Genomic DNA, 217174 nt, shown 5'->3' on the forward strand with positions numbered 1-217174 from the left:
GAATCATCGGGTGGAAGATCTTCCTCTCTGTTTCTCCTCCTCTCTGTATATCTGACTTTCCAATAAAAAACAAAATAAATTTAAAAAAAAAACACACAACAAAATCATAAAACAAAAAAACCAGACCTGCAACTTCGAAGAGGCAAAGGAAGTAGCGAACGTGGAGGTTTGCTGTGGTAGACACTGAATGCAAGGGCAGAAAAGTGGCTCCAGCCATGTGCTGGGAAGGAGCAGCTGGCGGGGGCACCAGGGGAGCAGGTCCTTCCAGCTTGCAGGGACCGACACACATTTAAAGCTTTCCAGATGGTGGGAAACCACTAAGTAGCTCAAGCCAAGGAATTCAGGTGAACAGATCTGTATTTTACTTTATTTTGAAAAGATTTGTTTGTTTTTATTGGATAGGTGGATCAAATTTACAGAGAGGAGAGACAGAAATATCTTCCATTGACTGATTCACTCCCCAAGTGGCTGCAACAGCAGGAGCTGTGCCTGTCCGAAGCCAGGAGCCAGGAACTTCTTCTGGGTCTTCCATGCAGATACAGTCTCAACTGTTTTTCTAGGCCACAAGTAGGGTGCTGGATGAAGCAGGGCCACTGGGATTAGAACCAGAACCCATATGGGATCCCAGGCATTCAAGGACTTGAGCCACTAGGCTCCTGCACCAGATCCAGGATCTGTATTTTTTTTTAAAGATTTATTTTTATTTTTTTTTTATTGGAAAGGCAGATATACAGAGAGGAGAGACAGAGAGGAAGATCTTCCGTCCGATGATTCACTCCCCAAGTGAGCGCAACAGCCAATGCTATGCCAATCCGAAGCCAGGAGCCAGGAACTTCTTCCAGGTCTCCCACGTGGGTGCAGGATCCCAAAGCTTTTGGCTGTCCTCGACTGCTTTCCCGGGCCACAGGCAGGGAGCTGGAAGGGAAGCGGGGCTGCCGGGATTAGAACCGGCGCCCATATGGGATCCCGGTGTGTGCAAGGTGAGGACCTTAACCACTTGTGCCACCGCGCTGGGCCCCAGGATCTGTATTTAAAGAAGTACTCTAACTGAGCTCTAGGGTGGTAAGTTTTAAGCACAAACCAACACAATGGCTCTGCTGGAAGCTTGTGGAAATATGTATTAGGAAAAAAGTGTGTGTTGGTTGCAAATTAATTGATACCAAAATAAACTTAGCTTTGACTTTCATTTTTCCAAGAACTTTAAAATAATTATTCAGTTGTTTTGATTTTATTTGAAAGGAAGAGGGCCACATAAGAGCAAACTTCTTCCATCCTCTGATTCAACCCCAAATGCCTGCAACTGCTCAGGGGTTGGATCCTGTTGAATCCAAGAGCAAGGAACTCCATCCAGGTCTCCCATGTGGGTGGTGGGGACCCAAGTGCCCCAGCCATCACCTGCTGAGGCAACACAATAGGGTCCACAATGGCGGGAACCGGGATTGAAAGTGGAGGAGCCAGGACCCAACCCAGGTACCCTGATATGGGAAGTAGGAGTCCCAAGCACTGGTTTAACTGTTACACGAACTGTTAACCTGCTCCCATAAACTGTTTAAAGTGCTCTTATATAGTCATTGTATTGTTACAGAAGGACAGCAGACCATCTAAGGGCTGAGGCAAGACAACATTTGGTGTGCCACAGCATGCCATCTCACCGTGGGCACACCACAGCAGAGGCGCCACAGGGGGCTGTGGTGCAGAGTGAGGCACTGCTCCTGTTAATTTCAGTCCAGGTCAGGCATCCAGAGGATCAGAGGGGAGCAAAGCTGAAAAAAGTCACCTTAAACACAATTTACAGGTTGAGTGAAAAGGACTTGACTTTGGTTGGATGGGATGGGAGTGGAGAGAGAGGAAGACTACACATTAGGTCACTCAGTTTTTGGTTGAGTAACTCCCATTATGAGAATGTCAATTTATTTTTCTAACGCAATTGATTGGGGGCCAGCGCTATTGTGTAGCAAGTTAATCCACTGCTTGCAATGCTGGTGTCCTGTATGAGCATCAGTTTAAGTCCTGACTCCTCCGCTTCCGGTGCAACTAGGAAAGCAGGAGATGGCGCTGCTACCTGCCTGGGAGTCCTGAATGAAGTTCCGAGCTCCTGGCTTAGGACTGGTCCATCTCTGGCCATTATGGCCATTTAAAGAGTGAACCAATGGATTGAAGATTTCTTTGTCTCTCTAACTCTGATTTTCAAACAAATTTTTTAATGAAAGTTTTTAGACATATTATATTATTTTTATTGGAAAGGCAGGTATACAGAGAGGAGGAGAGACAGAGAGGAAGATCTTCCATCTGGTGGTTCACTCCCAAGGCTTTGGGCCGTCCTCAACTGCATTCCCAGGCCACAAGAATGAAGCTGAATGGGAAATGGAGCAGCTGGAACATGAACCAGTGCCCGTATGGGATTCTGGCAGTCACAAGGCAAGGATTTGGCACTAAGCTATCGTACTGGTTCCCATGCATCTTTCTTTTTTTTTTTTTTAAAGATTTATTTTTTATTATTTTTTCATTGGAAAGGCAGATATACAGAGAGGAGAGACAGAGAGGAAGATCTTCCGTCCGATGATTCACTCCCCAAGTGAGCGCAACGGGCCGATACTATGCCAATCCGAAGCCAGGAGCCTCTTCCGGGTCTCCCACGCAGGTGCAGGTTCCCAAAGCTTTTTGGGCCATCCTCGACTGCCTTCCCAGGCCACAGGCAGAGAGCTGGAAGGGAAGCAGGGCTGCCGGGATTAGAACCGGCGCCCATATGGGATCCCAGGCGTGCAAGGCAAGGACCTTTAACCACTTGCGCCACCGCGCCGGGCCCCCCATGCATCTTTCTTGAGAGAAAACTGGGGATACTTTGAGTAAGTGAGCCCTTCCTTTAGCTCTGATTCTTAATGCTGTTATGCAAAACCTTAAAAAAAAAATCACTGAAGAGTGATGATGCGGATCCAAAGTGACAATGGCTAGGAAGCATTCTGAGAGCTATAGCAGCTGTACATCCTGATATGAAGTGCTCCTGCCTGGCAGGTTAAGAATTGAAAAAAAACTAAAAATGAAAAGTAAAAATGAAAAATGAAAAGGCTGTCCTAGTCGTAATCCAGTGCCACCACTGCAAGTCTGCCCAAATGACTTTGTGTTTGGAATGACATGGGCTGTGTACGCAACTGTTCTGCTAGGCCTATGGCAAGTACGGGTTTGTTTTTTGTTTTTTGTTTCTTGTGGGTTTTTTTTCCTATACTGTGTTAGATATTAGTAACTATGTTAGCTTCACATTCTTGGTTAGAAAAAAATAGTCACTCCTTGCTCCTCCCTCCCCGTATTTAGGACCGGCTGGTGCTTCTTAAAGTGTAGGAGGCATTCTGTGTTTAAACTTTGAAATGCCTTGCTGATTTCCTCTCTATAACTCTGAGAACTTTTTAGACAAATGTAGCTCGGTCACACATGCAAGCTTGTATAGAGTCGATGCTGCCTTTGGAGAGGGAGGGATTTTCTTTAGAAATGATGTATAAAAATCATTTCTGTAAATAGTGTGTGCATTCAGGAACTGCTGCTGCTGAAAATGTGACGTGAAGTGACAGTCGGGGTCCTGTGTGTCTTTTTCAGATGTGGCCTGTGCTGGCAGTTGCTGTGGCAGCCCTGGAAAGCGGAGATCCTGCCTTCGGTTTGTCAACAGCCTGAGCTCTAGAGAAGGCAGCAGGTTCCCGATTAGAGGTGAACTGTTGGTGGCAAGGCAGCAACAGTGTGATTAGAATTTAACAGTGTGATTAGAATTTCTCAGCAAGAAACATGAAAGACAGATTTGCAGAAATTTCTTTCTAAAGTGCTTTTAGAAATTTCTGTGGTCAGGGACTGAGAGAAAACAACAGGGATTAGGGAACTTGGAGTGAAAAGGGACGCCGCCATGTTTAGCTGTCGTGCTAAGGAACAGGTCAGGCCCCCAAGAGTTGGCCGTGAGGTGCTGGGAGGCGTGTGGATGGGCAAGGCTTCCCACGGCCTTGACGTCATTCTGCAGCAGCCCAGAGCTGCTGGGGGAGAGTGGGTATCTGTACAAGATGACCCTTGTGAACAGATAGCCAGACACCTTCATTCTTGGGGGAGGTGAGCCCCCAGAAAAGACTGAAGGTTCCTATTCCCATTCTGCAAGATGGGAGCTGAAAATGGAAAGTCCATAGAGAAATTTTCTTGTGAAAATGAATTGAAAAGGCAGAGAGACAGAGAGCGCTCCCATTTGTTGGTTCAGTGTGCCTGCATCGGCCAGGACGGGCCTTGCTGGAAGCTGAGAGCCAGCACCTGCATGGGGTCTCCCAGATGAGTGGCAGGAGCCCAAATGCTCAGGCCACCGTGCCACCACTGTAAAGTGAGAAAGAAGCGGAAAGGATCTGTGGTGTCACATCAGTTGATGGAACTGAGCCAGGTGGACAAGGGCCTTCAGGGTTTGACAGGGCTCTTGGCAGGCCCCGAGCAGATGTCTGGGCTTTTGGGGGCAGCTTGCCCAGTCAAAGTCCATTTTCTTTCTCTTCCTCCAAGACCTCACTGAGTGAAGGACAGGGTCCTACCTGTCTTCCCGAGGAGCAGAAAAGGGTGAAGCTCATCCTGGGAGGCCCTCTTTGACAAGCAGAGAATGCCAGAGGGCCAGGAAGCCAAGGACTCCCTCACCCAGGCTGCCCTGGGGAGGCGAGGCAGCCAGGAAGGCCAGCGAGCAGCAGGGAGAGCTGGCAGTAGGGTTTGCTGTAACGACTGCCTGCCGACACAGCAGAACTGGAGAGGTGAAGACAGAGTGTCACAGTGCCAGGAGATAGATGGAGGCAAGTCCAGGACAGGTGGCTGGGGGAGAAATGAAAGAGGCATGAGGGGACTGCCTGGTGGTGTGGCAGATGAAGCTGCCACTTGCCATGCTGGTGTTCCACAAGCGTGCTTGTTCGAGTCCTGGCTGCTCCACCTCCCAGCAACGTCCCTGCTAACGCCTCTGGGAAGAGCAGCAGAAGGCGACATGTGTGTTTGTGCCACTGCTCCCACTGGGATACCCATATGGAGCTACAGGCTCCTGGCTTCAGTCTGGCCCAGCCTTGGCTGCTGGCCAGTGAGTGGAAGATTTCTTGACGTCTGTCTCTGTGTGTGTCTCTCTCTCACTTTCTTTCTGTAACTCTATAAATAACTAAATCTTTTTAAAGAAGACGGGGTATGGCAGGGAAGGAAGAGGAAAACACATCTCCACCGCGTGGGGATTTCTGGTGACAGGGGAAGTGAAAGTCTCAGAAAGAGAAAGAGGAACTTGGGGACCTCAAGGTTTTATTCCCCAGGGTGCTCCCCAACTTCCCCTAAAAGGAAGCACCTTATTTGGGGAAAGGTAAAAAGGAAATGCCCTACTTACACTTTGGACCCTAATTTTGCAGATGAGTCCAATGCCATGGTCTTTAATAGGGTCTTCCCAGGCTGGAGAGATCTGAGGGGTGTTCCCGCAGTGTGGCCCAGGTGCATTCAGAAGAGCCAGCTTTGATGCTCATTCTTGAGAAATATTGAAAAAGTTGTACAAAGTATCACTTTGCAGGTGGGGTTTGTGAGGGGGAAGAAAGCAGGAAGAGAGTAACATTACTATCAAGAAGTTATTTTATCAAGCATTTACGTTCAAGGCTGATCATAAAAATAAGTCATGCCTCTCTACCTGGGGCAGCCAGCTTTGTTGCAAATGTGATTCCAGAAACTCACCATCAACTTCTCGGTTGTTTCAGAAGAGCTGGACTGTTGTTATGATGTAGTGGGAAAGCCACCAGCTTCCCAAATGGGTGCAGGTTCATGTTCTGGCTGCTCCACTTCCAATCTAGCTCCCTGCTGATGGCCTGGGAAAACAGAAGATGGCCCAAGTGATTGGGCCCCTGGTACCCACGTGGGAGACGCAGAGGAAGTTGCTTGCCCCTGACTTCCCCCATGGCAACCCCAACTGTTGCAGCCATGTAGGGAAGGAAGCAGCAGATGGAAGGTGAGTCTCTCTTTCCTTCTTTCTGTAATTTTCAAATAAATAAATAAACCAATTCAGCCAGATGTCTAGTTCTGCATTCCAGTTGAAGAAGCAGACATCGATTCCCATCACATTGAAGTGTCTAGAAATGAGCCAGCGAAGGAACTGTCACCAGGTGGAGTCTAACACTGTTTTCACAAAATGTGTTAAGCACTAGCATTGTGGCACAGCAGGTGAAGCCAGCACTTGGCAATACCAGCTTCAAAGTCCCAGCTGCTCCCCGTTCCAGTCCAGCTCCCCGCTAATGTTCCTGGGAAAGCAGTGGAACATAGCCCAGGTGCTTGGGCTCCTGCTGCCTGCGTGGGAGACCCAAATACAGTTCCTGGCTCCTGGCTTCAACCTGGCTTGGCTCCAGTCTCTGTAGCCATTTGGAGAATGAACCTGCAGATGGAAGATCTTTCTTTGTCTCTTTCTGTGTCTGTTCCCCTCTCTATGCCTTCTGAAATTAAAAAAAAATCTTTTAAAACTTTAAAAAATAAAGATGTATTTATTCATTTGAAAATTGAACTGGTTCTTGTCTTTATGTAAAGAAAAACGAATTACAAACATTTTTTACCTCTCAACTGTATCCTGACTTTGAAAAATCTGTGCAGGCTACTCTAGTGGTGTCCTTGGGCCTTACGTCTCCCACAAGCTAAAAGTCTTTTTCCTTTGCTTTGCTACTTGGCATCTGCTGCTGTGGCAGATGGGAAGGTATGGTCATTATCATCTTGCATGTGGCATGAACAGCTTACCCTGATAACAGTCTGTCAGACTCATGAAGCCTTAGAAATTTCTGTTGTTAGACACAGAATGCGGGTGGTACCAGTACGTCTCCACAATTCTTTGCCCAATTAGCCATGCCCAGAGCAGGAGTTTAAAAGTATATGAGCTTTAGCTCAGCCACGATGATGCGGCTTACGACGCCTACACCTCACCTCAGAGTGCCGGGGTTTGTGCCCCAGCTCCTCATCTCCGCTTCCTGCAAAGGCTCCTTTCTTGGAGGCAGCAGGTGACGGCTCGAGAGTTAGGATCCTGCCACACACGTGGGAGACACAAGTCTGGAGCCCTGGCTCTTGGTGGGCATCTGGGAACTGAACCAATTGATGGGAGTTCTGTCTGTCTCTGTCCTTCGCTCTCTCCCCACCTCTCCCTCTCCTTTTCAAGGACAGCATGACAGTCAGTGTTTCTCCTAGTTGAGCACTGATCGCCCGATATGTGAAACTGGGAGACACAGGTGTGAGTAGAGGCAAGACGAGTCAAGAGGAAAACCATGAAGTGGGGATGTTCTGGGGACTCCACTGTGTGAGCACAGTTCTTGTGAACATATGGGCCTGATGTCAAAACATTGTTCTGTCTGACCAACCTCTCTGGGGTGCTGCTCCTCCACCCTAGACATAATCAGGGAGACCAGGCATCCATCCTGCACCCCATGTGCCTGACCCTACTCTGCGGTGCTGGGTCCTGGGTGCCTGCTCCCACGCTGGAGTGCCTGGGTTTCAGTCTGTGCACCACTTCTAATTCCGGCACTCTAGGAGGTGGCAGATGACGGTCCAGGAACTTGCCCTCCATGTTTGATCGAGGGCTCCCAGCCTTGACCTGTACTCACCCATCCTTGGCAGGAATTTAGAGTGAGCTAGCAGAGGAATGAGCTCTCTGCCTTTCAAAAAAATTTAACTGGAGGTCTTTTCTCTAATGATTTCCATTTCTCTCTTTTTTGAAGATTTATGTATTGATATTGGAAAGGCAGATATACAGAGAAAAGGAGAAATACAGAGAAAAATCTTCTGCCAGCTGGTTGAACCACTCTCCAAGTGTCCGCAATGGCTGGAGCTAAGCTGATCCGATCCAAAGCCAGGAGCCAGGAGCTTTTTCCAGGGTCTCCCACACAGGTGCAGAGTCCCAAGGCTTTAGGCTGTCCTCAACTGCTTTCCCAGGGCATGAGCCAGGAGCTGGATGGAAAGCAAAGCCACTGGGATTAGAACTGGTGCCTATATGGGATCCCGGCAAGTTCAAGGAGAGGACTTTAGCTGTTAGGGTATTGCACTGGGCCCGAGAGCCCTTTTCTTTTGCAAGAAAAGTAAGGGTATTGCTGCAGTCTTGGGAAAACAGGTAAGCTAGTATGTTTTGAATGCTGAAAAAACACAAACATGCCTCGAAGTAACATTATTTAGCAACTGGAAATGTGCTCAGTGTAGTTTTTTTTTTCTTTTCCTTATTAAAGATTTATTTATTTTTGTTTGAAAGTCAGAGTTACAATGAGAGAAGGAGAGAGAGAACTTCCATTCTTTAGTTCTTTCGCCAAATGGTTAAAACAGCCAGAGCTGAGCCAATCTATAGCCAGGAGCCAGGATACACTTCTGGTCTCTCAAGTGGGTGTAAGTTTCCAAGGCCTTGGACCATCTTCTGCTGCTCTCCCAGACCACGAAGAGGGAGTTGGATGGGAAGCGGGGCTGCCAGAATTAGAACCAGTGTGCATAAAGAATCCTGGCACGTGAAAGATGAGGACTTCAACCACTAGGCTACCACACTGGGCCCATCTTTTATAGGTTTTTAAAAATGTATTAAAATATATTGTAAAATGTACCATTCTGACCATAATAGGTATACAGCTGGAGTGGCAACCAGTACATTTTGTGGGTATTCTGTGTTTGGAGGTCCCTTCATAACTTTCAGATAACCGTTTCCAACCATAAACATTTAGGGACTGTTCATTTGTCAACTTTGCTTGAACAAAAGTATGAGTCATTCTATCATCCATCACACACAGTGGACCAAGGACCATGTCTCCCCCTTGCCGATTCTCCGTTCTTCTGTGACCTTTTCTCCACTAGAGACTGCTGTGCTATTGACCTCACACTTTCTCTTCCTCAAGCTACATGGGTTCAATTTCATTGTCTGTTAATAGCTGCTGTCTCCCAGGCTTTGGTCACGGTGATTGTCAAAGGGATGCATCTTCCCTGAATCCTACCCAAGGTTACTTCTGTCACTTGAGTCTTGAAATCTAGCAGTCTTGCCTGTAACTCTCCTGCAAATAAAATGAAACTCCCCCCCAACCCCGTCTGGGTGTGAATCACCGCTGTGGGCAGGACTTGTGTTATAGCGGGCTGCCCAGAGGCACCTGTCGCTTCCCTGTAATACCCTCGCCCTCAGCTGCCCCGCTGCGCCTCTGCCGCTGTGTGTGTGTGAGCTGACCTGCAAACAGCAATGCAGGTGAAGGGCAGCACTTGTGTCCATGGTTCCAGGCATAGGGGTACTCTGGGGCTCGGGTATGTGGCAGTAGGTGAAACCACCGCTTGAGATGTCTGGGATTTCACAATGGAGTGTGTGTTCCAGTCCCAGCTGCTCCAGTTCCTATCCAGCTTCTTGCTAACACTCCTGGGAAAGCAGCGGAACATGGCCCCCCGTCTCCCACATGGGAGACCCAGATGGGCTCTTTGCTCACCCCAGGAACTACAGGAACCTCTGTAAAATCTAGCCACCTCCCTGCCCCCAGGTATTTATCCAGTCTACTCAGCAAGAACCCATGTTGGGGCAAGCATTTCACCTGAAGTCTAGATGCCTCCTGGGACACACATGCTGTGTCAGCTCATGTCAGAGGGCCTGAAGCCAGGTCTGGCTCTGCTCCGGATCCCAGCTTCCTGCTTCTGGGCACCCTGGCAGGCAACAGTGATGGCTCCAGTAACAGGGTCCCTGTCACCCCTGTGGGAGAGTCATACTGAGGATCCTGGGTTTGGCTTGGACAGCCTTGGGTGTTATATCCGGGGATAAACTAATACATGGAAGATGTCTTTCTGTCTCTTGCCTTTTTTTTTTTTTTTTGCCTTTCAAATAAAGTGAAAACAAATGTATATCTTCATAAAAGGATCCCTTATTCTTTAGAATGCTTGGGTTCCTTTCTCTGAATTGTCTTCATTCATAATTCTGTCAACACTTATTGAATAAAGGAGTAAACCAGCTGCCTGACACAGGGTATTACCATGGCTCAGGATATTTGAAATAAGGTCTGCTTTGGAAAAGGGGGTTTATAGCAGTCCTCTTTGAAAAGTTTTATTCATTTATTTATAAGGCAGGATAACAGAAAGTAAGAGAGAGAGAAAACAAAAATCTTGTACTTGCTAGTTTATTCCCCAAATGGCCATAACAGCCAAGCCAAAGCCGGGAGTCATTCAACAGTGACCTAATGAATGGTATCATTTGATTACAATAAATTGTTATGGAGGCTGGAGTTGTGGCATAGCAGATAAACCTGTTCCCTGAGATGCCAGCATCCCATGTGAGATATTCCCTGTCCTGTCTGCCTCACTTCCAGTGCAGCTCCCTCTTTATGCCTGGGAAAACAGCTTAGGATGGGTCCAAGTAGTTAGGCCCCTGCACCCATGTGGGAGATCTGGAAAAAGATCCTGGTCCCTGGCTTTGGCTTGGCCAGCCCTGGAATTTTGTTCATCTGGGGAATGAACCAGCTATTGGAAGATCCCTCTTTCTTTTTCTCTGTAGCTCTGACTTCCAAATAAATAAATAAATCTTTCTTAAATAAATGGATGGCACATTAAAGACAATAGTGTGTTTTATTGGAGATATGGTCAGGGAATGCTAGGGTGTGGAACTTGAACTAGCCCTTTAGTTATAAGCTGAACTAAAGAAGTGAGATGAGTAGGTTTTACAAGCAGGCAGAGCGTGTGAACACAAAAGAACAAGTTTGTCTATGGCACTTGATGATTGGGACATTTTAGTACAATGATTGGTTTTTCTTCTAAGATTTTTTTTTTTAAATTGGAAAGTCAGATATACAGAGAGAAGGAGAGACAGAGGAAGATCTTCCATCCGGTGGTTCACTCCCCAAGCGGCCACAATGGCTGGAGCTGAGTCAATCCAAATCCAGAATCCAGGAGCCTCTTCTGGATCTCCCTCACCAGTGCAGGGTCCCAAGGCTTTGGGTTGTCCTCAACTGATTTCCCAGGCCACAAGCAGGGAGCTGGGTGGGAAGCAGGGTTGATGGGATTAGAACCAGTGCCCATATGGGATCCTGGGGCGTGCAAGGCAAGAATTTTAGCCGCTAGGCTACTGGACCGAGCCCACATTGATTGTTTTTTAAAACATGGGAAAACACAGCTCTGTGCATGAGTTGCATGTCTCATTTGATTAGGATCTCAGCTGATGTTACTCCACTCTTCCGGTGTCCCACACCCAAAACTGTGGCATCATTCTTGGCTCATTTTTCTCCCTTGTCACATCCCACATCCAATCTGTTGACTGCTTGTAGAATTCATCTCTCTCCTTTCCCTCCACCCTAATGCCTGATCCAAGTCACAGTGACCTGCAGCCTGGATCACCGTGTGAGCCTCCCACCTATCCCCCGGCTTCCCGCTTGCCTTCGTTCATCTACTCTCTATGCAGGAGCCGAAGGGATTACAGTGAGGTGCATGTCAGACCGTGTCTCAGAGGCGCTGGTATCCATCCCAGCCACGCTCTGATCCCATGCCCCATCCTCTGCCTCTCATCCTGCTCCAGCCACCGGGGCCTTCCTGCACGCACAGTTCCACCACAGAACCTGGCTGGAAGGCTCATCTCCAAACACCACTGCAAGGCTAACTCTGGCTTCCATGGGCAACTTTTTTAACAAGGTCAACCTATTTACAATTGTGTCTGTCCCTGTCTGCCACTTACAATACTTCCAGACATCACCTCCTCAAAATTTTACAGGAGGAAAAGCATATTTTAAATTATTTTATTTTTATTAGAAAGGCAGATTAACAAAAAGAAGGAGATGCAGAAGGGAAAAGATCTTTCATCTGCTAGTTCACTCTGCACATGGCCACAAAGCCTGGAACTGAGCCACTCTGAAGCCAGGCACTGCCTCCAGGTCTCCTACACGGCTGCAGGGTCCCAAGGACTTGGGCCATCCTCTGCTGCTTTCCCAGTCCTTAACAGGGTGCTGGATCAAGCTGGGGCAGCCGTCACACAAGTCAGTGCCCAGATGGGATGCTGGCACTTGCATGTGCAGAACTAGCTTGTTGAGTCATTGCACAGGCCTCATAGGAGGAAATCTCTCCAGCCCTTTTGCAAAGGGTCCCTTAGATGCTGTCATTTCACAACCAGCCTCAGAGGGCTTTAGTCCTTCCAGAGACTTTCAGTGTTCTGTCTGGGTGAGATGCACTGGTGTGGGCATGACTTTTGTGCCAGTGGGTAGCTCAGAACCACCTGTGGCTTCAATGTAATGCCCTCACCCTCAGCTGCCCCACAGTGCCTCTGCTCATAACTGCTTACCATCAGGGAGATAGGTCATTTTTTTTTTTAGATTTGTTTCATTTTTATTGGAAAGGCAAAATTACAGAGAGATGGAGAGAAAGAAAAAGAGGGTCATCCAACCACTACCTGTTCACACTCCAAAGGCCACAACCTGAGCTTATCTATGACCAGGAGCTTCCTTCGAGTCTTCCATGTGGTACAATAACCCAAGCACTTGGGCCTGGCGTGGTGGCCTAGAGGCTAAAGTCCTCGCCTTGCACGCACCAGGATCCCATATGGGTGCTGGTTCTAATCCTGGCAGCTCCACTTCCCATCCAGCTTCCTGCTTGTGGCCTGGGAAAGCAGTCAAGATCAACACAAAGTCTTGGGACCCTGCACCCGTGTGGGATACCCGGAAGAAGTTCCTGGCTCCTGGCTTCGGATTGGCATAGCATCGGCCGTTGTGATCACTTGGGGAGTGAATCATCGGATGGAAGATTTTCCTCTCTGTCTCTCCTCTCTGTATATCTGACTTTCCAATAAATAAATAAATCTTGTAAAAAAAAAAAAAAAAAAAACCAAACACTTGAGCCTTCCTCCACTGCTTTCCCAGGCCATAAGCAGGGAGCTGGATTGGAAGTGGAGTAGCTGGGATTTGAACCATCAACCATAAGAGATGCCAGCATCACAAGTGGAAGCTTAGCCACAACACTGGCCCCTTGTTCATGGTGTTGACAGCAAAACACTGACCACACACACTCTTGTGACAGAATACGTTGGAAGATGCACAGTATATATGTACATGTGTCTTGATAGTGTTACACAAGTGAAGCCCAGCTTGCTAACCATTGTTCATACTTTGACTTCCCAGGCAATTATAACTTTCTTATTCTTAAGCAAAGTTGGGTTGTTCTTTCCTTATGTATTATCTCCTCCGATTAGACATAATTACTTCTTTTAAAAATCATATAAGGTTAGAGTTTCTTTGTTCAATAATATGCATTCCTCTTTCAAGTACTGTTACCTCTCCCTGAAGGTTTTAAATTTGCAAGATCGGAGTAATCAACCCAGAACTGTGCGTTTAAGCATCTTTTCAACTTTCCGTTTTGCTGTTAAGGAGCTAGAAACCTGGAGAACTTCGGTTCCTTGGCTCACAAGGCTCAGCTGTCAACCAGGAGCTGATCCTGCCAGCCAGGTCCCCTGGAGATAAGTGGAGGCACGGCTGCATCAAATCCAGAGGCCCCTCAACCAAGTTGCGGGTAATTATACGGTCAGCCAGAGCACATTTGTTCATTAGCTGGCGCTAGCTAATAAATTTGGGAAAACAAGCCCACGTTGCCATTGCACTAGTGCTCTTAACGTCTGCAGCATAATTTAATTGAAATATGCAGAACCCTTTCCTATAAAATTGGAGTAATTGGTCTGAAAATTCACCCTGTGGCCTGAACTGCTGTACTATGAAGTATTAACTACCCCCTTGTTCCTGTGTGTGACTAGCTGGCTGATTTTTTTAGCATCTAATGAGGAAGTATTGCATAAACATGCATGGACCCCTTATTACTTTTCTTATACATATAAATATTTATTTATTTATTATTTGGAAGACAGAGTTACTGAGAGAAAGAGAGACAGAGAGAGATCATCTGCTGGTTCATACCTCAAATTACTACAATGGCTGGAGCTGAGTCAATCCAAAGCCAGGAGTCAGGAGCTTCTTTCAGGTCTCCCATGTGGGAGCAGTGGCCCAAGGACTTGAGTCATCGTCCACTGCTTTCCTGAACCACAGCAGGGAGCTAGGTGGCAATTCTCAGAAACAGACACCCAAATGGGATGCTGACACTGCAAGGGAAGGATTAGCCAACTGAGCCATTGTGCTGGGCCTACAGTACTCTTGGAAGTGGCTGAAAGTAGAATTTCGGCATTCTCACCACAAAATGTGAGTTAGTACATATGTTAATTAGTGCAGTTTAGCTCTGCCACATGATATATGAACTGAAAATATCATGAGGCCCATGATAAACATAAATAACTTTTGCCAATTAAAGTATATATATATATGTTTTATTGGCGGGGCAGGGGGTGTGCCTGGCTCAGTGGTGGTCTAGAGGCTAAAGTCCTCGCCTTGAAGCACCCGTGATCCCATATGGGTGCTTGTTCTAACCTCAGCAGCCCAACTTCCCATCCAGCTCCCTGCTTGTGGCCTGGGAAAGCAGTCGAGGATGGCCCAAAGCCTTGGGACCCTGCACCCGTGTGGGATACCTGGAAGAAGTTCCTGGCTCCTGGTTTTGGATCAGCACAGCACCGGCCGTTGCACTCACTTGGGGAGTGAATCATCGAGCAGAGATCTTCCTCTCTGTCTCTTCTCCTTTCTGTATATCTGACTTTGCAATAAAAATAAATCTTTTATATATTTTTTATCATATGTATATATATATATATATATTTTTAAGGAGTGTAGCAAATATTAGCCATGTAAAGAAAAGGTGGAGCTCATGTGATATGAAATGACTTGTTCTTTCTCTCCCCTTTTCTGTGTCTAGTCATCCAGCAGGGAGGCAAGCTATAGCCAGGTTTGTTTACAAATGCAAATTGTAAACAAAGACTAATGCAACAGCAACCTCAGCAAGGCAAAGTGTGATCACCTAAAAGGCAAAGTGTCTTATCTGTCATCTCCACAAGCAGTTCCTTCCTAGAGGGCTTGCTATGATTTTGCAACTGTTTATCCAGCATTTGCCATCCTAGAGTTTCACTCCCCTGAGACAATCCTAGTCAGACTGTTTATGTCTCATCAATGACTACGAGTCACTTTATCATTTTAAGTGCCAGCGCTCCCCCTCTGTTTTGCCCGGACTTTCTGATAAGCTGAGTTCACTGAGGTTGAACGAGACTGGACCTATTGAGGGCAGCTGACAGGACTCTCCAGGGCTTATAGAAGGTTTACTAAGGGACTTGCTCGGTGGCCCTGCATGTGCTGGAAAAAACCTGGTCTCAGAATCCAAATTTTGCAAACCTACTCATGGCAGAAAAAAAAGCAGAGCGACGCGGTAGATTCCTGTTTCACAATTCACTGTCCCAGAGCCTAGGATGTTTGGAATGCAGGCCAGGCCCCGTTGGCGGGGCTTAGGATCAATTTACAGCGTGCGATATGATAACACATGCTCTGCATCAGTGGCCGGGAGTGCTTGGAGCTGTAATTCTGTCTGTCTCTCCCATTAGCAGGAAGCCTTGCTAAACTCCCAGCTGGAGAAGAGCCAGAAAAAGAACTAGCTCTGTGTGTGTGTGGGGAGGAGGGGGGGCCCAACCCAGCCCTAGGTAGAAATGTTAATTTAAGGGCTCCTTACAATGAAAGGACACTTTTTATCACCTGGTTAGGCTGGTATCTTTCTGAGATCACACAGCTTTTCTCAGCTGCAAGTGTTGCTAGATACCGAGTTTAATGTTACTGCTGATGTTTCACAGCGATAGGGAAAGCAAACAATCCCAGCTCGGTGGCAGCAAGAAGAAAATCAAATGGAAAGTGTTGGCTGTAATAAGGCCCGAAGGGTGTATCCAGAACTGAGAGTGGGAGTTGAAACCTGATCTCCTTCAGGCAGGAGGGAGAAGCTGATCTGGGCTCTAGGGAGCCCAGCATCCAGGAAACATGTAAGTGCCTGTGAGTGCAAGCAGGAGGCTGGCAGAGAAGTCAGTTGCTAACCTTGGGCAGAGGGATCAAATGTTGTCCTTTGCAAAGATGAGAGTTATTTGCACGTTGAGATTCAAGGAAGGAATAATTTGTAGAATGCTGTCCTACTGTTTTATTTCTCTTTTCTCAAAGGCTGCATAGTGTTTTGTGCCTTCCCCCGCGGTTTGCCACATTCACAGTCCTTCCCAGGTGTTGATCTTGATGGAAGAAATGAATGGATGAATGGATGGATGTGTATTTGAGTAGTTTACAGGATTTTGACTGTAAGCATCATTGAACCACTTATGGTTGATTCCATATTTTAAGATTATTCCACCAATTTGCATGGGTTGTAAACTTCAGATAGGAAAAGAGATTATTTTGCCACATCATGTGTTTATGTGTAGAACTATACCAATCTATAAATTATTGATAATCATTTTTAAGGATCTATCTATTTTTATTGAAAGTCAAATTTACACAGAGAAGGCGGGACAGAGTCCTAACTTTGCATGCCCCAGGATCCCATATGGACGCCGGTTCTAATCCTGGCAGCCCCACTTTCCAGTCAGCTCCCTGCTTGTGGCCTGGGAAAGCAGTTGGGGGTGGTCCAAGGCCTTGGGACCCTGTACTCGCGTGGTAGATCCAGAAGAAGTTCCTGGTTCCTGGCTTTGGATAGGCTCAGCTCCAACCATTGTGGCCAACCATTGTGGGGAGTGAATCAGGAGATGGAAGATCTTTCTGTCCCTCCTTCTCTCTGTAAGTCTGCCTTTCCAGTTAAAAAAGAAAGAAAAAAAGTACCCAAGAGCCTGGTGACAATGGCCTTTGTCTAAGTGAACACACCTCATCCATATTCATTGTGGAAGTGGATCTGCTTCTGGCCAGCTGCAAAGGCCAGCTGCTTCTGGCCTTCCTGAATTGCGTGTTTGGGCGCTTTCCCCAACCCTTTCCCAATGTGACTAACTAGAATTTGCTTCTGCTCCAACCTTATGTGCGTCTGTATCATTTTCTTTGACTTTCTTCTTTCTATTTTTAAAAGCTTTTAAATGTGTCCCTGCATGGAGTCGTTTTGCACTGAAGTTGTCAGAATATTCTCATCCTTCTCTATGTTAGTGGAATTTACTTAGAGCAATTGCAAATAACCTTGCCATACGTGTCTTGTAAAATATCTTCTGTTTAATTTTTGTTTTCCTCAAAATAAATTTCCAAGAATGTCACTGCATCAAAGACTTTAGTCATTTTCGTGGCCCTTGCTTCAAGGAAAGTTCAACTCACCCTGGGAAAGTGGGTTTCTGTGAATTCTTCCCAAAACTGGGCTTTGTAATCATTCATTTTCATATTGTTAATTTGTGTAAAATGAACTACAGCCATCTTGCTTTGCACTTCTCTGTGACACTGATCTATTAATATAAAATTTCAGAACTGAGATCATCTTTTCTACAATGAATTTTAAAATTTATTTTCTTTGGCAGAGAGATAGGGAGATGGACAAGGAGAAAAAAAAAATCTTCCATGTGCTGGCTTACTCCCCGAATGTTTGCAGCAGTCGGTACTGGGCCAAGCCAAAGCAGGAGCCAGGAACTTCATTCAGATAGCCCATGTGGGTGACAGAGTCTCAAGTTCTCCAGCCACCCTCACCTGCTGCCCTCCCAGGGCGTGTGAGAACAAAGAAGCCAGAGCCAGGGCCAGGACTCTCAAAGCCAGGCACTCCCAGGGGAGATGTGAGCATCCCAAAGAGACATCTTAACCGCTAAACCACATGCCTGCTCTCTGAGATCATCTGTAACAAATGGCAGAGAGATCATTTCCAAAGGGCCTTTGTGGCTCCTAACGTCAGATCAAGTGGGCAGACAGAAGAACTGACACAGGGGCTAAGGATGCCACCTGGTCATTATTTAGTGATATAGCTGCCCACTCTCTAGTGTCCATATTTATTTATGTATACCAAGATGATTGCCCAAGTCTCTTGACCAATTTACCGTGTTCCAATTTTAACTCTCTAAATGAGCTCAGGGGAGACAGGGCTCCTGGGAGGGGAACAAGGGCACGTGGCCAGCTGGCTCTGGGCTCTGAGTCCCAGCCCAGCATTCTTTCTCCAACTTGAAGATCTCAGAGGGACTGCTGGGTGAAGCTTGGAATCTTCCCTTTGAGCCCTGCTACCACAGTAGCTCACTGCACCCCTGCTGTTTGTAATTTTGCCTCTGTGCTTCATGTTGGTATCCTTCTTCCAGTTTGGGACACCACCTGCTGTGCCCTCCCAGCTGTCCCTAGCAGTTGACTTGCCCCAGGTTGTGCTCTGCATGCCCTGGCAGCCTTTGCCTGTTTTTCTCTCCCTGTAACCAAGAGGCCCTGCTCCCTGGGCACCTGCTGTGGTCAGCTTGTGGGACTGAAAGCTGCAGGGAACTGATATTGCCTGCTGGGGGTGGGGAGGCCCTTGCTGATCCTCCCCTGCAGCTGCTTTCCCAGGGAAGGCATCCAGGGATCTCAGTGTTGAAAATAGAGACATGCACACACACACACACACACACACACACACACACACACACACACACATATACACATGCACACCCTCACCACCCCTCAGCCTGAATGCGGACGTTTGCAGCCCAGCATAGTGGTCCCATGCACATAAGCCCAAGTAAACTCACAAGAGTAAGGATCCCCTGGGTTTGAGGCCTTATCCCAGCACTTACAGCTCTGTGATCTCAGAAAGTTACTTGGCCTCTTGCAGTCTAAGGACCTGCTCCTCTAACCATTAGTCCTTGGCAAGGAATAGCATGTGTGAGAGACAGAGCACACCTTCCCCAAGCTTCTCCCTGTTCAGCTGGTGCTCCAGTGCCTTTTCCAGCTGGGCGGGGGTGGGGGGAAGGTGAGGAAACCCCATGTTGGCTTGGGAGCCTGTGATATGGTTCATGTGTGTATGGGAAAGGGCTGGGACAGGGACAGTTTTTACAACCCAAGGGCCCCTGTTACACATCTGACTGGCACGGGCTTTCCCTTGGACTCTTCTGCAGGCTTTTGGGGTGCCTTCCTCAAAGTCTCCCTTTGCTTTTTTTAGTATAGGAGATAACAAACAATGAGATAGCCCTTTTTTGCGCTTGCTATGTTAGAGTACTCCCCTGCAGGCCTGCAAAGATGAATTTGTTTCTCCTGCCTGGATCTGTGGGGCAGACTGTTCTTCCTGTTTCACAGGTGAGAGACTAAAGTTGAGTCATTTGTCCCACAAGTGGGACACTAGAGTCAGCGGACTGTGACCTTGGCCCAGTAGCCCTCTGCTGGCAGTCAGGTGCACACCTATGGGATGAACAGATCCCCTGTATCACAGCTTCATGGGCCCTGGCTCCCTGCAGCTGACTTGGCAGCTTTCTGTTTGGATTGTACGTGCCAAACGTAACATGACTGTAACTTGAAAGCACACAGTTCCAGGAAGCTGTGAAGTTGCTTTAGTCGTGGATGTTCAAGCGGTGAGAAATGATGGATGAAAAGTTCAGGTTTCCTTCTTTCCAGCCACCTGGTCGGAACAGAACAATTTCCATGCTACATATAGCAAAGGCCTTGGGGATCTCATAGCTTTATTCGATTAAGCAACAAGAAAGGACTGTGGAAGTGCCTTATTCAAGGTCATGGAAGACATTTTCCAAATTGTAATTAGAGAGCTTAGATGGATCAATCCAATAAACAATGATGAAATACTTCCATGGATCAGCCTGAGAAGTGGGATGGCTACTAAGAGACTAACGAGCAAGTAGCATATACAGCATGGACATGCTAGACAATGAGATGATTCATGTCCTGGGTGAGAGTGGGATGGTGCTAATTTTATGACACACACAAACTAGTGAATTCTTTCTGAAATTTCCTGTTCAGTACACAGCTGAGCATGATAACCGAAACTTGTGAAAATGAAACCTTGAGAAAGGGGTGCTACCACAGATGGTGATATTGTTGGCTTGAAGTTAGGAAGCCTGGGGACTTTGGGACGTATTAAATTTGAAATGCTTGGGGCCCGGCGCGGTGGCGCAAGTGGTTAAAGGTCCTCGCCTTGCAAGCCCGGGATCCCATATGGGCGCCGGTTCTAATCCCGGCAGCCCTGCTTCCCTTCCAGCTCCCTGCCTGTGGCCTGGGAAGGCAGTCGAGGACGGCCCAAAGCCTTGGGAACCTGCACCCGCGTGGGAGACCCGGAAGAGGCTCCTGGCTTCGGATCGGCATAGTATTTCAGACACAGGATGGGCTGAGCTTGATGGGGCAGAGTGGTGAGGACCAAGCCTTGTGTTGGGCACAGGAGGAAGAGGTTTCATTGCAGACTAAGCAATGTCCTAGTCCATTGCTGCTGCTGGAACAGAGTAGCAGGGCTTGGAGAATTCTCAAACCACATGGGTTTATTTCTTAAGGTCCTGGTGACTGAGAAGTCCAAGGATGCCGGTGCCTGTTCTGCTGCATCCTGACTTGATTGAGGGCACCACATGGTGAGGGGGTAGGCTGATGCACAAGCTCAGGTCTCCTTGTCCAGCCACCAATCCTATCGTAGGTGCGCATGCTCATGGCCTCATCTCACCCTAATGATCTTGCCACGCGCCCCACCCCCCCTTCAGGTACCATTGCCTAGGACTTCAGGGAGCAACACGCAAGCTTTGGCAGGACACAGCCAAACCTCGGCAGGCAGGAGGGCAGTTATTCTAGATGGGTCCCAGAGTCATCGTGGCACACGACAGCACTACTTAGATTGGCTTAAAGTGGTGCTCCACTAACAGCAGACCTTCTCAGATGTGGGGTCAGTATTTACCATTGTTAATCTCAGCTTATTTTTGTCAATGTGGTATAAAGTAATGCTTTGTATTTGTAGAGTTAAGTATTAGCCTGCTATTTGCTCTTATATATCTCATCCTTTGACACTGGCATTGTGTACTTTTCTTGTTTTGGTTTACCTTTTTTCCTCTCTCATTTGGGATTATTTAGGTTGCAAGCAACAGAAAGTGTAACTCATATAAGAAGGGGTTAGTGGGCCCGGCGCGGTGGCGCAAGTGGTTAAGGTCCTCACCTTGCACGCCCGGGATCCCTTATGGGCGCCGGTTCTATCCCGGCAGCCCTGTTTCCCTTCCAGCTCCCTGCCTATGGCCCGGGAAAGCAGTCGAGGATGGCCCAAAGCTTTGGGACCCTGCACCTGCATGGGAGACCCAGAAGAGGCTCCTGGCTTTGGATTGGCATAGCATCGGCCGTTGCGCTCACTTGGGGAGTGAATCATCGGATGGGAGATCTTCCTCTCTGTCTCTCCTCTCTGTATATCCGCCTTTCCAATAAAAAAATAATAAAAATAAATCTTTTAAAAAATTTATAAAAAAAAAAGAAGGGGTTAGTTTTGCATATAGAACAGGCCATGTATAAGTAGAAATATCCAATTTCTTAACCTCTCCGTGGGTCCAGACGTTTTCTGTCTTCCCGGTTCAGTCCTTCTCAGCAGGTAGATTTCTTCCTGCCAGATCCTGGCCTCACATCTATGATGCAGCAGGAAGGACCCTGCGTGGAAGATCTTGCTGGCTCAGTCCATGACATTGCATTAGAAGAACACTAGCTTTCCTTGAAGCCGATCTAGCAGGTCTTGTATCCCATGGACCTGAACTACAGTCAGCTAGAGTCGTGCCAAGGTGCCAGGGAAGCTGGACTGGTGATTATTTTGTTTTCCCTTCACATAGCATTCACTTAATCATCCTAAGACATTTAGTAGGACCACACCCAAGGCATTCTCTTTTTTAATTATATAATTTTAATTTTTGATACTTTTTACATATTAGATTCTTCCTGTATCTGGGGGGATGGGAGAGATAAGGGGAGAAGCCACACCCAACCTCCCAACCATTCTCAGGGTTCCTGATGTGGGGCATGCTCCAAGGGCTCTGCCCAAGTGGTTTTGATAGCTCAACAGTTCTGTATTGCTGCCGATCTTAACACTCCAATCATAATGAAATCTCTCCAGACTCCACTGGCTGACGTAGTCCACCTTAGCATCTCCCTTTGCGCAGGTATTCACTGCCAACACTTGGCTGGGGTAGTTGATCGATTTGTTCTGTCCTCTGTCGTGGTACCAGGTGTTCTCTGCAGGCTCCAGTGTACTGTCATATCCTCCATGTGCATCTAGATATGCTGTCCACTGTTCTGTTGAAGCCACTGAGGAGGCCCCAGCTCTGACACGTGCATTCCACTGACAGACCATGGAACCTACAATTTTTCCATGGTGGAGTTCTGAGTCCAATGATTCAATTGGGAGATTCCCAAAGAAGCTTCATCTGAGGTGATCCCAGATCTGATCCTTGTGTGTGCATGCCAATACAAGATCCGGCCCATTCCGTCGCCCAAATCCGCCTTAGTGCACACTGTTAGTTGCAGTTTTGGGGTCACTTATCTCCAGCCCTGTCTTTTATGCAAACTAATGGGTGTTGGAGCACAGCCAGATTCTGCCCACCACACACTAGACCCCCATGCAAACCAGTGGGAGTTGTAGCCTAGGCAGAGCAACCCGCAATAATCCCCACCAGGCCAACCCCCTGCCCTGATTCCTGTTCTTACCAGTATGTACAGCAGACTGCTCCAGTCTGTCCCACATGCCATTCAGCTCTTATGTATGTCAATGGGCATTGAAGCCTGTTTCAATCCAACCAGCCCCACTATCCAACCTGTACATGCTGGCAGGTGCCACTCTGTCTAGCCATGCCTGTCCCAGCCCTGGTTCTCATTTTCGCCTGTTGGAGTGGCAACCCAAAAGGGAGGTGCCCACTCTTTCCCTACTGGGCCCACTCTCACATCTTGTACTCTCCAGGTAGTACTGCAGTTTAGCTCAACAGAGTTTTCCCCCTGTGCCAGTATCTGCTAGCTGATGCTGTGGCAAAGCCCAACCAACCCTCACCCCCTCTGGCTTATGCATATGCCAATAGGTACAGTCCACCTGGCCTGGCTTGTCCCCGATCCAGCTTACATGTAGGCCCACAGGTGTTGTAGCCTTGCCCAACATGGTCTGTCCCCAGTCCCAGTTCTCAAGCTCTCCAGTGTGAAAAGTGGCCCAGCAGGGGAGCTCCCTGTAGCCCCCCTAACGGGTTTGCCCACTCTCCTCTGGGGCTCGCATGTGCTGGTTGCGTGCTCTAGCCCAGTCTGGTAAGGCCCATTGCATTTTGGCATTTGCCAGTGGGTGCTGTAGCTTGGTTCTACCCAGCCTGCCCCCAGTTCCAGCTCATGCTGGGGTGGGGTCTGCAGCCTATCCAGCTCAGGCAGCCCCCAGTTCCAGCCCTGATGTGAACTGGCTGGTTTTGTGGCCCCACCTGGCATGACCCGCACCTCATTCTGGCTCTTGAATTTGCCAGTGGGTGCTGTAGCTTGGTTCTACCCAGCCTGCCCCCAGTTCCAGCTCATGCTGGGGTGGGGTCTGCAGCCTATCCAGCTCAGGCAGCCCCCAGTTCCAGCCCTGATGTGAACTGGCTGGTTTTGCGGCCCAACCTGGCTTGCCCCAGACCTGAGCCAAAGGTAAGCTCATGGGTCAGGTCTGGGCTGCTCCCTTTCTTGGTTCTTGTGCTCATCTGTAGGGACTGTGTCCTGACAGAGGAGTTGCCAAGCTCCTCCATCAGAACCTCTCCCAATACCAGATCTCGTGGATCTACGGGCCAGCCCTACTTAGTCCACCTCCTGTCCTAGCAGGAATAGTGGCCTTTCCTGTCTGGCCTTCACCCATTCCTGTTTTTACTGTTGGGTATTACAGCCCAGCCAAGCCTAGTCCATACCCAGACACAGCTCGCCATGGTTCAGCAGGAACAGAGACTTAGCCTATCCCATCCTATACCCATCCTGGTTCTCATGAGCTCCAATGGGTGTTGGAGTCTAGCCCAGTCTTGCATGCTTCAAACCCAGTCCATACTGGTACCAAGGGAGAGTGCATAAATGTCCAGATCAGACCACAGCCCCCACTCTGGTCCCCACACTCACAAGTGGGAACTATAACCCAGCCAGTGTGTCCTCGTACCTCCCCGACCAGGCATGATCCCAGCCACAGATCTCGTGAGTGCCAGTAGTTGTTCTGACCCAGCTTAACATAACTCCTTCCCTGTCTTCGCCTTTGCCTTTAGATGCTGCAGCCTGGCCTAGCCCAGCCAGGCCCCAGTCCCAACTCTCACAAGTGAGTGCTGCAAATTGGCCCTGCTCAGTCTTGTTCTCATCTCTGGCTAATGCAATACAGTAAGTGTGGCAGCCTAACCCGGCGTGACCAGCACTCCATCCTAGTTTCTGCACTTGCCAGTAGGCTATGGTTTGCTTGGCCTTGCCCAGTCTGCTCCCATCCAAAACCAACTCATACACTTGCTGACAGATGGAGCTACTCTGCCCAGCCTACCCAACACCCAGGCTTGGACCATCATTAGGGGAGCTATGACCCACTAGGGGAGTTTCCCAGTTTCCCCCATTTGAGCCACCCCCAGTCCCAGATCTCACACATGCCAGTGGGTGCTAGGCCCTTACCTGGCATAGCCTGCTCCATCTGTCCCAGCCTTTTATGAGCTGGTGCAGACCGGCCCACCCCACACACTGTTTTAGGCTGCTTATGTGGGTGCTGCAGCCTGGAGCTGCCCTGCTTGTTTCCATTCCCAGTACCAGTGAGCATTGGTGAGTTCCATGATCATTCCTAGCTCAGCCCATCACCATCCTAACTCTCAAGCTATCCAGTGGGATTTGTAGTTCTATAGGATTGGGTTCACACATCCCCCACAGAATCCAACCCTGGACCTGGTTTTCTTGCATGCTGGTTGGTGTCATATCCTAGTCTAATGTGACCCATCCCCTGATCTGACACTCGCTGTCAGGCACTGGGATTTAGCCCTGACAGATAGGCCCCAGCCATAGCTTGCATGTGCACTGGCGTGTGGTGGTCAGCCATGTTCCATGCTAACAAGCCCAACCCAAGACTCCCATGTGGGCTGATGTATCAGTCTGACCCATAAAGATCTTCAGGTCTCTCCCCTCCACCACCAGGTCTCAGTCCCCTCACTGACCTGCAAGTACAGTGGCCCTGTCATTGGGTGTCCCTAAGGATTATTTCCTCACCTACACGTGCAGTGGCCTTATCCATGGATGTCCCTAGGCAGTAATTCCATACTCCCAAGATCCCTGCCAGGTAGCCAGTGGGCAGAACCTGGTACCAGATGGTGCTCTGGCCGCTAACAAACCCAGGACCCTCCCCCTGCTAGCAGTGGTGGATGGGGAGCAAGGATCCCCAATGGGAAGCCTGGGCCAGCAGGAGCACCCCCAGCCACAGCCATGAGGCTGGGGGATCCAGACACCTGTGCTGTTGCTCAGACTTACCTGAACTCTGCCCACCAGCATGCCAAGGCATTTGTTATAAAGCCACATTCTAGACTCTTTATTTTTTAATTTTTAAAAAAGATTTATTTATTTATTGGAAAGTCAGATATACAGAGAGGAGAGACAGAGAGGAAGATCTTCCATCCGATGATTCACTCCCCAAGTGAGCGCAACGGCCGATGCTATGCCAATCCGAAGCCAGGATCCAGGAACTTCTTCCAGGTCTCCCATGCAGGTGCAGGGTCCCAAAGCTTTAGGCCATCCTCGACTGCTTTCCCAGGCCACAAGCAGGGAGCTGGAAGGGAAATTGAGCTGCCAGGATTAGAATTGGTGCCTATATGGGATCCCCGGGGTGTGTTCAAGGAGAGGACTTTAACCTCTAGGCCACACCACTGCAGGGCCCTCTAGCCTCTTTAAAAAAATGTTCTGGGGGTGAGTGTTAGGGTGCATTGAGTTAAGCTGCTGCTTGGAACAGCTGCATCTCACATCAAGAGTATCCAGGTTCAAGTCCTGGTACCTCTGCTTCTTCTCCAGCTTCCTGTTAATGTGTGCTCTGGGAGGATCAGAAGGTGATTCATTATATGTTCCCCCTGCCACTCACACATGAGACCCAGCTGGCATTCCAAGCTCCCAGTTTTTGCTTGGCTTTGCCATAGTTGGTGCAGACATTTGGGGGATGAATCAGTGCATAGAAGATCTTATCTCTTAGTCTCTGTCACTTAGCTTTTCAAAAAACTAAGAATAAATAAATGTTTAACTGTGTTGTCATTAATTTTTTTAAAGATTTATTTTTATTATTTTTTTATTGGAAAGGCGGATATACAGAGAGGAGAGACAGAGAGGAAGATCTCCCGTCCGATGACTCACTCCCCAAGTGAGCACAACGGCCAACGCTATGCCAATCCGAAGCCAGGAGCCTCTTCCGGGTCTCCCACGCGGGTGCAGGGTCCCAAAGCTTTGGGCCATCCTCAACTGCTTTCCCGGGCCACAGGCAGGGAGCTGGAAGGGAAGCAGGGCTGCCGGGATAGAACCGGCATTCATAAGGGATCCCGGGCGTGCAAGGTGAGGACCTTAACCACTTGCGCCACCACGCCAGGGCCCGTCATTACTTTTTAAAAGTGACTTTAGTTAAACATTTTTTAAGATTTATTTATTGGAAAGGCAGATATACACAGAGAGGAGGAGAGACAGAGAGGAATATCCTCAGTTCAATCCTTCACTCCCCAAGAAGCCGCAATGGCAAGAGCTGGGCCATTCCGAAGACAGGAGCCAGGAGCTTCCTCCAGATCTCCTACACGGACGCAGGGTTACAAAGCGATGGGCCATCCTGGACTGCCCTCCCAGGCCAGAGGCAGGGAGCTGGATGGGAAGCAGGGCCACTAGTATTAGATCCAGCACCCATATGAGACCCTGGTGTGTTCAAGGTGAGGGCTCTAGACACTGCACTGTTGCGCTGCGCCCTAGTTAAACATTTTGACTTTTAATTTACACTTGGTAAAATTCATTTCAGAGTAGGTTAAGAAGGGAGAGAATGCCTAGCTCAATGTCCTCATCGAGGTTTCATGAGGTGAGATGGAATAACGCACAGTGAGGGAGGTTCTTGTGGTCAAGCATGCTTGGCCACAGGTACCAGGTGCTAGCCCTAAGAACTGCCCCTCCTAGAATGTGGCTGGCATCCCAGCAGGGACCATGGTGGCTTTCTTGTCTCCATTGAGGTGGCTCCTAAATGCACGGCTGGGCCAGCCAAGACTGTGGTGTCTGCATGTTCATTCATCACTCCTAACTCAGTAAGTCTGAGTAGTAGACAATATGAGGCCCATGACCATGAGCAAGGAAGTGCTAAACTTACCATATAGGGGCCAGTGCTGTGAGGTAGTGGGCACAAGCCGCTGCCTGTGGTGCTGGCATCCCCTGTGAGTGCCAGTTCAAGCCTGGCTGCTCTGCTTCCCATCCACTGTGCTAATGCACCTGGGAAAGCAGCGGAGTTTGGCTGAAGTCCTTGGCCCCTTGCATCCATGTGGGTCACCTGGAAGAAGGTCCTGGCTTTGGACTGGTGTGGATTTAGCTGCTGGGAATATCTGGGAGTGAACCAGTGACGGAAGTTCTCCCTCTGGTTCCATAACTCTGCCTGTTAAATAAGTAAAGCTTTAAAAATCATCATAATACTGAGAGGTTTGGTGAGCACTTGTAATGTGCATAAGTGATACATTTTCTAGCATTTATTGAACATCTGGCAGATGTTTAACATACATTCTATCATTTATTCTTCCTAATCACCTTGTGTCTGGGTCAGAAACAAGCAAATGAGGTCTGATACCTCACTGTCAGTGTTATGCGGGGTGTCCAGGGTTGTAATTCACACTCTGTAACTGTTAAAAGCTAAAACATAAAAGCAAGAAAGAAGCCTGGTCAATATCCCACATACTGTTTTTGAAGATTTATTTGAAACAGAGAATTAGTGCCCATCTAATGTGGCTCACCCCCCCATGATCTCAACAGGAAGCCAGGTGTGGCCAGGACAAATCCAGGAACAAGGAGCTCCATCCTGGTCTCCCATATGGGTAGCAGGGCTCTCCAAGTCCTGGGATCATCTTCTGCTGTCTTCCCAGATCCATTATTAGCAGGGAGCTGGATGGGAAGTGGAGCAGGTGGGACTGGGACCAGCACTTTGATATGGGAAGTCTGTTGCAGGCTGTGGCTTAACCTGTTGTACCACCACAGCAGCCCCAATGTCTTGCATGTTTGAAACTGGGCTCTGTCATTTATAGGCAGGATTTAAAAAAAGTACTTTTTTTGATCTTACATGGCTTTAATATCGGTAGCCTGTTGAGATAATCACCCTGTGTCTTTCCCGTGCCTTGGCCCGTGTTGTGTAGCTTTTATATCAGTTCATGTTTATATGAGGCTTTTTTTACATTATATTAAATACAGTTTTTCCTAACTTTGCTACTAAAAGGCACTCTAGGTCCTGGCTAGTTTTCATTCGTTTTGTGTTTGACTTTCTCTGGTAAAATAAGGCAACTGGGACTAGTAAATGATTTCTAAGTTTTCCAGCTCTAAAATTCTGTGAGAATATCTGCTATCCATGAAGGGAAGAAAAGGAAATACAGTACAAGTTCACAGGCGTGTTCTTGGGAGGACAAGTTTACTCCAAGACCTGGATGCTGCTTAATGGGCCATAACTTTCCTGCTGTTCATGAGTCAGCATGAAAAATACCTCCAGCAAGGGCTAAGTAGGTCAGATTTATCTAAGAAGACAGCTGTGTAATCCTGGATCCTTCGGCAAGCCCATGGTAGTGCCGATACACACTGCCGGCTTTTCCAACGACAGTCAAGCAGCATTACCCACTGGGTGAAGCCCATAGGTCCGCAAGTCGAAAACACAGGCTGCCTTCACTCAGAGCTGGTCAACGACATGTTATTCTCCACTTCCTTAGACACTGTGGTAATGGCTAGAGTGGGAGAGGTTAAAGCCAAGACGTAAGATGATTTTAACGGTAGTAAGAAAGTTTAGCATCATGTCTTTTTATGAAGCCTGTCAATGGCTGCTTTTTATTCTTAGTGAGTCCTAAGCAGATGTGTAGGCTCAGCAGATTTTTCTTTAGAAACCAAGTTTGCAGGTGCAATGACTGCCAATGAGTGTGCCCAATACTCCTATCATTAGCAGCCCCCTTAAACACAGGGGGAACCTGCCAGGCCAAGGGGTGTGCAAACCAAAGCCCTGAGCAACGAAGAAGGGGGAAAACAAAACAAAACAAAACCAGCCCAGCAGCCCAGCAGAAATATTGAATAGCGCCAAGTGTTTTTTTGTTTTTCCATGTCAACAACTTGCATGTGTGCACATCCACTTAAGAGAGGTTAAGCAAATTAGACTATGCCATCGGGGTTAGCGTCCTATCTGGACACAGTGTGAAATTGGGTTCAGAGAACCTTATTCTGTGCTTACATCTGGCGTCTGTCTTGCTATGCGACCCCCGCTTTGCTCTTGTCTAGACTGCAAGGCACCAGGAGCAATTAAATAAAGGATCGATGTAAGCAGACAGGTGTGTCCTCTCGCTTCCCCTCTTCACATGCACACTCTGAATAGCATTCACGCCAGGCAGGGAGCAGCGGAGTCACTGAAAAAAAGCCCTAAGACCTTAACACACTGCCAGAGTCTTTGTGACTTGACCAAGACCTAGGAGAGATCTCAGGTCTTAGCCATGTTGGCGAAAGGCGATAAAAACTGGGGCAAAACCAACACAAAACAAAAAACACCGGGGCTAGAAAAATACTACAGTATTCATGTGAGTAACGCCTCCACTCCAGTGCTGTTTCAGAGAGGCTGCTGAGTTCTGCAATTTGACTCCGAAAGGGAAGTGTTTATTTGCAGGGTCTTGGAAGCCATCAATCTCCACACTAGAGGCTTCCCCACCTGTCATGGCCTGGACCGTATCCACGCAGGGCGCCGGGCGCACCACCGCCACGCGGCGCTGAGGTCAGCCTCTCGAGTTTTGGGCGAGCTCTTTTTATTCTAAATTACAGACTCTGCAGCCAGCGGATATCCTCGCTGCACAAGTAGCAGCAGCCATGTGGCTGCACTCGCGTTTCCTGACAACCACTGCATTATTTCCACTAATATCCTGTCTGAGGACTCCCGCGCTGCGACTCCTCCTTGCCGCCGTCGCCTCCCCAACCGCGGGGCGGCCGGGGCGCCCAAAACAAAGCGGCTGCCAGCCGAGCACTTGGGAAGAGTGCTCGCAATCGCAGCGGCTGGGCCACAGTGGGCTAAACTTCTTCTCCCTACCACCCCCCGAGGTCTCTCGGAGACCCTACCCCAGCTGCAAGACAACGCGCCCGGATACCGCACAGCAAACCGGCCGGCGGCCACGTGCTGCGCGCCGGGGAGGGGCGCCCGCCGCTCGTGGGGTGCGCGTCCCCCCGCGGCTCCTCGCGCGGCCCCCGGCCCCGCGGCCATCCCGGCCCACCCTATCTGCGGCGCACACGCGCTCCGGGCGGGCGGCGCGCCCCAGGCGCGAGCGGCGGCGGTGGCTGCGCCGGGGGCGGGGGCGGCGCGGCGCGGGGCGGGGCGGCGCGGGGGCGGGCCCGGGGCGAGGCGGCCGGGACGCCAGCGAGCCAGCGAGCGAGCGAGCGGCGAGCACCCCGAGAGGAGCGCGAGCACCAGCATGGCGGGGCTCCGACGCCCGCAGCCCGGCTGCTACTGTCGCACGGCCGCGGCCGTGAACCTCCTGCTGGGCGTCTTCCAGGTCCTGCTGCCCTGCTGTCGCCCGGGAGGAGCTCAGGGACAAGGTCAGCCTCGCGTCGCTGGGCTTGCTTTCCCTCTCCACCCCGCCCCCTCCCGCCTCTTTCTTTTAGGGAACTGCTGAAATCTAGTAGGGAGAGGGCGAGCAGGGAGCAGGCGAGGAAGCAAAGCTGTTTGCAGCTCGCGGCTGATAAGGCTTTCCGCCCCGCGGCGCCCCCTCCGCGCCGCCCTCCTTCCCCCACCCCACCCCCCCAGTGCAGCGGCGGAGGTGTTGGGGGGGAAGTCGCGGGGTTCGGGGACCGCTAGCCACGCGCGGGTGCGCGCGCGCCCCAGAGCCTTTGTGCGCGGGCCCCTGCGCCCCGGGCGCAGCTCCCCGCTTTGTGTGCCCCGCCGCGGCCCGGCTTCCTGCAGCTTTGTTTCCCACCCCCTGTAGCTCCCACCCACCCCTCAACCGGGCCGCCCAGCCAGATGCTCGGGCCACGGAACCCAGGGAGCCCCGTGGCGTGGCCGCAGTCCCTTGGCCAGCATCCCTCCCTCCTGACCCCATCCCCCGGCACGGCGCTCCGAACCCGCACGCTGGCCGCCTTTGCGTTCGCAGGGCGGCCAGCGCGCACCCCAGTCCATTGTGCATGTGTGTGCGTGTCCCCGGCTCGGCACTCGGGTGGCCTCAGGAGGGAGAGGAGGCTTGTTTGGGGGAGGCGGGTGGGTGTCGGCGTGGGGAACAGGAAGCGGTTCTTCGCCGTGCATTCACACCGCGGTGTGCTTTTTTTTTGTTTTTCTGCTTTTGTTTTTGGTGTCGGTGCAGCGATTGAGCCCTTGCCCAACGTGGTGGAGCTGTGGCAGGCCGAAGAAGGGGAACTTCTGCTGCCCACTCAGGTGAGGCCGTCGCGCCAGGTGACAGGGCCGGAGAGGGAGAACAGGCCGCCGCCCCCTTCTCCTACCTCCCCTCTCCCCACCCCCCAGCAGCCCAGGCGCTCGGGCCACTTTGCAAGGCAAATAAACCGTGCGGCCAGGCCTGAACACCTGGCGGTGGTGGCCTTCTCCGCCTCCTCGCGAGCCATGTGACTGAGCGTGAGTCACAGCCGGCCCCGAGTGCAGAAGGTGGGAACCCCGGACCCGTCTCGGCGGGACTGTGGCCCACGGCTTGCCCTGCGGGTGTCTGCGGGTGTCGGGGGAGGGACCTGGTGGGGGGAACCGGTTCTGTGTCACGGTGTCGGCGCGGTGTGTTGGATCGCCGGCGGCAGATCAGGCGGTGGTTGAGAAGGAGAGCAGGGAGTGCTGATAGCAGTAACGAGGGGCCTGGAGCGGTTTGGGGAAGATGAGCCTTTTAAAGTCGATGGAAATCTTGGATTTTCTCCAAGTGCCTTTAATTCATGGAAGAGTACACCCACTTAAGAACTTGAATTTCAGGTTTTTGGTGTCCCCAGGATGGTGGTACAAGGAGTGCAAGTGAAGAAAAGAAAGACTTAGGTTCTGTTGAGAAGCTGCGGCTTTCTGGAGAGGGTTTGGGGCCCCAGCAGATCAGAGCTGGAGCGCTGGTGTGTTCTTTTGCAGCCTTCACTGGGACAGGTTTCTCCAGGAATGCACACTGGCACACTGCAGGTCTCCTGCGTGGTTTTAAGGAGGACAGCATCTCCATGCTAGCAGACCTGCTGGGTCCCTGTTCCCGTGAGGCAGGTGGAGTCTGAGCTGGACAGTGAGACTGCAGCTCGCTGCTGAATGCCTGCTGAGGCAGTAAGGCTGGAGGAAGCCCTGTGGGGGGGAAGTGAGGACAGACCCCGGGGCTCCCAGTGGGTGACAAAACCTCACTGCCTGATCCATGTCTCCCACTGCCTGTGCTAACAGGAAGCTGGAGTCAGGGAGGCAGAGGCAGGGCTGGAAATGGGACATTTAGATTGTAGGTGTCTTTATTATTATTATTATTTTTACTAAAGATTTGTTTGTTTATTATTGGAAAGGTTTTACAGGGAGAAGGAGAGAGGGAAGTGCTCCATCTGTCACAGAGGGCTTAAGCTGAGCTGATCAGGAGCTGCTTCCGTGTCTCCCACACGGGCGCAGGGTCCCAAGCACTTGAACTGTCTGCTGCTGTTTGCACAGGCCATAGGCAGGTAGCTGGATGGCGAGTGGAGCAGCTGGGACACGGACCGGCGCCCATATGGGTTGCTGGCACCTGGGGTGGAAGATTAGCTTGCACATGCCACTGTGTTGGCCCCTGGCTGCAGGTGTCTTAATATCCAGGCTAACTACCTGGGTTTATATCTTTAAACGTACATAGGTATGGGGCCCGCGTGATAGCTCAACTGGCTAATCCTCCACCTTGCAACACTAGTATCCCATACGAGTACAGTTTGTGTCCCAGCTGCATCCATTTCCCTGTTTGTGGCCTGGGAAAGCAGTAGAGGGTGGCTTCCATACCCATGTGGGAGACCCAAAAGAAACTCATGACTCCTGGCTTTGGATCAGCTTAGCTCTGGCTGTTGTGATTAGTGGGGAGCAAACCAGCACCTGGAAGATGTCTCTCTGTTTAAATCTGCCTTTCCAATAAAAATTAAACAAACAAACAAACGAAAAAACCAACGTGTGTAAATGGGATAGTGTTGATAGATGCGGTTTGCGGGGTTGGGGACTGAGGGGCGGGGCTTCAGTTCTCAGGGAGTGTTCAGCTTGTGTGTGGTCAGATGCTCCTGACTTACCACCCGGTGAGAAGTGGCGGCAGCACTGGTTTTGTGTTGTCTCTCGGGTGGCTGGGCAGTTGTGCAGTTTGACATCCTCTCCCTGTGCTGGGTGAAACATCTAGCAGGCTGGTTCCGAGATCCTGGGAGTATGCCTCTTGACAAGGCCTCAGGAGCAGCAGCTTCAAGGCAGAGGTGATGCTGGTGGAAGCTTTGCTCCTGTGGGCCGAGGGAGAGGAGGCCTCCGCAGGAGCGGGGGACACATTCTGGAGGCTTATCCACCAAAGGACTTGTACCTGATGCCAGGCAGTGCCTGTGTGTTGTCCAAGGTGTGGAAGACACAGAACAAGAGACAGATGACTCAGTGACTGGCAGTCCTGCTGCGGGGAGCATGCTTCACCTTTGGGGCCAGGTACCGAGGATAACAGTAACTTTTGGGGCTGTGGAGCGCCTGTGGCCTGCTGGGCCGGAAAGTGGCCTGTGTGGCTGTGGAGCAGGTAGTGGCCCCTGCCTCTGCCCAGTGGAAAGTGGTGGCATTTCTTGCTGCCCTGCTCAATGCTGTCACTCTGAGCACCCACACTGCCTGCAGACAGCCAGCTGTCTGTGAGCTGCCTGGGTGAGGCAGCCCCAATGTGAGTCTGTTTCCCTCCCTACCCCTTGTATTTTTTCTGCCTCTGGCTTATTCATGCTGGGAGACAAGTGGGAGTGAGAGGGAAGCAGGTCATAGCTCCTGGTTGGTTCCAGACTTGGCTGGAGAGAGCAGTCCCCTGTGCTCAGGAGGTGCAAATGTCAAGGACTAGGATGCGATGTCTTATTCACAGGATCAAAGTTATTCTTCACTTCTGGTTTTGTTTGTGGATAATAGTTTGGTTAGCAACCAGAAAAAGTTAGAATTGAGCTATCTTTCTGGAATACCTCACTGTCAGAGTCATTTAGAGCTAAGGTGTCTTAGAGTTATAATGAAAGTGAAACTGATATTCAAAATAATTTTCTAAATACGTTCACCGTATGTGAAAATATGTTGGAAGACTCTCTTAGCATATACCTGGGCAGCAGTGAGAGCTGCCAGTAGCTGCGTGAGTACTCTTGTGAGCTTCAGAGTTCTGAAGAAAGTTATTTTTAAGTTCTTGGGAGATGGGATCGAAGTAGAATTAAAAGATGAATTTGTAAAATGGAGTCTCTAAAAAAGATAAGCTTGTTTTGGTGTAAAAAACAAAAGTTCCCTTTTGTGTGTTATTCAACATTTTATTTTTATACACTTGTTTTAATTTATTTTGAGAGATTTTTGCATACACGGTTTTCTTAGTGTCTGTAACAGGCTGGGCTGGGCTGAGCTGGGCGGGGCTGGGCTGGGCTGGGCTGGAGCCAGGAGCCAGGAGCCAATAGCCAGGAGCTCCCTCTGGGTCTCCCGCATGGGTGGAAGAAACAATGTCCTTGAGCTGTCATGTGCTGCCTCCAGGGATGTGTGCTATTGGGAAAGTGGATCAAAAGTGGATTGGAGACAAACCCAGGCACTGCACTGTGGGATGCTGGTGTCATATCAGCTGAACCCAATGCCTGCTCCATCACTAAGTATATAGTTATTGTTGACTTTGGGAATGTTTCCTATTAATTGGGTTTTTTCCCTCGCCTCCCTCTTCCCTGCCAAATAGTCATTAAGTGATTAAGTTCTTCGGTAACACATCTATAGTAGAACCAGAAGACACAGCAACTGAATAGTCATGTACTACCATATGACTGGAGCTCCAAGTTTTGAATCCCATCTCTCTCTGTTTTTTTTTTTTTTTAGCTGTTATTTATTTATTTATTTAGAAAGATTTGCAGGGAAAAGGAGAGACAGACAGATCTTACATCCGCTGGTTCATTCTCTAGGTGGCCGCAGTGGTCGGAGCTGAGCCAGTTTGAAGCCAGGAGCTTCTTCCTGGTCTCTGAGATGGGGGTGCAGGGTCCCAAGGCCTTGGACCATTCTCTGCTGCTTTCCCAGGCGACAAGCAGAGAACTGAATGGGAAGTGGAGGGGCCAGGATAAGAACTAGTGCCCATATGGGATCCTGGCTCTTACAAGGTGAGGCTTTAGCCACTGAGTCATTGCGTTGGGCCCCCTTTTTTAAGCCTGTAAGTGAGGGGAATTATGGCATTAATTTCAGAAGATTGCATGGAGTATGGAGTATCTTCCACTTTAGCACCCCAGGCAGGTTACTTGATTTTACTGGAGCAGCTGTCCTGCCTGGGGGGTGGGACCTTGCTGTCCTGCCTGGGGGGTGGGGCCTTGCTGTCCTGCCTGGGGGGTGGGACCTTGCTGTAAGCAGTACCCACAGGTGCTCCGGGATGAAGTGTTGAGTTACACGCATCATCTCCTCTGGTGCTTTGGTTTCTTATGTTGTAAAACTGTCCAGTCTGGGAAACTGAACACTGCTTACAGGTCCTTTGGAGAAGTTGGTGGGAAATAAAGTTAAAAGATAAGTTTCTTTTGGTGCAAAAAAAAAAAAAAAAAAAAAAAAAGAGTCATTTATATGTGGAGTCTTCACAGAGTTCCTGGAGTATGTGTATTGTGAAAAGAAGCCTTGCGTGGGTTTTACCTTCTTCATGTTTCTTTTTCGTTTGCTGGTAATCCCCCAGATGCCATCTATGGACACGTGGGAGCCAGGCCAGAACCAGGAGCTGGACCCTCAGTGTGGCCTCCCATGTGGACAGCACTTTTTGAGACCTCACCGTGCCTCCCTGGGCACTGGCAGGAGGTTGGACTGGAAGCCAAGATAGGGTTCCACCCCAGGCACTCTGATGTGGGCTGTGGGTGTCCCAACCACCAGACCAGAGATTCACCCCAGAATTTCCTTTTCTTTCGCACCAAGATAAAATTGACTCCTGTCACTTAATTCCACTTTGCTCTAGTGATTATTGGAGAAATAAAGCACCACGGGGTTGTTTCCTTAGTGCTCCCACAGTACTGACACACTGACGCTGAAGTGTTGATGGCACAGATACCTGACACAGGTTTTCCTTTCTCTTGCCAAGAACGATGGTGCGTGTGCAAGGTGCAACTGTTCACACTTTTTCCTTTTCTTTCTTGTGAAACTGTCTGTGGTCCCCTGTGATCCACATGCCAAGTGACCTTGGTTGGCCTGGAGGGCCTCTGGCCACTTGACCTTGTCTTCTGCTCTGGTCAGTGCTGTGGGACTGTCCTGCTGGCCTGACCCTTGGCCAAGAGGGCCCAGCGTGTCTGCTGCCCGCAGGGGACTGTGCCATTGGTCCAGGGCCAGTCACTCCTGACCTCTGTGTTTGAGGTGGCTCATGTCTTCATTTCTGCTTTCTTGAGAATTTGGGTTTTGTTGTCTTTTTTAATGTTAAGGTTTATTTTGTTTTCGATTGAAAGATTTCACAGAGAGGAGAGACAAAGATCCTCCATCTGCTGGTTCACTCCCCAAATGGCCACAGTGGTTGGAGTTGAGCCCATGTGAAACCAGGAGCCAGGAGCCTCTTCTGGATTTCCCATATGGGTGCAGGGTCCCAAGGACTTGGGTCATCTTTGACTTATTTCCCAGGCCACAAGCAGGGAGCTGGATGGGAAGTGGCGAAGCCGGGATACACACTGGTTGCCCATATGGGATGCCGGCACTTGTACGCGGAGGATTAACTTGTTGAGCCACCATGCTGCATGGGTTTTGTTTTGTCTTGCTTGTGCCTTGTTCCCCTGAGTTTGCACCAGGGAAGACTCAGCATTGTGTATCCAGTAGGCTCTCAGTAGCTAGCCTGAGACCTTTCTAGTCTAGAGGGGAGGGGTTGTCAGTCTCTGTTTTAGCTCCCCTATTTCTAAGGTTGGCCTGGTGCAGCAGGTGGTGGGCAAACATGCCTCAAGTGCCCATTTCCAATTCTTGTTTGGTGAGCCACAGGTTTGTTATCAGTTCTTGCAGCAAAGTCTAGAATCTCTTCTTTCAGTGTTTTCAGAGCTGGCAGAGAAGACTTGAATCCTGATGCCTTCTGGTTGGCTGATGTAGGAACTGGGATTGGGTGCTGCTTGGTTGGGCTGTGGTCTGGGCCGAGAAAGTGCAGGGCCTCACTGTGCTGCTTTGTCCTTTAGCAGACAGCAGCTGTGGGCCTGCTACAGTTAGAACCCGGGGGTACACAGATGAATCAAGTCTCTGCCGTTAAAAGCATCATGTCCCAGGATGGGCATTTCACATCATCATTTAGACCCCATTTGGCAAGCCTACATTCCACATCTGAGTGCCCAGGTTCGAGTCCTGGCTCCTCTTCCTACTGATGCACACCCCGGGAGGCAGCAGATGTTGCCTACGTGGGAAACCCGGATTAAAATCCCTGCCCCTGGCTGGAGCCTCACGCCCCAGTCCCAGCTCTGCAGACACATGGAGAAGTGAACCAGTGGATCAAAGGCTTCTGTCTGCCTCTGGTTCTCTGCCTATCAATGAAAATTTTCAGAAAATAATCTTGTTTTGTCTGTTTTGCCCCGAGTCTGGTGTGGACAGCGGATATTGGTAGAAAGTGAAATGGGAAGTGGAGTAGGGAGCCTCTGAGTTCTTTTCTCTTGTCACAGGTGTATAGCATTGAATAACAGCAGGCCACCCGGTCAGCGAATCATTCACCAGTATTTGGAAGCCTTTTTGTCACAGAGACTTACTTATGGCCTAATCTCCTTTCACCATCAACACTGGAAAAAAGTGTGACTTGGGTGCCAGCAGCATCATGTCAGCTCTGGGCTGTGCGTTAAGTCTCCGTGGCATGCCAGCAGTTGGGGAAGTAGGATCTGGTTGTTCAGGTGTGGAAAACCCAGAGGTTAAGTCACACCCATCCAGGGTCACCAGGAAGTTTGGCAGTGGTGAGATTTGAACCCAGGAAGTGTTGGATACCCCCAGCCTGCCACCCTCCTCCCGGCTGTTAGATATAGTTTTGTCATACATGTCAGTGCAGTTGGAGCAGAGCAAGTGGTTTTGTGATCAAGTGACTCTGTGGGATGTCCTGTGCTGATTTAGAACACAGACGGGGTGTCATACGGTTTTCAGAAGTAGTCACGTCCACTCCTCGAAGCCACAGCTGGGCTGGACTCAGCTCTGTGGACACCTGCTGAGCATGTCCTGTCGGCCTAGCCCTGTTTTTGGTCGGAGGAAGGTAGGGTAAGGCAATAAGGAACTCAGCTGCCCGTGTGCAGCCTGCATGGAGGCAGCGGGAACATAAAGCAGGCCTGGAGTAAGTTGTGAGGTATCACATGGGTCTCAAGGTGTTGATGTTACCCAGCAGGTGGGCTGTGGAAGCTGCAGTTTAAGTTACGGAGGTGAAAGTCAGTATACTGCTTTGATAAGGCAGTGTGTTTCAGGGCCCCCTGCCAGGAATGTGCGATTTGCTCTCTTGGATGACCTAAGACTGGGAATACCCTGAGATAACATTCAAGTGCTGAAATGCTGGACCTGAGCACGCTGCATGAAGGCTTACAGGACAAAGGAAGCTGGTGGCCAGTGTGTGACTGGGGGTTAGCCGGCAGCCTCCCTGCGCCCACATTGGGCTGCTGAGTCACAGAGCGTGGTGAGTGTGGCTGTGCAGGAGGGGGACTGGTCAGCCCTGCATGGCCTTGCAGGTGTGTACAGCACAGGTTGCAGGCTGCAGAGTCTTCCAGCAGAGTTAGAACTCCTACCTGTTGTCATTGAGCCCTGGGGTCCCTAGGCTGGGGGCCTGCTGAGCTTGTCTGCGGGGTGGGGAAGACATGCCTGGACTGTGTCCCCTCTGCCTGTGTGGGACTGAGTGTTAGAGAAGAGGAGGGGACACTTAGATTGTCTGTGACAAAGAGGGGTCGGGTTAAACAGAAGCCTGGGCTCTAGGGGACTTGAGTGTTGCTTGTAACTGCTGCTGGGGAACTAGGTGTGACACCGTCAGTATCTCCTGGCAGCAACTGGAGGTGGGACTGGAGCTGTAAGTTTTGGTGCATCCTACAAGGGTTGTGGGGCACCTGCCAGGTGCAGGCTACTGGGCCCAGAGCCGTGCTGATCGCAGACGCACGTGCCTTCACCGTGGAGATCGTGTAGGCCTTCATCTGGCACCCCCAGGGCCACAGAGAAGGGACTTGGCCCTTGTTGATGGAGGTGTGGCTGGCATTCTGAGGGAGGCAGTGCAGAGGTAATGCAGAGGCAGCTTGCCCAGGTTGGGCAGTGAGGCAGGGCTGGATCGAGAACCTGGGGCTGGAGCAAAGCTGCGAGGACAGAGCCTGGACCCCTGAAGGCAGCAGCAGTGAGCTGGGGGAAGGCATGATGGGCTAAGAGCCTGCACGTGTGTGGGGCCCAGCGCAGCGTGTTGCAGTGGGACATTGGTCATGGCCGTCTGTGTGTGTCCCAGTGCCTTTTCTTTTTGCCCTCTGTCAGTCACGTGCTGTTGGGCTTCCACCTGCTGAGCCTGGCAGGTGATTGGGCAGCAGCTGCCCAGGGTGCTACTCATGTTGTTTAGGAAATTATCAACTTCCTCCTGCTTCTGTTGAAATATATCAGGCATTTATTAAAGGGATTCTAAGTTAAGCAGTGCATTTTCTGTGTTTTGGGGGTTGAATCAGTGTTAGACTCTATCTTGTGATTAAACATTGAAAACAGCTCTTGGAGCTCTCTGTATGCAGCTCACTTTGGGGTTATGTGTAAGCTGTGGTTCTACTTTCTTTCAAGTTAGAGGGTTATACATTGACTTAATTAGTTAATTTCTTTGAAAAAATTGTTTATTTCAAAGACAGACATTAGAGACAGAGAGATATGTGGTTCACTTTTCAATTGGCTGCAACAACCAGGGCTGGGCCAGGTCTAATCTAAGATCCTGGAACTCCTTTCAGATCGCCTATGTGGGTGGCGGGATCCAAATATGTGGGTCAGTTTCTGCTTTTTCAGATGTAGCAGGGGGCTGGATTAGAAGTAAAGCAGCTGGGACTTGAGCTGATCCTCCTGTATGAGATGCAAGCAGTAGGTTAACTTGCTCTACAATAATGCTGTCCCCTGTTATTTTATTTGAAAGACAGTTGAGGTGGAGCCAGCGTTGTGGCATCGCGAATAAAGTTGCAGCCTGTAGCACCAGCATTCCATACGGGTTCAGTTCCTGGCTGCTCCCCTTCCAGTCCAGTTCCCCATCAGTGCTCCTGGGAAAGCAGTGCAAGATGGCCCATGTGCTTGGGACCCTACACCCACAGCAGAAACCTAGATGAAGCTCCTGGCAAAGCTTTGACCTCGCCCAGACCTGGCTGCTGCTGCATTTGGGGAATGAACCCACTGATGGAGGATCTCTGTCCCTCCACCTCTCTCTGCAACTCTGCCCTTCAAGTAAATAGGTAAATCTTAGAACAAAGAGAAAGAAAACAAAGAGCTGGAGAGAGGGGAGAGAGAGAGGTGTGCTCCTTAATGCCCTTTGTAGCCAAGGCTGGGCCAGGTCAGAGCCAGGAGCCCAGAACTTGATCGGGTTTTTCAAGTGGGTGTCAGCGACCCTTACCTACTGCCTCCTGGGGTGCATATTAGCAGGAAGCTGAATCAGAAGTGGAGCAAGCAGGACTCCACCCCGGCACTCTCGTATGGGGTGTGGGCAGCTCCTAGCAATGGCTGGCTCTGCCGCAATGCCCACCCCGAGGCTGTGGTTTGAAGCAGGTAGATATTTACTGTGCAGATCACAAGGGAGCACTTGTAATTTTTTTTTTATGGCTTTTAACTTGTGTCATTACCAGCACCATTCTTTCCATCAGTAAATCCTGTTGAGTATTTGTGCCAGTCATAATTTTAGACGTTTGTTGTTAATTAAATGGGGGGGGGGTCGGATGGTGGAGGCAGGTAGGGAGAGAGAGAGATTGCACACGGTAGCTAGCTCCTATTTTACGGTTCACTCCCTAGATAACTGCCGCAGCCGGACTTGGGAACCCAGTTCCCAGCTCAGGTGTCCCATGTGGGCAGCAGGGACTGAGTTCCTGGAGCTGTCACCCTGGGCCTGCATCCCCAGAAAGCTGGAGTCGGGGTCAGAGTTGGGTGGGGAGGCCAGGTCCACAGGTGAAGTGCCCGTGCCTGTTTACTCAGACAGGCAGCACAAGTTCATCCACCTGTGAGATGTGCAGAATCTTGTTTCACTCATTTTCAGTGCCTTTGAAACACTTGCTAAAGTGTGTTCCTTTTTACTAGGGGGATTCTGAAGAGGATCTGGAGGAGCCTTCTCAAGAACAGAGGTAAGCAGGGAAATGGAAGCCAGTCCCCGTGAGCGTGTCGTGTGTGCCTGTCGTCTGCGTGTAGCCTTCTCCCTGGCACATGTGTGTTTATGCTGATGATTGAAGTCACTGGGTTGCAGTAAGATGGCACAGGGAGCTGTTCTCGCGCCTTGTCCTGCGTCCTGCTTACACCTGAGCGTGAGGCACCGTTTCGGGTTCTGAGCATCATGATGGTCCTGAACAAAGCTTATACCGGAGGAGGGTCCCGGAAACTGAGTAGTTATGATTTTGCTGAGAACTAGTGAGAATGCTATCCCGTGGTGGTGGACACTGTGAAAGACAGGGTGGCCTGGGAGCTGCCTCCAGGAGGTGGCATCTGGCTCAAATGTGGAAGCCGCAGGAGCCTCCCCGCACGCCTCGCGGAGGGAGTGGCAGGTGCCAAGGCTTTGTGCCCAGAATCCTGAGCCCGACGCTGGCCTCAGCCCAGGTGGTCTGCGGAAAGGCACTGTGGTTCGGAGAGTACTGAGATGGGATCTTAGATGACACAGTAAGGTTTGGTGTGTACTTTTTATTTGTTGGCTTTTAAAATTTATCTTCATTTCATTTGAGAGAGAGATTGTTTTCCCACCTGCAGGTTCATTCTCTGGGTACCTGCTGTAACCATGGCTGGGCCAGGCTGAACCCAGGAACTTGGAAGTCAGTCCAGGTCTCCCACACGGGTAACAGGGACCTCAGACATCACCCACTGTTTCCTGGGGTGCACCTTGGCCAGGCAACTGGGATCTGGAGTGGAACTGGCAGTCTAAGACAGGCATTGTTCTGCCCCAAGTGGCATCTTACACGCTCTGCTCGATGCCGTCCCAAGGTCTCTTCTGGGTGTGCCATGAGTTGTGAAGACATTCTAGGCCAAGGACCATGCAGTGTGCGCTGCATTTTTGCAAGGATGTCTGAGCCGGGGCAGTCCTGGCCAGGGGGAGGGTTGTCTGTTCCTGTGGAGGAGCGTGTGGTCTCCATGGGCCTGTCGCCTAAGATAGCCCTGCTGGCGGCTGCCAGTTTTTTTCAGTTCCTCTGACAGTCTCCCTCTCCAGTTGGCAGCAGGAAGGCGTCTCCCTCCGCTGGCCCAGGCCCCAGTGCTTCATCCGGGCACCCTGAGGAGGGTTTGCGAGATTGGAGTTGGTAGGGAACAGTGATGAACTCTGGTTCAGTGATGGCTTCTTGGGTTACTGTGGTGATTTTCAGATGTTGGCTTTGAACAGAATTGAAAAGATGATATTAATGCTAGGTGGTTGTGTGATTTGGGATAAAACCCTGAAGATGGGACTGTAGGGAGAATGCTGTCTGCAAGCACTTTGTGGTCACATCGGTTTATGAAAACAGGATTTTCTGGAGCTTGTATTAAAAGGGGGGGGGATGGACAGGAGAAATAGGATTGAGTTGATGCTAATTATGTGTTAGTCCAATGCTAAAAACTGTTCACATGGACCACTTAGAGACAAAGACATATTTATTCATCTCTTTAAAGGGTGTATTTTAAATAAGATTGACTTGTCAAAATGTTGGCCTTATCAGGTGTATACTAGTAGTCATTGATAATTCAAAAGGAAAAAAAGTAAATTTCCTTTAGAACCTGAATTTATAGATCTGTTCTAGTAAAAATAAAATAATAATAAAAAAAGAAATAGGTCTGAATCAAACCTGGCGGAAGTCAGGTTATGTTTAAGAGTAAATAAATGGGACCCGGTGTGGTAGCCTAGCTGCTAGAGTCCTTGCCTTGCATGTGCTAGGATCCCATATGGGCACCGGTTCTAATCTTGGCAGCCCTGCTTCCCGTACAGCTCCCTGCTTGTGGCCTAGGAAAGCAGTCAAGGACGGCCCAAAGCCATGGGATCCTGCACCCATGTGGGAGACCCGGAAGAGGCTCCCAGCTCCTGGCTTTAGATTGGCGCAGCTCTGGCCATTGTGGCCACTTGGGGAGTGAATCAATGGATAGAAGATCATCCTCTCTGTCTCTCCTCTTCTCTGTAAATCTGACTTTTCAGGGCCCGGCATGGTGGCCTAGTGACTAAAGTCCTCGCCCTGAATGCTCCAGGATCCCTTATGGGTGCCGGTTCTAATACCAGCAGCTCCACTTCCATCCAGCTCCCTGCTTGCGGCCTGGAAAAGCAGATGAGGACAACCCAAAGCCTTGGGACCCTGTACCCATGTGGGAGACCTGGAGGAAGCTCCTGGTTCCCTGCTTCAGATCGATGCAGCACCTGCCGTTGTGGTCCCTTGGGGGGGGTGAATCATTGGACGGAAGATCTTCCTCTCTGTCTCTCCTCCTCTCTGTATATCTGACTTTGTAATAAAAATAAATAAATCTTAAAAAAATCTGACTTTCCAATACAAATAAAATAAATCTTTAAAAAAGAGTAAATAAATGAAGGAAGGAAGAAGAGTGATGATTTTGATCATAAATATTAAGTTGACAATGTTTGGAGGACACAGAGTCGGCTAGATGGTAGAGGAAGAGAAGCAGTGTAGGAGCCTGCTTGTGTGATTCAAGGAGTGGACAGTGGTGCCTGTCACTGCCGTGGTGATTCGTTCAATCGAACATAGTTTAAAAAGGGAGTGTGTGTGCTATTGAAAAACGTCAGCGTTTGCCAGATGGCCGAGATGACATCTTGTGCGGCTGGCACAGACCTGGCTACCTGCCTCCTTACGAGGTGTGTGTGGGCAGGAGGCAGAGCTGAGACAGCAACTCCGTTTCCTGACACGCGATGTGCGTACCCCGTATTGTAGCTGCCTGCCCACCTGCTTCACGTTCCTGTGATGCAGCGTCAGACACTCAGAATGCAGGCTGTGTGGCGTGTGGGAGTGATGTAGGCTAGTGCTTCCAAGCGTTTTGTAAGGACGCAGGATAAGAAATGAACTATCTTTTACAGCTGCACACTTTCACTCCTAGGCATATATAGGGGTGTGTGACTATTTATTATATATGTCTATAATCTGCAGTGTGCTTTTTTTTTTTAAGATTTATTTATTTATTGGAAAGTCAGATATACAGAGAGGAGGAGAGACAGAGAGGAAGATCTTCCGTCCAATGATTCACTCCCCAAGTGAGTGCAACAGCTGATGCTATGCCAATCCAAAGCCAGGATCCAGGAGCTTCCTCCAGGTCTCCCACGCGGGTGCAGGTTCCCAAAGCTTTGAGCCATCCTCGACTGCTTTCCCAGTCCACAAGCAGGGAGCTGGATGGGAAGTGGAGCTGCCGGGATTAGAACCGGCACTCATATGGGATCCCAGGCGTGTTCAAGGCGAGGACTTCAGCCACTAGGCCACGCCACTGGGCCCATGCAGTTTACTTTTTAAAGCCTTCTTTCTTACTTGCATCGTATTTGGAAGGTGGAGAGACATGAAAAGCATCTTACATGCCCTGGTTTCCTCCTGAGACACTCACCTGGGCCAGGCTGCAGCCAGGGACCTGAACTTTTGCTGGCTGTCCTGTGTAGGTGGCAGTGACTCAACTCCTTGATCCACCACTTGCTGCCTGCTAGAATATGCATTAGACAAAGCAGAGGAGCCAGACTCAAACCAGGCCCCTGGCTGTGGGATGTGGGCATCCCACCTGATGACGCATCTCCTGGGCCCAGCCCTTGCCCTTGTGTACGCTGACCTGTTACGCTTTGTTACTGTAAAAAATGGTGGTTGCCACTTGCCAAATTGGTTTAGTTAGTTGCTAACAGTTTTATTGAAATGCTGTTCATACATCCCACCATCTGACCACCTAAATTTTTTTTTAACATTTATTTATTTTTATTGGAAAGACGGATATACAGAGAGGAAGAGAGACAGAAGATCTTCCCTCCACCAATTCACTCCCCAAGTAACCACAATGGCCAGAGTTGAGCTGATCTGCAGCCAGGGGCCAGGAGCTTCTTCTGTGTCTCCTATGTGGGTGCAGGATCCCAAGGCTTTGGGCCGTCCTTGACTGCTTTCCTAGGCTACAGGCAGGGAGCAGGATGGGAAGCAGGACTGTTGGAATTAGAACCAGTGCCCATATGTGATCCTGGCATGTGTAAGGCAAGGAGTTTAGCCACTAGGCTATCATGCTGGGTTCCATATTTATTTCTTGATTATTTGTTTGTTTGAAAGACAGAATTACAGCAAGAGAAAGAGAGAGGTCTTCCATTCTCAGGTTCACTCCCCAGTTGGCTGCAAAGGCCAGGGCTGGACCAGGGCTGGACCAGGCTGGAGCCAGGAGCTTCGTTTGGACCTCCCTCCTGGGTGCAGCATCCCAAGCACTTGAGCCATCTTCTTCTGCTTTTCCAAGTGCATTAGCAGGGAGCAAGATTGGAAGTGGAGCAGCTGGGAGTTGGAACTGGCGCCCACATGAAATGCTGGTGTTGGGGGAAGCAGCTTGACCACAGTTGCACCACCGGTTGCATTGGGAAGGTGAATGAATCGACACTGTCGTCGAAGAATTGTTCAAGGCAAAAATTGAGTGACTTAGCATTCACCGGATTAATGTGCTCAGCTGGTGTTTCGTCAGTGGCAGCACTCTGCAACCTCATTCCCGGGTGTTTTGGATCATTGTTGCCCCCACCAGCCTTGAGCCATCGTCCACCAGTCTGTCATCCCTGTCCACACTGAATGAGAGGGTCATCTGAGGGTTCGGTTTGGTCAGCCCGAGGGGACGTGCCTTAGCTCCCTGGTTTCAGGTTTCACAGTTTATGGCTGCTAATTGATCTCTATGTACTTTGATTTCAACTGGACTTCCAGCCTCCCTGTCTCTTTGCAGGTTTTTGGCCTGACCCAGTGCTGGCCATTGCAGCCACCTGGGAAGTGATTCAGCAGGTGGAAAATGTCTGTCTTTCCCTCTTTCTCTAACTCGGCTTTTCAAAATAAATACATTTTGAAGAAGAAAAAAGACAGGAAGCAGCAGGCCGCTGACACCTGCCCTTAAGAGTGTAACATGAAGGTGTGTGTGTGCGCGTGCCCAGTGTGTAGCCAAGGCTGCCGGAGTCCTTGCCCTGGCACCTCAGACGCAGTTGGGGAAACTTTGAGGGTAATTGCCCTCGCTGAGGATTCTGTTAATGGTGTCTTGACCTCATCTCCTGTGGCTGTGGTGTAATTGCATTTGGTGGAAAGCCAGAAAAGCAGTATTTGAAAAACGGTCTCCGCTCTTCCCTCTTGTGGGCCTGGATGCCTCCTGGGTGCTCTCTGGTGTCAGCCATGGTTGGTTCGGTGGGGCTGGGTCTCTCCTTCTTTTTGTATATCTGACTTTTCAATAAAAGTAAATATTTTTTTTTAAAGCTGGTGCCTGATGTGTTTAAAGGTGAAGTTGATTTTTGTGGCACTGCTCTCCCAAAGTGATGCCCATGCTTAAGGAGGGGTCCTCAAAAAGTTCGTGGAAAATGCATAGGACAAAGAAAGACTGGGTTGAAAAAACTGGGTTAAAGTCACAAATGTTTGTGACTTTAAGGATCATTAGTTGATTTCAGGCGGAGAGGCACGGAGAATGATCCTGTGTGCTTGTCTCCTCCTCAGACACCTGTGCTAATAAGAACTTAACTCTAGGATCGCAGTGAGTGACAGCAACTCGGCTGCTCGAGCTGTCTTGGTACGAAGCTGGAATCGGGACCCCAGCCTGGTATGGAACTGGAAGTGGGTGTCTTCACCACTACGCCCCACTTACAGATGGCCACCCCCCACTTACATTTGAATTCATGTACTATTTCAGCTTTATTGGATAGAAGTCATACATACTGGAGCTGGTACCATGGCATAGCCAGGGAAGCTGCCACTTGGAATGCCCACATCCTGGAAGGGTATTTGGTCCATGTCGCAGCTGCTCCACTTCAATCTAGCTCCCTTCTGGTGAGCCTGGGAAGGCAGCGGAGGATGGCATGAGTCCTTCGGTGCCTGTACGCATGAGGGAGACGAAAATCTCTTTGACTTTGGGACTGACCCACTTCTGCCCATTGCAGCCATTTAGACAGTGAACCAGTAAGTGACAGATTCTCTCTCTGTGTCCAATTCTCTCTGTAAATTCTGGCTTTCAAATAAATAAACAAATCTTAAAAATAAAACTCATACTATTCTGACCAGCTAGGTCTGGTATTTATGGAAAGCTTTTTTTTTTTAAGATTTATTTTTTATTATTTTTTTTTATTGGAAAGGTGGATATACAGAGAGGAGAGACAGAGAGGAAGATCTTCCACCCGATGATTCACTCCCCAAGTGAGCGCAACGGGCCGATACTATGCCAATCCGAAGCCAGGAGCCTCTTCTGGGTCTCCCACACGGGTGCAGGGTCCCAAAGCTTTGGGCCGTCCTCGACTGCTTTCCCAGGCCACAGGCAGGGAGCTGGAAGGGAAGCGGGGCTGCCGGGATTAGAACCAGCGCCCATAAGGGATCCCAGGCGTGCAAGGCGAGGACCTTAACCACTTGCGCCACCGTGCCGGGCCCTATGGAAAGCTTTTGCCATCTGTTTTCCAAGGATCCCTTTATCTGGTAGGGAGTGACAGGGATGTGTTCTCTTGAAGGACTCAGCATTAGCTGCAGGCAGAGGAGCTGTGGGCCCTGTGTCACGGCGGGAGTGCAGTCCCAGGCCAGGCCTCGCTGCAGACCACCCAGAGAAGTCTGCTTTGGGCAGGGAAGACTTTGGGATCCGGAGTGGCAAAGGAACTCCTGTTTACTCTCTGTTCTGTTCCAGACATGCGGGGTCTGTCCCAGTTGTCAGGGCCCTACACTTATTGATTTTGTAAATCAGTGTTCCAGACAGAAGGAGAGACGGAAAAGAGGGCTTTTCATCTGCTTGTTCATTCCTCAGATGGCCACAGAAATCAGGGCTGGGCCAGGCTGAAGCCAGCAGCCTGGAGCTTCATCTGGGTGTCCCACATGGCTGGCAGGGGCACCAACACTCAGGCTGTCCTCCACTGCTTTCTTGGACTGTTAGCAGGGAGCTGGATCAGAAGTGGAGCAGCTGGGACCTGCATCTGTGTGGGATATTGGCATCGCAAGTTGTGCCTGCATGTGCTGTGCCACAGAGTCAGCTCCAGCATCCTAATGTTTTGTTAAAAACATGTGCAGAAGTTATTCTGCACATCTGCGCGGGGGTCTGTAGTAGGCTCTCTTGGATTGTGATAGGAGTAGAAGGTGGTACCCTCTGCTTGGCCCTCTCTCCCAGTCACTGCCGACAGAATTCCTGCCTTAGCATGCCCTGAGCTGAGCTCAGGGTCCTGCCCTGGCCCTTGCCACCTGTCACTCCTCCACTGGCATCACCCCTCTTGGTGAACCTTGGTCTTGGCCCCGGGGCTGTTCTCAGTTCCCAGTAGGGTTGACGTTTTTGTAGGAAACTCCCTCTGTCTTGTAGCTGCCCAGGGCTGTCTGGCACATTCCTATCCAAGTTGTTTTTTTTAAGTGGGGCATCCCATGGGAGCGTCTCTCTTTGACAGCTGTGTCCCATGCCCTGTAATGTCAGAGTCCTTTCTGTGGGTGAGGGTCTGGGGCTAATACACTCTTCCCAGCCTAGCGCACCCCACCCTTCGCATTGCAGGCACCCCGGAAGTTGGGCCCAGGCAGGCAGTTGGTCTTCTGTTTGAAAATTGCCTTCTTTGGGGTGCATGTGTTTTGAACTTCATCCAGCTGATTGTCCAGCCCCTGACCCAGCTCTTAACAGCCAGGGAAGGAACGTCTTGAAATGATGGCCTGCAAGCCTGTGCTTTTGAGTTGACGATGGCTCAGTGGAGCTCCCATGTTCTTCATTACAAGTCAGCTGACACCATGGTGCAAGGGTTGAGTTGCTGCAGTTGCTTGCCTTCAGTCCCTGTGCTCCTGAGGGAAGTAGCCAGGACAGCCACCAGCCCAGGCAGCCTTAGGAGATGAGCACAGGGATGTGCATGGATCATTAGCAGGTCATTTCAGGCAGGGATGCAGGGGATTTACTGAGGTGTTTTGTCATTGGGAACCCCACTCTTTTCAGAACAACGCTGGTGGATAGGGAAGATCGCTGGCGGATAGGGAAGAGCTGATGTGTTTGTCATTTGGGGCTGTTTTTTTTTTTTTAACCACACACGTTGTACTGTAGGCTGCTGTCGGATCATCCTATCACAGTGTGTGCATGAGAAGTGAAGGTCCTTTGAAAGAGAAGTGAGGAGTTAGAGAGGTGGGGAGACAGATCTCTCATTCGTTGACTCTCTACATGGCCACAACAGCCAGGGCTGAAGTCAGGAGTTTCTTCCAGGTCTCCTGTGTGGATGGAGGGGTTCAAGTACTTGGGCCAACCTCCGCTGCTTTCCCAAACAACAATAACATGGAGCTGCATTGGAAGCGGGCAGCTGGGACTGGCCATAGTGTCCGTGTGCAAAGCCTGCATAAGCCACAGAGCTGGCCCCTGATGAAGACACTTTCAGATAGGCATTGGCAGTGCTGGTTCCCCTTTGCAGAGGTCCCTGGGTTTGTATTACTGAAGGGAGGAGAAGAGCTTGGGATTTCAAGGCTCCAAGGAGAAATATGATTTCCCAAGGCAGTATTGTCTGTCTAGGAACATTGCTATTAAGATAATGGGGTCTCCCAGGAGCTCCTTCCTTATTTTTAATGAATTGTCATGAAATGATGAGTTGTTGTTCATCGTGCGTGGGAACTGTCTCCGGAGAACTAAGTAATGCTATCTTTTTACGAGTAATGACTTTGGGTGTCTGGACCACGTCTGGCAGGTGATGCTCTAGGCTTAGCATTGCCACTTGTAAATGCAGATACGAAAGATGAATTTACAATAAGCCTCCTCAGTGTCTCCCCTTGATCAGAAAGCCCTGATTACCTGTTTGAAAGTCTGCTATAAAGGTAGATTTTTTAAAGTATTTGAAACAGTTGACAGCCAGGGATTTTTGATTTGCTGCTTTATTCCTCCAGATGTCTGTAACAGCCCATGGTGGTGGGGAACCCGGAACTCCATCTGGGTCTCCCATGTGGGTTGCAGCGGGACTCAGGTGCTTGAGCCACCCACTGCTGCTCTGCATGCACATTGCTAGGGAGCTGGATCGCTGTGGGGGTAGCCCAGCCCCTGCAGCAGGTGTATGCGCTGTGCCACAGTGCTGACTCCCTGGGGACACGGAGATGCTTGCAATTCAAGAAACACTATTCAGAGCTAACTGATAATTTTTAATCATTTAAAAATGACTCACTGACCCATTCTGTTACTTTCTTCCTGAATGCTTTTACTATGTAGGTCCCAGGGATTTGGTCATTTTTATCTGAAGGCTTTGCCCTCCCTCATACATGAGCCTGTCCCCTAGTGTGAGAGACAGCCCTGCTCTTGCCACCCTCCGTTTGTGTTCTTGGGGCTGTCTGATTTGGCTTCTGTCTGTCCGAGTGATTGACACGTGCCTGCTGGGCTGAAACTCATTTCCTGGTAGGCACCCCCCCTGTGCATGTCCACACCTGCTCAGGGCTGGAAAGAGCATGTGTCGCTCCCCCCTGGACCGGCGAGAACCGTCCACGGGGAGTCATTCCTAGTGCTCTCGGCTTCCATGTGCTGCCTTGTGGGTGTCACTGCCTTTAGTGACATCATCCTGGTATTACTTCACAGCGGCTGACACTTGGCATTGCGATCTGGACGGCCTTTCAGGTGATGGATATAGCAGGTGCACGTGGCATGAAGTGTTGGCGCCCTCCTTCTTCTGGGGTCATGATTAGTGATTTTCTTGTCACCTCGGGCCATGTTAAATCCAGTTAATCCAGTGAAAACTGGATCTCAGCGATTGCCCTGCCTTGTGGCTTACTGAGGGCTTTCACAAACTTCATCCTTAAATACGCAGGTGGGTGATGTGGTTTGATTCGCATTTCCTGGATGAAGAATCAAGTTCATGGAGGGGAGTGATTTCTGGAAGGTGGCAGAGAGCTCAGAACCAACATGGGGTCCTAGCTGTCCAGTCTTGCTTTGGGCTTGTCTGTCTTGGTGTTTGTGTCTGCAGTGAAATAGGTGGGGAGACCATTTGTGTAGCTAGATCATCTAAGTCTGTTGCCTGTAACAAGATACATAAATCTTAGATTAATGTTTCAGAATGGTTACATTCTCTTAAAAATTTATATTGCATTGTGTGTGATTGAAGTTTATTTTTTTTTGTGTGAGAGGCAAAAATCAGAGAGCAAGAAAGGGATAGAGCTAGCTTCCATTCCTCAAATACCCGCAGTGGCTGGGCTGCCAGGACCAAGCTACAGCAAGGAGCTAGGGGCCCAGCCAGGTCTTCCACATGGGTACCAGGGAACCATGCAGCTGAGCCATTCCCTGCTGCCTCGGACACATTAGTGGTTATCTGGGTCAGAAGTGGGGACTGGACTTGAACCCAGGCCCTCTAATACAGGATGTGGATGCATACTTGTCCAGAATCCAGTCTTAACCTTCTGGGCCAGCAGTTGGGATCCCTCATGAGGCTCTAGCATTACTATGTGGTTCCTTGGCAGGCAGGTGGCCAGGGGTAGGGGGTGGGAGATGGGAGAAGGGAGGGACCACAGCCACAACCTCGTATGGCTCTTATAGGGCATTCCTGGACATCTGCCTTTAGATACTTTTCTTCTTCCATTGTTGCTGTATGCTGTTATAAGCGCTTGTCAGACATTGATTTCCATAGCTTCTGAAGCCCGCATCATAGCAGAACTCTGGAACCCATGCTGTGCTGTTACTGCGTGTGGGTGTTGCTTGTAGTTCTTGGGTGAGCTGTTTGGGTAGCTCACTTGGTTGCCTTGTACTTGCTTCTCTGCAGCCTGGAACAGAAAACCCTGACTCAGGCAGTGCAAACAATCAGGAATGCATTTTGTCACCTCCTGGGAGCCTGGAGGCAGGGCGGTCCTTACCAGTGCAGGTTTGCTCAGCGAGTTTCGTCAGCAGGCGACCTAGCAGTCAGCTGCTGACTGCCTGGCAGTCTGGCTCTGTTTACTTGTCCTTTCTGCAGCATTGGCGGGGCAGCCCAGCTCAGCCGTGCGAGAGGGCTGCAGGTTGCAGGCTGCTGTAACACCTCCCCAGCACACGTCCTCCTGGGTCAGCAGGTCTGGATTCGCCTTGAACCCTTGCTGGCCCAGGGACACTGTGTTTAGCTCTGCCCAGCAGGGCTGAGTCACACGGAAGTCATGGTCACTGACCATAACCAGGGCTTTTTTGGCCCAGGCAGCGGTTGGGGCTGGCTGGGCAACAGGCTGACCGCAGCTTGAATAGCCACAGGAGCCATCAGGGAGTTGTGGACTCAGTGTCACTTGGCAGCCTGCCATGACTCCACCCTCTGATCCCCTACCCCTGGCCTCCTGAATCAAGAGCTGTTCCCACCTCTGGCCACTGAGATGGGGGAACCCACTGGGTCAGGGTGAGGGCTCACCATCCACTGTACATTTTAAGATTGATTTATTTTGCTTGCAGCCAATTGTGCCACTCCCTCCAGCAAGTTCCAGGTCTGGGTTCTTATGTTAGATTTCCACCATGGTCTCCATAGCCCCAACTCCTGCTGTGCTATCGTGCTGAGGTTGCACTGTTGTCTGTACAACCTTTCTCCCACTTCCGGTTGGAGCAGGTCCCAAGATTAGGGAGACACCAGGTGTCCTATACAGCTAGGCTATTGGTGGTGCTGATCTTGCCAGAACCTGTTGGACGTTAGGTCTGGGTGCCACACGGACTTATTTTGACCCATATGAAGCCACAGTTGGTGTTATTTTCCTCTGGGACCAGTGTAATCCACGGAACTTGGCGAGTTCTCGCAAGCTCAGCACATGCACAGTTCACTGTTATCCCCTGCAGTCTTAAACTTTTGCCATAGTGTACAAAATGGCACCTGACGTACCACTACTAGAGTTCTTGATCTGCTGGCCGTCAGATCTGAGGGCTACCCAGACTTGTCTTGGGTGGAACCTGTAGAATGCCATGTTGTTGCAGTTCACTGAGTCAAAAATGTGTTCATTCCCAGCTCAGCATATGTTCAGTCCTTTCCCTTGCCTTTGCCTCTTTAGGCAAAATGGCGCCCAATTCAGCTCTAGGGGGCTGACTGGGCTGTGAAATCCACCCTGTTCTTGCACTACCCATCTGGGATCTGCCACTCAGTCTCTGCTCCTGGTCAAATCAAATGGACCAGCAGGATGGACAGCTCTTTGTCTGGGGTCACCTCCCAAGCTCCCAGTGAAAGTCCCTTCCCACCTTGTTGCTGGTGGAGTTCTGGCTGTTGATGGAGTTCAGATTGCCGTTAGCTGAATGCCACTGGAGTATCAGTCACTGCAACACCACACCATTGTTTTCACTGCTTTCCTGTGTCTGTCAGTCTCCAGGTACCCCTCTGCTGTTGTACTATCCTCTCCTATTTCCTGGAATGTGTCCTCTCTGCTTCATCCTGATTAAATGTTTCTCCATCCCTTTAAACATGTCCTTATCCTGTTCTGCCATCTTGATTCCTCTGTTGTTTTCCCAGGCCACAAGCAGGGAGCTGGATGGGAAAGTGGAGCAGCTGGGACACAAACTGGCAGCCGTATGGGATCCCAGCACTTGCAACGGGAAGATTTAGCCACTGAGCAGTCATGCCGGGCCCTCACAGTGTACATTTTGATGAAGATGAAACCTGGTGTGGAGACAGGACATGGGGCACAGAGCAGCTTTTCTGATCTTGCTCCCTGTTGCCAGCTAGCCCAGGGTGTGTGTGTTTGTGTATTTAACATATATAATAAATTTATTTTATTTTTGATGATGTTTGCATAGTTGAGAAGGACGGATGTTCATGTGGACCATTGAATTAGGGTGGGAAGAACGGAAGAATGGGGGAAAGTGGATGTGACAATTGTTTCCAATTTTTTTTTTCCTCCGGTTTCTTGGGAAGTGGGGGGAGAAGAGGATAGGCCTGCTCCCAGCAGCTTAACTGCCTCAGTACCCGAGGAAGTGGGACGGCCACTCAGTGTCATCCTAGGGTTCCTAATGTGGAGCATCCTGTGAGGGTACTGCTCAAGTGGTTTTAATAGTTCTGCAATGCTGTTGATTTTGTTGCTCCAAGGTTGAAGAAACCCTTCCAAGGCCCCTTGGCTGACATAGTCCACTTCAGAGTCTCCCCTCGTCCAGATACTCCCTGTCAAAGCTTGGCTGGGAGAGCTGTCCAGTTTGTTCTGCCCTCCGTGATTAGCCCGGGGTTTCAGCAGCTTGAATCACGCGTGTGTTCTCAGCATGAGGGGTCAGGTTGCCGCTGGCCGTGCTGGCTCTGCCCAAGCAGCTCCAGTGTTGTAATGGGGAAGGGACTGGGCTGAGGTGGCAGCCTGAGCTGCCCCATCTGCCCTTTGGGGTTCAGCTTGGCCTACCATGTGCGCTGCACGAGAGCGTGGGCTTATGGAGAGCAGCTTCCAGGTCTGGGCTCAACTCTGGTAAGGGGAGTGTGACTGCAGAAAACCCTGGCCCAGTGCTGGGCCTTGCACTGGAGCCTGCTGGTGTGTGTACTCAGTGCTGAGCCCTACACCCCCCCCCCAGTGTGTGTGTCTGTGTGTGTGTGTGTGTGTGTGTGTGTGTGTACTAGCACTGGGCCCTGGCTGAGCCCTGTGTGTGTGTGTGAAGTGTGTGTACTCAGCCCTGGGCCCTGGCCTTCGCCTTGTGTGTGTGTACTAGGCACTGGGCCCTGGCTGTCGCGCTGTGTGTGTGTGTGTGTGTGTGTGTGTGTGTAGGGAGGGGCCTGTGGGGGCCTGAGGAGGCAGCTGTGAGAACTGAAAGAAGGGTAAAAGTTCTGTGGGAACTGGGGTGGGCGGAAGCCGTGCAGGAACCACCCACGTGGAAGGGGACTTCCACCCCTCACCCCATCCTGGCAGAAGGAGGGTGAGTGAGGGAGGGCTCTGGGTGGTACCGGGGCCAGGGTAAGGTTCTGAGGAGGTGGCCTGGGAGCTGGAGAGGAGCAGGAGCAGGACTGGGGTAAGGCCCAGGTGAACTGAGCTATGAAGGGGCCTCCCCAGCCCAACCACAAACTGGGGATTCCCTGGGCCTCTTCTGTGGGGACTTTGGCCAGCTGCGGGGGCTGGAGGGAGTGGGGCAAGGAGAAGAAACCCAAGTTCAAGTGCAGTGCATTCATTTTCTTAGGGCTGATGCAATTGAGTACTACAAGCTCCGGAACTTGTTCCTTTACTGTCAGGAAGCTGGAGAGCAGTAGGGCCCCAGCTCTTGCCTGTACCTTGCAAGGGACCCCTCCTGGCTTTGGGGTTTCTGGGCTGGCAGCTTGTCTTCTGGTCTTGGTCACCTAGAAGCTACAGGAGAAGGGGCTCACCCTGCTCCTGTTGGCTTTCCTCTGTACTGACCCTGTTTGCAAATGAGGCCACGCCTGGCACAATATAACTCAAAACTTGGGGTGGCCAGGGAGATTCAAATGATTCCCCAGACCCCTCCACTTTTCCCGAGCACCTGTGCTTTCTGTAGAGGGTGAGCTGGCACTGTGTTCCATGCCAGGTAGGGAAGCTGGCGTTTTCACACCAGCCTCAGCAACAAATTCACGTATTTTCCTACAAACTTCTGGCCTCTTGGTCAAACGGCTGTTATTTCTAAATGATGCCTTTGCGTGTATGTGTAGGAGCACATGCAGGGGAAAATGCCTTTTAAAGAACTGATTTATGGGGTCCCAGCAGCCCAGGTGGCAGTAGGAACGGCAGCAGCCAGGCCAGCTCAGCTTCGTGAAGGCTCTCGGTGTGCCACGGCCCGCTGGCTCTCCGCCACGTGTGCTTCCTACCACGAAGATACCCAAGAGGCAGAGGTTGGCTCTGCCGAAGGGGTGGTGAAGGAAGAGAGATCGTCCAGGGTGTCGGTAAACTGGCTCCTGCAAAAGAGGATGCGAAGCCTGCGAAGGGAGCCTGCAAGGAGAAGTCAGACAAGAAGGTCCAAGCCAGGGGGCAGAGAGGAGGAAAGGGCAAACAGGCTGAGGTGGCCAACTGGGAAACTGAAGAAGACGTCTTGCCCGGGGAAAACGGAGACACTGAGAACAGGAGAGTCCTGCCTCTGATGGAGTCAAAGAGAAGGGAGCCAAGTCTGATGAATACCGTACACCGTGTCTAATCAGTGCTCCCTGTCCCCTGCGGGTACAAGCCAGAGGAGTATTTTTGTCAACCATTTTGTAAACGCAAGTATTTTGGTAGCTTTAGAAACAGTTTAAGAGGGACAGAAGCCCACCTCATCCCATTTCTTAAGTGTGATTTTTTTTTCTAAAGCGGTGAAATCATTTGCTGGTTGTTTATTTTTTGGTTAGTGGGATATTGGATGGGGGGAGGCTCTGCCTGTCTGGGTGTCAGCTTCACAGTCCACAGGTGGTTGGTTTTATCTCCTATAACACACTGCACACCAAGTGGCAATTCGGAATCACAATTGTGCATTTCATCTGTCTTGGAAATTTTCAGTTGCTTCTCCCGTGTTAGTAGAGCTGTTTTCCTACAGCAAATCACTCCTTGTCTTTCTGTCAGGACTTTTTGCACTCTGTAACACCTTTGGCTGTGGGAGGCCAGGGTTCCTAATAGTTTTGTTGTTGTGCTGTGAAAGATGGAAGACTTGTGTATGTGATAGGCAAAGTGAGTTGGTGGGATTCATGTGACAGCAGCACTGGTACTAGGTAGCCTCTGCAGGAAGGGCTGCCTGCAGATCTGAACCTGGAGAGTCACCGGAATAACTTCAAAAATGACAATTCATGGCTTGTTAGACCTTCAGTATGCATGTTAAAGTGTTGTATACAAATTGAAATGGCTGTGTACTGATTCTCAACACCAATAAAGATCTCAATTGTGGGGCCCAGCGCGGTGGCGCAAGTGGTTAAGGTCCTCGCCTTGCACGCCTGGGATCCCATATGGGCGCTGGTTCTATCCCGGCAGCCCCGCTTCCCTTCCAGCTCCCTGCCTGTGGCCCGGGAAAGCAGTCGAGGACGGCCCAAAGCTTTGGGACCCTGCACCCCCGTGGGAGACCTGGAAGAGGCTCCTGGCTTCGGATGGCATAGCATCGGCCGTTGCGCTCACTTGGGGAGTGAATCATCGGACGGAAGATCTTCCTTTCTGTCTCTCCTCTCTGTATATCTGCCTTTCCAATAAAACAAGTAATAAAAATAAATCTTAAAAAAAAAAAAAGATCTCAATTGTGGGGAGAAAAACTGGATTTATGGGCCCAGCATGACTAAATCCTCACTTTGCACGCTGGGGATCCCATATAGGCACCAGTTTGTGTCCCAGCTGCTCCACTTCCCATCCAGCTCCCTGCTTGTGGCCTGGGAAAGCAATAGAGGACGGCCCTGGACCCACGTGGGAGACCCAGAGGAGGCTCCTGGCCTCAGATTGGCTCAGCTCGGCCTGTTGCAGCCACTTGGGGAGTGACCCAGAGGAAGGAAGATCTTCTCTGTCTTTTCTTCTCTCTGTAAATAAATGTAAATAAATCTTTTTTTTTAAAAAAGCATTAACAAAAACCCTGATTTATTTATTTCTAAAAAATTATCTAGCTTGAGGGAGAGATCTTTGTTTACCTATTTATTCCCCCGAGCTGACTGCAGTGGCTAGGGCTGGACAAGGCCAGAGCAGCATCCTGACACTACCTGGATCCCCCACATCTGCAGGGGCAGATGTGTGGGCTGTCTTCTGCTTTCCCAGGCACATTAGCAGGGCGCTCGATTGGAAGTGGAGCAGCTGGGCCTTGAGCTGGCGTCCACGTTGAGTTGATGACATCCCAGCCTGGGGCCTAACATGCAGTGCCACAACACTGGGCCTGGGAAAACTTTGGGTTTTAGGGAGCTTTTTTGTTCCTGCTGCCCATGGTATTTTTTTCTCGCTTGAAGCGGGAAGTTTGCATTGTAGAAAGCATGCTGAGAGGCCGACTTGTTGGATTTGGCTCAGAGCAAAGCAGCTGCTGCCACTGCCGTTGGGCTATGTGTGCTGTGGGCGTCTCTGTGAGAACCTGGAGCTGGGTTCATTACCATTGGCCCGAGCCAGCCAGCGCTCGTGTGGGTCGCTGTACAGGCTGGAGCAGATCCCCGTGGAGCCTGCTGGGTTTGGCAGGAGAAGTGCCTTGTTATTTCCTGGAAATGCTTAAGTCCAGAAGAGTCTCTCTCTGCGTATCTTCCCAGGGCCTTAGCTACAATGATCGCAGTGTGTCTTCCCTGCCGTCCCTAAGGAACAGGTCCTATTGTGTATTTAAATACTCCTCCTGGAAGTCGGCTTTGGGCTGGATGAATGTCAGGTCCAAATTGCCTGTTGGTTTGCCTTTCATGTAACTTAATTAGCAGATTCGTGTTGGGGGGAAAATCTGAGGTGTAGATCCCGACATGGGTTACCGTTGGTGTAATCTGTGAGTAATTAAGTGCCTTCGTAGTGACTTGGCCCCTCATTAGAGGGCCCTGGGTAATTTGAGGTTGAAAGGGGGAAGAACGAGGTGGAGAAAGCCCTGGCTGTCTGCTTCTTAATCTTTTAATCCTTTTAACCTGGGTTGTAAATTCAGGGTTCCCTTTCATTTGAAAGTGTGTGTAGGTAAATGGGGCAGGGAGAGGGGCGGCTTTGGAGCCAGCACACTGAGGCCACAGTTGGCCCTGTCCATCCATCCCTTGAGGGAGGGTTACCCCGGGTGCCTTCAGCCACCAGTAAGGATACAGTGCTCCTTGTTGGAAGCGTTGAATTCTGGGTCTGGGTTTAGCACGTGAGCATACAATCCACACAGAAGCGGGGCAAGAGCAAAACAGGGCTCGGAGCTGTGTCCTGAGCGTGTCCCTGCTGAGGTTGTGGAGGTGCCTGGGCCTGGGGACTTGGGACACTCAGGAAGCCCAGTCTCTTGCAGAGTTGAAGGCCCGTCTTAAAGTCACAGTGTGTACTTTTGCTTTTGATTGCCACTTTGGAATTGGAAAGGGAGTGACGTGGGTAGCTGCAGTCATACTCAAAGGAGGGGAGGTCCTGTGGGCTAGGAAGCACCACCTCTGGAGGTGGGAGGGGCTTTGTGGTGGTTCAATTACCCCTCTGGGACTGTGGACAAGTGGATGGTGATGCAGGTGTGAAGTCTGCTGAAGAAATACCAGGCTTTGCGAATTTGTTATCTCAGTAATTTATGTTGGGTTTTTGATCCTCTTAGGAATAATAAAAATGTTTTATCCGTGTAAGCTCTTCAGTTGTCATTTGGTCATTTTGCTCATTTTTATCGGTTTTGTGCTTATTTTTTTTAGATTTAAAAAAAAGATTTATTTTTATTGGAAAGTCAGATATACAGAGAGGAGAAGAGACAGAGAGGAAGATCTTCCTTTAATTCACTTCCCAAGTGGCTTCAATGGCCAGGGCTGTGCTGATGCAAAGCCAGGAGTCAGGAGCCTCTTCCAGGTCTCCCATGTGGCAGGCAGGGTCCCAAGGCTTTGGGTTGTCTTCAACTGCTTTCCCAGTTAGCAAGCATGGAGCTAGATCAGAAGCGGGGCTGCTGGGTAAGAACCAGCACTTAATGGGATCCCGGCGCATGCAAGGTGAGGACTTTAGCTGTTAGGTTACTGCTCCAGGCTCTTTTAAAAAGATTTTATTTTTCTTGGAAAGGCAGATCAGATTTACAGAGAGAAGGAAAGACTTAGAGAATGATCTTTCATCCACTGGTTCATTTCCCAAATGGCCAGAGCTGGAGCAGATCTGAAACTGGGAACTTCTTCCAGGTCTCCCACGTGGGTGCAGGATCCTAAGGTTTTGGGCCATCCTCTGCTGCTTTCCCAGGCCACAAGCAAGGAACTGGATGGGAAGTGGAGCAACCAGGACATGAACTGGTGCCCACATGGGATCTTTGCATTTGGAAGGTGAGGATTTAGCCATTGAGCTGTCTCCTGTGTGTGTATGTGTGTGTTGAGTGAGAGGAGGTGGGCATGCACATTTAACGTGATCTCTGGATTTTTGTTTTGTTTTGTTTTTTCTCCTTAATATTTGTTTGAGAGACCAAGATTTGGGGGAGCAAGAGTTCTGCCATCTGTTTGTTTACTCTCTAGGATGCCTGCCAACAGCCGGGATGGGCCAAAGCCATGGGGCAGTTGGATGACCGGGGCCAGCTGTCGTCAGCTGCTGCCTCCCAGGGCATGCTGTAGCAGGCAGCTGGAGTTGGAAGTGGAGCTGGGACAGAGACCCAGGCACTCAGGTGTATGATGTGGACGTCAGGGTGGTGTCTTAGCTGCTGCATCCACTGCCCACCCCAGGGGTGAGATTTTATTGTTGCTTTTTAATATTTTCTTTGGGTTCCCAGAAGAAGATTTTGAGAACCCCAAATTTACTGAGGCTGTAATACTGTGTTAGTTTCTAACCTTGCAAGTCTTGACCAGGTTTACCTTTTTTTACCCTTCTAACATAAACATTTGCACTGAGCAAACACTTAACGTGTTTCAGAGCCTTGGTAGGATGCTTTGCATACAGAGTGTAGGGGCTATTGGTTTGACCATATTCCCTACTTATCGTTTCTAGTGTAAATAGAAGCCTGATTGGGAGCCTGGTGTGCTTCTTCTTGGTGGGTGTGCTGCTCATGCCTGTTTGGAGGAGGAGCGGCTGGGCCTGTTGGCCCACAGGAACTGGGGTGAGGATCAGTGTTCCTGTTGCACATTATGTCCCTGGATGCATGCTTGGTCTGTGTTCTCATCGGATCCCTGTAACCTCTTCAGATGGATCTGGTCTGTAAAAAGCAGGATCTGGAACCAGGATTTGGGTGCAGGGGACTAATGTATACTGAACCCTTAATGAATGCCGAGAGCCTCCCCCAAAAGAAAGCTCGTTTCCCACTGGAGGCTTAGGTGTGGGCCATTGCCGTGGGCTCGTGGTGTCCGGGCACAGTCCCTGAGCTGAGAGCAGAGCCCAGCTGTTGGCCACCAGGCCTTGAGTTTCTCACATTCGCAGGCATTGATGTCAATCCAGATGCCTAGAATTTTGTCACATGCTTTCATTACCTTCTTTAGTCTGCCTACCCTGTCTTAAGAGCAAGAAAAGCAAGACCAGGCAGTATCATTTATTTACATGTATCAAAATGTGGCTGGTTATGTAAACTTGGCAAAATGTAATATTGAGCTAGGAGACTTTGACTTAAAATTATTTACAAGAAAAAAAAACCATTTTAGGTGACTGATTAAAATGTCCAAATGACTTGTGTAGCATTGGTTTGGCTATGCACAGTGTGCAGTAATTATATTAAATGCTTTTTCTCCCCTGGTTAATCATCACTTAAAAACAGTTTATTAAGTGTCTGCTCCATTTCCAACCCAGCTCCCTGCCAGTGCACCTGGGAAAGCAGCAGAAGATGGCCCACGTGCTTGGGTCCTGGCACCCACATAGGAGAGACTGGCTTCTGCCTGGCACAGTGCTGGCTGGTGGGGGCGTCTAGGTAGTAAACAAATGGACTAGAGATCTCTCTCTCTTTCAAATAGAAAAACTTCCTTTTTTTAAATGAATATATCTTGAATCCTTGTGAAAGTAACCAATGTGCATGGAACTTTGTTTAACCACAGTTTGAGACTCAAGGTTGGGCTCAAAATGCTTTAGGTCTCCCAGAAGGGACAGAGAGAGAGAGAGTGGATATCCTCATGTTCTCAATGGTTAGAAAATCATGACTCAGTGTGAGAAGCTGTGACTGCAGTTCACTGGAAAGCTTCGAGCCTGTCACTTAGGCTAGTGGTTTATAAGCAATCTCCTCTCTCAAGAGACGTAGATGGTGTTGGGAGAAAAGTAAGCTGTGTTTGTGAGCTGAGATTATGCCTGGTTCTTACTTAAGTCTTCTCTGGCTTTGTGTCACTGGGCTCACGAGCTGGGGCAGGGTGCCAAGAATAGAGTGAAATGTGGAAACCACGTTGGATGGGTCAGAGCCGTAGGGGCAGTGCCCGAGCAGGAGGAAGTTAAGAAGAGCCAGGAGGCCAGGTCAGGGTTGGGCAGGACTGCGAAGTCATAAGACCCGCCGGCACCGGAGGCAGGATGGTGTGATTGAGCCCTGCAGGGTTACAGTAGCTCAGCAGCTAGGAGATGCTCTTGGCGCCAGAACACCTGAGTTGGAGTCTGATGTCAAAATTACTAGCTGCCGACTTGACAGCTTGGCACAGCCCTCCGTGCCTTCGCTTCCCCTTTAAAGCGTGATGTCACTAACAGTGTCCGCTTCCTTTCCTAAGCAGTGCCTGTCTCAGCGTTTGCTTTGCGTATTCAGAACCTGGAGACTGTGTAGAAGAGTTCATTGCACGCGTGCTCTTGGCAGGGAAGGGAGATCCTTCAGCCACTCGTTCATCCTAAATGCTTTGTGGCTGGGCCAAACCCAAACCAGGGGCCCCGAACTCAGCTCAGGTGTCTCCTGTGGTGTCAGGGTTCTTGAGCCATCACCTGCTGTCCCCCAGGGTGAACATTAGGAAGAAGCTGGAACCTGAAGAGGAGCCAGGACTTGAACCCCAGGCATTTGATAATGGGGTGTGGGTACCTCAAGGAACGTCTTATTAACCTTCACACCAAACATTCGTTGTGGTGTTTGAGAAGTGAGAGCTGGTATAATGAGCTCTGGATTTGAATCCTGTCTGTGGCTTACTCTGTGGTCTTGGGCCTCAGTTTTCTCATCTGTGACATCAGAATAATTGTACCTACTGTTCACAACTGTTAAGTAAGTATGAAAGGGTTCTGTGCGTTGAATGTGGTTTGTTCCCATCAAAATGCATGTGAAGGCTTGATCCCCAATGTGGCAGTGTTGTTAGGTGGCTAGGTGGGGGGAGTCAGGGTCATGGGGGTGGAGTGCTTCACTCCCCAGCTGAGCCTGGGCCAGAAAGCCAGGGGCTTCACCCAGCTCTCCCACTTGGATGGCAGGCCTCCACTTTCCAGGTGTTAGCAGGGAGCCAGATTAGAAATGGAGCTGCTAGGATTTGAACCAGCATCTGTATGGGATACCGGTGTCACAGGCTTAACCTGCTATATCCCACAGCATTGGTCCCAGAAACTTTTTTCTTACAAATTTCATGAAGAAATCAGATGAATTGACAAAGCTAAAATTATGATGATTTTCATCCATTCCTGGTGGCAACAGATTTTGAACAGATAGAATATCTAAATAGTACTGTAACAAAATATTTCATAGGCAAAGATGTTCATAATATTGAGTGTTTAAAAAATTATTTATTTTTATTGGAAATGTAGATTTGCAGAGAAAAGAGGAGATGGAGAGAAAGATCTTTCATTCGCTGCAATGGCCGGAGCTGAGCTGAGCTGAAGCCAGGAGCCAGGAGCTTCTCCTGGGTCTCCCACGCAGGTGCAGGGTCCCAAGGCTTTGGGCCGTCTTCTACTGCTTTCCCAGGTCACAAGCAGGGAGCTGGATGGGAAATGGAGCTGCCGGTATACGACCTGGCGCCCATATGGGATCCCAGCTCATGCAAGACGAGGACTTTAGCCACTAGTGTACTATTCTGGGCCCAGTATTGAGTTTTTTACAGGAGAAAAAAAAAACTACCTGGAAGATTATGTTATACATGTTCAGTTATCCTTTTGTAATGGGATAGTTTAATGATGTCCTAAGGTACATTTAAAAAGATGTTTTCTTTAAAGGATTTACTTAGTTTTTATTTGAAAAGATAGAGTTGGCAGAGAGAGGTGAGACAGTTCTTCTGTCTACTGGTTCACTCCCCAAATGGCCACAGTTGCCAGTATGGCCAGAACTGGGCTGATCTAAAGTCTTGAGCCAGGAGTTTCCCCTGGGTTTCCCACATGGGAGGAGGGACTCAAGGACTTGGGCCGCTCTCCACTGCCTTTCCCGGTCACCAGCAGGGAGCAGATTTGAAGCGGAGCAGCTGTGGTTAGAACCGGTGCCTCTTTGGGATGTCAGTGCTGCAGGCAGAGGCTTAGCCAGCTAAACCAATGTGCCACAGACACCACAGACATTTTGATCTGGGAAAACTGATGGGAGGGCAGGGGACAAGGGTGGTGGTTTTGGTGGTGGTCATGGACATTTAGAGGTCACTGCTGTGTGGTGAATGTGCCTTCTGCCTGGAGCTTTGGAGTCCAGCTGCAGACCTTGCCGGCAGAGTGGGAGGCTGACCTCTTGCCAGTGGGGAATGCGTGTGAGGCTGTGCACAGATGAGGCGTTAGTTAGCAGGGGCTCTGGGCTGCTGACCCGGAGCTGACCAGTAGGAGTGCTGACCCCAGCAGCCTGATTAGGGGAGAGAGTAAACATTGGCTGGAGCAGTGGGCAGCCCTGCTGTGCCAGCTGTTTACCTTGCAGGGGCCCAGCCCTGGGGAAGTGTCAGAAGGCTGGCAGGGAGGCAGCTGGCAAACAAGCAGGCCTGTGTTTTCCAGCTGGTCCCAGGCTTGTGGCTATGCTGGTGCTGGTCCTGGTTGTAAGCATGGTCTGAAGATGAATTCTTAGAGTGCCAGTGAGGCCTGGGGATGCCAAGGCAACTCTGGTCCAGGGTGATATAGGCAGAAGTCAGAAGGCCTTGGAGTCAGTGGGCTAGCATCCCTTTGAAAAGGTGTGTGACCTGCCTTGCCAGGCATACACCAAAGGTTTGCCCTGTGCTCATTTTGAAAAACGAAATCAAAGCTCTCCAAGTCCACCAAGCACCTTATTTAAAGTTTCCTGTCGAAGTTTTGCTATAGGAAAGATAAAGTCCAGGGCTGCCCTGTGGCAATGGGGAAGCAACAGGAATTGAAGCACCTCCCATCCCACCCTCTACAACCTCCACACCCTCCCTACCTCCAACCCTCTGCACCTAGATTTAAAAGAAAGAATGGGGCCTGGTGGCGTGGCCTAGCGGCTAAAGTCCTTGCCTTGAACGCCCCGGGATCCCATATGGGCGCTGGTTCTAACCCCGGCAGCTCCATTTCCCATCCAGCTCTCTGCTTGTGGCCTGGGAAAGCAGTCGAGGACAGCCCAAAGCTTTGGGACCCTGCACCTGTGTGGGAGACCCGGGAGAAGTTCCTGGCTCCTGGCTTCGGATCGGCATAGCATCGGCCATTGCACTCACTTGGGGAGTGTATCATTGGACAGAAGATCTTCCTCTCTGTCTCTCCTCATCTCTGTATATCTGACTTTCAAATAAATAAATTTAAAAAAGAAAGAAAGAATGGAGAAGGCTCCCTGCCTGCCGGTTCACCACCCAATGCCTGCAGTGTTGGGAAAGCAGTGGAGGTCTCCCGTGGGTGGCAGATCTCCCTCCCCCCCCCCTCGTGAGCCATTGAGCCATCACCTGCTCTCTCCCAGGCTGTGCGTGAGCAGGCAGCCGACAAATCAATACTGAGACACAGGCGTTCTGATAGAATGCGGCAGCATCTTTGCTGTTGTCTTATTCCTTGGGCTAAACCTCCAGTGTCTCAAATCTTGATGTTCTGCTGGTGTCTTCCCCAGATGCCTACGGCAGCTGGGACTGGGTTCGCTTCAGGGCAGGAGCCTGAAATTCTAGCCAGGGCTCCCACCTGGGCGGCAGGGACCCTGCTACCTCAGGCTGGTGCCTCCCAGGTGTGCATTCACAGGACTCAAACCCTGGCACTAGGTGGTGGGATGGGGGTGGCCTAACTCAGGGTCTTTTTATGCATGTGTGTATGTATCTGGTTATTTACTTACTTATTTTTATTGAAAGATTTACAGAGAGAAAGGTCTTCCCATTTACTGGTTCACTCCCCAGATGACCAGAAGAGCCACATGGGTGTAGGGTCTCAGGGCTTTGGGCCTTCTCCTCCTGCTTTCCCAGCTGTAAGCAGGGAGCTGGATGGGAAGTGAAGCCACCGGGACACAAACCGGTGCTCATATGGGATGCCGATGCTTTTAGAAGGAGGGTTAGCCAAATGCCCCAGTCCCCCAAATACACGTTTTATAACTCCCTCTCTCCATGAAGTGTTTGAAATGCCCTGGTATGTACCCTGCTCTGAGTTAGGCCTTCTGGAATTCCTAGGCAAGCTGTTGCCCTGCATTTTGCACATACCCACCCTAGGCCCTGAGACAGAGTTCTCAGAAGCCAGGGGGTAGCGTGGGGTGGGGTGTGTGTGTGTGTTTGTGTGTAGTGTTTATGTTCCACACTTCTTCCGGGGTGCCTTCTTGGTCTTTGCCTGAAGAGCCTTCTCCACGTGTGAATTGGAGGCCTGTGGGGCGGCTTGTGCCCCTCTGGAGAAGAAAGAAATTCGATTGTACAGGTTGCTGCCTGGCTTTTTGTATCCTAGACTCTGCTCTTTGTCTTAAAAGGCATCAGGTTGTCCTTAAACAGTCTCTTCCTTTTTGTTATGAAGCATTCCAGCAAACTGAAGTGGAAAGTAGAGTGGACCCCCAGGTGGATCCCTTCTCCTGGGTTCAGCCCCGTGCCAGTCTTCGTGGCTTTGGCTGGCAGAGACCTGAGAGCCAGAAGTTGACACGTGTGGCTAGTTTTTGGCCAAATCCTTTGTTCCTTTTGAAGGCTCAGCTGCTTGCCAGCCCACCTGCTGTCCTCTCAGCTGGTCTCAGTTGGGAAGCAGCCAGAGGAGGGTGGAGAGAGCAGCTTGCTTCTTGCACACACGTTGCTCCGTGGGCCTTGGGCGAGCTGGGCTGGGTTCGGAGGTGTCATGTGCCAATGCCTTGCTGTCCTCTGTGGCTGGAGTGGCTGTACAGGCCAGGGACTCCTGAGGACTTGTCCTGCCAGCTGGCTGGGACTGTGAGCCTGGAGCCGGCCTTCCCTGCTCTCCCGTTCATTTTAGGTTCCCTGCTTCATTGGCAGCCCTGAAACATGTGTTTTATTGAGTTGGTTATCTTTTGCAGGATTCTGGAACAGTACACATGATTGATGGCAACGTGTGTGTGTGCTTATGTGCACTTGTGTAGATGTGTGTGTGCATTAGTATGTTTGAGGGTATGTGTGAACATGTGTGTGTATCGTGTGAGTGTTAAGGACCTGTGTATGTGTGTGCGTGTGAGCCTGTGTGTGAGCACAAGCGTGTGCCTGCCTGGGCATGTTTGTCAGTGTGTGTGTGTGTGTGTGGTCCTACATGGAGAACTTGTAGCCCCTCTGTATCCCAAACCTGTGCCTGGCTTGTGCTAGGCACAGCTGTCTTCTTTGAGCTCTAGTGTGGGTAGGCCCAGTGTGAACTTTTTCAGGTTCTCGTCTCTCTTCTTGTCACACTGCCCCTAGGCGTGGCCTCCCCGATGGGCAGGCTTCTGTGGCTCCTGGTGTCGTGGTAGGCTTGTCCACGCCCCTCCCATTGAAGGAGCCTTGCTCTTAGGATTCTTTATTTGGCTTCTGCTTGGACGCTCCTGCCCTGTGCAAGATCAGACCAGATCATAGACAGTTATGCAGTCTTAACACTAGGTTGATTTTATCCTAATTTTGAAACGTTTTGAATATAAAGTCCTCATGTTCCAGTCCTAATGCTTTTTTTTTTTTAAAGATTTATTTTTATTATTTTTTTCATTGGAAAGGCGGATATACAGAGAGGAGAGACAGAGAGGAAGATCTTCCGTCCGATGATTCACTCCCCAAGTGAGCACAACGGCCGATACTATGCCGATCCGAAGCCAGGAGCCTCTTCCGGGTCTCCCACGCGGGTGCAGGTTCCCAAAGCTTTGGGCCGTCCTCGACTGCTTTCCCAGGCCACAGGCAGGGAGCTGGAAGGGAAGCGGGGCTGCCGGGATTAGAACTGGCGCCCATATGGGATCCCGGGCGTGCAAGGCGAGGACCTTTAACCACTTGCGCCACCGCGCCGGGCCCCAGTCCTAATGCTTTTCAAAAAATATTTTGAAAAGTTTATCTGAAACAGTTACATGAGAGAGGAAGAGATAGAGATCTTTCATCTGCTGGTTCACTCCCCAAATGGTTGCAGTGGCTGGGGTTGCACCTGGCTGGGCTGGGAGCTTCTTCAGGTCTTCCAGCTGAGTGGCAGGGGCCCAAGGACGAGGGCCAACATCTGCAGCTTCCGTAGGCCCTAAGCAGGGAGCTGGACAGGAGCCAGAGCAGCTGGGACTCCAACCAGCGCCCAAATGGGAAGCTCATGTTGGTAGCAGCTTAACCCGCTAGGGCACAATGCCAGCTCCTAGTCTGCATGTGAATTCAGTCAGAACTCGGGTTAAGTTCAAATTTGGCTCCCTGCTTTTGGCCTAGGGAAGCAGTTTAGGATGGCCCAAAGCCTTGTGTGGGAGACCTGGAAGAGCCCCTGGCTCTGGATCTGCTCAGCACCAGCCGCTGAGGTCACTTGGGGAGTGAATAATCACACAAGATGTTTCTTTGTTTCTCTTCCCTCTCTATATATCTAACTTTGCAATAAAAATAAATAAATCTTTAAAAAGAGAGAGAGAGAGATTTTTTTTCCTCTGGTTTCATTCTCCAAACACCTGCAATAGCCAGTACTGAGCCAGGCCAAAGCCCCAGACCTGGGACTGTGCAGGGGAGTCTCTCATTAGTGACAGACCTAGGGGCCTGCATCATCATCTGCCTCCTCTTAGCGTGTGTGTGAATAGGCAGCTGGAGCCGGAAGTGGAGCACTGGTTCCTGAGCCGTGTCTTGGCCTTGCACAGTGATACCCACACCCCGCTGCGTCTCCTCGGTGGTGGGAGCTGCTGAGTCCTCTTTCTGAACAGTAGACAGAGACAGTTGATGGTCTTTTTAAAAACTTACCTGTTTACATTTGGTCTGAGTAATGGCTCATCTTGCTAGGTTGGAGTTATTTTAGCCTGTTGTGACAAAATGAAAGCATATATATGTACACACACATACATATGTATATGTATATTTTTCCCCTACGTGTACAATCTAACTTAGTTGATCACATAACTGTTGTAAGGTTTCACCTGATGACATGACATTGAACAGGTTAAGAAGAAAGGCCCATAATGGAGAAGTGTGTGGGAGAAGAGTTATTATATGGTAAGAGATTTTAGGAAAATTCTGGAAGATTGAGATGGAGGCAATGGCAACCGCTGAAGGGGTCGTGGGTTTAAGTTGGCCCCAGTCCTGCTTCCTCTTCCTGCTAGTGCACCCTGAGAGTCCGCTGCTCAGCTATGTATAGGAGACACTCGGGCTCACTCCTGGGCTCCTGGCATTGGCCGTGACCACTTCAAGCTGTTAAGCGGTTGAGGAGTGAGTTGCAGACACAAGTTCTGTTTCTGCCTTTCTGCCTCTCGAATGAACACGAATTTTTTTTTGTCATCGAAATAAGTCAGAAATTATAATTTAATTCCACATTTTCTTTTCTTTTTTTTGAAGGTTGATTTTTATAGGAGAGGTAGATTTACAGAGAGATGGAAGAAATAGTAAGATCCTCCATCTGCTGGCTTACTTCTCAAATGCCATAACTGCCAAAGCTGGGCAAATCAGAAGCCAGGAGCCAGGAACTTCTCCAGGTCTCCCACACTGGTGCAGGGTCCCAAGGCTTTGGGCCGTCCTCTGCTGCTGTCCCAGGCCACAAGCAGGGAGCTGGATGGGAAGTGGAGCAGCTGGGACACAAACCAGCACTCATTTGGGATCCTGGTGCATGTGAGGTGAGGACTTTAGCCACTAGGCTACCATGCTGCGTCCAAGTCCACTGCCTGCTGAAGTATGTTAGCAAGCAGCTGGACGAGAAGTGGAACAGCCAGGGCTCAGGTTGGTGACTCTGGCTGGTGTCTCGGGCTTAGAAGAAAGGCCCATCGTGTGCCGCAGCACCAGTCCCTCCACTGGGCTTTTCAAGTTTTTTCACATAGTGAAGAGCTCGCAGGTTCCTGCAGGTATTGAAGTCAGTTGTGTGAGGGCTGCAGCGTGCTTTCTGGCCCGTGGCAGGGATCCTCGGGGTGTGTGCAGGTGATATCTGTTTTGACCATCACTGCTGCTGCTGCTGTGGGGGTGCATCCGATTTGGACGGGCTTCAGCAGAAAGGAAACGCAGCAGCATGGCTGAGATAGCCATGTGCCTCCAGACTGCTTATCTGTGAGAGCAGCAGGCTGGCGGGGCTGCTCTGTGATAGCTCTGGGAGCATCGAGAAGACTGCCCAGCCTGCAGGCACCTCTTCCTTTCCCCATGGGAAGGAAGAAGCGGCTGGAGGAGAGGGGCAGCACTGCTGTGCCTAAGAAGGAGCCCTCCTGCTTCTCTGTCCGTGGCGTCTCCAGAGCTCAGCCCTCTGGCTGTATCTCAGTGGCCAAGTAGGCTGGGAGAGCAGTGTGTGTTCTGCAGCCACGTGTCCGGTTTTGTGTTTGTTTATTTTTTTTAAGATTTATTTTTATTATTTTTTTATTGGAAAGGCAGATATACAGAGAGGAGAGACAGAGAGGAAGATCTTCCGTCCGATGATTCACTCCCCAAGTGAGCGCAACGGCTGGTGCTATGCCGATCCGAAACCAGGAGCCTCTTCCGGGTCTCCCACGCAGGTGAAGGGTCCCAAAGCTTTGAGCCATCCTCGACTGCTTTCCCGGGCCATAGGCAGGGAGCTGGAAGGGAAGCGGGGCCGCCGGGATAGAACCGGCGCCCATAAGGGATCCGGGGCGTGCCAGGCGAGGACCTTAACCACTTGTGCCACCGTGCCGGGCCCTGTTTATTTTTTAAAATATTAGTTTTGGGGCCTGGCGCAGCAGTGCAGTGGTTAAGTCCTCGCCTGGCATGCCTGGGATCCCATGTGGGCGCCGGTTCTAATCCTGGCAACCCTGCTTCCCATCCAGCTCCCTGCCTGTGGCCTGGGAAAGCAGTCGAGGATGGCTCAAAGCTTTGGGACCCTGCACCCCCGTGGGAGACCTGGAAGAGGCTCCTGGCTTCGGATCGACATAGCATTGGTCGTTGCGCTCACTTGGGGAGTGAATCATCGGACGGAAGATCTTCCTCTCTGTCTCTCCTTTCTGTATATCCGCATTTCAATAAAAATAAATCTTTAAAAAAAATTAGTTTATATTGGAAAGGCAGATTTACACAGAGTAGGAAAGAGGGAAAAAATTGTCCGACTGGTGGTTTGCTCCCCAAGTGGTTGCAAAGGCTGGAGCTGAGCTGATCCAAAGCCAGGAGCCAGGAGCTTCTTTCAGGTCTCCCATGTGGGTGTAGGGTTCCGAGGCTTTGGGCTGTCCTTAATTGCTTTCCCAGGCCCCAAGCAGGGGGCTGGATGGAAAGTGGAGCAGTGCTCATGTAAGATTCCTGGTGTGTGCAAGGTGAGAGTTTAGCCACTGAGCCATTGTGCCAGGGCCAAGCTTTTATTTTAAAGGAAGGGGAACAATGATGGGGCTTGTTGTGTAGCACTCCCCTTGTCACAGTAAGCCTTTCTCTACCGATGTTCTTGCTCCTAAGCTGGTAGAGCGCAAAATCCATGTGTCTCATTGGGAGTTCACACCAAGGACGATGGGCATATTATTGTCCTACACTTTGGCTGACGAGTGAATGGGCATATTAATGTGTAGGTAGTAGACCACAGCAGCTTTGGATATGGGTAACTGGGCTTTGAAAGGGTCCTGTTAAAAGCATTCTGCTTCATACGACTCACAAAGCTGTGCAGAAAAGAGGAGAGGCAAAAGTATCCGAGACTGACCTGAGGCTGGACCCAGTCCTGCACGTTGATGGCTGTGGGGACATTCTCCCTGGATGGCTGTGACCGTGCCAGGCTGCTTTCCTGCTGTTTGATCTGGGCCCTGAAAGTCCTCCAGCTCTTGGTTGTCACCGCAGGAGATCCACATCTCAAGGTGTTCATGTTAGACTCCCGCTGGCCAGAGGACGAAGTAGAGCCCGGGACCTGTTCCTCGATGCAACGCTGCTAGACAGGCTGTTTCTGCAAGTCTCATTTTGTTAAAGCGTAATTTTTCTTTCTTTCTTTTTTTTTCCCCTACACTTCCTGGCCGTGTTTATTCTGTTGACCCAAATACTTGAGATGTATTTTCAGTGGCAGGAACTCACAGATTCCTAAAGTTGAAGCTTAAAAATCTGTGAACTGTGTGTTAGTGCAAACAGAGTCATCATGACGGTGTCACACTGAAGGGTGGGGTGTTTTCCTGCTTAGGAAAACTGTCAGGCGCCTTGACACTTGGCACACACACATGGGGGTTCTCTTCTATTGCTAGAACTTTGTTGTGTAAGTCCGTTTGTCTCTTACTCTTTTTTAGAATATAAGAGGGATTTTCACTGTTTGGAGATTTAGTTATTTCTTCTTGTTCTTGGAGCATGGTTGCATGGCTTTTAAGACTGTCTGTAAATCCGGGGTAGGAGTAAGCATCTCAGAGGGGATCAAATAGAGTAGGATAAAGTAGCAGGAAATGCATGGCCAGATGCGTGGATTTTATATGAGTTACCATCCCTTTAAAAATCTAGTCCATATACTAAATTGTGTATTTTAAAAATACGTAAGTGTCGCTCTCATCCACTGATTGACTCCCCCCAGATGCCCAGCAGTCAGGGTGAAGTCGGGCTGGCACTGGGTCCAGCTCTCCCGTGAGGGCACCAGGCACCCAGTGATTCAAGCCATCACCTGTTGCCTCTGAGGATGTGTGTTAGCTGGGGGCTGGAATCGGTAGCCAGAGCTAGCCTTCCTGTGCTGGGACATGGCAGGTTTTACCTGCTGCGCTCAGTGCCTGCTGCTGAGTGTTAGAAAACTGCTGGCTTTACCAGTGTTTGGGAGTAGAGGCCTGGGGCCAGGAAGGCAGGGGGCTGGGGGCTGCAGCTGCCTGAGTGAGATTGGAGGCAAGTCATTTTGTTCAGTGTGGGATTGTGAGCTAATAATGCCTTTTCCACCAGCATTCTTGCAAGAATGTACTAGTACTGATGATAATAACAATAATAAAAACTGGCTAGGAAAGTGGATACAAGCTTATAAAAATGTAAGGTTTTGTTAAGTAGAAGTCACACCTGAGGTTAGAAGGGTGTCCTGAAATGAACAGAACAATTAGAACATCTCCCTACGTTCCCTCAGCATATATAGAGTTCTTTGCTTTTGAATGTATGGTGAATGCAAAATGCATTTGTTTTTTGTTTCAAGTAAGAGATTGACTAATTGGAATGATTATGATAAAAAGAATCATTGTTTTGCTGAGCAAGTAGTTTAGTTGTAGTATATATTTTTTTTAATGAATAATTTTTTTTCCTGTTTACCTATACAACTAGCAGAATGCTCGGTTTCTGTGCAGGCTGTGAGATCTGCACTCACCAGATTTGGGTGTCAGAGGAGGTGAGATGTTTGCTGTCTGGTCTCTTGCACAGGTAACATGTCATTGTTAAGAGTGCATGGTTCTCATCTGACTCTGCAGGGGCGCCTCCAGGAAGGCGTGTGGGCGGCAGGAGAGGGCTGGCCAGATGTTAACCGCGGGATGTGGAGCTGGTGTTAGGGCACACGGTGGGGGCACACAGGCCGCCTATGCGCATCTTGTGTGTCGTGCAACGTGGAATGAACTCCTAATTCATGCTTTAATTTCAGTGTGAGGGTCCATCTGTTTATGTGTCCTGTGTGCCACGGCCAAGGAGCACACATGTGTGACTTAAGTAACAGAACGAGATTGTCATCTGGCTCACTCCAGCGGCTGGCAGCTCGAGGTCACAATGTTGGCTGGATGGGTTTTTCCTGTCTTCATCTGGTCTCCCCTGCATGGTGTGTGTCCAGGCTTTCTCCTCTTCGAAGAACTCATGACATACCGAGTTAGGGCCTACCCCGATGGCCTGGCTTTTAACTTCATTGCATTTTCTGAGATTCTGTTTCCAAATCTAGTCTCGTTCTGACGCTTTTGAGGGATGAGGGGTTAGAAATTGATCTGTAGATTCTGGAGGTATGTGGATCAGGTTTGTGCTGGAGGAGGGGAGAAGAAAAAAAATTTGTTTTAAAGATTTATTTGTTTTTATTACAAAGTCAGATATACAGAGAGGAGGAGAGATAGAGGGGAAGATCTTCCGTCCTATGATTCACTCCCCAAGTGGGCGCAACGGCTGGTTCTGTGCTGATCAGGAGCCAGGGACCTCCTCCAGGTCTCCCACATGGGTGCAGGGTCCCAAAGCTTTGGACTGTCCTCGACTGCTTTCCCAGGCCACGAGCAGGGAGCTGGATGGGAAGTGGAGCTGCTGGCATAAGAACCGGCGCCCATATGGGATCCCGGCGCATTCAAGGTGAGGACTTTAGCTGCTAGGCCACGCCGCTGGGCCCAGAAAATTGTTAAGTTGTGGCTGTCAGGATTCAGGTTCCCATTCTGTTTAGAGATGAGTTAGTAAGCCTGTGATGATGTGGGTTAATGCTGTGACTACATTTCTCTGCTAAAGGGAGTTGAGTGGTAAAGGGAGGAAAAGGGAGGTGGCCAGGTGGTGAGAAGGCGTTAGAGGCATAAGACCGGAAGTGGAATGGCCCCATGGCCTGCCTTGCCACAGTGCCTGCCCTAAAGGGACTTGCAAAAAGTTAAAGTAATTTATAAGGACAAAAGACTGACTACCTATGAGATCTTTCAGAGTGGTGTAGAAAGTACACTGGAATAGGATTTTAGAAAGATCTTGAAGATCGTAGCTTCTCTGTTCAGCTAAGCTGTCCTTTGGACATCAAGTTTGAAAAACAGGGCCCTAGATGGTAGCCTAGTGGCTGAAGTCCTCACCTCATATGTACTGGGATCCTGAATGGGCACTGGTTCATATCCTGGCTGCTCTACTTCGCATCCAGCTCCCTGCTTGTTGCCTTGAAAAGCAATAAAGGATGGGCCAAAGCCTTGGCTCCCTGAACCCGTGTGGGAGACCCAGAAGAAGCTCCTGATTCCTGGCTTGAGATAAATTCAATTCCTGCAATGGTAGCCACTTGGGGAGTATACCAGTGAATGAAAGATCTTTCTGTCTCCCCTCCTCTTTGTAAATTTGACTTTCCATTAAAAAAATAAATCTTAAAAAAAGATTAGAAAACAGTTTACAGACATAGCCTTGGAGCCTCCATTTCTTTGAGCCTTGGTTGAGGAATCTGCTCAGAGATGAGCTTCATCCCATCAGGAAAGGGACAGAATGACTGACAGAATGGCTAAAGCAGTAATTGAGGAAGATTATCATTGCTGTAGATTCTGTTACTTTGTGGCTTGCAAGAGACTTTTGAACATCATACTTATAGTTGATTTTTTAAAAGATTTATTTATTTTTATTGCAAAGTTAGATATATATAGAGAGAGAGGGAGAGAGGAGGAGAGACAGAGAGGAAGATCTTCCGTCCGATGATTCACTCCCCAAGTAACTGCAGTGGCTGGCGCTGCACCAATCTGAAGCCAGGAGCCAGGAGCCAGGAGCTTCTTCTGGGTCTTCCACACGGGTGCAGGGTCCAAAGCCTTGGGCCGTTCTCGACTGCTTTCCTAGGGCACAAGCAGGGAGCTGGATGGGAAATGGGGCTGCTGGTTTTAGAACTGGCGCCCATATGGGATCCCGGCACTTTCAAGGTGAGAACTTTAGCCACTAGGCCACCGAGCTGGGCCCTATAGTTGGATTTTTAAATTTTTTGGGAAGAACTATTTTTTTTTTTTAAGAGTAAGAGAGATCCTGCACCTCCATGGGAGACTCAGAAGAGACTCTTTGCCCTGGCTCCAGATCTGAACTCTGGCTCTTGTGGCTACTTGGGGAGTGAGTCAGTGGATGGAAAATCTTCCTCTCTGTCTCTCCTCCTCTCGTATAACTGAGTTTCCAATAAAAATAAAATAAATCTTTAAAAAAGAAAGAAATACAGAGTGAGAGAGACAAAAGATTTTCCAACTGTTGGTTCACTCCCTGCAAATGGCTGCAATAACTGGAGCTGAGGCAGGCCGAAGCCAGGAGTTTTTCCCACATGAGTGCAGGGGCCCAGCACTTGGGTTGTCTTACACTTTCTGCGTCAGAAGTGGAGCAGCTGCACAGGTGGCAGCTTAATCCAGCCCCTGGGTTGTTAGTGACGTTGTGTTGTTTCAGAGAGTAGTGACATTGTTCCAGAAGAACCAGTGTGACTGTGACAGCCAGAGCTCATTCTCAGGATGCATACGGCAATTCTCCAGTTTGCATGGAGCCTGCAGCAAGAATTGGGTGTGGCTGGGTGTGAAGTGTGAAGAACAAGGCAAGGCGTGTGAAGTGGTGTGGCTGATTTCAGAGCCAGCTTGCGGACCTTGGAACTGCTGAGCTCACTCCGGGGATGGTGACCACGGAGCCGCTCCCTTCCCAGGCCGGTTCTGCAGCGTGGCTCAGCCCTGGCAACGGCTGGCCTGGCCCAGTGCTGTTGTGCTGAGTGTGCGCTCCGCTGTTGTGAATGCTTTAGGACAGGGAGGATGGTCCCCTGCTTGGTACCTGAGGCAGGACGGGTTCCCCTGCGTGGCACTGGAGGATCCTGCGCAGGGAGGGTGGTCCCCTGCTTGGCACCTGAGGCAGGAGGGGTTCCCCTGTGTGGCACTGGAGGATCCTGCGCAGGGAGGGTGGTCCCCTGCTTGGCACCTGAGGATCCAGCCGGGTTGTGAGAACCTCCCTTGAGGCAAGGGAGATGAAGTAGCAGGTTGCGGCCTGAGCCTAGACAGACTTCAAGAAACGAGAATGAATCTGTGGAGCACACCGAGGAAGACATGAGTCACATGGGAGGAGGGTCAGGAGAAGGAAGATAGAGTTACTTAGGCTTGCTGACCTCTGGGCATGGGCTTTGAGTGGAACCTAGGAATGGCACTGGAGGTTTGCGTGTGTTTGGATAAAAGACAGTGTTGTTTCAGTTTCTGTCCTATCTTATTTGTGTTTGTTACAGGCTGATGGTATTGCCATGATGTTGAAACAGATAACTACGGTTTGAGCCGGTGGGACCAGGATAATTGTCATGTCCAGAGATTTAAAGCTTCAGTGTCTAATATGTCTCTGAAATTTTGGATTTTTCTTTTTCTCTTCTTCTCTGAGAAGTCACAGGAAGTGAAATGAATGATCTAGTGCAGACTAGATCTGTAAATGAATCCTGAATCCAGAACAGTTCAGCCAGGGTTCCTGCCCCGTGCCAGGCTGTGTGCTGGGCTCCGTGTCTGTACTGAGTGGTGGTTTGTTCTCACATTTCAGCCAGTGTTCCTGCCCTGTGCCAGGCTGTGTGCTGGGCTCCGTGCTTTGTTCTCACGTCTGTGTGCTAGGTAATATGGGTGATGAGGTCTGCCACTGGAGTCCTCAGACTGATGGATTTGCCATGTGTCTCTTCAGAGTCCTTCCACTGGAGGATACAATTTAGTACTTTGCTTTAAATTGTTTCTTCAAATAAGAGTGTGTTTTTGTTCATATGTATGTGTAGAACTTTAACATGGAAAAAATTTAAAAGAAAAAAAAGGCCTAATTCCTTTGAGAGGGAGACAGAGAGAGAGAGAGAAATCCCACATACCACTTCAGTTCCCAGTGGCCCACACCTGCTGGAGTTGTGCGAGGCCAAACCCAGGAACTTATTTAATCCTGATCATCCTCATGGGTGTGGCCAAAAGCCAACTCTTTGCTGGAGTCAGGTGCCAGAGCTGGGGAAGCCAAACCTTTGACATTGTCATAACACAGCTTAGAAATGAAAAATAGATGAAACTTGGGCCAGTGTATGCAGCAGGTGCACATCACCACCCCCCCCCCCCCCATAGTTTAAAGCTGATTTTGATACTTGGGCTATTCATGAATTCAGTGGTTGTCAACCCTGGCCCACACTTGAGGATCTCCGAGGAACTTGCTTTAAAAACTACTGATGCCTCCGGCCCTACCCTGGAGTTTTTAGCAGCCATAGCTGAGAACCGCTGCGTCCGGGGGCGCAGTTCCTGCATCGTGCCCTTGTTTTGATCTTGCTCACCAGAATCTGATCAGTTGGCAGAGACCCCCGTTTGCAAGGTTTGTTCCTGTTGTAGCAGGCTGGATTTTCACTGCAAGTTGAACATACAGCGATGGAGTGAAAGGGTGTGGGGACACTTGTCTCTGTATACCTGCATACCTGTGCTCATACATGAAGTGGTCCCTAGTTAGCACCAGGCTGTGGGCCATCTTTGCTGGCCTCTCAGTCAGCTCCGGTTGCCTTTGAACTTGAACTGAACTTGAAGCCACTCGGAGGACAGGGCTGTGGCCTTCACTTGGAAGGGTGCACACCTGGTGGCACCCGAGGACTCCCTAGCAGGGGGAGTCAGTTGCTCGTTCCCAGAAGAGGCCTTGCTGAGGAAGGGGGTGCCTGTGGCCTAGGTGGGCTGCAGGTTCACCTTCCACCTGTCCTCTCATTGGTCAGCATGGTTCTTTGAAGAGAGAACACACCCCTATCACCTGTGCAGTTTCCTGACTGCTGAGAAATTGTTTAACAGACTGTAAAGAACCGTTTGCAATCTTTGCCTCCAGTACAGTAGAAAGATAACTTGAGTGGCCCATTCCTATTGTAGTAAACACCCATGGGTGCGCAGTGCTCCTTGCAGGGAGAATGTTCTGTTTCGTTTCCATTTACGCTGCGTCTGTGAAAGCTAATCACCGGAGTAGATTTCAGGCCGAGTGCTGTCATAGTCCTCACGACAGGGCATCTGAGTGGAGGGGACAATCCCGCCTGTCTCACTAAGCAGGCTTTCCCAAAACTGTTTCACTTACGTTGAATGACTGATAGTTTCCCTTGGCCAACTTGTCCTTAAGATAATAGTTGTGCTTAACACAATTCAGAAAACATTTGTTTAATGCTTGGAAGTCTTTATAATTGAATATTCATTTCTTTTATTTGTAGATTTTTGTTGTGGAGAAGTGGGATGGACCTTTTAACGTTTAGCCTTACGATGGGATTTTGTGGGGGAAATGAAACGGAAAGCGGAGATTTCAGGGATGGAAAGTGGTGTTCACTTTCCAGCTTACAGTTGGCCCACATTTAAAAAAAATTGAATATTAGGTGCAGGAAATGGTTTTGGTATTAGTATCAGAATGGAATCCCTTAGGAGATGCAATGCTTTTTTCTGTATCTCCCTAATTATAATATGCCCAAACTGATATTTTGTTTTGAAAAAAAGATAATTAATTTGAAAGGTAAAGAGAGACAGATCTTTTCAATCTGTTGGGTCACTTCGCAGATGCCCGTGACAACTGGGGCCTTGGAGGAAGGCCTTGGAGCCCTGGGTCAGGACTGGGCTAGCAGTGGGAGGTCTGCGATCCAAGCTGGCGCTCCTACTGCAGTACTGGTGGAGGTGACAGTCACCTGGCCAGCTCTCCTGTTCCCCTGAGGAGCGCATAGTATAGGGTTGGTGTCTGCCACATTTAGGGCTTCTCCCTGAGCTGGTTGGTACCTCCTGCTCAGCCCTCTTCACCCTTGAACTGTCCTGCCTCTGGCTTCAACCCACCACAGGCCAAAAACATTTAGGGCAAAAGTTGCACTAGGGGCCCAGAATGGTAGCCTAGTGGCTAAAGTCCTTTTCTTCCACTCGCCGGGATCCCATATGGGTGCTAGTTTGTGTCCCAGCTATTCCACTTTCCATCCAGCTCGCTGCTTGTGGGGGAAGACAGCAGAGGACAACCCAAAGCCTTGGGACCCTGCACCCATGTGGGATTCCTGGAGGAGGCTCCTGGTTCCTGGCTTTGGATTGTCCCAACTCTGGCTACTGTGGCCATTTAAGGAGAGAACCTGTAGGTGGAAGATTTTCTCTGTGTAAAAATCTGCCTTTTTAAATAAACATGAATAAATTTAAAAAGCATAAAGGAGTAAGCTGAGGAGCAAACTAGAAGCAGTTTGGTTTGTTTTTGGCATTTCCTGAGCAGCTTGGGTACGGGAGCAGCGATGTAGGTATGCTCGCTTCTGTACTGCGTTCAGTTTTGAGGTTTCTTAGGGATACAGAGGCTGTCATAACGTGAAAACATTTCAAAATAACGTAGGTGTGGTGAAGTTGGCTTCCATTGAGGCATATCTTCCTGCTTACTGCCAGCTTCTGTTCCTCCCTGTGGCTCTCTGGCCTGTGGCTGGGGTCTTGGTGTTGGTGGAGGGAAAGGATGAAGTGAGCAGGCTATGTTCTGTGGCTCGGAGCCATGTCCAGACGCCAAGGGGGTCCTGCTGATAGCGAGTAGGGCTCATGCTCCGTGTTTATGCTGCAAGAACCTCTACCAGACCCTCAGCTTCGTGTCAGGCTGGCTTACACTTGGGCAAGACTGGCCCTGGCGCAGGTGTTGGGAGCAGCGGGTAAACTGCAGGCTGGGGTGTCGGTGTCCCACATTGGAATGTGTAAGTTCATGCAGATGTTGGGGCGGTGGCAGTGATTGAAGTAGTGGGGTTCCTGCCATCACATGGGAGACCTGATTTGAATTCGGGGTTCCTGGCTTGGACTCCCAAGCCACTGGGGCACTGGGGAGGGAACGAGTGGGTGAGGGGCGCACACTCTCCTTTCCTGCCCCTGCCTCTCCTTCCTCAAAGAAGTAAATACAGTTCTTATCACAAAATATAGTGTGTATGAAATACTGGTTTTTCACAACTTTTTTAAAAAGTCAGATAATTCCTTCCTCACCTGTTGTGAATTTTAAGCAGAGTTTTTTCTAAAAAAAAAGTAATATTTTATTTTTGTTGGCAAGTCAGATATACAGAGAGGAGGAGAGACAAAGAGGAAGATTTCCCATTGAGTCACTCCGCAAGCAGCTGCTACGGCTGGAGCTACACCGATCTGAAGCCAGGAGCCAGGAACCTCTTTTGAATCTCCCATGTGGGCTGCGGGGTCCCAAGGCTTTGGGCTGTCCTCTGCTGCTTTCCCAAGCCACAGGCAGTGAGCTGGATGGGAAGTGACACCGCTGGGATTAGAACTGGCGCCCATATGGGAGCCTGGCACATGCAAGGTGAAGACTTTAACCACTATGCTACCTTGTTGGGCCCAGACCCTTTTTTTTAAAATGATTTCTTTGTTTTTATTGGAAAGGCAGATATACAGAGAGAAGACATGTAGAGAGAAAGATCTTTTGTCAGCAGGTTTACTTCTTGAGTGGCCACAATGGCCGGTGCTAAGCTGATCCAAAGCCAGGAGCCAGAAGCTTCTTCCAGGTTTCCCACATGGGCCAGGATTCCAAGACTTTGGATCTTCCTCTACTGCCTTCCCAGGCCACAAGCAGGGGGCTGGATGGGAAGTGGAGCAGCCAGGATATGAGCTGCAGCCACATGGGATTCCCCAGTGCATACAATGCAAGGATTTACCCACTAGGCTATCGCGCTGGGTCCAAAGCAAGTCTCTTTTAAACAGCCACTTCATTTGAGTGGCTTGTTGCTGAGATGCCAGTTTTCCCTGGTTACTGCCCAGAAGGGTCATCGACCTTGATTTGGAACGTGGCTCAGTCTCTTCCCTGGGTGACCCCAGTCTCAGGGGTCTACAAGCTTTGATTTCCATGTTTGTGGAAAGAGAGTCTGTGGGTACCTTCCCTCTTAGAAGTTGTTGGATAGGTGTGACAGAAGGGGGAGTGCCCAGTGTGGGCTCTGCCCTTCATGAGTGACTGGCTCTGCTACTTCTGAATCTCGGGTTACTTTTGCCTGGCTGTTTGTCTCAGCTGAGAAGAAACCAAGAAAAGAATTACTTTTTAAATGATGAGAAATGACTCAAGAATGTGTGGTGATGTAAGTAGGAAGGCATGGGTGGGTTTTAAAAATAGAAATGGCTTTTTATTTTTCAGTATGAAGGTTATTGTCACAATAGTTAATTGTTGCTGGCTCACTTTCTCCTACAACCTTTTAAAGTCCTCTGCAAGTGGTGCCTCATTTCTCCGTGCCAGTCACGCTGTGAGTCAGGTACCATTAAGATGAGTGCCTTTGCTCTCCTTAGCTTAGAACAGGAAACTCAAGTTAGCAGTCCATCCCCCTGCTCTCCCGTTGGTGGTAGGTCTGTTGCTAGAAAATGTTTATCCAGGGTCGGGGCGTGGGGGAGCATTTGTCACAGCAGTTAAGACGCTGGTCAGGACGTCCAGTTCCCTTTCCTGAGTAGCTGGATTCAAGCCCTGCAGTTTGTATTTCCACTTGTGGTCATGTGTGCCCTGAAAGGCAGCAGGTAATAATGACTGAGGTGCTTGGATCCTGCCACCTGCATGGGAGACCTGGTTGAACACGGTTTGCCTGGCTTTGGCTTGGCCTGGTCCAGCCCAACCCCAGCCCCCAGCCCGGTCTAGCCCCAAACCCCAGCCCCAGCCTAGCCCCAGTCCCAGCCCCCGCCCCAGCCCCAGCCCAGCCCTAGTCCCAGCCCCCAGCCCAGCCTAGCCCCAGTCCCAGCCCCAGCCCCAGCCCCCAGCCCCCAGCCCAGCCTAGCCCCAGTCCCAGCCCCAGCCCCCAGCCCCCAGCCCAGCCTAGCCCCAGTCCCAGCCCCAGCCCAGCCCAGCCCCAGCTCAGCCCAGTCTCAGCTCAGCTGTTTGCAGGCTTTGGCAGAGTGAACCTGCAAATGGAAAACCTACCTCCCTCTGGCTTTCCAGTGAATCAAATACTAATAAAAAAATCTCAGGGAATGCATCAAGAAGAAAATCGCGCTATAGAACTATAGATAGTATTACTCTTACTGAGATGGAATTTACAGCTTGTACAGCCCCACGTTTGTGTTTATATTTTTACAGCATTGACAGCTGTTGAACTTGAGAGCACTTTCATTGTCTTGTAAAGGTAGCTCCCACTCATTAGTAGTCACTTTCATCCGTCTCCTCCATTCTCTGGCAGCCACTGTCTGTTTCTGTGGACACACCTTTTCTGTTTCCTGTCAGTGGAGTCCGATAGCATGTGACCTCTCTTGACCTGCTTTCACTTAGCTTAACGTTTTCAGTGTGTATCTGTGTTTTGATATGTAGCCATGCTTTGGTCCTTTCTATTACCATACACAGTAGTCCTGCCTTATCTGCGGTTGTGCTTTCCACACTTTTGGCTGCCCTTGGTTAACTGCGGTTTGAAAATTGTACATAGAAAAATTGTGGAAAGAAGCAATTCCTAGGTTTTAAATTGCCTGCTGGTCTGAGGAGCATAATGAAGTCTTCTGCCATCAGACTCCACCTAGCTGTGATCCACTCAGGGTGTGAGTCATTCCTTTGTCCACTGTGCCCACCCAGTATATGTTCCCTGCTCATGAATCCTCCAGATTGGATGTCAGTGCATCACAGTGCCTGCGTCTCCTGGTAGCCCTGTATCATTGGAACGCCTGTGTTGCTCACCTTAGTTCATCTTTTCATGAAGGTGTTCTATCATCTCACATCATCACTAGGAAGGTGACTGTGACATAATGTGCTGTGATAGAGAAAGAGACTGCATTAGTACAACTTTTATTACAGAATATTGTGACTAATTAATTTTGATTTAAGCTTGTCACAGTTTTGGATGTCCGGGAAGAAGCGTAGTATGATAGAGTTGGGTAGTACCCAAGGTTTTAGGTCTTCCCTAGAGGTCTTGGATAAGAACGATTACCATAGTCCTATGGCTGTAGAGCATTTTACTCATCCATTGATCAATTCGTGCACATTTAGTTTGTTTCTGATTTTTGGCTATTAAGAATCATGTTGCCGTGAGCGTTTGTAAGTTTTTGTGTGGACATAGGTTCTCGTTGTTTAATTATGTGTAGAGTGACATGTAGAGATCTCTATACTTGTTCACTCCCCAGATGCCTACAACACCTGGAGCTGGGCCACGCCAAAGCCAGGAGCCAGGAGCCGGGAGCCAGGAGCCAGGAACCCCATCCAGGTCTCCTAGTTGGCTTTTAGGGACCCAGATACCTGGCCCATCACTTGCTGAATTACAGGGTGCACATTAGCAGGAAGTTGGAATCGGAAGTGGAGTTGGGGCTCAAACCCAGATTCCCGTATGGAATGTGGTCATCTCAGCTGCTGTGCTAAATGTCCAGCCCCCCCCCCCAACGTATTCTCATAGTTCTGAAGATTGGAGACACCCAGTGGTCAGGATACAAGCTCGGGTGAGGGCCTCCAAGGCACATGGGGAAGCACCAGGAGAGTGGTCACAGGGTTGGCCCAGTTGTAACGGCAAAGCCCTCATGTTGTAGACACCTCCCCTAGGGCCCCATCTCCCCCTGCTCTTCCATCAGAGATGAGGCACTTGGGTCCCTGCCACCCATCTAGTCATGTATGGCTGCCTGCTGGGATTGGAAGATGAGACAGGACTGGATCGCAGGTGCTGTGTCATGAGATGCGGGCATCCCAAGTGATGGTGTAACCCTCTCTGCCACCACACCTGTCCTCTAACTTCCTTTAGTTTGCATCTTTTGGTTATGGAGTTGGCAGAAGTCTTTGTTTTCTGTATGTGGTGATTACTTCCTGTGACTCGTCTAGGTCTGTGTCCAGGAAGCTTCTGGGACTTGCTAGGATGTGGCATGTGGCTCCTCAACTTGGGTATGTAGTGATCCCAAGTCGTGAACTGATGGTGCCAAGAGGGTCCAGGCTTGATGCACTTAATGACGTCTAGGAGGTGGGAATGGAAGATTGGTCTGCATCGGCCCAGCTTCGTCGACTCCTCTTCCTGGGGCTTCACTGTTGCCACACTTTGGCCTCAGCAGATGGCCCAGTGCTCATCTGATTTCAAACCATAAGCTCCAAACCTGTGAGCCAAGAAAGCCCCGCTTCCTTAGCTGGCTGCTATAGAAGCTTTCCACTGCTGTGGGGTCGAACAAAGTCTCACATACCCAGCCAGAGTAAGCCAGAGGTTTCCCATGCAAGAACTTTATGGGGTCCTTTTCAATCTGTACTAAACCACACTCAGAAAGTCTGGGAAATACAGGAATCTGAGGCACAGACCACCTTGAAGGGCCGCCACTCAACACTGGGTGATGTCTCCACCTGTAAAGTGTGGGGTCCGGAACGCTGTTACCCTGGGCAGGCTGCGAGTGGGAGCTCGCCCTGGTGAATCTCCACGGGGTTACTAGAAAATCAGAAAGGGGCTAGAAGAGATACTCAGCTTCTGGTGAATACGACCTGGCAACATCTGAGGTCATCAAGGAAGAAACACAGACACACACAACATCTGAGGTCATCAACACTACACACACACACACACACACACACACACACACACACACAGAGTCTCTCTTTCTCTCTCTCTCTGTCTCATGATGAATTGCTGCCATGAAAAACCAGTTTCCTTTGCCGCTGCTATCCTTTTTGTGAGCCAGCAGGCCGACCTCAGCCGCATGAAAGTTTGGTGACCTTGACGCAAACACTGAATGCTGAGTTGTTCAGCAACTCATTGAATACTTGTAGGCTTTGTGGACTCAAAACTTACTGGGTGGAATATTAGTGGTGGGAGAGTTGAAGAAAACTTTGGGTTGGAAAAGCTTGAAAATGCAGTGAATGACTTAGCAGCAAATAGCCCCGGACCAGAAGATGTACAGACATGTTCCAGAACTTCAGGGACAGGCGGGTGTTATGGCATGGCGAGCTAAGCTGCTGACTGTGAGGCCCACATCGCACATTAGAGTTCTGGTTGCTGACGCAGCCATCCTGCTGATGCAGCCTGTGAGGCAGCAGGGGTGGCTTGAGGGCTTGGACCCCTGCCACCCACATGGACGGCACAGGTGAGGTTCCTGGGACTGCTGTCTTTAGCCTGGCCTGGTCTTGGCTATGGCTGGCATTTGGGGAGTGAACCAGAAATAGAAGATCAAATATGCACTCTCGCGCTCTTATTCTGCCTTTCTGTTAGATGAAAATAAATGGGGGGGGGGGAGGGCAGACATTGAAACAGTTTGTAGGGAGTTGGGGACAGAGGACATTTGGTACAATGGTTAAGATGCTGTGTGGGGTGTTGCATCCCATGTTGAAGCGCCTGGGTTCAGACTCTGACTCTGCTTCCCGTTCTGGCTCCCTTCCAGGGCACAGGCGTGGCAGGTAAGCCAAGGGGCTGGCTCAGCACAGCACATGTGGGAGACTCAGATGGAGCTCCTGGCTCCTGGTTTCAAGCTAGCCCAGCCTCAGCTGGAAGATGTGTCTGTCTGTGCCGTCTCAGATAAAGCGAAGAAGACACATCTGTTTTGGTTCAAATATTTGAAATCCATGTTTGTTTTGCAGTATACATTTCCCATGAACCTTTTTTTGTTTTTTTAAAGCTTGGACTGCTGCTGGAGTCTCAGACTAAAGGCAGCCTTTCTTTTTCCTTTTTTTTTTTTTAATTGGAAAGTCAGATAAACAGAGAGGAAGATCTTCCATCTGCTGATTTACTCCCTAAGTGGCCGCAACGACCAGAGCTGAGCCAAGCTGAAACCACGATCCAGGAGCTTCTTTCAGGTCTCCCACATGGGTGCAGGGTCCCAAGGCTTTGGGCCGTCCTCAGCTGCTTTCCCAGACCACAGCAGAGAGCTGGATGCGAAGTGGGGCTGCTGGGATTAGAATCAGTGCCCAAATGGGGTTCTGGCGCATGCCAGGTGAGGACTTCAGCTGCTAGGCTACCGTTCCAGGCTCCTCCCGTGAAGTTTTTAAAGACTCACATGCATGGATTTCATATTTCTTTTTTTGCCTCAAAATAAAAATCTTTTTAAAGATATGATTTTTCATCTTATTCAAAAGACATGGCAAGACATTTTTTGAATGTCTTTTCCTACCACCTTTAAAGATTTATTTAACTTTATTTGAAAGACAGATTTTACGGAGAGGTGGAGGCAGAGAGAAGGTCCCATATCCACTGCTTCACTTCCCAAATGGCTCTTGTGGCAGGAGCTGAGCTGAGCCAAAGCCGGGAGCCAGAAACCTCCTTTCAGTTTTCTACATGGGAGCAGGGACCCAAGGACTTAGGCCATTGTCAGCTACTTTCCCAGGCCATAAGCCAGGAGCTGGATGGGAAGTGGATCAGCCAGGACACAAACTAGCACCCATATGGGGGGAGGGGAGATGCCGGCACCACAGGCCGAAGCTTTGGCTGCTTGCTATACCACAGCGTCAGCCCCCAAAACTTACCTTTTAATATTACTTCCTGGAACCTTTATGAAATGCCTTCATCCATAACATCTGGAATGTGTGTGATATTGTAGCTTAGTGGGGTAGAATAGTGAGAAAGAAAACATTGGGTTGGCTATTGAGAAATTTCCTTTTGATGAAATCATGTGTCGAGTTCTTGTGTGTGTTCACTGCACAAAGCAGTCAGCCTGATTGGGTGCTCTGGCTTTGTTATCAGTATGCTAGGCTCTAACCACACCAAGTTCCAGCTTTCCTTGTGGACTGTGTGGCTCAGGGGACAGATATGCCGACTCCCTAGTTCCACTCTAGCGTTGGCACCTGCTCCTTTTCCTATTTGGTCCAGGTCTGTGCAGGATGGGATGGGTGTCGTAATCCGGTGGTGCTTAGCCGTGGCTGTGGCCCTGGCCCTTGGCCTTCTTCTGTACTGTGCCTTAACCACTTTGAACTTGGTTCCTATACTTCTCCTGCCAGCCTGCCTGAAGTGTGGAGCATCCTCCCTGGGGGAAATTCCACTGGTAAAGGCCTTGTGAAAGCTGAAAGTGGTGATGGGGGCGGGGAGGCAGAGCCTTAGGAGAGGGAGAAGCCCTGGGAGCCCGAGAAAAGCCTGCGCAGGGGAAGCCTTTGGGATTCCCCTAGCTGTGGCTCTGGGTCCTGGGTGAGGTGGGCTCTCCGTGGCACCTGGGTGGGGCTAGGCTTGCAGCCATTGTGGGTGGCTGTTAGCACACTGAGTTTTTTTTTTTTTTTAAAGATTTATTTTTATTATTTTTTCATTGGAAAGGCGGATATACAGAGAGGAGAGACAGAGGAAGATCTTCCATCCGATGATTCACTCCCCAAGTGAGCACAACGGGCCGATACTATGCCGATCCGAAGCCAGGAGCCTCTTCCGGGTCTCCCACGCAGGTGCAGGTTCCCAAAGCATTGGGCCATCCTTGACTGCTTTCCCAGGCCACAGGCAGGGAGCTGGAAGGGAAGCGGGGCTGCTGGGATTAGAACCGGCGCCCATATGGGATCCCGGGCGTGCGAGGCGAGGACCTTAACCACTTGCGCCACCGCGCCGGGCCCCACACTGAGTTTTGAAGCCGAAGATTAGATACCCAGATCCAAAAGGGGGAGACCTCTCTCACTTGGCTACCCCAGATCTTGTGACTTTTCACTGAAACTTTATTTTTTTAAAGATTTATTTTTATTATTTTTTTATTGGAAAGGCGGATATACAGAGAGGAGAGACAGAGAGGAAGATCTTCCATCCGATGATTCACTCCCCAAATGAGCGCAACGGCCGATGCTATGCCAATCCGAAGCCAGGAGCCTCTTCCGGGGCTCCCACGTGGGTGCAGGGTCCCAAAGCTTTGGGCCGTCCTCTGCTGCTTTCCCAGGCCACAGGCAGGGAGCTGGAAGGGAAGCGGGGCTGCCTGGATAGAACCGGCGCCCATATGGGATCCCAGGCGTACAAGGTGAGGACCTTAACCACTTGCGCCACTGCGCCGGGCCCTTCACTGAAACTTTAAGTGACAATGATGGCACTGAAGGGGAAAGCATGGGACAGAAGGAAGGAGACACATGGAATTGCCATGGAAGGGGTTGGTACCATCTGACAGCCAGCCAGTGTGTTTAAAGAATGTTATTTATTTTTATTATAGGAAAGCCAGAATTACAGAGAGGAGGAGAGACTGGCTCACTCTCGTATGGCCTCCTGAAGGAGCCAGAAGCTTCTTATAGGTCTCCTACATGGGTGCAAGTGCCTGAGGACTTGGGCCTACCTCTTCTGCTTTCCCAAGCCTTGAGCAGGAACTCAGTCTGAAGTGAGGAAGCTCAGATTCCGACTAGCACCTATGTGGGAAGCTGGTGCTGCAGGCAGAGTCAGTCCGCAAGCTGCCCCCCTTGGAGATGTTAACATTTGAAGGCCTGTGTTTGTATGGCAGGGAAATAGCAAGTGAGTGCAACATTATTTATTTGTTTTTAAGGTCTGTGTTGTTTGTTTGAAAAGGAAAGTTACATAGTGAGTGTCCCGGAGACCTTTCATTTACTGGTTCACCCCCCAAGTGGTCACAAAGACCAGGACTGGACCAGGTTGAAACTAGGATCATGAAATTCTGTACTGGTGTCCCATTGTGGGTGACAGGGCCCTTAGCACTTGGGTTGTCATCTGCTTTCCCAGCTGCATTAGCAGGGAACAGAATTGGAAGTGGATCAGCTAGCACATTGAGGAATGGGGTGTGGCAAGTGGTAACTGTAATTTTAAAGCAAATGCATAGTTAGTGCCTGGGATTTAGCACAAGGATGAAGGCATCCCCTCAGGAATGAGGGCCTTGTCAAGTTTTGGGACTGGGGTCCAAAATGCACTGCTCCCCTGCCTCCCAAGGCTCCCCTGCCTTGCCCAGGGTATGTTGTGTGCGAGCTACAGGACGAGCGTGGAAGAACAGGGAGTTTGCCGATCCTTGCCCACAGGGAGTTTCCACACTTATGCATGTAAAAGCCCAACTGCCGGGTAAAGCCCAGAGCTGAGTGAATGCCAAGTTCAGCAGTCAGTTCCTCTAGTGAATGGCCTGCCAGGAGCTCGCTGGGGACCTGCACAGAACCGAGGCATGCTGCCATGGGGATCGCCTCCCTCAGCTGACACACTGCAGGGCTTGGGGAGCATCTGAAGATGCTGAACAAACATGGCCTACCTGCCCGTGCCAGCGATCCTTGCAACTGGGGAGGTAGACCTGCTGGTCTCCTCCTGATATTGGTATTAGCAGGTACTCTGCAGTGTCCCAGGAGCTGCTGGACTGGTCGCTTCCTGATCACTTCTCTGCCAGGCTAAATGCCCATCCCGAGGAAGGCTTTTATGTTCAGACAGACTTAGCAGTTGGAGTGTCCAACTCACAGCATCTTACAAGAGAGGCCCGGCCTTTACATAGCTTTCCCCTATAGGCAGCAAACTGGCACGGTCCTGGTGCAGTGCTTTGGTGAAGAGGAGGAGGGACCAGCTCTGCATTCTGCAGTTGCGTCCTCTCTCCTTGGTGGCTGCATGGGTTCATTGAGGACTGCCTGCCAGGCATGTCTGTGTATGCCAGGCATCTGACCTTTGAAAGGTGATAGACAATTCAGCGTGAAGAATGGGAGCACTCCTTAGAGCCCTTGTTGGTTAGAACTCATGAGTGAATAGCAGGGCCGTGGGGATGGTTGACCTTCTCTTTGGAGATCCAGGAGCTGACCCAGAGCAGGTGTTCAGCATGTCTGTGTGGAGGGGATGAGTGGGTGAAGTTGCCTGCAGTGTACCCTAAGAAGCCAGTGGAGTGTGACATTTGAGGGGTGGCTGGTGGGGGTTCCTGTTGGGGAGCAGCAGGATCCACAGGCATGCACTGCACAGTCTTGCCCCCCTTCTAGCTAGCTCTGTCGTTTTAGGCCTTGCTTCCTCATGTGGAGAAAGGCGTAGGTGGTACCTGCTTTTCTACACGCGTTGGAATTGTGATGTAGCAGTTGCATGTGTTAAGGTTTCAGCTGCTGCTGGCGTGGCCTGGTGGTGTCTGTCTTGGGAGGAACAGGGCTCACCACAGTAGGAAGGAGGAATGGCTCTTTGTCCAGGGAGCTCGGTGGGCCCTGGCTTTTTTTTTATTTTCAAAGATTTATTTTTATTATTTTACTTATTGGAAAGGCGGATATACAGAGAAGAGAGACAGAGAGGAATATCTTCCGTCCGATGATTCACTCCCCAAGTGAGCGCAACGGCCGATGCTATGCCATCCGAAGCCAGGAGCCTCTTCCAGGTCTCCCACGCGGATGCAGGGTCCCAAAGCTTTGGGCTGTCCTCGACTGCTTTCCCGGGCCACAGGCAGGGAGCTGGAAGGGAAGCAGGGCTGCTGGGATAGAACTGGCGCCCATATGGGATCATGGGCATGCAAGGCGAGGACCTTAACCACTTGCGCCACCACGCCGGGCCCCGGGCCCTGGCTTTAAAGCTAGGACTTTCTTGATAGGCCCATCCTGCATTGATGTTCTGATAGGTCACTCACCATATTCCAACAGCAGCCCCAGGCTGGTGATCAGAGCTGAGCTCAGGAACTCAATGCTTGCCACCCAAGGGAGAGCCAGAGGGCACCAGAGGGTATGCTGGGAGGGAGGGGGCAATGAAGCCTGGGCTGGTCCCAGGCTGGGTCCAGCGAGCTGGGAGAGCTGCCAAGTGGAACCCTCAGCCGCCCTCGCCTTGAAAGCTTGAACCCGTGGGTTTTGTTTCTGCCCGTATTCTTTACATTTCAGCTTTCTAAGCCTCCACTGTCTGCTTTTCTCTCTTCTCCAGTTTACCTGTCTGCCTCCCGCCACCCCCTCCACAGGATGGAGTTCTTTGATAGCAAGGCCCTTGTGTCCTCTGACCCCCGCTGGGTGCTCGCCCCCAGGTGCTCCCCCCCAGGTGCTCCCTAGTAAGTGTGGCTGTTCCCAGGGTCATGTCCCAGCCATCTGCTTTCTCACCTCCCCAGCCACACCTGCTGGGGGGCCCTCCCCCGCCTTCCGCATGGGCTTTGCTAGGCCTGGGGCTAGGCAGAGAAATCCCCCGGGTCCTGTGCCAGGTCCCAAAGGCACTCTTGGTATTTTCTAACCCGATGCCTGGTGGTTAAGCTTCTGCAAAGAGTCACGGATTGAGAAAGTTTTTTTGGCTTTAGTTCATTCGAGTAAGCATCATGCAGTAATTCCTGTGCCACTGTTCGTCTCAGTTCTGAATAAATAAAGGTCATAGAGGTACCTAGAACTTTAATTTTTGTGCCCTTAACATTTTAGTTCAAAATAAAAGATCTGAGATACAGTTTCTTGTGAGTAGAGTTTGTACATGTTATGCCAGGTGTTGGCCAACTGTATTAGTTAAAATTGCCTGAATTATGCTACCTTTTAGTTGGATATGGATGCAAAATTGATAAATTGTCTGATGCTTGTCTACTGCCGCCATTGGATGAAGTTCCTTTTATAAGACATGAGGTTGATTCTCAGCCTGACAAAGCTGGGGGAAGGGAGCTGGTTGTCTGGGGCATGACTTGAGGGCAGGCAGGGGCATGGTTGGCACATAAATTTTCAAGGGAAATGGCTCAGCCTGTATAGATGGGAACTAAATCTGTGATACATGTCTGAAAATCAGACTTGGGATACGAGGAAGGGGAAGTTTGGGAGGAAGAGGGATGGAGGTTTTAGCAGGTTTGAGGATTGAGGTTAACGTTCGCTGAAGTGATTCAAGGGGTGTGCCCATGGGTCGTGCTTTTCTCTGGCCTTAATTTGTTTTATTTATGATTTATTTACTTTTATTGGAAAGGCAGAATACTCAGAGAGGAGGAGAGACAGGGAGGAAGATCTTCCCTTCACTGATTCACTCCTCAAGTGTCCACAACTGCTGGAGCTCAGCAGATCTGAAGCCAGGAGCCAGGAGCCAGGAGCCTCTTCCAGCTCTCCCATGTGGATGCAGGATCCCAAGGCTTTGGGCCATCCTCAACTGCCTTCCCAGGCCACAAGCAGGGAGCTGGATGGGAAGTGGAGCCTCTGGAATTAGAATAGGCACCCATATGGGATCCCAGCATGTGCAAGGTGAGAACTTTAGCCACTAAGCTACCACTCTGGGCCCAAAAGAACACTTTTATTTAGAGGCAGAGCAATAGATTTAGGAAAGCTTCTTTTGGCTCACTTCCCAGATGCCTGGCTGAAGCTGGACACCTGGAGCTCCATTCAGATCTTGCACGTGGGAGGAGGGGCTAAGTGCAGGGGCCGTCACTGCAGACTACTAGGCTGTGTATTAGCAGGAAGCTGGAACCCAGAGCAGATATGTGGCTTGGGCACCAGTGTCCCAACCAGCGTGTAGGCTGGCTGAGCCAAACACTGACCCGGACCTTAAGTTTTATCGTTAGAGTCGCTTGGGATGATTTAATTATCATATCATTATTGATAGCATTGTGTGGGAAAACGTGGAGTTGGCCAGGGTAAGGAAATCTCCCATTCCCTTCAGTGGGCCTCATAGATAACTGTATCCTAGGCTTGGGGTGAGAACCATGATGCCAGCCAATCAGAGGTGCCCTGAAATACTTGAGGAGGAAAGCTGGTGCTGGGTGACTGGCAGCCTCACCCTGACTTCATGACATAGTTTTCGCGTTACAGAACTCAAGTGTTTTTGCAGGGAGAGTAGGTAATTCAACAAAGAAGGCAGAGAATGAGCGGCCTCCCTGCCCCACGCTCCTTGCTGGGGACTGATGGTCTGGCATACTGTGAGTCTGTGAGGCTTTCTGTCCCATCTGTTTTTCTTTTTTAAAGAGGTATGTACATATGTATGTATGTATCTAAGAAACAGGTGCTGGGGGTGGGGAGAGGAGTATAAGACAGTTGGAAGGAGGACAGTGGACAAGTGTGTCTTCCATCTGCGGGTTCTTTCTTCGGGTGGTTGCAATGGCTCGGGATGAACCAACCCCAAATCATGACCTTGGGAGCTCTGTCATGGTCTGCCACCTGGGTAGCAGGGACATAGGTGCTTGTGCCATCTCCTGCTGCTCTCCTGGGTGCATTTGTAGGAATCGTATTGGAAGGGGAGCAGTTGAAGCACAAACTGGCCTGCGTTCTGATAGAGGATGTTACCGACTCCACAAGGTTGGGCTTAGCCTGCTTTACCACCGGACCAGCCCTCTGTGTCTCCCTTTGCTTTGAGCTTTTCTATCTCTGTGCAGAAAGTGTAATGGGGAATTTGGAACTGGCCTCTGCTAATTGTCAATCTGAGCCTTGTTGTCTCGAGGATTCGCTGCAGTGCACTTGGCCCTGGAAGGGCCCTGCCCTGCCTTGGACCACATGCTGGTTCCTGGTCTCTGTGCTAAGAGAGGTAGGCTGAGTTTCTCATCACACTGGATGCCACGTGTGGGGTAGGGCCAGAAAGCAGGACTATTCTGGGTTGTCAACAGCTGTTCTCCCATGTTACACTGTACTTTTTTAAAAGGTTGGGCCCAGTGCTGTGGTGGTGCTGTTTAAGCCCCTGCCTCTAAGGCTGGCATCCGATATGGGCACCTGTTCAAATCCTGACTACTCCAGTCCAGCCCCCACTAATGCACCTGGACAGACAGTGGGAAGTGTCCCAGTTATTGGAACCCTGCCCTACGTGGGAGACATGAAGCAGGTCTGGGCTCCTGGCTGTCACCTGGCCCAGTCGCTGCCGATTTGGCCTTGGAGAGTGAATCAGCGGATGGAAGATTCTCTCCCCCTCCTTCTGTACTGTACCCTGCAAATAAATAAATACATTGAAACAAAAATCTAAAAGGCCAAAAAGAAAAGTGGTGGCTAGTAACACATACTTGGATGTGTGTTTGTTGCTTGATGTGATATGTGGGTAAAACGTGTTATGGGAGAGTTCTGTTTTATTGGTATGCCTCAAGAAGATGGGCTAACTGCTGTGTTGGTGTGAAGCGGGCTGTGATGGAAGCAGGTGTCTGGCTGGGGCCAGGGAGGAAGCTGCCACGGCGGGTTTTGCGGCGTGCTGGTTCTGTTGACTCTGGTTCAGGGCGCCATCCCTGTATCCCCTCTGAGGCAGGACCTGCGATATGGCTGTGCTCACCATGTGCTAGCTGCCCGAGGTGGCTAGCCCTCGCCGGAAGCTTGGGTTCAGGTTATGGTCTTTCTCTGTTGCACTTCAACCATCAAGTTCACATGTAGCTCAGAGCCACAGATTTTTAAAAAAAGTATTTCAGGTTATGCCAGGCAGGTAGTTGAGTCTAGCAGTTGTAAATAAATCTTACCAGGGAGTCAAAGGAATTTTTGCTTTAATTATTTGGTGACTTATTTCTAAAGTCTCAGGGTCTTTTGGCTCCAACAGGCTAATAATCCTCCTCCTTGTGGTGCCAGTAAGCCATATGGCGCTAGTTCGTGTCCTGGCTGCTCTACTTCTGCACCAGCTCCCTGCTTACAACCAGACAAAGCAGTGGAGGACAGCTCAAGTCCTTGGGATCTGCACCCGTGTGGGAGACCCTGAGGAGGCTGTGGCTCCCAGCTATAGATCACCTCAGCTCTGACTGTTGCGGCCATTTAGGGAGTGAACCAGTGGATGGAACACCTTCTCTGTCTCTCCTCTCTGTGGGATCTGCCTTTTAAATATAAACAAACAAGTTTTTTAAAAGGATTGATTTATTGGAAAGGCAGAGTTTTGTCTGGAGAGAGGCAGGATCTTCCATCTGTTTGCACTCTGAATAACTGCAGTGATCTGATCCCCATAGCGCCTTGGAAGCCAGGAGCCAGGAACTCCATCTTAGTTGTTAATGCCCCATGGACCACCTTGTGTTGGTGGGTCCGTGTTGGTCGTGTTGGTTGATTCGCCTTTCTGGCACTGTGTTTCTGCAGTGCCAAGGCTCTGCTTTGGGGTTGACTCCTTGAGGGAGTCGGAGCCCTGTACTCTCTCCAGGGGGCGCTCTCCCGTGGTCTGACAGTCACCCATCCTGAGATGCCTGTTGAGTTCTCTGACATCAAGCAGGTTACAGCTCACCTGTGCCAGCGGGTGGTTGGTTGTCAGAATGGAGACACCCTGGTAGGGACACATCCAGTTGGTGGGGTTGGATGGGAGAAAATGTGTGTGATATTGGCTGGCGTTGGTTGATGTGTGTGGGTGGGATCTGATGTACCCTTTTCTAGTGCCTGGAGAAAATGGGTGGTGTGTTTTAAAACATTGAAAAACGAGTCCTGGCTTTAAAAAATGTATTGTACTTGCGGTAGTAGAAACCGTCCATTTGTGAAAATTCAGAGGTGTTAAGAGCAGCTGGACAGTTAACAGGAAGGTGAGAGGAGCTGTGAGTTTAGGAGCAGCTGAAGGAGGAAAGAGTTTGCTTTTGAAGCTCAGAGGAAATGACTCTCTCACTTCCATTTTCCGTTCCTCCTCCTTTCTTTGAAATAACGGTTTTGTCTTGCAGGTTCTCTTCCCAGGGCCTCCCTCTCAGCATGCGTCTCGTATTGCAGTTTCTGCTTGCAGCACCGTGAGAGTTTCCGAGGCGGTAGAAACCTTTGGTTAAGGAGCGTGGTTTCCGTCTGTGGGGTGTGCAGCGGGTCTCCGCGAGCTGTGAACACGGGCGTCCTTCTGGTGGGGGAGCAGATTGCACATGGAGGTACCTCACAGACCAGGAGGAAGCTTCCATTGCTGTTCCCCCCGAGTGTCCAGGGAGGCTCCAGAGAGCGCCCGTAAGGTTCCTGTGCTGTGACCAGCGTTGATTGCTGGGATAGTTTGTGGTTGATTTTTTGTGTGTGTGTGTGTCAGGGCTTGCACCCTAACCGGAAGAGACATATACAGTGTCTGTTTTTCCGCTAACTGAAAAAGAGAGAGACTTAAGTGAGGAAGGCTGGTGACTCCTAATTTAGAAACAGATACTGCTGCTCTCGACGGGAGTGGGTTCAGAGAGGTGAAAAGGCCACCGGAGACAGAAACTCGGATTCTCACGGGATAGGGTGAGGGGAGAGATCTGAATACAAGTGCAGATACAATACCACAGGTAGCCTGGTAGGGACGGGGAGCTTCTGCGGAGGATAGCGCGGGGATGAAGGTGGGGCACATGCAGCATGCACGTCTTGTATTCTGCTGTTAGGTGCTCCCGGCCTCAGTCCCTCCTGTTAGGAGTGGTCTCATGTCCTGGAAAGGCCTACTTCTCCAGGTAGCCTGGGAGATTTCCCGTAACGTCACACCGTGTGTTAGGTTAGGTAAGATCTGATTGCAAAAATGGCCTCCGTGGGCTGTTCCTTCCCTTGGCAGGCCTCACAGGTGCCTCAGGAGTCGAGCGCATCGCCGGGGCCCACACACTGGGCCTATCCGAGTGGTGGCCATGCTCTGTTTACAGCCTCTCAAATTCTCATTCTTGCCTTCTCCTTTGTGTTAGGCCTCTGCTGCTCCCCTGGGAATGCAAACTGCTGTGGCCAAGGGCTAAAGGGGGTCCTTGCACCTGGTACTGTGCTGGACCTAGGTTCTAGAAGAGACTGTGTAAAAAAATGCTAGAGGAATTTTGTCAGATGTTGATAATTATTTTGCTAGTAGAGATGTATCTGTCTAATTAGTCTCTTGAGTTTAGCTTGAGGTTCAGTAATTTGAAAGATTGAAGGAATGGATTGGTGTTGGTAGAGCCAGTTTATTGAGTGGCAAGTCAAGACCCACACAGGTACGTGGTGAGCAGAATCCAAGAAGAAATGCTTAAAAAAAAAGTTTGTTAGATCAGTACTCAGTCTGAATGAGTGGTTTCGCCATAGGAAGGAAGGGGAAGTAGAAGGCAGCTGAGGAAGTCATGTAGGTGAGGGAGTCTTGGGGTGATGGTGTGTTAGAGGTGAGGGGGGGCTAGGTTCCAGTGGGCAAGCGTGCTGGCCTCAGTTCTGGAGACTTCCGGAAGGATGGTGGATGGGCGGTGTCCTGTCAGCAGCATATTTGGCTCATCCAAGTTCAACCTCTGCGTGAAGAAGCAAACAGAAAAAGCAGAGCAAGGAGGGAGTGATACTCCCCAGGGCACGGCTGTGGCTAACCCTGCAATTCCAGGGCTGTTCCCCGATGTGCCCCTTGCTTCCCCATGGGGCACTCAGCACCAGCCCGCCTCAGGGGCCAGTTCACTAAGGTTCTAACCTTATTCCCTGCAAGCCCAGGCTGGAGGTCCATTGAACTCAGCAGCAACTTTGCAAATGCTTGCTTCCCAGCGTTAAATCCCTTTCTGCCTGAAGTGATGATCCCTTCCCACAACCCGGTGCTCCTGGACACTGAGGGCTTTGATCCTGTCTTGGAAATGCCAGCTCCACTGGAAGTGGCCCAGAGTGAGCTGGAAGCTCACCAGAGGGGTGGAAGGAAGGGTGTGCCAGCAGTTCTTCCCACATGCTGGAACTTTGAGTAGTGCTCTCCCAGCAGATGCATGCACAGTGAGTTTGCTTGGAAGTATTCCCTGGAAGCCAGGTCTGTGGTAAAACTGGTGAAGATGCTAGTGTCCCGTATGTGTATCCCAGCTGCCTCATTTAGATTCAGCTCCCTGCAACTCCTGTGGGAGACCCAGGGGACGTGCCTGGCCTCAGTCTGGCCCAGCTGGTTGTGTATGTTTGGGGAGTGAGCCAGTGCATGCAGGATCTTTCTCTGTCTCTCCTTTTCTCTGTAAGTCCTCTTTCCCAATAAAATAAATCTTTAAAAATTTATTATTATTATTTATTATTGGAAAATCAGATATACAGACAGGAGAAATAGGGAGGGAGATCTTTCATCCGATGATTTACTCCCAAGTGGCCGCAATGGCCAGAGCTGAGCCCATCCGAACCCAGGAGCCAGGAGCCTCCTCTGAGTCTCCCTCATGGGTGCAGGGTCCCAAGGCTTTGGGCCGTCCTCGACTGCTTTCCCAGACCACAAGCAGGGAGCTGGATGGGAAGTGGAGCTGCTGGGATTAGAACCGGCGTCCATATGGAATCCTGGCACATTCGAAGTGAGGACTTTAGGTGCTAGGTCACCACGCCATGCCCAAATGAATAATAATTTCATAGTACATGTTTCCTCCCATGGTTTTCTTCCCAAATGTCCCCAAGTGGCTGGACCTGGGCCAGGCTGAAGCGTGAAGCTGTCGCTCATGGGGTTGGCAGAGACCCTGTTACTGGAGCCGGAATCCCTGCCCGCCAGGATCAGACCGTGGCAGTCTCCTGGGTGAGGCCCTGGAGTCTTGGTTTGTAAAGCTCCCCCTGATTTTGTTGGACTCGTCGGACTGTGTTACCAGTTGTGTCTGTGTGCAGCTAAGGCAGGATTCTCTTAAGAAAAGAGGAGGTGGTATTGAGCATCCCCTGCAGGGGAATTCCGCGGCATGGGTTCTCCTCTTCTGGAGTTTAAAGGGATTTCATCTGTATCAGGTACCAGAATGTGGCAGGGCTTCCTGTGTGGGTTGTACAGAGTTTCTTCTTTCTGTTATTAAAGGATTCAAGGTGTTCCTGAAAACAGAATACAGATTGAGTTGTGTGTATTCAGAGCTGGACATTTAACATTTAACTAGGGCCTTTATTTATTTATTTATTTATTTATTTATTTTTATTGTAAAGTCAGGTATATAGAGAAGAGGAGAGACAGAGAGGAAGATCTTCTATCCATTGATTCACTCCCCAAGTGAGCGCAACAGCTGGAGCTGAGCCGTTCCGAACCCAGGTGCCAGGAGCTTCTGCCCGGTCTTGCGCGTGAGTGCAGGGTCCCAAGGCTTTGGGCCGTTCTTGACTGCTTTCCCAGGCAAGGAGCAAGTAGCTGGATGGGCCGCAGGGCCACTGGGATTAGAACCAGTGCCCGTATGGGATCCTGGGACGTTCAAGGCAAGGACTTTAGCTGCTAGGCTACCATGCTGGGCCATCAGGGACTTCATTTTTATACAGCAGTTTTTATTGTGTAAATATGGTGTTTATAGGAGATAATACAGGATTTCATTGTATAAAGTACTGTTAGTATAGTTTCACATCTCTGTTTATTGTTAAAGGAAGAGCACAGTGGAAGTTATTGACAAAAGGAAACCGTTTTTAAGGAGACAAGTCAAGAGATTATTCAGTGGCTTTGGGACTGTTTGAGCTCCAAGGCCAATTGGCTTCAGGGTCCCTCACTGTCTTGGTCGACACACTTGCCCTGTCCCTGCTTGGCTTGGTCACTTCCCTCCGCCTCAGTTGTAATCACGGCCCTTCCTTCTCTTCTTGTTCTCACGCTGGCTTTTCCAAGTAAGCTGCCAGCAGATGAAGCAGGCAGGCCCTGTTGTTCTCATCTTTTAGGAAGTATGTGCTTGATAGAAACGGATGCCTCCAGATGCTTGTGCTGCTTGGGGCAACGGGTTGTGTGTCAGACAAGGGCAAGGCTGTTCTCTGCAGCTGCCAGGCTGCCTGAAATTGGGCAGAATGATTTTGCACTTGGATAATAGGCAGGAATTAGCTGCAGCTTACAAAGGGCTGCATAATGACAGGAGGTGTGGACAGTGCTAATCAAAGGCATCTGCTTGGGGTGGTTCATTCTGCCTGGGTGTGTGTTGCATCATGTCTGAACACAGAGAGTGAAGGAGCCTGTGGAGCTTGGGACAGTCTCCTCTTTTCCTTCTCTGCCTGGGTTCACACACACACACACACACACACACACGTATATATTTTATTATTTATATAAAATTCATTTGCCATGGAAAAGGTATGATTTAGTGTTCAAAGGTATGTTGACAAGGTTATGCATTACCACTGCTGTAATCTAATTTTAGTATATTTATTTTATTAAATATTTATTTTTATTGAAAAGTTTTGGAGGAGGAGGGACAGAGAGGAAGATCTTCCATCTGCTGGTTCACTCCCCAAGCGACAGCAATGGTTGTAGTTAAGTAGATCTAAAGCCAGGAGCTTCTTCTGGGTATCCCACGTGGTTGCAGGATCCCAAGGCTTTGGGCCATCCTCAGCTGCCTTCCCAGGCCATAAGTAGAGAGCTAGATGGGAAGTGGGGCCTCTGGGATTAGAATAGGCACCCATATGGGATCCCAGCACGTTGAAGGTGAGGACTTTAGGTGCTAGGCTACCTTACTGGGCCCTAGGGAATATTTTTATGATCCTATGGTTTCATGTTAGAATGAAAACAACTTCTTATTAGATAAGTAGAAAGAAATAGTCTGAGTCCTGAATTTTGATCTTAATTAATTTGTGACATGAGTTTGAGGGACTGTTAGTGGTACTGCTTGTTGTCGGTATTCTTGGGTCACATTAGCAAATATAATAGAATCTTTGTCCAGATGATGCTCGCAGTGTGGTTGGCAAGGTAAAGCTAACAAAGCGAAATACAGCAGGCATCTAACTTGGGTGGATCCTGGAAGGTGATCTATGGAATGGGGGGGGAGCGGGGAAGGGGAAGGGCAAAAAAGAATAGGACAGGGACAGAGGGTGAGTGCTGTGGGGTTGAGCTCATCAGGAGGGTGGCATCTGGGTGGGCATCTGACCTCGTGGTTAGGATACTCAGAAGCCGTGTCGGAGTATCTGAGTTCTTTTGCTGGATCCACGCGTTTGGCCTAGCTAGGATGTCCACACTCTGCATCACAACCTTCGCTGCTGGTTGCAGCTTTCTGCTGGTGCGCTCTCTGGGAGGTGGTGACAGTGACTCAAGTGGTCAGGTCCCCGGATTGAGTTTCCAGCCACTTGCTTGGGTCCTGTCCTGCCCTGGCTGTTGAAGGCATTTGGGGAGTGAATAGGCAGACGGGAAATCTTTCTAGCCGCCACTCAAGTGAAAGAACACGCTCTTTGATAATTGGAAGGAGGTGAGAGTGTTTGCATGAAGCTTTCTGGATGAAGAATGTTCCATGCAGAAAGATAAGCCACTGGTGTTGAGGTGGGAATGTGCACCTGCAGAGCCTGCTGGGTAGAGCACGGAGAAGCAGCCAGAACACAGACAGTGGCAGCGTGATGAGGAATGCTTGTGCATGTTTGAAATGGGAAGTCTGTGATACTTTGAGTAAACTGATGACAGACGGGACCCAAGCCACGTTTGAGAAGACCATGCTGGCTGATCCAGAATCGGGACCCCGGGTTGGGGTTTGGGAGGCCAGTAGGTGGAGGCAGGCAGTCCCATCAGGGGAGGTGACAGCACTTGGTTCCGCTGTGGCGTGGGCCTGGGTGTCCGGCAAAGGTGGCTCAGAGGATTTACAAGGCCTTGGACGAGGGCACCAGTAGTCAGAGACAACTCCAAGGTTATTGACTTGAACACCCCAAGCACCCTGGGTTTGGAGGTGAGGGCAGGAGCTTAGTTTTACACCTGCTGTGTCTGAGATGTGAGGTAGGTGCCCCAGGGGTTGTGTGTGTGTGTACACGCACGTGTAGGAATGTGTACCTGGACTGTAGTGCTGGGGTTGAAAGGACCAGGCACAAGTGTAAGCTGCCGGTCGTGTTTTCCAGGCCTCAGGGCAGGTCTGATTTCTGAGATTTCTCAGATGGGGTCCCCACCAGGACCAGGGCTGGAACTGGGTTGACTCCCTGTTCAGGCCTTGGTTGGCTTGGGGATGGTGAGGGCCAGCACACAGGAGACTGACGGCTGAGTATGCCCTGCCACAGGACTTAGGGGAAAACAGAGCAAAAGACTTGAATTTGGAACTCAAATTTGTACTGGCTTTTGAAGAATTTATAAATGTGGGCACCTGTTATTGGATTCCAGAAGCAGTATTTAAGAAGCGTGTACCTCGCAAAGTGCTTCCATTTTACGGAAAGCGCAGAGAGACTCTGAGGCAGTTGACAATTTTGGAAAAATAAGGGAAAAGGGAACATAGCAGATGTTTCCGTCATCCTGACATTATTCTTAATATTTGCTAAACTGCTCTCTCATTTTCCTCTGTGTGTGTGTGTGTGTGTGTGTGTAGTTGTAATCATGCTGCACACGATAGTTTTGTTTCCTTTTATTTTCATGGCAGCCCTTCATTTTTACTTTCTTTTTTGGCCTGTTGTGGCTATAGTCTTTACGACAAAGGTTTTGCACTCCTTCTGGAATTGGTGTTGGTGGGTAGGCTTGACTGCCTGCGCTCGCATCCCCGCCAGCCTGTCAAGCCGTGTGCCCTCTTGCTTCCCCCACCTTCTTTGTGTGCCTGTGCAGGATGCTGGTGCGGCTTTGTCTGGGGCTGGAGGATGGGGGCGGGTAGGAGAGGAGGCGTGGGCTCAGCAGGAGACCCCAGAGCAGGACCGGAGCCAAGCCTGGCCGGGGTGAGAGGGTAACAAGCTGCTGGCTGGGCCGGCAGCCTCCTCCCGGACTGGAGTGCCCATTCTTTCTTTTGTGACATCTTCAGCAATTACACTTGGGTGCCTCCAGGGCTTGAAAGAAAAATTACAATTTAAAAGGAGGGCTCCTCATGCACGATTTGCATATGAGTGGCGGCTGTATAATTACCAACAATTACACCCCCTGGGCTGAATTGAAAGGGAGTCTCCTCCCGCTGCCGGCTGCTCCTGGAGCTCAGCCCCTGGCTGTCAGCCGCCCAGGCTGCCAGCCTGCTGGAATGCGCTCAGAGCCTCCCCTGCCTCTGATGAATGGGATTCGGAATCAGACACTTCACACCCGCCCGCTGCTCAGCTGCCGCGGAGGGAATAGCAGCAGGCTTGCTGTTCAGTCTAGAGCGGACAGTCCTCGCCACCCGGGGCCAGCGCTGTGCCAACAGACACCACCAGGAGGTCTGTCCCATGGTCCAGAGGGGGAATGGAGTGCTCTCCCACTCAGTCCTGCACTGATGCACACCCAGGGTGGGGCTTGTCAGTCCCTGATGGAGACCCAGTGAGCTCCCAGGGCTTCTGGCTCTAGCCTAGTCCGTTCTTTGCTGTGTAACTACCCACCCACCCCCTTGCTCCCAAAGCTGACCCGGAAGCCAGAGGCACTTCTCCCCACAGCTTCCTCTTCTCAGCAGTTTGTCCAACTTTAGATTGAGCCGGAAACTCAGCTGTTTCCCCACTGTGAGCTTCCTGCCACCCTCCTACCCCCAGGGGAAAGAGGTCATATGGATCAGTCATTGAGGAAGTTGCAAGCAGGTTTTTTTTTAAAAAAATTTTTTTTTTAATTTTTAAGGTTTATTTATTTTTATTGGAAAGGCAGATTTACACAGAAAAGGAGAGACAAAGGCAACTGGCAGAGCTAAGCTGATCTGAAGCCAAGAGATTCTGCCTGGTCTCCCATGCGAGTGCAGGGTCCCAGGGCTTTGGGCTGTCCTTGACTGCTTTCCCAGGCAAGGAGCTGGATGGGAAGCAGGGCCTCTGGGATTAGAACAGGCACCCATATGGGATCCCAGCATGTTCAAGGCTAGGATTTTAGCCATTAGGCTACTGCACTGGGTCCAACAAGCAGGGTGTAAACAGAAGAATTCCCACCTGTTTCCTTCCCTGAACTGTACATAGTATTTCAAGGCTTGGCTGCTTCAAGGCAAGGGCAACTTCCGTGTGTATTTCCTCTGGAACCCTGTTTCTTTCTGGTATGATTGCTTGCACTGGGCCACCTCTCCACCCCTGGTTGCTGGTTGCTTAGAAGGAGGTTCTCAATTGGCAGTCCTTGCATGTATTATTTCCCAGGTTGCAGGGCCACATCCCTTGTGGGTTACCACTCCCACTGGAGAGCACAAAAACCGGGGCAGGGGTGGCTAGACAGAAAAGCACTCGCCAGTATGTGTGTGGGCTGGATAGTAGGTTGGTTGGGTTGAACCCTATAGGCTTCAATGCCCATTGACAAGTACGAGAGCTAAATGGGATGTGGGACAGATGGAACAAGCCTGTGGTACACACAGGCCTGCATGGGAATCAGGGAAGGTGGCCAGATTCGTGGGGCTTATGGGGAGTCGCCCCAACTAGGCTTCAGCTCCCACTGGTTTGCATGAGGACTGAGTATGAAGTGGGTAGGATCGGGCTGGACTGCAACACCTATTGGTTTGTGTGGAAGGCAGGGCTGGAAACAGATCTGACCCAGCAATCGCAATGACCAGCATGTGCATAAGCTGATTGTGGTGACGGACGGCGCTGGACCCTATGCTGGCAAACTCACATGAGAATCAGGTTTGGGATCATTTCAGATGAAGTTTCTTTGGAGATCCTTTCAACTGAACTGCTGATCTCAGAACCCCAACCATGAAGAGACTATGCCAGCCAGTGGATTCTGAATAGATTTTTATCACGATTGGAATGGCGAGATTGGCAGCATTTCAGGTCTGTTAAACTATCAAAACTGTTTGAGCACAACCCTTGGAGTGTGCCTCACAACGGGGACCAGCAGGCCTTTGAGGTGCTGCCTGTAGATGGCTTCCCAGGGAGCCGGGGTCTCCTACTGTGGACGCCGGTAGTAGAGGGATGGAGAAGGGGTTGGAGAAGAGGCCCCTGTGTTTCTGGAAGCTGCTACAGGGTACTGCCAGCCACTGTCTTGTTAGATGGCGGAATAGTATCAGCAAGTTGTTCAAAGTTGTAACAGAAGCTTTATTGGAAAATTCGCTCCTGGACCTCCTTTGTACCGAATAGAAGAGATGGAGGCGAAAGTGTCTCTGATACGTGTTCAAGGGTTTTATACTCCTCTAGACACGTGGGCTGGCAAAGGGGCTGTCTGTGACCCAACTATGTAAGAAATGTCTGTTCAAGTGTGCCATTGGTTGGCTGGAATTCCACCAGACTGGTGATGTAACTGTTTCCTGTGGCCCCTCCTGTTCTGGCTGAAGCCTGGGACACATGCTGGGTCTGGAACAGACCAGCCCCTTGCCTCCAGTGCCCTGGGTAGCCATCATGTCTCATTGGTTGGAGCTTAGTTCCTGGCCACATCCAGATGTGAAGGAGCTTTGGAAACTGGAGTGCATCCAGCTAAGGATTCCACTACCTGGAGGATGTTAGTGCTGGGTGTCAGGGACCATAACCTGGAGTCCTGGGAAGGAAGCCTGGGAAACCTTTGCTAATGTATCTCAAGGGAACATTGCTCTCTCTGTCTCTCTTTTAAAAATTATTTTATTATTGTTATTTTTTAATGGGAAAGACATATTTCCAGAGAGGAGAGACCGAAAGATCTGTCCGCTGGTTCACTCCTGAAGTGGCTGCAATGGCCGGAGCTGAGTGAATGCGAAGCCAGGAGCGAGGAACTTCTTCCAGGTCTCCCATGGGGTGCAAGATCCCAAGGCTTTGGGCCGTCCACTACTGCTTTCTCAGGCTACAAGTAGGAAGCTGGATGGGAAGTGGAGCAGTGGAGACACAAACTGGTGGCCTTATAGAATCCTGGTTTTTGCAAGGGGAGGATAAACCAATTGAGCCCACTCATTGGGCCTATGGGAACATTAATCCTGACAAGTGCGATTGTGATAGCTTAGCTTTTGCCCATCTCATCCATGTTGAGAAATACACATTTTTCTCTGCACATTCTATAGTGATTTTCCCTGCATACATATTCCCTGAGTCTCAAAACAATCTGCTTCTATGTCCTCACAGTGAGATTCCAACTTTTTATTATTTATTTATTTATTTGTTTGTTTTATTTGAAAGAAAGAGGGAGAGAGATCTTCTACCAGCTGGTTTACTCCCCAAGTTGCTACAACCATTGGGAGCTAGACCAATCTAAAGGCAGATTCCCAGAGCTTCCTCCAAGTCTGCTACATGGGTATTGGGGCCTAAGGTGTTGTGCCATTTCCTGCTACTTTCCCAGGTACTAGTAGGGAACTGGATTGGAAATAGAGTAGGTGAGTCTTGAACCACTGTCCATGTGGGATGTTGGCACTGCAGTTAGCAGCTTAACCCACTGTGTTGTAGTCCTGGCCCCTGGAATTTTTATCTTGTGTGACATGAGCATGGCTGTAGTAGGCATGTCCTGTGGTGTGTTAGGTGTTCCTGTTAAGTGTAAAACTTGGACATCCCAGTGACTTCAGTTTTTGCCAACATTAAATTTAGAGAGAGAGTTTGTGTGTATATATGTGTATGTGTGTAAAGAGAACAAGCTTGCACTTTTGAAATGATGTGTGATTCAAGCAGAGAGAGTCGGAATGGGGCACCAGCAGAGTGAGACCAGGAGCCCGGGGCTCAATGCTCACAGCTCTGCAACAGGCACTGAAAGACACCAGCTCCTTCACTCTCCTGCAGCTCCCGTGTCCATCAGGTTGACCTAGGAAATGTTCTTTAGCATTTGGGGGACCCATGTTATTAGCACTGTGTTCTTTGTGTGAAGATTGTTTGGGTAATTTGTTCCCCTGGAACTGGAAAGAGTCAGCTCTGGAACATAACATCTGTCAGAAGAGGTGATGAGCTGAGTGTGAGTGTTTATCCTCAAGTGTCTGTGTGGTCTGGAGCCCTCCTGTGGAGCGTCGGCCTTGGAAAGCGGCCCTGTCCACTCCTGAGGGCTTCCTGCCAGCTCTTGACCTCCTGTCTGCACGTCACCTGTTCAGGGCTTTGCTCCACCTTGCACCATCTACAACAGCCATCACAGGTGATGCAGGTCAGAGGTATTTCACAAAGCTGATGGAGAATGCAGCTACATATGCAAAACATTCATAATTCATGCATGAATTTTCCAGGAAAAATTTTATATGGCATTTGAAAATTCTGTTGTAACAAAGGAAACTTCTTTCATGAACTTCAAAATTAAAAAATGCGTTTGAGGGGCAGAGCAAGCAAGTCCATCTGCTGGCTTACTCCCCAGATGCCCATGGCAGAGGAGAGTGGAAGTCAGGGGCGGAAGCTGGGAACTCAGACCTGGTTTTCCTCAGGGGTGGGGGTAGGACCAGGGCCACACAAACACCTACTTGATTCGTCACTGCCACCTGCCAGGATCTGTTTGAGCAAGAAGTTGGAGTTGGGAAAGGAGTTAAAACTGGAACCCAGACACTCCAGTATAGGACGCATTCCCCAAATGGCCAAAACAGCTAGAGCTGGGTTGGTTGAAAGCCAGGAGCCAGGAGCTTCCCCCAGGTCCTCCACGTGGGTGCAGGGACCCAAGGACTTGGGCTGTTCTCTGCTAGTTTATTAGACCATAAGCAGGAAGCTTGATGGGAAGTTGAGCAACTAGGACATGAACTGGTGCCCATCAGGGTAGCCAGCACTACCGGCAGAGGATTAGCTTTGCACCACTGTTCTGCACTCCCCTCCCGTCCCCCTGAGTCAATTTTCTAAGGGCGACTGCAGTGCTGCCTGAACCTGCTTGGTGCACCTGCGTTCCAGTAGGACCATATCTCCTTCCTTGCTGGACTTGCCCCTGCCATTGAGGCCTGGTGCATGTCTGCTTTGGCCTGCTCTGTCCTCTGTGTACCACATTTGGCCGGCTCCGTTCATGCCAGAGAGGTCTAGTACTGAGTTCCTTTTCGTGCGTATTCGTCCTAGAGCTGGAAGATGGTGCTCTGTGGCTTTTTACCTTTTGCAGATTGCGAAAATCAGACTTGATGACATGAGCATACAGTGGAGTGATGTGGCCTAGAGTCTAGAAGGGAGATGTCAGATCTCCCCTCTAGAGACACAGTTTGGATGGGAGAGAAACAGCCAGCCTCTACTTTTATAGGTGTGTGTAGTGATTTAACCACTTGGCTCAAGGAGCTCTTTATAGCATGTGGGATGTGGCATGATGACATGCGTAGATGTAATTACAGCTTGTAAAAGTCTTCCAGTTGCAAATACACTGTGTTTTGCATACAAGGGCCTGAAATGGTGAGAGTAGACAAGTGGGGAGACAGATATGAGTGTTGTGAAAGTATAAGGCCCCTGGAGACCCAGTGGCAGCTGTGCGTGGAGGTGAGAAAGGCACAGAAGTCAGGGTGCCAGCAAGGCCAGTGGCTGGGCCCACAGGCTTCAGCACTCACCAGGGTGTGCCTGCCCAACCCAGTGTTCCTGGAGAGCCCCACTTGGGTTCCTGTGCTGGTGCCCCAGGAACAGCCATGGGAGTGGCACCTGGTGCCGATGGGAACATGGGGCAATGGCTCTGTGGAGTGTGGGCTGCAGACACACGGGCCTGGGAAATGAATCAGTCAAACCACAGAAACCAGCGTTGGCTGATAGAAGCAGAAAAGTGCTTTATTGAAAAGATGTTGGGCAGCTGACAGTCTCGAGGGAGGTTTGAGAACCTGGCCCAGAAGCCTGACAGGCCAGGAGGGGCCAGACGCAGCCAGCATCACAGCCAAAACGAAGCCGCACGAGTCGGCTGCTGGGGGCCAGGCCGCCACGGTTCTGCTTGCTGGCCTTGCTCCCAGGCCAAAGTCACCCTCTTGTTTCAGATAACTTGATGCTCTGCTGCTTGTCTGTTAATCTGGCCGAGGCCAGGATACCTGCAAGCAGGGCCAGTGGAATCCAGAAGAAGGTGGCAGTGGGACATCCATGAAGGTAGTCAGGGAGATGCTGAACTGTGGCAGAGAGATGCATTAGCTGTATAGGGCGCTTCAGCATGCCGGGGTGACAGTGAATCTGGCTGGTGTGTGCAGCTGGTGAAGTGGAGAGAATGGAGGGAGCACCTAGGAGAATGGGAGGGGAAAAGGGAGGGCAGCCTTAGAGGGAGTGTGGAAGGAGCAGGCCTGCAGGGTTGAGGGAAAGAAACCCAGAGAGAGGAGCCACTGGAGAGATGAGGGGAGCTCAGTGGTTGACGGCACAGCTTGTGCTCACTGCTGACCTCAGCGGGAGCAGGGCGGTGGTGTGGGAAGGCTCCAGGTGCATTGGCCAAGGGCTTCTGGTTGCCTGCTCAACTCCCATGGAACCTCACCCCAGCTGGGCAGCTGTTGGCAGGTTGTGAGCCCTCAGGGCACTGCTGGGAGGTAAGGGTAGTGATAACAATATCCACATGGGGCTCTTGTGTGTGTATGTGTGTGGGGGGGTGGTCATGAGGGAAGGGGATAGGAGGCAGAGAGGAGGGCTGAAACAATGAGGGAAGATTGGGGGGGTCTTAGGTGAGCGGGGTACTGGTTTCTTCTCATGTGCTTGTGTGCACCATAATGTACTTAGCTGATTTCTTAAAATACTGTCTGTGTCAGAAGATGGATTGTCTGTGTCAGAGAGAGGGGCTCCCAGCCCAGGTGCCCACGATGGTCAGTGGACTGAAGCCAGGAGCTGGGAACTCGGTCCACGTCTCCACTGTGGAAGACAGGTCACCTGAGCCATCGCACCTTCCCCCTGGTGTCCCTTCTGATGGAAGCTGGAGTCAGGAGTGAAAGCCAGACCACAAACCCAGGCCATGTGATGTGGGGCAGGCTGTCCCAACTCCCGGGCCAGATGCCCATCTCTATAATTCACCTTTTACTTGTATTGTTATTTTCTGATTTTTGATTTTACTTTTGATATTTGCATAGTTGCATGTGGGTCAAGGTGGGTTGACAAATCAGTTTTTTTTTTTTTTTTTTTTTTTTTCCGTTTCTGTGTCTACAGGGCAGGAAGGGGAGGGGACCAGACCACTCCTTGTTGTCAGTATTACCTCAGCACCCGGAAATGCAGGACAATCATTTGATGACACCTTAGAATGAACTCAGTGTTGGGAGGAATATTGGAGGATGTTAGTTGATGGTTTCACAGTTCTGAGATGTCAGTTTCATCACACCAGGGTTGAAAATCTTTCCAAGTAGTCTTAGCCAGCTAAGTTCATCTTAGTGCACCTAAGATCCCAGGAACAGGCTGCAAAGCTTGGTCAGCAGTGTGGTCCAACTTGTTAATGCTCTTTATCCTCTGAGAAGACACTTGACATTCCCTGCTGGCCATCATGTCCCCCATGTGTATCTGGGCATGCTGTCCCATGCACAGGCATCATCAACTGAGAAGGCCCAGTCCTGACATATACTCCAAGGTTGGATCACATATGTTGTGATTTTTCCTGTGACCGAGGAAGTAAAAAATTTCCCAAGAATCCTCTCCTGAGGTGACATCAGGCTTGACTCTTGTGTATAGCACCCCATGCACGTACTGGTGAGTGCTACAGCCTGTCTCAGCACAGCCTGCCACAAGCCCTTCTTTACACACACCAGTGGGTGCTGCAGCCTAGTTGGGGCAACCCCCATATTGACTTCACAAGGCCTACCCCTAGACCTGCTTTTTGCATGTTCACCAACAAGAGCTAGAGCTCAGTGAAAGTTGAGGGCTTGTGCCCACAATTCTGCCAAGGGGTACTCACACCCAGTCCTGGCATTTGCCAATGAGTGCATTATTCTAGCCACGCCTGGTCCACCTCCAGACCAGCCTGCCTCTTAATCCCAGGGTCATTTGTGGAAACAGCAGCCCAGAAAGGGAGTCCTTGAAGTTCTCCTATAGGCCCACTCACAGGCCTGAGTCTTGTGCATACCAGCAGGTACTGTGGCCCAGTCTGAAATGGCCTACCCGCCCCGTGGGCCCCCCCCCCCCCCAGTCTCAGCATTTGCTGGCAGGTGGCAAACTGGCCAGTATTGTGGCCTGGCCTAGCTCAGCCCACCCCCAGACCCGACTCACACATATGCCCAGCATGTACGCTTCCCCCCATGCTCACCAATGGGAGTTTCAGCCTAACGGGGAAATTTCCCAAGTTCTCCTATCAGGCCCACTTCCAGTCCCAGATCTTATGTGCACTGGTAGGTGCTGTGATCCAGCTTGACATGGCCAGCCCCCAGTCCTTGTACTCACTGGTAGGTACTGTGGCCTAACTCATTCTGGCTCTTCCCAGCAGGTGTTGCAGCCTCCAGCCTGCCTCACACACATTACTTAAGTTTTTCTGTGAGCTTTGTAAAGGCCCCCTATGTAAGTGGAAGAACATCCTGGGGAGGCCAGGATTAGGGTTCTGGAGCCATTTCCAGAAATAACAGCCAATGATTAATCTTTTTCTTTCTTTTCTGTTAAGACAAAAAAAAGATTTATTTTTATTTATTTGGAAGCCAGAGTTACACACAGAGAGAAGGAGAGAGAGCTTCCATCTGCTGGTTCACTCCCCAAATGGCCACAGTGGCTGAGGCTGGGCCAGGCTGGAGCCAGAAGCTTCCTCTGAATTTCCCATGTGGGTGCAGGAGCTCAAGTTCTTGGGGGCCATCTTCTGCTGCTTTCCCAGGTGTGTTAGCAGGGATTTGGATCTGGGACCCAAACCTGCATCCCTATGACATGCCTGCCTCACATCTGGTGGCTCTGCAACAGCAGCCCGCAATGGTGAGACACAGAGGCCATCCAGCAGCTTGAGGAACAGTTCAGCGTGGATGGCTTTTGTCTGAGCTTTAGGAAGGCAAGCCATCAGCGTCCTGGGCTAACTGCACACACCTGGGCATCCTGGGCCTTCAGCATCCTGCGCCACCAGCGTCCTGGGCTACCTGAACACACACAGGTGTCCTGGGCCGTCAGCGTCCTTGTCCGTCAGTGTCCTGGGCTACCTAAACACACACAGGTGGCCTGGGCCATCAGCATCCTGGGCTACCTGCACACACAGGTGTTCTCCACTCAGAAGCCTGGTCACACTCTGTTGGCGTTGCTGCGAGGACTGCCCCTTTGATCTTGCTTTGTTTACTTGATGCTTTGACCATGAAGCTTGACGCTTTCTACACTGAAAGAAGCTGCAGGAGAGTCGTGTTCTGCCAAATGACTTTTTCCCTCCCCTCTGTGGGATTTTATGGGGGAAAAATACTGATTTCCACCTCCACTGTTGAATGTTTCTTTTCAAGGAGTTTAATAGGAAGAATGGGCTGTTCTAACATAAGGAGCATAGCATGGTTTTTTCTATCAGTGCACTTCTGGTATTTTTAAAAGGAGTGCTCAGTGTTCAGCCTGGGCTGAGATGCTGGTTGGGATGCTGGAGGCCCATGTACTGACTTTTGGGTTTATCTGCTTCTGGCTCCTGACCCCAGCTTGCTGTGTGTGTAGCCCTGGGGAAGCGGCAGTGATGGCTCAGGTCCTTGAGCTCCTGCCTCCTCTGGTGGGAGACTTGGATTGAGTTTCTGTTTCCCAGCTTCAACCCCTTCCTGCTGCAAGCGTTGTTGGCATTGCGGGCCATGAGCCAGCTTTCTCTTTGTCGGCCTCTCTGCCTATGAAAGGAGGACAACCTGTACCAAGATGACATTTTATGGCCCATGTACTTCATACAGTGTGCCCTTCAGATCCTTTGTGTTCCAGCCAAGCCTCTGAAGCTCCGAGCCCTGTCCCAGAACCATGGAGGCTCCCAGTCCAGCAGCTGAGGGTTGGGGAACAGCTGGTCTGTGGGTGGGCATCAGGAAGGAGTGGCCCAAGGTTGGGGTCAAGAGTTGGGCTGCAGTCACGTGCCAGAAAGGCACTGCATTTCTCCAAGGCTCCCGGAGCAGATGAATCCTGGACTTGGCTGTTCCCTGCTCTGGGGAAGGGATTCTCTGGTGCATGACAGAGAATCCCATTGGTTGTGGAAGAAGGGACCTGCAAGGCAGTGCACGGTTCCCTACCTGGGCGGTGTCTGCAGAGACCCAGGGCATTCCCATAGCATCCCTCTGACTGCAGAGAGCAGAGCATGTGGATTCCTCCACCTTGCTGTGTCCAGCAAGTGCCATCCGGGTTGAGGTCTTCTCTGCCCCGTTCTTTCTGAGGCAGAAAGGATTTGTGAATTGGGTGAGTCTTCTTTTAATTTATTTGAGAGATGGAGAACCATTCGCTGGTTCTCTCCCCAACTGGCTGCAAGAGCCAGAACTGGGCCAGGCTGAGACTAGGGGCTGAAACTCTGTCCAGGTATCCTATCTAGGGTGCAGGGTCTCAAGCAGCTGGTGCTTTCCCAGGCACTTTAACTGGGTGGGAGCTGGGTCAGAAGTGGAACAGCTGAGACCCAAACCAGGGCTCAGTGTCCCTGGCAGTAGCACTTGAGACTCACGAAAGCCTTTCCATTGCAGAAGGTGGGAAACCAGACAGATCTGCCCTCCATGTTGTCCATCACTGTTGTCTCTCAAGTCCATGTGTGGAGGTGAAGGGAAGGAGTGGGTGCTTTGCTGGAAGGTTCTGGTATTCTCCAGAAGTTGGGGTAACCATTAGGCTTGAGGCCAGCAGAGATCCTGTGCACAGAAAGCTCTGGCTCGCTGTGATGTGTTGCCAAGCATTTGCTGTGGACTTTTCCTTTCACCTCCTCCCCCTGCCCCACCCCCCAACCATGGTCCAGCAGAACCTTTCCAGCTGGCTAGCGCCTGGCCCACAGCTTCCTTCAGCCTTTGTAGCTCTCAGTGCTTCCCTGGTGTTTCACACCTGGCTCCATACTCCTCATGGGCAAGCTAGCTTGCTCGTGCATGGCCCCTGTGGCATTCTGCAAAGGAGGCCCATGCTTTGCTCAGCCTATTGTCTTTGCTCTGGGACAAGTGGCCTGCCTTGGTCACTCCTGTTTTTCTGTAATGTCACATAGTTCCACTTAAAAAAAATTATTTATTTGAGGCAGGGAAAGGAAGGAGGGAGGGAGATCTTCCATGCACTGGTTCACTCAGATGGCTATGGTGTTCGTGACTGAGCCAGACAGGAACCAAGAGCTTTATCAGGGTCTCCAACAAGGGTGGTAGGAGCCCACACCCATGGGCCTTCTTCCACTGCATTTCCCAGGCCTTTAACAAGGAGTAGCTTTGAAGTGGAGCTGTGACTGAACTGGTGCCCATATAGGATGCTTGTGCCACTTTTCCCTTGTACCTCAGTGCCAGCCCCCATCATTGCTCTTGCAAGCTCCTGTAGGAGTTTTCAGGTGCACTTTTCTTTGAATGCTCTTGATGTTGACATTTGTTGGCATCAGAGCCTGGTCCAGCTTCCTGGAGTGTGACCTTTCGGGGAGTGTGCCTGTTGGGCTGGGCACCTGCTCAGTGTGGCCAAGCCCTGTGACATTGCCGAGGACTGTGAGGTTGAGGCAGGCGCCACCGGGTCCTGTCGCTCCCCCTGGACATGGGAGCCTTGCTTTGAAAGAGCGTATTTTGGTCAGAGCACTTGTGTTATCTGAACAGCCGCCACCAGTTGGTGACAGTGTGTTCAGCTTGGTCACTCAGCTCCCGGTTCATTTTTCTAAAAGCATGTGGCTGAGTGAGCAGATAGATTTATTCCTAGGAATGCAGTATCTGGGCAGACAGGCACTTCTCTCAGGATCACAGGTTGATACAGTGCAAATGCACTGTGTTCTGTGAAAGAGAAGGCCGGAATCCCAAATCTCATGGGAGTTTGAGTCCTAGCTGGGGGGTCTCATACCAAGGTCACCTCCTTTCCAGAAGGGTCTTTACTGCTAGTCACTTCCAACAGCTGCTTCTGTGAGTTTGTTTGTGGAGGGAAGAAATGTGGCCAACATTCAGGGGAAAAAAGGAGAGAAGTGTTTGGTCCCTAATAACACCTGTGGTGTTCCTGGAACTCATGTGCTAGCTGAGCTGGCTCAGCTCTCTGCAGCAGATGGGTGTTCAGGGGAGAGATGTATGGAGCACTTGTCCCTGGAAGATGTCAGCATCTGTCCTATCCCCACACACATTTCCCCTTAGGGAAGCCTGGCAGCCTCTCTGTGGCCCTTCTTCTCTTTCAGTGAAGGGCTTTTGTTTGTAGTAATCTGACGTCCAGAGAAGGGGCTCAAGTCAGCAAGATGTGGCATAAATGTGATTAATTTTTCCCGGTGCATGTGCGTGTGTTTTGCATTGGGTGTGGAGACTCATCAAAGAGTCAAAGGAGCTGTGGTGGACTTGACCGATACTGAGTCACGCACGTTATCAAGGCCAAGATGTGCTTAGGGTTCTTTTCCGCTGTGGAAGCGAGAAGGGCTTTGGGGTTGCAAATCTGGAGACCTAGGTAATGTTTCTTTGAAGCTGTCCATTTAGAAATGAAAATGTTGACATTTCAAGTACAGTGTAATTTCTCAACCCTGATGTTGAAGGATAATTTTGGTCCCTAGCTGTCCAAGAGTTAGCATTTTGCTGCTTCCCGTCCTCTTAGTATCTGGCTCAATATTTATGTCTGAAATGGTTTTTTGCCTTTGAAAAGTGGTTAAGAGATTCATTTATTTGAGGGCCCAGTGTGATGATTAAATGGCTAAATCCTTACCTTGCAAGAGCCAGGATCCCATATGGATGACAGTTTGTGTCCCTGCTACTCCACTTCCCATCCAGCTCCCTGCTTGTGACCTGGGAAAGCAGTTAAGGACAGCCCAAAGCCTTGGGACCCTGCACCCATGTGGGAGACCCAGAAGAAGCTCCTGGCTCCTAACCTGCTCAGCTCCGGCCATTGTGGCCATTTGGAAAATGAACCAGCAGGAGGAAGATCTTTGTCTGTCCTCTCTGTAAACCTGATCTGTCTTTCCAATAAAAATTATTTTACAGGCGTGGTAGCATAGTGGCTAAATCCTTGCCTTGCACATGCTGGGATCCCATGTGGGCGCTGGGTCATGACCCAGCAACACCGCTTCCCATCCAGTATCCTGCTTGTGGCCTGGGAAAGCAGTTGAGGAAGGACCAAAGCCTTGGGATCCTGTAGCTGTGTGGGAGACCCGGAAGAGGTTACTGGCTCCTGGGTTTGGATCTGCTGCGCTCTGGCTATTGTGGCCACTTGGGCAGTGAACCATCATATGGAAGATCTTCCTCCCTGTCTCTCCTCCTCTCTGTATATCTGACTTTCCAATAAAAATAAATAAATAACTCAATAAAAAGTTATTTTACATGAAGAATTACCGAGAGAGGGAGAGACAGAGAGAGAGAGCGCTTCCATCTGCTGGTTTATTCCCCAAGTGGTCACCAGAGCCAGAGTGGGCCCATCCGAAGCTGGGACTCAGGAGCTTCTCCCAGGTGTTACGTGTGGCTGCATGTGCCCAAAGATTTGAGGCATCTGCTGTATTCAGGTTGGGTCTTCCATGTTTGGGTTTTTGCCAGGGATGTGAAACTTTCTGTCCTGGGAGTGTAGAAGCCTGTGAGGCCATGATGGCCTGGGTTTGTGTTTTCTCCGGAGCTCGTCATTACTGCTTCATCGGTGTTTTTAAGTCAGTGCGGCACTGTGGCTTCCAGCTCAGATGACCCGTGCAGCTGTTCTCCGTGTGCTTCCCCTTAGCAGTAGCGTCCTGTCAGTAACACGATCTGACGTTCCTGTGCCAGGCGTGGAGCAAGGGCCACAGCCCTGCGTTGTACTCTCCTGGTGCCGGTAAGGCAGATCCTGTTGTTGGTTCCATTGTATAGGCGGTGAGACTAGGATTTAGGAGATGCTGGCCAACCACTCAGGAGTGGCGAACAGCGGCCCTGGGCCGGGTAGCAGCCTGGCCTCTGACCCACAGCATGGATGGCACTGCACCCCTGGATAGGTTGTGTGAACTTAATGTGTGGGGTGCATGTTTCTGCCCTCAACAGAGAGAGATTAGAATTCTGCCTCTTGGGCCCGGCGCAGTGGCGCAAGTGGTTAAAAGTCCTCGCCTTGCAAGCCCGGGATCCCATATGGGCGCCGGTTCTAATCCCGGCAGCCCCGCTTCCCTTCCAGCTCCCTGTCTGTGGCCTGGGAAAGCAGTCGAGGACGGCCCAAAGCTTTGGGAACCTGCACCCGCGTGGGAGACCCGGAAGAGGCTCCTGGCTTCGGATCGGCATAGTATCGGCCCGTTGAGCTCACTTGGGGAGTGAATCATCGGACGGAAGATCTTCCTCTCTGTCTCTCCTCTCTGTATATCTGCCTTTCCAATGAAAAAAATAATAAAAATAAATCTTTAAAAAAAAAAAATAAAAAAAAGAATTCTGCCTCTTGAACATCTGCCCAACTGATCAGCTGATCCCTTGGGGCTTGGAGCTTGGCAGCTTCTCTTTTCAGTTCTCAGAGCAGGTAGAAGGCTCACCTTAGTGATTTTGCTCACTGTTTATTCAGTGGGCTGGCCTTTCCGAGGAGCTGGTGTTGTGTAGTACGCTGCTGCGTGCTACTCTGGCATCCAGCAGTGGTGCCAGTCTGAGTGATGGCTGCTTTTCTTCCAATCCAGCTCCCTGCTCATGCCCTTGAGAAAGCCACAGAAGGTTGCCTAAATACTTGGGCCACTGCCACGTATGTGGGAGACCCAGAGATCTGACAGCTGGTTTGGTCTGGCTCAGCCTGGCCTCTGCAGCCATTTGGGGTGTTAACCAGCAGGTGAAAGCTCGCTTGCTGTCTCTCTCCCTCCCTCTATCTATCTGTCTGTCTCTCTCTCTCATACCTACCTTTTAAATAAGATAAGTAACTGTTTAAAAATTACAGTGTTTTGGTACATAAGATGCCCGTTTCTTTGTTCTCCTGGAATGCTGAGGCTTGGGCAGCTCGATCTGGAGTGGGATGCTAGCTGGAGACCTGCCCTTGGTACCACATCCCTCTGTCTCCTTTGCATGCTTGCACGTCATTTTGGAAGGTATCTGAGAGTATTAATGGCCTCCTCTAGAAGTAAATAATCTTGGACTTTTTAAACTTACTTTTATTTGAAGCAAAAAGAAAGCAAGAATCCTCGTCTGCTGGTTTACTGTCCGAATGGCAGCAGTAGCCATGACAACCAGGACCTGGGGTTCAGTCTGGGTCTGCCATGTAAGTGATAGGAACCCTGTTATGTGAACCATCAACTTCTGTCTGCCAAGGCACATGTCAGCAGAAAGCTGGATGGATGGACAGCAGGACTGGGGCTTGAATGCAGGCCCTGTGCTGCTGGATGCAGGTATACCAGGCAGCAGCTTAGCCAGTTGGTCAGGTACCTGTGCCGCAGTGCTGCCATTCCCGAACTTGAGAGATTCTAGCATATATAGGCAAACCTCTTAGTCCATGCTCAGAATGAGTGAGTGGAGACAGAGGTAAGTGGAGGCTGGGGCATGGCCTTTGTTACCAGTACAGCCGATGTGGAAGCTACTGGAAGGATCTGGAGAGAGGGTGGGGGGAGGGGATGCTAGGCAGAGGCGGGGCAGTCTGCCTGGTTTTCACAGTTTCCTGTGTCTTTTGAGAGCCTGTGGCCTAGGGCCCCCAGCTGCTGCTTGGTCAGCAGGTTTGACACTCAGATGTCAGGACCAGCCTCAGCCCCAGGTTTGGTTGAGATCTGTTTTGTGGGAGGAGATCCTGGCTGGATTGTATTTTGCAAAGCTGCTTACAGGCTCTGAAAGCAGAACGTGACTGTTACCTTCGGAGCTTCTCCAGTTGATCCGTTTGGGATTTTGTGGCTTTGATAGTGTGGTGTCAGATGGCATTGGATGGTCTATATGTGTAGGGGTGGGTGTTTGGCAGAGTGGCTTAGATGCCTGCATCTTGTGCAGGAGCATTTGTTTGGGTTTGAGTCTCAGCTCTGTTGCCTTCCAGTTCTGCCTGCCAGTATTAACCTGAGAGGCTGGGTTTGAATTCCAGGCTGTTGGCTTTTTCCTGGCCTATCTCAGGTCATTCCAGGCATTTATAGACTGAGTCAGTGAATGAGAGATCAATTGATTGATCACATACAGGCACAGAAGCATAACTACTGTGTACGTAAGGCACTCAGCTATGAGTGTTCGAAATAGCATTGTAATTGCCAATAGGCCAAATGATTACTCCTGGTAATCATTTCTTTCTACGTTTCCACAAACATACCAAAGTATCCTTCTTTTTGTGTGTTTCATGCCTGGAAATGTGTTTATAGACTGAGATGTCTGATATGTTTCTTCATATGTTCTGTTTCTCCTGTTCTCTTGTTATTTTGTGACTTTTGAGTCCAAAGGAAAATGAGGTCGTGATGGTGAGTCGTACATAAGTGCTGAGGTTGTGGCCTTCCCTGTGAGGCTTCTGTGTGGTTGTCACTCTGGAAACTACAACATGGTGCATCGAGCTTTCCTGAGCTGTCCTGGCTGTGCTGAGCCACTCCCTCCTGTGGGGAACACCTAGCAGGTTCACAGGCCACAGTCCCTTCCCCATGACACACCTGACCTGGCTGCCTAGCAGGTTCACAGGCCACAGTCCCTTCCCCGTGACACTCCTGACCTGGCTGTGTTTTCTTTTGAACTGTCTGTTGTGCTTACTGGAGAGGTAATGGTTGATTCCTGCCCTGCAGCCCCCGAGATGTCCACAGGCCAGGGGCTCATCCAGATCTCACACATGGGTGGCAGGAGCCCAATTTCCTGAGCTGCTGCCTTCGGGGTCTGCATTAGCAAAAAGCTGGCATCGCTGTGTGATCTGCATGTCTCACTGCCATGCCAAGTCCCTGCCCCTCTCATAGATCTTCTGTTGAGCTGGAGCTTATAGAAATAGCCATGTTCTATAGATTTTTGCAGAAACTAAGCCTTTTAAACATTCAGTGTCTCCTCATCTCTGAATGCTTTTCCTGGGTGACCATTTGGCACGCAGTCCTACCTTGAAGGTTCTGAGTTTCTTCAATGTTTGCAACTCTAGAATTTCACTTGACTTCTGATCATTCAATCCTGTGCTCGCTTTGGCAGCACATATACCAATCATTCAGTCCCATAATTTACAGTCTAGTTCAAATGCAAGTGAAAGGGAATAAAATGATTAATGACCCATTGAAAGTTGCTAAATAAATCATCTTAAATCATCATCCAGATTTTAAAAACCATAACAAAAATTAATCTTTCTTTCTTTTTTTTTTTTTTTTAGCTTCTCTGACAAACTGTTTAGTGGGAAAGGCTTACATTTTCAACCATCAGTTCTAGATTTTGGAATGCAGTAAGTATCTTTACCTTGTAATTACATTAAAGATAATTTGTATAATTTATTCTTGGTTGTCTTTTATTATGAACAGTGTTAAATTTTGACTGTGTTAACGATATGAAAAGATATTAATCCTGGGATTTGTGAAAAGGAATGTTTTCATGAAAAGAGTATAAAGTTGTTTTAACCATTTCCTCAAAAATTTTTGGTTGGGTTAAATATGCTTTATACTATTTAATGAGAAACCAATGTGAAAACTTTGTTTTTCCAAAACAAGTCAGGGTGATGTGTTTGCTTTGGCAGTATATATACTAAAATATTGAAACAAAACAAGTCAGAACATTTTGTCTCTCCCCTCCCTCCCTCCCTCCCTATCTATCTATCTATCTATCTATCTATCTATCTATCTATCTATCTATCTATCTATCTATTAGGAGGTCAGATTTATACAGAGGAGGAGAAACAAAGAAAGATTATTCATCTGCTGGTTTCACTCCCCAAGCGGCCACAATGGCCAACGCTGGGCTGATCTGAAAACAGGAGCCAGGAGCTTCTTCTGGTCCCCCGTGTGTGTGCTGGGTCCCAAGGTTTTGGACTATCCATGACTGCTTTCCCAGGCTACAACCAGGGAGCTTGGTGGGGAGCGGGGCTGCCGAGGCATGAACCAGCACCCAGATGAGATCCTGGCATGTGCAAAGTGAGGCCCTGATGATTTTTCATAGTAAAAAATGCTAGATATTGATGGTTCCTGATGTCCTTTGAGTTCTTCAGAGTTTGCCTCATTTCCTTGTCTCCTCTCCCCCTGCCTTCTGGCCTCCCCACTTCACTGTACTGACAGTGCCTTTGAGTGAGGAACTAAGCCTCACTGGGGAAAACTGCATTCATTTTTGGGTTGAGAACCTTGCAATGGAGGGCTTGGGGTCTGTGGATTGGTTCTGGAACTCTGGTGGAAGCTTGGGGCAAGCAAAAGTTGGTGGGGGTGGGGTCAGGGAAGCTAAGGGCAGATGTGCCTCGGGGACTCTGACTGTGCTAGCTTCACCCTGGAAAAACACAGCAGCATGATGGGACTTCAAATTAGAGGTTAGGGGAGAGGGGAGCCAGTGGCAGAGGGTGCCAAAGCTCTGTTGGCAGAACTGTTTTGAGTTTCCAGCGAAGTTCTGTGTTTTGAGATAGCCCCAGGGAGCAGGGAGCAGTGGGTCTCTGCTGTCTGTTCTGGAACCCTCCTATATTCATCTGCACCACCACCTTCCCGAGATCTTCTTCAGGGGCAGAAAAAGACCCTGAGGTTTTCAAGTAGCTTGTTACAGGAGATGCTGTGTGTGGAAACTCACTGGCCTTGCAAGATTTTAACTAACAATAACAACAACAGCAACAATAGATGCTAACCTTTGTCGGACATTTTTTTTTAAAGATTTATTTATTTTATTGCAAAGTCAGATACATGTATAGGAGAACAGACAGAGAGGAAGATCTTCCGTCTGATGATTCACTCCCCAAGTGACCACAACGGCCAGTGCTGTGCCAATCCAAAGCCAGGAGCCAGGAACTTCCTCCAGGTCTCCCACGTGGGTGCAGGGTCCAAAGGCTTTGGGCTGTCCTCGACTGCTTTCCCAGACCACAAGCAGGGCGCTGAATGGGAAGTGGAGCTGCTGGGATTAGAACTGGCACCCATATGGGATCCCGGCGTGTTCAGGGTGAGGACTTTAGCTGCTAGGCCATGCCGTCGGGCCCGTGTCAGACTTTTTAAATGTAATTACTGTTAAGTTATTTTGTTAGAACTCAACTTGTGGTAATTCAGTTGGTAATATGAATAAGCTGCATGCAGGATAGTCCCATTGATTTCAGGGTCTGAGAGAACTCTTTGCCTTAGTGAAAAGTCAAGATAAGTTTCAATGCAGGGATCTGTTCTGGATTAGTAGATACAGTAGGATGAATGGTAGTAGGCTAAGCACAGCTGAGGGCGGGTAAGAACTCTAGCTCCCAGGATCCCCCGGATGTTGATGACAGTTTTTCCTCAGTTGCATAAAATCCTGTACACAGTGCCCTGGGTGTATGCATTGGAACATATGCTGATTAAGGCCCGATGTTCATTGCTGATCCCGGTAGCTAAAAAAAATGCATTAACGACAAATACATCTACAGTCTTTGACATAAAGATTGCTGATTTGGGGATTTGAATTATTTTTGTATGGCTTAGTTAACATTTATGTTAGTACATTAGTATTCTCAAAGTATAATTATGTCATTTGTCATTTCAATTGTATGTCAGTGTGTGGAAGGATAGTCAAGGTAGGTCTGGTTTGAGGGTGTGCATCATTTAAAAATATCTCTATTTAACTATGTAGAGAGAAAGTGAGGGAGAGAGAAAAGGTTTTCCAACCCAATTCATGCACCAAATGGCCTCAACTGCTGGTTAGAGCCAGGCTGAAGCCAGGAGCCTGGAGCTGTGTCAGGGTCTCTTGGGTTGGTGCAGGGGCCTGAAGCTTTATACCTTCTTCTGCTACTTTAACAGGCATGTTAGCAGGGAGCTGGATGCAAGTGAAGTAGCTGGGACTTGAACTTGTGCTCACGTAGGACGTCCATTTAACTTGTTTTGCCACAGTGTGGCCCCACCAGTGCAGTTCTTATTTGTGAGGTCCAGGATCTGATTATAGGAATCAATAAATTTGCTGGAGTTTAAAAGCTACAAATTTCAGTATGAACAAAGTTTAAACTAGAACACGTTTAAAATTAGTTTTCAGGGCTGTTGTGGTGATGTTGTGTGTTAATCCTTAGCCTGTAGCACTGGAATCCCATATAGGTGCAGGTTCTAATCCCAATTGCTCTACTTCTGATCCAGCGCCCTGCTTAGGGACAGAGGATGGCTCAGGTCCTTGGGCTCCTGTACTCATATGGGGGACCCAGAAGATGTACCTGGCTCCTGGCTTCAGATCATCACAGCTCTGGCCGTTGCAACCATTTGGGGAGTGGACTAGTGAATGGAAGATTCTTATTTCTCTCTCTCTCTCTCTCTTCCTCCACTTCCCTGCCTCCCTCCCTGCCTCCCTCCCTCCCTCCCTCCCTTTCTCTCTATAAATCTGCCTTTCAAGCAAAAAGAAAGAAAAGTTAGCTTTCGTCTTCCTTCTAATGACTGGTACCCCATCGAGGCTTTGGTGTAGAGTATAGCCAGAGGGCTTCTCTGCTTTCTTCAGTACCCTCAGTCAGCTTCTGCCATTTTCTGTTTTGGTGTTAACCTTGAACAAACCATATCTCATGTCATACTCTGATTTCTCCCCAGGAAGCAAAATTAGGATCATGTTCTTTAGTTGCTTAGTTGCTGCCTGCCTACATTTTAGTGTTAATTTTAAGGGCCAGCATTCTGCTGATCCCACATTGAAAAGTGCTAATCATTCCTTAGGCATTTTAATAGCTCTTTTTGTGGGGGTAGGGGTATAAAATTCATGGAGTCATTTCCAGTTGTCGCTCATGAAGTTAAATTCATATCCTTGTAATGCTTTTAAAAATAGAGTTTAAAGAAATGAAACAAAAATAGCCCGGTGGGAAGCAGGTTGAGGCCAGCATTCTCTGGATGGCTTCTGGATGGCTTAGGCTGGTGGAAGCTGTGACGGAGGTCTGCAGTGCTGATGCGCTCCACTGCGAGATGGTGGGATCTTACGGCCAGCAGTCTCCTGTTTCAGTTACTCAAATAGCATAGGAAGCTGTGGCTATAAGGTGGAGTGCTACTTTGGATAGACTGAAACTTCTCTCTCTCTCTTTTAAATTTAACTTTTAAGATTTGTTTCATTTTTATTTCAAAGGGAGAGTTACAGAGAAAAGGAGAGATGGAGATTTTCCATCTGCTGCCTCACTCCCCAAATGACCACAATGGCCAGAGCCTAGATGATCCAAAGCCGGGAGATTCTTCCAAGTCTCCCATGTGGATGCAGGGGTCCAAAGGAGTTGAGGCATCCTCCACTGCCTTCCCAGGCCACAGGCAAGGTGCTGTATCAGAAGTGGAACAGCCAGGACACGAACTGGTGCCCACATGGGATGCCAATGTCATAGGTGGAGGCTTAGTGTGCTGTGTTACTCCATTGGCCCTGGAGAGTTTTAAATTTTTATTTGGAAAGAGAAATTTTACAGGGAGGGAGGGCAGGAAGTCTGTGACTTACTCCCCAAATAACCACAATGGCTAGAGTTGAGATGATTAGGAGCCAGGAACTTCTTCCATGTCTCGCACTTGGGAGAAGGGGCCGAAGGACTTGGGCCATCCTTTGATGGTTTCCCACTCACATCAACAGGGAGGTGGATTGGAAATGGAGCAGCCAGAACTCAAACTGGCACCCATATGGGATGCTGGAAGCACAGGTAGAAACTGAATCTACTACACCTTGATCCTGGCCCCAGTTGACACAGATTGCTTACTCAAAGCCTAGCATCATGAACGTCCTCATGAGAGGGCTTGTAAAAGTTTTTGGAAAATGCAGTTAAAAAAGAAGTTAATTTTGGTGCAGGATATTCTGAAATCTGTACATACTTTTCTGATAATGTACATTTTCTACAAGCATTTTGGAAGACCCTGTGTAGGGTTTGATTTAATTGCAAGAAGGTAGACACGTGGAAGTCCAAGGCTCAGAGGTGAGCCTTCTATAAATTATATAAAAGAGCAAAGAATTGTATGTTTTCGAGCAGCATAAAAGGATTTGTATTATGGTGTACTGGGTTAAGCCAGTGCCATGCCAGCATTCCCTCTGAGTACTGCTGCTCACTTCCAGTCCAGTCCCCTGCTAATGCACCTGGAGAACAGTGGGAGATGGATCAGGTGCTTGCCACTGCACCCACATGGGAGACCCTGGTGGAGCTCCTAGTTGCTTAGGTGCAGCCATTGCAGCCATGTGGGAAGCGAACAGCAAGTGGAAGAGCTCTGTCTCTCCCTGTCTCTGCCTTTCCCTTTCAGCAGCTCCACTTTTCAATTAAATAAATCTCGAACGAAAAAAAGGAATGCTTAAAAAAACTCAGTTTTAGTTACATTAATGTATATTTTATTTGTAAAAGACTTAATGTTTGGCCTGTTAGCCATGTACAGTTTTTCATTGACACTGATGATTAGAAGTAGGGCAAGACTCCCTTCCCATATCTGTCTATCTGTCCGTCCATCTACACACTAAGGTTATATATAAGGTTAGTAAATTATGTATAATTTATATATAAATCTTCCTATATTAACATATGTATAAAGAGTAACTCCCCCAAAAGGAGGAAGAAAACCTAGGAGAATCTGAGGAATTTGAAAGTAGTGATAGAGTAGTTTGGAAAACACATTGGCATGCAAGAGAAGCAACGTGCATATCAATTTTTCCCAGAAGCACATGTTTGAATATCAGAGAACGAATTTAATATCAGCATAACAAATCTGAGGTTTTGGCTTAGATTAGAAAGCTGTTTGGTTTCTGGGTTGCAGAGGTGGGACCTGTGTCTGGAGAAGTGGCTTGAGGGAGGCGTTTGCCAGCGCTGTCTCCTCTGTGGCAGGTGCACTGGATGCAGGCAGTGGGAGTCAGTGGAAATAGCAGTGGCAACAGCTGTTAGGCTGGGGGTGATGGGCTGGTGGAGACCCTTGGGTTACTCTGCAGCTCCTTTGCCTTGGCTGTGGACAGCAGGGGACATGGAGCCACACATCAGTCCACCTGCTTGCTTGTAGCGGGAATTCTTAACAGAGAGGTTCCTATAAAGTGTTGAAATTGTGCCTGAAACCTGTGTCCTGGCCTGGGTGCAGAGCAAGGAGACAAAGCTTCGGGCAGAGTTTTCCTGAAGGATCCCTCATCTACATGAAAAAGAGCTGCTGCCATGTTTGTGGAGTTTCTATTTTTCTCAGAAGATTTAGCCATGATTAAGGTTTCTGTTAACAAAACTTAATATCCTCTCCCTCCACCAAATGTTTTAAGTTTGCATTACTTAGGGGCATATTGCTGTGGCAATATCTGGTAAAGCTGTTGCCTTCCCGGGCTACAGTCAGGGAGCTGGATGGGAAGTCGAGTAGTCGGGACACAGGTCATCTTCTGGTACTCTCTCAGGCACATTAACAGGAAGCAGGATCAGAAGTGGAGCACCCATACGGGACGCTGTTATTGTCAGTGGTGGCTTTAACTGCGTGTGCCACAATGCCAGCGCTTCAAGTGGCATCCTAACTGCTCTGCCAAACACCTGCCCCTAAATGGATCTCCAAATTCCATTTTTCACCGTGGGGGTTCTTGAGGTCTGAGTCACAGATGGATGTGTGTGTGTGTGTGTGTGTGTGTGTGTGTGTGTGTGTAGGGGTGCTTATTGCCACACACTACATGGCCTTTGTCTGTTCCTCCTGCCAGGTTCCTGGGACTTCCCTCAGCGAAGATTCTCTATGCCTACAACCCCAGCCAGGACCGCGAGGTGGTGGTGAATTCAGTGTTTACAGCCGCCCGGCATTTCCATGTGCCTCCTGTTCACTGCAGGGTGAGTGCTCCTGCAGGCTCTGCTGGCTGGCAGTCCGCCAGCGCCTCGTGCTTGCCTTGGCCCCAGGTGTTTGTTTTCTGTGCCCTGCCTCCCACTTTGCCGCCACCTGAACCTCTTCCTTCAGTGTGTTTGCTTCAGCGCTTATCTTGTCAGTTACCTGTTTCCAGAAGAAATCTGGTGGCTGCCACTGGGAGGGAAAATTATGAGCGTTCAAACCACACGGTCATATAGAACATGGCTTTTGTGTGGTAGAAGAAGGGTTTTTATGTTGTTCCTTGAAGTTGCTGCAAATGCACATTATAAGTGCTCAGTCCCCAATACACATGTGCAGTACTGACTACTCTGCCTTCGAGACCTAGAGAAAAAGTTGGGCCATTTTTCTCCCTGGAACAGTGAGAGGTAGTGAATGCCTTCCTGTGATTTTCAACGAAATCCAGAGCTCAACCCCCACTTTCCTAGTACTTTAGATTTCTGACAGTGGTCTTCAATAGTATGTATTTATTGTTTAAAAAGGGTTATTTAGAAGTTTTACACACACACACACACACACACACACACACACACACACACACACACACCTACCCCTTCCTAGCTCTGGTTCATTCCCCAAATGGTCTCAGTGGCCAGGCTTGCACCAATCCAAAGTCAGGAACCAGGCTGGGTGTCCCAGGGGCCCAAGCACTTTGGCCATCTTCTAGTTCTTTCCCAGGCACTGACCACTGCAGCATGTATGGGATACTGGCCGTGTGGGCAGTGCAGGCAGTCCCTTAACTTGCGCACCACAATGCTGACCCCTAACTTTTAAAGATCCTAATTGTTGGTGAGTCTTTATTTTGCTTACTCTGTCTGTTGGTCCTTGTTCCTGGCTCTAGGCTGACGTGAGGGCAGTGTTGTACAGAGAAGCCCTGTGTTGGGCTGATGGTGTCCTGGCACCTGCCGGTGGTACAGCTGTGTGCCTGTGTTGATTGCTGTCTGTGCAGCCTCGGTGGACAGGGACAGCTGAGCACGTGGGTGTGGGAGCTGAGGGAAGGCCCAGGGCTTCTTCCTGTGGTGACAGGCCCCAGCAGCCGTCCAATCACGTGTCATCTCTGACACACTGGATTGTCAGGTGTGGATCACTTTGGGGACTCTCAGGGTTCCTCTGTGCCAACTCAGAGGTGTAGGATTTGCTAATGTCTATTAACACAAGTTGTGGGAAAAGAAATCTGTAAAAGACCGGCCATCCCAGGGAACTTTTGCAGTCGGCTAATCAGGTCCCTGTCTCTTTCAGGTGATCCCAGCAATGGGAAAAACTTCCTTCCGAATCATTTTCTTGCCCACAGAGGAAGGAAGCATCGAAAGTTCTTTATTTATTAATACCTCTTCCCATGGAATCCTTTCCTATCATGTAAGTCACTTCACCCTTTTGCACATCATCTGAATGTTAGTAAAGGGTTTAAAAAAAGTTGAAATTTTGTCCCCTGGTTTGTGCTGTTAAAATACGAGCAGATTTCCAGCCGCCTGGAAAGGGAATTGAAAGGTTATGAGCCTCTACCACACACCATTTTGAAGCTGCCTTCAATCACTGTTGGTGATGTCAAATTGTCCAGTGTTCAGTCCCCTGCCCCACAGGGGAGGTGGCTGTCTTCCATGCTGACACAGATCTGTGTCGCCTACTGCTGCTCTCTCAGGGGTTTTGTGTAAACACAAGGAAATCTCACACATGGTTTGCAGGTACAAATGACAGCAGGTTTTCCAATTGAGGCTGTCAGCTCTTGGCAGTCCTGAGGGAGGTGCTGTGGGGCACAGCTGAGATGCTGCATGCCCCATTGGTGGCTCAGAAAAGTTCTCTTGGGGAGGCATTGCCTGTTGGAGGGTCCCCAGCATCCGGGAGTACACTGTTGGTGGCAAAGCACCAGAAAGGCAGTGCAAAGAAACTCATTGATGTGCAGAGAAGCAGGACTCTCCCTGAACTGGGACCTGTGATGTCTTTGGTAGCGTGTGGCATCCTGTAATTTAAGTATTCAATTGTTTTCATGGCTGGTGCTTCCTGGCTTCCACTGGACACACGAGCCCATCTTGTGCAGTGTGCAGAGATGCACAGCTGTGAGATGGTCACCTTAGCCACGTCATGCTTTCTGTAGACAAAGCTGAGCCTGTAGGCCTTGGTGATGGAGACAGGCTCTGCCTACAGAGGTGTCTTTGCGTCATGGCCCAGAGGAGTAATTGTGACTCTTTCCCTGCAGGTATCTGGGATTGGCACTCGCAGAATCTCTCCGGAGGGCTCTGCCAGGCAGCCAGCGAATGCTTATTTTCTGCTCCCACAGGTCCAGAGCATTCAGCTCTCCCAAACACAGGTCATTTTCATGGATTTACTTTGAATGCCTTGGGCAAACTCGGTAACCATTTCTGTATCTTTTGCCGAGTCTACACAGCTGTTTTTGCTTGGTTAGAATTGGGGTATTCCTGGTTCCTACCTTTAAAGAAACTGTGTCTGTGTGTGTGTGGTGTGTGTGTGTGTGTTTGTGTGTGTGTGTGTGTGGTGTACACATAAAGACAAACACTAGGTGTTGTAAAGCATCAACAGTATATGCATGCTTCTTTTTTTTTTAAAGATTTATTTTTATTATTTTTTTAATTGGAAAGGCGGATATACAGAGAGGAGAGACAGAGAGGAAGATCTTCCGTCCAATGATTCACTCTCCAAGTGAGCTCATTGGCCAATGCTATGCTGGTCCGAAGCCAGGAGACTCCTCTGGGTCTCCCACGTGGGTGCAGGGTCCCAAAGCTTTGGGCCGTCCTCCACTGCCTTCCTGGGCCACAGGCAGGGAGCTGGAAGGGAAGCGGGGCTGCCGGGGTAGAACCGGCACCCATATGGGATCCCGGGCGTGCAAGGCGAGGACCTTAACCACTTGCGCCACCGCGCCGGGCCCCGAGCTTCTTTTTTAAAAACTTACTTTTTGTGTGTGAAACCAGGAGAGAACAAGGTTTACATTTCATTCGACTGTGAGCAGACTTGGTCTAAACTTTCTTTCTTCCTGGAGCTTCTCTTCCAGTAGGGGAGATAAATAAAATTCTCCAGTGTAGTGTTTAGGAATGCTGTCCCAAATTGATCATTGTTAGGGATTTAAAAATTTTATTTGTTTGAGTATCAAAGTTGCAGAGAAAGAAAAGGCACAAGGAAAGGTTTTCCATACACTGGTCCACTCCCCAGGTGGCCGCAGTGGTGGGAGTTGGAGCAGGCTGAAGCCAGGTGCTCCATCTCCATCCATCCCAACCCTGCAGTCCATCTTCTGTTCCCTGGCCATTAGCGGGGAACTAGACAGGAAGTAACACAGTTGGGACACGAACCACTGCCTAGGGATTTTTAATATCATTATTTTTCTCTTCTAGTTAAGATTTCTTTCAATTTACAAATTTAGGTAAAGTTTAAATCTTAAAACTAGTGGAGAATGGATTGAACTGTTTTTAACATATTTTTGGGGTTTTTTTTTTTGAGAAGTAGGACAGAAAGTGAAAGAAATAAAGGATGTGTGTAAGAAATACACAAACACACACACATGTGAAAAGGACACTCCGCTTCCTGTGAGTTCACGTTCCAAATCCCAGCAAGAGTTAGGACTCAGGCTGCATCCAGGAGCCAGGAACTCAGCACAGGTGTCTACCATGAGTTGCAGAGGCCCAAGTACTTGAACTCTTGCCTGTTCCCTCTCTGGGTGTGCATTCACAGCAGGCTGGAATCAGGAGTTGGGGACCTGAGAGTTGAACCAGGTGCTCTGATATAAAATGCAGGCATTGTTTGGTAACTGAATCACTGCGCCAGACACCTGCCCTGAGTGTCCTAGCTGCTAGACCAAATGTCTGGTCTTACTTATTTTTGGTAGCTGTTTTGAGATGCCATTCACATACCCTAAAATCTGCTCATGTAAAGTATATAATCCTGTGGATGGTGTTGTATTAAGCCATAGTCTGCAACACTGGCATCCCATGTGAACATCAGTTTGAGTCCTGCTCGATTCCCCATCCAGCTCCTGGCAAAAGATGGGCCAAATACCTAGGCTTCTGCCTCCTACGTGGGAGATAGGGATAGAATTTCTGGCTCCAGGCTTTGCCTGCTTCCACAAGCCTTTGCTGTTTGCAGGGTAAGTCAGCAGATGGAACATCTCTGTCTCCCTCTGTGTATACATTCTGCTTTCCATGTAAATGAGCATTTTTTTTCAAAGTGTGTAATCCATTGGAATTTTTAAATGTTTTTTTTTTTGTTTGTTTGTTTGTTTTATGTCAAAGGCAGAGTTTGAGATAGAGAGATCTTTCATTTGCTGGTTCACTGCGTAGATGATTACAATGGCTAGGCTTCTTCCAGCAGCTTCTTTCAGGTCTCCCGTATGGGTGCAGGGGCCCAAGGACTTTGGCCATTCCCTACTGCTTTTTCAGGCACATTAGCAGGGAGTTGGACTGGAAATGGAGCAGCCAGAATGCACACTGGCACCCATAGGTGATGTCAGCATTGCCAGCTGCAGTCTAACCTCCTACACCTGTGATGCTCAGTGCATTCAAAGAATTGGGTCATGATCACTGCTGTTTAGCATTAGAACTTTTTCATCATCTCTTTCCCTCGCAGCCATGGCCTCCAATGGCTTGTCTATGTCAGACATTACATATAAATATTGTGTGTGTGTGTGTGAGAGTGGGAGAGAGAGAGAGGGAGAGAGAGAGAGAAGGAGGGAGACAGAGACAGATGGATTTCTTTGCTTGAGCATATTTTTCAAGTTTTCATCTCTTTCATTCCTTTTATTCCAACAATATATCGCTGTATGGAGAGACAGCACAGTTTGTTTTCCCATTTGTTAATTGGGGAACATTTGGGCTGTATCCCTTGTTTTGGCTGTCCTGACAACTGTTGCTGTGAACGTGTATATGTGAGTTGGTGTGGATGGGATTTTATTGCACTTGAGGTGTCTCCAGCAGGCGTTTTGCTGGGTCATCTGGTAATCCTTGCTTGGACGTTTGGAGGAACCATGCACCGTTTGCTAAAGCAGTTGTGTGGTCTTACCATCCCCACCCTCACCAGCAGCGATGGCCGCTAAGGATTCTAGTTTTTCCACGACTTTGCCAGTACTTGCTATCTGCCCTTTTGGTTTGTGATACCCACCTGGGTGGGGATGAAGTGACACCTGCTATGGTTTTCATTTGCATGTTTGTGAAGACCCCAAGCATCTTTTATTATGAGTTCCTTGACTGTGTGTCATGTAAGGAGACATGTCTTTGTTTAGCATGTCCTGGGGCCGTTTTAAAATTATGTGGTTTGATTGCAGAAGAGGTGAGTGTTCTGAATACGGGCCCTTTATCAGGTCTGCGGTTTGCAAATGCAGACACAGTCATCATTTTCCCGATGTGCTCTCTCACATGTGGGAGAGTCACAGCTCATCTCTTTGGTTTGTTCTTTTGTCATGTTTAGTTTCAGAATCATTGGCCAAAAGGCTTAGTCTGGGTTTGGGAAGCTTGCCTGCTAAGTTTTCTCCTAGGAGTTCTATAGTTAATTTCGTATTATGGTTCTGTAGCTAATGTGAGGTTTGTGACTTATTTTGATGTGAAGGCTTAGTATATAATGTGAGGGGTCCCTAGTCACAGTTTCGCATGTGGATAACCATTCTGGCTTGTTGAATGGTCTCGGCATCCTTTCAAGCCTTTCGTCTTTAGCTCTTCGCAGATTCCCCGTTCTGTGGGTGGCGTTAGGTCATTTCCCAAACTGGCTCTGTTGAAAACAGCGTTCCCAGGTCTCCTCCTGAGACAGCCAGCCAAAAACCAGTTGAACATGCTTGAACATGCTTGTTTTTGACTACTTATTTTCATTTTATTTCAAGACGGAGACCTTCCATCTACTAGTTCACCTCACAAATACCCACAAAGTTTAATACACTTAAAAATGAAACAATTATCTGGGCCAGTGAGTTGCAGCATTTCAGAATAGTCTTCTGCCTGTGGTGCCAGCATCCCGTATGGCTGCTGGTTCATGCGTTGGCCCCCACATTGAGGTTTCACATAGGGGAGCCTGTGTCTGGCCTTTTCTCATACTTCCTTTTGATTGCTTGCTGAGACAGCAGCTAGACATGTTAGGTAACCAGAATCCCTTGGCTCAATACTGCTTTTGCTACATCTTGGGGGATTTGATTTTTTGTTTTTATTTTTATTCATTCAAAAAAGTTTTTGTTTTCTTATTATTTTCCTCTCTGACACATAGGTCACACAATAGCATCATTTACTTCAGGAAGGTCTTTGATTTTTTAAAAGGATTTATTTATTTTTATCGCAAAATCAGATACACAGAGAGAAGGAGAGACAGAGAGGAAGATCTTCCATCTGATGATTCACTCCCCAAGTGACTGCAACGGTTGGTGCTGTGCCGATTCGAAACCAGGAGCCAGGAACCTCCTTTAGGTCTCCCACGTGGGTGCATGGTCCCAAGGCTTTGGGCCGTCCTTGACTGCTTTCCCAGGCCACAAGCGGGGAGCTGGATGGAAAGTGGAGCTGCCGGGATTAGAACCGGCGAGCATATGGGATCCTGGGACGTTCAAGGCAAGGACTTTAGCTGCTAGGCCACCGCCCCGGGCCCTGATTTTTATTTCCTCAGCAACACATTGGTCATTTAGTAGCATGTTATTTAACTTCGTGTTGTAAACATTCTATTTTTCTCTCTGTGGTTGATTTTGTTTTATGACCTTTTATTGAAGGGGGTGTATCGTAACTGTATAGTAGAGACTATCACATACAGATGTGAAGATACAATGCAGTATGCATCTCTACTTTCAAAGCAAAGATGGATTCCTAATGAAACTATTGAATCTACCCTGACAGTAGCATGCTGGACTCTGCCACTGTCCATACCTACAATGTAGGGATATACTTAAACAACAGAATGATGGGCTTATGACTGATTGTACTGACATGGGGCAATGGAGGAGGAGGATTGGGAGGTGGGGGAGGAAATCCCGGAGCCTGTAGAACTGCATCATGGAATAATATCATAATTACATAAATTTTAAAAAAAGAAAGAAGGAAGGACAGGAGAGGGGTGTTCAGGGAGGGCGAATCCTTTCCTTGTGCTATCTTCTCGTTTTGTGTTCTTGATCCTGTGATTCAGACCAAGGAGAAAATCCTGTGTTTTCTGTCTCTGCCTCCAGTTCCCCATGCCTGTCCCCTTCCTCTCAGTGCCAAGCTTTCCTCCAGTTCTTTGGTTGATTGCCCTTGACATGCTGTGCTGTTGATTTCTTGTTAGGAACTTCTGCAATGGATCAAATTCTCCGATCATGTCCTCCAAGGCCGCACTAATACTCTCAGTTATAAGTTTACTTCCTTTTAAATTCTTTTAATCTCTAACAACCAATATAGTTTCTATCAGAGGTTTTTTGATGGGATCAAGTAATTCCATCTTGATGCTCCAGTCTGAAAACTGCAAGTATGGTGGAGAATTGATGTCAGGTGTTAGGGTGCTGCTTGGGCCCTCTGCATCATTTTGGGAGTGCTGGATTCAAGGCCTGGTTCCACATTGCATTCTAGCTTCCTACTGATTCGCACCCCTGGAGGCAGCAGGTCCTCAGGTCCCTGCCACCCATGTGGGAGACGTGGATTGAATTCTGAACTCTGGCTTCAGCCTGGCCCAGCCCTGGCCAGTGTGGGCATTTGGAGGATGACTCGGTGGATGGAAGATGACTCTCTCAGTCCTTAAAGAGAAAGTCACAGCAGGCAGACCAAGGGTAGATGTTTGGACTGGCAGCTGAAGTGCCTGGGTTCAAGCTTCACCTCAGGCTCTTGATTTCATGCTGAGGGGGTTCTAAATGGCAGTGGTTAGGTTCCCACCATCGTGTAGGTGACCAGGTTTTGAGCTTGTTTCCAGTCAGTACTGACTGTTGTAGGCATTTGGGAGTGAACCAGTGGATGGAATCTAGCTAGCTTGTTATCTCTGCCTCTTGAGCAAATCAAGTAACAAGATAAACACATCTTTAGAAGGATTACCATTCAGAGTCTGCTTCTGTAGAGATGCATGGGGTAATGAGTAAGTTGAATTCTAAAATGAGACCAGACCTTGATGCGGTTACCTTAACCTCCTCGTGTCTCCGTCTGTCCATAAAGCAGAGAATGCTAGTCCTTCCCGGGTAGGATGCTGTGGTTATTAAATACATCCATTCATGTAGACTAAAATACTTGACACATAGCTAAGATATGTTTATCAATTAAATTTGTTATTAGTTTCATTGCTGTGAAACTCTCAAGGAGAAGCGTAGAATTCAGATCCAGTCTCCTGGCAAGACATCAGAGTTCAAGGGTGTATAGTCTCCTATCAAATTATCTTGGCCTGTGAGTTAATGTGTAAAGAATTTGAAATCCTGTCTCTGCGTCAGAGAGATTGTTTCTGGCTGGGAGCAGCTGGGAGAGCTTTGCCAGCTGCGGCCCTCGCCTGCTCTCACTACAGTTAATGGCTTTCCCAGAGTGCCAGAGCTTACGGTAGTTTATTATTAGCTCTCCTGAGCCTCTGTCGAGTTTATAATCTTAATAAGACACAAGAATATGAGCTTGCTAACCTCCCACCCATCAACTTGGCCTCACTCTATCCTGGTCCTGCACACACTAAGCAGAATTGTTACTGTTATGTCCCGTGTGGGGACTGTGCAGAGTTCATGGAAAATGGAATTATAAGTTGGTGTGAGAAAAATTGGGACAACAACGAGTATGAGGGGAGTACGGGAAGTTGGTGGAGAATGTTTATTGCACAGGGATTTAAAAAATTTCCTGTGACAGTATAATATTTTTTCTTAAAAAATTTTTTTTTAAAGTGATTGTATAAAAAGGAGGGAGTTAGGAGATGGGGAGGAAGTATTTCTATAGGCCTGCTTGCAGCAGCATGGGCTGGCCGGGAGCTGAAGTCAGAAGCCCAAAACTTAATCCAAGCCACCTTGTGGGTGACAAGAACCCAGTTCCTTGTGCCATCCCTGCTGCTTCCCCGGGTCTGCATGTGTGGGCAGCTGGGGTCAGGAGCCGGAGCCTGGAGTTGAACCTCGGAATGCAGATGTGTTAACCATTGTCTTCAGTGACTAGACCGATGGTTGACACCCTGGACTCACTTTGGAACTCCATTCTTTTTTTTTTAGATTTAATATGTTTTTATTGGAAAGTCAGGTTTACAGAGAGAAGGAGACAGAGAGAATGATCTTCCATCCTCTGGTTCACTCCTCAAGTGGCCGTAACAGCTGGAGCTGAGCTGATCCCAAGCCAGGAGATTCTTCTGAGTCTCCCACAGGCGTGCAGGAGCCCAAGGTTTTGGGTTCCATTGTTTTCCCAGGCCACAAGAAGGGAGCTAGATGGAAAGTGGAGCAGCTGGGATAGGAACTGGCGCCCATATGGGATCCTGGTGCATGCAAGGTGAGGACTTTATGCACTAGGCTGCCGTTCTGGGCATGGAACACCATTCTTATCATGAATGCTTTCGAAGTCCCCTCGTGTTTGCCAGAGAGAGGGAGGGAAGCTGGGGAGAGAATGCCACTCGGGTGTCTGCCTCAATCTGTACCCATTGTGCAGTGTCTCGGTTTCTGCATGTCACCCTAAGGAACCACCTGCCCACCCTGTAGATGGCCCTGGGGTTCACTGCCCGGTGCTCAGGGCAGAGCAGAGGTTCGCTTGCCTAGTCGGTGGGCGGTATACTGCTTGTGCCCTCTGCATTGTTGCCTCTTTCTGGGGACTGGCAGTGCCAGGAGCCTTCCCTTTGGGTGCCACTTTGTTCAGCCGAGCTTCATTCCCGGCAGATTGTCAGAGGGAGCTTTTTGTACTTGGCAGGCTGGTATGCTGGGGGTCTGGTAGGGACAGTGTTTGTGCGCTGCCCACTGTCTCTCTCATGAGTGCAGGGGCTCATAGACTGGGGCTCTCCTCTATTGCTTTCCCAGGCCACTAGCAGGGAGTTGCATCAGAAGTGGAACAGCTCAAACCAGTACCCATATGGGATGTTGGCATTGCTGGTGGGGGCTTAAGTTGCCCTGTGCCACAATGGAGTTTGTAGCAATTTAACCAGCTTCCTGAATTGGTCTCCTTTTTTCTGAACTTGTCAGTGCATGCCTTTTTTTTACTTGTTTGATTTCTAATCTAGACCTCCCTCCCCCACCCTGGTGTTTCTCTAGATTTTTTTTTTCTTGTGAGTTCTTCTGCATGGAGAGAGAAGAAATTAATTTGGGCTTGACAAAACAAGGCTGTTGTTCAAAGGGAATCTTCTGTTTTCCTCCCTGCACTAGGGTAGTGTTACCTGGGCGCTCCTTCCCTATCAGACGCGCCATCTAAGCCAGGTCCAGGTTCAGTCCTGCCTCTGCCCTGCTTGCTGTTGACCAAGTCCTGATTCTAGAAATGTCTCAGATGTGCTCCCTCAGGATGTGAGCAGTACATGATTTGCCACCAGAAGAGTATTCTGATCATTCTACGCTCCACTGTGGGTGATCCCTCCCAAGCCTGACAGGGAGCCCTCTGAGAGTCCAGGGGATGAGGGGTGCTCCCCAGTTTCTCTTAGGAGGGTGTGGCTCGCAGCTCCCAGAACTGAATCCTGCTTCCTTGCAGGGGAAGGACTCCAGTGAATCCAGATCTTGCCTATCTTCCTTTAGTAAGCACCAAGTTACACGAGAGGTCTTTAAAATCATGGGAAGTATGCATTAGGAACAAACTATGCATAGGTTTTAAACTTGTCTTCTGATTCCATTTTCACACAAACTTCTCCAGTGTCTCCAAGTTAGAATGTATCCTCAGGTAGCTCTCCACCCCCTCATCTCAGTCCCTTCTTGTCTGTTTGACCTGGCCTTCGACATTCCCTTTCCTGTGTCAGCTCCTCTCAGCTCTTCCCTCCTGTTTCTGCTTGTGTTAAAATATATATGAATACCATATAGACCATTGTTATCACCTTTATGTGTACAACTGAGTGGCATTAAGTACTTCCACACTATTCATTGTTCAGTCTTTGACTACCATCGTTCTCCAGAGCTTTCTCGTCACCTCAAACTCCACCCTCAGTAAGCAGCCATTGTCACCACCTTGTTCTACTTGTGAGTTGCCCGTGTAAGTGACATCCTTCAGTACTTGTCTCTTGAGTCTGACTGACTTTGCTGTACGTAGTACTGTCAGGGTTCATCTGTGTTATAGCACATGTGAAAATTTCATTCTTCAAGATTTATTTACTTGAAAGCTGAAGTTACAGAGGGAGAGGGAGAAAGAGAGAGAGAGAGACAGAGAGAGAGAGAGAGACTCTTCTTCCATCTTCTGGTTCACTCCCCAAATGACTGCAGTAATCTGGGACTGGGCCAGGAGAACCAGAGCCTTGAAGGTTCTCGGGGTCCCCCACATGGATGTGGGTGGGCCATCCTCTGCTGCCTTCCCAGGTGCATTGGCAGGGAGCTGGATGAGAAGTAGAGCAGCCAGGATTCAAGCTTGTGCTTACATTGGATGCTGGTGTCACAGATGGCAACTTTACCCAGTGCACCACAATGTCCTGCCCCAGATTTCATTGTTCTTAATACTGAATGGTATTGCATTGTATATAATTTTTGAATGGCCATGGTATCTTTTAATTCCATTTTCATGAGCTTTTTCAAGCTCCCTTGTATGTGTGTGTATGTGTGTATATGTGTGTGTGTGTGTGTGTGTGTCTATCTCTCATTTTGTTTTTCCATTCATTCCTTGAAGGACTTCCCCCCTCCCTCTTCCTTGGTTATTAGGAATAATATTGTGAACCTGGGTGTGCAAATACCTCTTTGTGTCCCTGCTGTTCATACCAGAAGTGAAATTGCTGGATGGTAGGGTGATTCTGAACTGCTTTGAAAAATATGTATTTATTTATTTTTCTTGGAAAGGTAGAATTTCAGAATGGAGAGACAGATCTTATATCTGCTCATTCATTCCCCAAATGGCCACAACAACCTGAGCTGGGTGACAAGAACCCAAGGACTTGGGCCCTCTCAGACCATTAGCTAGGAGCTGGATCAGAAGTGGAGCAGCCAGAACTTGAAATGGCGCCCGTATGGAATGCCATTGTCACAGGTGGAGGATTAAGATGCTAATCCACTGCATGGGTCCCTAAATTATGTTAATGATAGGTGGTGATCCCTGCGTCCCACCATGGTAGCCTCTTCTGCCTGGATCCCCTCCACAGCAAAGCCTGGTAAAGTAACAACTGTGTCTGTGCTGCTGCCTGCAACGGTGTGTTGTGTCAGCCTGTTTTGGCTGAGCCGGGGTCCTGGGTGAGGGCCTGAGCCAAATCCTCAGCACCCACCTGCCATCTGCTGGAGGCCCAACATCAGAACTGCATAAAAACAGCTATCTGCCTTTGGCCTGGGGGCCCCATGTGCTGCAGTACACATTCAGGTGAATCCCCTGCCCTTGCGCCATCCTGGGACCCAGGGCAGACCTTGGGCCTGGCAGTGAAGGGACCGCATCCCAGGTGAATGTCTGGGTTCCAGTCATGGTACACTCCCAATTCCAGCTCCCTATGAACATGTCCCCGGGAGGCAGTGGGTGATCGCTCAGGGAGTTGGCTTCCTGGACCACATGCAAAGGTCTGGATTCGTTTTTTCAGGTCTGGCCTGGCCCAATCCCCGCAGAACGAGACAACTGGAGTATGAACCAGTGGATTGGAAAGTTTTCTCTTGGGCCATCCTTCCACTTCCTTTTCTCCCCCCTCTTAAATAAATAAATCCTTAAAAATAAAAGACAAAACAAATACTACTATTTCCCAAAAAGTTATTATTATTGCATTTAAAAAAACCAAGTCTGAAGACTGGGGTGTTGTACAGTCTGGGCCACCTCCACTTGGTCTTGGCTGAAGTCTAATCATCAAGAACGAGTTCATATTACTTTTTGTCTGTCAGGGTTTCTGGCAAAATTACTGTTTTTTCCCAGGGTTCTGATCCAGTTGTGAAATAAGACAACAAAAATCTCAAATGGTTCAGAAAAAGAGAAAACACTTTTTACTATAAACCAAAGTGCTAAATGGGAAGAGGAGCTTCCTAATTGTTTTAATGTGCAACAAATTCTTCCCAGACATCTAAAGTGTTTGCTGCAGAATTTTACTAAGTAAACATAAGGATTGTATATGAACATGAGAAGTCCTTGTTGCGGGCCTGCCTTGAGTCTGGTGGTCCGTCCCCCCTGGGGTGGGCATGGCCTTCCTGAATTTGGCACCTGTTCTGTGAACGAGGCAGCCTGGTCTTAGAGTGGGTAGAAAACGTACCCAGGGTTTTTATGGCTGAAGCTTGACCTTGAATTCTGTGTTCATCACCAAGCCTCTTAGCCACAGGTGCCTTTTCTAAAATGGTGTGAAAGAAAATTGCTATACATGTGCATCCACCGCCTTTTCCCTAAAGCAACTAAAAAACGCTCGTGTCAACCAGTCCCCAGTTTTTTTACCTGGATTTTTGTGAGTGGTTCTGACAACAGGGGTGAGTTCTGTTTCCGTGGTTAGTATCTGATTAATAGAAGGGTAGAGGAGAGACCAGTGTCATGTAGTTTAGCAGGTATAGCTGCCACCTGTGATGTCTGTCATCTGGTGTGGCCACCACTTCCAGTCCACCTCCTCCAGTCCACCGGGAAAGTCAGTGGAGGATGGTCCAAGTTCTAGGATCCCTGGCACCCACCTGGGAGACCCAGACTGCTGCCTTGCCCAGCCTAGCCCCGCCCAGCCCAGCCCCAATCCCAGCCGGTTGGCAGCTATTTGGGGAGTAAAATCAGAGGATGGAAGAGCTCTTTTCCTTTTTCTTTCTTTCTGTCACTCTGTTCCATTAAATAAATAAATAATTCTTAATCACAAAGAGAAAGGGAGTAGTCACGCTGGGGGTTGAAATGCAGGTGCCTTCTGTCAGCCCTTGCTGATGTCAGCTGCACATGCCTGATACATGAGAAACACGGGCCTGCACGTCTGCACGTTCCCTCGTGGAGCCTGAGTGTTCTGTGGAAGGGACTTGGGCAGCTCTCATGGTGTGGAAGAAGACCCTTTGTCGTGAGGCCCTGCCACATACAGCTCAGTGTGTGTGTATGTGTGAATATGGGATGGGGATTGCATTGATCCCACACTTGATGCAGAATCTGTTCCTAGTGAAAGGGCATATTAGCATGAGAGGCTTATAAAGACTTCCAGAATTTGGCCTTCAAATTTGGAAAAAGAAAAGGAGGGAATAAAATTTCAGAATGGCTCAGCTGGCTAATCCTTCACTTCCCAAGTGCTGGCATCCCCATAGGGCCGCTGGTTTGTGTTCTGATTGCTCAGCTTCCCATCCAGCTCCCTGCTTGTGGCCTGGGAAAGCAGTCAAGGACAGTCCAAAGCCTTGGCACCCTGCATCCTCGTGGGAGACCTGGAGGAGCTCCTGGTTTCAGATTGGCTCAGTTCTGGCCATTGCTGTCATTTGGGGAATGAATCAGCAGATGGAAGATCTTTCTCTCTGTCCCTCCTCTCTGCAATCTGCCTTTCCAGTGAGAACAAATAAATCCTTGAACAAATACAAGAAATAATAAAGAATATTTCTTAGATTGGAGTTTATAAATGGAAGGATCTCGTGTGATTGTATCAGCATCGCTATGCTTCTCGTGTGCTGTTCATCTGTCTGGGTTAATGATCACCATATACTTTTCTTAGGATATGTACCCTTTTAATGAATTCACTTACTTTTAAGATCTCTTTATTTTTTTAGTTGAAGCCCAGGAGTTATGGAGTAAAAGAACAGAGAAAGATCTTCCATTCGCTGGTTCAAAGCCCGAGACAGCCACAATGGCCAAAGTTGGGAGGCAGGAGCTTTCTCTGAGTGTCCCACATGGGTAAATAGGCCCAGGTACTTGTGCCATCCTCTGCTGTGTTCCCAGGCCAGCAGCAGGGAACTGGATTAAAAGCAGAGCATCTGGGACACAAACCAGTGCCCATAGAGGATGCCGGTGCCCCAGGCTGACTCTTAGCTTGATACACTACCATAGGCTGTGCTTTATGCTTGCTAAGTTGTCATTCAGGGACTGGGCTTGTGGCGTAGCTTATAAAGTCATCCACTGTCTGTGACTCAAGCACCCTGGACGAGCACAGGTTCAAGTCTCTGCTGCTCCATTTCCCATCCAGCTGCCTGCCAATGGCCTGAGAGAAGCAACAGAAGATGGCCCAAGTGTTTGGGCCCCTATTCCTCCCAGAATGAGTGGGATCCATGCTCCTGATCCTGCCTGGCCCAGCCTGGCCCAACCCGGCCCAGCCTGGCCCAGTCCTAGCTGTTGTGACCATTTGGAAGTGAACCAACAAATGGAAAATCTCTCCTCTCTCCCCACCTGCCTCAACCTTTTCAAGTTAATTAATTTTATCATCCAAACGATTTTGGACTTTCAATTGAATTTTTTTAAAAAAGATTTATATATTTTTATTGGAAAGGCAGATCAGATGTATGCAGAAAAGGAAAGACAGAAAGATCTTCCATCCACTGGCTCAGTCCCTAAATTGCTGCAATTGGCAAAAGCCATTCCGGAGACAAGAGCTTCTTCTGGGTCTCACACGTTGACTTGGGGTCCCAAGGCTTTGGGCCATCCTCTACTGCTTTTCCAGGCCATAAGCAGGGAGCTGGATGGGAAACATTAATTGGCAGTCATATGGGATCCTGGCACTTGAAGGGTGAGGATTAGACTGTTGAGCAGTTGCAGTAGGCCATATTTCTATTTTATTGACTGCTGCATTCTATCTCAGTGTGTGTGTGTGTTTTAAGATTTATTTATCTGGGGCCCGGCGATGTGGCCTAGCAGCTAAAGTCCTCTCCTTGAACTCACCGGGATCCCATATGGGCGCCGGTTCTAATCTCGGCAGCTCCACTTCCCATCCAGCTCCCTTCTTGTGGCCTGGGAAAGCAGTCCAGGATAGCCCAAAGCTTTGGGACCCTGCACCCGTGTGGGAGACCCAGAAGAGGTTCCTGGTTCCTGGCTTTGGATTGGCGCAGTACTGGCCGTTGCGGTCCTTGGGGAGTGAATCATCGGATGGAAGATCTTCCTCTCTGTCTCTCCTCCTCTCTGTATAACTGACTTTGTAATAAAAATGAATAAATCTTTTAAAAAAAAGATTTATTTGTCTGAAAGGTAGAATGATAGAGAAAAGGGAGTGAGGGAGAAGCAGAGAAAGATCTTGCACCCCTTGGTTCATTCCCAAGTGGCTGTAGTGGCTGGCACTCGACCAGGCTGAGCAAGGAGTTGCATCTAGATCTGCCCTGTGGGTTGGCAGGGACTCAAGCAGTTGGGTCATCTTCTGCTACTTTCCCCAGCTCATTGACTGGGAACTGGATCGAAAGTGGAACAGCTGGGATGTGAACCAGCAGCTGCAATATGGGAGGCTGACATCACAGTCCACTGCTTCACCCACTGTGTCGCAACCTTGGCCCTCAGTGTGGTCTCAGAATGAATGAACCCAGCAGGAATAGACTTTAGCCTACTGTGCTTCGCTTGGAAAAAGACCAACTCGTCTTAGACGCTTGGCAAGTTCTCCTGGTTTTCCACTGGGAGCACAGGACCCTTGAGACCCTGCCAATAATCCTTTCAGGCCATCGTGTAATGAGACAATGCTATAGAATGTTCAGGACATATTATGCATGGAGTTAGGTTTTGTTGTAGCCATCAATGTGAGCGGTTTCTAAAGCAGCGTTAGATCTGTGTGTATTTTTCTTCTGTGGTGTGCCTGGACACTGTGGGTGTGGACACCCTGCCGTCCCACAGGGGCATCAGCTGTGGCACACCACTGTGTGTGGGTGTCCTAAGGCCTCCTATTTTGGTTGTAGTTTTTTTTTTAAAGATCACAATAGTTTTGTTGTTTTTACCTTTTGAAGAATCAGCAGGCTTCTGGGGGCAGTTAGAAGGTGTTGGAACTCCCCCTTGTGGGATTCTGAAATATCCTCTACAGCTCATGAGATGGAATGTTGCTGCAGTACCCTGTCCCTCAGCCAAAGATCTGAAATGTAGAGTGCTTCAAAATCCGAACTTCTTTGAAGCGTCCAGCTGATGGTGAATCCTTACTTAAAATGGCAATCTTTAAACTCATTCATCCAGAGGCTTACCAAGAAAAATAAGACATTGGTGTTATGATAAAATCATGGCAAAGTCCTAAGTTTGGATTTTTAGCATCTGTTCATATGAGGAAATTATTTTAGGGGAGAGAATTACCTTGCCATGCTAAGATCTTAATGCACTTTTCCTCTTTTTAAGATAAGTTACAGGGGCTGGCATGTGGCACAATGAGTCAAGCCATTACTTGTAATTCCAGCATCTCGCAAGAGCACTGGTCTGAGTCCCAGCTGCTCTGCTTCTGACCCAGTTCCCTGCTAATGTGTCTGGGCAAGCAGCAGAGGATGATCCAAGTGCTTGGTCCCCTGCCATCCGCTTGGGAGGGAGACTGGATAGACGCAGGCTCCTGGCTTCAGCTTGGCCCAGGTTCTGCCTGGAACAGTTATTTTTTAGAAAGTGAACCAGAGGATGGAAGTTCTCTCTCCCCATCTCTGCCTTTCAAAAAAAAATTTTTTTTTTTTTTTAAAAAGAGGCAACTTCATTTTAAGTGTGTGTTTGAAAGTGTCTCTGTGTGTTTTGTTCCGCTTTATTTTCAAAGCTTCAGATCAGCAGTGTGCCGTGCATGATAGGTTTTCATATACTCCTTTGTTTAGTGGAGGGTTTAGCGTTTTTAGTGTCTTGTGTGTTCCAGCTGTACTGGAGCTGTTGTGGCTTATGTGCTCATTCACTAACTGTGTGTTGAGCACCAGTTCAGTGATAGGCATTGTGATCAAAGCACCAGCCAATGTGCTTAGAATTGACTACAGATGTTGCCCAGGTGCTTGGTTATGAGAGAAGCATTCAGAGTCAGGTGACAAATGCTGTGGTGTCTGAACATGACATTGAGGGAGGAATTGGATCAGGGTGGTGGGGAGTGAGGGTTAGCTGAGGGGGCTTGCGTGGGCTTGGAGGGGTATGTGCAGAGCACAAGCATCTGAAATTTAGGGCCTTTATGCAAAACAGCTGAAAGTGAAGCTGCAACACAAATGAGGAGGTGGAGACCAAGCAGGCGGCTGCATTTTGAAGCCCCGGTAAAGAGCGTGGAGGCTTATGCCAGATAGCAAGTCTTTGAAGGATTATGCTCAAACAGTGTCATAACCATGCAACTCACTGTGGTGTATTGGAGAATGCAGTCAAACGTAGACTTGGAAGAAGGCTTAAAAAATGATTTATAGATTTCCTTCCTCCTTCCCTCTCTCCCTCTTTTCCTCCTTTCCTTCCCTGATGGGGAGGGAGGGAGGGAAAGATCAATCTTCCACCTGCTGATTTAGGTGGCTGTACCATCCAGGACTGATCCAGGCCAAAGCCAGGAACCTAGAGCTCCAATCCAGGTTCCCTGTGTGGGTGGCAGGGGCCTGAGTGCTTTGATCATCTGTGCCGCCTTCCCAGGTGCCTTAGCAGGAAGCTGAATTGGAGGCTGAGCAGCCAGGTCCGCTGTGCCACAGCAGCACCCCTGGAGGGCGTGCTGGCATCCTGAGCTTTTTCTGCAGTGGTTTTACTTTTGCGGCCCTTGTGTCCCCTGCTGCAGGACAGCGGCCGCAGATGATCTCTTGACAAGCTGGACAGGGCTGCATTCCAGGGAGGCTTCATAAGCAGCTGGCCAGCACTCTGGTTCTCACCGGCCGGTGCTCTCCAGGCCACTGGGTTGCAGTGAGTGGGTTTAATGGCTCTGGAGGAGGGGCAGGCAGTATAACACAGGGTATAGGTGAGAAGCTGTTGCAAAGCAGTTTCTCGGCCTTCCGGCTTAACCAGTTGTAGATACTATGGTACCAGTAGATGAATGAAGGTCTTAAGGTAGGGCACATGGTGCGGGTTCCTCAGTTTGGGTGTGGGAGGGACCCGACGGATACCTGGTCTTGATTGTACCTGCAGGTGTGCGGATGGGCAGTGCAGAAGTCCTTCTGTGAGGCCTCAGCGTTGGGGGAGAGGGAGGAGGGCGCTGGAGAGCTGCCAGGACAAGTCCAGCCACTGATGGGTAGAGTGGGAGGAGGGAAAGCCACAGGATAAGGGGGGAGGAGGGACTGGTCACGGGATGGGTTTCTGTGAGGTTTGGCATTGTGAAACTCATCTGCACCATCAATGAGAAAGTGCTGGGACTTTTTAGTTTGTATACGTGATGGTATGATGTGTTCCTAGGCAAATTAAAAAATTTAGTTCTTCCATAAAACTGCTGGTTTGTTTTTTTTTACGAATCTTGTTACCCTGTTTCAGAGGACTAGCCACAGGATGGGGATTTGGTGTAACAGTTGGCCCCTCATGAGCCCCCCAGTCCCACATTGCAGTGCCTGTGTTGAGTTCCTGCCTCTGGCTCATCACTCCAGCTTCCTGCTCACGTGTGTCTGGGGAACCAGTGGTGGGAGACTTGAGTTCCCAGTCCCTGGCTTTGGGCATTTAGGGAGTGAAACAGCAGTCGGGAATTCCTGGCCTCTCAAATGTGCACATACATACTTTCCAGAAAGGGCAGGTGTGGGTCCAGCACAGTAGCCTAGTGGCAAAAGTCCTTGCCTCGCATGCGCTGGGATCCCATATGGGAAATGGTTCACGTCCCAGCGGCCCAGTTTCCCATCTAGCTCCCTCCTTGTGGCCTGGGAAAGCAGTTGAGGACAGCCCAGAGCCTTGGGATCCTTTACCCATAGGGGAGACTTAGAAGAAGTTCCTAGCTCCTGGCTTTGGATGGGCTCAGCTTTGGCTGTGGCAGCTGCATGGGGAGTGAACCAGCGGATGGAAAATCTTTCTGTCTCTCCTCTCTGTATATCTGCTTTTCCAGTAAAAATAAATAAATCTTAAAAAAAAATATGGGAGTTGTACTAAACTTAGTGGGTAGGTTGCTGGTTAGGATGCCTGCAGCTCATATTGAAGTGCCCAGGTTTGAGTCCTTGCTTCTGTCGGATTCCACCTGCGTGCAAATGTACACCCTGGGAGGCAGCAGGTTGTAGCTCAGGTGTGTAAGTTCCTTCAACCCCCGCAGGAGACCTGGATCCAGTTCCTGGCTTCCAGTTTAGCCTTGCCCAAGGCCAGCTGTTGCAATCATTTCAGGAGTAAACCAACATCGGGTTCTGTCTTGGCTGACTCCCTGTCTCTTAAATACATACATCTAGGAAGGTTTTAGAAGAAAGCTAGTAGCCACTTACAATTTTTTAAAAAAGAACATTAGACTAAATATTCTGTCCCATTTACAGACTTAGGTAAACTTTTTTAAAAAACGATTATTTATTTGAGAGAGGGAGAAGAAAAAAAGGGCATAGTGGCTGGGGCTGGATCAGGCCAAAGCCAGGGCTAGGTCCTTCATCTGGGTCTCCTGTGTGGGTGGCAGGGGTCCAGGGGCTTGGGTCATCTTCTGTTCAAACAGCCACATTAGCAGAGAGCTGTATTAGAAGTGAAGCAGTCAGGATTCAAACCAATACTCATATGGGATCTGGCGTCACAGTTGACGCACTGCACCACCATGCTGGGCCCCTGTTAAACTCTCTAAATACTTTCAACATGTGGCAGAATGTCATCTATCTTACCTTTTTTTCCATTTAAAGTACTGAAAGATGTGTTTCATGTGTGTCCCTGGGTCAGTTCTGCCTTGTGCTGGAGATTGCTCTCAGCAGTGCAGCCTTGCGGAGCTGATGGTTGTCCAGCCCCAGGTTGGCCCCGGCTTTGGGGGAATGGGTGCTTCTTGCCCCTGAGGCTGCCTGATGCTCTGGGTGGGCCTCCCTGGCTAAATCTATCCCTTTTTGTGGTTGTTGAGCTGAAGACATCAGACTTAATGACAGACAAAGGCAGGCTCTGCTGCCTGCACCGTGATGTGTGTTCCTCTCTAGCCCCGTAGCCAGATCCTTTGATGAGAGGCAATGTCAGGGTCATCTCATGTTGCTCAGACTTTAGAACCTAACAGAGTCCTCTGTTCTTCTCGTGGACTTGTTTCTCTTCCATCCATAGCTGTTCCACTGACAGGTGGCTTAATTTTGGGTGTCTCTTTTAGGAGTTTGTCTGGAAGGTCATGGCTTCTGAGTTTGCCATCGTGATGGAAGACACACATCCAAACAGTGGTTTGCCTGTTGCAGGGTGAATCTGCTTCGAAGTGGAAGTGGATCCTTATGTTTAAACCAAGGTTCAGCAAACGTCAGATGTGCTAAGTGGCAGTGTGTCTCAGTGTATTAACCTCCTCCTCATCTGTGTATTATCCCATGGGGAGTTTTCACATGGCCTAAGAAAGGCTGAGAAGTTCAGGCAGCACAGTGATAGTTGATATTTGCTGAACAAGAAAATGAATGAGTGTATCTTCTGAATAAGGGCTGAACTGTTTATTGTTAATGTCTAATGTACCTTTTGCTTTTCTCTGAATTCTTTTTTTTTTTTCTTTTTTAGGCAGAAGCCACTAATACTAGCCTCTTGCAGGTTCAACTGGAATGCAGTTTACATAATAAAGTGTGTCAGCAGTTAAAGGTAAAGTGAAATGGTTGGTGTTTTCTGCCTCCCTTTCTGGCTCTTTGCTTAAAAATAAAGCATGGCACATTCTGTTCTCAGGAACTTGCATGTCACTGCCCCAAGTGCTTTCCTGTCTCTTGAAGTTTGTAATCACCAGTTCATCTCTTCCTTAATTCCCCACTCCATTCTGTCTCAGAGCTGTTATTTGGAATCTGAGGATGTTTTGCGTCTACAAATGAGCATCATTGTCACAATGGAAAACTCCTCAAAGGAATTTGAAGAGAACACTCAAGATTTATTAGATCATCTCTCCATTGTTTACGTAGCTACAGATAAATCTGAGACCTCAGGTAAGCTGGGCTCCTGGGATATTTTCACTATGAAGTATTTTGGTGAAACTGCATCATGATTCTGTAACATGTGCTTACAGATTGTGTCTTGGAAAACTCTGACAAAGGCCTTTCCTGAGTAACCAACCACCACTGAACCTCAGCCTGTAACTGCTTATGAGGCAATAGTTTTTTGGGGATGGTGATATTGGGTGGTAATGGGTAACTGCTTTTCTTTGGCAATCATTTTTCTTTTTCTTTTGTTTTTGCCTTTCCCCCCTATTTAAAAAATTATTATTATTACTTTATGATACTGTTAAATAAGCCCTGGGATTTCCCTTACCTCTTCCCCGACCCCATTCCCATTGATTTCCACTATATTATTGCCATAATGTAGTGCCTCATAAACAGAAGTCCATCATTGCAGGCAAGGACAATGGCAGAGAGGCAGAGTCCAGCATCCTATTCTCAAGATTTACTTAACAGTTTCATTAGAAGTCCATCTTTGATCTGGAAGTAGAGATGCACATCACATTGTATCCTCACTTCTGAATATGGTAGTCTCCATTACACAGTTGCTATACATCCCCTTAAATGAAAAGTTACAAAAGAAAATCAACAAGAAAAACAGAAACTTACAATGCCATGAAGTTAAAAATAATATGCGACTGAATAACTAATGTATTGCTGAAGAAATGAAAATAAAGAACCTTCTTAAACAAAATAATGTTACTGTATGGCCTATGAGTCAGTGAAGAATTTAATGAGAAAATAAAGATTTGAAGAAATGAAAATAAAAACAAAAACATCAAAACCCATGAGATATAGTTTTTGCTAATCTTTGTTGGTGAGATGTGTTTCCTGTAGGAAACAGATGGGTTTTGTTTTTTAATCCAGTCTACTAATCTATGATATTTGATTGATGAGTTTAAGTCATTTATATTCTGGGTTAATATGAATAGGTGGCAATTGGGTCCTATCATTTTAGCAATGGGTTGTTTATTGATTTAGTCTTCTGTTATTTTACTGGGATGTTCTTTACATTTGCCTTTGGTTTTGGTGTGTGCTATTCCTCTTCTCTGTCAAGGGAATATCTTTATCATTTGTAGGTCAGGTCTGGAAGAGACATATTCTTTGAGCTTTTCTTTGCTGTGGAAGAATTTTATTTCATTTTCAAAGACAAAGGAAAGCTTTGTTGGGTACTTTATTTGGGGCCAACCATTTTTTGTTTTTAGAACCTGAGGTATGTGTCTCCATTCTCTTCTGGTCTGTCGAGTTTCCTATGAGTGGTCAGCTGAGTCTGATTGCCATTCCTCTCTTTGTGAATTGATTTTTTTTTTCTTGTGAACATTTAAGGATCTTTTCTTTGTGTTTGATTGAAGAGAGCTTGATGATCATATGTCGTGGTGAAGATGGCTTTTGGTCAAGCCTGTTGGGAGTTCTGTGCCCCTCCTGTATTCCTTTTCCCAAATCTTTCTCCAGATTAAGGAAGTTTTCCTTTATTATTTCATTAAATAGATGTTTAAACCCAGCTCCTTTTTCTGTACCTTCTGGAACTCCCATAACTCTTATATTTGGCTTTTTAATAGTGTCTTTCAATTCTTGAATGCTTTTTTTTAGCTTGACACAGCTCTGCTTCCAGCTTTTTGATTATTTCTCCATTGTGACAAGAAATGTCTTCCAATTCTGAGATTCTTTATTTTGCTTCATTCTTTCTATTATAGAGACTTTCTACTCAATTTTTAATTTGCTCTGTTGTGTCCTTCATTTGTAGTAATTCAGCTTGATTTTGTTTCAGTGTGTTGCTATTTCCTGTGTGACATATTCCTTAAATTACTTAAACTCCTGTGTGTGTTTCTCTTCGTTGATAAGAAGCTTTAAAATGAGTTTTATGAATTCTGTATCCCCATTTCCTCAATGTGTTTCTCAGTTAACTCTGAGTTTGGCAAAGGCTTTTGCTGCTTTGCAGGGGAGTCTTCAGTAATATTCACTGTGCCTCTGTCTGTTCTTGTGTCTTGGTCATCGTACTTCTGATTAGCAGTCTTCTCCTTGGGGGAGGTTTCTAAGCTGTGTCACTCACAGGTCTACAGTTTGATTTTACTCATTGCGGTTGGTACATGGCTCTTTGTTTGCAGCCAGTTGTGCCTCTCCCTCTTGTGTTAGACCTCCACCATGATCTCCATAGCCCCAGCTCCTGGCTCCACGCTCTCCACTTCATGTGATCCTGTGCTGCTGCCTGTGCAATCTTTCTCCCACTTCCAGTTTGAGCAGTTCCTAGGATTAGGGAGATACCAGGTGTCCTAAATAGCTAGGTTGTTGGCACTGATCTTGCCAGAACCTTCAGGCCATTAGCTCCCAGCTCAGCGCATGCACAGCTCACCATTGTCCCTCTAGTATTTGCCACACTGTACAAAAGGGTGCCTCATTTGCCACTCGTGGAGTTCTTGATAGGCTGACTGTTAGGTTTGGGGGCTACCCAGATCTACGTTGGATGGATCCTGTAGGATGCCCTGTTGGTGCAGTGCACTGAGCCAGAAATGAGTTCACTCCCAGTGTATTGCATGCACAGTCCTGTTCCATAGCTTTTGCCTCCCTAAATAAAATGGTGCCCAATGCAGCTCTGCTGGGGGTCTGGGCTGTAAAACCCATGCTGTTCCTGAACAGCATGTTTGGGATCTGCTGCTGCTCTCTCTGCTTCTGGTCAAATCAAACAAGTCAGCAGGATGGGCAGTTTTTTGGGTTTACCTGCTGAGCTCCCGGTGAGCTCCCCTTCCCACCTGGCTGCTGGTGGAGCTCCAGCAATCAGTGGAGCTCTGATAGCCACTCGCTGATTGTCGCCTGGGTATCTGGCCGCTGCAGCGCCACACTGTTATGTCCACTGCTTTCCTGTATCCGTCAGTCTCCAGGTGCCATTCTGCTGTTGTCAACCTGTCCTCTCCTGTTTCCTGGAATGTGCCCTCTTGCCTCGCCCCTGCTGATGATTCTACGTTTGTTTAAACATGTCCTTACCTTATTCTACTTTCTTGATTCTCCTCACCTATCATTTTTCTTAGTCTTTTGGAGATAGTAAACTAATTAAAAGGACAGATAAAAATAGTCGCAGCATATTGGGCAGTCTGTGTCTCTCAGTGTTACTGATAGGCAATAGGTCAGTTGACCAAATTGTTGATATTTTTAGTGGTTGGGAGCTGCTTGTTCCCGGCTGCCTGAAGTTTAGTGTTCAGCTCTAGGAATTTTGTCTTTAGAGCAGAGTATGTCCTACTTACCAGAAATCACTTACTTCATCAGCTTAGTTTTCTATAAACGTCTGTAGAAGACACATGAAATTCCGTGTGTAGAACGTGCTGCTAGTGTGTGCGTGCGTGCATGTGCTTATGTTGCGGAAGCGATGGTACAAATCATATGGAAAGCTTTCGAGCACGATTCATCTTGTGGTACTCAGAGCTGGCTGCCATAGAGTTGTGTCAGGTTTCCAGTTTTTGTAACAGCCAGGTGTATGTCTTGGGGATGAACCTTCCCAACCAGGGAACATTTCTGCAGGCCAGAGCTTAAAGGGAGTCTGTGTTTTGAGGTCCTGGGATTTCCTTCTTTATAACATGGCTGCCTAAAATAAGAGACAGTCAGGAGGACAACCATACCTGACCTGGTGGCTCATCGTCACCTAGCCAAGATCTGTAGGTCCGTCTACAAAATACTCTTTTTCCCCGTGAGTTAAAAGCATGCCAAAGGAAAACAGCTCATTTTGGTTTTTGTGTTGAAAAAGCAGTGAATTATTATTTTTTTTAAACTGTATTGTACAAGGGGCCAGTTAGTTACTGGGTTAGGGTGTGGGACTGTGGTTCTTGGTTTTAATCTTGTGGCGTTAATTCTTTTGGACAGACGACTCTGCAGTCAGCTTGTACGTATTGCATTCAGGGAGCAGCCTCCTGTGGATCCAGGTAATCCTCCAAGCTTCTCTCGCGAGGACATGGGTGGGTGCGGAATGTGAGGGCTCTGACACAGCTGCTGCAACCCTTTGTCCCTCTTGGCTTCTGCCTCCATTTGAACCCAGGTTCCCTCTGCTTGAAAGCCCTGTTTGTGTGAAGGCCCCAGCACCACCTTGCAGCTCTCCCAGTCACATCTGCTGGGTACCTGCGTGCTGGCCTGTGCTGCCCAGGGGTGTTTACCAGGAGGACGGAGCTGAGTCTTCTCACAGCCGGGAGGAGTAACGTGAGGTTTTGTTGTCATTGCAGGATGTGCGTCATTTCTCACACACCAATGCTCTGTCCTTGCAGTTTGAACCCGTCCTGCTCCCTCCTTCCACCACAAACTTCACCAAAATTGCCTCTTTCACTTGCAAAGGTACAGATGTGAAAAATCCCCGGGAATGTCTTCTTCCTTCTGTCTTCTTGATGAGATGGTGGTGATTTTCAGAGACTGGCCTGCAATGCGCATATTAGGAAGATGCGTGGGTGAGCTTCCAGTAAGCTGCAGCAACCTTAGCATTCTGTGAGATGGTGCAACAGGGAAACACAGTGCTGTTACCGCTTTTATTCTGCATATGTAGGGATTCCAGGTTTTTTTTTTTTCCTTTTAATTTATTTTCATTTGGAAGAGTTAGAAACAGATGGAGAGACAGAGACTTTCTCCATCTGCTGGTTCACTCTCCACGTGGCCTCAAGCAGCTGGAGCTGAACTGATCTGAAGCCAGGAGCTCCTTTCAAGTTCCCATGTGACTACAGGGACCCAGACAGGAAATGGAGCAGCCAGGATCAGCACCCACAGGGAATGTTGGCATCAGAGGCAGTGGCTTTACCTACTGTGCCACAATGTTGTCCCTGAGTTTGCTGTTTCAAGCTCATTTTGGTGATTTGAAAGACCAGGGTGTGCATGTATGCGACGGAGGTGTTGTCTTCAGACTGTGCGGGTCTTCTGCTCTGGTTGTATGTGCTTCTGTAGAACGGGATGCAGGACGCATGGCAAGTGTGCATCCCATCCTGTCCGTTGTTAGAATCCCACTGGCATGACTACAGGGATGGGTCATGTGGCACAGTAGGAGAATCCCCTGATCAGAATGCCTGCTTCCGGTATTGGAGTGCCTCGTTTGAGACCCAGCTACTTTCCCTTTACACCCAGCTTCCCACTAATGTTTATCCTGTGAGTCAGCCAGTGATGGCTCAAGAACTTGAGTCCCTGCCAGCCGTGTGGGAAACCCCATTGAATTCCGGGACTTTGGCCCGGCTTAGCCTTGGTTGACTGTGGTTATTTGGGCAGTGAACCAAAGAGGATCAGTCTCTCTCCTTCTCTCTCATATCTTCCCTATGTCACCTTGCCTTTCAAATAAATAAATAAATATGTGAACATTAAACAGAGTTCTATAAAGAATGTTAAATGGATTTTAAATATAAGGCAACATCCCTACCCTACTCATATTTAAAGAAATGTTAAAAAAAGAAAAAGTGAGATAGAATTCTTTGCTTGCTTGGTTCAAAAAGGTAGCTAATATTCTGTATTGGCAGTGATAAAGGCCAAAACCATACTTACCTTTTTGACAACAGTTTATTGAATACATACGTTTTTGGAGGGAAACTTGGCAATCTCTGAGGCCATTGATACATATAATACATGCTTTTGGATCCTTACTTTTGGTTCCAGGAGTTTACCCAAGAGAAACACTGATGTATCTGCTGACATGGCGTGTATGTTTATAACAACAGAAAAGCCTGCACCGCCCCTGTGTAGGTTCAGGACAAGGGACCAGTTATGGTCTGGCCACTGGCAGCAGCCTTGGGCAGGGTGAGGAGACAGGGGTCTGCAAGTACGTATTTGAAAAGGTAGCCCCCATATTGGTGTCTGCTGGGAGCCCCTGGAAAGAGGCCCAAGAGAATGCTAATGGTTGTTTTCTGTTGTTTAAGGAAAATCAGGAGGATAGGACTTCATTTTCATGCTTTTGTTAGCGTTTCAAGTTTTCCTTTTTGGCAATGTGCTTATAGGTTTTTCAGAAGGGAGGCAGATGCTTGCATCTGAGTTAACAGTTTAGTACTGGTGGTTTAATTATTATGACCTAAGTCAAAGAAACTCGAGGTGGTTTTGCTAAAGCAATCTTGTTTTGAATTGTATTCCCACTTCCCTGGCCAGGTTATTTCCTTCACACCCGTCTCCACATGCCTTTCTGCTTCACCCAGCTGAGCGTCACTTTCCATTTCTGTCACTGGCACCCTTTCCTGGTATTTATAGCAAATAAAGATCTTTCCCAAGGAATAGCTGCAACATGTTTAATCTCAATTTTGTTTCCCCCTCCCCAAAAGAAGAGACAAGACGTTGGTTTCAAAAGGTGAGGGGAGAACACATACTGCCTTCCACATCCTGGAAGGAAGCCAGGGAGGAAGACAGCCACAGATGAGCGCTTAAGAGACTAGACTGTGCCCAGTCTGTGTCCAGGGGATTCTGTCTTTGAGTGGTGAGGCAAGAATGAGTACAAAAGTTATGAATGGAATGCATATCTCAGCCTTTTTAAAAAAGATTTATTTGTTTTTATTTGACAGGCAGATTTTGCAGAGAGAGAAGGTCTTCCATCACTAGTTTACTCTTCAGATGGCCACAATGGCCAGAGCTCAACTCATCCCAGGTCAGGAGATTCCAAAGGTCTCCCACGTGGACTCAGGAACCCAAGGCTTTGAGCCTTACTCCACTGCTTTCCCAGGTCATAAGCTGGAAGCTGGATGGGTAGTGGAGCAGCCAGGACACATGAAGCAGTGCTCATAGGGGATGCAGGCACCACATTAGAGGATCAACTTGTGCTCCCATGCCAACCCCATTTCTTAGCTTTGATTCAAGCATAATGAGAGGAAAGGTATTCATCTTTGCATTTCTCTCTATTCCTTTACAAAGCAGCTACGCCATGTGGAATTGTAGAAGTTGGGAACAAAGTCAAAAGCACTCCAACACTAAAAGCGTGCCTTGCCTCACCTGTGGTTCCGGGGTAGGTTAATTCTCGCTCTTTCCAAGTTCCTGCCTTTTCCTCCCCACTGAGGGGATGCTTTGCAAGTGCTGGCAGAATGAGGGTGAGGGAATGAATCAGCTGAAGACAGCAGTGGGTTCTGGGCCAGGCAGTCGGTGAGGCAGGAAGAAGTCTTCATGCGATGTACCTGCTTTTGTGTGTGGTGGCCCCTGGGCACTGTGCGTTGGGTATGTGACCCTGGCAGCAGGTCGGGGAGACATTTCCAGAGCTGGCTGTGACTCAGTGGACTGGTGTATTGCTCCTGTTTGCTCAGGAGCAGGCTTGCCGGGGCTGCGGGGCATCCTGCATTCAAGACCAACAGCACATGGGGGGTCCTCTCTTTGCAGGTATTTTCGGATGGACTCCGCTGCAGTCCTGTTTCACATGGAGACTCGGGGGAACATGTCTGGAGTGTGGTCAATATGGGGCTTCAACCATTTTGACCGCAGCATTGTGATAAAGCACGTGTTTGTTTCCAAGGAGACCAAGCACATTTTAAGGGTACGTATTCTCTAAAATTCAAGCTGTTGGAAGCTTTAAGAACAACTGCTGTGAAATGAGTATTTATAGCTTTCAATTAAAAAAAAATATTTGAAAGAGTTACAGAGAGAGAAAGAGGGAGAGACTGAGATTTTCCATCTATTGTTTCACCTCCAAATGGCTCTGACAGTTGGAGCTGGGCCGCTGTGCAGCCAGGAGCCAGGAGCTTCCTCTGGGTTCTCCCACATAGGTGCAGGGGCACAAGCACTCAGGCCATCCTCCACTGCTTTCCAGGTGCATTAGCAGGGAGCTGGATGGAAGTGGAGCCGATGAGGGTCAATCAGTGTCCCTGTGGGAGGATGCTGGCGTTGCAGGCTGCGGCTTTGTTTGCTGCACCACAATGCCGGCCCCATATTTTCTCTCTGTGTGTGTCTCAGCTATTGTTCAAAGAGCTTAAATGGACCAGGATACTTCTTCTGATAATATTTTCTCTTGCTGCTATTCAAAAATATCATAATAATTTGTCCCTACCTGTGTTTATTAAAAATAGGCTAGGTCTGTGATAGAGTACACTAGATGGTTTGTGTGAAATACTACGTAACATGAAAACTCAGGATTAGTGAGAACAGTGGCATAATAGGCATTCAACGAAACCTGGCATTTCTGCTAGTGTTTCAACAGTTGACATGGAAATGGTTATGTAACATTATGTTTGCCGAAGTACAGAAAACCATCTGACTGATAATGATTCTAATCATAATTAGCATTGGGAAAAGTAATTTCTTTTGCTTCTTTTCTTTTTAGATTCTGAGTTTCACTGGCCCTTTATTTCTACCTCCAGGCTGTTGGAATATATTTTCTTTGAAACTTGCTGTTAAAGCCATTGGCATAAATTTATTCACCAATATATTTTTGACTACCAACATAGGTGCCATTTTTGCAATACCTCTACAGATCTACTCAGCACCAGCTAAGGTATCCTTTCCCACCCTCGGGGCGTGTTACAGCTCTCATTGATTATTGCTTCTTTGTGTTGCACTGACTGGATTAAGTTTTTTTTAAAACTGTCTAAAAAGTCAAAGGGTGTTACTGGACCAGTCTTAAGATGATGAATTGTTCAGATGTGGGAATCTTTATTTGGAAACGGTTTCTATTTTTTAAAGTGATTTGAGACTCTTGAATGCAGAAGGTGTGGGTAGATTTATCATGTATTTTGAAGATACACAACAAGCCACCTGTGCTAGCTATAGAAGGTACAGCTGAGCTTCCCAGTATTCACTTGCAAATTAGACTGTTGAATATTTTGACTAAGTCCTTTTCTATTTTATTTATTTATTTTTCAAGCAAGTCTCAGTTGTTTGTGATCCAAATCTAAAGCCTGAAAGGGTTCACAATTAGAATTGCTTTCCAGAATCTGGGAGAATTGGGTTTAATTTACATAATCTGAAACATGTCTCATTTTCCCCTTAATATTTATTTCTTTTCATTGAGTTATTATTATTGCTTCTTTTTGATCCAAGCTATCTTGCATAGCACTGGGTTCTCTGATTTCACTATGAGACATTCATGCAACCATCTTTATGATTTTCCTCACTTATTGGCATTGCTGTTCCATTGTCAGAGATGCCTCGTGCGTAGCTATGAGGACAGGGCTGCTGGCAGGAAACTGCACCTGCTGTGAGGCTGTGGCATGCATCCATAGTTTGAACAAAGGGGTATCTGAGAAGTGTCTGTTTTCAATCAGGACATCCCTGTCAGAGGAGTGACTGTGGGAGGGTCAGGCAGATGTCCAGTGTGTTCACAAGTGACCAAGTGTGTGCTGGCAGACCTGGAGGCAATGGGGCTTACGTGTCCCCAGTAGCTGGCAGCCACTGTGGACTGATATCTGATATCCTGGGTCTTCAGAGATGCCAGGAGGGTTGTTACGGTGGACCTTACTGCCAGAGACAGCTCTGAGCCCTCTGGGAAGCTAGAGGTTGCTAGTTGCTTGGCTTCTGGTTGGAGGGGCATTGACGAAGGTGTAGCCCATCTCTGACTGGTGGTGTTTGAGTGCTATAGGATTTTGATGCGTAGTGTTGTGTTTGAAGTTATTCATATATTACTTTTCAATCTAGGAAGGGAGTCTGGGTTTTGAAGTGATAGCACATTGTGGCATGCATTATTTCATGGGAAAATCCAAAGCAGGTAAGTATTTCACGCTTAGACTTTCTGTAGAACTCTAGTTTGGGGAGAGTGGGAAGGAGGTGAGGAGAGTTAGTGCTGGTTGAAGAGCCATGCATTTTGTCAGCTGAATCCCAGCATATCCTATTCTTCGCATGATCATTAGCATAACAACTTGAAATTGTCTGAATTGCTCCAGAGATATCTGGTGTAAATAATACCCTTGAGGCTTTAGTTTGATTGGAAGGACCCTGGTTTTTTTCAAGTCACACTGATCATCACAGCAGTTTTATTGCTCTGAAAAAATGGGAAGATTCCGATTCTTACAAAAGCTGTAGCTGAAGATCGTGAAGCCAATTTGGACTTTCACTTGCAGTCCTAAGTTACAGGAAGCCTCTTGTAGGGGGTTGCAAGTTGTCACAGGAGACCCAAGGCCATGGTGGTAGTATAAAAGCTGTTTCTAGTTTGAGGGTGATGTTTTTCCTTTTGACTTACTAAGCTGTTTTAGAAGGGTTTTGAAGCATGGAGACTACTTCTGAGAGAGTCTCTCCTTTGCTGGTAAACCTCAGACGAGACAGAACAAAGAGGATGGTAGAGCAGGCTGTGCATTACCCCTTTGTGCCATGGCTTAAAAACTGGAAACGATGAATTTATGCCTTACTTTGAAAGAGTGACACAGAGTGAGGGAGATATGTATGTCTCCCCAAGTGCCTGCAGCAGTCAAGGACGGGCCAGACTAAAGCCCATAAGCTAGGAATTCTATTTAGATCTCCCATGTGGCTGGCTGGGACCCCACATGCTGGGGCTCAGGTCTCCTGCCTGCCAGGCGCTCGTTAGCGAGAAGGCCAGATCAGAAGTGCAATAGCTGGGACTTACAGTGGCCGCTCTGCCGTAGAGTGCCAGTGTCCCAAGCTGCAGCCTTAACCTATGCTGCAGTAGCTGTCCTTGTTTGTGCCTAGTCTACCTCCATGGCCAGCGCAGATGGCGCTCAATATTTCTGTGGAAGTAGTTTTGCATTTTAGGTGGGAGTTCTTAGGCATGTTTTAAGTGTAATTCGAACTTCTTGCTGGCCGTATTCATAAGCCACGTGTCTTTTATGTTTCTACCTTTACATAATTCAGTTTGGTTTTCCTTTGCACATGCTTGTTTTCATTTGTTCTTTCATTTGCCATTAAGTTAGAGTGCCATGTAATAAAGCTAGAGAAGTGGACTGTTTTATCTGTTTGTGCTGCAGTCTTCCAATTCAAGAAGTTTCACAGCCAGGCCTTGGCATTGTGTAGTCCTTAAGTTGTGTTTACTTTTTTTTGTGGGGAGCGAAATTTGTGTGCTGAATGGGATCTGATCTCACTTGTAGAAAATCCTGCTTGGGACGGCAGCCTTCCTCTGCAACGGTCTGCCTGGGACGAGGATTCCAAACTCGCAAATAAACTGCACGAAAGATGGAAGAGATACAAGAACGGTGACGTCTGCAGGTGAGTCTGCCCTTGCCTGGCTCCTCCTGCTTCCCAGGCAGACAGGATCACATGGGATTTGTTGAAACTGTAGCCTGTCGTGTTTTTAGCTTCTCTTGAGTTTTTATGCTATAAATTTCCAACCTCAGAAAGGATAAAAAGATGAGTGCAGTGACTGCTCCAGTATTCCTCAGGTAGATTTCGTTCACCAGGGTTTCCTGTTTCACCAGTTCTGCTTTATTTTTCTGCTTATGCACACGTGTGCTTTTCTGCTTAGTTGTGTGGAAATGTGCTCTACCTGGTCTCGGGCCTGGATCAGGCTCTTCGGCATGTAGAGTTCCTACTACTGCATGGGGAACGGTGACATGGCTAAGTTGTGTGTGCTCTTAATTCACTTGGCAATCTCCCTGTGGACCCAGAGATGTTCCACATGGCTGGTGTTCCCCCACCACCTTCGTGCTGCTTGAGGTCCCCAGGCCGGTACCTGGCGTGTGTTGGTTGCATTTGTTAAGCTTTCTTGGGATCTGTCCTCCCCATACCATTTCTCATCTTCCTTCATGTCAACAGTTTGGCCAGTTGTCTCTCAGGATATTGCACACTTAGGATTCTTCTGTTTGCTTCCCCAGGTTTCTGTTGGGAGTAACCAATTAGTAAATTACCCAGTTGATTTTGTCCACGTCTTTGCATCCCTGGGGGGTGTATAATTGCTCCTCCATGTGTTGACTTGGCCACGTGGTGTTGGTTGGTCTTTGTGATACGTGTTCAAGGCTCTGTGTTGGAGATGGGCACTTCCTTTCCCTTTGGTAATTTGTAAGGAATCTGTGCTAATAAAACTATTTCACTCCATGATTTTAGCACTTATGGGTAAACTGGCTTGAATAAGCTATTAGACTGATGACTACAAAAAAGAAGTATTTTGGGTTTTTTTTTAAGATTTATTTTATTTTTATTGGAAAGTCAGATACACAGAGAGAAGAAGATCTTCTATCCACTGATTCATTCCCCAAGCGGCTGCAATGGCCGGAGCTGTGCAAATCCAAGATCAGGCACGTTCAGGGTGGTATGGCCGTAGACGACAACCTTGGAACTGTGCAAATCCAAAGCCAGAAGCCAGGAGCCTCTTCTGGGTCTCCCACTCAGGTGCAGGGTCCCGAGGCTTTGGGCCATTCTCAACTGCTTTCCCAGGCCACAGAAAGGGATTTGGTTGGGAAGCGGAGCTGCCAGGATTAGAACCAGAACCCATATGGGATCCTGGCACATGCAAAGCGAGGACTTTAGCTGCTAGGCTACCACACTGGGCCCAGAGTATTTCTTTTTCTTTCTTTTTTTGGGGGAGGGGTGAAGATTAAATAGAAAGCAAGGGTTACCAAGAAAAGGAGAGCCAGGCAGAGATCTTCTGTTTGATGGCCCACTCCCCAAGTGGCTTCACTGACCAGAGCTAAGTCAGGTTGAAGCTGGGAGCCAGGAACTTTGTCTGGGTCTCCTACATGGGTGCAAGGGGCCCAGGGACTGGTCAGTCATCAGCTGCTTTCCAAGGCCATCAGCAAGGAGCTGGGTTGGAGGTGGAACAGCTGGCATTCAAAGCAGTACCTGGTATTGCAGTCAGCTGCTTAAGTGGCTCTTCCACAGTGCTGACCCTGGGATGTTTCAAATGATTGTGTCATCCACATTTATTGGTAAATACCATGTAATGTGGAGACAGTGTCCCTTCTTTTGGAACGCCACTATGGGTTTTTGTATTTGTGTGTTGTGCTCTATGGACTTTAGTGTTTGTGTGTGTGTGTATTTTAGTGATGAATTTCCCCCGTCTGGCTTATGTGTCCTTGTGCTATGCACTTCGCTACCTTTTAGGGCATTCTGAGGTCTGTTTCTTAGACTCGAGGAAGCCGTTTCCCCCCAGGAGTGCTTATTCTTTGAGTGGGAGTGCTCTTTATATGTGACCCCCCCTGTGTTTGTGTCCAACAGTTTTTCCGTTACCCTGCCTTTCTCCATCCCTCACAGGAGGAGCGTTTTAGGCATGACTCGATTTGCCCACGTGAAGAAATCCAAGGAGTTGGAATCCTTTGTTTCCTCCTTGCCTCGTTTGCTGGTGGAGCCCGGCCTCATGTTGAACTTCAGCGTCACTGCTGTCAGGAATAGCATGGTGAGCGTCGCATGTCGGCAGTGCCTGGCCGGGGTTAGGGTTAGGGTCAGGCTCTGGGGTCTGCGAAGTACTGGAAAATCTCCAAACTGAGATACTGTTTTAGAAGTAAGACTAGTTTAAATCCATTATCCAGATGATGATACTTGAAAAAAATTGTGGAGGAATGTTATATTACATGGGATGTGCACTTTTGTACGAAACATTTTTGAAATCACTTTAAAAAACACAGTGATGCATTTTCCAAAAAGGTTTCACAAAATTTTGGCATCAAAATGAAGTTATGTTCTAATTCCATTTTCTATAAACTTTCTGAAGCCCCCTCTATGCCACGAATGTTCTTGGTAGAGGAAGTGGCCAAAACAATGGTAACTCTACACAGACTGAGATCTATGAAAAAGGTGGAGTTTGGATTGACCTTCAACTTGCTAAGTTAAGTGTGCCAGTCAGAAACAGTACTGTGCAAACCCTTCGGGGAGAGCTTGCTTGACCCTGGGAGCTCCGAGGAGGGCGGTCAGGACCCAGGCCTGTGAATGCCTCTCATCCCACCATGGGCAGTCGGATGGGGTGCCACCAGCACGCCCCTGCTCACGTCTCCATAGTCTGCCTGCCAGAGCTCGGCCACATGTGGTCAGCCCTTGTTAGGTGCTTGCGCAGGGCGTGCCTGAGGGATGGTGTCTTAGGACTGTCTCTGCTTGTGGAACTTCGTATCGGGGACTAATTCTGAGATCAAGTTGCCGGCGTAGTCCTGAGCACTGGCAGCTGCTGCTCTCTGAGGCGGATGAGTTTTGCACATGGACCACACGTGCGTTCTTCTTTCTCTTCCCTCTACACATATCAGTACTTTCTAGAAACAGTTTATGGTTGTAAATGGAAAGACAGTTGAACCAAGAGAGCTGCCATTCACTTCCCGCAGTGATTGGGTCTATTTGAGTGGGAGCCTGAAGCAGCACAGCAGTATACACAGGCTGAACAAGCCACTTGAGAGCGTCAGCTAGTTGGCCCTCTTTCCTCTGCTCTGTTGCAGTGGGAATTATTTAAGAATCAGGGCTTTTTCATACTTACCTGGAAGGTCCTTGTTCATCACCATACTGTGGGCTGCAATCTGAATTCACATTTTTCAAACAGTCTTTCACTCGTTCTTCTTAGCAGTGTCTGATTTTTTTCTTCCTGATGCAACCAGGAGATCACATTGCTTTTGATGAGGTCCCGGTGGTCCCCGCATCTTCCCCACCTGCTCCTTGCCCTTCTGGACGTAGGCACTTCTAAAGGCTGCAGGCTGGTTGTTTCCCGAGATGTGCATGGGCTGAGTCATGGGATGGTTCCTTCTGCTGAGGTTCTCGATGGTGCTGGGACCTTTATGGGCTTAACTCTCCTGTCCCGATCCCTAGGTGAAGTACTTTGTGCTGAAGAACCCATCGTCCCTTCCGGTCTCCGTGCAGCTCCTGCCCCTCTCCTTGTATCCTAAGCCGGAAGCCACCGCACGCCTGCTCCACAAATGGTAGGTGGTCGTCCCAGGACTGCTGTGGCAAAACCCGCCCTGTTTGTTCACCCAGGTTCTGCGACCAGGTGTGTACAGTGGGACCTGGTGTCTGGTCTGTGTGTGTGTGTGTGATCTCCAGGGTGGCTGTGTTGTGTCTCTTCCTGGTAGAGCTTTGATTACTGAGCAAACCTTCAGCATCGTGATGTTGCACAGGTACAAGAAATGAGTTGAGCTGTTCTAGCATATGTCCTAACCTAGTAGAAATCAGACCGTTCAAGGCAGTAGTAACTCTTGTCGCTTCTGTGTCATGGATGCAGCCGCAGTTAATGACTTGGAGCTCTTCCTGCTTTCAGTTTTACTGGTGAGTTCTGCCTTTACCACAGATGTTTTGAGCCCAGCGGGCGTGTCGGACCAGATGGTTTCTTCCTCTGTTGGAAGTGGAGCTGTCCTGTGTCCTGAAGGATGTTGAGTGGCATCCGTGGCTTCCTCCCACCATGGCCCAGAGTGGCTGCGTGCGTGGCCACAGTTGTTCCCAGCTCCGAGTCCCGTCCTCTCAGGTCTCATAGCTGTGAACCATTGCAGGACAGAATTAGGACTCCCCCTGAGCGTGTGGTGTTTGTCACCTGTGCCCCTGTACACCCTGCACTGCCAGTGGCAAGTAACACGTCCGTGGTGCCAGGTCTTGGGCTGTGACACACTGGGGACAGGCCCAGGCGTGTGTGTGTGGTGTGCACACACAGGAGCATATGTGCTTCCGTAGGTACGAGTGTATATATGTATGTGTAGCAGTGTTAGTTCTTTGTTTACTGGTAGCAATTTGCACACTCCTTTGAACTTCTCTTTTTCTATATAGGTTTGGCACTGATATACAGATGATTAATTTTACCACCAGTGAATTCCAGCTCACCAAAGCTTGCCCTTACCGGGTAGGACATTATCCTTTTTTTCTTTAAAAGATGTATTTATTTATTTGAAAGATATATATATATGAGCTCAATCTTCATCTGCCAGTTCAGCCCCCAGACGGCTGCAGTGGTTGCAGCTGACTGTGCCAGGAGCTTCTTCTAGGTCTCCCATGTGGGTGCAGGGGCTCAGGTTCTTGAGCCAACTTCTGCTCCCTTCCTGGAGCTGGATTGGAGTGAAATCAGTGCCTGTGTGGGATGCCAGTGCTGCAGGTACAGCTTAACCCACTCTGCCATGGCCTCAGGCTTCAGGATGTTGCCTTTAAACAGAGAAAAGAATGCTGACAGCAAATGCACTGCCCACTCCCTGGGTCCCACGAGGTCCTGGGCACAGCATCCTTGTGTACTCTGTAGACTTCTGATGCTTGCTCTCCAAGCATCAGAAGGAGGGTAGGAGGGGGCATACATTTTTCCAGTTAACTTGTGTAACAGGAGTCAGGTTCAGCTTTGTGCACAAATCATTTTATCTAGAGGACTCAGATTTATATGACTGGAGAGATACCAGATGAATCGACCACATAGACCACTATACAACTCAGGGTCCCAGAATGTGTGATTCTCTTAGGATTCCTTGGCCTCCTCGAAGAGTCTTCTGTAGGCGACATTAAATAAAAGTGAAAATGTTTTTAAAAAGTCTTCTCTTGCCAAGTGGTACTCATGTACTGAGCCCTCTAACTTGTGTTATTCCATCATCCCCCTCCTCCCATAAAGGGAAGGGTTTTCTCTAAATTCCTAGCTCTCTGGTCCTTAATGAAAGCTTGCCGGAGGTCCAAGCGGGCAGAGGTGTGACTGTGGCCTGCCCTGTGTACAGCTCCATGTTTGTCTCAACAGCATGCTACTCGCATGTGGTTCACAGCTGGAGCGCCTGTTAGTAGAAACCCACCCATGAGCACCCAGCTGCCTTTTTACTACACACACATGCAGCCATGACGTGATGCTGCAAGCACTTCCACCGCTGCCCCCTTGTCACCTGAGACATGCACGAATGGCTCTCATTATTCCCTTGAGAGTCGAGGAGGAGGGAGGCTGCAGATGCAAGCCAGCTCTGACCCGTGCGTGAGGGCGTTTGCATGGGGTTTGTAGAGCAGGTCTGCAGTGCATTCCTCGCTCTGTCCACACTGTTCAGATGGAACCCTGCTGCAGGTATGACCTTTTAAAAAAATATTTATTTTCATTAGAAAGGCAGATACAGAGGGGAAGAAGAGACAGAAAGAGCTCCTGTCTGCTGGTTCACTCCCCAAGTGCCCTCAACAGCTGGAGCTAAGCTGCTCCACAGCTAGGAACTTCTTCTGGTGCAGGGTCATCCTCGATTGCTTTCCCAGGCTACAAGCAGGGAGCTGGATGGGAAGTGGAGCAGCCGGGACGGGAACTGGCGCCCATGTGGGATCCTGGCGTCAGCAAGGCGAGAACTTTAGCCATGAGTCTCTCGCCCTGGGCCCCATGGTCTTACTCTTATTAGGAGGCCCCTGCCCCGTTTCCTTCTTGTCTCCCTGCCGGGCAGTCTACAGGACTGTTGGAAATACTCAAGCCAAAATATGGCTAATAAGAGATACCTTTTTTTTTTTTAATTTCCAATATAATGCCAGTTCCTTTCACATCTGACAAATTCAGCTTTGGGCAAAGAGTACAAATCATTTGGAGAAAGTTTTATCTCTGAAGATTTTTCCCGGCAGTGCTTCCCTCTCTGTGATAAGGGGAGCTTTGGTGTCCTTGCTGATTTGTGACAGTGACACCAAGAATAGTGTCAGAGCCTTGGAGGCATCCAGAATTATTATTTAATGTTCTGTTATTTAGAGGGAAGACTCTTGTGTTGTTGTTTTATTTATTTGCTTTTAGAAATGGGGTTCCTTGATTGAGAATCAGGTGTTTTGAGTCCTGCCTCTTGTGTGTTCCATCTGTGTGACGTTATTTGGACTAAGCACGTAACTTCCCCAGCCTCCCTTTTCACTCATAATAATGTCTAAAGATTCAATTAAGTTTACAAGATGCTCAGTATTTTGCATCCTTAACCCAATGCCTGTCCTTACAGGAACCACTGTATAGATGGTGTTATTCTTATCTTCAAGCCAAGATCAGCAACTTTGAAAAACATTTTTATTTTATTTATTTGGTAGATAAAGTATTCTTCCAAGATTAGCTCAGCCTGAATCTGGAAGCTGGGGACTTCTTCCCAGGTCTCCCACATGGGTGAGCAGGGACCCAAGCACTTGGGCTATCTTCTGCTGCTTTCCCAGGCACATTAGCAGGGAGCTGGATTGGAAACAGAGCAGCTGGATTTGAACTGGTACCCCATATGGGATGCAGATATTGCAAGTAGCGGCTTTACCCAATGTGCCACGTCACTGATCCTGTCTGTTTTATACTTATTCTTTATTTCTAAAGATTTGTTTTTCTTATTGGAAAGAGTTACAGAGGGAGAGAGGAAGTGAGAGAGAAATCTTCCATCCACTAGTTCACTCCCCAAATGGCCGGAACAATTAGAACTGGCCACACCTGAGCCAGGAGCTTCATTCATGTCTCCATCCAGGTCTACCATATGGGTGCAGGGGCCCAAACATTTGGGTCATTTTTGCTGGTTTCCCAGGTGCATTAGCAGGAAGCTGGATTGAAAGCAGGGTAATTGGGACTCAAACTGGCAACCCTATGGGATACCAACATTGGAGGCTTCTGCCCTCATACTCATTCTTGTGTATAAAGCTGTTAACCCAGCCAAGAAGCTCTGTGTAGAGTTGTCCTACAGGCTCTGCCTGTGGATCTCAGCCGTGCGCAGGAACTGTGAAATCCCAGGTGAAAGGCAAGCTCAGGTCAATGTGTTCGGTCAGATGTGAATGATGAAAGAGACGCCGCTGTGTTTCCCTGCGGATGCCCTGTGTTTCGCTGAGGCTGACGGGAGGAGGTTCTTAACCATACTATGAATAATCTGCAGGGCGCGCATGCCGAGGAATCCAGGCCAGGCGTCCTCCACTTGCACTTGCAGCCCTTGGAAGTGAAAAGGGTTGGAGTCGTTTTCACGCCCGCTGACTACGGAAAAGTCACCTCGCTCATCCTGATCCGGTATGTGTGTCCCCTCTGCAACTCCTTGTCTGCTTCTCCTTGTCACAGGGCATCAGCTCCATTCACCTCTCTTTAAACTCTGAGGGTGTGCTGCAAGAGAAGGGCCCCTGTGGCTGCACTGGTCATCTCTGGACCCTCTGCTCCGTCCCTCCCTGCCCAGGAAGGGAGCATGCCCACATCTGTGAGAGGTTGTGCTGATTTCACTCTACTCACTGTTGCTGGAACACACACACACACACACACACACACACACACACACACACTGCACATACACACACATCTGCTGGAACACACACACATACATCTATTTCCCAGTCATTTAACATAGAAGAGTTGCTGAAATGGTGTTGAATTCATGCCACTCATCTCTGGTTTGAGAAGGCGCTCCATGGGGTCCATGGGCTCTTTTCTTCTCTGTTGCTTTTCTGTAGGTGACAGTCACTGCCGCTGACACAAGCAGCTCGCTGTTTTTCGTTTAGGTATCTGTCATCTTCAGGTAGTCTTTACTGAGACTTCTTTCAAACATTTACAAGAACTGCAGAACTATGCGGAAGCTCTCTGCGTTAGAGAGAAGGCTAAGACAAATTTAGGTTTTTTTTTTTTAATTCCTATTACAAAGTCAGATATACAGAGAGGAAGATCTTCTGTCTGATGGTTTACTCCCCAAGTGACCACAACAGCCAGAGCTGAGATGATGTGAAGCCAGGAGCCAGGAACTTTTTCCGGGTCTCCCATGCAGGTGCAGGATCCCAAAGCCTTGGACCATCCTTGACTGCTTTCCTAGGCCACAAGCAGGGAGCTGGATGGGAAGTGGAGCTGTTGGGATAAGAACTGGCACTCATGTGGGATCCTGGCATGTGCAAGGCGAGGACTTTGGCCACTAGGCTGCTGTACTGGGCCCTCTATTCATTTTTTAAAGACTTAAGTTCTGTATTTGAAATCTGTGATAAGAGAGATGCAGGGATGCATTTTCATCAGTGCTGATTCACCCTAGAGATAGCTACGCCAGCCAAAGCTCTGCTAGGCCGAAGCCAGGAGCGTCATCTGAGTCTCCCATGTGGGAAGGCAGGGCTCCATCTTCCACTCTTTTTCCAAGCTTTAGCAGAGGGAGCTGGCTTGGTTTGTGAAGTGGCCTCCAGATGGGCTGCCAGTGCCACAGATAGTGGCTTCACCCAGCACACCACAATGCCAGCCTTATGTGTTAACTCTGTTACTCATTTGTCAAAGAACTAGGATGATAGAAAATGTGTAGATGAATTTCACCATATCCTAGGTTAGAGTTGAGATTCTGAATGTTTTTTTTTTTTTAAGATTTATTTTATTTTTATTGGAAAGGCAGATATACAGAGAGGAGAGACAGAGAGGAAGATCTTCTGTCCGATGATTCACTCCCTAAGTGAGCGCAATGGCCGATGCTATGCTGATCTGAAGCCAGGAGCCTCTTCCGGGTCTCCCATGCGGGTGCAGGGTCCCAAAGCTTTGGGCCATCCTTGACTGCTTTCCCAGACCACAGGCAGGGAGCTGGATGGGAAGCGGGGCTGCCGGGATTAGAACCGGCGCCCATATGGGATCCTGAGGCGTGCAAGGCGAGGACCTTAACCACTGCGCCATCGCGCCGGGCCCAATTCTGAATGTTTGACATGTTGTATTTGCTGGTGATTTTCTGCACTGATACACAATTTCTAAAAATAAGATCAGTTATTTAGTACCCAGTCAATTAAAGGCTTGCAGGTGACTTCTAAAGTTTGTTTCCGTCTCATTTTAGTGAATTTTACATTAAGTGAGTGAATGAGTTGTGTGCTTCCGTAGTGTTTTAATTTTGACATCCAGCTTTCACTTCAGTGTTGGTCATCCAAATAAGTCCACTTTCTTGCCTTAGCAATCATGTTTCAGTGCGTATAAAGGCAAACCCTAGTGTGAAATAGTGTGATTAATAAGATTCTCTCTAGGTATATGCATCTATAAGGTGATGATTTTGGATCACTGATTTAAAAGGGCTGGAATGTTATTTTTAGAGTCATCCTTAAGGCAACGTTCTTTGTTTTTAAAAGATTATTTCTGGCTTACTTGTTTATTTGAAATAGTTCTAGAGAGAGAAGAGACGGGGAGATAATGAAATCTAACGTCCTCTGGTTCATTCCCCCAAATAGCTGTCTAACTTGGGCTGCGCCCAAACTGGCAGCTTCCTCCAGCTCTCCCGCAGGTTGCAGGGGTCCAGGCACTTAAGGGCCGTTTCCCACCGCTTTCCCTGGTACATCAGCAAGGAACTGGGTCTGAAGTGGAGCAGCTGAGACTCTAAGCTGTGCGCATCTGAGATGCTGATGTGCAGCTGGTGGCTTAACTGGCTCACCATGCGGATCCCTGGCGGAAGTCTCACACTGGCTGTGCAGACTCCTTAGTTCGCCCCATCGGCAGTTTGCATCATTTTGTCTAAAATCACTGCTTCCTGGCTGTGGCCCTCACTTGATTTCTTTCTTTCTTTTTTTTTTTCTCCCTCTGGGATGTCTGGCTTCCAGCCTGGTGATGTTGAAGCCTTTTGGCTTCCCGGTTTTGGCCTGTGGCTGGTCACACTGCTTTAGACTTGGCTCAGTGAGGTTCCATGCGTCTTTGTGAACTTTTCCTTTGTTCCATCTCCTGCTGTCTGTGGGCTCATCAGAAATATTCCAGTTCCAGTGCTGTGTATCCGGTGGTCCAGTCTGTGACCGTGTTTCCTTTTGCCACAGGAACAACCTGACTGTCCTTGACGTGGTTGGTGTGGAGGGATTCGGAGCACGGGAGCTGCTGAAGGTGGGCGGGAGACTGCCTGGCACGGGAGGCTCCCTGCGGTTCAAGGTGCCTGAGTCCACGCTGATGGACTGCCGCCAACGTGAGTTGATCCTTGTGGCTTGCGTGGGAAAACCAAGGGCAAAAGGATTCCCTCCCAAGATTCCTCCTTGAGTTTTAAAGAATTGTTTATTTGAAAGGCAGTTAGAGAAAGAGAGAGATCAGTTTTGTTCCACTGGTGCACTCCCCAAAGGACCACCAACAGCCAGGGCTGGCACAGGCCTAAGCCAGTAGCTTCTTCCAGCTCTTGCATGTTGTTGCAGGGGCCCAAATACCTGGGCCGTGTTGTGTCACATTGCTAAGTGCAGTAGCAGGGAGCTGGATGAGAAATGGAGCAGCTGGGCTGCGAACCGGTGCCCGTGTGGGATGTCGACACTGCAGGCAGCAGCTTTACCTCCTGTGCCATGTTGCTGGCCCCAAGAATGTTGTTTTAAAGGTTGACTGTAAATTTGCCTAATTAATGCATAGAGGGTTGATCCTCCTTTGTCAAAACAGCTTTCAATATTTCATTCAAATGATACAGAAAGGAAAATCTAGTGTAAGTGCCACACTGTTTAGTAGTACGGTGTCGGGTATTTAATGTAAATGTGATGCAGTTCGTTTGGCTGTGAGTTAGAATCACACCGAGATAATGAAGAGAAGACTAGCAAGTGCTGAGAGTCAGCTTTGTGAGTGTTGTGGGGAATAGTGTAACTTACCATTCAGGATGGCGGCCTCGAGCGAGTGTGGCTGGGAAGGTCAGTTTTAAAATTTATTGAAAAAATTTAGACATTGAAAAGTATGCTTGGAATTTCCAAGTTTTGCACATCTTTGACTTAAGTGCCTTTAAATTATTTCTGCATTTTAAGATCATCATGAGTAACTGAAATAAAAATCAAACTAGATATAAATTCTGTCTTTTTCTAATTTTCATGTTTTGTGCAAGCATTGGAAGAATTTTCGCACATTTTGACAGAAAACTGGTTGCTAAAACCTTTTGCTAATTAATGCTCATTTGGGAATTTTTTTAAAGGAAGCCAATGCTGAATAACAGCAAATCTAGAAAGATTTGTTCACAGTTTTACTCTTGGTATGATCCATCTTTCCATTCATTCCGTGTTGACTTTGGTAAGGTTAAAGGGTATGATAATGCTGTAGAATCAGATAAAGCATTGATCCTTACATGGGCTGGGCTGTGGATTGTAAATGCTTGGGCTTCTTTAAAAATTGTCCTAATGTTAAACTTCTAATATAAGAAATGCACCCATTAATTTGTGAGGGTTTAATCATTGATTACTGTGGAGGGTGTGACGAATTTGAACACGAGAGCACATCCACTTATACTGAGCTGAGCCCTGGTTCAGAAGGAGAGTACAAGTGTCACAGGTTACCTGGTGGTTGGTGGTGGGAGGACGACCCCTGAAGCCCTTGCTGTTGATACGAGGCCAGCCCAAGCCGAGGACACTCCCCTTCAGGAACACCCTGACTGCCGGCACGTTTCTGCTGTGTCCTGGTTACAGCAGCTTAGCTGGTGCAGAAGCTGTTTTCAGCTTAGGTTGAATACTTTCCCCTCCACATTTTGATAGTGGTTTGTTTGATTATATTAATATTGATTCCACGACTGAAAGCAAATTTTGCAGGTTAGATATTCATAAAATCCCTCTCTTTGCCCTTCTCAGAATTGAAAGACAGCAAACAAATTCTATCAATCACAAAGAACTTCAAAGTGGAGAACGTTGGACCCCTGCCCATAACTGTGACCTCGCTGAGAATTAATGGGTACAATTGCCAGGGTTACGGATTTGAAATTCTAGACTGTCACCAGTTTTCGCTGGACCCGGACGCATCTCGCGACATCAGCATCGTGTAAGCATCAGATTGTATCACCTCCTGGCAGTTTTGCGATGCTGTTAGCTATGTGTGTGCATGGTGGGTGAGGCAGCTCAGCCCAAGTGGGAAAGGCTCAAGTTTTGTCTCCAGGAAGTCAGACATTGTATCGCCCTTGGGATTACTCGGTGGCAAAAGTTAAAGCACGGGATCGAGCGATCGGGAGTTCACAAAGATCAATCGCTTGCTAGGTTCACTCCAGACTTCACCTCCTCCTGGGTCATCCGGGAGCTGACCCTCGTGACGGCAGCCGGCCTGGAATTCCACTTCACTCTCAACGTGACCCTCCCTCATCACCTGTTGCCTCTGTGTGCTGATGTGGTTCCGGGGCCCAGCTGGGAGGAATCCTTCTGGAGGCTCACCGTGTTCTTTGTCAGGTAAACCTCTGCCTTCCCCCGCTGTGCTCTTCCTGCGGCCACCTGTGTGCAGATGGCAGCTGCGCACAACGTCCCTGTGTAGGCGTGGAGCTCCACGGGTGCAGTTCTGCAAGATCTGACCACAGGACGCTAACTGGTGAGCTCCAAGATCATGCCTGACTGACCATGTGGGGTTGCATGTAGTTCATGGGTCCTAGAAGTATGCTCGACAGTCGTGTTCCATGCATGTCCATGGGCACGTGCCGTGGAAGGTAAGAAGGGCAGTGTGATGATGTTTGAGGGTAGCAGACTAGCACGATCCTGTTCACGGGATTGTTTCTAACTTGAGCTGTAGAATCGGACTGCTAAGTTCCGGAACTTGGGTTGGTTTGCTCCCTTCTCCTGGGCTGTCCATCTTGCGTCTTTGTGGCGCTCCCTCCCGGCTCGTGTAACTGCGCTTGTCTCCGTGCAGTGTCAGTGGGGACAGCGTGCTGACGAGCACCCTGGCTTGCCTTCACAGCTTGTCCCTGCTGGGTGTGGTCTTGATTGCCGTCCAGCAAGCCCAGTACATTCTTCTGGAATTCGTGAAAACGCGGCAGAGGCAGAGTGCCGGCGCTTCCTCCCAGCTAGGCAGTGGTTCCATGGACGTGGTCAGCTCCCACACTCACAAGTGAGAAATCTGGTAGTGGGTGGCATGGTCCCATCTCGCCTTTGACCATTTGACCCTTTCTGGTTTGATGTGATGGTCATAGCGGTGTCAGTCCCCAGTGTGTCTTCGTCAGCTCTACTGCATGCCATGGTATGGACAGTGGTGCTGATTCAGTGTGGAGAGAGACTTTCTAGAAGGGCATGGTCTGGGGTGTCTTCATAAGTGGAAGCCCCTAGAGCTCACCTTAGGCATGGGGTGTGTGTGTGTGTGTGAGAGAGAGAGAGAGAGAGAGAGAGGGAGGGAGGGAGAGGGAGAGAGAGAAATTGCTGTTCCTTGCACCTGCACATAGGAGCAAGCAGGGAGAGGTGGATTTCCCTTGCGTTGGTGTGAGATGTGTCCCTTCTCTGCATGTAGGAGCACTTGCAAGACCTTCCTGGACCCGTACGGCCCCTCAGATAAGAACCGAGGGAAGAGCTGCCTGGCCGTGAGCAGTCCCCGGAACAGGGTCCAGAATGCTGCCAAGAGGAGCCCGGCCTCGTACGGACACTCCCAGAAGAAGCACAAGTGCTCAGTCTATTACAGCAAGCACAAAGCCAGCAGCATGCCCGGTGCCACCGGTGCCAGCCCCGCTCCCACCCCCGACGACAGGCAGGCGGCCTCTGGCAGCCCCCTGTCGGTTCCCAGAGAGGACCTGTGCGTTGATGTTGGAGCAGGGAACTGGGTCCGCCTCGGGGAGACTGTTGGCCTGCAGAAGAGCTTGGGCCTCCCCCAAAACTTGCTGAGCGAAGAAGACAGCACCCCGAAAGCGGTGCTGCTTGTCGGTCCCCCTTCCTCAGAGTGTACTGTGAAGGAGGTGGGACAGCCATGTGTGTTTCCTAAGGAAATTGCCCTGAACACTTCAGAGAATGCCGAGCTCAGGCAGCAAGAGCTCTGTCCCCTGAAGACCTCTAAGAAACTACCTGAAAGTCATTTGCCAAGAAGCCCACCTCAGTCCCCGCCAGACTTGCCAGAAAGTTCCAGAAGAAACGCTGGTAATCTTCTCCTCCCTCCCCACCCCAAAGCTCCATGCAGAAGTAGCTGTTGCATCTGTCTGTTGGTTTTCTTTGCTGCACTGGCGTGGAAGATGTGGGGGGTTTGGGGGTTTTTTTTTGGTTCATCTTAGCCAAAGGCGGCGTGGATGTTGGATCTGCTGGCAGAAGCCCAGGACGGAGCGCGGAGGCTGTACAATGCTGTGACTGGAAAGTTTGCCTGGCAGAGCCTCGTACAGAGGGGCACAGGGATCATGTTCCTCCTGGGAGGATCTGGGAGTCTTTTTCTTGCTATTTTTCGTAAATTTCACCTTTCCTGCTCTAAAAAAAAATCAGATTTATTTTTATTTGAAAGGCAGAGTTGCAGAGTGAGAGAGACCGACATCTTCTGTCTGCTGATTCACTCCCCAAGTGGCTGCAATGGCCAGAGCTGGGCCAGACCGCAGCCAGGAGCCAGGAGCTTCTTCCAGTCTCCCATGTGGGTGCAGGAGCCCAAGGAGTAGAACTATCCTCCGCTGCTCTCCCAGGCCATCAGCAGGGAGCTGGGTGGGAAGTGGAGCAGCTGAGACTCGGTTGGCATCATTATGCAGTGCTGGTGCCTTAGGCTGTGCCAGCCTACTCTACTACATTGCCAGCCCCCTTTTCCACCTTTAAAAAAGAAAAGAAAAGGCTTACTAATCTTTAAAGGCAAGAGAGAGAGAACTCTTTGATCTACTGGTTCATTCTCTAAATAGCTTAGTCAGCCAGGGTTGGGCCAGGCTACAGGAGCTCAGCATTCTGTCCACGTTTCCCGTGTGGGTCAAGGTCCTCAGTATCTTGGCCGTTTTCTGCTGCCTCTGCAGGTAAACTAGGTGGGAGCTGGATTGGAAATGGAGCAGCTGGGACTGGTACCAGCACCCGTATGGCATGCCAGCATCACAGGTGCCAGCTGCACATGCTGTGCCAATGTACTGCCCTTCCCTTCCACCCTTCCCACTCCCTTCTTTTTTTTTTATTTGAAATTTACAACCTGACCATTTTCTTATGTACATTCCTCTGCCTGTCAGACTCTTGGCCCTTTTTACAACCTGGGAAACTCAGTTGCCTTTGCTCACTCAGGGCATCTGACATAAGTAGCTTCGTGGCTTTTGTTCTTGGGACGTGCAAAGCAGCCGAAGGAGTGTTGTGGACCAACTCATTCTCATAAGCTTCCTGCATTTGGTGACAAGTCCAAACTGACTTTCAGATGTCCCCTGGAAGGACATTGCTGATGGGAACGGAAGTGTGGGGGTGGGACCCGAACAAGGTTCCAGCAACTGGCTGCATGTGTATTTTTTGCTGCATTTCATTCCAGCCTGCTCCTGCCAGGTCTAGCAGCTGTGTGCCTGCCTGAAGTGGGGTCGTGTCTGTGGAGTGGTGTCAGGTCCTGCTTGCTCTCCACCTGATGTGCGAGTCCCTCCCCACATATAGTTGTTCACCAGGTCTTTGAATCAAAGCAGGTGCTTGGCTGCCGATGCGTCCCAGTTGTGTCCTCGCTACTCTCCAGGGCCCAGACTCAAACACTACAGAAGCAGTTCCTCTCTGCTGGGCTTTTCCCTCATCCTGTGAATCCTTTGAACACGAGCCACTTCTTTGCATAAGCTGACCCCATGTGTACTTGGAAGACTGGCTGGGGAGGGGTTGAGGTCCTGCAGAAGCGCTGTTTCCCTGGCCTCTTGTGTCTGTCAGCTGTCTGGACAAAATGCTAGGCCCTGCTTGCAAGGCAGGGACAGCCCTCTCACCCCATCATAGAGCTGTGACATCTTTGAGCCATACAGTGTGACAGAAGCAGAAGTGGAGTGCCCGGGACTTGAGCTGGCACCCATATGGGATGCTGGCACCACAGGCAGAGGCTTAACCTACTGTGCTATGACCACTGCCACCCTCCCCACCTCTTAGGAAACTATTATAGAACTTGTAACAGTGAGCCCTTTCCCTGCCATCGACTTACAGTTTAAGGATGTGTAAAACTTGGGACATGTTGAACATAGGAACTTACAATAGCAGGGGAAGGTAGTGGGGGGTTTTGAAGGTAGGATTTGGGGCTTCTTAGTGAGGTCTTGTGGGATTTTGAAGGCTGCCGTTTCCAGGCAGGCGATGAGCAGGTCCCTCATAAATGGTGCTCGTGAACAGCAGTGCCATGTGGGGGCAGAGCCTGGGTGTGCTTCCGGCCAGCTCACAGCACTCATTCCGTTTTTCGTCTCTGGAATCTGAAGAAAGCATCTGGAGTCTGCCGAGCAGAGCCAGGCCGAGCACCTTGCTGTTGAGGATGCGGAGTTGTTTGCTGTAGGGTCCAGCCGGGTGGGAACCCTCTGTTGGTGTCTGTCACGTTTGAGCTGTTTCTCCCCAGATGTACAGGTGCAGCGTAGCAGTGGGCTCGTGTCGGTGGCTGGTGGGAGCGGGGAAGGTGGGGCAGGATAATAACAAGTAACATAGACTGAGAAACCTGGCTCCAGGCTTCTGGTGGCCTTATAGCACACCAGAGAGAAGTGTTTAGAAAATTATAAAGAATTGGGCATGTACATTTTTAAAGATTACTAATATGAAAAGCAATTAGGAAAAAGGGAGAGAAAGCATTAAATGGAGAAGGCAAGCCAGAGGTCTTCCATGTACCGATTCACTGTCCAGATGGCCACAGTGGCCAGGGCTGTGATAAGCCAAAGTCAAGAGCTTCATGCAGGTTTCTCACTGGATTGCAGGGGCCCAAGCACTTGCTGCGTCCCCGGCCGCTTCCCCATGTCGTTAGCAAGGGACGGAGCAGAGAAAAAGAACATTTAGGGCTCAAGCCAGCAGCCATGTGGGGTGCCAGCATTGTAGATGTCCACTCCATAACCCCGCCCAAATATGTACAGCTTTCTATATGGCATTCATACCTCAGAGAGGTGGTAAGAATAAAACTCCCAAATAAATGAAAGGATAAATGGCTCTAGACTTTGGACTGGCCCAACCTCGGCCATTGTAGCCTTTATGTGTATGAATCGATGGATGGAAGATTTTGTCCTGTCTTTCCCCCTCTCTCTCTGTAGCTCTGCCTTTGAATAAATCATCTTTTTTTAAAGCCATTAATATTTAGCACAAACATCTTGTTGAGTGTTGGGTAAGTGTGCCTGGTGAAGCCTGGTGAAGTTTTCTGTCTGCTGATTCACTCCCCAAATGGCACAACAGCCAGAGCTGAGCTGATCCGGAGCCAGGGGCTTCCTCTAGTCTTCCAGGCAGGTGCAGGGTTGTCGTAAGATTTTGGGCCATCCTTCACTGCTTTCCCAGGCCACAAGCAGGGAGCTGGATGGGAAGTGGAGCAGCCAGGACATGAACTGTCGCCCTTATGGGATCCTGGTGTGTGCAGCCGAGGATTTAGCCTTTGAGCCGTTGCACCGGCTGTTCTCCCCTCCCCCCAGCTCCTTTCCTTTCCTTCCCTTTCCCTTTCCTTTCCTTTTCCTTTTCCTTTTCCTTTTCCTGTCCTGTCCTTTCCTGTCCTGTCCCTTTCCCTTTCCCTTTCCCTGTCCTGTCCCTTTCCCTTTCCCTTTCCCTTTCCCTTTCCTGTCCCTTTCCCTTTCCTGTCCCTTTCCCTTTCATGTCCCTTTCCCTTTCCCTTTCCTGTCCCTGTCCCTGTCCCTTTCCCTTTCCCTTTCCCTTTCCCTTTCCTTTCCTCCTTTCTTTCTCTCTCTCTTTCCCTTTCCCTTTCCTTTCCTCCTTTCTTTCTCTCTCTCTTTCTCTCTCTCTCTTTCTTTATTACAAGAAAAGTATAAAGTCTGTGATTACCTGTTGTTTCCTGCTTGCCAGTCATACCATGCCCCTTCTCCTTTGGGCTGTAGCTGTGTACTGGTTGAGCACCTTCTGCTGTTTTGCTCTCCTCCCATTATCCCTATACTGGTGGCCACTGTCCCATTCTCAAGGTCGTGACAACAGCTCATTAGACTCCATGGATGAGGGAGAGAGTGTGGCTGTTGATGTTCCTTGCCCTGCTCACCTCACAGGGCTGCCGCTGAGTGGCATTCCGTCCAGTGTCTCCACGGTTAGGTGAGGCTGGGACCCACGGCCTCTCCGTTGCCTTCAGCAGTGTTGGTGGGGATTTATCCATCCCTGCACACCTCGTTGCTCACATATGTTTTATGTTTTATGTTTCTGTACTGCACAGGAGGCCTGCTGGTTTCCTGAGTCTGTGTTGTATTGCTGTATCTGGGTGGTTTCATGTGGATTGTTGCATTTGTCCTTCCGGAGAAACTTGATGACTCATCCTTGTAGAGCTATGGTCTTGACCTAATCTTCAAGGCAAGATGAACAGTGCTACAAGGATGAGCTGTCAGTTTCTTAAAGAAGGATCCCAAGGAAGGAAATCCGTTTTCTGATGGATTAGGGTGCCGGGAAAGCGACAGCACCGTCTGATCTCATGCAGTCTGACATCTGCAACACGTGTGATGCCTTTGTCTCCCACACACAGTCCTGCCCTTGAGGCAGCTGCTGCTTTTACTGCCTCCACAGTGTTAAATGTTTTCCTGTGTGTTTGGCGACCATGTGTCTTGTGGAAAGGGGTTGCGTTGCAAAGGGGATCTGTGGGAAGGAAGGGCTTCTGAGGGTGACTGCTGGTGAGTTTTCATGCTGACTGCAGGGCTGTCCCATTCTCCATGTGGGTGCAGTGGAGAGCCCAGTCACCTTTAGATAAGCTCACCTCATGCCTTCGATGACCATTCTAAGGGGCCCAGGTCCACATTTACCAGTTCTGCTGTCCTCAGCTGCTTAGCCAGTCATTCAAGAACGCCAGTGGCCGGGGTCAACATGATCTCTGGATTCAATCTTGGCCATGTCCATGTTTGGGTCTGTGCCATCAGAACCAAAGGCTCTGTTTTATTCACATCTAAGTCTGACCACCAGGTCTCCTTTCTGTAATGCATCTTGTTGTGGCCTTTGCAGGATATGACTTGACTTACTTCTGAGAGTCATGCTTCCTTTGAGCGGCAGACCTCACACACTGTGGTTGCATGCAGCTGGGAAAGGCCAGCTCGCGTTACAGGGTGAACATTCTCGGCTTGCCCTGCATTTTAATTTTTTTTTTTTTAAGATTTATTTTTATTATTATTTTTTCATTGGAAAGGCGGATATACAGAGAGAGGAGAGACAGAGAGGAAGATCTTCCGTCCGATGATTCACTCCCCAAGTGAGCGCAACGGGCCGATACTATGCCGATCCGAAGCCAGGAGCCTCTTCTGGGTCTCCCACGCGGGTGCAGGTTCCCAAAGCCTTTGGGCCGTCCTCGACTGCCTTCCCAGGCCACAGGCAGGGAGCTGGAAGGGAAGCGGGGCTGCCGGGATTAGAACCGGCGCCCATACGGGATCCCGGGCGTGCTAGGCGAGGACCTTTAACCATTTGCGCCACCGCGCCGGGCCCTGCATTTTAATTTTTAAGATTCACTTGTTTTTATTTGTAAGGAAAATCTATAGAGAGAGGCGAAACAGAGAGTTCTTCCATCTGCTGGTTCACTCCCCAAGTGGCCACAATGACCAAAGCCAGGCTGGTTCGAAGCTGGGAGCCAGGAGCCTCTTCTGGGTCTCCCGCATGGGTGCGGTGGCCCAAGGACTTGAGTCACCCTCCACTGCTTTCCAAAGCTGTTAGCTACGAGCTGGATCGAAAATGGAGTAGCCAGGAAAAAATAGCACAAAGCAGTGCCCATATGGGTGTTGTGCGACCACACCAGTCCCTGGCCCTGCATTTCTTACAGCTGCAGTATATCTGTACAACTTTGTCCTAATGGGCTGTACGTATCATTTTAAGACGTTGTCTGTCTCTGTGTTGAGTCCAACTTCAGAATGTCACGATTGGAAGCGGGGGGATGGGAGGAGATGGTCTTGTGTGCTCCTTTTTTTGTGGGTGAGGCAGGTGCTTTGCCCTGAGTCCATGTGTCGCCGTCTGGGCAGGTGTCTGCCCTCCTCGAGCGCCTCCCGCTTTGCCGGGAGATATTGCACATGGTTGTCTCGACTTTGACACGTCTCAGAGGCATCATAAGGATTCTCCTGTAGAGAGAGGGTGCCGCACTTTCCCCAGCCCCAGAAGCAGCCTGGTTGTGGTGCGGTAGAAGCTCACAGGCCTTCATTGCACAGAGATGGAAGAACGGTGCTGTGGCATCACTGGAGAAAGACAGAAAAGCTGGCTCTTGCCCGAGGTTTCTCCCTGCGTGCCCCTGTCCTCTGTGTCCCAGGCTGCTCATTGCCTGCTGCAGGCAGTGTGGGCACCTGCCGCAGTCCCGGCCGCTGCTGAAGGCAGCTCTGGTGTCCTTCTGGAGTGTTACTTTTGCTTGTTTCTGCATCATCACCTTTGTTAACAGGTTCCGCAGAGGAGGTGGTGCCAGGTTTGTTTGCCAAAATGGGGAAATAGGCTTAGGCAGCTGAAGAGATTGGCTCTGATCTTACAACTTGTTGACTCATGACCAGGTGTGCAGTGTCACTACTGTTGGTGATTCAGCTCAGTGTCAGCAGGTGTGTGCAGTGTCACTACTGTTGGTGATTCGGCTCAGTGTCAGAAGGTGTGTGCGCACCGTCACTACTGTTGGTGATTCAGCTCGGTGTCAGCAGGTGTGCACCGTCACTACTATTGGTGATTCAGCTCAGTGTTAGCAGGTGTGCACTGTCACTACTGTTGGTGATTCAGCTCAGTGTCAGCAGGTGTGTGCAGTGTCACTACTGTTGGTGATTCGGCTCAGTGTCAGAAGGTGTGTGCGCACCGTCACTACTGTTGGTGATTCGGCTCAGTGTCAGCAGGTGTGTGCAGTGTCACTACTGTTGGTGATTCAGCTCAGTGTCAGCAGGTGTGTGCACCGTCACTACTGTTGGTGATTCAGCTCGGTGTTAGCAGGTGTGCAGTGTCACTACTGTTGGTGATTCAGCTCGGTGTCAGCAGGTGTGTGCAGTGTCACTACTGTTGGTGATTCAGTTCAGTGTCAGCAGGTGTGGCAGTGTCACTACTGTTGGTGATTCAGCTCGGTGTTAGCAGGTGTGCAGTGTCACTACTGTTGGTGATTCAGCTCAGTGTCAGCAGGTATGTGCAGTGTCACTACTGTTGGTGATTCAGCTCAGTGTCAGCAGGTATGTGCAGTGTCACTACTGTTGGTGATTCAGCTCAGTGTCAGCAGGTGTGGCAGTGTCACTACTGTTGGTGATTCAACTCAGTGTTAGCAGGTATGTGCAGTGTCACTACTGTTGGTGATTCAGCTCGGTGTCAGCAGGTGTGTGCAGTGTCACTGCTGTTGGTGATTCAGCTCAGTGTCAGCAGGTGTGGCAGTGTCACTACTGTTGGTGATTCAGCTCGGTGTTAGCAGGTGTGTGCAGTGTCACTACTGTTGGTGATTCAGCTCGGTGTTAGCAGGTGTGCAGTGTCACTACTGTTGGTGATTCAGCTCGGTGTCAGCAGGTGTGTGCAGTGTCACTACTGTTGGTGATTCAGTTCAGTGTCAGCAGGTGTGGCAGTGTCACTACTGTTGGTGATTCAGCTCGGTGTTAGCAGGTGTGCAGTGTCACTACTGTTGGTGATTCAGCTCAGTGTCAGCAGGTATGTGCAGTGTCACTACTGTTGGTGATTCAGCTCAGTGTCAGCAGGTATGTGCAGTGTCACTACTGTTGGTGATTCAGCTCAGTGTCAGCAGGTGTGGCAGTGTCACTACTGTTGGTGATTCAACTCAGTGTTAGCAGGTATGTGCAGTGTCACTACTGTTGGTGATTCAGCTCGGTGTCAGCAGGTGTGTGCAGTGTCACTGCTGTTGGTGATTCAGCTCAGTGTCAGCAGGTGTGGCAGTGTCACTACTGTTGGTGATTCAGCTCGGTGTTAGCAGGTGTGCAGTGTCACTACTGTTGGTGATTTGGCTCAGTGTCAGCAGGTGTGTGCAGTGTCACTGCTGTTGGTGATTCAGGTTAGTGTCAGCAGGTGTGTGCACTGTCCCTAGCCTGTACTTTCTCACCACTTGAAATGGTAACTCTGTTGCCATTGAGTATCAAACCCCTGTTCTCAGTAGTGCACTGGGGCCTGGTAGCCAGCATTTCTTTCTGTCTCCATGCCTTTGATAATTCAGCATTCTGCACGTGTGGAATTGGGAAACAGTTGTCCTTCTAGGTGTCTGGCCTGTGTCACTTAGCGTGTTGCACTGCATGTTCATTGTGGTATAATCGATCAAGATCTAATTCTTTTTTGTTTTAAGCCGTGTTATCCATGTTGGCTGTCTAGTCTGGGGTTAAATGTACTGGCATTATGATGCCAGAGGGTGTCCTGCTGTGTATAGGAAGGCTATCTTGTTTCTCCATTCCTTTCTTACTAGACATTTAACCCTGTTCTGCCTTTGGACGACTGTAAGAATGCTGGGACAGTGGTGCCCCTCCCTTTCATTTCCTTGAAGCTCGGAGAGAGGAGAGTGAGATCTTCCGTCCTTTTGGTTGATGAACTCTTTAGGTCCAGTGCATTTTCAGCTGGAAGCAAAGCTGCCCTCTGGAATATTACACACATCAGAAAAAAAAAAAACTCTAAATTTTGGTTAAGTCCCATGGTGCAGGAAAGGGGCTTCCCCACAGGGCGTGGGCATGGAGACTATTAGCTGGCAAGTTAATCGCTTTTGTTTCTTCAAGGGAACACCCAACAAGTGCCTGTGAAGAACGAAGCAGACAGCTGTGAAGCCTCGAAGAAGCCCGAGGCACGGCCCCCTTCAGACAGGAGGAGCCACCGCACGTCTAAAGAAGACACGTGTCCCGAGAAACCGGACACGCCGCCCCTGGAGGTCTGTGCAAGCCTCTTCCGTGTCTGTTAGCTAGAGCTTTAGACGGCAGGTGTGGTGTGTGGCAAGTGTGCACATCTGATTCGTGCTTTCCAGCACATGTGGATCCCTGCCGGCAACTGCCAAGGGTGATGTGCACACTCAGTTACTTGGTTTATAATTACACGGGTGTTGCTCAAGTAAGTCTTAGTAAAACCACGTAGCTTTTACTTTTTAAAAAAATATTCTCTAAGGTGTTTTTGTTTGTTTGTGTTAATTTGAAAGGCAGAGTTTTAGAAGAGAGACTGATCTTTCATGCCCTGGTTCTCTTCCCTAAATCACCACAATGGCCAGAACTGTGCTGGTCTGAAACCCGGGGCCGGGAGCTTCTTCCAGGTCTCCCACCTGGGTGCAGAGGCCCAAGGACATGAGCCACCCTCTCTGCTGCTTTCCCAGTCCATGAGCAGGGAGCTGGATTGCAGGTGGAGCAGCCGGGTCTTAAACAGGCATCCATGTGGGGTACCCGTGCTGCAGGCGGAAGCTTAACATCTGTGCATCTGTCCCGTAGCTTTTACTGTGAAGTGAAGCTGTTCTGAAGCACCTGGGGCAGCTGGTAGGTCATGAGGGTTGATTAGAAGGAAGTCACAGGCCCCTCTGTGCAGTTGTGAGCCGGTACCCAAGCTTCAGGACCCACTGCGCGGAACCTCTTGGCACACATCCTCTTCAGAAGACAGGCTGTAGATACACGGTGACACCCGGGCACAGTGCCATCAGCAGGCATCTTTGAACAAGGAGGAGCTCTTTTCTTTCTTGAAACAGATAGCAGGTGAATGCATTTAGTCAGCCGCGCCAGAAGGAGAAAGAAGGAGCCCAGGTTGAAGAAGCTGTGGCGAAGGTCTGCTGCTGAGGTCTCTGTCGCTTTTACCTGCAATCTGAGACCGCTTGGAGGTGACAGTCACAGGTGGATGTGAAAATGGCAGTGTGCAGAAACCAGGGAGGGGTGCTCTGATCGGCATTGCTGTGCTTACACAGGCGTGGATTCAGAGAGCTCGGTTTCAAAATAGGGCCCAAGCAGGGGAGGCATTGTGCCCTGTGGCTTAAGCTGCCCCCCTGGGTGCCCTGCATCCCATATAAAAAAAGGGTACTGCAGATTGAGTCCCAACTGCTCTCTGTTTCTCATCCAACTTCCTGCTAAGATATCCTCTGCACGCTATCTGCCGATGGCTTAGGTACCTAGGGCTTGGATCGGGTCTGGCCTAGTCCTAGTTGTCACAGATATGGTGAGTGAACCAGTGCATGGAAGATCTTTCAGCCTCTCTCTCTCTTTCTCTCTCTCTGTATTTCTTGCTATTGCTGTACCTTCTATAAATTAGTCTTTTATAAAAATAACTTGTAACAATGAGAGACCTTGGTTATGTTATTTCTAAAGTGGGTGATTTCTTTTCTTTTGTTCCTGTGGTACTTAAATGTTAGCACAAGCATGCGTTTTCCATTTAAGTCAGGCGGAAGAGATTGGAAGTCAGTGTGTTTTGGACCTTTTGAATGAGGCATTTGCAGAAAGCCGGGATGTTTCTATGCAACCAAAGACACGGGCTAATCCTCAGTGGACCGCCAAAGGGGCTGAAGTCATAGGAGGGTTAGGGTGCTGGTGGGCAGGAGTGCCAAACCCTCAGGCAAGAGTGAAGGTGGCACAAGCAGTCAGAAATGAAGTGGCTGAGTGAGATGGGAGGGAATGAGTGAGGTTAGGGGCTGAACCTGACTCGCTAGGGATACCTGTAGTTCTGTGATGGAATAGAAGCCAGTGTTGAGGTACCCTCGATGCTGTGTTTTGGAAGATGTTGGAACTGCTTACTGCGCAGTCTCCCAGGCCTGAGACAGCGCTGGGGACCAGCGGCAGTATGGTTGCTGGTGTGCCATTCCCCTCCCTCAAGTCGAACCCCAAACTCCAGCGTGCTCCCTGCCAGACTGACCCTCTGCCCTCTGGGCTGTGTGCCACTGCCTTTGGAGGGGCCCTTCACTTGCTCTTCTGCTCTCTGCGTGTCTTTATTAGTAGATCCTTGTGGGCCTGGGCCTCATCCCTCACTCCCTGGAGCTCCACCCCTTCTTGTACAGTCCCTGTGGTTGTGTGAGGACTCTGCCATTAGTTGGCAAAAAAGTAGAGTTTACCAGGTAGGTTTATTTTTATTTTGGTGCAAAAGATGTAAATCCAGTCTTTTTTTTTTTCAGAGTGTACACTTTTCCAGAAGTTTTTTGAAAACCCTTGACATGTGCATGGATTTTATTTATTTTTTTTCTACACCAAAATAAATCACTTCTAATTTCATGTTCCATGAACTTGTGGCAGCCCCCATCTTCATGGTCCCCAATTGCCAGTTTGTGAGTCTGTGTGTAGGGCAGACTTCTGTACCCACAGTGGCAGCTGGCTGCCTCCGGGCGCCGGTCCAGGGCATCCGAGGGAGACCCAGGCGGAGCCAGCTTGGCTCCCACCCACGTTAGCTGAGTGCCGACTCAGGCTGTAGCAGTCATGTCTGTGTTGTTGTGATGAACCGTGTTTGAGGAACTGTTCTTTAAAACTCCGCGAGTGTCCTCCCCATTTCATTGTTCACCCTGACAAAATCAGTGTTGACAAACACATGCCCGAGTGCAGGGGCGCAGTGTTCTCCTTGGCTCGTTCTTGGAGACTGAACTCCTTGGCTTGGAAGATGGCCTGAATCTGCAGTGTGTGGAGAACACTCCGCTAACTTGGTTGGCAAGGAAGGTGGAATCCCAGATTTGCATGCCATAAGCCAACGTTTAAACCCACCACCTCTGGCTCGCTCTCTGCATCAGAATTCTCACTGCTTCAGGAAAGTCATTCATGATTATTTTAGAAGGAAAAAGGGGTAAAAAAGAAATTAACTTGCTTGAACATTTTGCATACATTCTGTTTCTTTTCTGCGCACATGTTTAAGAACAGAAAATTAAAAATAGCTATGTTAATAACTGTGGGCCTCCGTGTACTTACAGCTTTGTTATAATGTCACCGTTCTTACACTGCACAGAGTTAAATGGGGATCTTTATTTCCAGGCAGTACCTAACATTCCACTCTAACTGAGCCATAATTTGCACTGTTCTCCCGCAGGTGCACGCAGGGGCTGCCTCCAGCTGTTTCCTTCCACCAGTAACTCCAGCGGGCGGTTCTGCCTGGGGTGTGTCCTTGTCTGTAGGTGTGGAATTCGAGATAGTTGGCCGCTTAGGGCTGCCCCCGTGTGCCGGGAGCTCATTTCCCCAAAGCGCAGCTGGCACAAGCTGTCCTTCGCCGGTGGGGTTTGGGGCAAGGCTGCTGTCCCTCCCCTACTCAGCAGCCCCAGTGGGTGGCGAAGACTTGGTCAGTGGATGGACAAGCAAGTTGTGTTCTGGTTTTCATTTCAGTGTGTGTGTCTCAGTAGGAAGAGGTGAGAGTGTTCCTTTGGTTTCGTTGCTTTGTGCCATTCTGGAAGACACGCAAGTGTAGGCAGCACCCGTCTCAGATCCTCCCACTGAGAAGAAATTCCTGTAAATGGACAAGTCCGTGGGTGGGCAGGGTCTGCATCTGCTACCCACAGGGGGACCCTGGTGCTCGACCCTGCTTCGCTGCCCCTGCCAAGTGTTGGCTGGCATAGTCCTGCATCGGTACCATAGTGCAAGCTCCTTTATTGTTTGTGTCCCTCAAAATTGCATGACCATTATGAAGTCTTTCCGGTTGAACTCTCTGGGTTTTACTTTATGCCCCGTCGGCTTTTCTGCTGATTGCCACCAGTTCTTGTTGATTCTTTGTAAGGAGTTTGGTGTGTGAAGGATGCTCTGTGCCTTGGGTGGTTTTCATCACTTGCCCTTCCCTCCTTGTGTTTCTTTGGCTCCTTTACATCAAATGCGCTGTGATGCGGGGCTGTCCACCGCATTGCTCTCACTGCGTCTGTCTCCCTTGGCTTCTGTTTGAGCTTTGGAAATCTCCATGGGGGAGGTCTTTACAGCTCAGTGAACTTACCTTTTCATTGCATTTTCCATCAGCCTTTTAAAGTTTCCTGTGATTTTTTGAGGGGTAGTGAGGGGTACTATACTTTTCTAGAGGCATAGAAGTCCCTCACCCATCTTGGGTTCAGCTTTTCAGAACCGTGTTTTGAAAACACAGAAAGTACGTTCTTGCCTTCCTGGGCAGAGAGGCTCGGCCGTGGTGGGGATGCTGTCTGGAACTTGGCTGGGCTCCTAGTCCACAGCTGGCAGGTGCGGGTCCACTGAGCCCTGGCTGAGTTCGTCTGGGACTCCGGTGCCATGGCATTGCACAGGAGCCGCTGCGGCCCCATATTCGCAGATGAAGGGCTGGAGGAACTCTGCCTGCTCAGACTCCCAGCATGTGGACCATGAATTGCTAGCACATGTTTTTCCTTTGTAGCCTTTTAGGAATTTATTTGTAGGCAACAGCCCCCCCCCCCTTTTCTTCTCTTTCTGTGCAGCTTAGGGAAGGAGGAGGCGGGAAATGCAAACAGACTCGGTTTTGAGAAGCACGCGTTCGGCACTCGGATGGCATCGCTCTCCCGTTGTGTGTTCAGTCATAGTTGTTGCTTCCTGTTTAGTCTGTGGAACTTGCTTCACCTTCCATTTCTCTCCTCCAGCAAGAAGATCCTGCTAGGAAGAAAAAGCTTCAGGAGAAGAAGGAAGCTGGTTCACAGAGCCTGAACTGGAATAAAAGTCGAACCTGCAGAAAAAAGAAGCGGGGTGGCGCCCAGCTCTCCCGGTGCGTGTTTCTGCTGTCCCTCAGGAGTCCTGGTCTGTCTCTCCCTTTGTAGTTCTCTGTGGTCTGATTTCTGTTCCATGGCGTGTGTGCGAGGGTAGCAGAGAGTCACTGTTTTGCATTTAAGTTTTTTAAATGTCTTTTATTTATTTGAGAGGCAGAAATGTCACAGCCGGGGCTCCTGTCCACTTGGTCCCTTCCACAAATGGGCACAGCCAGGATGGTGCCAGGCTTACTATTCGTGTTTTGAGGTTACCATCTGTTTGTAAAGTTAGTATGTTTGCTCACCATAATTTTTATTTTGTTAACCACATTTTGGCAAATCTTCCCTTTACAAAAGGCTGGAAAAGCTGAGAGGATTTCAGGGGGGGAAGCCATGAGCTTCATTCTGCCCAGACAAGCTCGTGGAGTGGGTGTTGGAGCGAGCCCCCCAGCACGGGCAGACCTCTTGTTGGGTTCACCTGGGCTGCTTGGAGTCATGATCATGAAATAGCTGTGCTCCGAATGAGGAGGATGGGCTAAATGACTTCCAAGGTCAGGCTGGTCCCCTAGCACCACCTGTGCCTTGCTCTGTATCATCCATCTCCTGCCGGGTCTAAGCAGGGAGGCCTCTCCTTATGGCAGGTGCCTGTGCAGAAAAGAAACGCACATCCACCTGCGACGGATGACAGATGCCTCCGTGCACTTGCCCCTTGCAGGCCTCCAGAGCAGAGTGAACTCAAGCTCAGCTGCGAAGGCTGCGAGCCGTCAGGGCTGAGCGGCAGCACCGACGCCAGGAGCTGGAGTGAGCAGGAAAGCGCCGGGGCACCGCACAGAGCAGACGGCCCCGTGGCGAGCGGCTGCCCTGCAGAGCAGAGAGGGGCAGGTGCGTGCACGGGGCTGCCGGGTGGGGCCTCTCGGGACGGTGTGTCTCCCAGACCAACACGGGCGGGCTCAGTGATGTCCCCTCCCGAGTGGCATAGCTGTGTTTGTGGAACCGGGGTGCAGAAGGCCTGGGCAGAGCTCTCCTGCAGCCCTCTCTCCTGCCTCTCCACTAAGCCCAGCCTTTCTCAGCATTCTCTAGGAAGACTGTAATTAAGCCAGTAGTGCCACCCGAGGCTGGACACCCTGAGTTGCCCTAGGGCCAGACGGTGGCCCCAGCCACATCTGCTGGGTGGTTCCATGGAGTGGGAGATAGACAGTGGGCACCCAGCAAGGGCAGAAGGCAGGGCTTGGGGCTCACTGGGCTCACTGGGTTGGTGGCTGTCTGTAACCTTACCACCCCATGCCTGCTGGCTCTGACACATGCCCAGGGGGTGCACACGGCTGGCAGGGGTAGAGCTGGTTTGTCACAGTGCTCATTGCCTCCTTCGCCTTGGCACGCATGTGGCTTTGTGTTCTTTACTGGAAACTTGTCCCACACACACCCAGTCTGAGACTTTCAGTGGACATCTGTTTGTTTTTCTTAACAGGTGATTTTTTTTTTAACATTTATAAGTTTAAACATGTAAACATTTCTGAGTTTTTAAAAATATATTTTAAAATGTTTACTTATTTAAATATCAGTATTTATTTTAAAATATTTACTTATTTTTATTCATAGGGGCCCAAGGCTTTGAACCGTCCTCTGCTGCTTTCCCAGGCTGTGAGCTAAGAGCCGGATGGGAAGTGAAGCAGCTGGGTCTCAAACTGGCATCCAGTTGGGATGCCGACCCCGTAGGTGGAGCTTAGCCGCCCACTCCCTGGCACCAACCCCACATTTGGAGGCTTTTAGTAGACAAGAAAAGTAGGGGAGAGAATTTTCTACAAAATTCCAGTCTAGCTGGAAGAGCCTCAGCTTTCTTGATTTTTTCTGCGATCTTTTTTTTGTTTTGAACATTGAATTATTTGAAAGAGTGATGGACAGGAGAGAGAGAGAGAATCAAGACTTTTGTCTCCTGGTTCACTTCCCAGACAGCCACAACAGCCAGGGCTGAGCCACAGCAATGCCGGGAGCTCCTTCCAAATCTCGTTCATGGTTTGCAAGGGCCTAAGCACCAGGGCCATCTGCTGCTGCTGTGCTGTAAGCTCAGACCAGATGTGGAGCAGCCAGGACATGAACTAGTGCCTTACAGGGTTCCTGCTAAGCCACAAGCCATTCTGAGATCAAGGTTATCTTTGGTCTTGACCACCTTCACCCCAAACAAGCTTAGCTGCTCACCTCATGAGCAGACTGGACACAGCACATCCCTCACTATAAATAAAGTAAATATAAAACGTAAGGGGCAACCTGGTGGTGTAGCTGATTCTTTGCCTGTGGCACCAACATCCCATGTAGGTGCAGGTTTCAATTCTGATTGTTCCACTTCCAATCCAGCTCCTTGTTTATGACCTGGGAAAGCAGTGGAGGATGGCTCAAGTCTCTGGCCCCTGCACCCATGTGGGAGATCCAGAGGAGGCTCCTGGCTCCTCGCTTCAGATCGACTCATCTCCACCCATTTGGGGAATGAACCAGCAGATGGAAGATCTCTCCATAATTCTGCCTTTCAAGTAAAAATTAAATAAATCTTTAAAAAATAAGTATAAAATTTGAGAGACACAAAGAAAGAGCACCCCCCCGACCCCATCGGCTGGTTCATTCCACAAACGGCAGCAGCAGCTGGACTGGACCGGCCCATAGCTGGAAGCCAGGAACTGATCATGTAACTATGCTGCTGTGTGGCCGGTGGAGAGTCTACAGAGCAGGCAGCAAGGGAGACCCTGAATCTGGCAGGCTTCCTGCCACAGCAGTGTCTGAACAAGTGGGCCCAAGGCCGCGTCCTCGCACTGCTTGCTTCAAGGCCAAGGTCAGTCCCAAGAAGCTGCCTTGGGCTCCTAAGCAGCAGTGGCTGGCTGTGGCCATCCTGATGCCCCGCTCCTCTCTCAGGAGCCATGTCCCTGTGTGTCAAGCCTTCTGTTGCTTCCTCGCAGAGGGCTGCTGCCCCAAGCCCCAGAAGAAGTGCAGGGACAAGTTCTGCTTGGATTCCAGCTCGGACTGTGGCAGCTCATCGGGCAGCGTGCGGGCCAGCCGCGGCAGCTGGGGCAGCTGGAGCAGCACCAGCAGCTCCGAAGGGGACCGGAAACCCATGGTGGAGCCACAGCGCCTCCTGCTGGCTGGTGAGGAGCGTGCAGTGGGGTTGTCTGCTTTAGTTCCTACCCTGTTTTCCTGTGTTGTGGTGGCCGCTTCCACAGCAGGATCGTGGTCCAGCGGCATGAATTTGGTGTGGACTCTTAGGACACTTAAAATGCTGGGTCCGTATACCTATCAGCAAAATAAAGCATTATTGATTTGTACTCACAGTTACTGAATCAAATTTCAGTGTAGCATTCCCTGAGTCTTTTTTTAACCCAGCCTTTTTTGTGGTGTTGTGTCTCTGTTAAGATGTAGTTGATTTCTTTGTTGTTGTCATCGAAGTGAACACTTAACCTTGGTAAAAGAGGCAGGGGCCTAGTGGCTAAAGTCCTCACTTTGCACGCGCCAGGATCCCATATGGACGTTGGCTCTAATCCTGGCATCCGCACTTCTCACCCAGCTCCCTGATTGTGGCCTGGGAAAGCAGTCAAGGATGGCCCAAAACCTTGGGGCCCCGCAGCCGTGTGGGAGACCTGGAGGAAGTTGCTGGATCCTGGCTTTGGGTTGGCTCAAGTCCGACTGTTGCAGCCACTTGGGGAGTGAACTAGTGGACAGAAGATCTTTCTCTGTCTCCTTCGCCCTAATTCTGACTTCCCAGTAAAGATAAATAAATCTTAGAAGGAGAGAGAGGGGGAGAGAGAGAGAGAGGGAGAGAGAGAGAGAGAGAGAGAAGGCAGGGAAGGGTGGACAATGCCCTGATGTAGCAGGCTAACCCTCCTCCTGCAGTACCAGTGTTGCATATGGGCACTGGTTCAAGTCCCTGCTGCTCCATACCCAGTTCAGCTCCCTGCTGTGGCCTTGGAAAGCAGTGCAGGGTCACCTCAGTGCTTTGGCCCCTGTATCCATGTAGGAGACCTAGAAGAAGCTCCAGACTCCTGGCTTCAGACCTGCCAGCTCTGGCTGTTGGGGCCATGCGGGAGTGAACCAGTGGATGGGCAATCTCTCCATCCCTGCTCTCTCTGTTCTTACTCTGTATTTTAAATTTACTAAGAGGTAGTGAGATGGAACACTGCCCTTATTTGTGACACCTGCATTTTTGGGACACCTTCCCTGTGCCCATGTGCCCCAGGAGGAGGGAGGGTAGGCAGATGTCCCTGCTGCATCTTAGGTTGGATGGGCCTTAGGCTTGGGGGGTTTCCTGGCCTGCCCGCATCCCGTGGTTAGCTGCACTCTGGACCCTGTTTCCCCTGCAGAGCCCAGTGTCAGTCCCACCGTGTCTGGCAGGCTCCTGTGTCCTGCTGTGCAAGCAGTAATGCCCCGCAGAATCTCCTCTGGCAGCCTGCTGGCCGCACCATGCTCTTGTCCCTGCTCCCTGCCTGCTCTTGTCTGGGAGACCTGCTCAGTCATCACAGAAAAGGCTGTGCTCACATGGGGCTGGTGTTGCAGCTCTGTGGGTTAAGCCACTGCTTGGGATGTGGGCATGCCCTATCAGAGCTTCAGGTTCAAGTCCTACCTACTCTGTTTCCAGTCCAGCTCCCTCCTGGTGTGCCTGGAAAGGCAGCAGAAGATGGCTTAAGTTGTTGGGCCCCTGCACTCATGTGGGAGGCCTGGGTAGAGTTCCCGGCTCCTGGCTTCAGCCAGTGGATGGAAGATCTCTTTCCTTCATCCCTCCCTCTCTCAGCCATCCGCCTTTCCAATAAATGATACATAGGTCTTTTTATTTCTTCCAAAGAGAAGGTGTCCGTGTGCAGTTTTCAGTACTGCTGCCTCCCCTCCCTGGCCTTTTCAGACTAGCGGTCCCCCGGATACAATCGTCCTGTTGATATGTGCTGTGTCCTCTGTCTGCCACCTGCCGCAGGTTTGCTCAGTCCTGCACAACTAAGCCAGCCCTGCCTCCCTGGGAGCAACGTGGGTGTAATTCCAGGTGCTTGTGGGAAAATTGTAAGGGATGGGCCTGTTTGGTGCAAAAAAATGTTTTGAAGCTGGTTCATAGTTCTCCGTACACCTTTTCCATGCATGCATTTCAAGATTATTTGTACCAAAAGTTTACCTTTAATTCCTTTTTTTTTTTTTTTTTAAAAGATCTATTTATTTATTTGAAAGGCAGTTTCCATCTGTTGGGTCACTCCCCCAAATGGCCGCAGAGGCAAGACCTGTGTCAGGTCCAGTCTGGGAATCGGGAACCAGGAGCTCCTTCCAGGTCCCCCACAGCACCGCAGGGACCCAAGCACTCAGGCCCTCTCCGGCTGCTTTTCCAGAAGCTTTAGCTGAGAGGTGGAGCAGTTGGGATTCGAACCAGCACTCTTATGGGATGCTAGTACTCTGTCAGCAGTGTAACCCATGTGCCACAGCACCGACCCCTAATTCTGTCAAAATCCCAAGGATGAGGAGGACAAGCCTGCAGTGTTTGGCTTGACGGTGGGCCAGCAGGGCTTGGTTTTCATAGCCAAGTAAGTTTGGTTATCACAGATTCAGTTTTGCCTAGGATCATAGTGTGAAAGATTTCTTTTTTCAAGATTATTATTTCTTTATTTTGAAAGAGTTCTAGAGAAAGAGAGGTAGAAATTTTCCCTGGTGGCTTCTAGGGCCAGGCTGGAGCCAGGAGCTTCTTCCACATCTCCCTTGTGGGTGGCAGGAGCCCCGGCACCTGGGCCAGCTTGTGCTGGTTTTCAAAGACTGCAGGGGAGCTGGATTGGAAGTAGAACAGCACGGCGATCTGCTGGACAGGGTGCAGGTGTTACAGGCGGTGGCTTTACCTGCTCTGCCGCAACACTGACCCTGAGATTTTCATTGTTTTTAAGTTGGTACTTAACATTAAGGAAAAGAGTAGAAGTGTAACTTCCGTGTGAGATGGAAGGGCCACATTAGAAGTTGTTGATGGTGTTTGTTGGTATCTAGGGGCGTAGTGTACAGAGTCTAAAATGTGTTGGCGGGTTCAGAAATAGCTGGAAAATGTAGCAGATACAGTCTGTTAGAGTGAAAGACCAGAAACACAAGGTGTATATGAAACATTCCAACTTGTGGATACACATGAAAGAAACTGAGAATATAGTTAAATGTTGTAATTGTGGCATAACTGTAGATCATTAGCATTTTTCAGTGTGTTTATTTCTTTTTATACATTTCCTAAAATGCACATGGATGATTTTTATGAGCTGAGACAGGGAGCTGTTTTAACTGTATAACCAAATTCCTCTCATCAGAGTAAAATGCATTGAGGTTTCATGATCTTGGCACTTTAGCTCTTCTCCATAAACAGTGTTTTATTAATTGAAGAATTTAAGTGTTGAGTTTTATTAGCTATTTAATGGAAAGATAAATGATGAAAGAACTTTTACAAAATAAATCCTAGGGCTGGCATGGCATGGAAAGTCAAGCTGCTTCCGGCAATGCCACCATCTCATAGGGACGCACATTCCATCCTGCTCCCTGCTTGTGCGCTGGGAACACAGCTGAGGATCCTCCAAGCCTTTGGGCTCCTGCACCCACATGGGAGACCCAGAAGAAGCTTCTGGCTCCTGGCTTCAGCTTGGCACAGTCTTGGCCGTTGTGGCCATTTGGGAGTGAACTAGAGGATGGAGGATCTTTTTCTGTCTTTGTAAGCCTGCCTTTCAAATAAATAAATCTTGCAAAAAAAAAAAAACATTGAATTGCTGAATATGAGATTATCATTAGTAACTATATGTATATATATTAAAGATTACTTATTTTTATTGGAAGGGTAGATGTACAGAGAAGAGAGACAGAGAAAAGATGTTCGTCGACTGGTTCACTCCCCAAGTGGCCGGAACAGCCAGAGCTGTGCTGATCTGAAGCCAGGAGCCAGGAGCCAGGAGCTTCCTCTGAGTCTTCCACATGGGTACAGGGTCCCAAGGCTTTGGGCTGTCCTTGACTGCTTTCCGAGGCCACAAGCAGGGAGCTAGATGGGAAGCAGGGCAGCTGGAGCACAAACTGGAGCCCATGTGGGATCCTGGCACTTGCAGGGTGCAAGGATTTAGCCATTAGGCTATTGTGCCAGGCCTGAGTAACTGTATATTTCAATCTTGAACATTCATGGTGGGAGCTAGCAATTGGAAGGTCTGTCTCTCCCCGGCTTTATAACTCCAACTTTCCAAATAAATTAGGTTTTAAGAATAAATAAAAAGGCATTCTTGTTGTTAAACCAGTGACACTGTTTTTGCTTCAATGCAGGTGACGACAGCTCCCTGGCTGATTGTCCATCCGAGGCCCCTGTGTCGCTGACCGTTTCTGCCAACATCTGCAATGCCACGTACGTTTCTCAGTCCCCATCTTTGCGTGTGCTTTTTCTCCAGCAGCATATTTCCTTCTGGTGTGTAGTTCTAGTTACAGCATGAAGACAGGGGAAGTGTGACGTGTAGCTAATTCAGAGAGAGCCCGCCTGGGCACTCCGGCTGGCATGGGAGTGCCTGGGGTGCTGCTTACCGCTCCTGCGAGCGACGGCACCTGCCGGGGTCACTGTGAGGAGGGGGCCCCAGGCATTCTAGGACTCACAGTCAAGCCCCACGTGGATATCACACAGATGTTCCAAAGTGCCTGTAGATGTGTTGTTTCCAGGTAGGAGGGAGAGATGGTTTGGGGCATGACATGCCAGGCCTTTCTGCTGGACTGAGAGAGGCTTTCCGAGTAGACTGATAGGCTTCTGAGGTGCCTGCCTGAAGGTTCTGGTGGGGCAGGGGAAGCTCATTCTGCACTCTTTCTGGGACCAGAAGGTCAGCCAAGGCTTACGAATGGCTACTGATAACTGCCAGGCAGGGAGGAAACCATGGGTTACCAACCCCCACCAAAGTTACTTTCCTGTTTGTTGAACTAAGACCTTGCTGGATTTGGGGAAGGACTGAGTGGCATATTCGTCCGTCCTTCCTGGCCGTGTCCTTTCGGCTCCGTGACGTCCTCCTCCCCCCTGCCAGGGAAGTGGCACAGAGGCAACCCCGGCCCCACCTGATGACGCCACTTTGCTCCTCTCCTGCAGGGACGCAAGTGGCTTCCCACAGTTCACAGAGCCCACGTGTGCCAGCTTGCCTGCCGGACCCATGGATGTCACGGAAGAGAAAGGTGAGGCACAGGTGCTGCCGGGTCTCCTGGCCTCTGGACTTGAAGTCAGGCCGGTCTGAGGGGGTATCCAACAGCCCTCTCACAAGTCTTGGCAAGGCACCTGCTCTGCCGGTGAACTGGGGCCTCAGCATCCATGCGAAGCTCTCTCCTTGCGTCTCAGTTACCACACGGTCCCAGGGACAACAGCGGGCCTCTTACAGGACATTGCTTAGAGATGCCAGGAACTTGCGGGAGTGGGAGGCATGGCCCGTGAGAAGTGGGGTGCTTGGCGGCAGCAGTGGGGTGAGCCCATGACATTCAGGCCTCCTCCTGCTTCACGCGCCTTGCCTGGGCTGAGCAGCTTGTCCGTCTGCCCGCGGCAGCCTTGTGGAACTGCCCCCTCCTGCACCAGGGCTGAGGCCGTGTGGCCTCACCTCAGAGCCTGGCGATGGGTGGGTCAGAAGGAGGCCACTCCTGGCATTGTTCCTGGTGGAAGGTTCACTGCCATCCTGCTGCCTTTTTCGTCCATCTTGTCCCGCTCTCTGTCTTCTGTTCTCCGTTGGCCCCCAGAGCTCCTTTGTCGGCGAGCTTGGTCCAGAAGCTTAAGGGATAAACTTACCCTCTTGGCGTCATTGAGTTTTCAAACATGTCCTTGCGTTTTGCTCATGCAAGTCAGTGCTGAATTTGACAGCTGCTCTACAAAGTAGAGAATTTCTTCAGATTTACTTCTTTTTATTGGAAAGCAGAGTTACACAGAGAGGAGAGAGATTTTCCATCTGCTGGGCCAATCCAGAGCCAAAGCAGGAGTTGGGAACTTCTTCCAGGTCTCCCGTGTGGGTGCTGGGGCCCAGGCTCTTGGGCCAGCCTCCTCTGTTTTCCCAGGTGCTTTAGCAGGGAGCTGAATTGCAGGTGGAGCATTCGGGACTCAAACCACTGCCCTTTTGGGACGTTGGTGTCACAGGTGGAGGAGGATTAACTTGATATACTGTGGCACTGGCTGCAAAAGCAAAAAATTGTAATTTCAGCAGTTTGTGATGGCGCAAGTTGGGGGGAGGTCTCACTGTTATTGCTATTTTCCTGGGAGGCAGTAGACAATGGTAGGGAACAAGAAAGTCCCTGCCAAAGCAGGCGGGTCCGAGTGGGCATCCAGCAGCCCTCTCACCAACCTTGGGAAGGACCCTGCTCTGCAAGCAAACTGGGGCGTCCATGCCAGTACCCTTCAGAGTGTGCTTTCGCTTCTGTAGTCAACTGCAGATGTATATGTGATATGCAATCCAGATGTGTGTGTGCACATGTGTATTCATGTCCCAACTGCCTCTTCCTTGAGCTTCACTAATCATACGTAGTCACGTTTGGATCATCAGAGCTGACCCACCAGGTCTTGATGTCACCAGAGAATGCACCCGCCCCTCATTGTTGCCTAGCTCAGGCTCTCCCATCAGTTGTAGTTGTCATGTCCGTGAGTCCATGTTGTGGCCCTGACACTGAGCACCATCAAGGTGCGAGTCTCGGCATTCCCAGCAGGGGGCACTCTGCTGCCTGATGTCTGTGCACCTGCAGGCCTGGTGGTCTCTTGTGTTCCAGGCAGCAGCATTTCCCGAGCCGGGTGCTCAACCCTGGGCTCCAGCTGCACTGTGAGTGGCTCATGGGTGTCTGTTCACAGAGGGTCTGATTGAGAGCAGGTGGCGTTTGTCCATCCCACAGTGGGTGAGAGCAGTGGCTGGGAACGTGGACGTCCAGGGGCCCTGATTGGTGTTTCTCTAGGCGATGCACCAGAAGGCTTCCCAGAGGAGGTGATGCCACCGAGTTCAGAACCATCTGGCAAGGGCTGGCAGCTGCAGTGCTGCTCAGGGTGTGGGCAGTTATAGCGTTGGGGGAGAGCTGCATTGGGACATTTTCTTCCTTGAGGTGGCCTTGCAAGGGTTACAAATGTCCCCTCAAATGTCTTTAGTCCCCTTGCTGAACCAGAGTCCTTAGAAGCTCTCACACCCCCACTTTTCCAACCAACTCCTTATGCAATCTGTTATCCAAGGCATTGGGTATGACCAGGCACAGGGAATTTTGATCACAGTCAGAGAGACCCACATTCTGCACAGGCCCTGGAGGTGGCAGCATGGTCATTGTCCAAGTGGCCATTTTCCTGTTGTCCAGGGTCCTGGCACCCCACAAGATTGCTCCACCCCCACTGTGCAAAGCAGCGTTGAGTTGGAATCAATTTGGTTCCCACTTGGCTGGGTTGACTCCACAGCAACCCGCCAGGACCGGCCTGGGGTGTCCGTTATGGGCAGAAATGAACATGGCCTCTTTCCAAATCCAGGGCAGGATTCTGGATTCTGCGGAAATAGATCCACACTTTCTGTCTCCCTTCATGTGTACACACAGACACAGCCCTTTGGTCCCAGTCGTTACCCAGGACACGGCCGAGGTGGGGACAGCTCTGCACCGACCTCACTGTCTCCACAGGGCTCCTGGGTGGGGAGGAGTGCACGGTAGGCCTTGGGCTCACTGTTGGAGGGGGCAGTGGCTGTGCTGTGCCCGGGGGTGGTGGAGCCTGGCAGGTGTGCTCACAGACAGCTGGTGCTGAGTGCCCCTGACCTGGGGCACCCTGGGTCCCAGTGCACATGCTTTTCCAGGGCTGCAAATGGGGCTGAGCCTGGGGCTCCAGGCTGCATTTGGCAGTGTGTGGTTCAAAGTACAGTGGCATCTGTGTGTCAGCAGCCATGGGACTCACTCTCCAGGAGGAGGGCCCAGAACGAGGGAGCGCCCATGTTTTATAGCGGGCAGTAAACGTGCCTGCCCCGTGTTGCAGACATCCAATATTCCAAATTTTCGGCATGGCAGACCTGCATGGACAGATAGCTGGAGCCAAGGCCAGACACAGCCTTCCGGTCACCTGGCCTCCCAGCGACTTCCCAGCTGAAGCAGAGTACATGCCCGCAAGGTCCTTCCAGGAACTCCACCCATCCTCTCCAGCTCCCCTCAGTTCTGCGGCTGCACCTGTGCTCCGCTGCCAGGCCTTGCTACGGATTGCTCACGCCTGCCCCCACATCTGTCCTGCCCTGCCCGAGGCTACTCAGTTTGCCATTGCAGCGTACACACCCTCTGCCCTTGCTGGTCATTGTCTGTGCCCTGGTGAGTGAGGCCCACTCGCTGCTACATCCTGGGTGTCTGCCATAAGGCCTCACAGGTGGAGGTCTGCCAGTGCCTGTCGAGTGAGCCTAGCCCGTCGTCCGGGTCAGTGGACCATCATTCACACACCATCCAAAGTGAAAGTCAAGGCCACATGGCCCCTTCAGCTTCAGCTTCTGAAATGACATCCCACAAGGAGCCAGGGAAGGCAGCTGCCAGGGGTGTGTGTGTGTATGCAGGTGACATCGGGCAGTGTGTGTGTGCGGGGGACGGGGGGAGATTTTCTGAAGGGAAATGAGTGCAGCAGGCAGGCCAGGCGAGGGCCGAGGAGGCGCACGGGCCGACTGAGCAGCTGCATTCTCTCTTTCATAGGGCTGTACTCGCCTGGAGACCTGTGGCCAGTGTGCCTGGCCAGCAGCCTCAACTGCACCCTGGAGGGGGCTGCGCCTTGCGTGATGCAGGAGCCGGCCCAGGTGCACAACAGGTATGGAGGGTGCTGTTCCTTGCAACGGTGCAAGAACTTCAGGTGCAGTCTGCATTGTGCCAGTGAGACAGGAGGAGGGTGTCAGCTGCCTCGGGGCCCTGCCAGTGAGGCAGTCTGCAGGAAGAGGGGGTGTCAGCTGCCGGGGAGGGGGGCCCTGCCAGTGAGGCAGTCTGCAGGAAGAGGGGGTGTCAGCTGCCGGGGAGGGGGGCCCTGCCAGTGAGGCAGTCTGCAGGAAGAGGGGGTGTCAGCTGCCAGGGAGGGGGGCCCTGCCAGTGAGGCCATCTGCAGGAGGGGGTGGTGTCAGCTGCCTGGGGGGGACCCTGGGGAGCATCAGCTGTCTGGCTGGGGCGTGAGCCCTGGGGAATGCCACTGTGACGCCCAGGCTCTGCAAGAATAGGGGAGAATGAGGTTTTTGAAGTGGCTGGGATAATCTGGCCACGGATGGGTTTGCATGCTCACTCATTTTTCAGCACCAGTAAGTGACTGCATCTTTTTGTGGTGTTTCTGCTGAGCTCATTTGCTTTTTTCGAGAAAGATTAACTTACTTAATAGAAAGGAAGATTTATCGGAAAGGCAGAGTAAGAGGATGATGGAGAGAAAAAGATCTGCTTTCCACCAATTCACTCTCCAAGTGGCCGCAACAGCCAGGGGAGCCAAGAGCCAGGGGCTTCTTCTGGATCTCCCATGCAGGTGCAAGGTCCCAAGGCCTTGGGCCATCCCCTGCTGCTTCCCCAGGCCACAAGCAGGGAGCTGGATGGGAAGAGAAGCAGCCAGGACACAACTGGCACCCATATGGGGCTGCCAGCGCTGCAGATGGAGGATCAGCTTGCCGCAGCCCCGCACCGGTCCTGACTTAAATGTGCCACCTGGTGTGATAGTGTCATTCCATTGGGGAACCTGAGGAAGTGTGTTCTTGTCTCAGGACCCACAGGCCATTTTTTGTTAGGCACAGCTCAGTGCAGTGGTAGTCACTGTCTCTTCCGGAAGGAGAATCCAGCTGGCAGTGGGGACCCAGGCTCCCTGAGTCCTAGGCATGCCGGTTGTGGTGAACTGAGCTGACTCTCAGGGGTGTGGCGGCCCTTGGGTGTTGGCTGTGACGCAGGGAAGGTTTTCTGGTCCCAGGAAAGCCACTGGCATGAGCCGGGCGACTGGAGGCCGCATCCCTCATGTCAGCGTGCCACCAGGAGGCCGCAGCCCCCGTACCCTGAATGTATACCTCTGCGGCAGTGGGGGTTGGCAGTGAGCGGGCACTGGGCTGCGGAGCTGTTGTCCTCGCCGGGGCACACTCGGAGACCACACTTCCTGTTTCTGTGGCAGCTTCATCGACTGGAGCGCCGCTTGCGAGGGTCCCTTCCCCAGCATCTACTGCCCCCTGGAGCTGAATGACTACAGCTCCTTTCCGGAAGGTAGGTCGCTGCATTGTGCCTGGGTGAAGGCGGGAGATGAGTCTGCTTCCAGCCCCAACATGCAGAAGAGTGCGCCTGGCGCCGGGAGCTGGCATCGGCTGGCTTCCTGTGGCCCTGGCTGTGCATGCTCACTGTGGGCCATTTCCTGTGCCCCTGAGAAAGCGCTGTGTGCCCACGTGCCCGGGGCTTCTGCATACATCCTCCCCAGCAAGCGCATCCTTCCGGTTAAAGAGAAGGGAGTCACGCTGGGTCACGTGGGCCGTCGGCTCAAAGGTGCAACTCTGGTGTTGGGCTGCCCTTCTGGGACAGGCCAGTCCCTGCTCTTCCCTCCGTGGGGCTGGGAGGGCAAATGGGGGCTGCTGCCAGCTGCCTGGGTTCAGGCATCTCTAATAACGGATAGATCAGAGGTGGGCGCATTGGACAGTCCCATCACCACTTCTCCCAGTGAGCCATTGGGGTTTGCAGGGCAAACACAGGTGGTGGGAGGGCGATAGAGTGACAGACATCAGTGCTGTGAGGAGAGGGAGGCGGGGAGGGAGGGGGGAGTGGAAGGCCAGTGGCCGCAGGGCACCTCCCCCAGGTCCAAGGGGAGGGGAGATGCGTCCTGAGGGAAGGGTTACTGACAGGTGGGCAGATAGGATTTTTGGGGGCTGGGGGCGTGGCCCTAGTTTACCTGCTTTACAGGAATCTTCATTACATGTGTTGGTCCATGGTGACCACTAGGGGTCGCTCTGTTTCTTGTTTCCTCTGCTTCTCATTCTCAGTGCAGCTGGCCGAGGGCGGTGTGACCCGCACCCCACAACGCTTGTAAGGCTCTCTGACAGAGTCCCGATCCAGTGTGTTCAATTAGCATTATTAGAAACACACCCATCCATTGATCCAACACAGAAAGCCATGGCCAGAGGAAGCCTTTCTTCCCATATGGCTTCTAATCGGTGGGGGTAACCTTGAGCTTGGTGGGAGTAACCTTGAGCTTGGTGGGAGTGACCCTGCTGGCCACTCAGCGTCCATAGTCAGCGTCTGACCATGACTCGCAGGAAGCTGAGTGGTGAGGGCTGGGAAATGTTGCTGCCCAGGTGAGGATCCCTGTTCTGGCCACATAGTTTATGCAGCTCTGCCCTTGTCTCTTGCCCTTGGCAGAAACCATGAACTATGGCAGCGGCTTCCCCTGTCCCGCTGAAGTCCCCACGGACTTCATGGACCACAGCGCTCAGTCCACCTGGAGCTCTCCGGCCAACATCACGACCGCCTGGGGCCACGCCGGCTTTATCAGCTCTCCGGTCAGTACCGCCTCCCCTGCGTGGGGTGGTGGCTGTGGGTGGTGGGCCATTGGGGAAGGGAGGGCTTCCCTGATCCTGTCTCAGAGCATTCCCAGCCTCGAGGAGCCTGGCTGGCTTGAGGAACCTCGGAGGCGAGGGGCGTCGGTGGGTGCTGGCAGCCACACCCTGTGGCATGGGAGAACGTTGAACTTGGGCCAGCTGTCTCGGGGAGACCTCCTGGTTCTCACGTCTGCAATGAAATGGGTGGGAAGTTTCAGGAAGGCCACTGGGGGCTTAGGCTCAGGGCCCCATGCCCTTTGCCCTGTGGGTGCTTCCTGGGGTGGCCCCTGAGTCATGGCAGCTGGATGGGGTGGTGGGGACAGCAGGTCATTGAGATCAGCTTAGCAACGCGTGTGCAGGAGGGCCCGGGGGCTGTAGTCAGCCATGTGACACTCCACTGAGGCCACCTCTCTGTCTCCCGCCCTGCACCACAGCCCTACCTCACGAGCACCCGCAGCCTGTCGCCCATGTCTGGACTCTTTGGTTCCATCTGGGCCCCACAAAATGACGTGTACGAGAACTGCTGTCCCCTGAACCCGAGCGCGGAGCCCTCAGCCCACATGGAGAACCAGGCGGTCCTGTGCAAGGAATACTACCCTGGGTTCAACCCGTTCCGTGCCTACATGAACCTGGACATATGGACTACCACGGCCAACAGGAGCGCCAACTTCCCCCTGTCCAGGGACTCGGGATACTGCGGGAACGTGTGAGAGGCGGCTGGGTTTGCAAGCGCAATGGAATAAAGAGGCTTGTGTTTGAATGACTAGCGTGGCAACTGGTTGATGGCGTAGATGATGACATTGGCGGGTATTTTGGCACTTTTATATGAAAATAAATTTTTTAATGAAATCTCAACACTCTAGTCTTTTTTTTTTATAAACACTTAACCCTGGAATCGGGCAGAAACCAAGGCATCTAAGTGACGTCTCTGGCTTTCCAAATCTGAGAAGTTAAAAGCGGGCCATGGGGCCCGGCACGGTGGCGCAAGTGGTTAAAGGTCCTCACCTTGCACGCCCTGGATCCCATATGGGCGCCGGTTCTAATCCCGGCAGCCCCGCTTCCCTTCCAGCTCCCTGCCTGTGGCCTGGGAAGGCAGTCGAGGACGGCCCAAAGCTTTGGGAACCTGCACCCGCGTGGGAGACCCGGAAGAGGCTCCTGGCTTCGGATCGGCATAGTATCGGCCCATTGCGCTCACTTGGGGAGTGAATCATCGGACGGAAGATCTTCCTCTCTGTCTCTCCTCTCTGTATATCCGCCTTTCCAATGAAAAAAATAATAAAAATAAATCTTTAAAAAAAAAAGCGGGCCATGCATTTTCAAACCAGACGGGTGCCTGAGGGGGTGAGAGAGGAGGAAGCACCAGACACAGGGATCTGCAGCTGCGAGCCGGGGAGCTGCTAGGTGGCAGCTGGTCGGGCGCCCTCCCCATGGGTTCTGGTTGGACAGACCCATGGCTTCGTGGATTAGAATGTTGAATGGTCCTCTGCAGGTTGTAAGAGGCGTGCTGTGTTGAGAGCTTCAGGTTGGGGTGGTTGGCAGCCTAGTCCGTGCCCTGATGGAGTTGGCCTCCATCTGTGTGGTTTTTTGTTCTAAGATTTATTTTTCTTATTGGGAAGGCAGATTTGCAGAGAGAAGAAGAGACAGAAAGATCTTTCATCTGCTGGTTCACTCCCCAACTAGCTACAATGGCCAGAGCTGAGTTGATGTGAAGCTGGGAGCCAGGAGCCTCTTCTGGATCTCCCACGTGGGTACAGGGGTCCAAGGCCTTCAGCCATCCTCGACTGCTTTCCCAGGCCACAAGCAGGGAGCTGGGTGGGAAGTAAAGCATCCAGGACACAAACTGGCGGCCATGTGGGATCCTGGCAGTTGCAAGTGGAGGATGTGCCAGTTGAGCCATTGCAGCAGCCGTGGGGATGGGACGAGCATCCTCGTGCTGTCTCCCACACTGGCTACAGTGAGATCTACTGTTCCCATCTTCAGGCTGGTCACTGCGGCCACAGCAATAGTGGGGCCAGTCTGGTAAGTGTGGAGTTAGCTCAAATAGCAGGTACTAAGGGGATTAGGCATGGCCAGGCCAGTTTGTATGTACTTGCTATTGATTCTAGAATGCTGTGTTAGGGTGGAATGATCTGTGTGTATTCCAGCTTTGACCACGTTTTAAACTCTTAGTTTTTTTCTTTTGGGCCCAGAGCGGTAGCCTAGTGGCTAAGGTCCTCTTCTTGCATATGCTGGGATCCCATATAGGCATTGGTTCATATTCCCAGTGGCCCCACTTGCCATCCAGCTCCCTGCTTGTGGCCTGGGAAAGCAGTCGAGGACGGCCCAGGGCTTTGGGACCCTGCACTCGCATGGGAGACCTGGAAGAAGCTCCTGGCTTTGGATCAGCTCAGCTCTGGCTGTTGTGGCCACTTGGGGAGTGAACCAGTGGATGAAAGATCTTTCTCCCTGTCTCTCTGTAAATCTGACTTTCCACTAAAAATAAATACATTTTTAAGAAGTTTTTTCTTTTTCCATCTTGCTTTGCCTTCACTGGCAAGTCTGGGGGCTAAGGCTGGGTTGGTTTGTGTGGAAATGGAGACTATCCCGATTGCACAGGGACCTGGGACAGGAGGATGCGTGTGCTGTCGCTTCCTGCAGGCTTGTGTAATTGGTGGAAGCTCAAGGTCGCAAGAGTCTCGGTGGGGTCGAAGCGTAATCCCACGTCACAAAGTACCGAATGTCACAAAATCCACACCGTCTCCACTTCCTGTCCATCTCTGTCCATCTTCTGTTCATCTGCTAACACACCTGGGCAGGCAGCAGAGGCTGGCCCAAGTGGGACACTGATGGAGCTCTGGGCTCCTGACTTGCCCTGACCCCGGCCCGGCTATGGGGGCATTGGAGGAGTGAAGCACTAGCTGGAAGATCTCAGTGTTACTGCCACCCTCTCTGTAACTCTGCCTTTCAACTAAATTGGAAATAAATTTCAAATCAATTTGATAGTTCTAGAGAGAAGTGGAGCACGAGCTTCCTTTGGTTTACTCCTTGCTTTAAAATATTTCTTTAGAAATATTTACTCTTATTGGAAAGGCAGATTTGCAGGAAGGAGAGACAGATATTCCTTAGGCTGGTCTGCTCCCCCACGTGGCTGCAGCAGGCAGAGCTGAGCCCAGCTGAAGTCAGGAGCTCCACGCAGGTCTCCCGTGTGGGTGCAGGGACCCGGGTACTTGCGTCAGCCTGTTGCTTTCCCAGGCTCCTAAGCAGGAAGCCAGATCACAAGTGGAGCAACCAGGACATGAGCTGGTGCTCATATCGGAAGCCAGTGTTGCAGGCACTGGGCTCTACCCACTAAACCACAATGCCAGCCCTTAACTTTTGTTTTTAATATCTACTTTCCCCCTCCACATGTGGACTGATAGAGAATGACTGGCTTCTGCACGTTTACCCCAGGACTGGAAGCAGGAGCTTGAGCAGATTTGTTCACAGGCTTTTCACTTGTTTGCACTGGTGTTATCTGCAGTTGCCGCAGAAGGGAAATGGCCATGACCCGAGGGAGCCTTGGACACATGCAATCCTGTGCAGGAAGCCAGTCAGCCACCCGCTGGCCAGGGACCTGTTTCCATGCAGCCTCGGGACCTGGGAAAGCCAGCTTGGTGGAAGTGGGGCAGGAGGGACAGGGATGGGCTGGGCAGCTGCAGGTGAACCCTGGGCAAACCATCGGCCAGGCGTGATGGAAAGTTCCCTGGAGTCCCTGCTGTGAACATGGTGGTCACACTCCCCTCCCTGGGGTGAGCGCATGCCTGAGACACCATGGCCTGGTCTTTTCATGCTGTAGGGTTGTGTGCGCGTTGTAGAGGGCCAGGACTATGTACGCCTGCTTGCTGGTTTTTTTTTTTTTTTTTTCAGAGGTTTGGAGAGAAGCTGGAAACTTTACTCAGGAGCTTTTCTTGCTGAAGTAACTGGTGACTCATAATCCCGCTGCGGCAACTCCAAACTGTACATGAGATGGAAGGCGTGGGAAACACTGCCCTCTAGGGGTTGGTAGTACATGTGTCTGTGTGCTGTTTTCCATTGCATAAAGTTCCTAATGAGCTTCTGTTTTTGTATTTTATTATTCTAATTCTACAAGTGTGAGCTAAACGGTTCTCTCTTTTAAGATTTATTTAGGTTTTTTTTTCTTTTAATTTTAAAGAGAGAGAAAGAGAAAAGCTTCCATCCACTGGTCACCCCCCAAATGGCCACAGCAACTGGAACGGAGCTGATCCAAGACTGGAAACCAGGGCATCTCCCACAGGGGTGGAAGGGGCCCAAGCGTCTCCCACTGCTCTCCCGGGAGCTGCATGGGAAGTGGAACAGCTGCGATGTAAACTGGTGCCCCTGTGGGATGCTGGCGCCGGAGGCAGAGGCTTAACCTGCCACACAGCACCAGCCCAAAGCTGAACTGTTTCTTGTGAAACACAAGCAAAAACAGGACATGATCAGTCTTCCCAAACAAACAAAGGTTCTCTTTTCCCCAGTCATAGCTCTGGTTTTATGGAGTCCTTTGAGCTCGATGTTGTGGTTTGGGGGGGGGGGGTGGGCGATCCATGTGCTGGCAGCGCCCTCCCCAGGATGGCTGCACCTTGGGAGTGGGTTAGTGCTGTGGATCGGTGTCTGGTAGGAGGAGACGCGTTCCCACGAGACTGCCTTGTTAGGAAACAGTGGTTCCACATGGGTGCCCGGCACAGGGGCCAGGAATTCCCACTTTCCATCTCACGGTCCTGACTCCTTTGCCTTCTGTGCAGTCTTTTGCACCTGCGTGCCCTGGGAGGCAGCAGATGGTGCTCAGGTGCTTAGGCCCCTGCCACCCATGGGAGACACCTAGATGGAGTTCCTGGCTCCTGGTGTTGGCAGCAATTTGGAGAGTGAACCAGTGGCTTGAAAGTTCTTTGTCTCCTGCCTTTTAAAGAGAATGAGAATAGCTCAGCGTACAGACACACTGTCTTACACCCGCAGACACACACTTAGTCACTCTCCCACACAAGCCTGGGTGTTCCCCGGTCTCCTTCACTGTGTGAAGCTGGCTGTGTTGCCATGCTGTGGCACAGCCAGGGAGGACTCACTGGCATGCTAGCACTGTTTGGCCTCCCTGCCTACCAGAATTCTGAGCCACACAAGCCTCAGATGATATTGCTATAGCAACACAGAAGGACTGAGACAGCAGGGACAGTACTGATGAAGTGCATGGTTTGCTTTCCCTTTCCAGCAGTCTGAGTTGTGTGGCTTCTGGCGTGATGCTTGCTGGCAATGTGAGTCTAAGGTTTTAAACGCAAGTGCTGTGTGTTGTGGCACGGCCATTCCCAGGGAATCAGGAAACCGCTTTAAGATAGGTTGGTTGAAAATCAAGTTCTGGGACCTGGCGCAGTGGCGCAGTGGTTAAGGTCCTCGCCTTGCACGCCCCAGGATCCCATATGGGCGCCAGTTCTAATCCCGGCAGCCCTGCTTCCCTTCCAGCTCCCCGCCTGTGGCCCAGGAAAGCAGTCGAGGACGGCCCAATGCTTTGGGAACCTGCACCTGCGTGGGAGACCCAGAAGAGGCTCCTGGCATAGTATCGGCCGTTGCGCTCACTTGGGGAATGAAACATCGGATGGAAGATCTTCCTCTCTGTCTCTCCTCTCTGTATATCCGCCTTTCCAATAAAAAAATAATAAAAACAAATCTTAAAAAAAAAAGATTTAAAAAAAAAGAAAAGAAAGTTTTGCTTTGGTTTTAAGAATAATCAGATTTATAAAAACACACCAAAAAAAAAAAAATACTGTATATATAGAGAGGGAGAGACAGGAAAAGCAATCCATCTGCTGGCACACTCCCCAAATGGCTGCATCAGCCAGAGCTGGGCTAGTCTGAAACCAGGAGCCAGGTGCTGCTTCTGGGTTCCCCATGTGGGTGCAAGGGCCCAAACTGCCCTCCTGCACTGCTTTCCCAAGCCATAAGAAGGGAGCGGAGTCAGAAACAGAGCAGCTTCCATGGAAGGAAACAGCCAAGAGGTCATGGAAAGTGTCCCACCGGCATACACTTGGCATGGGTCGGGGGCAGACCAGGCTGAATCAGTTCACGTCATCCACTGGCAAATCCGAACACTGGAAGAGAGTGTGGGTCGAGCCAGGTTCGGTCGCGACAAAAGCAGTACGCAACACGGAATGCCAAGGTGAGGTTTCCTGTGCCAGATGTGACCAAAGCACCCAACCAGCAGCACACGTGAGAACAAGGAAGGGAGGGGGCAGAGCTGGCAGGGGAATAAAGGGTGGTTCCCTTGCTGAACGGCTACCCCCACTGGACAGCAAGGGCTGGGATGGGGACAGACCAGACTAGGCAGGGCTACAACACCTGTGCGCCTCATGTGGCCCAGATCAGGGAAAAGCCAGGCTGGGCTGATTATTCCTACTGGTGCAAACAAAATTAGAGTGGGTGAGGGTTGTTGGGGCTTAACCACAGCATCAGCTGGCAGAAACTGGCACTGGGAACTAGTTTTGTCAAGTTAAACTACAGAACCTCCTGGAGAGTGCATAATCCTGGAGTGAGAGAGACCTGCGAGGGAAATAGTGGGCTCCTCCCTCTTGGGTTACCACCCCCCCCCATGGAAGGGCACGAAAACTAGGACAGGGGCTGGGGTGGCTTGAGAGACACCCAACAACATCCGTGAGGGCTGGATAGTGGAGCTGGTTAGATGGAACAAGGTTTTAATACCCATTGACATGTATGAGAGCAGAAGGGGATGTGGGACAGACTGGACTAGTCTGCCACACATACTGGCAAACCAGGGCAGGGGGCGGGCCGGGTGGGGGTTATTGTGGGTCGCTCCAACTAGGCTGCAACCCACATTTGTTTATGTGAGGGCTGAGCGTGTGCTGGGCAGAACCAGGCTGAACTGCAACACCCATTGTCTCCAGTGGAAGACAGGGATGGAAACAGAACCGACCCAGCAATTGCAACCACCAGTTGATTGAGCAATGGACTGTGCTGGGCCCTGTACTTGCTAGTACATACAAGAATCTGGTCTAGAAACAGCTCAGACAAAGTTTCTTTGGGGATCTCCCCAATCGAGTTTCTGGACTCAGAACCCTAACCATCAAAAGACAGGACAGAACAAGTCAATCAACCATCTCAGCTATATGTTGGCAGTGAAAAACTGGGCAAACGGAGACTCTAAGATGGACTATGTCAATCAGTGGATTCTTCAACGACCTCATTGTGCTTGGAGTGGTGAGAGTGGCAGCAATTCAGAACTGTTGAACTATCAAAACCACTTGAGCAAGACCCTCGGAGCATGCCCCACATCAGGGACCTGGGGTGGGTGGGAGACCGGGTGGGGCTTCTCCCTTAAAATCCCATTTTACATCAGATATATTAAGGAAACATTTTTTTTAACTGGTGGTTGTGGGGGGCGGAGAGAGAAACAGAGCAGCTTCCCATATGGGATAGCAGCACTGCAGGCAGAGGGTTAGGATGCCAGCATGCCACCCCCACGAGCATACTTCTAAAATTAGGTGGTTGGTTTAGTTTCCACTGTTCCTGTTGAAAAATTCTTACAAACTCAGTGACTCGAAATAACAAAAATGCATTAGCAGTTTTAGGTCGGGCATCCAGTGTGAGTCCAACTGGGCTAATCCAGGCTCGAAGGAGAATCTGCTTCCTGCCTCTCCTTCCCCAGATCCTGGAGGCTGCCCGCATGCCAGGGACCAGCGCCCTGCTTCTGTCTTTTTTGTTGTTGTTCCATTATATGATTCCATAAGCACAAGGATTTCCCATTGCCACCACTCCCTCCCCCTCCAAATTATTACAATAGTGTAAGCCTTCAGCAACAGTCACACGTCCATCATTGTGCAGGCTGCGTGTGTCATGGCATTGCAGGTATAGGTAATGGTAGAAAATTCTACCATTCAGAGCCAGCGACAATCAGCCTCTCGAGGATTCTGCTTCTAATGTTGCACGTTTTACTCCAGAGCCAGGAAAGGGCCTCTGTTCGTTTTAAGGCCATAAACAGAGAGCTGGATTGGAAGTGGAGTAGCCAGGACTTGAACTGGCAGCTGTGTTGGGTTCCATCACCAGAGGCAGAGGATTAGCTTGCTGTGCCACCACACTGGCCTCAAGGGCCTCCTATTCAAAGGACTTACAGGTTAGATGGAATGCATCCAAAAAGAACTGCTGCACCGTGAGTTCCTTCCTTCCTTTATGGACATCTTCGGCAGAGTCTGATTTCATGGTTTCCAGGCCCTCTCTGGGGCAAAGGTCATTCCACCTGCCGCAACGCAGGTAAGAGCATCTTCATTACAACATTTGAATCAGTCATGAGTTGGAAATAAAAATTCTGCTAGAGGAACAAGTTTCAGCGATAACACGTAAAGCTGTTGGAGTACAGCAGTCCCCCCGGCCCAGAGTTTCTCTTTCTGTGGTATCAACCTGTGGTCAACCATGATCTGAAAATACTCAATGGAAAATTCCAGAAAAGAAACAATTCATAAGCTTTAAGTTGATTATTGCCCTCAGTAGCAGAGAGCTTGTTCCCGCACTTGGCCTTCGCCCTCCTGTCCAGGGTGCCCACCTTGCATTGGTAGCCTTTGTGGTTACCGGTGTGGCAGTGCCTGTGCTTGTGTAGCCCTTATTTTCCATAATAATGCCCTTAGAGTCTAAGACTTGTGTTGCAAAGGAGACACCGGGCAGTGAGCCCTGGAAGGACAGATCAGCTCTGGCACCATAGGGCAAACTTTGCAGGGCATATGGGACAGAGGTCCATGGTTTCAGGCATCCACGGGAGAGTCTTGGGACATTTGCTTGAAGGGTAAGAGGGAACTGCCATGCTATGGAAGCTTCTGAAAAGACAATGACCCCGACACAGGAGGAAGTGGAATCCCACATTGACACCTGACCTTGGCCTGTCTTGGGCGCGTTTAGGGGCAGGATTAGACATGCCTTTTCACTCTGCTATGTTTTAGGGCTCAGGGCATTGTTTATTAGAAGCAAGTTTGACTCCCAGCAGCCCCAGCTCCTGCCCAAACTTAATTCAGTCTTCAGAGAGGTGTGTTTTGGGGCCTGGCGCAATGGCTCTATTGGCTAATTGCCAGGATCCCATAGGGGCACCGGTTCATATCCCAGCTGTTCCATTTCCCATCCAGCTCCCTGCCTGTGGCCTGGGAAAGCAGTCGAGGGACCTTGGAACCCTGCACCCACATGGGAGACCCAGAAGAAGCTTCTAGCTCCTGGCTTCAGTTGGGCTCAGCTCTGGCCATTGTGGCCATTTGAGGAGTGAACCAGTGGATGAAAAATCTTTCTCTGACTTCCCTTGCTCTGTAAATCTGCCTTTCCAATAAAAATAAATTAAAAGAAAAATGAAGTATGTTTTATTGAACATTGATGAAGAGTGAATGTCTTAAGAATCAAATACAATTCTAACAAAATTTGTGCTATAGTATAAAAGGACGTAATGTAAAGGCAAGGTGAAATTTTTAGTCAACATTCTCTAGTAACAAAGATCTCTCAAATATAGTTGGTAGCAATAACTTGAACTTGGCCTAAAGGTGGCTAAGAGTATTTTTATGGGTATGTCCAACATACTGAATGCCTGTCTTGACCTAAATGTATTCCATTGAAATGGTGCTCAAGTATTATACAAGCTACTTTAAAAAATACATGTACTATAATATTTATGCAAGCTCATGTTAGCATTTTAAAACAATAACTTCTGTATGACTAAGGCATTTAAATGATTCTATAGCCCTGCTGTAATGCGAAGGTGGTATCACTTTACATGAAATATGTCTGTATTTCAACCAATTTTTAAAAGAGTTTGACAAAACATATTCGGCAATAGTAATACACACAGGCATTTGTTCCTTCTTTTAAAATTTGTTTGTCTTTCTGTGCCTGGCTTATTCCACTCACCATGATCTCTTCTAGTTGCATGTGTCTTGAAGCAAATGGTAGAATTACATCCTTTTGAAGGCTTATTTATTTTTATTTCAAAGTCAGATAGACAAGAGGAGGAGAGACAGAGAGGAAGATCTTCTGTCTGATGGATTCACTCCCCAGTTGGCCACAACGGCCAGAGTTGAGCTAATCCAAAGCCAGGAGCCAGGAGCCTCTTCCAGATCTCCAGCGCAGGTGAAGGGTCCCAAGGCTTTGGACTGTCCTTGACTGCTTTCCCAGGTCACAAGCAGAGAGCTGGGAGGGAAACAGAGCCACTGGGATTAGAACCAGCGCCCATATGGGATCCTGGTGCATGCAAAGTGAGGACTTCAGCCATTAGGCTGTTGCACTGGACCCTAGAATTATATTATTTTTATGCAGCTAAATAATACTCCATTGTGTATATATACCATAGCTTCTTTAACCATTCATGTGATGATGGGCACTGTAGCTGATTGTCCATTTTGGCTGTTGTGAATAGTACAGTACAGCTGTAAACATGATGATGCAACTATCCCTTTGATTCCTTGTGCTCATGCCTTTTGGGTATATATCCAGCAGTGGGGTTGCTGGATCACAGGGCAAGTCTATTTCTAGTTTTAAAGAGCGACTGTTCCTCTTTCTCCCAGTTTGGTGCGTGCCAGCCTCTGCTGCAGCCTGGTCTGTCCAGCCTGTGTCCCACTTGGCTCTCATGCACATTCATGGGTGTTGTGGCTTAGTTCAGTCCCACCCACTCCCAGACCTGGCTCCCATGTATGCTGACAGGTGCCACTGTCTGTCCACCCTGGCCCATCCCCAGCCCTGGTTCTTATGCAGTGGAGTGCCTACAGTCTCCTGCAAGGCATGCTCCTATACCTGGATCTTACACCTGCCAGGGGGCTTACTGTCCAGCCCCACAAGACCTGTACCCAGTCCCAGCGCCTGCCAGCTGATGCTGTAGGCTAGCCTGGCTGGCCCTCACCCATTCTGGAGCCCTTTTGTGCCAGTGGGTGCACCAGCCCAGCTTAGCCTGGCCCCTTCCCAGACAGGCCTACCCTTAATCCCAGCCCCACACCCACCAGTGGAAGCAGTAGCCCAGCAAGGGAGTCCCGAAAGTTCCCCCACCAGGCCTTTCCAGTACAAATAAATCTTCAAAAATAGAAGAATAGTTTTACATGGGGAGAAATGTTTATTTGTCAAAAAATTTTAAAAAGTAAATAACTTATAAATAAATAAAACTATATAAATATTTTATATAAATTTTTATATAAATGTTATAGATTTAAAATATAAATAAAATTAAAAATAAATAAAGCTTTAAAAATAAATAAATAAATTTAAGAGAAAAATGTCAACTATTGGCTGAAATAAGTTTCCAGGTTCAAATATGAAACTCAGTAGGTTTGTGAATGCAATGTCTGTGTGTGTGTGTGTGTGTGTGTGTGTTTTTAATTGGAAAGGCAGATTTACAGAGAAAGATCTAGATTTAGAGTTTTTAAAAAAGATTTAGAGAGAAGATCTTCCATCTATGTTCACTCCCCAGTTCATGGTCACTATGGCCAGAGCTGAGCCAATCTGAATGAAGCCAGGAGCCAGGAGCTTCCTCCAGTTCTCCTACGCGGGTGCAGGGTCCCAAGGCTTTGGATCATCCTCGACTGCTTTCCCAGGCCACAGGCAGGGAGCTGGATGGGAAGTGGAGCTGCCGGGATGTGAATCAGTGTCCATATGGGATCCTAGAGCATGCAAGGTTGAGAATTTAGCTATGAGCCATTGTGCTGGCCCTGAAATGTTTTGACTCAGTATATTTTGGATTTGCAATTGCTTTACCAAGATATTTGTGCCAAAACAGTGGCCGAACAGACTAATCCTCTACCTTCAAGTGCTGGAGTCCTAATAGGCATTGGTTTGTGTCCTGGCTGCTCCAGTTCTGATTCCAATACCTGCTTATAGCCTGGGAAAATAGCAGAGGATGGTTCAAGTCCTTGGGCCCTCACACCTACATGGGAGATTCAGAAGAAATTCCTGGCTCAGAGCTTCAGAGTATCCCAGCTCTGGCCATTGTGGCCAGCAGATGGAAGGTCTTCCTGTCTCTATCTCTCCTTCTATCTATAAACCTTCCTTCCAAATTAAAAATAAACCTTTTGAAAAAAGACATAACCCCTTGTTTTTATCTTCCCAAACATTGCAACCCATCTGTCCTCTGCCCAAGTGGGAGCCACACTTTTCCTCTCCCATGGTCGATCACTGTATGAATGGCATTGAACACAGTTTAGAAACAAGTGCTGCCCGGGGCCCTGTCTCCAGTCTACTGGGTAAGCTAGGTGGGGATTTTCTAGTCATTTGGCAAGACCTGATTTCAAAGTCAAGAAATGAATTTGTCCTGTTTAAATGGGCCCATTGCCTGAGATTTTGTGGGTAGAAGGAGCCTCAGGAGCGGTGAGCCAGTAGTTGCTGGTATAACTGGAAAACGGATGTTGACAGCCTCCCTGGACATAATGTCTTGTTTAGACTGTTTGGAATGATTGGGCAGTTAGCTGCAGTTATGCTCTTTTGTAGGCCCAGAATGGTCTGGAAATATGGGACTATCTCAAAATCCAGCAAGAATGAATGGCACTGAACACACAAAAATAGTGTGTGGAATAATAATTAGAAATTATTATATTCATTATATAAAATTTATGCATATGCTTTGATTTGAATCCAAGGAAAATAAAAAGAAATATACATAGTAACATACTACATTCTGGGACTCTTCCAAAGGGCACAGACATTTAGTATTTTAGCAACTTTCATTTTCAAATTGCATCTCATCATTTTTTTAAAAAAACGATTTATTTATTTTTACTTAAGAGGCAAGTTTTACAGAGAGGTCCTCCATCTGCTGGTTCACCCCCCAGAAGACTGAACCAATCTAGAGCCAGAAGCCAGGAGCTTTTTCCAGGTCTCCCACCTGAGGCACAAGGACTTGAACCATCCTTCACTGCTTTCCCAGGCCACAGGCAGGCAGATGGATCAGAAATGCAACAGCCAGGAAGAGAACCGGCACCCATAGGGGATTCTGGTGCTGCAGGCAGAGGATCAACTTGTGATACCACCATACAGGCCCCATCTTTGATCATTCAAAAAGCTTTCTTGGTTTCGTGGAAGTTGTGACAAATTATTTATAGTTGAAATTATCTATGGTAGAAAATGTTGGGGGCATTAACCATTTCTTGCCCTGTGATTGGCCCTTTGCCCTGATTGGTGTGCCTTGGTTATCTTTAAGCTGATTGGTCAGGTTTGACAGATAAGCGGGGGGCTTGGGGAGGAGGGGCTGGAGCGTAACGGTCATAACCGCCATAGCGGTCACAACGGGCATAATGGACACAACGGGAGATCGGAATAAAGCGCCTTGGAGACTCTCTCAAGTGTCGGGTGATTTCTTCCGCAGGACGGGAGGACCCCCGATAAGAAAAGATTGGAAATCATGTGTGTTTTTTTTCTCACAATCCTCATTTTTCATGAATTGTTTGAAGCACTTGTGTGTGAGGTATGTGTCAGAGGGTGGGTGGGTGAAACTGTCTTCTTGCATCTGTCAGCAGAATCCATGGACACTAAGGTTGGTCCCATGTTGTGGCCAAACAGTGAATATGGGAGTGCAGCCATCTCTGACATCCTGATTTAATTATCTGTGGAACCAGGAGTGTCCTCACTGGGTCACATGATAGTTCTGTGTTAACTTGGTGACAAGCTGCAATACTATTTCCCATAATGGCAGAACCATTTTATCTTCCCAACCATGAAAGACAACAGGGGTCTCCCCATCTCTGCATCTCTCCTAGCACTTGCTATCCTTTGAATCTGGCTAGTGGTCATTATACTAGGTGTGAAGTGCACATTTTGATTGTAAATTGTATTTTCCTGATAACCAGTTGTATCTTTAACAGCGTGTTAGTCATCTGTGTGTCTTCTTTTGGAAAGCTGTTCATTTGGGTTTCTTGCTCATTAAACAAAATTAATTTTAAATCTAAGTGCCAGGTGTGGAAGGTAGGGGGAGAGAGACAACATTCCAATTTGCTGATTTACTCTCAGATGTTGACAATAGCTAGTGCTAGGCCAGGGCTAAAGCTAGGGTTTCCATACAGATCTGCCACACAGGTGGAAGAAACCAATGACTTGAGTTGCCACTGCTGTCCCTGAGGGTCCGCATTAGTAAGAAAGTGAAATCAGGAGCTGGAGCTGAGACTGAAACCCACACACTCCAGTGTGGAACATGGGAATGTTAACCAGGGTCTTAACCACTAGGCAAAAGACTCACCCCAACTGTCCACTCTTTTTTAAAAAGAAAAAAAAAAAAGATTTGTTTTTATTGGAAATTCAGATATACAGAGAGGAGGAGAGACAGAGGGTAAGATCTTACGTCTGCTGATTCACTCTCCAAGTGGCCGTGATGGTCAGAGCTGAACTGATCTGAAGCCAGGAGCCAGGAGCTTCTTTCCTGGCCTGCCATATGGGTGCAGGATGTCCAGGCCACAAGCAGGGAGCTGGATGGGAAGCAGGTCCACTGGGATTAGAACCGGGGCCATATGGGATCCCGGTGTGTACAAAGTGAGGACTTCACCTGCTAGACTACCTTGCCTGGCACCCAGTTGCCCCATTATAAACCAGGTATTTATGTTTGCCATTGCATTGAGTGAGCTCCTTATTTATTTGTATATTAACTGCTTATTATTAGACACAGGGTTTGCAAACATCTTCCCTGCTTTATAAAACTATAGCTCATAGTCATTTACTAATTGTTTGCTTTTCCATGAAGCAGGCTAAAATTGTTTTCTCCTTAGATGCAGAGAAAAGCATTTGATAAATTAAAACATTACTTCATGTTAAAACCCAAAGCAAGATAGGCACAAAGGAGCATTTTGCAGCACAATCAGAGCCACGTATGAAAATCTCAATGCCAACATTTTACTGTACAGGAAAGTCTGGAAGCTTTCCCACTAAGATCTGGAACTAGACAAGGATGCCCACTTTCACCATTGCTGTTCAACATACTGGAAGTACTGGAAGTCCTCACTAGAGCCATGAGGCAAGAAAAAGAAATTAAAGGAATTCAAATTGGAAATGGAGAATTAACATCATCTGTGTTCCCAGATGATGTGATTCTGTACATGGGAGAACCAAGAGACTCAATATGAGTTTAGCAGGGTAGCAGGATACAGAATCAATGACCATAAATTGATGGATTTAGTATACTCAAACAGCCCTATGGCTTAGAAAGCAATGTGTAAGACTTTCATTCAAGGAACAAAATGAAAAGATATACAAGTAAAGAAACATACACTGTCATCTAATAAATGAACAGTGTCATAGAGACCAGATAGCAGAAAACAAGAGCTACAGTGTGCATCTCTGGCCCCAATACAACACTTAAATATACGTTGACAGCAAGATGCTAGATTCTCTACCATTGCTTATATTCACAACGCCATGACAGAACGCTGGAGTCGAGACTACAAATGAAAGACTGAATTATTATAAATTACAGGGGGAAATGGGGAGGGAAGAAAGGAGAGGATACAAAGGGAGGGGAGGAGGAGTTAAGCCCAATACATACAAAACAGTAAAATGGAAAATAAGAATAAAAAAAGAAAGAAACTTGTGGGCTTGGTGTGATGGCTCAGTGGCTAAATCCTCACCTTGCATGCACCAGGATCCTCTATGAATGCCGATTCATGTTCTGGCTGCCCCATCTCCCATCCAGCTCCTTGTTTGTGGCCTGGGAAAGAAGTAGAGGATGGCCAAAAGCCTCGGGACCCTGCACCTGTGTGGGAGA

At 49.5% G+C, this 217174-nt stretch overlaps 1 protein-coding gene and 1 pseudogene across 3 annotated transcripts; both read left to right on the forward strand.

The window, feature by feature from the left end:
* Positions 1-30321: 30321 nt before the first annotated feature.
* On the forward strand, positions 30322-202311 carry TMEM131L (transmembrane 131 like). Of its 3 annotated transcripts, none has more exons than XM_040966894.1 (35): positions 30322-30491; positions 31250-31320; positions 41254-41297; positions 119771-119839; positions 126166-126289; positions 127560-127676; positions 128515-128625; positions 147689-147766; positions 147945-148098; positions 151957-152015; positions 152310-152418; positions 154948-155038; positions 155404-155557; positions 156341-156511; positions 157651-157720; positions 159051-159168; positions 161149-161290; positions 162679-162788; positions 163624-163696; positions 166659-166786; positions 169510-169652; positions 171268-171454; positions 171667-171852; positions 172352-172501; positions 172895-173511; positions 182127-182275; positions 186884-187005; positions 187701-187867; positions 189931-190116; positions 194264-194342; positions 195063-195145; positions 198626-198737; positions 200055-200143; positions 201284-201423; positions 201897-202311. In XM_040966894.1, exons 1-35 carry the CDS (start codon positions 30368-30370, stop codon positions 202170-202172), a joined length of 4803 nt encoding a protein of 1600 aa, XP_040822828.1. In that variant the 5' UTR covers positions 30322-30367; the 3' UTR covers positions 202173-202311. The 3 variants fall into 3 exon arrangements, with proteins under 3 accessions (XP_040822828.1, XP_040822829.1, XP_040822830.1); XM_040966895.1 differs by having other exon boundaries at positions 154951-155038; XM_040966896.1 differs by lacking the exons at positions 30322-30491; positions 31250-31320; positions 41254-41297 and adding an exon at positions 60080-60420.
* On the forward strand, positions 55287-57077 carry LOC121147140 (annotated as a pseudogene).
* Positions 202312-217174: the final 14863 nt, after the last annotated feature.

Source organism: Ochotona curzoniae, unplaced genomic scaffold (genome assembly GCF_017591425.1).
Source record: "Ochotona curzoniae isolate NIBS_2020 unplaced genomic scaffold, NIBS_Ocur_1.0 scaffold_4506, whole genome shotgun sequence".
NCBI classification, from domain to species: domain Eukaryota; kingdom Metazoa; phylum Chordata; class Mammalia; order Lagomorpha; family Ochotonidae; genus Ochotona; species Ochotona curzoniae.

Coding starts and splice junctions, on each gene's coding strand:
- TMEM131L (XM_040966894.1), top strand. CDS start 30,368: ATGGCGGGGCTCCGACGCCCGCAGCCCGGCTGCTACTGTCGCACGGCC. Junction 169,653..171,267: donor GCTGATGGACTGCCGCCAAC/GTGAGTTGATCC, acceptor TGCCCTTCTCAG/AATTGAAAGACAGCAAACAA. Junction 173,512..182,126: donor AAGTTCCAGAAGAAACGCTG/GTAATCTTCTCC, acceptor TGTTTCTTCAAG/GGAACACCCAACAAGTGCCT.